Consider the following 288358-nt stretch of genomic DNA (forward strand, 5'->3'; position numbering starts at 1 on the left):
CTCGGTGAGTCCTCTGGGTATCCTCACGGTTGGAGCAGCAGCAGGCTCTCACCCCGCTCCTCGCTCTATACACGGCAGCCTACGAGATCCAACCCGCCTCCGACCCTCACTCCGACGCCGCCATCAGGCCCCTCCCCTCACCTGACGTCTCACGTCCACATGATACTCCGGATGGATGACCTCTTAAGAGCAATCTACACTACTCTTGAAATTCAGGAAGAAAAGGTACAATTGTCAGTACACAACAAAATGTACCAGGGTCTGGATGAATCTAAACATAGTGTTTCCAGTTCATAGGGTCCTATCAGAGTCAGTCAAGAAAGAATGGAAGGACCCTGAGAGGGCCCCTTTTTTCTCCAAGACCCTTAGGAGAAGGTTTCCATCTGAAGATAAAGACTTGGAACAAAAAACCACGGGTAGATGGCAAGGAACCTGGAATGCTGGGTGGAAAAGCTGAGAAGCCATGTTGAAGCAGGCACACCACGCAAAGATTTGTTAGTCTTTTTCCCTTGATACTAAATGCTGTTAAGTATATGGCTGATGCATCAGCTGAGTCAGTTAAGTTGGCGGCAAAGTCATCAGCACCGGTGAACTCAGCCAGACGTGTGGTCTAGTGATACAGCTTCCAAGGTTAACTGTGCAGTTTGCCTTTTACAGGTGATTTCCTTTTTGGCCCAGGCCTTGAAACAGTCTTAGATAAGACAGCCGACAAGAAAAAGCCTTTCCCTGCCAAAAAGAAACAGCTGATTAAAAAGAATTTTCGTGCTGTTCAACAGCCCCATAAGAGTAAGGAGCAGGACTGCAAGGGTAAGGGAAGAGGAGTTCTTTTCAGATCTCCCCCAGACCAGCCCTCTAAAAGTAAATGACAATCTCACCCTACAGTGGAACACGACATCTCCAAGTCTGTTCGTGAAAAGCATTATAGCACAGGGATACAGGCTGGAATTTTCAGAGCCACCCCCTAGCAGATTTTATGTTACAGCCCTACCAAAAGATCGGGAAAAAGCTTCTGCAATGATGAGTCTACTGCAGGATCTGATCCAGCCAGAAGTAATCATCCAGGTCCCAAAAAATCAGGAGGGCAGGAGTTTCTACTCTCATATATTCCTGGTAAAGAAGCCTTCAGGGAAGTACCACTTGATCCTGAACTTAAAAATCTTGAACAAATCAATACGGTACAAGCATTTCAGGATGGACACAGTCTTTTCAATTACGAAGTTGCTGACTCCAGGCTGTTTCATGGCATCCCTGGATCTAAAAGATGCTTATCTTCATGTTCCGATAAATCAGACTTCTCAACAGTTTCTACGGTTGGCAGTAGATCTAGGGAACTCAGTATGGCACCTCCAATTCAGAGCTCTACCATTCGGACTTTCATCCTCCCCCAGGATCTTCACAAAAATTATGGCGGAAGCTCTGGAACCTCTGAAGTTGAGAGGGATTTTAGTTGTTCTCTATCTGGACGACCTGTTGTTCTTTGCAGATTCCAAAGAACAGGTCTTATCAAATCTTCAGAAGTCCCAGGATCACCTGAAGAACTTAGGGTGGTTCCTAAATTTGGAAAAGTCCACTCTGGAACCCTCACAGGAGATTAAGTTTTTGGGGTACATCATAAACTCGGTGCTTCAAAAAGTCTTTCTACCGCAGGAAAAAAGGGAAAAGATCCAATCAGTGGTGAAACAGGTTTAGAACAACCTGTCAGTGTCAGCCAGGTCAGCTATGGCGTTGTTTGGGTCTTTTTACAGCATTGATTCCCGCCATTCAGTGGGCCAGATTGCATTCAAGGCCCCTCCAGTTAAACATTCTGCACAGTTGGTCATACCAGGAACCAGTAGAAAAATCTACAGGAAAACCTTTCCTTAAAGGTAAAGAGGGCTCTCTGGTGGTGGAGAAATCCATGCAACCTGACAAAAGGCCTTTCTTGGGTTTTTCCCCTGGACAAGCGTCTAACGATGGACGCAAGTTCCTAGGGCTGGGGAGCCCACCTGGATGGTCAGACTTCTCAGGGGCTCTGGTCCAAGTTGGAAGCCCAAAATTCCTCAAACTGGCGGGAACTGAAGGCAATTTTTCTGGGTCTCCTAGCCTTTCAAGATGTAGTGAAGGGCCATCATGTTCAGGTACTGTCAGACAACACAACTGCAGTAACCTACATAATGAAACAAGGAGGAACCAGGAGCAAAAGGCTCCTAGAGTTGGCCGGTTAATTACTGACCTGGGTGGAACAGAACGTGGCCTCATTATCAGCAGTCCACCTGAAAGGCTCTCAGAATCTGCTAGCAGATCTTCTAAGCAGACGGAAGTTGGTGGAAGCAGAATGGAGCTTAAATTAAGACGTCTTCCTGGTGATTTCCAAAGCTTGGGGGCAACCCCAAATAGATTTGTTTTTCCAACCAACAAAATTCAAAAGTACGCAAATTCTTCTCTCTCCACCGAGGAGATCAAGCAGTAGGCATAGATGCTTTCACCCATCCGTGGCATTACCGGCTGTGCTATGCTTTCCCCCCCCCCTTTCCTCTGATACCACTGGTCTTAAAGTTTAGAGAAGAAAAGACCAATCTGATCCTGGTCACTCTATTCCGTCCAAAAAGGCCATGGTTCGTGGCTCTGTTAAATCTAGCCACGGAACCTCCTTGGAAGTTACCGTCCAAAAAAGAACTTCTATCGCAAGGGTCAGTGAACCATCCGGAAGTGGACTATATTTTCAGTTAACAACTTGGTTTCTGAAGAAGACCTCTGGAAGGCAAAAGGACTATCTGACAAAGTAGTAAAGATCCTTCTTTCAAGTAGAAAAGAGGTCACTCGGGCCATATACATGAAGGTCTGGAAAAAATGTAACTCCTCTTGTGCGTCTAAAGTCCTCCAGGTTAAGAGTTCAGTATCCGTTCTTGAATTTCTCCATGAGGGAATGGAGAAGGGACTGGCAGCCACCACCCTGAAAACTCGGTGGCGGCTTTATCTGTTTATTTTGAAAGAACTTTATCCAAAGAAGTTTTAATTTCAAGATTCTTCAGGGCGCTCGCATGAAATAGGCCAGTAGCCCTATTGGGATTTGTCTATTGTTTTGCAGGGTCTCTCGGGAGCTCCGTTTGAACCCTTACAAGAAGCATTCTTGCAGAATTTGGTTCTCAAAACTATTTTTCTGGTGGTCATCACCTCTGCAAGAAGAATCAGTGAGCTCCAAGCTCTGGCAGTTACAGAACCTTTTCTGAAAGTTTTTGCAGAGTGGTCCTTCAAACGGACCCAGCGTTTTCTTCTACCTTTCACCGATCACAAAAAATAATCCTGCCCACTTTCTCTTCAACTCCGACTAATCTAGAAGAGGAAGTTTTTCATATTCTGGATTTGAGGATTTGTTTGTTACACTTACTTACAGTAACCAAAGAATTCAGAGAATCGCATGCGCTTTTCGTGGTTTTCTCAGGCTCACGCAAGGAAGAGAAAGCTTCCAAAAGTACACTGGGCAGATGGCTTAGATTGGCCCTCACAGAGGCCTATAAAGCTAAAGGAGAAATACCCCCTTCAGGTATTGCTGCTCATTCTACAAAATCTACAGCAGTTTCCTGGGCTGAAAGGGCCGGTGCTACGCCTGAACAAATCTGTAAGGCTGCTAATGGTCCAGCTATTCAACATTTTTCTGACACTATCGGTTGGATTTACTGTCCGCCGCAGATCAAGCCTTCGGCAGGAAGGTACTGCAGGCAGTAGTCCCACCCTAGGGTAAGTTTCTCGGTTATCCTCTCCAAGGTTGTCCTGAAAGGCGATTTGAGAAAGGCATAGTTAGACTTACCGGTGATGGTATTTCTAAGAGCCTTTCAGGACAACCGTTACTTCCCTCCATTTGTTTATCTTAGAAGTGGTTTTAAGTGTCTATCATGGTGGTTTGGTGGTTTTCTGTACTTTGTTTTCCAGTTGTCAGAGACCACAATAACTGAGGCCATGGTGAAAGAGGAGGGATTTAAAGGCTGCATGTGTTTCCCGTGAAGAAGGCAGAGCTACGCTGTCTCCAAGGTTGTCCTGAAAGGCTCTTAGAAATACCGTCACCGGTAAGTCTAACTATGCCTTTTTTTTTCCCCCACAAATAGAGCTTTCTTCTGGTGGTATTTGATCTGCTTTGAAAAAGGAGTGTAGATTGCCGTAGTATCGCAGTGCATATGCTCAAGAAATGCATCGCATAACGTGTGACGTCATCCTCTGGTACCATCCTTCCCATTGCGCCTCGCTCTGAGTTCCTCCACCAGAGCAGGCTCTTCCTCTACAGTGGTGGATTCCATTCAGACAGCGCCCGAGCGCGATTGACCGGGCCTGCAAAACCGTCTACACCAGGACTTACCCTTGTTAGGACCCACATGCCTATATTTTCTACGTAAATTAGTTATTTACATCATGTACCATTAAAAGTTTTTAAATGTCTACACTGAGGTACCTCTCTCCTTGTTTTTTTTTGGTATTTATCACCTCCTGCGGTTTTTAGTTTTTGCCCTATAAACAAAAAGAGCGACACTTTTGAAAAAAACATAATTTTTTTACTTTTTGCTATAATAAATATCCCCAAAAAATAAAAACACATTTCTTCATCAGTTTAGGCCATAATGTATTCTACATATTTTTGGTAAAAAAAAAAAAATCACAATAAGCGTATATTAATTTGCGCAAAAGTTAGTGTCTACAAAACAGGGGATATATTTATGGCATTTTTTATTTATTATTTCCTTTTACTAGTAATGGTGGTGATCAGCACTTTTTAGTGGGACTGCAATATTGCGGTGGGCAGAACGGACACATTTGACACTTTTTTGGGACCATTGACATTTATTCAGTGATCAGAGCTAAAAAATAGCCACTGATTACTGTATAAATGTCACTGGCAGGCAAGGGGTTAAAACTAAAAGGTGATCTAGGGGTTAAGTGTTGCCTAGGGAGGTGTTTGTAATGGGGCTGTTCCTGATCACTAGGAACAGCAGATCTCTCTCTACTTCCCTGACAGAATGGGGACTGTCTGTTTACATTGACAGATCCCCGTTCTGGCTCTCTGAGGAGCGATCACTAGTCGCCGGCAGGCATCACGGCCGCCGGCCATGCGTATCGGCTCCGGCGTCGCGCCGCCTATAGCTCTTAAAGCGGCCGCCGCACACCTTTGGCGATTCGTGCAGCCGTGCCAACCTGCCATAGTATAATGACGGGGGCTGGTCAACAAGCAGTTAAAGAGGAACTGCAGTCTATTCACATAATTTGTAATAAAAACATCTTTGCCATTCTAAAGCTTCCCTCCAACCACTTCTATATATACTGTGATTCTGTACTTGCCAAATATGCTGCAGAAATCTCCATCTACTGTGTCTGGCTGCAATCAATTTAACTGGGCAGCTGAAGCGGCTGTCTGTTCACTTCCTGGATTTCCCCTGCACACAAAGGCACACCTGCAGCTCTCATTTGCCCTCTTATGACTCATCCCCCCTTCCTTCCTGGCAAGCTCTCACGAGTGAGAGAGAGCTGTGAATGATGTCATGTCTTTCCAGACAAGAAACAAGAACTGGGCTGTATAAGGTATTCACTGACAGAAAAAAAATGTTTTACTATCCAAAGTTAAAACAAGGGCAGAGGATTTAATAGATGGAAAGATGAAGAAAAATGACTGAAATTCCGCTTTAAAGACGATTTAATGCTGAATTAAAAAAAAAAAAAGTGGACCGCCAGCACAAACCAAGGCCTCTGTTGGCAAAATGGAAGGATCGCTATGACCATTATGTTCCCTTTCAACAGTCTCAGGGGGAATCTCATTATTAGAGAGGCTGGGGGAAAGGCGTAGGCTAGGGCACAATTCCTAGGTGCACCAAGAGCATTCCTGCCCTCTGCCTGAGGATGCAGAAACCTCTGGAGTTTGCAATTGCTGGGGGATGCGAAGTTGGGAAAAGACTCGGGGGTGTAGAGCCAACTCATGATTTGGAAATGTTTAGAGAGAGACAGTCTGCCTGCATGGTCAATCTCCCAGGGAGATAAATTGCCCTCGGGGTTTGAACGTGACCTCCTGCCCAGGCCATAATGGGCTCCACCTCATTTAGTAAGATGCTGCTGTGGGTTCCTCCCTGGTGTTGTATATAGGCAACTGTTGTGACTGGCTTCCCCTCAATCTTGTGCTGTAATTCCTTGAGGGCCAAAAATGCTGCTCGAATCTCCAGTACATTCGACATTATGCCCTTGGCCGGGAATTTCCATCTACCCTGGACTGACTGTCCTTCGCAATGTGCCCCCCAGCCTGTCTCGCTGGCGTCTGTCATAACAATGGTCCAGCCTAATGGGAATTCTTCAAGGTCTCCTTCTTCAACCACCACTGCAGGCTCCTCTTCATACAGTGAAGAGTGACACTGTTATTAGTTGTGCTAGGTTCTACTTTCTCCACTATGCTAGACACCCTAGCTGGAACTGCCGCATGTGCCCAAGGGAGCATTGAAATGCAAGAAGACATGGTGCCCAACAGGCTGAGACACTGGGATGCTGATAGATGAGTGTAAATCTCTGACATCAGGACTCTCTTCCTAAATAGTAAACCCCTTCGCCAGCGGAGTTGAGACAGAAGCGTTGGCAGTGTTGAAGAGTACCCCCAGGTATACCAACTGCTGGGTAGGAGCAAGTTGGCTCTTCTTGAAGTTGATGATCCAACCGAATAAAGGTATGGATAAGAATCTGTGTCAAGTGCTCCCTCCAGTCCCTGGCTAACAGGAGGACATTGTCCGTCCAGGTAATTATGGACCTGGAGACCCTGCACTCTGAGCGGGGCTAATACTGCAATTAGGATCTTTTTGTGAATGTCCTTGGAGATGTGCATAGAGAGAAGGGAAGGCTGGTGAATTGCAGATTGTGTGACTGACCGCAAACCTCAGATACCTCTGAAAAGAGGGCAAGATTAAGACATTAAGGTAGGCATCTTGCAGATCCGATGACAGCATCCAGTTGCCCTGTTGCACTGCTTGAATGATTGTGTGGATGAACTTCATTTTAGAATTTTTCCAGAAGAATAAAGTGGTTTAGCCTTTACAGGTCTATTACTGGACGCCGGCCTCCATCCTTCTTGCAGACCACGAACAGGTTGGAGTAAAACTCGTGTATCTTTCTGGAGATGGAACTTTTGTGTTTATATTGTAACAAAACACCCGCCTTCTGGATCTTGGTGGGGAAGAAATGATATGGAGGAGGGGTGCTGCAAAACTGCCAGAAATGGCCTTGGATTACCGTTTACTTCACCCATAGGTCTGTACAATTTTCCGCCCAAACATTCGCAAAATGTGCCAACCTAGACCCTACTCCAAATATCTGACGCTGCACATCATCAAAGAGACTTACGAGGCTCCTGCGGAACATTCATGGTTTTTTACTTGTGCGCCCTGAGGAATGTTACCTGAGTACCGTGGGGAAACTGCAGGGGGCACTCAAATGAAGCCTGTCTTTAAAAAATCCCAAGGAGGAACAGTCCACCCTGATACCAGGAAGCTGTGTTTTGCCCATACATCCAAGGCAAAATGAGTAGCTAGAGATCTCCTCCAGGTCTCCACCCCTACTTGCTGGTAAAAGACCAGCATTTTTCCCCCAAAAGGGTGGCGGCACTTCCGTCCGCCATTGCGCATGCAATGCCATCAAAGTGTCCCTTAGACGGAAAAGAAACACAGGGCGGCCGCTCTCACCCTATATTGCAGCCATGAACACCCCAAAAGGCATGATCTGCACCCCGAGATGGCATGCGAGCGGAGCCACCCAGAGAGACCTGTAAGGAAAGCAAAAGCCAGGATAAGAAACGGGGATTAAAAGGGACAGAACATCCTTAACAGCCCAAGCGGCTAAACAAACAAAAATCAGCGCAATAGCTGCCCCCCCCCCACACTTCTGCCTGCAATCACTTGTAAAAATGGCAGATTACATTCCTCGTGAGGAAACAATGCAGGCCCATCAAGACCCACAGAAGGAGCTCCCAGGCTATTTAGCAGCCCAAGTCCTGGGACTGCTTACTGGGCGAGGCTGAACACAGCCGCATACTGCACAGAGGTGGGGACATACTTCTTACTTCATCACTGGTGCGTTGAGGTATGAGGGGAAAAAAAAGAATGGGGGCAGTTAACTACTCCTTCCTGCTTCCTTTTTTTTTTTTTGCTATTCACTGGTCCTGGTGGACAGTAGTATGCTGCCATGTTGGCGTCAGGAAATACTTTTTATTTAATTTTAATGCACACAAACCCAATATAATACCCTATTTTTTTACTAAGATCTAAAAGATGATGTTATGTTGAGTAAATACCCAACATAACATTCAGTGGAATGCACATTTGCATTTCGTGCAAAGTAACATTTTCTATAAGCCTGCAAAACCTCAATTTCCAAAAGTGTCCACAAATTTTGCCACCACTGTATATATCGGTGGATGAATTAGAGACCGGTATGCCTGTTGTCCAGGGCAGGGACATACCAGAAGCCCAGCAACACACAATGAAAGCTGAAAGCGTCCAAGTGTGTCCCCACATCTGTATCTGGGTCAGCCCATTTACCAAGATGATCCAATCAACGGCGGACCCACATTGATTAGGCTACTGTTCTGCCCAGAAGCTCATAACCTTAAGTGCAACACCTGAACCTCCGGAGGTACATCCCCATCTAAAAGAGGCCGGGCACACAACCATGCCACCACTGCACCACCAGGGTGGAGAGGACTAGGCCCCAGGCTGCGCACACTGCTGCGGGGTTGGCCACAGACGAGACTACCACCTCTATTCCTCACAGTCATGTAGCTAAGTACCAGCAGGATTCAACAAGAACCAATGCACTGTCGAGGTTGGTTTCATTTCTTCAGACAGGGCCCTTGAGCAAAACAGAAAAAAAGGGGGAAAGGGCCTCTAATGAAGATTAAAAGAAATATATTCAACCCAGCTATGATCCCACCCCACTCCCTGCTGTTTTTTCCAGGTCCACTGTCTCTGATAGCATTTGGAAGCATATACCAGGTCCTGGGAGGCCCCTGCAACTAGTTCAAAGGCCTCTGGGGTAACAAATGTTACAAGGAAATGACACAAGAAGTAACTGGGTGCTTTTGCACTATCATTATGATCGCTCATGAGGTTCCTGGTTTAGGTGGGAGGAGCCTTTTTCTCATTTGCTGTCTTGGTAGATAATAGGGGAAGAATTGGGTACAAAAGCTAGATGTAAAGTACATTGTGAAAAACTGTGTATAGTAGTATAGAATATATAGAATAGCCTTTTTCAACCAGGGTGCCTTCAGATTTCTTTAGGGGTGCCTTGGCAAAATGCCTAAAAATTGCCAGAAAGTAAAATAAATATAAGCCAGCAGGTGGTTGAAACCTTTTAGTTACACAAAGCCACAGATTTCCATTGTGAAGCATTACAACCTTCAATCTGCCAGCAGCTTAACCAATGACATCAGTTGATAAGGAGGAGGTTGGGCACCTGCACAGTATCCTTGTTTGTTCCTCCTCAGCTTCTTAGTCAGCATTGGGGTCACATTAGCTGAGTAAGGCAGAGAAAGGAAACCTTGGAATACTAGTCAGTACCAGTGTGAAAAGGTGCATTTGCTTTAGAACAGGGATCGCCAAACTGTGGTCCTTTGCTTGCCTTTCTGCCCTTGGGTCACTAATCCTTCCACTGACCCCAATGATGGGGCACTTCCTCCAACTGACAGCAATGATGTTGATGAACTGGCCCTTTTGTTTTGAAATTTGAAGACCCCTGCTTTAGAGGACTAAATCATCTCTAATGTTGGGTGTCCTACATGGCACCGTCCTACATGTGTTGATGTTGCTGCATTATGTAAAACTATTTGTGTTAGTTTTTTACATTTTAGAATGGCTTGACTTGAAAAAGGTTGAGAAACACTGGTATAGCAAACTGTTTTTATTCTATCTTGACAAAGAAGGAGAAAGGTTTGGGACTATATATGACGCCAAATACATGTGCCTCCATCCCTGACAATTGAGATATATAGGAGAAAGTTTTGGAACTTTATATGAAACATGCAGCCAGGGAGGAATCACAACATAATGTTTGGTGGGTATACCATAGATTGTGACCATACATTTTTTTTGCATAGTTACATAGTAGGTGAGGTTGAAAAAAGACACAAGTCCATCAAGTCCAACCTATGTGTGTGATTATGTGTCAGTATTACATTACATATCCCTGTATGTTGCGGTCATTCAGGTGATTATCTAATAGTTTCTTGAAGCTATCAATGCTCCCCGCTGAGACCACCACCTGTGGAAGGGAATTCCACATCCTTGCCGCTCTTACAGTAAAGAACCCTCTACGTAGTTTAAGGTTAAACCTCTTTTCTTCTAATTGTAATGAGTGGCCACGAGTCTTGTTAAACTCTCTTCTGCGAAAAAGTTTTATCCCTATTGTGGGGTCACCAGTACAGTATTTGAACATAGTAACATAGAACATCCAACATAATATAGTAAAATGAAAAAACTTTAATCTATAATATGGTAACATATATTGGCATAGCAACATAATGGTTTTGCAATAACACCATAGAAACACCAGACTCATTGTTGTGTGCCTTCACAATAAAATACATTTAAATTGGTAAAATCCAATAGAACATATTGTTAGACGCCTCTCTTTTCATATTCTAAAGCTGTTACTAATAGCTTGACGCGTTTCATGGCTGAAGTGCCACTCTTCAGGAGCAGATGCAGCATGGATTTCTATAAAAATTTTGAATATTACTTTGGGTAATGTATAAAAGGAAAGATACAGGAGTAGGAGTACTATGTTACTATGTAAAAAAATGTATGGTCACAATCTTTGGTATACCCTCCAGACATTATTATGCTGTGATGCTTCCCTGGCTGCATGTTTCATATAAAGTCCCAAACCTTGCTCCTATATATCTTTATTCTATCTTGAATATTCATTAAATTACAATAATAAATACAAGGCACGCATTAATAGGTAGAGGGGATTCCCAGTAAGGTACAACTACTTAAAGCACTATTAAACCCAAAAACGAAAATCACCTCGTGATCCTGTCAGTAACACAGTTACTATTTGAGGCTAGGGTCACATCTAAGCGGGTTGGTGTATTTTTCCGGCCCGTTTCGTGATGCGTGATGGTGACATTTTGAGCATGCAGTGGGTTTTTTTGGGCTATTAGGAAAGTATGACTGTTCTGTTCATGGAGTGCAACTTTGATATGACTTTACACTCTCTGGCACTCAAGTAGTATCAAAGTAGTGCAGGAGTCTTTGTGTCCAAAGTCGCATGTTAGGGTTAAGGGTTAGAGTTAGCAGTAATCGCTGGAGGGAAAGGAAGGCAAGATCCCTAATGCAGCACATCCACAGAATCCTATAATGGTAAGAGTGGCAACTGCAACCTGGGCTCTGGCCAGGTCATGACCCTATGACCAAGCTCCAGGGGGTGGAGTGAAACATGTTGAAGGCGTGGCCTGGCAGGAGCCCAGGCTGAGGTTGCCACTCTTACCATCATAGGATTCCGTGAATGTGTGGCATTAGGGATCATTCCTCCCTTTCCCTCCAGCGATCACAGGAGCTGGGATGAACTCCATCCCTCGCTGGCACTCCTGCAACTGATGCAGTTATTTGTGCTATTCCCCATGCTGACTGGGTCACAGTTAGCGGTAATTGTTGGGGTTATTGGTAATTGTTAGGGTTAGCATTCTAATCCTAACAATTACTGCTAACCTTAACTCTAGCCCCTAACCCTAATATGCGACTTTGGACACATAAAGGTTCCTGCACTACTTTGATGTGACTTGAGTACCAGAGAGTGTAAAATTGCATCACTCCATGAACAGAACTGTCATACTTTCCTATTGGCCAAAAGAAACCCGCAAAACATTACCCTTGTGTTTTTGGTGCAGGTCCATTATAGTCTGTTACGTGCAAAACGTTATCGGCTACAGGAAAAAATATGCCCTGATCCTTTCCAAAAAATGCACCGACTCAAAACGCACAGATGTGAACTAGATCTATAGGATGCCATGTTAAATAGACTGCAGTGAGTTTCTGCAAAAAACACATAGGCAGCATTGTAAGTCTGTGGAGAGGGTAGAGATAAGCAAGCCATACATTTATACAATTCTCGTTCCTTCAACCACAGGTTTAGGGAACCCGGTAGTGAAGCATTACGGCTTCACACTGCACATGTGTGAGGCGCTGCTGCGCTCTCCTGGTGGCGGGGGTAGGAGGAGGGAGCCGACCTGCTGACATAATGGGCCGTGGCCCGATCTCTCGGAAGTGGGAAAGGGTACCTGTCAAAGACAGGTATCCGCTCCCCCTGAAAGGTGCCAAATGTGGCACTGGAGGGGGGAGGAGACAAATGAGCGGAAGTTCCACTTTTGAGTGGAACTCCGCTTTAAATCTGGTGGCGGCATGACAGGTCCAAATCGCTTGATAAGTCACACCCTATTGTTGGCAATTGAACTTTTCAAATTGGTGCGACTCTGACTTTGCGGTGCTGCACCGATTTGAAAAATAAAGGTTCCTGCTCTATTTTTTGCGATTTGCATAGACATCAGTGCATGAAGTTGCATAGATGTCAGCCAAGTCACACACTGACCTGTGGCTTTGAAATTGTGCGACTTCAAAGTCGGATTTAGTGTGAAGGGGGCTTAGATCTACCAACAACTATATAGTGTAAGGGCCTCCCTGATTGGCTACAAATTGTTAAATAGTCCTGCTGTCTGTGTCAATGGATGCAGTAGCGGGGCTCGGGTGTGAGCACGCACGAGTGCCCCCATGGAAAGCCGCTTCCCATGGGGGCACTAGACAGTGGGGAGGGGCCAGGAGTGCCGGCGGCGGATCCAAAAAAAAGTAGGTTCATGGCCGCTCTGTGCAAATCCATTGCACAGAGCAACAAAGTATAGACATGTTTGTTAAGGTAAATTCTTTTTTTTTTAAACAATCACTTTAACTAATAAATTATCCAGTTGCCACTTTTTAAGCAGTTACCACAACAGTTTTTTCCTTTTGGGATAAAGATTTTACATAATTGAATAAAAGCTAATCATTGTAAGTACCCCTGTCAGTGTTAAATTGTCTCACCCCCTATTACTGCTACTTTTGCTAGTCAGCTTGGTCTGGTAAAGGCAGCTAAGGAACAACAGATCTACGGGCTGCGTCAGCAGATGAAAATATTGGACAAAAAGCCTAAAGAAAACTAATGTAGCCACACATTTAAAAATTAATAATATATTTTTAAGTTTTAAATACACACAAAAAAAAAATAGCAGGTGTGCTAATCAACAGTTTGGTATAGCCCTCCAGCTGGCTATTGGTGATAGACAAGTCAAAGGGTTCTGCTGCTCTCTATAGATCCTCTGGGTGGCAGGAACACATCTAAACAAAAAAGAGGGCCAAGTCGCCCAGTATAACTCGGGTTTAATATGGTAAAGTTAAAAACGCTACAATGGTCAAACTGAAGATGACTGGAATAAGACACTCTTACAGTTAGAATCCCGCTGGATATATAATCTAAGAGCTACCCAACCCCCAGGCTTGAACGAAACCATCTGGTTCAAGCCTTTTCTCGAGGGCTTTTCATCGGGTGGTAGAGAGCAATGAATAAGATAATTATGCATACAATATGTATATATACCTGGACCATAAACCTAGTTCTCAAGTATACTAATACCTCGCCCTTTGACACCCCCTACCCCTATGGCACTATTGCCTGCTCCTCTATATATCAATCCACCTACTGCTTTGTTCCCCCTCCTCTTGTTTACATACAACTAGAGGCATATATACATATATGTAAAGACACATTTCTCAAGTATGGACTGGATGTATTTATATGCCTAGCAGATTCTGTGTTATCGACTATATACCTCTTAGGCTACAAAACACCATCAATCAAAACTCAGAAGAGGCGTTCTGAATTGAGCAATATGTATATGTACCTAGCTTGGTTGTTGTCTACTACCTAGATTCATGTTTACATATAGAAGTGGGACCTATAAAATGTTTTATAATGTATTATAATGATATGTCTTGGATACTCTGATCAAACCATTATTATGCATATGCCTACTCTATGTTAAGACACTCTGGGTCCCAATAATCTGGACTGTATATATAACTAGTCTGAATTCCTGGCTCCTACCCATACAATGTGTATCTGAGTTATGCATTTTATATGCTTGTTAATTTAAGTCACTGTTTTACAATGTATGCCCCTCCATTAGGAACCATTCTAATCTGTAGACACTGCCCACCAGCGTTTTTTCCTGTACAATGGTGACTAATTTACTACATATGTACATATTCTCTTTACATTATGCACAATATTGGTGCCTCCTCATTTTTTATTTGCATTTCCTCCACCTTGTGATCTGTCATCCGCCTGGCACACAAAGCCGCCTGAGCGATCCTGGCTCATGGCGGCGCTGTGTGAGGTACAGTGTTGCTGACACTGACCTCCATCTTGCGACCCCGGCGGACATGCGCAGTCCGCCGGGGAAGCCAGACGTGCCGGCGGGTGTAGTAGGCGTGGCCACGCCTCACCGCGTCTGCGAGCGCATGCGCTGTGGGGACCTGGCGGCGCTCTCTCCACCCGGGGGGCCAGTTCTAGCGTGTCCGTCCCTCCTCCACCATCCACAATCAGCTGTTGGCTATTTCACCAACAGCTGATTGGTGGGGAGGGCTTGAAATACTCTGGCACTGCTCACACCGAGCGTGATCTGCTGTGCGCAGGACGCTGTCGGTGTGAGCTGCCGCTACATATTGTGAGTAACCTAGATACCATACTGAACCCATACACACGCATCTACCTATATCTGCATCACTGTAATTACAAGCCATAAATCTCTTATCACATCCGTGCTTCTCATGTCTCTCCCTCCCCCTTCTTTTCCCTCCTCCCCCCCTTTCCCCCCTCTCTTCCCCCCCCCTTTCACCCCCCCTTTTTTTTTTTCTTCCCCCCCCCTCTCTTCTCTGCGACTTTTCCCCTCTCCCTCCCCTCCCCCCCGGCTTCCCCCTGCTCTCCCCCCCCCCTACTTTTCCTGTTTTTTGCCTCCCCTCTGTCTTGTTTCTTGCCTCCCCCCGTCTTGATTCCTTTTCTTCCTCCTACGTACCCCCTCTCCCTCCTTCGTTCGTTCCCCCCCCCTTTTTTCCTTTTCCCCCTTTCCTTCCCCCCTCCCCCCCTTTCTTCTTCCTCCCCCCTCCCCCGCCTTTTCCCCTTTATGCCCCCCCTCTCCCCCATCCCCCCCCTCCCCTCCTCCCCTTTTCTTTCCCCTTTTCTCTTCCCCCCCCTTTCCCCTCCCCCTTTCCTCCTTCCCCCCTTTTCCCCCTCCCCCCCCCTTTTCCCTGTGTATGATTTAAAGAGCACTTGATCAAATTTAATACTAAGAACCAGGGACAAAGTTGTTGAACCCCTGTTATTTCATATATAAAATCCTAAAATACATATCTATAGATAAATGACAGAAGTACCAGAACAAGACTTTTATATGTCCCTTCTCCTCCATGTTGATTTTTCCAGTTATCCGAGATCCATCTGGTCTACACCTATCATCATTTGGTGTTCCTTTTCGAACTCTGTACAGTAGGCCTATCAGGTAGGATACATCTAAAACTTCTTCCCTACCACTGAATATACCCATATTTTTGGTCACTATACATTTATATATTTTCGCAACTTACAGGACCCGCATTTGGCCTCAGTGAGATTCCAGATCCAAAATATTTGTATGCCCTCGATTGATGGGCCTTTCTTCCTATCAGAAGGAAGTAAAACCACCCTATATATCCATACCCAGCTACTTTCATCTCGACAGAGGTTATATGAATACTCTGGGCATACTAAACAAAGTCCTACATACCACGATTGGAAAACATGCTTGATGGGCAGTATGTGTCAGCACTGTTGTTTTTAAACCTTTCTGGAATGCGTAGCCAATATACATATATACCAATGTAAGTGTAAACGAAATGAATATAATATTGCACCTATATTTTTATGGCTTGATGTATACATATACTTACTATGTCTATGTTGTATATACTATTTCCTATATAGAAATCTTTGTTAAAGCTTACAACCACCCCTGAAGAAGGAGGCTAAAACAACTCCGAAACGCGTCGGTTGCAATCTTATTGGTATCAATAGCTATAGATACATGAAATCGCATTCCTTTATATCTGTGTTACTTGTTTAATGTTTTTATGAGATTTTTTTGTAATGAATAAATTATTGTCTACTTAATACACTCTCCTACACATTTTTTCATATGTGCCTTTAAAGTCCACTAGGGGAATTATCTCTGTTTAAATTCTTAATCTAGGATGTGGCACAATTTGCAGATAATTAGCCGACCAAACCCCTGTTCATAATGGGAAATGTATTTCCAAAACATCTAGGGTGCCGAGGTTCGCCATCACTGAACTAGGCCATCTTTATGTAGAGCAACAATTTTTTTTTTTTTTAAGATCCTCAGAGTTCTTTACCATGAGGTGCCATGTTGAACTTCCAGTGACCAGTAAGAGAGTGAGGGCGATAACACCAAATTTAACACACCAGCTCCCCATTCACACCTAAGACCTTGCAACACTAACGAGTCACATGACACCGGGAAGGGAAAATGGCTAATTGGGCCCAATTTGGACATTTTCAGTTAGGGGTGTACTCACTTTTGTTGCCAGCGGTTTAGACATTAACCACTTAAGGGCCGAGCCTCTTTCTGAGATTTGTTGTTTACAAGTTAAAAACAGGTTTTTTGCTAGAAAATTACTTAGAACCCCCAAACATTATACATTTTTTTCTAACACCCTAGAGAATAAAATGGCAGTCGTTGCAATACTTTCTGTCACACCATATTTGCGCAGCGGTCTTACAAGCGTACTTTTTTTTGGAAAAAATACACTTTTTTTAAATTAAAAAATAAGACAACAGTAAAGTTAGCCCAATTTGTATAACTACTACTTTGCTTAGCTACTACTTAGCTACTTTGCCAAGTATAACGCAGCCCATTAAAATCAACTGCCCTATGTGTGTTACTGGAAAAACGAGCTACAAAACATGCGCTCCAACTACTCTAGGTATGAATGGGGCTTGAGAGTGAAACTGGTGCATTTAAAAAACAATGAGACTCTTAATCACAGCTGTGTGTTTCCCAAATGCATGGCAAACCACACAGAAAATGCGCACTTTGCACTGCGTTTCAGAAACACGCTGCATATTTGCAAATTAACCAGGTGAGCCACTGTGGAACAATGAGTGCTGGTAATTAACCGACAGCTGAGCAACTTGACCACTGAGAGCCCAGCCCTGACAGTACCCCCCTCAACGACCCCTTCCCCTCGGAGGACCACCAGGTTTGAGGGGAAAATGTCTATGAAAAAGCACAGAGGAGGACAGGAGCATGTACGTCAAAGGATGAGACCCAAGAGCGTTACTCCGGACCGTACCCTTTCCAATGAACCAGGTACTGTATGCACCTACGGGAGTCAATGATCGATTGTATGTCATCTTACTAACAGCCAAAACCAATGGTCATTATTCTGTACTCTTACTCTTGGACCTTTCCGCTGCCTTTGATACAGTTGACCACCCCCTCCTCCTCAAAAAACTCAATTTGCTTGGTCTCCATAGCTGCACTCTCCGTTGGTTCGAATCTTACCTATCTCATCGCACCTTCAGTGTCACTTACAACTCCACTTCCTCTTCTCCCACTCCTCTTGCTGTTGGGGTCCCCCAAGGTTCTGTTATTGGACCTCTACTATTCTCAATCTACACGTCCTCCCTGGGTCAGCTGATAGCCTCCCATGGCTTTTACTACCATTTATATGCTGATGACATCCAAATCTATCTCTCTGCCCCTCAGCTTACCCCATCAATCTCCACACGCATCACTGATTTACTAACAGACATTTCAGCCTGGATGTCAAACTGAATCTATCTAAAACCAAGCTCATAATATTTCCTCCACCACGTGCCAGCTCCACTGACTTCTCTGTCAAGATCAATGGCACATCTATCAGTCCGTCCCCACATGCCAGGGTGCTATTGGTAACCTTAGACTCTGAAATGTCCTTTCAGGCCCACATACAATCCCTGTCCAAATCATGCTGCCTTAGCCTCCGCAACATTTCCAGAATACGCCCCTTTTTAACTAATGACACCACCAAGCTTCGAATTCACTCCCTGGTTATCTCTCGCCTTGACTACTGCAACTCCCTCCTCATTCGATTACCTTTACATAGACTATCCCTCCTTCAGTCCATAATGAATGCCGCTGCAAGACTCATCCACCTTGCCAACCATTCAGTGTCCTCCACTCCTCTCTGCCAATCCCTCCACTGTCTTCCACTCACCCAACAAATAAAATTCAAAGTACTAACAATAATTTACAAAGCCATCCATAACTCTGCCCCCAGCTACATCACTAACCTAATTCCAAAATACCAACCAAGCCGCTCTCTTCGATCATCCCAAGACCTCCTGCTCTCTAGCTCCCTTGTCACCTACTCCCATGCTCGCCTCCAGGATTTCTCCAAAGCTTCTCCCATCCTTTGGAACTCCCTACCCCAATCTTTCCGACTGTCCCCTAATCTATCCATCTTTAGGCGATCCCTGAAAACCCTTCTCTTCAAAGAAGCTTTTCCTGCTTCTAACTAACACTGTTTTACTTCCTCCATCAGCTCATCCCCCCACAGCTATTACCTTTTGTATAAATTGACCCTTCCTTTTTAGATTGTAAGCTCTAATGAGCAGGGCCCTCTGATTCATCTTGTACCAAATTGTAATGTAACTGTAATGTCTGCCCTCATGTTGTAAAGCACTGCACAAACTGTTGGCGCTATATAAAACCTGTATAATAATAAAAAAAAAAAAATCTCATACTCTTCATGGTTCTCAACCTGAACCGGGCAAGGACGTCATACTGAGGTGGTGAAGTGGTTGTACACCAAAGGTTTTAATAAGGAGACATAAAAAACATTTGAAATATGCATGTTAGAAGGAAGGTCTAATGCGTAAGCCACTGAGTTGATACTCCAGAGAATACGGAAAGGCCCAATAAACCGTGATGCCAGTTTCAGTGAGGGAACATGGGGTCGGAGGTTACAAGATGACAGCCAGACCCTCTCCCCAACCTAGTAGGAAGATGCAGGTAGGTGTCATAATGGAGTCTGTACCTATCACTGGCACGCTGCAAGGTTTCTTGGACCTGCACCCAAGTAGAATGAAGATTACACAGATGCTCCTCTAACACAGGAATTCTTTGAGGAACAAATGAGTTGGGCGACATGGATGGTTGGAGACCATAATGTGCCATAAATGGAAACAATCAGGAATCGGCATTGACAGCACTATTGTGAGCAAACTCCGCCCAGTTGTTATGGTGGTCAGAAATATAGCAACGTAGAAACTGTTCCAAGGCTTGGTTGGTTTTTATCTGTGGCCCCATTGGACTGTGGGTGATATGCAGAGGGGAAGGAAAGCTAAATTCCCAACTGTGCACAAAAGGCTCGCCAAAACCTAGAGACAGACTGGCAAAAGATCTCCCGAGCAAAAATGGATGCCAGTTCTTTGGATGTGGGCAACTTAAGTGGAATACAATGTGACATTTTCGAGAACTGGTCAACCACCATAAGAATCACTGTGTTGCCCTGGGAGTTGGGAATCACACGTGGGGAGTAGGAGCTGGTAATGCTCTTGTCAGTGTGCAGTCTGTAAAGTGAGCAGCAGCACGGAGGAGCACAGAGCTGAGTCTGACCATATAATTGGAGAATGCGATATAGTACACTTAGATCATGTGAGTGAATCAATTGGAGTCTTTACTGCATGTAATATTGGATGATTTGTGTGCAATGGTTTTTTCCCATTCTTGTATTCCATATGGGGGAGAGCACTAGAACCGGAAAGTAACCGTTCTCAGCTGGCGGATTTAATGAACTAAGCTCATTCACCGCTGATCCATCCTGACTCACAAAGCCCTGATCAAAACGGAGAGGAGGTATCACTCTTCTAATTAGCAAACCAATCACTATTTCCATTTGAGGTGTATTGGATTATATACTAACTCACATCTATATACACATTTCTATAATTTCACAAGAACACTGGTTGAAATATAATTATAAAGAAAGAAAAAATCTTTTGTGGAAAAATTTCCGGGAGGACTTTCATTATTTAGGAAATCACATATGAAAACTTTGAACACAGTGTATTCAGTTATATATTTTTTTATGTAAAAAGGTGTTTTTACGGGCCCAAAAGTACACTCAGCGCCAGGGACATATGCAGTTCTGAAACAGGGATATATTACAGAAAAAGTATGAATAACACCACTTTGCTGTCACAAAGAGGTGCAAACTCAAAATAATAATGTAAAAGCAGCCATTTAAAAATATAGATAAATCATCATAGATAGTGACATACCATAATCAGCAAATAAGACTATAATAACGCACTAAAAACAGCGCTAATGTTGAGCTAAGACGGATAACATGTGGCCAACTTCACAAACAAAAGTCCTTTGAGAGAGGTGGGCAGTTGAAAAAGTGGTTCAGAAAGTGTTCATAGGTGATCATAGTATAGAAATTCAGTGTGCACCTTCCACCGATCAATCCAACTCCACCAAGTGAGAACACGTTCCCCTCAGGGGGTTAAACTCACCAGAGCCTAATATCAATAAGCCTCCAAGGAAAGAAACATCCAAGCCACAAGCCACTGTCAGCACCGCTCCGGAGGAATCCCAGATGATCAGGACTCAAAAATCACCAAACAACAAAAGAAAAGCGCACATAGCATAATCCTGTTTATTAATTAAAAGCCCATCACATCACACAAAGCCCCCCTTCAATAAATATACGTACATCAATGTTGCAATCAAAAGAGCACATCAGAGGAAGTTTTCAAAGCATGCACTTCACCATACTAATCGTCAGCCGGCTCAGCTTCCCAAGGAGCGATCTCTTACTTCCTGGTTACGAGTCAGGCTGTGGTGGAGCGCAAGTGTCACTTCCGGCGTCGTGTAGGCCACTCCCTGACGCGTTTCGTCATATCCTGACTTCAACAGAGTGCGCCCTCTGTTGAAGTCAGGATATGACGAAACGTTGCCCTGTCTCTGGAAGACACAGGCACATCTGGGCCATGCTCGCGCATTCCTGCTTTTTGTGACACCCCCCAGGCTGTGTTTAGATTAGAGATGAGCCGAACACCCCCCTGTTCGGTTCGCACCAGAACATGCGAACAGGAAAAAAGTTTGTTCGAACGCGCGAACACCGTTAAAGTCTATGGGACACGAACATGAATAATCAAAAGTGCTAATTTTAAAGGCTTATATGCAAGTTATTGTCATAAAAAGTGTTTGGGGACCCGGGTCCTGCCCCAGGGGACATGGATCAATGCAAAAAAAAGTTTTAAAAACGGACGTTTTTTCAGGAGCAGTGATTTTAATAATGCTTAAAGTCAAACAATAAAAGTGTAATATCCCTTTAAATTTCGTAGCTGGGGGGTGTCTATAGTATGCCTGTAAAGGGGCGCATGTTTCCTGTGTTTAGAACAGTCTGACAGCAAAATGACATTTCGAAGGAAAAAACCCATTTAAAACTACTCGCGGCTATTGCATTGCCGGTCCGACAATACACATAGAAGTTCATTGATAAAAACGGCATGGGAATTCCCCACAGGGGAACCCCGAACCAAAATTTTAAAAAAAATGACGTGGGGGTCCCCCTAAATTCCATACCAGGCCCTTCAGGTCTGGTATGAATATTAAGGGGAACCCTGGCCAAAATTTAAAAAAAAATGATGTGGGGGTCCCCCTAAATTCCACACCAGACCCTTCAGGTCTGGTATGGATTTTAAGGGGAACCCCGCGCCAAAAAATAAAAAAACGGCGTGGGGTCCTCCCAAAAATACATACCAGACCCTTATCTGAGCACGCAACCTGGCAGGCCGCAGGAAAAGAGGGGGGGATGAGAGTGCGCCCCCCCTCCTGAACCGTACCAGGCCACATGCCCTCAACATTGGGAGGGTGCTTTGGGGTAGCCCCCCAAAACACCTTGTCCCCATGTTGATGAGGACAAGGGCCTCATGCCCACAACCCTCGCCGGTGGTTGTGGGGGTCTGCGGGTGGGGGGCTTATCGGAATCTGGAAGCCCCCTTTAACAAGGGGACCCCCAGATCCAGGCCCCCCCCTGTGTGAAATGGTAAGGGGGTACTTACCTCTACCATTTCACAAAAAAACTGTCAAAAATGTTAAAAATGACAAGAGACAGTTTTTGACAATTCCTTTATTTAAATGCTTCTTCTTTCTTCTTCTATCTTCCTTCATCTTCTTCTGGTTCTTCCTCCGGCATTCTCGTCCAGCATCTCCTCCGCGGCGTTTTCTATCTTCTTCTCCTCGGGCCGCTCTGCACCCATGGCATGGGGGGAGGCTCCCGCTCTTCTCTTCATCTTCTTCTTCATTTTCTTCTCTTCTTCTTTTCTTCTCTTCTTCTCTTCTTCATTTTCTTCTCCAGGCCGCTCCGCATCCATGCTGGCATGGAGGGAGGCTCCCGCTGTGTGACGGCGTCTCCTCGTCTGACGGTTCTTAAATAACGGGGGGCGGGGCCACCCGGTGACCCCGCCCCCTCTGACGCACGGGACATGACGGGACTTCTCTGTGGCATTCCCCGTGATGTCACAGGGAAGTCCCGTCAAGTCACCGTGCGTCAGAGGGGGCGGGGTCACCGGGTGGCCCCGCCCCCGTTATTTAAGAACCGTCAGACAAGGAGACGCCGTCACACAGCAGGAGCCTCCCTCCATGCCAGCATGGGTGCGAAGCGGCCCGGAGAAGAAAATGAAGAAGAGAAGAAGAGAAGAAAAGAAGAAGAGAAGAAGATGAAGAAGACGAAGAGAAGAGCGGGAGCCTCCCCCCATGCCATGGGTGCGGAGCGGCCCGAGGAGAAGAAGATAGAAGACGCCGCGGAGGAGATGCTGGACGAGAACGCCAGAGGAAGAACCAGACGAAGAAGATGAAGGAAGATAGAAGAAAGAAGAAGCATTTAAATAAAGAAATTGTCAAAAACTGTCTCTTGTCATTTTTAACATTTTTGGCAGTTTTTTAGTGAAATCACACAGGGGGAGGGCCGGGATCTGGGGGTCCCCTTGTTAAAGGGGGCTTCCAGATTCTGATAAGCCCCCCGCCCGCAGACCCCCACAACCACCGGCCAGGGTTGTGGGGATGAGGCCCTTGTACTCATCAACATGGGGACAAGGTGTTTTGGGGGGCTACCCCAAAGCACCCTCCCAATGTTGAGGGCATGTGGCCTGGTACGGTTCAGGAGGGGGGGCGCTCTCTCGTCCCCCCCTCTTTTCCTGCGGCCTGCCAGGTTGCGTGCTCGGATAAGGGTCTGGTATGGATTTTTGGGGGGACCCCACGTCATTTTTTTTTTTTTAAATTTTGGCCGGGGTTCCCCTTAATATCCATACCAGACCTGAAGGGCCTGGTATGGAATTTAGGGGGACCCCCACGTCATTTTTTTTTTTTTAATTTTGGTTCAGGGTTCCCCTGTGGGGAATTCCCATGCCGTTTTTATCAATTAACTTCTATGTGTATTGTCGGACCGGCAATGCAATAGCCGCGAGTAGTTTTAAATGGGTTTTTTCCTTCGAAATGTCATTTTGCTGTCAGACTGTTCTAAACACAGGAAACATGCGCCCCTTTACAGGCATACTATAGACACCCCCCAGCTACGAAATTTAAAGGGATATTACACTTTTATTGTTTGACTTTAAGCATTATTAAAATCACTGCTCCTGAAAAAACGTCCGTTTTTAAAACTTTTTTTTGCATTGATCCATGTCCCCTGGGGCAGGACCCGGGTCCCCAAACACTTTTTATGACAATAACTTGCATATAAGCCTTTAAAATTAGCACTTTTGATTATTCATGTTCGTGTCCCATAGACTTTAACGGTGTTCGCGCGTTCGAACAAACTTTTTTCCTGTTCGCATGTTCTGGTGCGAACCGAACAGGGGGGTGTTCGGCTCATCCCTAATCTAAACACAGCCTGGGGGGGGTGTCACAAAAAGCAGGAATGCGCGAGCATGGCCCAGATGTGCCTGTGTCTTCCAGAGACAGGGCAACGTTGCTCGGCAGGAGGGCTCTTTGATTGGCCCTCTTGATCACATGACGGCTGTGTCCAATCATAGCCGTCATGTAATGTAAACCAAGAGCCGTTGCCAGGCAATTGGCTTTGCTTCTCCTGACACAGGTCAGCGAGGAGAAGGAGAGCAGATCTGCGAGCTGGGGATCAGTGTGTTTTTTACAGCTTTTTACACACTGATCACTCAGCTAGTGTCCCCAAACAGTGAAAAACACCAACACCTGTCACACATCTGTCCCACTGAACATCTGTCCCACATTTGTCCCAGTAAACATCTGTCCCACTGAACATCTGTCCGTGATCACATGTGCATATCAGTCCATGATCATCTGCGCACATCTGTCCATGATCATCTACGCACGTCTGGCACACATCTGTCCATGATCATCTGCACACATCTGTCCATGATCATCTGTACACATCTGTCCGTGAACATCTGCCACATCTAATTCCATTGTCCTGATGCTCTAGGGCCTTCAAAAATGTGATAGGTACTCTGATTGTGCTCCCTGCATGTCGGGCCTCTGTATGTGGTCAGGCTGTGTAAAAGTCTCAGACATGTGGTATCGCCAAACTCAGGAGGAGTAGCAGAATGTATTTTGTGGCATAATTTTTGCTATGTACATGCAATGTGTTTAGAAATATCTTTATAAATGGACAACGTCATGTAAAAAAAAAATACGTTTTCATTTTCTTTCCACATTTTCCAAAAACTTGTGGAAAAAAATGACAAGTTACAAACACTGAAAGAAGAGGGAACCTTGCGCTACACAATAATCAATTACTACCTTCTACAAAAAGCTGCTCCTCAAAACAGTGAACAAATCACTGTGCAATTGAATAAACGAGAGGCGATGGGGGTGCTGAGTGAACAAATGAAAAACCCTTATATAACCATATGACATGGAAATTAAGTGGACATGTGAATAAAAGTGCAACAAACAAACTTTGCAACAAGGATTAAAGTGAACTTGTGCTTATAGTGCAATATATAAACTTATTTATAGTAAAAAAAAATTATCAAAAGTTCATTAATAAAATTTGATAAACTATATAACGTTCATGATATTTAACGCTGTATCTTGATTGATGGACCCAAACACAAAACAAAAATAAATTCCTTCACCGTATGTCTTAGGGATCACCCAATGTTCTCAGAATTAAGAACTGCTCACCAGATGACTGTGAGCTCTTTAATTAAAAAAAGGTCTAATGCGCTTTTGGGAAATCCTGGAATTTGGATACCCTAGGATATCAGATGGATCTTCCTTTTTTTTTAATATTTAATTCTTTATTCAAAAAAAAAATGTTTTACACAAAATAACAATACAGACATTACCTCCAGGACCCCCCTCCCCACCAGTACTCCCCCATCCTAGAAATATGTAGTATAGATGGTATGAAGGCTACTTTATAGGTGTTTCCTGGCTAGAGGGGGCAACCCAAGGAGGGGCGTGACTAAAGTTTTGATTATAACCCAAGTCCTATTCCATTCACTTCACCGTCACAACACCATCCATTCCTCACAATCACACATCTTACATCCTCTCACAGACTAATTTCTTTTGGGTCATGGGCCATCGTTTGCGTGTTTACTACACTGATAAAATTTCTAAGGAAAATCCTTTTGCATCCCACCAGGGTTTTCAGATCGAGTCATATTTCTTTATTGCTCCTTGCTTTATATATACCGATTTCTCCTTGAGAATTACCCCGTCCATACTATTTAGCAAATCCCCACTGGACGGTAGTGACGCCGACTGCCACCTCCGGGCAATCAGAATCCTGGCTTGAAATAGACATCTCAAAACTGCCAACTGAGTATTTCCTGGGTATCCAACTCCCTCCAGTAAACCCAGTAAGCAGTGTTTTGCCTCCAACTCGGTGGAGGTTCCAAACATCCGATCTATGATTCCCGACACCTCCGTCCAGTAACGGAACAACTTCGGGCATCTCCAAAACATGTGGAGTACATCCGCCTCTAACTCCCTGCACCTAGGACATCTTGAATCTGGCCGATGGCCGAACTGGCAAAGTTTTCCAGATGGATCTTCAGTAGTAGGACCTCCTCTCCACCAATGTTCCCATGTGGAAAGACAAAAGGACACTACATAGCACAATACTGCGTTTTATTTTTAAAACTGCATGTACATAAAAGGTGTCTGCTTACATTTGTGGGTGCCTAACCTGGCACTGAGGATCGCCTTTCAAACTGTATGAGGAAACCGCCTGCTGCTGGTCTCACGTCCTGTGCTGGTATGCGTTCCACTCGTGGATAAGGAGAAACCGGAAGCTGGGATCCAGAAAGTGAAGTGACCACAAGCGCCTCGACGTATGTTTCATAATTAATACGTCATCAGGAAGTGTGCTGGTCACTGAGCATGCTCGCTCTATATGGCTAGGAAGTGGCTATGATTGGTGGAGCTTTGTATCTCCACCCTCAGCTATCGCAATGTGATTTCTCGGCTCTCCATTAATTGCAAAACATTATGCCTTACTCGCTATTACAGCGGCAAGCGATTCCCCCACACACTGAAGCCCAAACTTGGTGATTTCAGCCGACACAAGAATATTTGTGCATACAAAACTGACAATATATACTGCATCGCCTAACCAAAGACGAGAATTATGGCAGATACAATATTATTAGTACAATAATTACAATAAAAATTCATAAAAAACGTATAAAAGTTAATAAAAAATATTATTAATAAAAATATTAATAAAAAAAAAAAATATATATATATATATGTTTTGAACGTCATAATATGGGGCCAATCAATGTGCATGGACCAATCACTCAATAAACCCCAAAAAACAATATCCAAAAAATTTGAAATTAAAAAATAATAAAAAGTGGGGAATAAGGAAATGGTTATTGGTTTATGGAAAATTGTCCTATAATTGACAGATATTAATTTTACTCATTAGTCAAAAAACAATTTAAATGTTCATACCAGCTGGTTGCATAGTACCAATTCAGTATAACCACTGAGTTTCTTTCTTGGAGACCGCTTGTTTGAGATGCGTGTCTCTCCAATGTTTGGACACCTTGTCTATCCCATAGAAGGTTGGCAACCTTGGGTCCCTATTGTAAAATATTCTAAAATGTTTTATACGCTATGTTTGGTGAATCCTTTGACAATATTAGTAATGTACTCATTGATCCTGGTACATAGTTTACGTGTGGTTCTGCCCACATATTGCTTAGGGCAGGGGCATTGCAACATGTATGTCACGTATTCAGAATCACAAGTGATGACTTAATTTTATGTTCTTGTTGATTTACTACAGAATGAAACCTGTCTATTTTTTTACTTTTTCTTTTAATAGTTTTGCAAGCTTTGCATCTAGTGCAATATTAGAACCCTTCTCTGTCCAGAAAAGTCCCAGTTGTTTTTAGAGGGTCTGGAATATTAGGTGCTATCTTATTTCTCAAGCCCGGAGCCCTCCTATATATGAATTTAGGTTTTGTTCGGAGGAGGGACCCAAGGCCTTTATCCTTAAGCAGTATTGGCCAGTGTTTTTTGAAGATATTTTCAACCTCTTTATACTGTCTATGAAAACCTCTGATGAAGGCTAAATCACCCTTGTATTTTACTGATTGAGTATTGGTTAAAAGTGAGTGTCTATCCATGGCAGATACTTTATTTTTGCAGCATTCTAGTTCCTTGGGATTATATCCTTTTTCCCTAAACCTAGTTGTGAGAATGTCTAGGTATTAAAATCCTCCCAGACTATCACAATTCCTCCTCACTCGCATATACTGGCTTTTCGGTATCTCCCTAAGCCATTGTGGGTGATGGCAACTCTGAATGGGTATGTATCCCTTTCTTTAACCACTTCAGCCCCGGAGGATTTTACCCCCTTCCTGACCAGAGAACTTTTTGCGTTTCGGCACTGCGTCGCTTTAACTGACAATTGCACGATCCCGGCTTGCCCGCTGGCTCCGAGATGTCATCTCTTGTAAGCGGGTTAAAGAGGGAAATGGCTGGGATTTTCGTAGCCTGGAGAAGTCAATTAAAAAAGAAATTACAGCCGCACGTTCGGATATGTCTCATTTATTATAGAGAGTGGAGGAAACTGAGAGATGACAGGGCTCCCTGGCAGCAGATATTAAAGAGCTGCAGATTTCTGTTAAGAGACTGGCACTGGCTCACCGTTCCTCTTTCTATAAATTAGAAGATTTGGAAAATAGAAATCGTAGGAACAATTTACGCATCAGGGGGTTGCCAGAAGCAACTAAAGACACAGATCTAGAACCTACGATTCGTGGCTTTCTAAACACCATTATGGGGGAAATCAGTCACTGACCCCCTACGTTTTGACGGGTCCATAGGGCCCTTTGTCCACGTAACTTAGCCTCGGAATTACCCAGAGACGTTGTTTGTCGCCTACATTACTTCGAGGATAAGAATTCCATAATGCTCAAACTACGCGGCAATCCGAACATTGATTTTGATGGCGCCACTCTCAATATTTTCCCAGATCTCGCCAAAGAGATGCTGGAGCGTCACAGAGCACTCAGACTGCTGTTGGATCAATTAAAAGGAGATGGTGCGACATACAGATGGGGATTTCCTGCCTGCCTTATTGCCACCAAAAATGGTCGTTCCTCTACCCTGAGGTTCCTAGAGGACCTCCCAGCATTCTTACACGAGCTTGGAATCCCACCGGTGGATCTTCCAGGTTGGCAGGACATGCTGCCGGACTTTGCCACTCCTTTGGATCCTATGTGGAGAAGCACCCCTCTTAAAAAAAGGCGCACCAACACTCCGGGTTCTTCACAGAAAAATGGGTGAGCTGACCTTTTCCTCACAACTTAATTAACCCACATGTTACGCATTCTGCGTTGGCAGACACTTGATAGTTTGCTCTGCTGTTACGCTGTTACTGTCACAGGGATGCCAAGCCTGGAGTGCTGTTGTCCTGTTTCTCATGTTTCTCATGGAGTTCAACCATGTACTTGTGCTCTAAATCCATGCTGTTATCAGACCTTTTCTTTTCCTTTTTTCTCCCTTGATTGTATGTTTTTTTTCTTTCACCTGATACCAGAGGTTTATATGTATAAAGTTCAAAATGTTTATTTTTTATGGCCAGGCCTAGACGAGACCCCAGGCTCCTTCAACTATTTGTAGTTTCTGCTTGACTCGCAAAACTTACGCCTCCCTCTTTTTTCTTCTCCTGGGGTTGGCGGGAGTGAGTGCCCCCTGTGATTTTTTTTCTGACGACCCCCTAGTTGGGGTTGTTCGGGCCACTGGCCCTCACCGATCCCTACAGGAGCCACCGCGGTATCCCGCTTGCTTCTAAAATGTTTCCCATTGGTTTGCATGTACTACTAACTATGATTTATCTTCAAGCATATTCCCTTTTTCTCACGCTTTTTCCTCCCCCCTTTTTTCCTCTTTATCTAATCTCCTGTAATTTTTCTGGTATAGATGGCACCACAGGCTAGAGGCGCATGTTCTCATACAATGTTAGAGGCCTAAACCATGCAACTAAATGTCACCAAGTTCTGAGTGAACTGAAACGTCCCTCTTGTTCCATTGCATTTCTCCAAGAAATGCATCTTACTCATACTACACTGGTTAGGCTCTTCTCACCTCAATTCCCGAAATGGTATTACAGCCTTTCGGATACGAATAAAGCCAAAAGAGTGGCCATTGGGTTCAACGGAAAAATAGCCTTTCAGCTTGAGGAGATGTTGACAGATAATTAGGGTAGGTTTTTGTTCTTGAGGGGCTCTATAGGCAACACCCACTGCACATTAGCAAATATTTACTGCCCGAATCATAACCAACCCTCTTTCTTGTCTCAAGTCTTGACCAAATTAGCTGCTTTTAAAAAGGGAATTACCATACTAGGGGGTGATATTAATATGCCACTTGACCCCATTATGGACACATCCCAGGGATGTTCCAACATACCTTTCAAACGGTTATCTTTCATTAAGAAAAGGCTACACGAGCTTCAGCTAATTGACGCTTGGCGAACACTACACCCTAAAGATAAGGACTTCTCCCTATATTCCAAAACCCACCATTCTTACTCTAGAATTGACATAATTTTCCTAGACCACTTTCACCTTCCCCTCTTGAAATCAGCATCGATAGGTACTGCTTCTTTGTCTGACCATGCCCTGGTCTCTATTCGTCTAGATATCCCCTCACTACCCAATCATTGAGCTTCCAATTGGTACCACCAATTGGAAGCTCAATGATTCCCTCCTGTCTAACCCGGTAGATGCCTCTTTGCTGGCCACAGCCCTGCAGCAGTACGTTACAGAGAATGGGTCAATGGAGACAGCTCCCTCTGTTCTTTGGGAGGCCCACAAGGCTACTATGAGGGGCAGACTTATCGAGCTGGGAGCCAGAAGAAAGAAAGAACAGAGTCAGTAGCTTAGTGAATTATTATTACAAATAGCTAAATTAGACGGACAACATAAATTGTCTCTACATAAATCCCATTTAGAAGTCCTTTTGCAGAAAAGAGAAGAACTAAAAGCTTTATTTGACTCCCAAACGAAAAGACAGTATCTCCCAAAAAATATATGAATGGGGTGACAAACCTGGCAAACAACTAGCTCACTCCATTCGAGCGAAGAAATCTGCTTCCTTTATCTCCAAAGTCAAATTCTCATTGGGAGAAATGGCCGATTCATCCCCTCAAATTGCCAAAGCATTCAAAGAATTTTACACTGACCTATACAGCGTCAAAGGGGCTCTGGACGCAATCCCCCCAGTAGAGAAACAGTCACGCATACTTTCTTTTCTGAAACAAGCAAACTTACCCAGACTCTTCCGCAAAACTCTCACACAGTTGGAGTCTGACTTCACGATTGAGGAGTTTCAATCAGCATTAAAAAACACCCCATCGGGTAAAGCGTCTGGCCCAGACGGTTATAGCGCATTGTATTATAAGACTTTTAGCGACATCCTCCTTCCCTATCTAACTTCATATGCCAATTCCATTTCCAAAACCTCAGGATACAGACCTGAATCACTGACAGCCCATATCACCATTATCCCCAAACCTGGTAAGGACCCCACTCTGTGGAAGTTACCGCCCCATATCCTTATTAAATCTCGGGATCAAACTTATGGCCAAAGTTATGGCCACTAGACTACTCCCTCTTCTGCCTAATTGGATTTCGGCTGATCAAACCGGTTTAATTCCAGCGAGGGAAACCAGGGACAATTCCCTGTGCACCCTCTCACTAATCCACTATGTGCAGAGGTGTTCCCAGTCCACCTTCCTTCTTTCTACTGATGCTGAAAAAGATTTTGATAGGGTGGACTGGGAATATCTTAAGATGACTCTCAAATACTTTGGTCTGGGTCCTAAGATGTTCTGTCGCATTCCCTCCCTATATTCCCTCCCAACGGCTCAAATTCGAATTAATGGTATGTTGAGTGACCCTTTAACCTTACATAATGGAACTAGGCAGGGCTGTCCACTTTCCCCCCTGTTGTTTGCTATTTCCCTTAAACCCTTCTTAGCACATATTAGACATAACAGTAGCATCCAAGGAGCCAAAGTGGACCCTAAAATACACAAATACGTAGCGTAAGCAGATGACATTCTGTTCTTTATCCAACAACCACAAATTTCTCTGCCAAATCTTATGTCTGCCTTCCAAACCTTGCAGACTCTGTCTAACTTTAAAATAAATCTATCCAAATCGGAGATTTTAAATATGAATATTCCGAATTCCACCGCCACGTGATTAATACCTCAATTTCCTTTCCAGTGGAAAACAGACACTTTAAAATACCTAGGTATTCATCTTACTCCCTACCTCCACTCCCTTTTTAGACGAAATTACATCCCTTTACTCAACAGCATTAAGTCAGACTTGAGACAATGGTCCTCTCTTCAACACTCTTGGTTAGGGAAAATAAATATTATTAAAATGAACGTTCTTCCTAGAGTCCTATTCATCCTTCAAATTTTGCCGCTGGGTTGCCTGTAGGGTTCTTCTCTATTCTACAGAACATGGTGTCACGCTTTAGTTTGGAAGGGCAGACACCCTAGGATAGCCAGAGCGACCCTTTTCCGCTCCAAAAAGGCGGGGGGTCTGGTTCTTCCAAACTTTAAGGTGTATTATCATGCCATAGCATTATCTAGGATCTCCGATTGGAAATATGCTAGTGATACTAAATTATGGGTTAAATTGGAACGTGAGTTTTGTGGTGCTGACTTGTCCATCATGCCCTGGATTCCACGCTCTTTTAGAGCCTTCTTACCCAATATTTCACCACTAACTGCCTCCACACTTGCAGTTTGGGATTCTCTGCAAAAAAAATTCTCCTGGAACTACAACTCTCCTTTACTGCCCATACAGAATCATAATTTTTTTCTCCCAGGAAACATGGATACTGGTTTTAAATCTTGGTCACCTGAGGGACAGCTCCTTCTTCATCATCTCACCCATGCAGGCAATCTCAGACCCCTAACTGATATACTGGGGCCTAAACAGGCTTCCTTCATGGAAAAATGGAGATACAAACAATTGCAACAATTTGTTCATTCTCTTCCACACCCAATACGATCTGCTCAAGATCTAACACCGATTGAATATATGTTCTTTCACAAAGACCCTCCTCTCCATTGTATCTCACAATTCTATAAAGCTATTATCCAGCTGGATAACCCTTCACACCCGGAATACCTCAATAAATGGGAGTCCGATTTGAACTTGCACGTCTCTGAAGATCAGAGGGATAAAATACTGCAGCTTGCGCATGTTTCTTCTACTTCTTCTAAGACAGCTGAAATGAACTACAAGCTGTTGGCAAGATGGCACTATACCCCGGCTAAATTGCATGGTATGTTCCCCTCCAGTTCCCCGTTGTGTTGGAGGAACTGCGGGAACACAGCAACCCACGCTCACATCTGGTGGTCGTGCCCGGTGATCCAACCCTTTTGGTCGAACATAATCCGTCTTGTGAACCAAATAACGAGCTCCTCCTTACCTCCTGATCTGTGGACTATACCTCTGCACAATACAATGGAAAGAGTTGGTTCTTACAAGCGTTCCCTTACTCCACACTTGCTGAATGCTGCCAAAGCCCTCATCCCTGCCATATGAGGCCAACCTTCTGCACCCTCACTGAAAAAATGGTTACAGGCAGTGGAAAACACTTGCCTTATGGAAGAACTCACCCTTATAGCCAGAGATAACCTAAAACGCCACACCGCAACTTGGTCCCAGTGGAGAGAATTTAAAAGTTCTACTGAGTATAAGACCATTATGTTTGATTCTCTTGAATGAAGGCTTACAACAAATTTTTCTCTTATAACCAATTAGTACATGAATATGCAGATCTAGCCTAATGTTACATGATAAACGATTCTGCTTTGTGATGTTTTGTGAAGTCCATCGAATACCAGCCTCTCTCTCTCTCACTTTCCGCTTCTCTTATCTCCTCCTCGCTCTTCTCATGCCCACTCCCTCCTCTTCCCTTAATTTCCCCTTCCTTTCCCTCCCCCTACTTCCCCTTCTGTTTCCCCCATTATCTCAATATATGCACATTTATCTTATGTTGTGAAAATACATTTGCTAACTTAGCCTCCTCCTTGCCCCAGGTTTATACACAAAATTGTATATCCCATAATAGGATTTTGTCCGTTCCTGTGTGTCTCTGGACATTGTTTTCTTTATGCTTGTTTGCATATGTGCTTATTGTATGTTTTTGTACATGTTTTTCTCATATTTTGATCAATAAACAAATATTAAACAAAAAAAAAACTGACAATTGCGCGATCGTGTGACATTGTACCCAAACAAAATTGACATCCTTTTTTTTCCCACAAATAGAGTTTTCTTTTGGTGGTATTTGATTGCCTCTGCGGTTTTTATTTTTTGCGCTATAAACAAAAGAGCGACAATTGTGAAAAAAACGCAATATTTTTTACTTTTTGCTATAATAAATACCCCCAAAAATATATAAAAAAAACAATTTTTTCCCTCAGTTTAGGCCGATATGTATTCTTTTAACATATTTTTGGTAAAAAAAAATAGCAATAAGCGTATATTGATTGGTTTGCATAAAAATGTATAGCATGTACAAAATAGTATAGTTGTATGGCATTTTTATTTTTATTTTTTTTACATTAGTAATGGCGGCGATCTGTGATTTTTTTCGGGACTGCAACATTATGGCGGACACATCGGACATTTTTGACACTATTTTGGGACCATTGTCATTTATACAGTGATCGATGCTATAAAAATGCATTGATTACTGTGTAAATACACTGGAAGTGAAGGGGTTAACCACTAGGGGGCAGTGAAGGGTTTAAGTGTGTCCTAGGGAGTGATTCTAACTGTTAGCGGGCTGGACTTCAACAAACAGGACAGTGATCACAGCTCTTGATGAGAGAGAGCTGTGATCGCTGTCCTGTCACTAGGCCGAATGGGGAAATGCTTTGTTTACAAAAGCACCTCCCTGTTCTTCCTCTGTGACATGATCGCGGGCACCTGGCGGACAAAGAGTCCATGGGACCCACGGTCACGGAGACCGCGGTGGGCCCGCGCCACCGCTTCTTAAAGGGGACGTACCTGCACGCCCTTTTACCTACAAGCGCCATTCTGCCAATGTACATCGGCGTGCGCTGGTCTGCAAGCGGTTAAAAAACTGGTATTTAGCATCCCTATAAATTAATCTAAACTATTTTTAGAGCCCTCCCACAATAACACGATATCATCAATGTATCGCTTATAAAATAAGAGCTCCTCCCAAAAGGGCTCTTATTTTATAAGAGATACATTGATGATATTGTGTTATTGTGGGAGGGCTCTAAAGAAAGTTTAGATTCATTTAATAGATGCTAAATACTAATGTATATGGTTTGAAATTCACAGCAGAATGCCACATAGAGACAGTGAACTATCTGGATTTGGTACTTACAAAGAAACTAAATAAAATAACAACTAAAATGTTTTTTAAAGAAACGGATACGTACCCATTCAGAGTTTCCATCACCCACAATGGCTTAGGGGGATATTGAAAAGCCAGTATATGAGATAAGATTTTAATACCCAATCAGACATTCTCACAACTAGGTTTAGGGAAAAAGGATAAAATCCCAAGGAAGTAGAATGCTGCAAAAATAAAGTATCTGCCATGGATAGAGACTCACTTTTAACCAATACTCAACCAAGAAAATACAAGGGTGATTTAGCCTTCATCAGAGGTTTTCATAGACAGTATAAAGAGGTTGATAATATCTTCAAAAAACACTGGCCAATCCTCCTTAAGGATAAATACCTTGGGTCCCTCCTCCGAACAAAACCTAAATTCATATATAGGAGGGCTCCGGGCTTGAGAAATAAGATAGCGCCTAATATTCCAGACCCTCCAAAACAAAGCCTGGGACTTTTTTGGACAAAGAAGGGTTCTTTTACGTTCAATAAGTTTTTACGTTCAATACGTTTTTATTATTTTTCATACAGTTTAAACAAAAGAAAAGGGAACACAAACTGGACCTGACGCCAGACAGTTAGTGACCTGATCCAGTAAAAATAAAAATAAAAAATTGAAATATATGAACATCAAAATAACGTATTCCATTACATACAGAGAAATGACTGTAAAAGGTGTCTAATACTTTATGAACCTTACATAGTGCTAATATTTGAGTTGCCGCCCACCCAACTGGCTTGGATGCCCCTATGGGAACCTGCTGCATCCAAAGACCGGGGGGACAGGAGTCTCAGTGTAAGGCTTCAGAACCTAGGGTTAGGATACGTTCAAGTATATGGACTATCCATCATATAAACTGGCAAGCCATAGCTGGTTACCACATGTAATGGCTATCTCTTATTGAAAAAATGAGAGGAGAGAGAGCGAAAGAAAGAAGGTAAAGGGGAGAACCCCAAGAAAGAGACAGAGTAGGAAAAAGGGGAAAGGGAGGGGGAGGGAACTCAAGGCAGCGGGCCTCAGGTCTCTACAGGCAGAGCAGTCATAGATATGTAAAAATAAATTAGAGGAAGTCCAGGTACTCAAGAAGGACTTCCTGAAGAGAGTCTGTTTTTCAGCTTGTCTGAAGTAGAGTAATGCCTCCAGATACTCCAGATGAATGAAAATTTTGCTTCCTTTTCTATAGCTTTAGCTTGCATTTCCTCCATCAACATAATATCATTTATCTCAGCTACCCATTCCATAAGAGACGGAGGGGAGGTAGTTTTCCAGTGTCTGGGTATTAAGTGTCTCCCTGCGCTGAGGAAAAATTTGAGTAAGCTATGTTTTTGAGATTTAATGGATCCTGGTAGTATGGAGAGAAGTGCTATATCAGGGGAAGGTGGGAGAGGTTTGTCGTAAATTTCAGAGTAGATTTGAAAGATCTGTGTCCAGAACGGACGGATCACATCGCATTCCCACCAAACATGGATGTACGAGCCCTTCGCAGAATTACATCTCCAGCAGACATCCACGGCTGAAGGGAACATACTCCTGAGAGTAGTCGGGACCCGATACCACCTTGATACCAATTTATAGTTCTTTTCCTGAGTGTAACTCGAGATAGATGATTTGTGGGTAAAGAGGAAAGCTTTACTCCATTCCGTCTCTGTTATATTCTTCCCCAGCTCCTCCGACCATGCAGTAGTGTATTTAGGTAGAGTATCATAGATGCGGTCTATGATCAATTTATAGATCAGTGAGAGGGTGTGACGTGGGGTCTCTGTGGAAGTGCTTAACTGTTCAAACCCTGTCAACGGTCTGTGAATTAATTTGGAGTCGTGAAGTTTCTTGCAATAGGAGGTCAAGTGTAGTCGGGTAAGCCATGGAATCTTGGGAGACACAGTGCTGGGGATAGTCACAAACGTTCCACTATCAGCGTTAACAAATTGCTGCGGTGTGGGCCAGGAGTCCCTGGTGTAACTGTCTAAAGTGTGTACTAGTCTACCTTCCGGGAAGGCCGGGTTATCAAATAGTGGTGTGAGAGGGCTCGGTTCAGTGGACAGTGAAAATGTCTCCCTTCTTCAGTACCATACCGCCAAGGCATCTCTGGTAAGGGGAGATAGCAGCGGAATAGATTTATGAGTCCTATCGAAGCCCTAAAGGAGTGCCCTTAGGTCGCTCGAGGACAGATCTTCTTCTACTATGGTTGAGGCTTTGATCAGGGGACGGGGGAACCACTCCAGTATTCGGGAGATTACAGCTGAGTTATGATACAACTCAAAATCAGGTAGGCCCACTCCCCCTTTGGAGGTGGGTGCACATAAAAGCTTATGTTGTAGTCTGGGGTGGCTCCCCCCCATACAAACCGAATTGCCATTGAGTGAAGGGCACGGAAGAAAGCAGATGGGATAGCAATAGGAAGTGCTTGAAATAAGTATAATACTTTAGGAAGAATATCCATTTTTAATATACTCATGCGACCGAACCATGAAACCGGCAGGTCTTTCCTGTCCTCAGATAGGCGTCGTAGTTTGTTTAGAAGTGGGCTAAAATTCAGAGCATAAATCTCGGATGTATCTTTGGGGATGGCTGTGCCTAGATATGAAATGGAGCGTGTCTGCCATTGAAAAAGGAAGTTGTTTTTAATGGAGGAAAGGGTATGTTGTGGTAATAAAATATTCAATGCTTCTGTTTTAGAGATGTTTAACTTATAATTACTGAGATGACCGAACCTGTCGATTTCAATAAGTATCGAAGGGATGCTAATATGGGGTTGGGTCACGTAAAGGAGCAGATCGTCCGCGTATAGAGATAATTTACAGTGGGATGAGGGAGTCTGGATACCGTGTATGTTTGGATTCATCCTGATAGCTTGGGCTAAATGTTCAATTACTAGAGCAAATAAAAGGGGGGATAGCAGACAGCCTTGCCTGGTGCCGTTGGTAATCAAAAATGTATCCGATTGTGGACTATTCACCAAGATAGTGGCCGACGGTTTTGAGTAAAGAGACATGATGCGTGCTAACATCCTAGGGCCTAACCCTATCTGGGGGAGGGTGGAGTGAAGGAAGGACCAGCTGACCCTATCAAAGGCCTTCTCCGCATCACAGGAGAGAAGGCAGGTCGGAGTATGAATACGTTGAACATATGCTATAAGGTGTATGGTCTTGGTGGTATTGTCCCTAGCTTCACGGCCAGGAACAAAGCCCACCTGGTCTCTGTGTATAATCTGAGGTAGGAACGGGGATAGTCGGTTGGCCAGAATCTTGGCGAACAATTTTAAGTCAATATTCAACAGGGATATCGGCCTATAATTAGGGCATAATGAGGGGTCTTTGCCTGGTTTAGGAATTACTACGATTTGGGCTTGGAGTAAGGATGTGGACGGGGCTATCATCCCGTCTATAGCATTAAATGCCTTTGCTAGAAGAGGTGACAATAATAATGGAAATGTTTTATAAAAACGTGGGGAAAACCCGTCCGGACCTGGACTTTTGCCATTTTTGAGGCTTTTTATAGCTAGTATAAAGTCCGTGTCGGACAAGGCGGCATCCAGATCCTCCGATTCGGGAGGTGGGATAGTGGGGAGGGCAGTTTCTTGGATGTACGTGGGAAGATCTTGAGCAGGGAAGCTGGAACGGGATTTGGATGGAGATGTCTGTGAGGATAAATTATATAGGGTGGTATAGTATTGGCGGAATTCCTCAGCTATGGCAGAGTTGTTCTGTATTTTCCCTTTAGTGGCCGAATTGATAATAGGAATGGGTTTCCTACGTTGCCGAGGATGTAACGTATTTGCCAAGTGTCTGCCACATTTATTAGCCTGAGAATAGTGGGAGAAACGTCCTTTTTTCCTTGCCACTAAGGAACGTTCCGCGAAAATTTGTAGAAGGTCCCTCCTGGCATTGGTCAAGTCTAAGGGTGTGGTTGTGTTAGGATTCTGTTTGTGGGAATCTTCCAATGCAGCAATGGTGGCGAGGAGGCGTACAATGTCCGCCGCACACTCTCGTTTTAGTCTAGAGCCAAATCTATCACCTCTGGTGTAAACGTAGCATGAAAAGCAATAGAGACCCCTTTGGATTTAGCGGATGGATTAGTACTATGGAACCAGGTAGGGTATTGCTTATGGGGGAAATGTGGGATAGTATCCGACCTAAAGTGGGTCTCCTGGAGGAGGAGGATTTGTGTACGCAGCTTATGGAAGTGATACACGATTTGCCTCCTTTTCTCCGGGGTATTAAGGCCCCTACAATTTAAGGAGGATACCTTTAGGGAGGGTTGTGCTGCCATGAGAGGTATAATATGGATGGGGTGTCAGGCTGAATGTAAGTAAAGCCCGCTGCCTCAAGTAAGGGGAGGGAGGGAACTTTGGGGGTGAGACAGATCGCCGTCTGGTTTGGGGCATGGAGAAGGTAAGATTAGAAAAGGTAAAGGTAAGAGCAGAAAAAGAAATAAACAGAACTGAGGCCTTTAAGGCCGAACTATAATGTTGCAATCAACAAATCAGCAAAAACCCCTAAGGGAGCTGACAAAACCTAAGAGGGGGTACGCGATCAGCACACAGAGGAGGCCGCACACACCGGGCAAAATCAACAAACTTTTTATATTAACTTTATAGCTCAGGACCCTTCACCAAGTTTCATATTTTAGATAACTAACATATTGTGGTCTACTAAGGGGGGGAACCCCAGGGATGCCCAATACTTAAGGATAGTGTAAAGGGTCTGACATTTGGTTGCAAGACAAGGCTATGTGTTACCAAATACTGTAGATAGAAGGGGGGGAGAGAAGGGGGGGGGGGGAGACCCAAGGCGGGGTGACCCAAACATATACTAAAACGTGTAATACTTGGTCATCAGGACACTACATCACTAAGGCACATAATAAAGTCTGTAAGTGCAATTAAAGATATAAGTATGACATAAGAAAACAAAGTCCCAACATATCCAAGAACCGGGACGGTATCACGAGACAGAAGCCTGTGAATAAAAAAAAGGTGGTTAGTCAAGAGGAGGGCAGTGGGCCTTCATCCGTCCGTCGACTTGGAGGCTTCCGCTTTAGAACGTTTGTTCCTCTTGGGCTGTGTTTGCCAACCGGTAGTGATCTGGAAACCAGGAGTTGCTGCATGAAGTGGCCAGTCCGGTATAGGGATCTGCGGTAGTTCAAAAGTTCCCAGAAACTTTGGGAGATCTCCCAGAGTGCGGAATGTTGCCGACTTCCCCTCATGGGATGCAAACAGGTGGAATGGGAATCCCCAGCGATATTTGATGTGTTTTGCTTGCAGGGCTCCTGTAACAGGTTTCAGAGCCCGACGTAAGTCCAGAGTCAGCTTAGATATATCCGGGAGCAGGGAGATTTGAGTGCCATTAAAGAAGATGGATTCTTGCGTGCGTGCAGCTTGCATGATGGCGTCTTTCACTGCGTAGAAGTGAACTCTGCATATAACATCTCTAGGGTGAGCCAGGTTTGGGTTTTTAGGGCCCAGAGCTCTGTGCACCCTATCTAGCTCTAAGGGGGTGTCCTTGTCTTTCTGCATCAGGTCGTTGAATACGGCGATGATTGCAGGGGCCAGATCTTTGGTCTCGACGGACTCTGGAAGTCCTCGTATACGTATGTTGTTACGTCTGGCTCTATTTTCCTGGTCATCCTGATAGTAGATTAATTGTTGTATCTGTAGGGTATGTTCATGTAAAATGGTTTCATGAATTTGCAGTGTGGAGACAGTCTCCTCTGCATTGTGCTCCACTTCCTCCAGCCTGTTGGTGACCTGCTTGTATGAACGCTCCATTCTTTGTACACAGGCCTCAAAATCATGTTTGTTTGGGAGGGCCTTAATGTAAGCCTCCATGTCCCAGCTAGCAAATGACCTGTGTGAATCAGGGGAATGGCAAGCCGATCGGAGTGATTCATTTTCAGAGTCTCCTGGGGATCTAGCTCTTTGCCTGGTTCTTGTGTGTGGTGTGGAGCGCTGTGAGGCAGCTCCCTGTGAGGCCCCATGTGAGCCTGATGAGCGGGTCGGCGCCATCTTGGGTGAGGGGGGGCCGCGGTGATTCGATCCCAAACGGGTGAAAAATCGGTCGATTTCTCCCTCTTTTTGTGTATCAGGGGTGTGCGGGGCTTCTCCCCCACCTCTCCTCCCCATTACAGACCTCTTGTCCTGAGTTGTGAAGCGCTGTGAACTACGGAACGGCCGGTGTGTGCGGGAGCTCCAGGAGAACGCGTCTGCTCACTCCATGCGCCAAGCCACGCCCCAAGAAGGGTTCTTTTATTGCACTAGATGCAAAGATTGCAAAACTACTAAAAGAAAAAGTAAAAAGATAGACATGTTTTTTCTGTAGTAAATCAACAAGAACATAAAATGAAGTCATTAATCACTTGTGATACTGAATACGTGACATACGTGTTAGAATGCCCCTGCCCTAAGCAATATGTGGGCAGAACTACACGTAAACTATGTACCAGGATCAATGAGCACATTACTAATATTGTCAAAGGATTCACCAAACATAGTGAATCAAAACATTTTAGAATACATCACAATAGGGACCCAAGGTTCTTAACCTTCTATGGGATAGACAAGTTATCCAAACATTGGAGAGGCACGCATCTCAAACAAGCTGTCTCCAAGAATGAAACTCAGTGGTTATACCTACTTATATATATACACTATATATAGTATACTGTACTATATACCGTATACTTTTTTTATTAATAATACTTTTTCTTAATTTTTATAAGGTTTTTAATGAATTTTTTATTGGAATTATTGTACTAATAATAGTGTATCTGCCAAAATTCTCATCTTTGGTTAGGCGATGCAGTATATATTATCAGTTTTGTATGCACTTATATTCTTGTGTCTGCTGAAATCACAAGTTTGGGCATTCGTGTGGGGGAATCACTTGCAGCTGCAATAGCGAGTAAGGCATAATGTATTGCAATCAATGGAGAGCCGAGTAATCACATTGAGATAGCTGAGGGTGGAGATATGAAGCTCCACCAATCATAGCCACTTCTCAGCCATGTAGAGCGAGCATGCTCAGTGACCGGCACGCTTCCTGATGACGTATTAATTATGAAACATACATTGAGGCGCTTCCGGTCACATCGCTTCTGGATCCCAGCTTCTGGTTTCTCCTTATCCACGAGTGGAACGCACACCAGCACAGGATGTGAGACCAGCGGCAAGCGGTTTCCTCATACAGTTTGGCAGGCTATCCTCAGTGCCAGGTTAGGCACCCACAAATGTAAGCAGACACCTTTTGTGTACATGCAGTTTTAAAAATAAAATGCAGTATTGCGCTATGTAGTGTCCTTTGTCTTCCCACATGGGAATATTGGTGGTATCCAATTCCAGGATTTCCCAAAAAGCGCATTAGACCTTTTTTTAATTATAGAGGTCACAGCCATCTGGTGAGCAGTTCTTAATTCTGAGCACATTGGGTGGTCCCTAAGACATACGATGAAGGAATTCATTTTTGTGTTGTGTTTGGGTTCACCCATCAAGATACGGCGTTAAATATCATGGACGTTATATAGTTTCATCAAATTTTATTAATCAACTTTTGATCATTTTTTTTTTTTTTTACTATATATAAGCTTATATATTTCACTACAAGCAAAAGTTCACTTTAATCCTTGTTGCAAAGTTTATTTCTTCCCCTTTCTGCACATGTCCACTTTATTTCAATGTTATATGGTCATATAAGGGTTTTTCATTTTTTCACTCACCGCCCCCTATGACCTCTCTTTTATTCAAGTTACAAACACTCATTATGCCTCCTAGAATATACATTGGGGTGTTTGCTTTCCAAAATGGGGTAATTTTGTGGGCGTTTTCATTGTCCTGGTGCTCCTGGGCCTTCAAAAATGTGATAGGTCATCAGGAAACTAAATGTGTAATTTATGCTCCTAGAACGCCTGATGGTGCTCTCTGCATGTTGGGCCTCTCTATGTGGCCAGACTGTGAAAAGGTCTCACACATGTGGTATACTCAGGAGGAGTATCAGAATGTATTTTGGGGTGTAATGGCAAGTTTATAATGCCATGTGTGAGAAATAACTTATTAATATGACAATTTTGTGGAAAAAAATAAATAATTCTTCATTTTGCAAACTATTGTGGGCAAAAAATTGGAACTTCAAAAATCTCACTATGCCTCTTACTAAATACCTTGGACTCATCTTTACAAGAAGGGGTCATTTGAGGGGGGGGGGGTATCTGTATTGCGCGGATTCCCCATTTCTTTTTGCCATTCTTATACAATCACACCTTGGTCCTTGAATGTACCTTTTTACCGTCTCTGCGCATTTATAATTTGTACTTGCTCAAATACCCTAATATAAACATTTGTAAACAAAAAAAGAAATGAGGCTGTTGTCAGTACATCAGGATTGATCAATTTTCAATGATACGTAGCATAGCTTGTAGACTCTATAACTTTCACACAAACCAATTATCATACACTTATTGGGATTTTGCTTTACCAAAGACATGTAGCAGAACACATTCTGGCCTAAATGTATGACTAAATTTGATTTTATTGGATTTCTATTAAAACAGAAAATATTTTTGCGTGGCCTGGACAGCAATGTGAGCGGACGTGTTCAAGCAGAGCTCCGCTCGTGATATATCCTGCCGGCGATATCCTGTACCTTTTCAGCTAACAAATCTTCCTGCATTCGGGTGAATATACCCTGCAACACCTGTACTACCATGTCCCCGCCGAAGAGAAACAACGCGGCATCCTCCTCCCTGGAAAGATACCGGAGAGTAGATCGGGATCTAGAGGGGCAAGATGGTGCCTCAGCAGCACCACACGCTGTCCAACATACAGAGCACGAGGCGGCTGACACTGCTAAGGTCCGGGAGGCGATCTCCCTATGCCAATCCACTTTAACAACTAAGATAGAGGAAGTGAAGGTGGACATCTCACTAATCCACCAGGACATAACCAAGATCCGGGATGTTATCCAGGTTGTATAAGGAAGTATGTTTATATCATATTAAAATGTAATAGAAGACGGGGGGGCGTGGCCTGACACAGCATGGAGTAGGACGTGCATTCCCTGAGCTCCGTCCATTACCCCTGCTGTAATTAATCCTGGATTATTTATACTGCACCAATCGCTGGATTAACTTCCCTGGGACATCTACCATACCCAGAACTGACTTTTAGAGCGACCGGATAAATGGCGGCCCCAACGGAGCGGCGATCCTCCACACGGCGGCCGGATTCAGGCAAGTCCGCGGCTTCGGCCTATTCCTGGAGGTCCGCGGCCATCTTGGTCCTCCTCTGCATCTGGCCTATCTTAGGGTAGCTGTGCCCTGTTGCTGTTTAGCTATTGGGAAACCTCCTTGGGGACCTGGAACACATTCCTCCCCACACATACAGACTTCCTTGACCCCCGGTACCCCAGAAGGAGCGGCGGCCGCATCTAGGCAAGACCGTGGCTTCGGCCTGCATACAGAGGCCTGCGGCCATCTTTGCACACTCATATATCCGGCCTGTGCTGCATATTCAACCTGCTGCCTTTTCGATTTCTTGTGAAAAACTTCTTTTGGGGACCCTTCACACTCCCCACCGCACCTCCAGATTACCAGCACCCCAAACGGAGTAGCAATATATCACGCACTTGCCGCATAAGGGCAGACTTTACCCCCGGACATCTTGGTGGCTTTGAGGCCCTAGCCAGCACTATCTCCTGTCCCACAGGCTACTAATTTCGCCAACACAAGATTGGGGACTTGCTGAGTGACACCCCAGACCCTCACAGCATGTCACCAACCAAATCACAGAAGGCAGCGGTGGCAAGACTTGATCAGTACCGCCGACAAGACAAAGAGGACATGGAGGAAGACGGAGCCTTTGAGAAAGCAGGGGGGGAGAATGAACAGCGAGTGATACTAACAAACTACTTGAAGCAATCACCTTTTGTAGAACTTCCCTCACAGCACAAATTGAGGAAGTCAAGATAGATATTTCCCTTATTAGGCAAGACTTTCAAAAGCTCAGGGACAGAGTGAAGGAAGCTGAGACCAGGCTGAGCACGGTGGAGGATGCCATTCCACCCTTACAAACATCCTCAGACCGCGTACAATGACAAATACATCAACTCCTTACTAAACAAGATGATATGGAGGCTGAGAAGATGTAATATACGCTTGATCGGCCTGCCAGAGGGGACTGAGGGCAAGGACACTACCACGTTCTTGGAACAACTTTTGATCAACGCCTATGGGAGAGAAGCCTTTTCCCCTATGTTTGCGGTGGAGCGGGCACACCACATGCCAGCAAGACCCCCCCGCAGGGAGCCCCTCCTCGCACTTTCATAGCTAAACTCCTCAATTACAAAGATCGTGATACAGCCCTGAGGATGGCGAGGGAGAAAGCTACTTTAACATTCCCTACTGGGATGTTGCCTATTTTCCCAGATTTTTCAGCGTTGGTACAACGCCGTCGGCAGAGTTTTGCAGAGGCCAAGCGCAGGCTAAGGAACTTACAATACAAATACTCCATGCTCTTTCCTGCACACCTCTGAATAGAACATGATGGACGTGCGGTCTTTTTTGAAGATCCTGAAGAAGTGATTTCCTGGTTGGAACGTCGCGCTATCCCTGAAAGAGCTGATTGATCAAGTCCTAGATATATCTATATAAAGGCCTAACTATCATGTCCAAACATATTTACAGCGTAATCTTTCTTCAGAGTCGCATGGTTGCACTGTCCCTTGCAGTTACATGGAATCCTTTTTGATACTGCCCACTTTGTGATGTGAACTGTCTCTTACTACACACAAAACTGTCTGAATGCGACATGGAACCATTTACGAACCAGCGCAAGTATAAAGTACAAATTCTGGACATTTGCAGTATAAGAGTCCACTTACTCTCCGGGGCTCCGGAAGAGCAGAAGTCCTACCAACAACATGCATCGTGCAGCGAGACTTTACCCCACATACCACTGGGAAGCAGTACCATGATTACTGGAATCTTTTCTGGAACATATTAGATGCATTTAATTGGAAACAAGGGGATCAAGAAACCATGCCATACCTTGCACTATTGATATGGATGATATCTCTTGTTCTACTCCGACCCCAGGGACTTAGCCAGATATTCTGCATTTTCTATGCAACCTGGAAGTTGGAATGTTTCCCAGTTGGACACAAGTTAAGGGAATATGCCCGCACCAGTTTGGGACAGTGCAGAGCAGGGAGCGGGGTGGGAGTTCATTTGTTTATAGTTTGGTTAAATTTGATTGTGCATACTAACCGCAGAAAACAGGTAACATTTCGAATGCCATGCTCATGTGAGTGTTCATGTATGTTGTGTGATACAGGATTGATGCACCCAGGTCTGCATATTAGAAACCTATGCGCCTCATACATAAAGAGCAAATTGCTTAACATAATTGTCTGATTAGGTTTTATTTATGACATCCCTAAAATTTCTTACGTGGAATGTGAGGGGCATGCGCGAGAAATTTAAGCGTGCAGCAGTCTTCACATTCCTCAAGAAACAGCATGCTGATGTGATAGCCTTGGTGGAGACACATGTTGAGGGGAGCATCCAGATGGCACTTCACCGACCATGGGTTGGGTGGGCGTATCATTCTACCCACACATCCCATTCCAGGGGAGTCCCAGTCTTGATAGCTAAATCGGTACACTTTGAGTTGTGTGAATTGTCCACTGATCCACAGGGACGATACGTATTTATCCTAGCTAAATTATATGGAGAACCCCTACTCATATTGGCTTTCAATGTACCACCCCCATTTAACATTTCCATAATTAAAGAAGGATTATCATTCATGGCCCGCCACCCTGCTATATCTGTAGTTTGGCTAGGCGACTTTAATACCACACTAAATCCGACCTTGGATAGGCTACAACTTACTCCACCTACCCTTAATACTCCTAACGAAACTAGGTTCTCTAAGCTCATTTCCACCTTCCACTTAACAGATACATGGCGCCACAAGTTCCCACAGACTAAATCATACTCGTGCTTCTCGTCCTCTCATAACTCCATGTCCCGCATAGACTTCATACTTATCTCCCACAGATTGACACCAAGACTGTCAGAGGCTGCATTCTGCCCCAGAATACTCTCAGATCATAGTCCCTACTGGATTACGTTAAGCATCCCTATAGAAAAACCACCACGGTCCTGGTGTTTGAACCCATTTTGGCTTTCTCTTCTACCGGAGGATGATGAGCTTATGGATAAGTGGAGATTGTACTTTGTGGAGAACGACAAGTCGGCATCGCCCTCCGCAGTATGGGACTCCTTTAAGCTATTCGCTCGCTCCACGTTAATTATTGCTATTAATAAAATCAAGACAAATTCCTCCAGTGCCCTCGGTAAGGCGCTGGAGGATCTATCCTCTGCTGAAAGAGACTTCGCCACCACCCCGACCCCCGTAAATGCGGACCTGCTAAAATTACAAACTAGAGTAGTTACCTAGCTACAATATCAGAAATCCAGACAAAAATGTTTTTTCTCCAAACAAAAAATGTTTAAATATGGGGAAAAAGCAGGCAAGTTATTGGCATACTCGGTGCACAGCGAAGATAGGCCCCCGGTGGTGATCACACTACATGGCCCTGGAGGACAACAGATAACAGACCCACCCTGTGTAACCTCTATCTTTAGAGATTTCTTTGCTGACTTGTACAAAACGACAGCTCTCACTGAGACACAGTCAATGTCCATCTTTCTTGAGAAGGTGATTTTCCCACAGTTGACAGAAGAACAGATAGAAATATTGGAGGCACCCCTCACCACACACGAAATTACAATTGCCATTGCCAGTTTTGCTAGGTCTAAATCCCCAAGATCAGACGGACTCCCAATTGAGTTTTATTCCCAATTCAGCGAAATACTAATCCCTAAACCGCTAACCTTATACAATCATCTCTTTGAGACTGGGACTTTACCCCCATCTATGACAGAGGCAACAACAGTCCTCATCCCCAAACCAGGAAAGGACCCGAGTTACCCGGAATCTTATCGTCCAATATCCCTTTTACAGGTTGATATCAAAATATTTGCCAAAGTACTATCCATTAGGCTTAATCAGGTCATCTTATCACTAACATACAGATCAGGCAGGTTTTATGCCTGGTCGCAACACCTCGTTTAATCTCAGGAAATTATATATGAATTTACAGGCTACACACGAGGAGGTTGGCTCACGAGTTGTGGTGACTTTAGACACAGCAAAAGCCTTCGCCTCGGTGGAGTGGAGGTATCTCTGGAGATGCTTGGAGGGCTATGGCTTCGGCCCGAAATTCATTAAGTGGGTTCAATTACTATACCAGGCACCCAGGGCCAGGGTGGTGGCTAATGGGTGGTCGTCTCAGATGTTTGACCTCAGCAGAGGCACGAGACAGGGTTGCCCCTTATCCCCACTATTGTATGCCCTTGTGGCAGAACCCCTGGTGATATCCATCCGAGCGAACCCGGAGATTAAAGATCTAAGACTGGGCTCTTTAATTGAAAAAATCAGTATGTACGCAGACGACACGCTGCTATATTTAGCGGACTCGGGCCCATCTCTATGTACCGCACTCCACATGATTGAACAATTCGGAAAATTTTCAGGACTGAAAATCAATTGGGATAAGTCCCAAATTCTACCCATCGATAGCTTCCCACCCCCAGAATCCCAAGCCAGACTACCGCTTCAGAGAGTTGATATTATTAAATATCTAGGGATTCATATATCTAGATCCCCTGCAGGTTACGTATCCCTCAATATAGACCCTCTCATTTCCACGGTTAAAAATTAAGTACGGGTTTGGTCCAAATTCCCACTTGGGACCTGGGACCGCATAAATTTAATTAAAATGATCTTACTCCCTAAAATACTGTATTTTCTCTGGCACATTCCAGTTTACTTACCCCTGAAACATTTCAAATCTTTAGAATCCCTTCTCAAGCCATTTGTGTGGGGCACCAACAGACACAAACTGGCATGGCAAACTCTTAAGAACCCGACTGACCTTGGTGGCACAGCTCTTCTGGACTTTAACCTATATTACATTGCATCACAGCTGTCACAACTTTTCCACTTGGATAAAACGGACAGCGAGAGGTTTCTCGCGCTCCTATGTCCAAAGTGAGCACAACACACCAAGGACTCGATCTATGCAATAGCATCGGGCTCGGGGGGATGGAACTAGGGGAGAATAGATATACCATGTTATATCACTACAGGAAAATATGGGACTTAGCTACTTCTAAACTTGAAATCCCACAGTTCAATGATTACACGCCGGTATGGCACAACAAGAATCTTCCTGAATTCAACAAAATACATGACACATTTCTATGGTCCATGCAGGGAATATTTTATCTGCATCACTTACTAAAAGACGGGCATCTAAAAACTTTTGATTTACTTAAAGCAGAATTTACAATTCAGAATCAAATGTTCTTTAGATTTTTACAAATCCGTCATGCGGCACAATCGCAATTTCCTGATTCTCTCCCAAACCCTACACTTAATGTCCTTATGGCAGTAATTAAGAACACGGACCCCCATAAACTGATTTCAGCTTTCTACAGCATGCTCTCAACCCCCGTCTCTACTAGAATAGCATATGATCTCAAACCAAGATGGGAAAGAGAAGTGGGACCAATGGAGGATGAGGAGTGGGAAGAGGCACTCGAGTCTTGTAGGGCTGTGTCCCCCAAATTATCAGACCGTCTGTCGCAGCTTTGCATTCTTCATAGGGCATACCTCACACCCCTTAGAGTGGCAAGATACAAACGCACACAATCTACCACATGCCTGATGTGTGGGAAAGAGACAGGCACCTTTTTTCATTTGATATGGACATGTCCTAAAATTCAGGGTCTGTGGGAATAAATTGTGACATTCCTGCACAATACAATGGGCTCACCCCTAGCTCTACATCCAAAACAATGCCTCCTGGGTATAATCCCAGACACAGTTGACAAATATACAAAAACATTTCTCCACGAAACACTCTTTGCAGCAAGAAAGGTTATAGCCAAAAAATGGATGAGACAAGCGTCTCCTAAACTAGTGGAATAGAAGGTGGAGGTGAATAATACCTTGCCGTATAAGAAATGCATATATATTAATAGAGGTTGTCCTGCCAAGTACAATAAGATATGGGATCGTTGGCTCCAAGAGTCTGATACCTGTGTATAATGAAACCAATTTAGTATGGAATGATTTCTTGGGTGCGCTCCTCGATGTGTGGTTTCTAAGTGTTACATGTATACATGTAGAATATTCTCACAGAATAAGCACAATGTATTAACTAGCATATGTACAGATTTTATAACAATCAATGTACTAGTTACCAAGTTTATATGTTAAAGTAAACATCACATGTATGCACCAGTTGTTTAAAGTGGAGTTCCACCCACTTTTACAACTCTTCAGCATCCCTCACTAAACTGTGCACTGTAAACGAATTGGATATTTTTAATTTTTTTTTCTCAGCACCTACTGTATATCTGCTGTATTAATTTTTCCACTTCCTCCTCCCTAGCCGTGGCTCATCGCATCATTTCCTGTTTGCAATTCCTTCAGGGAAGGGGCGGCAACTTCCTCTGACACTGCCGTTGCTATGGAAACCTGACCTGAAACCTCTTACACTGCTTGTGCTGCACTGAGCATGTGTGAGATATGCAAGGATGAGATCCAGGAAGAAATACAGTCTGGCTTCAGATGCCCACACTTAAGATGGCCACGGCCTGCTGTAAGTTTATAAAATAACAAACTACTGCTACAAACTAACAAAACAGACCTTAGTTTACAGACTAACTTTACTAGAATACATTAAGCTTGTGTATTATAGGGGTATTTTTATTTAAAAAGTATAATTTCGGCAGGAACACCACTTTAATAAAACTTTGTTTGATGTAAAAAAAAAAAAATGTAATAGAAGACATTGTACATGTTATAGTTTGCTTTTGTGGGGTTGGGAAGAACCCGTGAGGTGTGGGATGTGGGTACTTATGTCTCGGGCAAAACTCAGTAACCGGCGTCTCAACAACATTCAACAACTAAATTATGACTAGCATAAAGTTTCTAACTTGGAACGTTAGAGGCATTCGTGACAAGATTAAGCGCTCTGCGATATTTGGGTGTCTTAAGTCCTATCGGGCTGACATATCTGTTCTGGTTGAGACGCATGTTACTGGACAACTCCAGAATGCATTGAAACGCCCGTGGATAGGCTGGACCTATCATGCCACCCACACTCCATACTCGTGGTGGGTTTCTATCCTTATTGCTAAGACCACTCCGTTTAGTTTTATATCAGTGCAGACGGATCCTCAAGGCAGGTTTATCTTCCTGCATTGTACCATATCGGGTACCCAGTATCTCATAATGGCGTTCTATGTTCCACCACCGTACACATCTAATTTGATTAATGAGGGCTTTCTTTTTATGGAAAAACACCCCACGATCCCGGTCATTTGGCTTGGAGATTTCAATATGGTTCTGGATCCATCAGTGGACAGATTGCAGCTGAGTCGAGACGCTCAACCCCCTAACATTACCCGATTTGGGCGCACCTTAACAGAATTTTCACTCACCGACACATGGTGACATAAACACCCAGAGGTTCAGGCGTTCTCCTGTTTCTCTGCACGGGGAGTGGCAGTTTTTCTTTAATACCAACCGGGATACCGCTCCAGCGGATATGGTCTGGGAATCCTTTAAACTACATGTCCGTACCATATTGACATCACGCATCAATAGATTGAAAACCTCCTCAAGGGCAATAATTCAGCAGGCCACTGAAAAATTAGATGAGATTGCAAATTAATTCAGTATAGATCCTACGCCTGACAAAGCTTCAGCACTGAAATTTCACACCCGGATAGTGGATCAACTACATTTCAAAAAGGCCAAACAAAAGTTATTCTTCTCAAAGCAGAGAGTATTTGAACAAGGCAAATGGGCGGGTAAATTGTTGGCGTACCTGGCTAGACAGGATGCCAAACCTCCAGTGGTAGTCTCCCTAATGGCTCCAAATAATGTGCTGGTGACGGACCCTTCGACAGTGGCGGATACATTTAGGGCATACTTCGCCGACCTCTACTCATCTTAAGTGCAGGTTACCACACAGGAAACCCAGTCCTTTCTTCATGATATTCCTTTCCCTCAAATTTCAGAATCCCAGTTAGTGGACCTTGAAGCTCCTCTTAATGCGGATGAGATTGCGGCGGCCGTGGCATCCCTGGCACCTGCAAAGGCTCCCGGGCTGGACGGCCTGCCACTAGACTTCTATGCAGCTTACTCAGAGGAACTAGTCCCTGAGTTGTTGAGGTTGTATAACCATATTTTTGAATCCGAATCCCTTCCCCACTCACTTCGACAAGCAGTAATCATAGTGCTTCCCAAGATCCCCTACACCCCGAGTCCTATCGCCCAATCTCGCTGCTACAGGCTGATATCAAAATATTGGCAAAGATTTTGGCTATTCGCCTGAATCAAATCATTCTATCTCTTATACACCCGGATCAGACGGGATTCATGCCTGGGAAAAACACAGCTATGAATCTACGTCACCTTTACATGAATGTTTCAGCAGCACATGAGGAGATAGGGGATAGGGCAGTGGTAGCACTTGACGCCACTAAGGCGTTCGACTCCGTGGAGTGGGGATATTTATGGGAGTGTTTGAGAGGTTTTGGGTTTGGAGCTAATTTTATAAAATGGGTCAAATTACTGTACTTTCAACCTGAAGCCCGCGTAACAGTAAACGGGAGGACGTCGGACCCATTCCCCCTTGAACGGGGGACCAGACAGGGCTGCCCGCTCTCCCCACTCCTCTACGCATTGGCGGTAGAGCCACTTGCCATTTCTCTTAGGAACAATCCCAAATACGGGGCCTTAGGGTAGGGAGCTTGGTGGAGATGGTGAGTCTCTATGCTGATGATATGCTCCTTTATCTGGAAGACACAGGCCCATCTCTACAGGCTGCCCTTCAGACTATTGAAGACTTTGGTAAACACTCGGGGTTGCATATGAACTGGTCAAAGTCACAGATTTTGCCTCTAGATGTATCACCCCCCACTAGCTTATCAGCGACCCTCACCTTGAAGAGAGTGGCACATATCCAATATCTGGGAATACAAATAACCAGAGACCCCAAGGAATTTTTAGATAATAACAAGGAACCGCTTTTTCTATATCTTAAATCTCATATACAAATATGGGCATGACTTCCATTGGGGATTATGGGTAGGATCAACCTTATCAAAATGATCATAATGCCGAAGTTTTTGTATGTGTTTTGGAATTCACCAGTGCTCATCCCTCTTAAAGTATTTAAAACAATTGACAAAATTATTAATTAATTTGTGTGGGGCCCGAGCAGACATAAATTAGCCTGGAATACTCTTAAAAATCCTACCTCATCGGGGGGGGGCAGCCCTTCCTGACTTTCATACATACTATATAGCCGCACAGTTATCGCACTTTTATCATATTCACAACATGGATAGCGCCAAATACCAGGCCCTTGTTTGCAACAAACCTAACAAAGATACCTATTCCCCCTTACAAGTATTATTCAGAGGCAGAGAAGGCAGGAGGGGTGCAGGAGGCCGGGGATCTCTCTTACTGCAACACCAACGTGTTTGGGAGATAGCGTTAAAACTAATTGGAGCTGACTTTTTTCATTCACATACTCCTCTATGGCACAACCCACAAATGAGGGAACTGTTATCGATCCCCGGTTCTGCCAAATGGGCAAGGGGGATAGTATTCCTACATCAGGTAGTTACCCCGTCAGGAGTAAGAGACTTCCAATCACTATGTACTGAGTTTCAACTACCTACACGCGTGCTATTTAATTACAGGCAAATTAAACATGCCTTACAAGCACAATTTGTAAACGGTTTCCCAAACCCACAAGTACTATCTCTAGTAGATGTGATTACAGGGGTAGACGCGGCCAAACTGATATCAACTCTGTATGTCGCATTGCGGGCACGTTCGGTTGCGGGTATCATTGACACGGCAAAACTTAGATGGGAAGAGGACATTGGTCCAGTGGATGATTCTGATTGGGATGAGGTCCTAGAAAACGTTAAAAGGGTGTCTCCAAGGCTTCCGGAGCATCTGACTCAGCTGTACATAATCCACAAATCCTATCTTACACCAACTAGAATTGCTAAATTCTCCCAAAGCCAAAATCCACAGTGTCCACGGTGCACAAGTTCATCAAGCTCCTTTTTTCATCTTATGTGGTCCTGTCCGGATATCCAGAACTACTGGACACAAATCATCAAATTCTCACATGATGACATGGGCTCTCCCGTCCAACTGGAGCCAAAGTTATGTGTATTGGGACTACTTCCAGATATTACCATTGACAAATTCTCAGCTACTTTTCTATACAAAACGCTCTTCTGTGCAAGAAAGCTAGTGGCTAGACACTGGATGAGGACCACCCCTCCCACTTTCCAGGATTGGATTAAAGTGGTTAATATGTCCCTACCATATAAAAAGGTTATATATAAACACAGGGGATGTCCCGCTAAGTATAACAAGATCTGGGATACCTGGCTCAATAATACCTGTGATGAATAGATGTACAGATGATATGAGAAAAGGAGTCAGGAAGTGTCCCCAGTTCCACATGGGAGTGGTGCCACACCATGAGAGGGGAGTGTTCAGAAATCTGTATGTTCTGATAATGCGAGATGCATATTACTAAAAGGGCTAGTGTTAATACTTTCTAGCTTAAGTTTTCCACAATGTAAATTTACACTTGTACCACACGATTATCCAGGTGATATGTACATTGTAAAACATGTATGTATGCTTTCTTTTTTGTTTTTTCGAATAAACATGTTCATTTAAAAAACAAAAAAACAAAAAACAGAAAATATTTTTTTTCAAAATTTTTGCTCTTTTTTCGCTTATATCGCAAAAAATAAAAAACCGAGTGGTGAATAAATACCACTAAAAGAAAGCTTTATTTGTGTGAACAAAATGATAAAAATATAATTTGGATACAGTGTAGCAAGACTGAGTAATTATCATTGAAATTGCGAGAGCACTAAAAGCTGAAAATTGGTCTGGGAAGCAAGGGGGTGAAAAAATGCCTTACAAGCAGATTTTGTCGAAAAAATAGACTCTTGTCTTCCACAGTCATGAATTGAATCGCCTGAAATAAAGTACAATATAAAGTTTTGTGTGTATTTAAAGTAGTAGTAAACTCCTTTTTATTTATTTTTACTTACAGGTAAGCTTATAATAAAGCTTACCTGTAGGCATAGCTCCCAACTGTCCCTGATTTAGAGGGACTGTCCCTCATCTTGAACAATGTCCCTCTGTCCCTCTTTCATCCTCATTTGTCCCTCATTTTTGGGTATATAGTTGTATATAAAATGCACTATTTATCTATCCAAAGGTGTTTTACAGTGCTAAACCTTTCATTCAACTTCTGAATTTCTGCATCTGTAAATTCCAAAAGCCAATATAAAGGAATAGTGGTGGTAAAAAAAAAAAACACTTATGGGTTTAACCAATCATTTTTTATATAATTCTCCTTTAAGGGTGCGTGGCAGGGGCATGTCCTATGCCTACAAACTTTTGCTAATAGGCGTCCCTCATTCCCATCTCAGAAAGTTGGGAGGTATGCCTGTAGGTAAAATGAATGTCTCCTAAATGTTCACCGTTGAGGAGATATTCTGTGTTTCTGCAGCCGGTGATGTCACTGGCGATGCGCTCTGAAGGAACGGCATACCTGTGCCGTTCCTTTCGCCTAGGTTCAGACTAGTGCCATCTCAGTCATTGCATGTGATTCGCACCCACACGGCAGGTGCTGATCACATGTGATGTTTGAGCAATGCGAGTTCAGCCATACAGTTGTATGGCTGAACTCGCATTGGATTCGCACAGAAAAAGGTGCATGGACTTGTTTTTTCACGCACTGGAATCGGATTGCATGGGTGTTCTCACCTATGCGATCCGATTCCTGTACGAATCCACAGTTCGCACTGCAATCTGTGAACCGTTCTGGGAGTGTCATTAACAATGTATTGACACCCTCAGTGGGTGCGGTAACCGGCACTTTAATCGCGCTGGTTCCTGCATCGCACTAGTCTGAACCTAGGCTCAGAGCTGTGTGCCACGGCCAAAATAACGACTCGGCCAGTCAAACGGCTGCATTGCGTGAACCCAGGAGGAAGACCAGGTGAAGATGAAAGCCTCTGCAGCTGTGAAAGTGTGCCGCTGGAGGGTTTTGTTTACTACTGCTTTAATACAGGAAATGTTTCTCAGCCATGACTGGAATTACTTGAAAAAATACAATGTACTGCTTTATATGCATTTATTACAGGAAATGTTTGTGTAGCATGGCCCCCTTGGGGACTGCGTAGATTTACCTGCACCACCATGACCCTGTGAACATTCCAACCCACCTGACACTCTGGGTTCGGCATCTTTGCACCACCTTAAAGTAATAAGTCAAACAACTTAGTGAGTTTATATTCTATTAATGTTTACTGGAATAACTCAAAAAAGATCTTGTTGCACAGAGGAGATAATAGGTCAACTGCATTTTGGATAACAGTCCTAGCTCAGTAGAAGAATTCCTCTTCAATAATACTACTTGTTAAGACAAGTTGGCAATAAACAGTATATTATATACATGTATGTACAATGGAGTACCACTTAAACATGACCTGAAAGGATAAGCAAGAGTTTTTAATTCTGGCAAGACTTTTAAAAAGGAAACCCAGGCTGGCCTATTTAACTTTGTATCCTGAGAGATCAAACAAGAATGGTCCCAGTTGCAAGCCTGATGGTCTTCGCGGGCAGTCGGAGCTCATTAACCTCCCTGGCGGTATGATTATGTCAGATTTTTGGTGCTGAAAGTGGTACCATTATTTTGCATGGAAATTTGGTGTTTTATATTGTAGGCCTGTAATTCTTAGGAATAACACACTTAAATCTGTCCAGACCAGAGTCTAGTAGACATCCCGGGTATGATAAAGTTTGAAACACTAAATCATAAATTATAATATAATAAATAGCTATAAATAATTATAAGAAAAAATATAAAAATAATAATAATAATGATTCAATAATGTAATCAAATCAAAAACACTGAAATTTGCTCAGTTGCAGAATTGTCGCTGTCATTACTTACTTCATTACTACACTCAGTGTTTGTTGACGGATTTCCCCACAAATCGCTATCGCTCAATTCTGCAAGTGATTCTAATTTATTATCTCTGTTTTCTAGCTGTCTAAACCTGCTTTTGATGTAAAGGGACGGTTTTGGTTGCTATGGACAATCTCCAGTTTCCAGGCAAAAAGAACAGTTTTTATAATATAAAACTGCATGCAGGGCACTGGAGAACCCACTAGGGACAAAAGGGAATTGAAATATATTGATACAGTAATGTAATCTGTAAGATTACAGTGTACTGTACATGTATTGTGTTTTTTACTTTTTGAATTTGGCGCCGTTCTCTGTCCCCGTGTGTCGCAATGCTCGCAGGGAATGGAGCCCAGGCACAGTGATAGCCGGAGGACGGCTCGCTCACACTGCGGGGAGACATCGCAAGATCCAGGGGACAAGGTAAGTAAGCTCTTCCTGGATCCTGCGATGCGATCCCAAGTCTGGCTCGGGGTTACCGCTTTTGGTACTGAAAATCCACCCCGAGCCAGTCTCGGGAATACCGTCAGAGAGGTTAACTATATCCAATAAGGTGCAGTAACAAGGCAATGGTATTTCTTGGAATGGTTGATGCAACAGGTGTCTATGTACAGTATTCAAACAGAAGTGTAGTAAAGTGTTTCACCAGGGTAAAGCTGTCTGTACACAGTGTCCCAGTGAAGCAACAAAGAAAGGTTTGCCATGGTGGACATTTGCCCTCTCACCAATGACGAGGCCGATTCAATGCCTTCCAAACAGCGACCCCCGGAGAGGCGTCCTTGCAGTAGATCCCCCTGGACGATCGTCTGATGTGAAGCAAGAAGAGCAGGTTGTCGAGGTGGTGCTGGATAGATGTCCGGTGAACAGCAAGTAGTGCTAGGCCCTTCTCGGCCTGGCTGGAACGTTGTACACCGTGTGGTAGGCTGCGACCTCGCTCCCCCTGCACAGAAGGGTCCGTCACGCGAGGCCCAGGAGGAAGAGAGCGTGGGGCGGGTCTCTGGCCTCTTTTATAGTTCTTCCCAGCAATCTCTCCGATGGTAGCCAAGATCCAGGGATATTTAGTCCGGGTTTATAGTAATGCGGGGCAATTACCGTTCTGAGGAACTACTAATCCCACAATCCCTTTGGTTTGGCTCACAGAGATGATGTCAGTCAGTGACGCTGGGCACTAGAGGGACAATACAGTACATGGAAATGATGGGAAATTCACACACTTTGCAATTGTAGTCCATATTCATTGCTACATCTGTTTAAACATAACATATACAGTATGTTTGAAAAATATATTTACTTACTGTAACTTAAAATGTATTTCAATTTTAAATTTTATTAAAAATGCAAATGTTTCACTTGAATTGTTTTGAAAGTGTTGGAAATGATGCCATATCACATATTATTTGAATGCCTATCCTTTTTATGTAGCAAAGTGTGTATTTATGTGATCACTTTAATGTGTTTTACACTAGTATTGCTATTACACTCACATGAATTATTTAATTATTTGTTTCTGGAATACTTTGATTTGAATAGCTTCTTTAACAAGTACTTCAGTTAAGGCCTGTTTGAACTTGAGTTTGTCAGAATCAGCCACAATGCTCCTAGTTAAACATGCCCACTAGAGTATGCCAGTAGCAGAGCAGCCTTCATCCAATAGGTGTTCACTGTCCCCTCTTAAGACGAGGGACTCCGACATTAGTCTGAAGGCGCTACTTCGTTTGCCCTCACTAAAGATGGCGCTGTCTTCCAGTCGAGTTCTTCAGCAAATACACTCGGAAGGTTGCCAGTAGGTAAAATGGCGGACGTAGCTTCATGTTCGTACTGAATGCCAGCTGCGCCGTAACCTTTACCCTGTTGGCAAGGGGCGTGGCAATGGTCTCCAGCACGCCGCCATATTGGCTGTTGTCCTGTCCAAAGCGTCCAGGTCTGGGCTGTTGACTTTGGGGGGATTATTTTGGTGTCGGGGTGAGCCCTGCGAGTCCGAGGAGCCGTCTAGAGGAGCGAGAAATGACCAGAAGGAGGAACAAGCAGGGCAGCACCCGCAGGGAACGTGCAGTGGGCCAGCAGAGGCCGGGGAAAGGCTCTCCTGCTTCTGATGGAACAGATACAGATGCCAGAGAGAGGCTGGAAGATGTGAGGAAAGGAGGACAGGTAATGTGCCACACCCCCACATACCCCTCATTGTCAGTGTATGCACACCCCAATATCTGCCAGGTACTCCCAGAGAGGATACACACCCCCTCCTACATATCCTACACCCCATATACTACCCCTCTCACCTACATACCTATCATTGTCAGTGTATGTACACTCCAATATCTGCCAGGTACTCCCAGAGAGGATACACACCCCCTCCTACAAATCCTACACCCCATATACTACCCCTCTCACCTACATACCTATCATTGTCAGTGTATGTACACTCCAATATGTGCCAGGTACTCCCAGAGAGGATACACACCCCCTCCTACAAATCCTACACCCCATATACTACCCCTCTCACCTACATACCTATCATTGTCAGTGTATGTACACTCCAATATGTGCCAGGTACTCCCAGAGAGGATACACACCCCCTCCTACAAATCCTACACCCCATATACTACCCCTCTCACCTACATACCTATCATTGTCAGTGTATGTACACTCCAATATCTGCCAGGTACTCCCAGAGAGGATACACACCCCCTCCTACATATCCTGCGCCCCATATTCTACCCCTCTCACCTACATACCTATCATTGTCAGTGTATGAACACCCCAATATCTGCCAGGTACTCCCAGAGAGGATACACCCCCCTCACCTTCCAACCTGTCATTGTCAGTGTATGCACACCCCAGTATCTGCCAGGTGCACCCAGAGAGGATACACACCCCTCCTACATATCCTGGACCCCATGTACTACCCCTCTCACCTACATACCTATCATTGTCAGTGTATGCACACCCCAATATCTGCCAGGTACACCCAGAGAGGATACACACCCCCTCCTACATATCCTGCACCCCATATACTACCCCTCTCACCTTCCAACCTATCATTGTCAGTGTATGCACACCCCAATATCTGCCAGGTACTCCCAGAGAGGATACACACCCCCTCCTACATATACTACCCCTCTCACCTTCCAACCTATCATTGTCAGTGTATGCACACCCCAATATCTGCCAGGTACTCCCAGAGAAGATACACACCCCCTCCTACATATCCTGCACCCCATATACTACCCACCCTCACCTACATACCTATCATTGTCAGTGTATGCACACCCCAATATCTGCCAGGTACACCCAGAGAGGATACACCCCCCCTCACCTTCCAACCTGTCATTGTCAGTGTATGCACACCCCAGCATCTGCCAGGTGCACCCAGAGAGGATACACACCCCTCCTACATATCCTGGACCCCATGTACTACCCCTCTCACCTACATACCTATCATTGTCAGTGTATGCACACCCCAATATCTTCCAGGTACACCCAGAGAGGATACACACCCCTCCTACATATCCTGGACCCCATATACTACCCCTCTCGCCTATATACCTATCATTGGGGTGTGCATACACTGACAATGATAGGTATGTAGGTGAGAGGGGTAGTATGTGGGGTGCAGGATATGTAAGAGGGGATATGTATCCACTCTGGGTGTACCTGGCAGATATTGGGGTGTGCATACATTGACAATGATATCTGCCAAGTATACCCAGAGAGGATACACATCCCCTCTTACATATCCTGCACCCCACATACTACCCCTCTCACCTACATACCTATCACTGTCAGTGTATGTACACCCCAATATCTGCCAGGTACACCCAGAGAGGATACACGCCCCCTCCTACATATCCTGCACCCCCTCATCTTTCAACCTATCATTGTCAGTGTATGCACACCCCACTACATACCAGGTACATCCAGAGAAGATACAAATCCCCCTCCTACCATTCCTGCACCCCACATACTACCCCTCTCTCCTACATACCTATCATTGTCAGTGTATGAACACCTACATATTCATTGTCAGTGTATGTTCACCCCAATATCTGCCAGGTACACCCAGAGAGGATACACACCCCCTCCTAGATATCCTGCACCCCACATACAGTGGGTGGAAAAAGGTATTTGATCCCCTGCTGAATTTGTACGTTTGCCCACTGACAAAGAGATGATCAGTCTATAATTTTAATGGTAGGTTTATGTTAACAGTGAGAGACAGAATAACAACAAAAATATCCAGATAAACACATTTCTAAAAAGTTATAAATTGATTTGCATTTTATTGAGTGAAATAAGTATTTGAACCCTTCGCAAAACATGACTTGGTGGCAAAACTCTAGTTGGCAATCAGACGTTTCTTGTAGATGGCCACCAGGTTTGCACACATCTTGGGAGGGATTTTGTCCCACTCCTCATTGCAGATCCTCTCCAAGTCATTAAGGTTTCGAGGCTGATGTTCGGTAACTTGAACCTTCAGCTTCCTCCACATATTTTCTTTGGGATTAAGGTCTGGAACCTGGCTAGGCCACTCCAGGACATTAATGCGCTTCTTCAGCCACTCTTTTGTTGCCTTGGCCTTGTGTTTTGGATCATTGTCATGCTTGAATACCCATCCACAACCCATTTTCAATGCCCTGGCTGAGGGAAGGAGGTTCCCACCCAAGATTTGATGGTACATGGCCCTGTCCACCGTCCCTTTTGATGTGGTGAAGTTGTCCTGTCCCCTTAGCAGAAAAAACCCCCAAAGCATAATTTTTCCACCTCCATGTTTGGTGGTGTTCTTGGGGTCATAGGCAGCATTCCTCCTCCTCCAAATACAGCAAGTTGAGTTGATGCCAAAGTGCTCGATTTTAGTCTTATCTGACCACAACACTTTCACCCAGTTCTCCTCTGAATCGTTCAGATGTTCATTAGCAAACTTCAGACGGGCCTGTATGTGTGCTTTCTTGAGCAGGAGGACCTTGCGGGCGCTGCAGGATTTCAGTCCTTCATGGCGTAGTGTGTTACCAATTGTTTTCTTGGTGACTATGGTCCCAGCTGTCTTGAGATCATTGACAAGATTCTCTCATGTAGTTCTGGGCTGATTCCTCACCATTCTCATAATCATTGAAATGCCACGAGGTGAGAACTTGCATGGAGTCCCAGACCGAGAGAGATTGACAGTTATTTTGTGTTTCTTCCATTTGCGAATAATCCCACCAACTGTTGTCACCCTCTCACCAAGCTGCTTGGCGATGGTCTTGTAGCCTATTCCAGCCTTGTGTAGGACTACAATCTTGTCCCTGACATCCTTGGACAGCTCTTTGGTCTTGGCCATGATGGAGAGTTTGGAATCTGATTTCTTTCACTGGACAGGTGTCTTTTATACATGTAACAAGCTGAGATTAGAAGCACTCCCTTTAAGACAGTGCTCCTAATCTCAGCTCGTTCCTGTATAGAAGAAACCTGGGAGCCAGAAATCTTGCTGATTCGATAGGGGATCAAATACTTATTTCACTCATTAAAATGCAAATCAATTTAAAACTTTTTTTGAAATGCTTTTTACGGGACATTTATTTTGTTATTCTGTCTCACTGTTAAAATTAACCTCCCATTAAAATTATAGACTGATCATTTCTTTATCAGTGGGCAAACGTACAAAATCAGCAGGGGATCAAATACTTTTTTCCCTCACTGTACTTCCCCTCTCACCTACATACCTATTATTGTCAGTGTATGTACACCCAACTACATGCCAGATACATCCAGAGAAGATACACATCCTCTCCTACATATCCTGGACCCCACATAGCACCCCTCACATACCTATTATTGTCAGTGTATGCACACCCAACTACATGCCAGATACTTCCAGAGAAGATACACATCCTCTCCTACATATCCTGGACCCCACATAGCACCCCTCACATACCTATTATTGTCAGTGTATGCACACCCCAATATCTGCTAGGTACTCCCAGAGAGGATACACACCCACTCCTACATATCCTGCACCCCATATACTACCCCTCTCGCCTACATACCTATCATCATTGTCAGTGTATGTACACCCCAATATCTGCCAGGTACACCCAGAGAGGATGCACATCCTCTCCTACATATCCTGGACCCCACATAGCACCCCCTCACCTACATACCTATCCTTGTCAGTTTGTATACTCCCCAATATCTGCCAGGTACACCCAGATAGGATACACACCCCTCCTACATACCTATCATTGTCAGTGAATGTACACTCCACTACATGCCAGGTACATCCAGAGAAGATGCACATCCCCTCCTTCATATTCTGCACCCCATATACTACCCATCTCACCTATGTACCTATCATTGGGGTGTGCATACACTGACAATGAAAGGTATGTAGGTGAGAGGGGTAGTGTATGGGGTGCAGGATATGGAAGAGGGGATGTGTATCCTCTCTGGGTGTACCTGGCACATTGGGGTGTGCATACATTGACAATGATATCTGCCAGTTACACCCAGAGAGGATACACATCCCCTCTTACATATCCTGCACCCCACATACTACCCCTCTCACCTACATACCTATCATTGTCAGTGTATGTACACTCCAATATCTGCCAGGTACACCCAGAGAGGATACACATCCCCTTCTACATATCTTGCACCTTATATACTACCCCTCTGACATACCTATCATTGTTAGTGTGTGTATACACCCTAATGTCTGCCAGGTACATCCAGAGAGAATCCACACCCCCTCTTGCATATCTTGCACCCCATATTCTATTTCTCTCACCTACATACCTATCATTGTCAGTGTATAAGCACCTCACTACCTGCCAGGTCCCCCCAGAGGAGATCCAAACCCCCTCCTACTTATCCTGCACTCTATATACTACTCCTCCTGCCTTCATACCTATCATTGTCCATGTATATGCACCCTGTCTTCCAGGTACACCCAGAGGAGGTCCACACTCCCGTCATACATATCCTGCACCCCATATACTATTCCTCTCATCTACAGTACCTTGAAAAAGTATTCATAACCCTTGAAATTTTCTCATGGCACAACCAAAAACGGAATTGTATTTATTGGGATTTTATTTGATAGAGTAACAAAGTGGCAAATAATTGTGAAATGGAAGGAAAATGATAAATGGTTTTCAGTTTTTTACAAATTAAGATCTGAAAAGTGTGGAGTGCATTGGTATTCAGCTTTCTTTACTCTGATACCCCTAACTAAGATCTAATGGAAGCAATTGCCTTCAGAATATGCCTAATTAGTACATAGAGTCCACCTGTGTGTAATTTTAATATCAGTATAAATACTGCTGTTCTGTGAAGCCCTCCGAGGTTTGTTAGAGAACCTTAGTGAACAAACAGCATGAAGGCCAAGGAACACACCAGACAGGTCAGGGATAAAGTTGTGGAGAAGTTTAAAGCAGAGTTAGGTTATAAAAAAAATATCCCAAGCTTTGAACATCTCACGGAGCACTGTTAAATCCATTATCCGAAAATGGAAAGAGTATGGACTGTGAACTTACCAAGACATGGCCGTCCACCTAAACTGACAGGCTGAGCAAAGAGAGCATTAATCAAAGAAGCAGCCAAGAAGCCCATGGTAACTTCGGAGGAGCTGCAGAGATCCACAGCTCAGGTGGGAGAATCCTGCACATAACCCTGAACACACCATCCCCACCGTGAAACATGGTGGTGGCAATATCAAGTTGTTGGGATGCTTTTCTTTAGCAGCGTCAGGGAAGCTGGTCGGAGCTGTCTGCAAAAGACTTGAGAGGTTTGCCTTCCAGCAGGACAACTACCCTAAACATACAACCAGAGCTACAATGGAATGGTTTAGATCAAAGCATATTCATTTTTTAGAATGGCCCAGTCAAAGTCCAGACCTAAATCCAATTGAGAATCTGTGGCAAGACTTGAAAATTGCTCTTCAGATGCTCTCCATCTGACAGAGCTTGAGCTATTTTGCAAGGAAGAATGGGCAACAATTTCACTCTCTAGATGTGCGAAGCTGGTAGAGACATCACCAAAAATACTTGCAGCTGTAATTACAGTGAAAGGTGGTTCTACAAAGTGTTGACTCAGGGGGTTGAATACAAATGCACACTACACTTTTCACATATTTATTTGTAAAAAAAAATTTGGAAACCATTTATCATTTTCCTTCCACTTCACAGTTATGTGCCACTTTGTGTTGGTCTATCATAAAAAATCCCAATAAAATACATTTACGTTTTTGGTTGTAATGCGACAAATTGTAAAAAATTTTAAGGGGTATGAATACTTTTTTCAAAGCACTGTACATGCAGTGGGATAAATAATTATTTGATCCCCTGCAGAATTTATAATTTTGCCCACTTACAAAAAAATGCAGGGTCTATAATTCACTTGATACTGTGAGAGCCCCTGTCTCGGTGAAAATGATTGTAAAATGGACACAGGACTCTCATAGAGGCAGTTTCAGACGTTCCAGCAGAATATTGGTGAGCAGAGAACATTATGCTTTAAGTCTTCTCTGGATTTTGTAAATCTGGATTGAGGCTGGAAACTTGAAGACTTCAAAGAGCATTGGGAGTGATGGAGTCTTCAGTCTTGTGTTCCGGGCTTTCCAGAAGTTCTGCAGGTTGTGTGTGTGTCCAGGTACAAACACTCATAAGGCAGATCTGAGCATAGCTCAGGAGAGTTGGTGTGGGAGCAGTTGCTGCATCCAGGAGGGAGGTGTGCTACCGTTTAAGAACCCAGGCAATATCCTTGAGACGGCACACCATGTGGGAGAGGTTCCAGGTCAGTGGACTGAGAGAGTCGGGGAGACCATAGCTGAGACAACTGGATGAGAGAGTCCTGGGGACCAGAGGGGACCGTGCGTCTTGGAGGAGTGTGAAAGCCTGGAGTGTCAGGAGAACCCCTTCTTAGAGGCCAGGAGTGGGCCTGCGCAGCTTTGTACTGCGACTGAGGCTGAGTGAGCCTTGAGAGCCAGGTGGCTTGGCATTTTTGTTTGTGTTGTAATTTTTGGGAGAAGAACCCCTGTGTGGGCAACATATACATGTATGAACTTTCGTTTTTGTTACTTTCAATAAAAGTGGGCTACCAGACCCTTAAACTGAAGTTCATGTTGGCTGTGAAATCACTGAAAACGCATCTACCATTGAGCTAGACATCCCCCAATATCACAATAGAAATGTTATAAAGTGAGTTGCAGTTCAGTGAGTAAAATAATTATTTGATCCCCAAGCAAAACATTACTTAGTACTTGTTGGCAAGCACAGAGGTAAGACGTTTCTTGTAGCTGGTTGCCAGGTTTGCACACATCTCAGTATGGATTTTGTTCCACTCCTCTTTACAGATCTTCTCTAAATTCTTTGCTTAATTTGGGTCTCACCTGACCACAGCACTTTCTCCTAATTCTTCTCTGAATCATTTAAATGTTCATTGGCAATCTTTAGACAGGCCTGTACACATGTGCCTTCTTGAGAAGGGGGACCTTGCGGGCGCTGCAGGATTTCAATCCATGGCAGCGTATTGCGTTACCAATGGTTTGTTTGGTGACTGTGGTCCCAACTGCCTTGAGATCATTCACAAGCTCCTCCCATGTAGTTCTTGGGTGATCCCTAACTTTTCTCATTATCATCTTTACCCCATGAGGCGAAGACTTGCAGGGAGCTCTAGACAGAGGGTAATTAATAGTTAATTTGTATTTCTTCCATTTGCAAATAATCGCTCCAACAGTTGTCTCCTTCTCACCAAGTTTCTTACTGGTGGTCTTGTAGCCCATTTCAGCCTTGTGTATGTCTACAAACTTGTCCCTGACATCCTTTGGCAGCTCTTTGGTCTTGCCCATAATAGTGGGTTTGATTGGAAGAAAGAAATTCAATGGGCAGGTGTCTTTTTTATAAGAGTTGTCGTTAGGAGCACCTTCTTAAACTGACAGGACTAATCTATGTACCACATGAGCACATACTGTAGCCAGTCTGTGGGAGCCAGAATTGTTGCTTGGTAGGGTATCAAATACTTATTTTACTCACTGAACTACAACTCAATGTATGACATATGATGACCACCCTCCATATCTGGTCGAGGTATGGACACCACTAGACCTCTGAATGTATGCTATGGTATCTGACAGCAAGCCGTCCGTAGTAGATCCTTTAAGTTGTGCGTTGGGGCTGCCATGACTTGTTTTTACAACACATCCTGCAAATGCTTGGATTGAGACCTCGAGGCCAAGCCAACATTTCAAACTCATTGCATTCTTCAGACCATTCTTGAATTCATCAGATCAGGCTTCTTCTATTGTTCTGTGGTCCAATTCTAATGCTCTCATGCAAATTGCAGGAGCTTTTGGCTGTGGGCAAGGGTCAACATTGGCACCTTGATCGGTCTGCGGCTACACAGGCTTTTGCACAACAAACTGCGATGCACTGTGTGTTCTGACACCTTTTTTAGCAATTCGGCTAATGTGACCCCAACGCTGATGGAGAGGGGCAGGGGAGGGTCAAACAAGGATGTTATGCAGGTGACTGACATCGTCCTTATCAACAAATGATGCCATTGATTGTTAGAATGCCAGCAGCTGAAAGGTTGTAGTGATGCACAGTGAAACCTGTGACTTTGACTAAAAGACAGGCTTAATCCACACGCCAGCTTGTATACAATTTTTGGGTGAATTTTTAGGCTTTTTGCCAAGGCACCTCCGAAGAAACCTCAAGGCACCTTGGTTGAAAAAGGCTGGTCTAGACATCCCGATTAGGCCTTTGTCAAAGTCTCTCAAATCCTTACACTTAGGCTGGCCATACACGGTTTGAATCCCGAGATTCAAACCGTTAATGGGCTAGCTGAATGTACCAAGTTGATCGATCAACTTGGGTACAATCAGCCTGCTGGATTCTCTTGCGAGTATTGCTAGCGGCTACTACAGCTGCTAGGAAATAATCACGGTCTTCTCCCGACTGGAACGGCTTCGGCAGGAGGGATTCCCGCATCAATATACTGTCTGTGTTGGTGGGGGAATTGAGCAAATTTCTTTCCTTCAACCTGTGGTTAAAGGAAAGAAATTAGCTCCTTACCCATTTTTTTTCTGCTTTCAACACATCAACTTCATAAACATGTTTACTTGCTGCCTAATATATATCACCCACTTTCAGGTGCCATTGTAACAAGATAGTCAATGTTACTTTACCTGTCAGTGGTCATAATGTTCTCTTTTGATTAGTGTATATACACCCCACTACCTGCCAAGTACACCCAGAAGAGACCTGTTTCACACCTGTATCTATATATCCTGCACCCCACGTAGTGCCCCACTCACATACCTTTCAATGTATCTATAGCCCACTTCCTGCTTACCCTGCAGTGCACATTGCACATATAGCTCACTACCCTTCACAGCAACCTATGTACCACTTCCTGACTGGCATCACCTTGGTGTCCGCAAATGCAGGTGATAACCACTTCAGCATGCAGCCAAACACAGCTAACTGAACCCCAAGGACTTTTTTTTTTAATTATTTCAGTGATGTTAGAGCACTAGTCCTTGATCTGCAGTTTAGTTTGACTGGTAATGAGTTATAACCCAGAAGACTTGAGCACATCAACAGTAATTAGCAGCTAGACATTATCTTTCATAGTATAAAGTGAAGGCAAGCAGAGCATGCAGGTGACAAGCTTTTTATCCTTTTCAAAGTGTATTGATATGAGAATGTGTCATATCTGGTGGTGGTGTCACATTTTCCCTCCAGACATCCCCATAGGGCGCTTGCGAAGGCCAATTCTTACCATTTAGAATATCTTCTTCAGCATTGGGAATTATGTGTTTACATTGTCTGCTTCCCGTTCTGGGGCTCGCTGTGCAAATGAATGGCATTTTACCCTGCTGCTGCCCAGTGCAGACACAGTGGCCCGAACATAGAGTGGCTTTAAAATCTGTTTAAAAAAATCTGCTAAACTGTTATGCCCTGTACACATGATCGGACATTCCGACAACAAAATCCATTCGTTTTTTTCCGACGAATGTTGGCTCAAACTTGTCTTGCATACACACGGTCGCACAAAGTTGTCGGAAAATCCAATCGTTCTGAACGCGGTGACGTAAAACATGTACCTTGGGACTATAAACGGGGCAATAGCCAATAGCTTTCGTCTCTTAATTTATTCTGAGCATGCGTGGCACTTTGTGCGTCGGTTTTGTGTACACACGATCGGAATTTTAAACGATCGGATTTTGTTGTCGGAAAATTTTATATTCCGCTCTCAAACTTTGTGTGTCGGAAATTCTGACGAAGAAAGTCCGATGGAGCCCACACACGATCGGAATTTCCGACAACACAATCCGATCGCATTTTTTCCATCGGAAAATCCGACCGTCTGCACAGGGCTTTAGTGTTTTCAGTTCTTCAGTGAAAATCGAATATACAAATAAAGCATATCAAAATTCAAAGATTTTTTTTTTTCCCATACATTGGTGCTCAACTTGTGGCCCTCCAGCTGTCGCGGAACTAAAAAGTTCCATGAGGCATCGCAAGGCTGACCGTTACAAGGATTACTCCCAAAGGCAGAGGCATGATTGGACTTGTAATCCCCACAACATTTGGAAGGCCACATACCAGGGAATAATTTGGGTCCTTTTTTTTTTTTTTTTTTTTTTTTTTTTTGTGCTATCTGTATCCCTATTCAATGGATTTTTCCTTTTATTCCTGTCCTATAGACACAACCAGAAGTAGAAGTAATTTTCCCTAAAGTCAAGGAAATACACTTTTAGACCATTGTCATCGGAACAAGTGTCCTTTGGAAGATTTTCCCTCCATTACTATTTTGGCGACAACTATTTTCCCTTTCTTTTAGTCCTGTTTACAATGACCACTAGGACAAAATTGTCCCCAGCAGGAAAACAAATGCAATTAGAGAGTGGACATCTCTCAATCCCAGGCAAGAAAAATCTTTTAGTTTGAGATGCACTCTAAGGTGGCTTGAGAAAATACATTTTTTTATTTATTTTTTAACTTTTCTTATTTTATTGAGTAAACTTCAACATAAAGTGGTACCATGTAAAAAAGTAATCAACTGCATCAGCTGAAAACAATATAAGGGATTCCTGTCTACTCTGTGCAGTGTATATCGCATTGATTACACTCTGCGTGTTTTCCCTCCCCTCCCTTCCTGCCATGAATCCCACTTGATCTGGGTGAATCAATGCAGAAATATACTCTTCTAATCTTAACGCCAGAATTTTAGAAAAAATTTTTAAATCCACATTCAGCAACGCAATTGGTCGGTAACTGGAACACTGGGATGGATCCTTTCCCTCCTTCGGGATTACTGCTATATGTGCCATCAAAATCTCCCTAGGTATCGTCTGTCCCTCCCGTAGGGGATTAAAAGCCGCTATGAATCTTGGAGCCAATTTCTCAGCAAAAAGTTTATAATACATCAGAGTGTAGCCATCTGGGCCCGGGGCTTTCCCTACTTTTAGAAGGTTTATTGCTTTCTTAAATTCTTCTATTGAGATTGGTACATCTAATTCTTGTGCTATCTCCTCTGTTAGCCTTGGCATTTCTGAGTTGCATAGGTAATCTCTTGCCCTCTCTTGTTTATTTTTACGCCTCTGTGGGGAATGGTGACCATCCAGTTGGTAAAGACCCTCATAGTATTCTCTAAAAATCTGTGCCATGTCCTGCGATGAGTTCACCACCTCACCCCTCTGTGTTTTAATACCCGACAAATGGGACTGTATTGAGGCATCTTTGAGGGCCTTCGCCAACATCCTGCTTGGTTTATTCCCAAATTCGTATAGTGTCCGCCTTCCCCGTTTCAATTTCGCTTTTGCCTGTTCAATGAGTAGGGAGTTCAGGTCTCCTCGGAGACCACCTAATTTCTCCTCTAATGGCTGTATCTGGGATTTTTTATGTTTTAATCCTACTTCCCGAATTTTTTTTAACATAACCTCGATCTGTTCATTAAGCTTTTTTTTCCTATACGCCCCTAGCGATATCGAAACTCCCCTCATCACGCATTTATGTGTTTCACAAACACAGAATGGGGTGACTTCATCCGATTCATTTGTCAGAAAGAAGGAATCAAGTTCCTGGCTTAGTTTTTGCTCATGCTCCTTATCCTTTAGCAACGTCTCATTAATCTTCCAGTGCCATTCATGGCATTCCTCCTCCCCTAAATCCAACGTACAATCTGTTGGAGCATGATCTGACAAGGTGAATGATCCTATTTCAGCACTCACCAATGATGTAATGGCTGTCTGTGATATCAAAATATAATCAATGCGAGTGTATGTCTTATGTTTTGACGAAAAGAAAGTATAGTCCCTGTCTTGAACATGGAGTGTCCTCCATGAATCTATTACCTGCAAATTACTTAGTAATTTCTTAACTCTACGTATTTTTGTCAGTGAAAAATGTGTTACTCCCCTGGACGTATCCAGGAGAGGATCCAATGTGAGATTTAAATCTCCTCCTATCACTAGGATACCATCCTTATGTTGATGTATCGTTTGCAGGCAAGTTTCTAAATAACCGACCTGGTCTTCATTCGGGAGGTATAGGTTCACCAATGTGACCCTCTGTAATCCAATTAGTCCTTTTACAATTAAAAGACGGCCCTCCTCATCTGTAACTACCTTCAACTCCTTCCATGGGATCTGTTTCGAAACAATAATAGATACTCCATTGGTTTTGGCACTCAAAGATGCACTATGATAGACTGTTGGAAATTTATGGTTTACAAGTTTTGGTATTCTGTCCCTTCTAAAGTGTGTCTCCTGGAAAAAAACAATCATTCAAAAATCAAAAAGCATTCGATAGAGTTGACTGGACTTTTCTTGAAGCAACTTTACAACATATTGGACTGGGAGAAGGAATGCTGAGTTGGCTTTCAAACCTTTATTCAATTCCAAGTGCGAGGGTTAAGGTAAACTACAGATTGTCGGACTCCTTTAGGATACAAAATGGAATGCGGCAGGGTTGCCCCCTGTCGCCAATTATCTTTATTCTCACACTGGAACCTTTCTTAAGGAAAATACGTGCTAATCCTAACATTAAGGGTATTAAGACAGAAAGTGAAGAGCACAAGTTGGCAGCATATGCTGACGATTTGATCTTCTTTATATCCTCTCCAATTACATCCCTTCCATCTCTTCTAAGGGGGATAAATAATTTTGGAGACTTAGCAAACTATAAAGTAAACTATACTAAGTCTGAAGCTATGTGGTTGGAAATGAAGATAACTGAAACACAACAGATAAAGTCTCAATTTAATTTTAGATGGTCAGACTCTCATATAAGTTACCTGGGGACCAAAATTCCAAAGAAGCTTAGTAGAGTGTTTGAACTAAACTATGCCCCGATGCTAAGACAAATTAAACAGGATTTTAGGAGATGGGATAGGGAAACTTTCACTTGGTTTGGAAGGACAAATATTATAAAGATGAACGCGATGCCTAGACTCCTTTTACTTATTGCAAACCTTGCCAATAAAGATCCCTTCGAACTTCCTAAAGGACCTTAGATCAAGGTTCCTGAGGTTCATCTGGGCAGGGAAGCCAGCAAGAGTAAGGAGAAACATTTTAGTGCTCCCAAAAGAAAAAGGAGGTATTGGCTTCCCAGACCCAGTGAGATACCAGGAAGCCCTACAGTTAGCTAGAGTGGTGGAATGGTGTGCTTCCGCAAGGAAGCCACACGTACAGTTAGAACAAGCGACGGTTAAAATTCCACTGGAGGGAATAGCATGGATAGCAAAATCGAAATTACCCACTATAGTGAAAAAACATCCGCTAACAGGTGCAACCATCCGCTCCATTAATATGATTTTCAAAAAAACAAACCTTTCACCTTACCCGAGCCCTATGACCCCTGTATTGGGCTCCCCAGATTTTCTACCAGGCTTATCAGATCGGAGCCATGAGGTATTAAAACATAGGGGGAGAAGTAGGCTTATAGACTTTTCTAGGGATAGCCGTTTGACACGAGGCGAGATAGAGGGAGAAGTGGCATCGGACCTGGATTATTTCAGGGCCATGCAGTTAGGAGCGTTTATCCGTTCAAAAATTAAAACATATCCAGTGATACGGGAGTTATCTTGTTTTGAGCGGAAATGCCTAAGCGGCAAAAGTATGAGACACTCTCTATCACACTTTTACGAAATATTAACGAGCCTGGAAGCCCCACAGGAGCTCAATTTCGTACAAGCATGGGAGAGAGATTTAGGGGTAACGTTTGCTCAAAAACAGAAGGTTAAAATGTTAAAATCTATACATAAGACATCGATTGCTAGTAGATACCAAGAGGGAGGATATAAACTCCTTACTAGATGGTACAGAACACCATCAGTCCTTCAAAAAATTTTCCCACAGGCTTCAGATAGATGTTGGCGGTGTAAGAGAGGGGTGGGTACGATGCTACACATATTTTGGGACTGTGAGGAAATTAAGAGTTTCTGGGAAATGGTCGAGGAAACGATTAAGGATATCACAGGTGTGTCTCTTGGGAATAACCCGGCTGCATTCTTACTAAGACCCCTTTCACACTGGAGCGGTTTTCAGGCGGTATTGCGCTAAAAATACCGCCTGAAAACCGCCCCTAAACAGCCTCCGCTGTTTGTTCAGTGTGAAAGCCCAAGGGCTTTCACACTGAAGCGGTGCGCAGGCAGGGCGGTGAAAAAAGTCCTGCAAACCGCTTTTTTGGAGCGGGGAAGGAGCGGTGTATTCACCGCTCCTGCCCATTGAAATCAATGGGACAGCGCGGCTATACCGCGGCTATAGCCGCGCTGTACGAGGGATTTTAACCCTTTTTCGGCCGTCAGCGGGGGGGTAAAACTGCACCGCTAGCGGCCGAATACCGCTGCAAGAACGAGGGTACAGCAGCGCTAAAAATAGCGCTGTTGTACCGCCGACGCCCCCACCGCCCCAGTGTGAAAGGGGCCTAAATGATGTCCCCTTATCGGTGGAAAAATATAAGAACTCCCTGCTCAAACATCTTCTCACGGCCGCAAAGGCCTGTATACCAGCTCTGTGGAAGTGTACAGTCCCTCCGACAAAAACCCAGTGGTGGGCCAGAATTATAGAAATTCAACAAATGGAAAACTTGACCATGATGCTGAAAGAACAAGACGAGAAATATCGGAGGATTTGGTCTCCTCTAGTGGATTATAGAATTAGAGAACAAGAGAGGTGGATTATGTAGGATCGAATGGAAATGAGGAGGGGGTACCCCCTGACAGTGCCTTTTTTTTTTTTTATTTTTTTTTTTTTTTTCGGGGTTTTTTGAGGGTGGGGGTACAAGGGGTATGGGAAAAGAAAAGGGAAAATATACACGCCTTTGGAACAAAGGAGATTTAGAATTATTTTGTAAGGAAATGTGTTATGTTGTTATATTACGATAAAAAGGAGTTATATGAGTAGACACGAAGATTAAATGAAATGTTTCATGTGGCATGTAATACATGATATTCAAAAAATAAAGAATTTATAAAAAAAAAAATGTAATCAACTGATCCAAAGGGACAGAGTCAGCTGACTGAAGACAAGCTCTTCTTCATTTAAAGGCTAAGTTCACCTTTAAAAAAAATAAATGCGCATATTTTTGCATAAGAAAATGTGCTTTTCTTATTTTTTTCCTACAGGAGCCTGTAAAGCATTGCACTCATTATCTGTGGATCACGGGTTCAATGTCAGGCTTCTGCAGACATTCCCTCCTGCTTTCTTGCCTGTACTTCTGTATGGACTTCCTATTAGAAAGCTGGAGGAAGTGTCCATAAACTGAGGTTGCTCATCAGTGCCCTCACAGTCCATTGAGAATTGCAGGCAGTCTGCCACAGAGGCAGACAGGACTTGCAGTTTCTTCATTCACAGATTGAATGACACGGCTGCGCGAGTAGAGCCCCACACAAACCTGTGCCTTTTTTAAAATGTGACAGCAAGTGTTGGGAGAGGATCCCCCACCCGCTGTCACAGTGGAAGGTTTGAGGGGGGTGAGTGGGGCACAAGCTGGAACATATTACATATTACACCCTAAATATGAGTGTAACACATAACAAGGTCCAAAGGTTAACTTGGCTGTTAAAATATATGCAAATCCAGCCATTATTTTGTTAACATGTAAATATAGATTGAAAAGTCATTTTCACTATTTTTAAATCTGCTGCAGTTATTTTTTTTTTTTTTTTAATTCCTTGTGCTCCTGCTTGTTCATGGACTTCATGATATGGGTTGACAACACTTCCTGTCTCCCAAATGTGCTCCTTCTCCATTGTCCCCCTTTTGCAGGGATTTCTTTTCAATCTTATTTTATTTCAAGATAAAAGTAGGACAGAGGAAGAAAGCACTTTACAATATATTATTACATACATTTTACAAATAATAATGAGGTGAACCTTTACTATAGATGTATAGATTGAGACAATTGGATGTATAGTCTCTGGTGAAACAATGAAGTATCACAGTGTAAATAAAAGTCATCTATATAAAAGAATAACAACATGCGTGTAGGAACCAACATGTATTTTACCCTTAAAGTTTCGCGTATTGTCATGAGGACCATTCTATTCGGGCTGATATGTTGTAGGGATTTCTTATATACTTATAGTAGATATTTAATTAATTGGACTATTCTGGGTATATGGCCTTTAATCATATGCTTAAGTGATTGGTTCAAATCGGAGGGAGAAGCAAGCAAAGAGAGAGAAGAGAATGATAACATGGAAAGAAATAAGGGATGGTAAAGAAGTTAAGGGTCACTCCAGCATGGCTATCCAGTAGATGAGGTTGGGGCATCCACAGCCCATACAGTAAAGTCATCAGAGTATCGAAACATAGACCACGAGGTCCAGGTGGTGGAGAACTGTTCCTCCTTCCACTATTCCTGTGCCAACAGGAACTCCAGATCTCTTATCTGATCCACCTCGACAGCCCAATTGCCCAGGGAAGGTACATCTGCTGTTCTCCAATGTCGGGGAATTGCTGTCCTAACTGCGGCCAGAAAGTGGCGCAATGTATCTTTTTTTAATTGACTTGAGGGGTCCTGGGAGCATAGATAGTAGGGCTATCTCTGGTGTGGGCTTAATTGAGGTTGCCATCAGCCTGCAGTATAGGTCAAAGACTTTTTGCCAGAGTTTCCTAATTGGAGGGCAAGCCCACCAAATGTGGAGCATTGTCCCTCTAGAGAACAGGCATCGCCAACAAGTAGCCGACAAAGAAGGGTTAAACCGTTGAATAGTCGCTGGGCATCTGTACCATCTCGTCAATAGCTTAAACCCTTTTTCTTGAGTCTTAGTTGCCAAGGAAATCCTATGCGTCAGGATGAAGCTTTTTTTGCAAGTCAGCAGGGGAGATGGAGTGTTGTAAGTCTGTTTCCCAGTTCTGCATGTATGTTGGAAGGTAAGGGGCAGAGATGTTCAGTAGTAGAGAGTACAATAGTGATACAATGTGCGTTGGCGGGTCAGGCTGTAAGAGCAGCTCATCAAAGTTTGATGGGTCATCTAGTATCTCTGAAAGGGAGGAGAAAGTACGTATGTAGGACACTAATTGACCCCTCTGTAACCACATTGTTGGGGGCCTCAGGTCTGTCTGGGAGGGTAAGTCCGTTCTCAAGGATGGGTCAGTGCGTAGAACCTGCGCTAAGTGTCTATGACTATCCCTATTCCAGAGTCCAAATCTCCACTTACTTACAGCTGGGGGGAAGGCTGGAGTCCTAAAGAGAGGGGTCATAGGGCCCTGTGGTTTAGATAATTTACCAGTTAAGATCAGACAGTCCCAAATCTGAAGTGTCTGACGAATGAGAGCAGTAGAGAGTGTATTATCCTTACGCTGATCCGTAGGGGTCCACGGCAAGGCGCAAAGATCAATCTCATTTTGTTGTCTCTCCAGTTGATCCCAAAGCTTGGAGGAAGGGTGGTGAAACCAATCTACGATACGTATGAGAACCGCCGCCTTATGATATGTGGAGGCGTCTGGGACACCCCCCCCCCCAGGCCTTCGGAAGGATCATTGTGTCATATTTTATCCTGGGACGGTTCCCCTTCCATATGAATTTAGAAAAAAATCTGACGAAGCCTTTTAAAGAACGAGGTGGGAATATGGATAGGGATGGTTTGAAAAAGATATAAGAATCGAGGGAGAACATCCATCTTCAAAACATTCACCCTACCCAACCGAGAGCTGTTTAGATGCGTAGGTAGCCAGATCCACTTGTGTTCTAAGAAGTAGAGGGGTAAAGTTACTGGAGAATAGTTGGGATGTGTCTGTTGGAATATGAATTCGTAGATGGCGAATAGATTTGGAGCTTGTCTTAAAAGGAAAGGAGGACGAGAGGTGTTGGAGAGCTGCTTTTGGGAGTGAAATGTTGAGAATTTCCGACTTACTATGATTAACTTTAAAGTTACTAACATCTCCATATCTCTAAAACTCCTGTATAATGGATGGCAGGGAAACTTGTGGTTGGGTTACAAACATGAGCAAGTCATCTGCAAATAGGGCAATTTTACTATGTACAGGGCCTATATTAATACAATGAATAGCTGGGTTGTTCCTAAGGGCTATGGCTAGGTGTTCCATAACAAGAACATAGAGAATGGGAGACAAAGGACACCCCTGCCGCGTTCCATTGTGAATAGTGAATTTTGGACATAAGGATCCATTTAATCTGATCCTAGCGGAGGGAGATGTATAGAGGGACATTATTCTGGAGATCATGTTTTGGCCCAGACCTATCTGTTGCAATGATAGGTGAAGGAATTGCCAGTCGACGCGGTCCAAGGCCTTCTCTGCGTCGACTGTGAGAAGGCACAATGGGACATTGTGGGTCCGAGCATAATCCGCAATGAGAAGTGTTTTCAGGGTGTTATCCCGTGCCTCTCTTCCACTCACAAAGCCAACCTGATCTAGGTGTATTAGGCAGGGTAACAAAGGCTGCATTCTATTTGCTAGCAACTTCGCGAACACCTTCAGATCTACTCCTGTCAGCGATATGGGCTGGTAATTTGCACACATAGGTCTTTGTCCGGCTTTGGGATAAGGGTGATATGTGCTTCTAGTGTTTGCGGAGGGACTACTGATCTCTCTGAGAGGGAGTTAAACACTTTTGTTAAGAAGGGGAGCAAATTGTTTGTAAAATTTTGGAGTGAAGCCATCAGGGCCCGGACTTTTACCAGATGGAGTAGATACAATGGCGCTGGCAACTTCGTCTTCCGAGATCGGAGTTTCAAGGTCCTCTATCGTTTCCTCATCTAGAATAGGTAATGCATTTTGTGAAATATATGAGGCCTGTGTTTCCGCCGTAGTGGAGGGAGGCTCAGTAGGGCTTGCTGTAGGTATGTTGTACAGAGATTGATAAAAGTCCCTGAATACTTGACCCATTTCAGAAGGCGAGGAGACCGTTTTCCCAAATTTGTCCCGTATATGGGGTATAAAGGTGTTAGGTTGTTTGGTATGTAGGGTACGCGCCAGTGATCTACCACATTTATCCCGAAATTTGTATTGGTGAAAGTTAAGTTAAGTTCGCAAACGTACAGGCTGATGCTTCTTCATATAATTTCCTAAGCTGAGTGCGGGCAGAAGAAACCTCCGCAAACACTTCCACCATGGGGGAGCGCTTATGGGTAGTCTCCAGCATCCTAAGTTTGTGTACTGCTGTAGCTATCGCAGCTGAGCGTTCTTTTTTTTTTTTTTTTTTTTCAGGCGGGCTCCCATTTGAATAAAGCTGCCCCGCAAAACCGCCTTTAATGCCTCCCATTTATGGGTGGTGAAGTGTTGTCGGAAGCGTGATCCATAAAAAAATTGGATATAATCTCCGATATCCGTGTATCGTACCCTGGTTCTGTCAGTAGCGAGTCATTTAACCTCCATGTCCATTCTTTCACTGGGGTGGAGGGGATCGAAAGTGTCAGGTTTATGGGAGAGTGGTCGGACCAAACCATAGGGTCTATTTCACAATTTGGGGACCAAACAGCCGTGATCAATTAAAAAATAATCTAGATGACTGTATGATTGATGAACGTGTGAAAAGTGTGTGTAGTTTCGAGAGTCGGGGTACAGTATCCTCCATACCTCAACAAGATGCATATTATAGATGGCACGTTTTAGGGCCCGTATCTTAGGAAAGGATATAGAAGAACGGGAGGTCGAGGAATCCAAAAGTGGATCTAGGGGAGTGTTGAAATCCCCTCCAAGTATGAGCTTGCCCTCTGCGAAACCCGCCAAGGTCCTTAAGTGCTGCAAGGTCGATGGAACTTGGTGAGTGTTAGGCAGATAAATATTGGCTATTGTAAATTTAGTCCCCCATAAGGAAATTTTCACAAAAACGTACCTACCCTGGGGATCTGTCATATGATCGAGCAGTTCGATAGGGAGTGTTTTATGGAACGCGATAGATACTCCCTTAGATTTTTGTGTCGGGTTGGTGCTGTGGATCCATCTATTAAAGTATCTGTTGGAGCAGGAAGGGGTGGAGTCAGAGTGGAAATGGGTCTCCTGTAGTAAAAGCATGTTACAGGATACAAGATTTGCCCATGTTTCGAGGCGATGTTGAGCCTGTTTACATTATACAAACAAAGTTTCAATTGGGGGCGTGAGGTCACCGTGTGAGTCATGCTGGAGTGCGAGAGGCTGTAGAAAGAGGAAGGTAGTAAAATATAGAGGAAAAGGGAAGAGAGCAGTTCGGGGTAGAATAGAAAAGATAGGTGAAATGGGGAAGTGGGGGAAGGGGGGTGGGGGGGAGGGGAGGGAAGAATGAGAGAAAAGTGTGAGGATAAAGAAGGAAGTAAAGCGTAAATGAAAAGACACCTAAAAAGATGTGTCTAGAATACTAATGTGTTCGCTAACGCAAAACACTGCATGAAATGTCACGCTTTAGGCACAAACAGCGCCAGTCCTACTGTGGGAGAAAGGTCGAAATGGATTGAGTCGTGATCCCAACAGCAAATCAGGCATATATATTGTGTATGTAGCACACTTAATATTTGAACAGTGTTTGGGGCATAAGGCAGCCGTTTCCTATAAGAGCCGTCTTAATGGGGCTGAGAAGGCTCCCACTATGACAGAAAAAACATGGGGGGTGAGGGTCTGGTAACCAAACCTTTTTATCTGTGATAAAGCATCTGACTCGAAGTCTCACCAAGTATATAGATCCAGTGAGTCATGTAGCGTGAATATGCTCCTCTTTACTTATTAACCTAGACTATATAAACTCAGTCATGTGAACAACAGTTAATGACAACAGATGATAACATTCAACCAAATATGAGTATTGGGTCTAATTATTTAACCTAGGAGTATATATCATAAGTAATTACATTGGCTCCCGTTGGTAGAAAAATTATTTAGCAAAAACTATAATATGATTATAGGGAGAATAGGAGTGGAGGAACCACCTGTGGAGGTATTCAAGTACGCCATGTGTGGTGCATTTTAAACCTGCATCACCTGTAGCAGAGAGTGATCAGAACCGTAGGCCAAGTCTCCTTTCAGAGTAGACCCCCCCCACTCCTGTCATAAACCCCTATCATATGTCACATAGAGAGGGGGTGAGGGGGAACAATCTGAAACTAAGTGGAACATCATAAATAAAACCTTTGGTGTATACTGGTATGACCTGACGCCCATCACATTGAGAGTCAAAGACTGACTATTATCTGTGTTCTCTCCCGAACCCCAGCCAGAAATTATAATGGCGAAGAGCAAGGAAAGAACCAGTAGTTCCGATCCCTATAGTCCCTTACCAGACATGCTGGAGGTCACGGATCCTAGAAAAGAAAATCACAGGCAAGGGATCAAAGGGCAGAGCATGCCGCCAGGAATGCGGCAAAGCTGACGGGATCCCCCGGTAAGGTAAGTAGTGTAGTGAGAAGAAACAAGACAGCAGTCTCCAATGAACTTCTGGGTCAATCTTCTGGAGAGGTAGGTCATCTTATCCCAGGGTCGGAAGATACTGATCTAGACCTAGGACATCTACGGCGTTGCGTGAGTGGACCAAGTCCCATCTGTCTTGATCGATCGTCTGGAGGATCCAGCCAGTTCAGGATATCAACCGGTTCTTCCTCAATAAAGAGGAAGAAGTCAGGCAGTTGGTCCGGGTCTGAGAGCGTGAACCTGCTGTCGCCCCGGGTCACCTTGATGCTGAAGGGGTGTCCCCACGTATAGGAAGCTCCGGCTTGCCGTATAAGGTCAAGTAGAAGGCGCACCACACGGCGCATGTACAGCGTATTGCGAGACAAATCGGGGTACAGGTGGATATGGGCTCCGAAGAAATCCACTGGCCCCAGGCTCCATGCCTTTTGCATGACCTTCTTCTCTTTTAAAGTGTAATAGTGGACCCGACAGAGAACATCTCGGGGGCGACCATCTCGGGCACCCCCCGGCCCCCCCACCCTGTGAACACGATCCAGTTCAATTGGTGATGCGGCCTCTCTTCCCAGTACTTTTATTGAGGATGGTTATGACAGTGGGTTTCAGATCCGCTCTAGATGTTGCTTCAGGTATGCCTTGTAGTCCTAATGTTGTTATTTCTACGACTGCGATTTTCGCTGTCTTCTATGCGGAGTTGCTGGTGGCGTAGGCGACGGAGATGTGCCGCAGATGAGGATTCAAGTGCTGTTATACGTGCCTCATGGTCATCCTGAGCAGTTGTTAAAACTGACACTGCCTCCTCATTAGCTGTGACTTTGTTTCAAAGCATTTAGCTCCATATGTAGGGAATCCTCCATTTTGCTTGCCCATGATTCGAAATCAGCTCTAAAGGCAGAGAGGAGGGCTGTAGCTTCCGATCTAATGGGCTCAACTGACAAGGGATGTATGCCTGTCAGGGATTCCCCAGCGCCTGTGTCGTGCGATGTAACTGACCGCACAGAGGAGGCTGAGGACTCCTCTGGAATCCTGGAGTCCCTCAGTGTTGTCCTCCCCCAGGCAGGCTGCTGCTGGAGTGGGAGGAGGAGGCTTGGTCTTCCCCGTGTTGCGGCCGGGCGCCATCTTGTCCTTGAGGGTCCGTGGATCGATCAGTACCGTTCTAAGGAGATAGCGCTGTATGGTGCCTTGTTGAGGGTCAGTAGGCTCCGTGGAGTGTGAGCTAGCTGCCGCCATGTAGATCGCGGGTGTGCGGTGCTGTGGAAATAGCCTGTATCTGTTGGGATGGCACGGAGCTCAGCGGTATGCATCATCATCCATCCATGGTCGGCCATGCCCCCCTGCAGGGATTTGATGGCGACTACGAGTGCCCATGTCAACATACATTTCACAGGTATGGTTCATTCATTGTTGTCGCCATCCCAGAAACTCACCCTGAGGTATGTTATGCAGCCTTTTCTGGTGCGCACGTAGTTAAACAAGAAGTGGTTGCAAGGAGGTTGCATGGAATTGGTAGCTAGGAGGTGAAAACAGTATATTTATTATAAAATAAAAATGGTATGACAGAACAGTGCTTTAGCAAACTAATTGTCATTCATTTAGATTTTACAACTGCTTTAACCACTTGAGTTCCCCGCACTGCTGGCACAAGCTCTGAAACCATCAGTTGTCTGTGACCATTGGCATCCAGTGCTAAGCCCAGGTTCTGAAACAATCCACTCCTCATCTTCCAACGTAACTAAAGATTTCTCCATGGAAGCACACTGTAAGTGTATGTAAATACACACAAATGTATGTAAATACATAATGGGGGGGGGGGGGGGGGGGGGATTTATCAAAATTAGAGCTGCTGTGCTGGGTAACCAGTCAGCTTCTCAGTTCCATCATATTTCGCTAAGCTTGAAAATGAAAGACTGGTTGGTTGCCATGCACAGCTTTCCCAGATTCTAACGTCTCCTGTTTTCATACCTTCCTCTCAGTGCTTCCGTGTTGTGTTTACATCAGGAGTATAATGATGTTACAAGTGATGAAAAGGCACTTCTGAGTATGGAGGCCGGTAAAGAGCTTATACAGTCTGAGAACTGGTGGGGGAAGCATTGTTGCAGTTTAAAGACGGCGTGGTCTGTGTCTGCTTTTGTGTACAGCTTTAGTCCCGGGAGTGCACACTTAAGGGTGGCCCCAAGGGGACCCTGCAAGGCAGTGTTGCCACCCTATAGACATAATTGTATTCTTCCAGGTGTTTTTTTTTTTTTCCAGAAACAAGGGTATTAAGGACAAAGGGAAATAGCAATTGATCAAGTATGTGCTTCTACGTTTTATTTGGGCCTTTATGCATACTAGCATCAAAAACTCCTCCTCCCTCCTCCCTCCTCCCTCCTCCCTCCTCCCTCCCTCCTCCTCCCTCCCTCTTCCTCCTTCCTCCTTCCTCCTTCTCCTTCCTCCTTCTCCTCCCCCCCCCCCCCCCCCTCAGCAGCTAGCTGCCATAACCCCTGTTTTCATGCGGCGGCCGGCTTTCAGATAAAAGTGGTCCCTGCGGCGGATTCGCCACAAGATCACTTTTATCGGTGGCGGGAGAGGGGCCCCCGCCGCGATCCGGAGCCGTCAGTAGCGGCGGAGGCGATCGCGTCCTGTTCTCTGGTGTGTCTGGAGACGAGTGAGGCCAAGATGGCGCTCACTCGTCTCCATGACACTGCTGGGCGGAAGCGACGTCAAAACGTCACTTCCGTCCACGCCTCTTAAAGGCATATTTTTTCAAATGACTTTTTTTTTTTTTTTTATTGCATTTTAGTGTAAATATGAGATCTGAGGTCTTTTTGACCCCAGATCTCATATTTAAGAGGTCCTGCCATGCTTTTTTCTATTACAAGGGATGTTTACATTCCTTGTAATAGGAATAAAAGTGACACAATTTTTTTTTTTTTAAACAGTGTAAAAATTAATAAAATATTGTAAAATAAATAATAAAAAAAAAAAAAAATTTTTTAAAACCCCCCTGTCCCGACGAGCTCGCGCGCAGAAGCGAACACATACGCGAGTAGCGCCCGCATATGAAAACGGTGGTCAAACCACACATGTGAGGTATCACAGTGACCGGTAGAGCGAGAGCAATAATTCTAGCCCTAGACCTCCTCTGTAGCGCAAAATATGCAACCTGTAGAATTTTTTAAACGTCGCCTATGGAGATTTTTGAGGGTAAAAGTTTGACGCCATTCCACGAGCGGGCGCAGTTTTCAAGCATGACATGTTGGGTATCAATTTACTTGGCGTAACATTATATTTCACAATATAAAAAAAAATTGGGATAACTTTACTGTTGTTTTATTTTTTTTATTCAAAAAAGTGAATTTTTTCCAAAAAAAGTGCGCTTATAAGACCGCTGCACAAATACGGTGCAAAAAAAAGTATTGCAATGACCGCCATTGTATTCTCTAGGGTGTTAGAAGAAAAACCATATATAATGTTTGGGGGTTCTAAGTAATTTTCTAGCAGAAAAACCTGTTTTAAACATGTAAACACCTAAAATCCAAAACGAGGCTGGTCCTTAAGTGGTTAAAGCAGGAACATCTAAACGCAGGAAAACCTGATCTAAAATTTTTATACTTTCCCGATATGTTCTCTTGCATTTAGAAAAGCTGTTCAAGTGTGCATGAGGCCTAATAGTACTACATGCGTTTATTAACAGTTTAACACTGGGTTCACATATGTGCAGGGCCAGTTTTAATGTGGTTTTGTAAAAGGAGCTTGGAGTGGTTTTGTTCAGCGGTTCAGGTGCAAATTTTTAACATGTATGACACTTGAAATTGCACCTGAACCGGACTAAAAATCGTACCTGACTCTTTTAAAATTGCACTGTAGCCGACCTGCACACATGTGAACTGGCTCCATAGAATGTGGGTTTGGTTCACATGTCATGTGAATCAGATGCGGTTCAAAGCGCATGCAGTTCACATATGTGAGCTGGGGCTTAACCTTCCTTAGTTTCACTTTTACCACCAATGTCAAGTTGTCTGAGCGAAGATCCAACAAGTAATAGGTTAGAACACCTAAAGAGGAAGATAATAATTGGCACCCTGGAAAGGGAAACAAAGCTGTTTCTGAAGCCGGCCATAGATGGATTGTATCTTTTTGGGTTCAGCAGGGACCAGCCCAGATTGGATTCATCTATGGGCAGGCTGACTGTACCCGATAGATCTACTGAAATTCTTTCAATCTGTTTTCAGTTTTATCTTGCCTTTTTAGTATAGTATACAGGTGTATCTCAAAATTTGAATATTAAAAAGTTAATTTATTTTTAAGTAATTCACTTCAAAAAGTGAAACTTGTATATTATATAGATTCATTACACACAAAAGTGGTATATTTCAAGCATTTCTTTCTTTTAATTTTATGATAATTGCTTATAGCTAGTGAAAACCCAAAATTCTGTATCTCCAGAAAAATTTTAATATTGTGAAAAAGTTCCAAATTGTTGACTCATGGTGTCACACTCTAATCACCTAATTAACGCAAAACTTCTATAAGGTTTCCTGACCCTTTAGCCCAGGTTCACACTGAACTGCGGGAATTAAGCCGTGCTCCCAGATGTGCTCCTTCCTTGTCAGTCCCGATTTCAGCGACGATTTCACAGACATTCTGCACATATGTCAATGGAAATTGCAAAAAGTAGTACAGAAATTTTTTTTTTCAAATCGGACCGGGGCTGCAAATGCGGCGTCGCACCGATTAGGATGGTGCAATTGCCGCGATTTGACATGTCAAATCGCACCAGTGTGAACCAGGGCTTAAATGGTCTCTGTCTGGTTACACAATCATGGGGAAGACTGACTTGACAGTTGTCCAGAAGACGGTCATTGACACGTTCCACAAGGAGAGTAAGTCAAAAAAGGTCATTTCAGAGTGCTGTATCCAAGCATATTAATAGAAAGTTGAGTGGAAGGAAACTGTTTGGTAGAAAAGGGTGCACAAGCAACAGGGATAACCACAGCCTTGAGAGGATTGTGAAGCAAAGGCCATTCAAGAATTTGGGGGAGCTTCACATGAAGTGGACTATGGCTGGTGTCAGTGCTTCAAGAGCCACCACACAGACGTATCCAGGACATGGGTTATCAATTGTCGTATTCCTTGTGTCAAGCCACTCCTGAACCAGAGACAACGTCAGAAGCGTCTTACTTACCTGGACTAAGGAAAAGGACTAGATTGTTGCTCAGTGGTCCAAAGTCCTTTTGACTGAAGAAAGTAAATTTTGCATTTCATTTGGAAATCAAGGTCCCAGTGTAGAGGAGTGGAGAGACACAGAATCCAAGTTACATGAGGTCCTGTGTGAAGTTTTCACAGTTGTTGCTGATTTGGGGAGCCATGTCATCTGCTGGTGTTGGTCCACTGTGTTTTATCAAGATCAAAACCAAAATCGGTGCAGCCCTCTACCAGGAAATTCTGGAGCACTTCATGCTTCCCTCTGCTGACCAGCTTTATGGATATGCTGATTTAATTTTCTAGTAGGTCTTGGTAACTACCCACACTGCCAAAAGTACCAATACAGGGAGTCCCCTAGTTACAAACATCCGACTTACAAACGACTCCTACTTGCAAACGGAGGGAGACAACAGGAAGTGAGAGGAAATCTACCCCTAGGAAGGGAAATTCACTCCCGTAAGAGTTATTATGGGGAAAAGGTACCTCCACTGATGCTTTATCACCAAGGCCTGTTTCCACAACAACCCAAAATTTTCAAAATCCAATTGTCATTGGGACAGAAAGTGAGGTGAAATCTTCTGAACAGGGGCACACACAGCAAAACAAATGTTACTGGGGTGTTAACCCTTCCCTATGCTATCCTAAAAGCTTAAATATAGTCTTTTTGGCTGGAGCTACACTTAAAAAAAATTTACCTGTTGAGACTTACAAACAGATTCAACTTAAGAACAAACCTACAGTCCCTAATTTGTTTGTAACCCAGGGACCCCCTGTACCTGGTTTAATAATCATGTTATCACTGTGCTTGATTAGACAGCAAACTCGCCTGACCTAAACCACATAGAGAATCTGTGTGGTATTGTCAAGAGGAAGATGAGAGACACCAGACCTAACAATGCAGATGTGCAGAAGGCTGCTATCAAAACAACCTGGGCTTCCATAACACCTCAGCAGTGCCACAGGCTGATCGCCTCCATGCCACGCCGCATTGATGCAGTAATTCATACAAAAGGAGCTCTGAACAAGTATTGAGTGCATACTATATTGTACATACTTTTCAGTAAGCCAACATTTCTGTATTAAAAATCCTTTTTTAATTGGACTTATGTAATATATAAGTTTTTTGAGATGCTGTATTTGGGGTTTTCACTAGCTGCAAGCCATAATCATAAAAATTAAAAGAAAGAAATGCTTGAAAGTTATCATTCTGTGTCTAATGAATCTATATAATATGAGTTTAACTTATTGAATTACTAAAATAAATTAACTTTTTGATGATATTCTAATTTTTTGAGATGCACCTGTAGACCACTGCCTCATGACTAAAGTTGAGGATACTGGGTATAAATAGGCTTCGTGTCAAGGCAGAATCCAGCAGTTCATACAAAAAAAAAAGCCTGCTAGTAGTTTTGAATGAAAGCAGTACTGAATAGAAGAAAAAGTTTCCTGCACAATGATGTTAAAGACTGACTGATAGGAATTGTTGGATTGCAGTCATTGCAGCAATATCTGAATTCACATAGACACTGAATGTTGAAGCTGCATGTTGATTCAGTCTTCCAGGGTGTTAGTAGTAGTCTGGACTTCAGAAGTGAATTAGTAGCTGCTGTCTGAACGTTGCTCCGAAGAATTGAACTGCTTCGCTATATGCTTAGTGCTCACATGTTCTGAGCTATTCGGCTTTAGACTTCTTTTGGCAAGCGTCAAAACCTTTCCATTTTTTAAATCAAGCCCAAACATGAGCAATTAATTTAGTTTAAATGGGGCACTTACTTTTTCACACATTTGAAATTAAATGATTTTGTGCAGTCTCTAAAGTTTACTTTATTTAGGCACCCTTTCTCTGTTATTAGATCTTGATTTTGTACTTGAAGAAACTGCTAGGAAATGTGTAAAAATGGCAAAGCAATGTGCACTTCTTACCCTTTGCCCCAGCCCACCATTCTCTCCAGTTACATCTGCCATGGACTTTTGCAAAAATTGTGATGTGACTTGTGTGACGACAACCAAATTAACCAAAAAAAAAAAAAATTTGCTTAAAGGAGAAGTATAGCCAAAGCTAGTTTTGGCTGTACTTCTCCTATGGATCACAGGAGTGCAATTCGTTTTGTACTCCTGTGACGTGTTTTCAGCAAGTCTGCTCTCTGCTGACGTCACCAATGTCATCCCAACAATGGTAGTCTGGATCTGACTGGCACCCGGCTCAGCCTCACAGCGAGCCGATGAGGGCCTGAGACAACCACCTCCGCCCCCTCCACAGCTCAGCACTCCAGTGAGCTAGGAGGGAGAAGAGCAGAGAGCTGTGACTGACAGTCTGCAGCTCTCGGCTCGCAGAGCTGTGAAAACTAAGCGATCGGCGATGTTCGATCATTCGGTTCTCAGAGTAGATGTGCCGGGGGACAGATGCAGCATTGGACCAATGCTACATCCACCTGGGTAAGTATTAATCAGGAATAATTTACCTTAACTTCTCTTTTAATAAACCTCTATTGTGAATTCTATTGGCAAGCCAGGTGAGGCCGACATGGCCACCCGTGGCTTGAATTTCATCCAGTTTAGCAGTAATTGGCTGAAATTCAAGTTGTGTATGGCTAGCTTAACACTCCCTGCCATATACACTCACTGGCCACTTTATTAGGTACACCTTGCTAGTACCGGGTTGGATCCCCTTTTGCCTTCAGAACTGCCTTAAAGTGGTTGTAAAGTCAGAAGATTTTTTTTTTAATCTTAATCCATTCTACACATGAAGATAAAAAGCCTTCTGTGTGCAGCAGCCCCCCTAATACTTTCCTGAGCCCGCTTTTGATCCAGTGATGTTGCACAAGAGACTTGGCTGTCTGGGACGCTCCCTCCTTATTGGCTGAGACAGCAGCAAAGCACCATTGGCTCCCTCCACTGTCAATCAGTCAGTAAACCAATGAGGAGAGGGAGGGGCGGGGCTGCGGCTCCGTGTCTGAATAGACACAGGGAGCTGCGGCTTAGCTCGGGTGCCCCCATAGCAAGCTGCTTGCTGTGGGGGCCCTCAACAGGAGGGAAGGGGCCAGGAGCACCGAAAAGGGACCAGAGAAGAGGAGGATCTGGGCTGTTCTGTGCAAATCCACTGCACAGAGCAGGTCAGTATAACATGTTTGTTATTTTTAACAAAAAAAAAAAAAACAAGACTTTAGTATCACTTTAATTCTTCATGACATAGATTCAGCAAGGTGTTGGAAACATTACTTTAGAGATTTTGGTCCATATTGACATAACATCCCCCAGTTGCTGCAGATTTGTCAGCAGCACATCTATGATGCAAATATCCTGTTCCACCACATCCCAAAGGTGCTCTATTGGATTGAGATCTGGTGACTGTGGAGGACATTGGAGTACAGTGAACTCATCGTTATGTTCAAGAAACCAGTGGTGGGATGATTTGAGCTTTGTGACATGGTGCATTATCCTGCTGGAAGGAGCCATCAGAAGATGGGTACACTGTAGTCATAAAGGGATGGATATGGTCAGAAACAATATTCGGGTAGGCCGTAGCGTTTAAACGATGCTCAATTGGTACTAAGGGGCCCAAAGTGTGCCAAGAAAATATCCCCCACATCATTACACCACCACCACCAGCCTGAGCCGCTCATACAAGGCAGGACTGATCCATGCTTTCATGTTTACGCCAAATTCTGACCCTACCATATCAATGCTGCTGCTAAAAACGAGACGGCAGACCAGGCATCGTTTTTCCAATCTTCTATTGCCTCAGTTTCCTGTTAGCTGACAGGAGTGGCACCCAGTGTGGTCTTCTACTGCTGTAGCCCATCTGCCTCAAGGCTCGATGTGTTGTGCGTTCAGAGATGTTATTCTGCATACCTTGGTTTAAAGCTGCACGATTTTGGCTGAAATGAGAATCACAATAATTTTTTTTTTTGAATAAAGATCACGATTCTCGCGGCGTAACATCTTTCACATTCTACAAAAAAAAAATTGGGCTAACTTTACTGTTGTTTTTATTTTTTTTTTTTGTTCATTAAAGTATATTTTTTCCCAAAAAGTTGCGTTTGAAAGACTGCTGCGCAAATACAGTGTGACATAAAATTCATATATATATATATATATATATATATATATATATATATATATATATATATATATATATATATATATATATATATATATATATATATATATAATAATTATATTTGGGGGTTCCAAGTAATTTTCTAGCAAAAAATACTGATTTTAACTTGTAAGCTACAAATGTGAAAATAATGTTTAGTCTTTTTTTAAAGGGGTTGTAAACCCTCAAGGTGAAAATCCTTTTGTAGTGCAGCAGCCCCCCAGAGCCCCCCTTTTTAGTTATCTGGACCAGATCGTTCCAGTGACGGGGATGAGCAGCATCTCCAGCTGCTGTCTTGGGTCCTCATTGGCTGGATTGATAGCAGCAGGAGCATTGGCTTCCGCTGCTGTCAATCAAAGCCAGTGACACGGGGGCGGGGCAGAGTCCTGCTGTCTTTGTCAATGGACACAGTAGCAGGACTCAGGAGCGTGCCCCCAGGGAATGTGGGTCTCCGTGGGGACACAAGAAGAGGAGTGCCGCTGGGGACCTCAGAAGAGGAGGATCGGGGCCCCTCTGTGCAAAACCCTTGCACAAAGTTGGCTGTAACGTGTAGCCTGTTTTGCTCTGTGTTTAGCTGCAATGTTGGATAAAAAGAAGCCGCAACAGCTCTTGGTGTAACAGTAACCTTCATGTTTACAGGGATTTATATCCTGCTCTCAAACTTTGTGTGTCAGAAAATCCGATGGATCCGATGTGTGATGGAGCCTACACACGGTCGGAATTTCCGACAACGAGGTCCTATCACACGTTTTCCGTCGGAAAATCCGACCGTGTGTACAGGTCATAACTATGGGAAACAGGAAGTGAAGCCCTGCGGCTTTACAGCCTGTTTCCTACTGCGCATGCTTGAGTCACTCTGCACTTTCTGAATGGTCCCGCTGTCTTCTGTGACCTGTGTGTGTCTCCCAGAGGGCAGCGGGGAGGAAGGAGGAGGGGCTGCAATTGACGTAGGTTGCCACGGCGCCCTTAGACGGAAGTGAGATCGGATACCTTTTTTTGCCAAATGTGGCAACGGAGCGTGGGGGGGAGAGTAAGCAGAGCTTCCACACTTGGGTGGAACTCTGCTTTAAGGGCTCATGCACACTGCAGCTTGAAGGCGCTCAAAGAAGCTGCTCCTACGGGCTTTTGAGCTCTTATTTTTTCTGCCTAGAAACCCCCCTCCATGTTTGCCCAATGTGTCCATGCACACTGTGGCTTTTTCAGGCGTTTTTGGGCATAATCTCCTACAGGCAGAAAAACCCCCCACCAAACTCGCGTTTTTGAGAGAAACTAGTGCCCCAAAGAGCTCAAAGAAGCTCAAATGCATGAAAAAGTTTGTTCCAGCTTTTTGTTTTGTTTATATAGTGGCTAAGAAAAAAACCTAGGAGGTTTGTGGGAAAAAAAAACGCTTATGCTTAAAGGAGATTGAAGAAGCTCAATAAAAAAAAATGCACAAGAGCACCAAAAAAACGTAATTAATTTTTTGAGCTGCAATGTGCATGCTTTACTGTGATGTGAGTGGCATCAAAATATCTTGCAATGACGACACAACTGGAAAACTTTTGAGAGAGTTGGGAAGTAACTGCCAAATAGAATGCAAGGCTTTTTGAAGATACCCTTGTGCTATGGGGTCCTTTCACACAGGTGTTCCGTTTGTTTCATCAGTTCAGTCACTTTTTTCAAAGAAAAAACGGATTCAGTTTTTTACCAGTTTTTTTACCTCAGTTTCTCATCAGGTTTTTTTACATCCACTACCAATGCAAAAACAGTTTGTCCGTTTTTACATCTGTTTTTTTTAAACTGAACAATAATAGGGCTTTGATCCATTTCAAAAAATGGATGTTGAATTGACAAATATGGATGTAAAAGGATGATCATCTGTTTACATCTGTTTTGCCATAGAGATGCATTGATGTCCATTTTTCATCTGTCGATGGATGAAAAATGCACAAATGGAACACCTGTGTGAAAGGGGCCATAACAATGGTATATAGCAAGTTTACAAACAGGAATTTTGGAGGTGCAATCTCTGTGAGACTGGTGGCATCTTAAAGCTGATGACCTCGAAGGTTCACTTTAAAGCCAAACTTTGGCCAAGTGTGACAGGGTTGGAACCTCTGTTCGATTTTTATTGCTGTCTGTGCCTATTTTGGGAAGTAAACCCCACTATCTGCCAAGGATGGTGCCACCTGCCTACCTAAGCAGGTTGAATTTGCATGCAGCCCACCTTTCGATAACAGCCACATATAATGCTGTGATTCAAAGAATTTTTAGGAGAGGTATGGCCATACTTCTCCTGTAGGTCACAGGAGTACATTAGTTCTGCATTCCTGTGATTCAGCTGACATAGGGCTAAAGCATGCTGTCAGCTGATGTTACAAAGCTAGTCCCAGCTCTGCAGAGATCATGACAATAATATCAGGGACTGCCCAGATTCTGGACTTGCAGCTGGCTCAGTCTCTCAGGGTGCCGCTGACAGTCTGAGCCAGTCCCTCCCTCCCCCTCCACAGCCTGGTGCTTCAGTGAGCGCTGGAGGGGCAGAGCACAGAGGGGTGACTGACAGTCTCAGCTCTGCTTGGAGTGGACCCAAGATCTGAGCCATCAGCTATCTTTGATCTCTCAGTTCTCCGTGTGGAGCCGGCAGCTGCAGCATCGGATCAATGCTGCACCCACCTAGGTGAGTATGTGTGTTTTTTATACATTTTCTTATCCCGCACTTCTATTTGAAATTCGGTGAATGAAAGAAGCAGGTCAGAGACAGTAATGCTAGTAAAAAAATAGCTGGATGGTGCTGGACATCCTCCAGCCAAAAATATGAGGTAGGATCTATTTGCTTGCTGCAGCTTCTAGTGTGCACTGTGAGGAACTCAGTGTAAGCAATTTCAGTACAGAAGGGGGCATGTACAACTGTGCAAGAATGAAGGTAGGAGTTCTGCTCTAAAGCGGTATAAAACCCAAAAACAAAATCTTATATTGCAGCTTACCAATACTTAGATGTGGTGGCTGCATTCATTTTTTGTAGGCTTTTTCTTTCTTTTATTTTCACCTGGGGTTCCGGGAGTCTTAGGCTCCTTTTACATTGGGGCTTCTCCAAAGTAGCATGGTTTCCATTGTGACTTTGATCTTACTTTACATTCTCTGGACCAAAGTTGCATCAAAAGTCGGACCAAAGTAGTGCAGAAACCTTTTCTGAAGTCGCAGCGACTTCTGTAGTGTAGTAGGAATGGCTCATAGAAAAAAAACTTAATTTCACTGCAACTTGGGGTCTCACAAGTCGGATCCTAAGTTGCAGAAGTGTTAAAAGGAGCCTTAGTTTTCAACTTCTTTAAACAGACCAAGCTGTTAAGCAAAAGTTGCAGTAAGAGGATTTAAACAAACCATTTCAGGTGACACTAAATGATATCTTCATTCTCCAAAAATGATCAATACAGATTCATTACTAAACCCAACAATTTCATGTATCCCAAATCAGTTACATTCAAGGCATACCTTGCCTGAACTGTTATGAAAGTGGAACTTTGCTTTAAAAAAAAAAAAAAAAAATTCCCATCAGCCATGCGCAGCTTAGTGTAAGAATTTTGACAATGCTGAAATGACTGAACTCCTGCTTGTGACATCAAATAGCTGGTGTCATAGCTGATCACGTGTGCAGCACCAGGATAACTACAGATCAAACAGAGGCTAAGATGGCAACTTCATTGACTGTAAAGAAAAGGAGGGTGTGGTTCCACTTTAATACAAATAAAAATAGAATTTGGATATTTGGAGAAGGATGGGAGCAATAGAAGATACAGTTTTAAGGTAATACATATTTGAATAGAATTTTTTGTATTTAAACCAGAGTTTAGTGCTTACAATGGTGGTCATTTATTCCTTGATAAAACCTTTATCCTAAAAGGAAAACTGTTGCTGTAGATACTTAAAAAGTGTTAGCTTGAGTTTGCTTCTGAATTTGTTAAGCCTGGTACACACTTTTTTTTTTTTTTTTTTTTTTTTTTTCAATGCAACCTCGAAGGTTGCACGAAAAAACCCTGACAGCTCTAGTCAGGAGCCGCTGTACTTACCATGCAAAGTCAGTCCAGCGATCTCCCCCGCTGAGCTGTTGTGTTCTGACAGGGGGACAGCCCCCCCGCCAAAACACTCAGATCACCTCTTTCTGGCATTGCCTGAGAGCGCTGATCGGGAGTCGGTCGGCTGCTGGTTTTCCAGCCTGCACGTTCGACAGAACCTTGGCTGTACAAGCAGTTTGTTTCCATTCGACCACCCCATAGAGAACAGCGGGGCTGTGCCTGCCCTGCTAAGGAGGCGGATCCGCTCGACGGGGCCTAAGACAAGAAGTGTTATTGGCCTCATTACCAGTTGAAAATAAAGAGAAAAATACTGCGTTAATTTACAGTATAGGCAGAGCTAATGCTGAAAAAATACATTTTAACAGTTATCTTTAAGGTGTTTATATACATTTATGTGGTGCCCTGCTGTGAATTTGCCTAGTAATGACATTTCAAACCACGTTCCAGATGGCAACACTATCAAAATTAGATCCAAAGTATGTCTCTATTGCCCCAGGCATTCAGAAACACATGGATCTGTATACATCATGAGGTCTCCATTCAGAATTGACTGAATGCAGTCTATTGCTAGTCTAAGCAGAAAATAGATATGTATTTGTGTGTAACTTTCCCTTACAAACACCACTTATGCTTATATTGGACCTAATTTTAGGCTCCATTCACACTTGTGCGACGACATGCAACTTTGGAGACATAAAGTTGCAGCCCATGCATTTCAATGGAAGCCGATCAAATTTAAGCAACTTTAAAAAAGGTTCCTGCAGTACTTCGATGCAACTTTCATGTGACTAGAGTGCCATAGGCTGCAATGTAAACTCTCAAACATTGTACCCTAATATTATCAATGTGACAGTTGTGCAACAGTCAAAGACTAAGTCAACAGCCAAAGTTGCACCCATCCAAATAGGCATCAAAACTGCAATGGAAAAAGCATGACTTTGTGTGAATGGAGCTTTATTTTTGTGCTGCTGTCTGTTTTCAAGTCTGCTCAACCCATGAACATTCGTAGAAGATATTTAGTTTTGACTATTTAAAGTGTTTGTAGTTTGTAAAGCTTCTTGCACAGAGCAGCCCTGATCCTCTTCTTCTGGGGTCCCCCGCCGGTGCTCCAGGCCCCTCATCTTCATCGGATGCCCCCATGGAAAGCCACTTTCCTTGGGGGCACCGGGGCGGGCTGGCTCCCGAGTCCCGCTGCTGCATCCATTGACAGACAGTGGGACTCAGTCCCGCCCCCCACTCCTGTGTCACAGGATTTGATTGACAGCAGCGGGAGCCAATGGCTCCTGCTGCTATCAATCTGTCCAACGAGGAGAGAGTCAGGCTGGAGCTGCTGAGCTAGTGCACATCGCTGGATCGTGCTCGGGTAAGAAAAATGGGGGTCTGTGGGGGAGCTGCAGCACAGAACGTTTTTCACCTTAATGAATTAAGGTGAAAAACCTGGAGACTATACAGTCACTTTAAAGTATAACTAAAGGCAAAACTTTTTACGTTTTTGGGAGAGGGATTAAAACACCTGTGAAAATCCCAAATATTGGGTTGCCCCCGAATAGTAATAGAGGGGAAATCTTCCAATGGGACAACTTGTTCTGGTGACACCTGGGATTCCTTCACTGTAGAGAGATTTCCTCTCGCTTCCTGTTTCCGCTATCCAAAATGGGGGAAAAAAGTTTTGCCTTTAGTTCTACTTTAACGCCAAGTTCCACCCAGAAATGGAACTTCTGCTGGTCCGGTCCCCCCTCTCCGATGTCACATTTGACACCTTTTCAGGGGGGAGCAGATACCTGTCAAATCCAGGTATTTGCTCCCACTTCCGGCGAACGAGCACTGCAGATTCTATGGAGAACTATGTGATGTCTGGCCCCTCCTCCCCCGATGTCTTCTGAGAGACTCCGGTCCCAGAAGAAAGCAGGGACCATTCAGAACGCGCAGCGAGACTCACGTATGCGCAGTAGGAAACAGGCTGTGAAGCCGCAAGGTTTCACTTCCTGTTTAAATGACTGAAGATGCCGGCCCAGAAAGTGTCCTTATATTAAAAGTCAGCAGCTGCAGTATTTGTAGCTGCTGACTTCTAATTTTTTTTTTTTTCGCAGGCGGAACTCTGCTTTTAAAGCTAAAATGTAATGTATGTAGCTTTTAATGCTTGTGCTGTGGAGATGACGGTGTGCAGGGAAAGGAGACCAAGCACTTTCAACATAGGAGAGGACTCTCTATAGGTCTGCAAGAAGAAAGGTAAGGTTTAACTTTAGGGAATCTTTCCAAATGTTTGAGCTTTTGTCTGACTCTAGTATTGGAAGAATGCTGTCATAAAACATGGCTTCAGGGATAACTGGATGTCTCCAAATGTTAAAACACATTCCATCCTTCTTTTCAAAATTAAAATATTTGAGCACATGCTGAACAACACAGCTATGTAAAGCTTTGACTGGTTTCCATCTGATGATGATCTGTATACAGGAGATCCCTGGGTTACAAACATCGGACTTACAAACGATTCCTACTTACACACAAAGGGAGACAACAGGAAGTGGGAGGAAATCACCCCCTAGGAAGAGAAATTCACTCCTAAAGGCTACTTTCACGCTGTAGCGCCTCTAAAACAGCGCCAAAGCGCCAGTCATATTTGTGGTGCTTTAGCAGCACTTTTGCGGCGCTTTTCGGGTGCTAGCAGGCCAACGGGACCTTAACCACTTGCAGACCGCCCGCCGTCGTTTTAAGTCGGCTGTTTGAAGAGGAATACCGTTGTTATGGCAGCAGATGGCTGCCATAACCCCGGTATCCTTTTCATCATCGGGCAGTAATCTTTCAGATAAAAGTGGTCTCTGTGGCGGATTTGCCGTGAAATCACTTTTATCGGGGGCGGTAGAGGGGCCCCCCCTGCTGCACTCCCGGTGGTCTCCGCCACTTAACGGACCTGCCGGTAGCGGCGGAAATGATCAGGTCCTCTTCCCTGACAGGCATGGAGCCGAGTGAGGGAAAGATGGCCCCACTCGGCCTCCACACCATTGGATGGCGGAAGCGACACCAAACATCACTTCCGCCCAATGGTCTTAAAGGGGAATTATTTTTTTACATTTTTTTTTTTTTTTCTTATTGCATTTTGGTGTAAATGTGAGATCTGAGGTCTTTTTGACCCCTGATCTCACATTTAAGAGGTTCTGTCATGCTTTTTTTCTATTACAAGGGATGTTTACATTCCTTATAATAGGAATAAAAGTGACCCAATTTTTTTTACAGTACAGTGTCAAAATAAAAAGTAAAATAAGAAAAAAAAGGAAATTAAAGTGCCCCGTCCCATCGAGTTCAAACACAGCAGCAAACGCATACGTAAGTCACGCCCACATATGAAAACGGTGTTCAAACCACACATGTGAGGTATCGTCGCGATCGTTAGAGAGAGAGAGCAATAATTCTAGCACTAGTCCTCTGTAACTCAAAACTGGTAACCTTTAGAAATTTTAAACTTCGCCGATGGATATTTTTAATGGTAAAAGTTTGTAGCCATTCCACAAGCAGGCAAAATTTTGAAGTGTGACATGTTGTGTATCAATTTACTCGGCGTAACATTATCTTTCACAATATAAAAAAAAATTGGGCTAACTTTACTGGTTTTATTTTATTTATTTTAAATTTAAAAAAGTGTATATGCTTCCTAATTCAGAACCATAGGGTTATATCGCCCCCTACAGGAGTAGGACACTAGGCAGAAAAAAGACTTGGCTATGCCCATGGGCAGTCCTAGGTGGAATACACCCCCCCCCCCCCCCCTCTGCTATAGGCCTCCAGTTTTTTTCTGCCTAGTCAGGAGTAAAGACCTAGTTCCCTGCTGGGATCTCTAATCCTGGCACGTTTTATTTTTTTGTTTGTTTTGTTTCCTGGATTTTTTCTGGTGAGATCTGCAATCAACTGCCGAACTGGGCGACGGGCTGGACATTTGATCCAGTGGTCTTCCCAGCGAGCGCGTGCAGACCGCAGCTACGCGTTAGGTCGGCCGCGACATAGCCCCACTGGACGTGGACTGGCCCTGCGAGTTAAACATTTTGCGAGGTCTCATACGACCGGGTCTCGGCTCGAGCCGCAGTGTCCCTCATGGCCAACAGCCCCCCACTTCGGTGGCGAGGCGATTCTGTCTGGAGCGGTGCCTGTCTGGTTCTGGTATGGTGAGTAAATGTCCCCCCTCTCCCCTTGGTGGGTTTGCGGTGGATGCAGGGCCCTCCGCCGGGACGGTTGGTCCTGCGGGTTTCCCTCCGCCTTTGCACCCTCTCTTCCTGGGGTGGATGGTCCCTGGAGGACCCCTGGTAGCCCCTCTTTCCCCTCCCTCCTCTATATTGGGTAGTGTGGTGCCATGATGGATCCTGAGGGATGGGGTTGAGTACTGGTGGGCAGGGGTTGCGTGCTGCCAGGTGCAGTGCTTACCGGGGGGGGAGGCCTGGTGCCCGGATCCTTTCTTTCAGGGGCTTTCCTGGGGTCTGTGTCAGCCTCGTGTAGCACAGCCATTTTGCCATAGCCGGCGTCTTTTCTCCCTAGTGCCTGCTGACTTCTTATGGCTGGCGGCCATGTTTGTGTAGCTTGACTGCCATGATTTGTTTTTTTTGTTTTTTTGTTTTTTTTTGTGCTCCGGCAGCGGCGGCCATTATGTTGTAGCCCAGAGGACATTTTTTCCTGTGTTTATCCTCTTCTTCGGACGCCATGTGTGTGCGGGTCTACGGTGGTGAGTCTGGTGGGGTCCCTTCCTCTCTCTGCTGCAGGCTGTGGGGTGTCCTGGTGTTCCGGTACCGCTACCGGCATGGGGGGTGTCACTTTGCAGTGGTCGCTCTTGGTGTGGGGGGGTCTCTTCTTCCCCTTTGGAGTCTCCAGGAGCATGTTTCCCCACCTGACCCCCTATCAGAGGCTGCAGGTCCCTCTGGGTCCCAGCCATCCGTTGACGCACTGGCGGCGGCCCTGGAGACCTTTGTGTCCCGGGTGGAGGTGGCTCTTGGGCCCAGACTAGCAAGAAGTGTCCCCCACCTTCCCCTGCTTCATCTGTCTCGTCAGATCCTGAATCTTGTTCGGCTGCTGTGGACTGGGCCCACCCTGCGGGGTCTGCGGCCACGCTCCTAGAAGCGAGAAGGCGCTGGTGGACGCATTGCATCTGTGCGGGAAACTTTAAAAATAGAGGATGTGGCTGCGGTGGAGGTGCCTGTCCCTTTTTGGCACTCACAAGCCGTCTCGCGTGGCAAAAGTGTTCCCTTATCCCTCCTTTTTTGACAAGTTTGTCTATAAAGGAATGAGAGCGTCCAAAACGTCCCTTTTGCGGTCCCAAAGTGCTTCGCTGCTTTTGAGGAGAGTCTTCTCAAGACGTGGACGACTCCACCTGTGGTGAATCCTCCAGTCTCTCGATTTGAACAAAGCCACCATAATTCCGGTTGAAGACTCTCCGGCTTTTAAAGATCCGGCTGACAGGAAGGCAGAGTCTCTGAGGCGCTCTATGTCCCCTATTGTGGGTTTGGCGCATTGGCCGGTCCTTGCCATTGCCCTGGTGTCTGGTAGAGTGGGCGAAGCTGTTGTGCCGTGACATGGAGGGTGATCATTTTCCTCCTGCCTTCACTGAATTGGCGGACCAGCTGGTCCAGGGGCTGCAGTTTGCCTGCGATGCCTCTTTGGACACAGCTCCCTTGCTTTCTAAGCTGTCTGTTTTAGTGGTAGTGCTTTGGCTGGTATTGTGGCTGAAGTGTTGGACTGTGGACCAGGCCTCTAAAAAAGCCCCAGCTGATCTGCCTTTTCAAGGCGATCGTTTTGTTTGGGGCCACTCTGTATGATATCATTAAGAGTGTCACAGGGGGAAGAGTACTTTTCTTCCACAGTCCAAAGGGGAAGGATCCACATCACATGCGTGGTCCTTCCTTCTTGGCACACACAACGTTTTTTCGTCCCTCAGGGTCCACTAATAAAGGCTCAAAGTCTTTCAAGCCCCCTCGGGAGGTTCCAAGCGACCCTGGTCGGGCAAACTGAGAGCACGGTTCTCCAGACCCCCAGATAAGGCTCCTTCGGCATGAAGGGATGCCCTCACCCGCAGTCCGGGTGGGGGAAACGTCTTCGCTGGTTTCTGGGACCATGGACCTCTCTGATAAACGACATGTGGGTCCATGAAGTGATTCTGTCTGGTTACAAGATCGAGTTCCAGTCTTGTCCCCCAAGCAGATTTTTTCCGTCCAATCTGCGTCTGTCTCCGGACCGCTTGTTAGCCCTCCGAGGCGTGGTGCAAGGCCTGTTGCTTCAAGGAGTGATCGTCCTGGTTCCGGTGTCGGAACGTTTCCAGGGTTTTTATTCAAACCGGTTTATGATCCCCAAAAAAGAGGGTACGGTACATTCGATTCTGGACCTCAAGGCCCTGTACTGCTTTGTGCGTGTGCGGAAGTTCAGAATGAAGTCCATTCGCTCCGTGGTGGCATCTCTTCATTAGGGGGACTTTCTTGCCTCCATCGACATCAAGGATGCCTACCTGCACATTCCCATTATGTGCACAAGACCAGTGGTTCCTCCGCTTTGCTGTGAGAGAGGAGTTTTATCAGTTTGCGGCTTACCCTTTGGTCTCGCCTCTGCTCCTCAGGTCTTCACCAAGGTATTGGCTCCGGTTCTGGTGCTGCTGCGCTAGCAGTGAATTGCTGTTCTGGGCTACCTGGACGACCTTCTGATGTGAGCAGAGTTCCCAGCGACCCCGAGGGATGACGTGGAGATCGCTATTCAACTGGCAGATTTTGGGTGGCTGATAAATTACCAAAAGTCTGCGCTGATTCCAGTTCAGAAATTGGTTTATCTGGGTCTGACTCTGGATTCCGCTCTGGCCAGTGTGTTCCTTCTGTAGGACAAACCCCAGAGGTTACAGGCGGCAACCCACTTACTGTTGTCCAGCAGGTGGGTCTCCCTGCTTTAAAGTGGAAGTCGTCCCCCCCCCCCCCCCCCAAAAAAAAAAAGTCAGCAGCTACAAGTATTGCAGCTGCTGACTTTTAATATATGGACACTTACCAGTCCATTGAGCCTGTGATGTCGGCACCCCAGCTGATCTCCGGATCGGTTGTCAGGTGCAGCCGCCGCCATTCCTGGTAAGGAAACCCGGCAGTGAAGCCTTTTAGTGAAGCCCTACTGCGCATTATTGAAGCGTGCTGCGCTTTCTAATTGGCCTGGCGATGGAGGGAGGAAGAGGGGGGCCGAATTTCCAAGTGACGATGCTGCGGCGCCGTCTCTGGAAGTGGGGAAAGGGGACCTGTCAAAAACAGGGAGGGGGAGGGCAGGAGCAGAGGAATAACCTTAAGTTCCACTTTTGGGTGGAAGTCCGCTTTAACCCTTCCCTATGCTATCCAAAAAAAACTTAAAATTTTTTTTTGGCTGGAGCTACATTTAGAAAATGTATCTGTTCCGACTTGCATACAAATTCAACTTAAGAACAAACCTACAAACCCTATCTTGTTTGAATCCTGGGGACTGTCGGTTTATGTATAGAAAAAAGACCTTTTATGTATTGGTATGTTTTTTTTTATTGGTGAAGGCCTCAAGATTGAGGAACAATGTTGGTAAAAATATGCCTTAAACTGGAGGTGTGCATTCAAAACTAGCCATTCTTATCGAAAAAAGGAACCCTTTCTGCCATTGTATTGGAAATAGTCAGAAAGAAGCCACAAATGCAGTGTATTGTATGTTTGATCTTGACACCCCAAAAAATAATGTGGATCCTGGTGGTCTAACCCAGCCTTTTTTAACCAGGGTGCCTTGAGGTTTCTTCAGGGGTACCTTGGCAAAATGCCTAAAAATTGCCCCAAAATTGTATACAAGCCAGCAGATGGATGAAGCCTGCTTTTTAGTTACACAAAACCACCATTATGACCTTCAAGCCGCCAGCGTCCTAACAACCAATGACCCTCCCCTGCCCCTCTTTGTCAGTGGGGTCACATTAACTGAGTGATTGAGAAAAACTGAGGGAGAAGAGAAACACTGTTATACTAGTCAGTACCAGTGTGCAAAAGTGTATTGGATTTGGAAGAATAAATCGCATCTAATGTTGGGTGTTCTACGTGTGTGAATATTCATGCATTATGTAAAACTATTGACAGAAAACAGGTTGAAAAACACTGGTCTAGCCCATGTTTTGCTTCCTTTTGTGATGAACTGTAAAAGGAACCTGTTCAATGTTTCCAGTTCAGAGTATAGGTAAGACTTCATGCACATTGGATGTTTTGCCAACTCTTTTAGAAGCCTTTCCTCCTGGCAGCAGCGTTTTTAGTAGAAAAAAAAACCCCACTTGACACTTGTAACACGTTTAGGCGCATTTAAGCGTGTCACACACTTGAGTGTTAATTCATTTAATTGTCCAGACTAATGATTTATTCTGGCCATTGAAATTAAGTAATGCTCAAGCACTAAACGCACATAGCGTTAACTCGCGTTTACACGCGTCAAACGCTTTTCTGCTCCTAAATGCGCTGGCAGTGGTTTTTTTTTTTTTTCCTGCCTGTAAACTTCTCTAAATGCCTGTGTGTGTGCATGGACACATAGGCCAACATGCAGAGGCATTTAGAGGCAGAATAACAACCCCAGTAAAAACCGCCAGATGCCCCACACAGCCATGGTAAAAACGTCCAGTGTGCATGAGGCCTAATAGTAATTCAGATATAATTTTGATGAAGACATGTTGTTGTTTGTCTTTAGTAAAGATGGTTGTAAAAGGAAAGCAACATTAATGTTTTAGACACTTAAACTGAGACCTGTTTTTATGTTCTTAGTCTGTAGTCTGAAATCCATCACTCTGTTATTTATTTTAGGTATTGCCTTCTTCAAGTGAGTTTGTACAAACGTGCTGCCTCTTGTGTCACCGGGAAAGGAAAGATTGGTTGGGTTCAGTGCCTCACAATGCGGTGCTCTCTGCCATGGATGAAATTCCTGCTTCTTTCATGCCTTCCTTGGCACAGAACCTTTTGGGTGAAATGCCGCTATGGATTTGCCAGAGCTGCCGGAAAAGCGTGGAGGAAGAGGAGAGACAGGCATTGCCAGAGCAGCCATTAGCGGTAAGTGTTCTATCAAGTCTAATATTAGCTGAGGACTTTCTGCTGTTCTGGCCTCCTTGGCTTTCTATTTTGCTGTAACTGACTTACGGTTGTGCTCATAAGTTTACATACCCTGGCAGAATTTGATTTCTTGGCCATTTTTCAGAGAATATGAATAACACACAAACATTTCTTTCACTCATGGTTAGTGTTTGGCTGAACCGATTTATTAATAATCAACTGTTTACTCTTTTTAAATCATAATTACAACAGAAACTACCCAAATGACCCTGATCAAAAGTTTACATACCCTGGTGATTTTGGCCTGATAACATGCACACAAGTTGACCCAAAGAGGTTTGAATGGCTATTAAAGATAACCATCCTCACCAGTGATCTGTTTACTTGTAATTGGTGTGTGTGTGTGTGTGTGTGTGTGTGTCTAAAAGGTCAATGAGTTTCTGCACTCCTGACAGACCTTGCATCTTTCATCCAGTGCTGCACTGACGTTCTTGGATTCTGAGTCATGGGGAAAGCAAAAGAATTGTCAAAGGATCTGCGGGAAAAGGTAGTTGAACTGTATAAAACAGGAAAGGGATATAAAAAGATATCCAAGGAATTGAGAATGCCAATCATTAGTTTTCAAACTCTAATCAAGAAGTGGAAAACCAAACCACGGTCAGGTAGACTAAAATTTCAGCCACAACTGCCAGGAAAATTGATTGTGATTCAAGAAAAAAACGCAAATAACTTCAGGTGAAATACAGGACTCTCTGAAAACATGTGGTGTGGCTGTTTCAGGGTGCACGATAAGGAAGCACTTGAAGAAAGATGGGCTGTATGGTCGAGTCGCCAGAAGAAAGCCATTACTACACAAATGCCACAAAGTATCCCGCTTACAATATGCCAAACAGCACATAGACAAGCATCAAACCTTCTGGCACAAAGTCATTTGGAGTGATGAGACCAAAATTTAGCTTTTTGGCCACAACCATAAACGCTACATTTGGAGAGGAGTCATCAAGGCCTATCATGAAAGGTACACCATTCCTAGTGTGAAACACGGAAGTGGATCGCTGATGTTTTGGGGATGTGTGAGCTACAAAGGCACAGGAAATTTGGTCAAAATTGATGGCAAGATGAATGCAGTATGTTATAAAAAAAATACTGGAGGAACATTTGCATTGATCAGCCAGGAAGCTGCGCATGGGATGTACTTGGACATTCCAATATGACAATGATCCAAAACACAAGGCCAAGTCCACCTGTCATTGGCTACAGAAGAATAAATTGAAGGTTCTGGAGTGGCCATCTCAGTCTCCTGACCTCAATATCATTGAGCCACTCTGGGGAGATCTCAAACGTGCAGTTCATGCAAGACAGCCCAAGAATTTACAGGAACTGGAGGCTTTATGCCAAGAGGAATGGACATCTTTACCATCTGAGAAGATAAAGAGCCTCATCCACAAATACCACAAAAGACTTCAAGCTGTCATTGATGTTAAAGGGGGCAATACACGGTATTAAGAACTGGGGTATGTAGCATAGCATAGTATGTAGTATCAAGCTGATTGATAATAAATGGCTTCAGCGAAACACTAACCATGAGTGAAAAAAGTTTTTTTGTGTTCTCATTCATATTCTCTGGAAAATGGCCAAGAAATCATAAATTCTGCCAGGATATGTAAACTTATGAAAACAATTGTATATTTTTCACTCTGTTGTGCTTATTGCTTTTCTTACATACTGTTACGTGTGTTACATCCTATAAGAAAATTGGGTGAATGATTGTGCAGTTTTTCCGACATTTCACAGCAAGTTAAAACCTGGGATGGTACTAATTTTATGAAAATTCTCGATCGACAAAGGCGCTTTTTTTTTTTTTTTTTTTTTTTTTTTTTTTTAATTTATGACTTGTTTATAGTTTCAGATCATGTGCAGTCTTTTTCGTATCTTATTTTTCCGAGTACAAAAACAGTACTCATTAAATGAAAATCGTTAGTTCTGTTCACGTACGAGAAATTTTGGAGTTTGTCCCTTTGGAAATTTTAGTTTGGAAAGTCTGAATCGGATGTCGAAAGATGTGTACACACTATACAAAAATTGAACGATCGTGCTTTGTACTGAATTTTTCCTCCGATTTTCTTATAGTGTGTACCCCACTTTAGGCTTATTTGCTGTCCTTTTTTGGATACTTTTTTTTTTTTTATTTTTATTTTAATTTTTTTCCCCTCTTTTCACGTTTTTGAAATATTTTAAAATTTATGTTTTTGGTTGTCGAGTTTAAACGATGGTTGGGTAGTCGTAGCTTGGTGTTGTCTAGAGTGATTTATGAAATTTGCCCAATTTGGTTTAGTGGGTCAAGTATTTAGGGCTCATTTGGATGGTTACAGTTAAACACTACACACATATGCATTGTTTTATGACAATTAAAGTGGTTCTATGCATGAAGGTAAAAAACCTTCTATGTGCTGCTGCGCCCTCTAGTACTCACCTGAGCTCCCTCTCAATCCAGCCATGTGCACGAGAGTCTCGGCTGTCCCGGGACTACCTCTCCTCATTTGCTGAGATAGCAGCGGGAGCCATTGGCTCCCACTGCTGTCGATCACAGTGAACCAAGTGGGGGGGGGGGGGGGAAATTGGTCGAGCCGTGGCTCTAAGTGTCTTATGGACGCATAGAGTAGGGCTCAGCAGCGAGCATGCACTAGTGCCCCCATAGCAAGCTGTTTGGGACACTGGTCAAGGGGGGAGGAGCCAGGCATGCTGGCGGGTGACCCAAAAAGAGGAGATGAACCCTTAATGTCACGGTTTGCCCCCCCCATATCTGCTGGGGGGGGGCCTGCTGCTGGGCGATTACCTGATTTTGACAGGTACCCCGCCCCCACTTCCGAATGATCTCATTGCGGCGAACTCAGCAGGAAATTTGCCCCCCCACCACTGCCAGGCCATTCACAAAGCGCAGTGTGCTTTGCGCGTGCACAGTAGGGAACAGGCAGTGAAGCCGCAATGCTTAGTGGAGATGGTGAAAACGCCACTTTTTTAGTTTTGGATAGAGGGGAGATGGATTAGAGCAGTTTTTATTGTGGTCTGTGCCCCCGTTATTGAGATTCACTTTCCCTATTTATCCTTACTATGATCATTGAAAGTGAAAGTAAAAGAAAATCCCATAATTTTGGGTTGTCCCCAGAAAAATAATAGAGGGGAAACCTTCCAATAAGGACACTAGTTCTGGTGATCTGGGGGGTCCCTAAGAGATTCCCTTAATTTGCAGGGATTTTCTGTCACTTCCTGTTTGGCTAAGAGACAGGATATGAAGGTAAATCTCCCCAGTGGGACACAGATGGCAAAAATAAAACTTACAGGGTTTATAACCCTTCCCTACTCTATCCAAAATGTAAAAGTTTTTTTTGCCTGTAGTTCTACTTTAAGCAGCCCATAGATTACTTGACTTTCTTACCTTCCACCACAGGTCGATTCCTCCTGCAGTGCTATTGTGTTCTGCCAGCAGGGGTTGCAGGGAGCTTTTCCGGCTGGCAGAACACAATGATTACTGCTAGCAGCTATAGCTGATGACCGTAATCGCATGAAGAAAAATCCGACGGCGTGGTTGTGTCAAAGTCAATCGCTGTCTCGACATGGGTACAAATCAGCCTGCCAATATATGGATCAAAATTTGTCCTGTCCCTGCTGAACTGGCTGAATTTTGATCCATGCATGGCCAGCTTTAGATACAATTGAACTCTCTGAATTTCAGTGTGCATGGTATTTACAAGACTTAAAATTAAACTGTGTTTTTATGACCTTTTTTTTTCTTGCTTACCTTTTTATTTAATTACTAGAGGTGCACCGTACTTTCAGCCTCTGAAACATATTGTGTTTTTTTTTCCATTCAGCTAAAAGAAAAACAATGCCGATAATGGCACTTAGAAAGGGGGCGGTCTGCCCCGGGTGCCGCACATTGTCGGGGTGTCATCATGGCACTCCCCAGTCAGAGTCCTCCCCCTCCCTCCTCCTCTCCTTGTCATGCAGAGCAGCGATCCCCCTCTGTCATGGAGCTGAATTGTTCGGCAGCCATAGTAACAAAGCCCTGCATCTTATGATAGACGGCACACTGATCCAATGCCTGGAAATTGAATCAGTGCAACATGTATCATAGGAGACGGGACTTTGTTACTACGGCCGCCCTGCCCAGGCAATTCAAATCCAGCTCTGTGACACAGCAGGAGATCCCTGCTCTGATCCGGGCACTGGTGAGGCGGCATCCTAGGGGCACTGGTGAGGCGGCATCCTAGGGGCACTGGTGATGCTGCATTGGTCTCTTGTATCATGTCTGCAGTCTCTGACCATCTCCTGTATCTGCTAGAGGTGCACCGAATGAAAAGTTTGCTAATACTATTAGCATTGCGTTTAAGTTTAGGTAAGAGATTGCAAGAGTGGGTTAGAGTCTGCTGACTGCATTTTTCTTGAGCTTTTCTTGCACCAAAGGTGCCAATAATGGCCAACAATAAATTCATATTGACTTAAATTGATGATATTAATTAAAATGTTGAATATAATACAATTATATATAAATATTTTTTTAAAACTGTAATTTTCGGTTTTGGCTAAGTGCATCCTGCATTTTCCGTTTCGGAACCAAAGTTTCCACTCAGTGCACCTCTATTACATGTAGAGTCTTTAATTACAAGATAAACCACAAGACTCTGCCTGGCTACTTATCACTGCATGTTATTAGCCTGTAAACTTCCCTTGTGTAGACATCCAAAAGCCCTGAGACTACTGCTGGGCATCGCTGTCTTGAATGAAATGTTAGCAGCTCCAGCAGATTCAATTGATGCTCTGTAGTAATCCCCATTGCGCAGTACCTAGCAGCTATGTAAAAGTTTATGTGATGAGGGAAGGGATGGAGGAGCTGGGACAGCATAGACAATATTTGGATACTTCCAGATGTGGAGAGGGATATAACAGACAAGGTGGGAGGGGGCTGTGCTAGAGATTTGACTCTTTGAAATGGTCAGATTTTCTGGGAAGTTCAAACGCTCTGCAAGTGAATACAAAGTATCATTAACGACTTAAGGACCGAGCCTCTTTCTGAGATTTGTTGTTTAGTTAAAAACAGTTTTTTTTGCTAGAAAATTACTTAGAACCCCCTAACATTATACATTTTTAGTCTAACACCCTAGAGAATAAAATGGCGGTCTTTGCAATACTTTGTGTCACACTGTATTTGCGCAGCGGTCTTACAAGCGCACTTTTTTTGGAAAAAATACACTTTTTGAATTAAAATCTAAGACCAACAGTAAAGAAAGAAGGATATCACCACTCTGAAAGAGGTCTGTGAGGAACAAACATCTCCTCCATGCTGGATGTAACAGGTGCCGGCAATGCTGATAATGAAATTGTAATTGAAAATCCTGGACAGCCGCACTCAAAAACAATCTTTGACCTTTATTTAATATTCATTAAAATACATGTCACAGCAGCAAGATGCAGGGAAGCTGACGCGTTTCACACTGTAGTCAGTGTTTAATCACATGATTAGGCACTGACTACAGTGTGAAACGCGTCAGCTTCCCTGCATCTTTCTGCTGTGACATATATTTTTATGAATATTAATTAAAAGTCGAAGATTGTTTTTGAGTGCGGCTCTCCAGGATTTTCAATTACAATTTCAGTAAGACAACAGTAAAGCTAGCCCAATTTTTTTTTATATATATTGTAAAAGATAATGTTACGCCGAGTAAATTGATACCCAATGTGTCACGCTTCAAAATTGTGTCCGCTCGTGGAATGGCGACAAACTTTTACCCTTAAAAATCTCCATAGGCGACGTTTAAAAAATTCTACAGATTGCATGTTTTGAGTTACAGAGGAGGTCTAGGGCTAGAATTATTGCTCTCACTCTACTGATCGCGGCGATACCTCACATGTGTGTTTTGAACACCGTTTTCATATGCGGACGCCACTCACGTATGCATTGCTTCTGCACGCAAGCTCGTCGGGTTGGGGCACGTTTAAAAAATGTTTCTTTTTTTTTTTTTTCTTATTTATTTTATCTTTATTTTTACACTGTTTTTAAAAAAATAAAAAAAAATTGTCACTTTTATTCATATTACAAGGAATGTAAACATCCCTTGTAATAGAAAAAAGGCATGACAGGACCTCTTAAATATAAGATCTCAGATCTCATATTTACAGTATAATTCAATAAAAAAAAAAAGAAATTGTCATTTAAAAAAGAATTTTAAAAAAGTGGCCCTTTTAAGAGCTATGGGCGGAAGTGACGTTTTGACATCGCTTCTGCTCTGCATTGTTATGGAGAGGGGTGGGGGCCATCTTTCCCTCACTCGTCTCCATGCCCAGCAAGGGTGAAGATCCAACCGCCTCCGCCGCTGCTGATGGCTTCCGCTAAGCAGCGGAGGGCCCCTCTCCCGCCGCAGATAAAAGTGATCTCACGGCGAATCCGCTGCAGAGACCACTTTTATCTGAAACCGGACCGCTCACCGAAGAAGAGGATGCCGGGGTTATGGCAGCTAGCTGCTGCCATAACAACAACAACATTCCTCTTCAAACAGCCGACGTATAACGGAGGTGGGCGGTCCGGAAGTGGTTAGTAGAGCTAAAAAAAACCACTGCAAGTAAGAGTGTTTTTTTTTTTTTTGTTTGTTTGTTTTTTTTTTCCTGTGCTTTTACCTGTGATATTATTGTTAGTATTATTATTCTTATTTTTTTTTGTAACAGGCTCTCTTTAACTTTGTAAACGTATTAATTCATCTTGTATGTCGCAAAAGCTGTAACTCATTTTATTCATCAAAATCTGTGTAGTAGTGTGTGTTTAGCGTTGTTTTTCTGGTTGTCAGGAGAACTGGGTTTTGTTGGGAAATGCCCTCTTTTTATGACCCAAAGAACAAGAGGAAACAAGCTGCTGGGAAGTGTAACAGCAGCCACAATACAGTTGTTGAAATCCATTACCGTTTCCGGAGTTTTGACGCAACAAGGGCATATTTCCAGTTCACCAACCTTTCTATTTATCTAGCAGTGTGCCTTGGGGTATGTAGAAAAAATGTTGGTGACCTTCATTGCAGCGCTTAGAGGAGCACGTTTTCTGTTCCTTGTACATTTGCATTTTTCTTCAATTAGGAAAGCACATGATGGATTTATGTTCTATTTCTCAGTAAGGTAGAAGGGTAGTGAGAGGATTAAGAGAAGATGTGATTCATTTCCATGGTTTTCCTGGCATAGGTACAATATATAGAGATAAATTATTTCAAAGGTGCCAATGAGCTATACAGACAGCAAAGGCTAATGTTATGCGTTCTGTACATAGAATTTGTTGAGAGCAGCTGTAAGCTGCAAGAAATACTGTATTGCATTAAATGCAGGTAAATCCCATGGATTAAAGGAAATTAAATAGATCTGCTTGATATGATTAATCCTGTTAATGTTTTTAAAACTTGGTTTCTGTGCATTTGTTTTAATCGTATATGCAATCGTATTGTATTTTTATTTTTTATACATAGGATTTGCATTATAGCTTGTTCACACCACAGTGCACATTTACGCAACATGTTTATGTGCATTGCCTTCATTGTTGATTGCACGGCATGCACCACTACACACAAATCAAAATCTGCGCTTTTAAAAATATGGAACAGGACCTATCTTTACCACTGAATGGCACGGTGGTCTGGTGTGAATGGACCCTAATGTTTGTGCTTTACTGCTCCTCCTAATGCAGGTTTACTTCCACCAACCCATTGCAAACAGTGCACTTCCTATGTGGCTGATAACATGTCTCTACAGTTTTAGGAGATGTAGCAATGGCCCCGTCCATGTTTCTCTTCAGAAACGTTTTTGCTTTAACGAATGCTAGTTACCTGATATTTATGCTTGCCTCTTGCTGCTATACTTTTTGTCACTGATCTGGAACATGTATGCAGGGAGGTACTTTACTCTGACTATCCTGATAGGCATTCTTCTTCCAAGTCTGTGTCCCAATCTTTTGAAAGCATAGGGTCATTGTAATAGCCAACTAGCATCTTCAAAGGAAGGTCAGCAGCAGACCTCCCGTGTTTTTTTTCCAGAAAAGGTTTACTTAAAGCATTAGCCCCAACATTTCATATTCCTGTGCCTGCTGTACCATGTACTTGTATGACAGAGTATCCTGTTCAATTTATATTGCTTCCTTTCTGCAAAATCCCTGGTGTTCTTGCCAGTCCCTCTGCTTTCCTATTAAAAAACTGACCACACTAAGCAGGAGAGCGCAACATGGTCAGTTCTTTAGCTATGCTAGGAACTTTAGCTATGCTAGGAAGATGATCAGACTTGTCATGACACTCCCTGGCTGCACAGCCATTCACTGGGAAGCTCTGTTTTCTGCTGCTTCTCCTCCCCCCGGCTCTTATGCAGTTGAGGACAGAGGGAATGTGATCATTTATTAAAAAGGGGAAAAAAGATATCCATAATGTTTGTGTGTGTGGTGTGTTTTTTTTTTTTTTTTTTTTTGGTTTTTGTATCTATACCCAAATGTTTTGCCTTTTCATTTCTATTTTAAACTGAATGGGTTGTTTTGTAAGGCGTTTGTTTACGAACACTTTAAAGAAGGGACATATCAACCCACTGTAGCTACCACTATATAGCCGGTAAATGGAATAGTACTACGCAAATATAAACTAAATGTGACAGCAGCTACACAAAATGTGACAAAATTTTAAACAAACAATATAAAGAAATGTAGTGCTAACATAATATGTACTCTATAATACAGTGCTAAGGGAAAAACAAGGGGGAATTAAACCCAAAACATGTGGGAATTAACCCAGATGTGACAGTCAATGCCAAAGTAGGAAGTCCAAAATAAAATTAATAAAATCAATAATAATAAAATTCCAAAGAAAGAGCGTGATAATGAAGTGCCAATCTTCTAACATGCAAACGACCTAAAGGGACTTCAACAATGGTGGATCCAATAGGAGAAATTAAATGAGGTACTCCTACCAGATAGGGTGGACCCAGATGTCAGCGACACTGGGTCAAAAAGGCTAGGATGATCGAATCAGTGGCTCTCTCTGATGGAACTGGAAATCCAGGATCTCCAGGAGTGTCACCAAACGACCACATGGAACTCTGCAGGACTGTCGCCATGTGTTCATCTCATGTATTTTGGACTTCCTACTTTGGCATTGACTGTCACATTTGGGTTCATTCCCACATGTTTTGGGTTTAACTCCCTTGTTTTTCCCTTGCACCACTATAGAGCCCAGATGGCCGTTATGAGACCAGAAACAGAGACTGGGAAGGGTAAGCTAGCCATCCAGCTCTGATGGTCATTGCCTGACCTGGCTACTGCATGATTCACCACTATGGCTGCCAAGGCTTCATCCCTATCCCTATACTTATACTTTGAAGAAGTGATTTCCTCCCAATGGGTGTTTTAACATAAAGTTTTGTAGGTTTGTACCCTTTGTACGCTTGTCCTATAATACGTTCCTGCCACCACCCTGAGTGTTGTTCACAAACTGAAGTACTTTCAGCCACAATCCAGCAATCTTCACTGTACAGTCCTGCTTGGAGCTGCACAGCTTTGTTGTACTGCATTTGGGCACCGCAAGCATATTAATTCCTATGTGAAAGCTTTACTATTATCAGGTGATTAAATATGGCTTTCCAAAAAAACAAACTAACTGTCTTCTGGAGGAAGGCTGTGCTCCTCTGAGCTTGGCCGCACTGTTAAGATCATGGATTGTGGTTAAAGTGGAGTTCCACCCACTTTTACAACTCTTCAGCATCCCTCACTAAACTGTGCACTGTAAACAAATTGGATATTTTTTTATTTTTTTTCTCAGCACCTACTGTATATCTGCTGTATTCATTTTTCACTTCCTCCTCCCTGGCCGCGGCCCATCGCATCATTTCCTGTTTGCAATGCCTTCTTGGAAGGGGCGGCAACTTCCTCTGAAACTGCCGTTGCTATGGAAACCTGACCTGAAGCCTATTACACTGCTTGTGCTGCACTGAGCATGTGCGAGATCTGCAAGGATGAGATCCAGGAAGAAATACAGTCTGGCTTCAGATGCCAACACTTAAAATGGCCACGGCCTGCTGTAAGTTTATAAAATAACAAACTACTGCTGTAAACTAACAAAACAGACCCTAGTTTACAGGCAAACTTTACTAGAATACATTAAGCTTGTGTATTATAGGGGTATTTTTATTTAAAAAGTTTAATTTCGGCCGGAACACCACTTTAAGGGTAAGTATTATAGCTAGGTGGCAGCACCCATGGTAGTGTTGGGGGGAGAAGAAATCTTATTATAGGATACCTGTAAACTGACAGATGTGTCAGGTGCCAAAGGAGAAGATGGGCAATGCGGGCACTGACCGGAGGAGGTTCTGTCTATATAAAGAAGTTTTCTTGGAAAAGAACAGTTATCACGTCGACACTAATGAATCTTGGGCCCCTGTTCTGCCCCTGTAAAATCGATAAGGCAGCTGTAGAGCCCCTTGGATCACTTTTTATAGGAAAGCCCTTCATCTGCTGCAAATTTTATTTATGCTTCAGCCATGATCCTGGTTTAACCGCTTTCCAATGAGTACGTTAACTGTCTTCATATCCTAAATCACTCTGTAAAGTGATATCTGAGGATACTTTGTTCCTATTTGCTGGCAAGTATAAAAATAATAATCTACAAAGGCCCCCTACCATCCCCCCCCCCCCCCCCCCCCCGCCCAGAAAATTTAAGGTTAATAGGAATTTTTAGGAATAATTTTGCACTACTGCCGTTTTTCCTGACCTCCTGTTCACAGCACTGGTCTCTAGTAGAATGCTGACAACTTTACTACTACCTGTCCTTGATTTAGCCAATTTTATGCTCCATATAACGCATGCCTGCTGCTGTGCTTTGTGTAGGGACGTAGGCTGCAAAAAAAAAAACTTTATGCTGCTGATGATGGGGGATACACAAACAAACAGATGTGATAATGATTTGAGGGGCACAGGGGGGTGTGATTGTGGGAAGGAGGGGGGACGTCTGTGTGTTAAGATACCCACTGAAGATTGGTAGATGACCTACAGATCTTTAACTACTGTCACTACAGCAGCTGCAGTACCTGGAAGGAATAAGGGAGGTTGGAAATGGGTGACCACTGTTCCCACACAAGGAAAAGCCTGGACAACGAGGAGCCCTATGTGCTGCTCTCACCTTACTGCCATTGATTGTGGCATCAGCCAGGATGTCAGCATGGCTGGTGGCTCAGGGATTCATGCAGCAAGCAGCTCCAGACTCATGCGGAGAAGAGCAGGTCAGAGGAAGCAGGTCATAGTGACATTGCGTCCAATAAAAATAAGTGGGGAGCTAATGCTGGTCACAGTAGCACCTGCTGGCACCTAGTGGCACTGTGTACAATGTAAATGAATGGGAAGCACAGACAGGTTACAGTAGAACCCAGTGGCTTTGCTTACCTGGTCACCGCTTTTTTTTTTTCTTGCAGTGGCCACCAGTAGTTGTCCAGCCTTGGCTTAACTCATTTGTATGGAATATTAGTTAGGAATAGGATGTGCTGAGTATGGAAAAGAGAGCCCTCATGAGCATCTGAACTGTAAGAGCCAGTCATTTCCTTCCTGAGTTGAGTGCATGTTTTGTAATTATGGTATAATAACACAGGTCATGGGTATGCATCATTTCTGCAGTAAACAGTAATATATATATTATCTGTACTTTTGTAGAGATCTTTAGCATGATCATGAACTGAAGGAGCTGAAAGTATTTATTTTGTGATATGTTCCTTACCATTACAATTAAAACAATTAACTGAAATTAATCGCAGCATCGATTGCATCGCGATTCGGGTGTCATCGATGCTACAAGTGGCATAATCGATTGGTGGATGATGTCATCCCGACTTGCCCTGCCCCTCCTGGGAGAGGGCTCCGAACGTACTCTACTTATAGGTGTTAAAATAACGGTCTTAATGAATTCCGTCTTAAAGTACATTAAGTGCCCCACTGTATGTGCTTTTTAAAAAATATGTAGCTAAATACCGCATTTTTCAGAGTGTCCATGCCGTTCATGTGACTGCATGGCCCGTCTCTCTTCTAATCTGACAGCTACTGTCAGTGTGCGGGGCTGAGAATCCCTGCTGACGTCAGCCTGGACAATAGAGGAGAGAGACGGACCGGTCACATGAGCGGCGAGGACACTCTGAGAAATGTGATATGTAGCTACATATTTTTTAAAAAGCACATATGGTGGGGCACTTAATGTATTGTAACACGGGATTCACAGTTATTTTACCACCTGTAAGTAGCGTACATATGAGTTTGTACTCTACTTACACCTTGAATTGGTTCCGTGCTGAGAGTTCCGTCGGCTTCCCCGTTTGCAAATTCCACTGTGTTAACTCCTAGTGTGCTGGAAGGTGCAATCATGGAAGCCAAGGGGAACTCCCAGCACAAGCCAGTACAGTGAACTTCACAGGGCTGTTTGTCAGCTGTGGATCCCATCACTCCTGACCACCTGAGCTCCCAGCAGCAGTGTGAATGCCTGTACCCTGTAGTGCACCAGATAAGTGCACTTTTTAAGTGAGTGAGATTCTTTTTTATTAAAAGCGGAGTTCCACTTTTTTTTTTTTTTTTGCTTATTAAAAGTCAGCAGCTACAAAAAGTGTAGCTGCTGACTTTTAATAAAAAGACACTCAACTGTCCCACGGTCCAGCACCGTGTCGGCCAGAACCCTCCATTCTCTCCCCCGCTTGTCTGTGGTGCCGGGAATACCACTGCAGCTTCACAGCCGGGTGCGTGAGTCGTGCTGCACTGTCCTGAATGGCCAGGCAATCTTCTGGGACCTGTGACGTGTCCCAGAAGATTGCAGGGAGAGAGGGGCCGAGCAGAAGTGGGAGCTGGGTACCTGTTAAAACTAGGTGCCCACTCCCCCCCCCCCCCCCCCCCAAAAATGACATTCCAGATGTGGCATGCAAGTGGTTCAGGGCTCCTTAAAGCGGAAGTTCCACTTTTGGGTGGAACTCCACTTTAATAAAATATGTTTATACAGAAAGCACTATGACATCCCCAACCCTGGACTCCAGGAGAAGACCATCACACCCCCAACCCTACCATGTACACAGCACAGGGTATCCTCTACCTCTGATATTCCTCACCTGTAGGTCTCCATGATGACCATCTTAACATCCTCCCTTTTGATTCTTCCATCCTTCAGTCCCCCCCCTCACCACCACCATTTTTATCTTTGAACTTTTCCATCCTTCTGTTCCTATCCATGGATTCCTCCATCTCCATCCCCAGACTCTTCCATCCTTCTGTTCCTATCTCCAGACTCCTCTGGCCTTCCATTCTCTATCCATGGTTTCCTCCATCTCCATCCCCAGACTCTTCCATCCTTCAGTTCCTATCACCAAACTCCTTCAGCCTTCCATTCTCTATCTGTGAATTTTTTCCATCCTTCCTTTCTTATTCATGAATTCTTCCATCCTTCAGTTCCTACCCCTCCCTCATATCCTGGTCTCTTCCATGTCCTTGTCCTGCTATATGCAGGGAGTGTCTTTTTTTTTTTTTTTTTTTTTTTTTTTTAGCAGATAAAATAAAAAAATGGATTTCTTCTAAATGCTTTGAATTTTTTTTTTGATGGAAATCATTGTCCGCATTCGTGATGCATCGTGGAATCGAATCGTGAGGCCAGTGAAGATGCACACCTCTAATTACAATTTATTATATGGAAGACCTTTTTACCTGAATTAAAGTGACAAAAAATATCCTTATTCTTCAAAAATAATCCATAAACATCCACTACTTTAATGGCCCCGTAATTGTTTGACTGGAAGATGTGGGGGTTTCATTTCTATGCGAGCCGACCACATTGCAGAGTACTGGAGGCATTCGGTTCCAAGCCTCATTGTGGCACAGATGGCGAGGAGAGGGGCTTGCTGGTGCCTTTTCATTGGTAGTATGCAGAGATCATTGCAGCACCAGACTAAAGTGCCTATCTTCTAGTGAGATTATTGAGATATATATATATATATATATATATATATATATATATATATATATATATATATATATATATATACACAGTATCTCAGAAAAGTGAGCATACCCCTCACATTTTTGTAAATATTTTATTATATCCTTTCATGTGACAACACTGAAGAAATGACACTTTGCTACAATGTAAAGTAGTGAGTGTACAGCTTGTATAACAGTGTAAATTTGCTGTCCCCTCAAAATAACACACAGCCATGTCTAAACCGCTGGCAACAAAAGTGAGTACACCCCTAAGTGAAAATGTCCAAATTGGGCCCAATTGGCCATTTTCCCTCCCGGTGTCATATGACTCGTTAGTGTTACAAGGTCTCAGGTGTGAATGGGGAGCAGGTGTGTTAAATTTGGTGTTATCGCTCTCACTCTCTCATACTGGTCACTGGAAGTTCAACATGGCACCTCATGGCAAAGATATCTCTGGGGATCTGAAAAAAAAAAAGAATTACTGCTCTACATAAAGATGGCCAAGACTATTGCCAAGACCCTGAAACTGAGCTGCAGCATGGTGGCCAAGACCATACAGCGGTTTAACAGGACAGGTTCCACTCAGAACAGTTCTCGCCATGGTCGACCAAAGAAGTTGAGTGCACATGCTCAGCGTCATATTCAGAGATTGTCTTTGGGAAATAGATGTATGAGTGCTGCCAGCACTGCTGCAGAGGTGGAAAGGGTGGGGGGCAGCGTGTCAGTGCGCAGACCATACGCTGCACACTGCATCAAATTGGTCTGCATGGCTGTTGTCCCAGAAGGAAGCCTCTTCTAAAGAAGATGCACAAGAAAGCCCACAAACAGTTTGCTGAAGACAGGCAGACTAAGGACATGGATTACTGGAACTATGTCCTGTGGTCTGATGAGACCAGGATAAACTTATTTGGTTCATATGGTGTCAAGCGTGTGTGGCGACAACCAGGTGAGGAGTACAAAGACAAGTGTGTCTTGCCTACAGTCAAGCATGGTGGTGGGAGTGTCATGGTCTGGGGCTGCATGAGTGCTGTCGGCACTAAGGAGCTACAGTTCATTGAGGAAACCATGAATGCCAACATGTACTGTGACATACTGAAGCAGAGCATGATCCCCTCCCTTTGGAGACTGAGCGGCAGGGCAGTATTCCAACATAACGACCCCAAACACACCTCCAAGACGACCACTGCCTTGCTAAAAAAGCTGAGTGTAAAGGTGATGGACTGGCCAAACATGTCTCCAGACCTAAACCCCCTGCCTGTGGGGCATCCTCAAACAGAAGGTGGAGGAGCTCAAGGTCTCTAACATCCACCAGCTCCATAATGTTGTCACGGAGGAGTGGAAGAGGACTCCAGTGGCAACCTGTGAAGCTCTGGTGAACTCCATGCCCAAGAGGGTTAAGTCGGTGCTGGAAAATAATGGTGGCCACACAACATATTGACACTTTGGGCCCAATTTGGACATTTTCACTTAGGGGTGTACTCAGTTTTGTTGCCAGCAGTTTAGACATTAATGGCTGTGTGTTGAGTTATTTTGAGGGGACAACAAATTTACACTGTTATACAAGCTGTACACTCACTACTTTACTTTGTAGCAAAGTGTCATTTCTTCAGTGTTGTCACATGAAAAGATATCATGAAATATTTACAAAAATGTGAGGGGTGTACTCACTTGTGAGATACTGTGTGTGTGTATAATATTGTAAAGGACTAGCGTCAAATGTAGAGCTTCAAGGACGCCGGCACTCGCTGGTTCTTCTTTGTAAGGGCTTTGTTTGCCCATTTTTTATTAAAAGCAAGTTCAGCAAACAACATAGGTTTCCCTCACATAGGCTTTCAGCATTCCTTTTTCCATCAACATAAAAATGACATTGAGCCTAGTTGGCTCTCACTTGCAGCACTGCAGCTCTGGCCTTACACTCCAGGCCCTTGTCTGTCCCGTACAGACTGTTTCACTAACCAACCACCTTGGTGCATATACAGTGGATTGCGAAAGTATTCGGCCCCCTTGAACTCTTCAACCTTTTGCCACATTTCAGGCTTCAAACGTAAAGATATAACATTTTTATTTTTTGTGAAGAATCACCAACAAGTGGGACACAATTGTGAAGTGGAACGAAATCTATTGGATATTTTAAACTTTTTTAGCAATTAAAAAACTGAAAAAGTGGTGCGTGCAAAATTATTTGGCCCCTTTACTTAAAGTGCAGCAAACTCACTCCAGAAGTTCAGCGTGGATCTCCGAATGATCCAATGTTGTCCTAAATGACTGCTGGTGATAAATAGAATCCACCTGTGTGTAATCAAGTCTCTGTATAAATGCACCTGCTCTGTGATAGTCTCAGGGTTCTGTTGAAAGCGCAGAGAGCATCATGAAGACCAAGGAACACACCAGGCAGGTCCGTAATACTGTTGTGGAGAAGTTTAAAGCCGGATTTGGATACAAAAAGATTTCCCAAGCTTTAAACATCCCAAGGAGCACTGTGCAAGCGATCATTTTGAAATGGAAGGAGTATCAGACCACTGCAAATTTACCAAGACCTGGCTGTCCCTCTAAACTTTCAGCTCAGACAAGGAGAAGACTGATCAGAGATGCAGCCAAGAGGCCCATGATCACTCTGGATGAACTGCAGAGAACTACAGCTGAGGTGGGAGAGTCTGTCCATAGGACAACAATCAGTCGTACACTGCACAAATCTGGCCTTTATGGAAGAGTGGCAAGAAGAAAGCCATTTCTCAAAGATATCCATAAAAAGTCTTGTCTAAAGTTTGCCACAAGCCACCTGGGAGACACACCAAACAAGAAGGTGCTCTGGTTTGATGAAACCAAAATCGAACTTTTTGGCCACAATGCAAAACGATATGTTTGGCGTAAAAGCAACACAGCTCATCACACTCAACACGCTATCCCCACTGTCAAACATGGTGGTGGCAGCATCATGGTTTGGGCCTGCTTTTTTTCAGCAGGGGCAGGGAAGATGGTTAAAATTGAGGGGAAGATGGATGCAGCCAAATACAGGACCATTCTGAATGAAAACCTGTTGGAGTCTGCAAAAGACCTGAAACTGGGACGGAGATTTATCTTTCAACAAGTCAATGATCCCAAACATACAGCAAAATCTACAAAGGAATGGTTCACAAATAAACGTATCCAGGTGTTAGAATGGTCAAGTCAAAGTCCAGACCTGAATCCAATCGAGAATCTGTGGAAAGAGCTGAAAACTGCTGTTTACAAACGCTCTCCATCCAACCTCACTGAGCTTGAGCTGTTTTGCAAGGAAGAATGGGCAAGAATTTCAGTCTCTCGATGTGCAAAACTGATAGAAACACACCCCAAGCGACTTGCAGCTGTAATCGCAGCAAAAGGTGGCTCTACAAAGTATTAACGCAAATGGGCCGAATAATTTTGCACGCCCCACTTTTCATTTTTTTATTAGTTAAAAAAGTTTCAAAAATCCAAAAGATTTCGTTCCACTTCACAATTGTGTCCCACTTGTTGGTGATTCTTCACAAAAAATAAAAATTTTATATCTTTATGTTTGAAGCCTGAAATGTGGCAAAAGGTTGAAAAGTTCAAGGGGGCCGAATACTTTCGCAAGCCACTGTAGCTAGCAGCCTCTTGCTGCTCTGGCTCCCACGTGGAGCCCTCCTGACTCCTGGTACTCAGACGTCCTATCTGCCGGGGGGGAGCCCAGAACCATGGTCAGGTCACTACTAAAAGCCCAGCACACACCTGACCAATCAGTATGCTGGCTGTTCTCAAAATCAGGACCCAGGACTAGGGATTTCATCCCACCCGGATCTCTCAGAAATCCCTGAGCTCCAGGTCCCAAAGTGGACTTTACAAAACACTGATGAAACTGAAAGGCCAGTTTCCTCTTCATGTTACATGCTCCATGGAGCCCCTCAACCCGTCTGGTTAAGAATTCTGGGTCACATCCTCCTTCTAGACCCTGGCAGGGCAATGCTCTGCCACAATAATATATATATATATATATATATATATATATATATATATATATATATATATATATATATATATATATATATATATTTATTTATATTTATATATATTTTTTGTTTGTTATTTATACATTTTTTTTCAATTTAGATAGTTTTGATCAATAAGCATTATTACCCGAATGCAGTACTAAACCCGCAACCAGAAATATATTTTTATTGTGGCTTTTCACCAATTCCTAGTGTGTTTGTTTTTTTTTTTTTTTTTTCTGGCTAGTGATTTATTTATTTTGCTAGATCTGGCCAGTAAGTCTTTTGTTCTCTTCTTATTTTACCAGACCAAACCGTCCAGCAAAAAAGGGGGTGAGACAAACCATTTTAAACTGACAGAGGTGCTTACAATGGTCAACTTTTTATTCACTTATTTAAAACCTTTATCCAACCCCCCCCAAAAAAAAAAAAAACCTGTTGCTATAATTGCTTAAAAAGTGTTAGCTGGAGTTCATGCTCAGTTTGTTAGTTAAGTCCATATACAGTAAATCTTCTAGTCTAAAACCGACCATACATGGATTCAAATTCGGCTGGGTCAGCAGGGACTGCCCAAATTTCGATCCATGTATGGGCACTGAGGTTGTAGAGAAGTCAATCCCCATTCCTGCAGCGCTGATCAGTGTATTTAGACAGCAGGGATGTGGGAAACAAGTCAGTTTTTTGTTTTTTTTTCCATTCAGGCCGTTTGTTGAATGAAAAAAAACTGACTCCTCTTTGGGCTGCCTAACATTACCCTCTTCAGACCAATAATGCTGCTGTCCAAAGGTGTCTCTTGGTCCTCCATCCAGAATGGAGACTCCCCAAGACAGGAAGTGCGTTGTTGGTTGAAAAAAAAGACAACTCGTGCAGCCACCACATTTAAGCATTGGTAAGTTGCAATATATTCAATTTGTGTTATGTGCTTGATACTGCTTTAAGTGGGCATTATAGGGGAATGCCTTTAAAGAACGTATATAGGAAGTTGCTGAACTATGACCAGAATATGATTTATCTTTCCTACCTTAATTCCAACCCCCCTAGCTTATTTCATGTGGTAGGAATTGCACATGACTTTTTATTTATTTATTTTTTTTAAACGAAGTTCAGTGTTGACCTCCATTTATTTCAACTTTTTTTTTTGCAAATTCTTTATTTAGAGTATCCAGCATTCATGGAAAAACAAAGACAGTATACATATACAACATACAATGTGGTAGTGTTATACCAACATCGGCATAGTAGTAAAACTTTAAGTACATCAACCACAGTGTGCAACAATAACCAGATAGTAGATCCGGCAGCAATATGACTAGCGGCGGACAAAGTCCTTCAGTGCAGTCGCATGACCAGACTAGTTGTAAATGTGAACACACTGGGCAGTATAAATGCATAAGATAGAATTATAATTTTTTTTTTTTTTTTGTCTTATACAAGTGTGGTGCGGGGGGATAAATGCATAAGGGCAGCAGGATAGGGTGGGGAGAAAAGAAGAAAACAAAAGGAGGGGGTGGGGGTAAGAGGGATTTAAAAGAAGGGGGGGGTGAGCATGATGGGGAAGGGGGATCGGTGGGGGGGGTTCGCTGGAAGAAAGAGGTAAGACGTCCTAATTTACTGGGTAGGTGCTCACTCCGACAAGGGCTTTGCCCTCGTCTGAGAATGTGAACATGTTTCAATGAATCTAAGTTTTAGAGTAGGCCCTTATGCTTTTTTGATATGAGTGTACCAGGTCTTCCATCTTATTAAATTCTTTGACTTCCGAGAGCCATTGTGAAATAGAGGGAGGATGTGTGTCTTTCTGTCTCAATGCAGTGTTCGATTTGGCGTTCAAAAGGTGTCGTAAGATTTTTTTTTTTTTTTTTTTTTTGTGTGTTTTTATTTTTTTATAATGGATGTCTTCTTGGGGATGTCAGAGACATGTACAAAAAAGAAGGCTGAGTCCTTCCCCTGGGAGGGTATAATCGGTGAATTCTATGCACCTTCTTCCAAAAGTAGTTTACTTTTTCGGCATGTCAGAAACCATGAAATCAGACCGAGACAGAAGTACAGTTAAATCACACTTGTTTAATAATGAACGTAAAAAGAACAAACGTAGTCAAAACATAGCCAAAGTTCAGTAACCGGAACGGATAGTCAGCCAAGCCAGAAGTCAGAGATCAATGTAGTGAAACAGCAAGCAGGATCTGTAGTCATAAGGGATGTCAGCAAAGCAAGTCTTTAAACAGGAATGCAGGAGATCTTCTCTGTGATGTTGACCAAGGCGAAGGCAGCGCTCCTCTAGACTGGACGGGTTAAGTAGGCAGGAATGACAAACAGGATATCATCAACAGCTGAGTAACTGTGGAGAGAGATGGGAGCTGGCAATTAGCCGACAGCTGAGTGGCCAGCTCAGAGAAGGAAGGGCTGAGCCCAGCCCTGACAGGGCAGGACTATAAAAGTAATCAGCTCTCCCACCCCTCCTGGCACCTCTAGCATCAGTCTGAAACATTGGGGAAATATTTGTGGAGCACCATTGATATGCTGTACCACCTCGTAGGAATTTAGAATTTTTTTTTTTTTGTATACGCATGCAGATTGACTACTTCAGCACAAAATGGATATTAAGCTTGTGTTGGGCCAGATGGAAAGTTCTGTTGTAAAGCAGCCTCCCATTTCTGCAAAAAGGAGGGTGTATAATCTTCGGAGTGATCAGTTGAGAGTACATCTGGGAGAGGGTATGAGCTAGGGGGACTGTGTCGATACAAAGCTGCTTAGTCAGTTGATGATCGCTGAAAACTGTCGGGGGTGGGTGGGAGCTCAGAAAATGTCGGAGTTGTAAGGCACTCCAAAAGTCGACGAGATAGCGGACGGCGGTACAGAGTCAAAATTTATGGCGAGTAATCTGAATCCAAGAAACGGGAGAATTGAAAGCATTGAGCTTCCCCTCTGGAGTCCTGGGTGAAAGTAAGGATTCCCCTGATATGGGGTAAAGAGGGGTGTGGGCCGGCTATAACTAGGTATTGGAGCATTTGCAGGAGCACACTTTCAATGTAAGCCCCAATGTTGGATGCCTTTTAAGATTGAAGGGGAGGTCTTTGAGGCACCAGACTGCTCAACGCAAAGGGACCTCGCTCTGTAACTGTTCGATCACCAGCCACAGCTTAAAGTGATTGTAAAGTCTTGTTTAAAAAAAAAAACAAAAAAAAAAAAAAACACCATACTTGCCTCCCCTGTGCAGTTGGTTTTGCACAGAGCAGCCCGGATCCTCCTCTTCTCGGGTCCCTCTTTGCTGCTCCTGGCCCCTCCCTCCTATTGGGTGACGTTACAGCGAAAATGTGTCCAATCAGACACGGAGCCCTGACCTGGCCCCGCCCCCTCTCTCCCCTGATATGCTGACTGACTTTGACAGCTGGGGAGCCAGTGGTGCCGCTGCTGTGTCTCAGCCATTCAGGATGAATGTCTCGGGTGGCTTAGACATTCCTGAACATCGCTGTAGAGAGATGGGGGCTCAGGTAAGTAATTAGGGGGGTGCTGGGTTGGCTGCTATACACAAGGTTTTTTTATATCTTAATGCATAGGATGCATTGAAATAAAAAAACCTTCTGCCTTTACAACTCCTTCAACGTCAGAATGTCTACACTAGTCAGTTAAGGCCTGAACACACGATACGAAAATCGGATGGAAAAATTTGTGCAACGAGCTGTCTGACGATTTTCAGATCGTTAGTAGGGTGCTTTTGACAGACGATTTCACTTTTTCGTCAGACACATTACATCGCTTCTGAAGTTGTATTCTGTCCTACGAAAATGTTTGTATTGTTAGTAACCTCTTCACTTTCGACATGAGACTAGCATGCAACAAAAATCGGACGTTCCGTCGTCCAAAAATCTAAGCGTGTGTACGAGGCTTAAGTCTCCCCACGTGGGTCGCTTGGTAATCTTTCTGTGTATCAGGTACTGCAATACCGCTGTGACGCTTAGGTAGAGTTGGGAGGCGTTGTCATAGTCTTGTTCTCCTATGAGCCCATATAAAGTCATTAAACAGGGCATTTGTTCACCTGAAAAAGGCCAAAGGGATGTGAATTGGCAGTGCTTGGTACAAGTAATTGCTGTAAGTTAGGTAGCATTCACATTTAATTACATCGCCCAAACCAGCAGAAAAGACCTTGATTCCATTTGTGGAATAAGAGCAATATGTTTACAGAGCAGGAGTGGGAAGTTCAACGCCTAGGTCTGATTTAATTATGGGGCAATGTATGTAACCAAGTATTTCAAGGCTGTCGGGGTCCATTTAAATTTAAAATTGGATTTTAGGATGTTGATTTGGGATGCAAGCATGGCAACACCCATCAATTCTGATCTGGCAAATTTATTGGAAATGTAAGGGAACCATAAGCGTCAAGCTCGCAAAGAAGATTTGGTATAGATATAGGCGAGTTAATAAGCGAGAAGAGCATACCATTAAGGAGAAACTTTATGTGGAGTATTTCCAACCGGGAGGCCAGAGATATCAGGATTGAGTCTAATTTTGCAGAGGAACGGTTCTAGGTAGAGGGAAAAAAGGAGTGGTGATAGGAGACACATCTACCTAGTAACCTTGGTGATGGGAGGGGTTCAGAGAGAAGTTCATTCCACACTTTACTCTGCTTTAACAGCTCAAGTTAGACATTGGTGATCCATTTGACCATCCTGTTACTTAGACCCATGTGACGCAGCGCTGCAAACATAAATGGCCACCTAACGTGATCAAACGCCTTCTTGGTGTCAGTGCCCAGAAACACGTAGAGTGTGTTCGAGAGGTTAGCCATGTGGATTAGATTTAGGACTTTTGGGGCCCTTTCACACTAAGGATTTTTATCAAGCCCTTTTGCGTTTAAAAAAGCACCTGAAAAGCTCAACAAAAAATGCTTCCTTTTAAAATAAATGAATGTGTTTACATTGGGGTGGTGCGCTTCTGTTGAGGTGAAAAAAATCCTGCTTACAGTATCTTTGGAGCATGCTTGGGGAGCTAAAAAAAAGTGCACCAAAAACGCACCTTCCCATTAAAAGCAATGGAAACTGCGGTAAAACCGTGAAATAAACATGCTATGCATTTTTGCACCGGATCAGTGTGAAAGTGCCCTTATAGTTTTGTCTCGGGCCTCTCGTGTTGGAATAAAGCCAAGTTGGTCGAGGTAAATCAGTTGAGCTAGGTGTGGTTGCATACGGATGGCAAGGTTTTTAGTAAATAGCTTTAGGTCTACATTTAGCAACAATCTAGGGTGATAACTGCCGCAGGAGGAAGGGTCTTTTCCCTCTTTAGGAATAACCAAGATGTGAGCTTTTAAGGCATCAAGGGGAAGTGAGGTCCCACAACCTAGGGTGTTAAACATTTTTACCATTTGTGGGCCCAGGTGTGGCAAGAAGAGCTGGTAGTATTGAAGCTTGAAGCCATCTGGGCCTGGTACTTTCTCTGGCTTAGATGATAATTATTAGAGTTGTTCATTGTGGAAGGCATGAGGAGGCAGTGTAGGCCTCAATAAGTGCTTGAGGTGTCGATCCAGAGGGCAGGTTGTACAAAGCCTGATGAAACTTGCCGAAAGTGGATGCGATTTGGGTATGGAGGTGCACCACTTTTTTTTTTCCCCCACAATAGACTACAGTAGTAGTATATTACATTTTTTGCTGGGAAAGTGCAGCCATTGTTTTACACGCCGTAGAGTTAGATCAGAGGGTCTTAGAAGTCTGGACTGTGTTCCGCAGTCTTGAAAACTTTGTTTAAACCAGGATCTTGTCAGGAAGTCCTTGCTTTGCACTCTGCAGAAAGAACTTTGAAATGCACAGCATGAAACTAGAGGAACTACTTTGTAAAGCTGTTTCATCTCTGGGGGTTCACTCCAGTGCTGCATATTGCTGTCCTCATTGACAGCAGTGCATCCATTGTTCTATATCCAGCTCAGTGACCCTTTTACAGCGGGATAGCTATAAAATATTGCAGATTTTTCATGAAAATATTGCTATGCTTATAGTAGTAGTGATTTCCTGTTTGATATGCATTAAAGCGGTAGTAAACCCCGCTTGGTTATTTTTACCTGCAGGTGAGCTTATAATAGGGCTTACCTGTAGGTAAAATAAATATCTCCTAAACGTGCACTGTCTAGGAGATATTTACCCTGGATGCAGCCAGTTACGTCACCGACGCATGCGTTCTGAAGGTCCAGCATACCTTGCCGGACCTTCAGGGCTGCGTGCCAGAACTGCGTGCCAGAACTGCGGGGGATGTCATCTCTGCTCCGGCCAATCGCATAGCCGAAGTGCGTGAACCCGGAAGTAAGACCGGGAGGATGTCGGCCCTCTCAAAGGTGACAGCCCAGCTTTGTTCCAAGGTGAGTATTTCATAATGTGCTGGTATGCGATGCATACCAGCACGTTATGCCATTGCTTTGCAGGGGTGTGTGTTTTTTTTTTTTTTTTTTTTTGCAACCGCTTTAACACATGCTACTTTATGCTGTTTTACATGCAACAAGAATGCTCATTCATATTTATGTTCATGCATACAGTGGGTATAGAAAAGATTCCCTCCTCCTTTTAAAATAATCACATTTTGTTGCTTTGCAGCCTGAAATGAAGACACACAGTTTTTGTTTTATCCAGCTGTCTTTATTTAGTGCAACCTTTGACTTCCAAGTGAAAGATATAACACCAACCTGCAGGAAAAAAAAATCAAAATAGAATCTGAGTTGGAAAAAGCATCCTAAAAAAAATGACTTGTAAACTCAATCGGGTGTAGCTAATCACCTTCTCAATGGCACACAAAGTCATTTGACTTTCAAATGTGATCAGCTGTGGTCATTTTCATTAGCCCAACATGAAAAGAGATTTCCTGGAGTACTTCAGTCCCTTGTAGTGCAACTGAAGAAAACAACTGTGGTTGGGAAGGCACTGTCAAAGGATCTCCGGGACAAAGTTGTGGACAGGCACAAGTCAGAAGATGGATATAAAAAAAATTCAAAGGCTTTATCAATGCTGATGTCCTATTACTAAGAAATGAAAGGTACAATTTGGTACAACGCAATATTTGGTACAACACAAACCCTCCCTGGATCAGGACGTCGCTCCAAACTGGATGAAAGAGCCAATAGGAAACTGGTCAGAGAGGCTACCATGAGGCCTACAGCAACTCTAAAACAGTTGCAGGAATTTATGACAAAGAGTGGTCATTGTGCGCATGTGATAAGAATATCACAATTTCTCCACAAATGTGGCTTGTATGGGGAGGGTTGCAAAAAAAAAAAAGCTGCTCCTCCAAAGGCCACATGCAGTCACAGCTGAGCTTTGCCAAAACACACCTTGAAGATTCTGAGGCCACATGGAAAAAGGTTTTATGGTCAGATGAGTCTAAAATTGAATTATTTGGCCTCCAAACAATATGTGTGGCAGAAATCCAATACAGGTCACCATCCAAATAACACCATTCCTACAGTAAAGCATGAAGGTGGTAATATCCTGTTATGGGGGTGTTTCTCTGCAGCAGGGACTGGAGCACTTGTCAGAATAGAAGGAAAAATGGATGGGGCAAAATACTGTCAAATTCTTAAGGAAAATCTACTGCCCCTCTGTCAAGCAATTGTCAATGGGAAAAGGCTTTACTTACCAACATGACAATGACCCAAAGCACACAGTGGTTGAAAGAGAAAAGGGTGACTGTCCTTGCATGGCCTAATCAGAGCCTAGACTTAAATCACATACTAGCACATTATGTTAAACTTGCCTGCAAAGGAAGCCCTCGTTGTCCCCGTTGGAGGCCGCATCCATCTTCGCCCGTCTTCCTTCCGGATCCTCGGACTCCGGCTGTGTGAATAGCCTAAGCCGCGTGACATCACTCCCACGCATGTGCGCAAGAGCCACCGGTCACGGCACAGGCCTCTGAAGAAACGGCACGGGTGGCTGTTCTTTCAGAGCGCATCCGCTGATGACGCAATCAGCTGCATATACAGTAAATATCTCTTAAACGGCGCACGTTTAGGAGATATTTACAGTGCCTATAGGTAAGCCTTATTAATGGCTTACCTATAGGTACAAACAATACATGGAAGTGTACATCCTCTTTAAAGTGTTACTAAACCCAGGACCCTGCATACACTATATTTGGTCTCCCACAGTACACAGACCATGGAAATTTTAGTATTTTAGTAAATATAAACAGTTTAATACCTTTTTTCATGAACAGTTAGAGCAGTCTTGTGACTTGTATCAGTGTCTGGTTAAACCTTGTAGGAGGAGTTTTTCTTTTCCCTTGATCCTCTGGACAGTGCTGATTGGCCTTGTGCTGATCACATGTACTCTCCCAAGAAAAAAAAAACTCTCTAGCAATACACACCAAACTGAGCATGTGCAGCCTGTCCCCTAAATGCTTTGTTCTATCAAGAGATGGTTTGGAGTTAAAGAAGAGGAGGATCAGAGAGACAGGATCGCACAGCCTTTATACACAATACCAGGGATTAACCCCTTAGGTTCAACAGTGAGTATAACAATCATGTTTTACTGCATTTACACACTGATTTTACTCTTGTGGATTTAGTAACACTTTAACCCCCATTAAAAATCTGTGGCGATCCTTTTTTCAACTGTTTTTTTATTTTTTTCTGACATGGTGTAATATCTTTCACTTGGATGTTATAAGTTGCACTGAGTAAATACAGCTGGATAAAACGAAATCATGTTAAAGGGCTGTGATTCTTTTCTATACCCACTGTACATTTGTTCATTTTAATTGCACAATTAGGTCGGTTTCACACTGCTGCGCTGCTGTTTGGCCACAGTGCAGGTGTACCCTCAGTTTTCGGTCTGTTAACCCACGGTTTCCCTTAGACTTTCCATTAGGTTGCACGTTTTTGGTGCATTTTTTGAAAGTGCACCAAAAGTCCTGCATGCTGCATCTTTGGTGCACTTCCAGAAAACACACCAAAAACGCACAACCTAATGGGTATGTGTCATATCTTCAACGTGTCTGCTGAACTGCAGAACATAGATGTATGCTAGCAATTTAGGAGTAAACAGAATTTATGCTCTAAATACATGTGCTTTGACTATAATAAAATAAGCTGAATTCCAGGTATGACTTGTTTTGCAGAGTTACAAGTCACAAACAGCAACTCTTTTATAAGCCATAAAAATATATATATCTATATATAATATATATAAAAAAAAATCACATACAAGAAGGTCACATCTGGTCAGAAGTTGCTTTATAATAATATAATTGCTAATGTTATTAGAATTGATTTGAAATTGAAAGTAATTTGTTTAACTCACCCCTCATACTTGTAGCTGACATCAATAAAGGCATCCCTATGTCACAAAGAGGTGATAGAAGAAGAAAAACACTTCCAAACCTGGAAGTGTCGGAAATGTCTAATCCTTCTGCCAGGCGCCAGCAGAGACCCTTCCGCTGCGGCGCACTGATCACAGGCGCCATGACAACGCTCGAGCAGCAGTCCAAACATCAGCCATGGTGCACGGCATGCAATACAACGCCAGAGAGGTTCCATCTTCCTGAGTGGCACCAGAAGCGACAATGACGTCACGCCTGCGGCGGAAGCTGCACAGCAGTGTCCCCATAGGGATGAAATCTAGAATGTTAATGGATCTGTGCATATGCCAAAAAGATGAGTGAAGATGAAAAAATTCAAAATGTGTATATGAAGAGAAATATATAGAAACAAAGAAAAATTATTATTGGAAAAATAGATAAAAAATAAATAAAAATGCTAAAAAAAAAAATTAATGAAAAAATTAAATAATAAAAAAAAATCTCTCAAAGCGCTGGGCTGACGGTGCCTTGAGTGCCAACCCCCAACACATACCTATTGGACAGAAGTATACTGGATACCTAATGATAAAAGACAGTGATAATATGAATACTAATAAAAATAAATATAAAAAGCAACCTACTTGGATGAAAAAGGAAACATGAGAAATAATAATGATAAATGTGAATAAAAATGGACGCAGTAAATGAATGATAACAACTTGTATAAATCTAAATCAATTAGTAAATAAAAAAAAATGAATCAATTGAAGAAATAAAAGGGGGAACTGGGGGTAGGCTCCTGGTCTGAAGCCCCAACACACGGAAAGGACTTGATAAAGAAAATGGGATCACATAGGGTCTGAACATCTAGCCCTACATTTAAACCCCTTGGTGAGCTCACAACCAATGGATCCCAAAGTTTTCTCTCCTACAGAGTCTTCAAAACCGCCGCCCAGATCTGAATCCTCACCCATAACCTCCAAATCAAGCAACCTCAAACCAGAGGGGGTTTTGATCGTGTTTATCCAGAAAATGTAAGGGTAGTGAGTGTTTGTCAAAGCCTTTGAGGATGTTCCTTTTGTGTTCCCCAAACCATGTACGTAGGGTCTGTCTTGTACGACCCACGTCAAGAAGGCCACAAAGGGCACAGCAGGCAATAAACAACAAATTGTGATCCACAGTTGATGAATTGCCGAATGGCATGGATTTAACCGTCACTGCCTGTAACCTCTTTTCTTTCTGTGCCACGTGTACTGACATGCTCCACAGTTAGGGACCCCCACACCTGAAACTGCCCTTTTGATCAAATAAACTGCTCCAACACTGGCTGCAGTTTTGAGTGTGCAAACTCTACTTGGGGCAGTGTAGCCCCTCAAGTTCCTAGGTCTACAAAAGATGACATTGGGGAGTTCTGGGATGACTTTGGTCAGGCAAGGATCCCGATGGAGAATACCCCAGTATTTTTCTATGATCGCTTGATTGGAAATGCCTTATTGGTATAACGAGATTTTAAAGTCATGTCATGTCTGAGTGGTTAAAAGAACAACTCTTCCTGGCCAAGACATCCCCACAGTTTTTGGTAAACATTACTTCATGTTGGTGACTTTCCGTAACGACAACCTCAGGGTACTTGAGCCTGTATTTTGTATTCGCATCATCAATAGTGGCCTGGTCATAACCTTTCACCAGAAATTTCTCTCTCAGTACACCGCTGTGTTTGTCATAATCTATTGGACAGGAGCAGGTCCTTTTTGAAGCCGACAGAACTGACCAAAAGGTACATTCTTGATCCATCTGGGATAGCGATGGCTACGAGCATGGAAATAGGAACTTCCTGCTGATGGCTTGAAATGTGTTTGAGAAGAGATCCGATATTCATCATCCACCATCAATTCAAGGTCTAGGAATACCAGCTTCTGACTGTCCAACACATGAGTAAGCTCCATCCCAAAGGGATTGTTCTGACAATACGCCAGAAAGTCTTCCAACTGGTTGTCATCACCATCCCAGATGATCAGAGTATCATCGATGTAAGGGGCATAGAGAACCAGGTTCACCCCGAAGGGATTGTTGGACCATATGTGGAACTGCTCCCAATATCCCGTAAATAAGTTGGCATAACTCGGGACGAACTTAGCCTCCATGGCTGTGCCCTTGGTTTGTCTATAGTATACAGCCTGGAACGCACAGTAGTTGTGTGCGAGGGTATACCCAATAGAGCGCACAATAAATGAGGTCTTCCTGGGATGCAGGTGGTTTTCACGTGCCAGAAAATATTGGACAGCTTGTAGTCCAAATTGGTGCTGGATGAACATGAACAAAGAAGCCACATCCAGTGACAGCCACCGGTACCCTGTCTGCCATGAATATTGGGCCAGAATCTCTAGCATGCGCCCCGACTCACGGGCATATTATAGGAGCTGGACCACCAATTCCTGAAGTAAGTAGTCAATGTAGCTTCTCATTGGACTAGTGATGCTGCTTTATGCAAGATATAATTGGCCGACCTGGAGTGTTCGTATCATCCTTATGGATTTTAGGGATATGATTCATAAATGGTGTAAGTGGATATGGGCGGAACAGAAATTGCCATTTGGAGCTCGCGATAACCCCCATCCATGAAAGGTTTGTCTAATAATGATTTGAGAGCTTCTTTGTACAGGCCAACTGGATCACCTTCCAACTTTTCATAAGTACTAGTATCTCCAAGGAGACTGCTTCAGCTAGATAATCAAGTCTGTTCTAAATGACAAGACTCCCCCCCCCCCCCCCCCCCCCCTTATCTGCCTGTCACCCCTGACCACTGTGTTATTATTTTTTATGAAGTTCAAAATTCTTTTCTCTCCTGGGGACATGAAAGTTGAATGGTCCTTTGTAGCCCCACTGCAGAGTTGTACCATTTCAGAATAAACTACATCATAAAATGTAGGGATTAACTTGCCTTTGGCCCAGTGGGGATGGAATACTGACTTAGGCTTAAAGTGGGTGTGGACCATGGGAGCCAGACTGGCAAAGCTGGAAGGGAATTCAGTCGCAGGCATGTCAGTGCACTGGGCGCCCTCAGACCATAACTCTTCAAGTGTTTGTAATGCCTCATAATCTTGATCCATATTGGGAGGCTCTGGGAGAGCTGAAGAATTATTAGTGTTTCCAGAATCCTTTTTAATAGAAAAATAGTGTTTAAGGGTGAGGTTAAGTGTAAATCTATTAGGATCAATAAAATCAAATAAATCCGGGGGATTGGGTGGGGCAAAATTGAGACCTTTACGTAATGGCATCAGTTTTGCTTCGCTAAACGTTACTGAGGATAAATTATACATTTTAATAGTGAAAAGTTGGAAGGTGATCCGGTTGGCCTGTACAAGGAAGCCCTCAAATCATTATTAGATGAACCTTTCAGGGAATAGGTTATCTTGAAGTCCGAATGGCAATTTCTGTTCTGCCCATATCCACTTATACCATTTATGTATCATATCTCTAAAATCTATAAGGATGATACTAACCCCCCAGGTTGGCCAATTATATTTGGGATAAGACAGCCTCACTAGTCGCTAGTCCAATGGGAAGCTACATTGACCATTTCCTTCAGGAATTGGTGGTCCAGCTCCTATCATATGTCCGTGAGTTGGGGGCACAAGCTAGAGATTATGGCCCAATGTTCAGGACAGACAGGGTACTGGTTGCTGTCACTGGATGTGGCTTCTTTGTACACGTTCATCCAGCACCAATTTGGACTACAAGCTGTCCAATATTTTCTGGCATGTGAAAACCACCTGCATCCCAGGCAGGCCTCATTTATTGTGCACTCTATTGGCTCAATTACTTTGTGTTCCAGGATGTATACTATAGACAAACCAAGGGCACAGCCATGGGGGCCAGGTTTGCCCCGAGTTATGCCAACTTATTTATGGGATATTGGGGGCAGTTCCACATCTGGTCCAACAATCCTTTTGGGGTGAAACTGGTTCTCCTATGCCCGCTAAATCAATGATATTCTGATCATCTGGGATGGTGATGGGAACCAGTTGGAAGCCTTTCTGGCGTATTACCAGAACATTCCCTTTGGGATTGAATTTACTCATGTGTTGGATAGTCAGAAGCTGGTATTTCTAGACCTTAAATTGATGGTGGATGATATATCGGATCTTTTCTCAAACCCATTTCAAGCCATCAGCAGGAAATTCCTATCTCCATACTCGTAGCCATCGCCATCCCAGATGGATCAAGAATATACCTCTTGGTCAGTTCTGTTGGCTTCAAAGGACCTGCTCCCGTCTAATAGATTATGACAAACAGAGAGGTGTACTGAGAAATTTCTGGAGAAGGGCTATGACCAGGCCACTATTGATGATGATGCGAATACAAAATATAGGCTCAAGTACCCCTTTTAACCACTCAGACATCACTTTCAACTCTCGTTATACCAATAAGGCATTCCCAATCAAGCGGATCATACTGGGGTATTCTCCATCGGGATTCTTGCCTAACCAATGTCAGGAAGTTACAGGCAGTGACGGTCAAATCCATGCCATTCGGCAATTCATCAACTGTGGATCCCAATTTGTAGTTTATTGCCTGCTGTGCCCTTTGTTGCCTTCTTTACGTGGGTCGTACTATACAGACCCTACGTACACGGTTTGGGGAGCACAAAAGGAACTTCCTCAAAGACTTTGACAAACACTCATTACCCATAAATTTTCTGGATAAACACAATCACAACCCCTCAGGTTTGAGGTTGCTTGGTTTGGAGGTTATGGGTGACTAGATACTGGGCGGTGGTTTCGGAGACTCTGTAGGAGAGAAACCTTTGGGATCCATCCATTGGGAGCTTTGTCACCAAGGGGTTTAAATGTAGGGCTAGATGTTCAGACCCTAATGTAATCCCATTTTCTTTATCAAGTCCTTTGCCATGTGTGGGGGCTTCAGACCAGGAGCCTACCCCCAGTTTCCCCTTTTTTTAGTTCCTTTTTTTTATTTAATCAATTAAATCATTTTTATTTTCTAATTGATTTATTTTTCATTTTTTATTTATATTTATACAAGTTAAGGATGCACCAAAATTTCGCCTGCCGAAAATTAACTGCCGGGGGGGACATTGTGGGGGTGTATTTCCTGGCTTGCCTCAGTCCTCCCACCTTCTCCCCTCTCTCCTCCCTCCCACAGAGCGGCGATCTCCATGTGTCAAGGAGCTGAATTGCATGGGCCGCAGTAACAATGTCCCGCCTCCTGTGACAGACGGCATACTGATCCAATAGTGGGACATTGAACCAGCGTGAAGTGATCACAGGAGGCGGGACATTGTTACTGCGGCCTGAGCAATTAAATTCACAGCTCCGTGACACACGGAGATCGCCGCTCTGTTCCGGGCACTGTTGGGCTGCATGACGGCCTCGGGCAGGCTGCATCTGACGGCCTCGGGCAGGCTGTATCTGACGGGTACGGGCAGGCTGCGTATGACGGGCACTGGCAAGCTGCATGAGACGGGCACAGCCAGGCTGCATCTGACGGCCACTGGTGAGGCTGCATTGATCTCTTGTATCATGTCCCCAGTCTCTGACCGTCTCCTGTAGCATGTCTACAGTCTCTGAACGTCTCCTGTAGCATGTCTGCAGTCTCTGACCGTCTCCTGTATCAGATGGTTAGAGACTGGGGACATGATACATGAGATGGTTAGAGACGGCAGACTGCATTTTTCTTGAGCTTTTCTTGCGCTAAAGGTGCCAATGATGGCCAAAAATAAATTCATAATAATTTAAATTGATGATATTAATTAAAAGTCAAATATAAATATTTTTTTAAATCTGTCATTTTCGATATCTGTTTTGGTTTTCGACCTAGTACATCCTTCATTTTCAGTTTTCCATTTGGTGCACCCCTACAAGTTATCATTCATTTACGATGTCCATTTTTATTCACATTTATCATTATTATTTCTCATATTTATATTTTCATCCAAGTAGGTTGCTTTTTATATTTATTTTCATTATTTGTATTATCAATGTCTTTTTTATCATTCCATAGCCAGTATACTTATAGGTCAATAGGTGTACGTTGGGGGTCAACTGCCTAGCACTTTTGAGAGATTTTTTTTATTATTCAATACATTTTTTCATTAATTTTATTATTATTACTTTATTTTTTTACATTTTTATTTATATTTTTATGTATTTTTCAATCATTTTTCTATAATTTTTCTTTGTTTCAATATATTTCTCTTCATATACACATATTTTGAATTTTTTCATCTTCACTTTTATCTTTTTGGCATATGCTCAGATCCATTTACATTCTTGATTTCATCCCTATGGGGACACTGCTATGCAGCTTCCGCCGCAGAATTGACGTCATTGTTGCTTCCGGCGCCACTCAGGAAGATGGAACCTCTCTGGCGTTGTATTGCACGCCATGCACCATGGCTGATGTTTGGCCCGCTGCTCGAGTGTTGTCTTTGCGCCTGTGATCAGCACGCCGCAGCGGGAGGGTCATTGCTGGCGTATGGTGCTGGCGTATGGTCATGGCGTATAGTCATTTCCTCCACTTTCGGGTTTGAATGTGTTTTTCTTCTCCTATAACCCCTTTGTGACACAAGGATGCCTTTAGGGGCTATCTTTATTGACGTGAGCTGCACAAATGAGGTGAGTTAGTAACTAATTACTTTCAATTTCGAATCAATTGTAATATTAACATTAGCAATTTTATTATTGTAAAGCAACTTTCTGACCAGATGTGACCTTCCTGTATGTGATTTTTTTTTAATAGATAATATATATATATATATATATATATATATATATATATATATATATACACAGTTGTACTCGTAAGTTTACATACCCTGGCAGAATTTATGATTTCTCACTCATGGTTAGTGTTTGGCTGAAGCCATTTATTATCAGTCAACTGTGTTTACGCCTTTTAAATCATAATCGCAACAGAAACTACCCAAATTATGCTGATCAAAAGTTTACATACCCTGATTTTGGCATGATAACATGCACACAAGTTGACACACAGGGGTTTGAATGGCTATTAAAGGTAACTATCCTCACCAGTGATCTGTTTGCTTGTAATTAGTGTGTGTGTTTAAAAGGTCAATAAGTTTCTGGACTCCTGACAGACCCTTGAATCTTTCATCTAGTGATGCACTGACGTTTCTGGATTCTGAGTCATGGGGAAAGCAAAACAATTGTCAAAGGATCTGCGGGAAAAGGTAGTTGAACTGTATAAAACAGGAAAGGGATATAAAAATCTATCTAAGGACTTGAGACTGCCAATCAGTAGTGTTCAAACTCGAATCAAGAAGTGGAAAAAGAGGGGTTCTGTTGAAACCAAACAACGGTCAGGTAGACCACCTAAAAATTTCAGCCACAACTGCCAGAAAAATTGTTCGGGATGCAAAGAAAAACCCACAAATAACTTCAGGTGAAATACAGAACCCTCTGAAAACATGTGGTGTTGCTGTTTCAAGATGCACATTAAGGAGGCACTTGAAGAAAGATGGGCTGCATGGTCGAGTCGCCAGAAGAAAGCCATTACTATGCAAAATGCCACAAAGTATCCCGCTTACAATACACCAAACAGCACAGAGAAGCCACAAACCTTCTGGCACAAAGTAATTTGGAGTGATGAGACCAAAATTTAGCTTTTTGGCCACAGCCATAAACTCTTCATTTGGAGAGGAGTCAACAAGGCCTAATTCCTACTGTGAAACACGGAGGTGTTGATCGGGGTCATTTGGGTAGTCTCTGTTGTGATTATGATTTAAAAACAGTTGATTGATAATAAATGACTTCAGTCAAACACTAACCATGAGTGAAAGAAGTTTTTATGTTATCATTCATATTCTCTGAAAAATGACCAAGGAATCATAAATTCTGCCAGGGTATGTAAACTTATGAGCACAACTGTATCTATTTATTTTTTAATAATGAAAAGATTTAAATTAATCCCCCCCTCTTTCTCCCTGTATCTTCCGGGGTTGGGGCTCTCTTCAAATTATTTTGTTTAAAATTGCTTGTCTGTGGTGGTCCTGAGTAGCCTAGCTCTGAGGAAGGGGGTGCGCCCCAGAAACGCATCAGCTTATACCCCATGATGGTATATAGCACATGATTCTACACTGTGATTTTATGGCTTATAATAGTTGCTGTTTGTGAGTAACCCACCTTTTATGAATTCTATCATTTATTAAATGTCATTGGTAAAGCACTAGATGTGCACGCCTTCCATTTTTGTCTTTTTTAGATGCCTTCCCTTCTTTGCATTTGTGGAGGGGGGGTGTGCCTTTCCTCAAATCAGCTGTCACACAGTGTATGCCAATAATCCTTACCCAGTGCTGAACAGGAAGAAAAAGTCTTTAATACGATGTGCACTTTCTAAAGAATATAGTAAGCTGAAGACAGGAGATATACATGTAAAACTTATGTAGGGAGATTTGCTTCATCTCTGTGTATCATCTGAGGCTGTTCACTTCACTAGGTGTATGTGAGGGTTTACATCCACTTTTATGTTCCGCTGAATAAAAAAAGCCAATAAAACTGCTTGATTAGCTGCAGTGGAAGGCAATAGATTAACCACTTCCCGACCGGCACATGCCGATTGTATGTCGGCAGAATGGCATGGCTGGGCAAATGGGCGCACCTGTAAGTCCGCTATAATGTCGCAGTCACAATAAAAATCGCTGATCGCCGCCATAACTAGTAAAAAAAAAAAAAAATTATTAATAAAAATGCCATAAAACTATCCCCTATTTTGTAAACCCTATAACTTTTGCGCAAACCAATCAATCGCTTATTGCGATATTTTTTGAAAAAAAATAAAAATGTCGAAAAATACGTATCGGCCTAAACTGAGAAAAAAAAATGTTTTTTTTAATTATTGTTTGGGGATATTTTTTTTTATAGCAAAAAGTAAAAAATAATGCATTTTTTTTTTTTTTTTTTTTTTTTTTAATTTCGTTATTTTTTTGTTTATAGCGCAAAAAAAAAAAACCGCAGAGGTGATCAAATACCACCAAAAGAAAACTCTATTTGTGAGGAAAAAAAGGACTTCAATTTTGTTTGGGAGCCATATCGCACGACCTCGCAATTGTCAGTTAAAGCAACGCAGTGCCGAATCACAAAAAGTGCGCTGGTTAGGAAGGGGGTAAATTCTTCTGGGGCTGAAGTGGTTAATAGACTCCTAATGTCTTCATAATGAGCACCTGTCACCTGCCCAATTCTACCACATAAGGAAAGTTAAACAGGAAGGGGGCCAAACTTCCAAGGATCTCACCACAGCTAGGTCTCCTGGAAGTGGGCAGTGGTACCCGGCAAAAACAGGTACCCCCCCCGAAAGGCACCAGGGAGGGAGGAAGCAAATAAGCGGAGCTTTCATGTTTGAGTGGAACTCTGCTTCAAAGTGTTACTAAACCCAGGGCCCTGCATTCATTATATCTGGTCTACCACAGTATACAGAACATGGAAATGCAATCATTTCAGTAAATATAAACTGCTAAGTAACTTTTGTCATCAGCAGTATATAGCAATCTTGTGGCTTTTGTCTTTTCCTGTAAATAATGCTGCTGTAACTTGTAAACAGTGTGTTTTATTCCTCACATCTACTTCTGTACAGGCACCTCATAACCATTCTGTCTAGCATCTGTTAGATGCCAATGAATATATTTTTTTACTGTATAAATGTGTGAAGCCTATACCTCTAAATGCAGGGAGAAGAGACCAAACAAAGCCCCTAAATCCCTCTGTCTGCCAGTCATTTCTGCATAGTGATACGAGATTCAGAATAATTTAAAGCAGTGGTTCCCAACCTGGGGGGGTCGAATGATGATTTGCCGGGGGTCACCGAATCCCAGGCTGTTCCTGAAGCCCGCACCACTCTCCCAGCCTTTTTGCGGCCACCCGGCTGGGCTGTTCCTGGAGCCCGCGGCCGCCCACTCAGCCTCTTTGCAGCCGCCCCTTCAGTTCACTGCGTGGCTGGGGGGGCAGAAACTAGAGGTCAGCTGACTGGTGGGGAATGCAAAATGGGAGGGGCTGGAGGAGACCCTATCTCCTGATTTCGGTATAGGTGTCACTGCTACGAGACACCACAAAGTCGGAGACACAGTGAGTAACACTACCTGTGATTTATAGTTGCCATTAAAAGTCCCCACTACAGTTCTCAGATCAGCAGATGACCTTAAACAAGAACACCTAAGTTGGCTGATCAGAACTCCCCCCCAGCACTGCCACTCATCCCATCTCCCCGCCAGCACTCCCACTCATCCCCCCCCCCCCCCACCAAGAAGTAAGAGAAGGAATAAAAATAGAGAATACATAGAAGGGAGAGGTAAGAGGGGGAGGAACAAAGAAAAAGGGAGAGAAAGAATGAGAGAGAACAAGGAAGACGGCTAGAGAGAGGGATGGGGGAAAAAAAACAAGATATTAGGATAGAGAGAGATAAAAGGGAAGAAAAGAGAGTGGTACATCCTAAGATGTACCATAAGGGGTTTTAATACTGTACGAGTGGAAGGGACTCAGGGAGCACTACGAAAATAATTTTACTGTTGGGGGTCCCCACAACTTGGGAAATTTTATCAAGGGGTCACGTCACTAGAGAGGTTGAGAACCACTGATTTAAAGAGTGTGAATATTTACAACCTATATATAAACAGAATAGCAATACCCCTTTAGTTATGTTCAGTTGTATTTACCACTGTTTGTTAATTTTATAAGCTATTTTAATTTCCCAGGGAAAGGATGAAAAACCCTTAGTTCAGCTTCTCTTCTTCAACCACACAGCATGTAACATCCCACTTTATTCTCTTTTAACAGGTGTCTCTGTCACACACATCCTGCAAGTCCCAGTCCTGTGGTGGTGGTTCACACTCTTCATCTTCCTCCTCATCTTCCTCGACTTCTTCCTCTTCCTCCTCCTCTTCTTCATCCTCTTGCCATGGAAACTCTGGGGACTGGGACCCTAGCTCCTTCCTGTCTGCCCACAAGCTGTCCGGGCTCTGGAACTCTCAGCACTCCAATGGGAACATAGGAGGAGGAGAAGCAGCAGGTGGGTTTAGAAACCCTGTGTATAGGATATATAACAAATAAAGTGCAAATTATTATTTCATTCTGACTGTTTGAAACCCTTGTCTTGAAATGCCACACTTGTTGAGCGAAAACAATAGAATTATTTCCATGCCACGCACATATCTTCCATTGCATCACTTTATTCATACAATCCTGTTTTTGTTTCTGTACATACTGCATAGCTCCCTTAAAACTTCCAAAGAGGGTGAGAGAACCCAGCATATTAACATTCCCTTTGCTGTATAACACCTTGACCAGTGTATCATAAAAGGCTTGCTGCAGTAAATCTAAGAATAGTGCTAAAAATGCTTTGAATTTCACTTCCAACTATAGAATAGCTGCTTTCATCAGAGCCTTTTAACAAAGGTGTTTTGCCATTAACTGAGTTTCATTTGAAAATGATGATTCCATGTATAATTGTTGATTTAAAGTGGTTGTATAGTCAGAAGGTTTTTCATCTTAATGCATTCCATGCATTAAGATAAAAAACCTTCTATGTGCAGCAGTCCCTCTAACACTTACCTGAGCCCCATCTCTCTCCAGCGATGTCCACAAGTTCCTCAGCTGTCCGGGACTCTCCTCCTAATTGGCTGAGACACAGCAGCGGCACCATTGGCTTCCCTGGTGTTAATTAAACTCAGCCAATCAGGAGAGAGAGGGGGCGGGGCCAAACTGGGGTTTTGTGTCTGAATGGATACATGGAGCTGTGACTGCCCCCAGAGCTGTCTACTCTGGGGGCACTCGACAGGAGGGAGGTGCCAGGAGAGCCCGAGAAGAAGAGAATCTGGGCTGCTCTGTGCAGAACCATTACACAGAGCAGACAAGTATAACATGTTTGTTATTTTTTGAGAAAAAAAAAGAGACTTTACAAACACTTTAACGTGGATGTAAACCCTCACATATACCCAGTGAAGTGAACAGCCTCATAGGTAAAGACTTTCAGAATTTTTCATTGAAGAGTTCAGCACTCTGCTAATCTATTCATAGCAACCTCCCCAACACAAAACTCTGGCTCCTTTTATCTCAGTTGATGGAGAACTTATCAGAAGTTATCAGGAGCAGGAGACAACTAAGGGACCTATGGGACTTATTAAGGTACACCCAGGGAACACTTTTGCTATAGCATGGTCTAATGTGTGCAAGTTTTATTGCCACACATGGCTATACTTTGATTGTACAATCACTTAAGCATGGATGGAGGAATTTTCCCCTGCTTGCTGTTGTATTCAGACAATGGCAGCTCCCACGACTGCCTAAATACCCTAACAGTGACTACATCTGCTTGAATGCAATTGTTGTTTGAACATAAATTTCCCACCCGGCTTATTGATTTTTAAACTGAATTTTATTGAGCCAGGTGGTGCTACCAGGGCCACCTGCTGTTTAGCTTTCAGCCTATTCAACAGGAATTTGACAAAGTTTGAGCCATGTATGGCTAGTTTATGTCTGGAAAAAAAAAATTGTACATCTCTGCAATACTTACACATTTCCCCATGTTTTATCTCTTTTTTGAAGGTACGGCAAGTAAAAAATGTCTGATCCTGCCAGAAATCCAGCGTGTTCCCAACTTCCTCTTTGAGATGACAACCTAGTGTCTGTGTATCTATTGCAGAATGTACTACATATTTTTTATGGTATTTTATTTTGCCCAGACATACACGTTACTTAAAGCCCAACTTCAATTACAACTTATTTTATTTTATTTTTTGGTGGAATTGGGAAGGGCTAGAGCTTCTGTCAGTCTTTATTGCTGTGTGTATCTCTATCGAGGAGAAAATCCTCAATAGAGACACTGGACAGGATGTGATGGAAAGATTCTCCAACAGACACAGGTGAAACTGAAAGACATTTTATATGAGTTAGAATTGGGGTGGGGGTGGGGATTTTGGAAATGTTTGTATTACCTCCTGTGCTGTTCTGTCCAAGTGACACCCACAACCTCCATTTCTGGTACAGCTGTTACAGGGACAGGAAAAGTGAGGGCCCGAGAAGAAGAGACTTAAGACTCCCCAGTCCCCATTCACATTTGTGCGATTCCAAGTTGCAAGACTTTGGAGTGCAATTTTGATGCAACTTTGGATGGGTGCGACTTGGATGTGATGTTATTTACTGTCCCTCTGCAAAGTCGGACCCACTGTTGCATGTAAAACATTCAGGTACGACTTTCATGCAACTTATAACATTGAAGGCTATGGCTCTCAAGCAGTGTTAATTTAGTCGACTAAAACATTTTAGTCGACTAAATGAATACTGTTTTAGTCGACTAAAATACGACTAAAACTAAAACAATTGAGATGACTAAAACTAAAAGCCATTTTTAATCTAAAGACTATGACTAAAACTAAATTGCAATTACTATAATGTACTGGAGATTTTAGTCGACTAAATACAACTAAAACTAAAATGCCATTTTAGTCCTAAGACTAAAATTAACACTGCTCTCAAGTTGCCTGAAAGTCTGACCAAAGTAGTGCATGAACTACTTTGAAGTCACTGTGACTTTAAGTCACACATATATGAATGGTTATTATTGGAAAGCATGACGTCCAAAGTCTCATCATAACCAGTCACATTAGTTGGCTGTGCAACCACCTGGGTAAACATAGTAAAAGATTGCTGCATGATGAAAATATTACTGCAGTTGTGCAGCAAACTTAATTGTGTGAAGTGGGGTAAACCCCCATTCACATTTGTGCGACTTGTCATGCAACTTTAGACATCAAAGTCGTACCCCATGTTTATCAATGATAATCATTCATATGTGCGAACTAAAGGCACTGCGACTTCAAAGTAGTTCATGCACTACTTTGGTCTAACTTTCATCCAACTTGAGGGCCATAGACTTCAATGTTCACACTCAAAAGGTGCATGAAAGTCCTACCTGAATTTCTTACATGTATCAGTGGGTCTGACTTTGCAAAGGCACAAGAAGTCACATCCAAGACACATCCATCTAAAGTTGCGTCAAAGTTACACCAAACTTGCGCAACAATTGTGAATTGACCTGGAAATGCCTTCTGGAGATCCAGCCAGTTTGGAGGTTTTTTTTTTTTTCCCCTCATAGTAAAGAACCCGAGTGGCGTTGCCTTTCACATGGGTATGAAATTTAAAATCTTTACTACCACTGACGCGCTTTTTTTTTTTTTACATCTATCTTTGTAATGAATGGTGGAAAAGTATTCGTACCCATTGACATTTTCCACATTTTGCCATGTTACAGCCAAAAATGTAAATGCATTTTATTGTTTTTTTTTATGTGGTAGACCAACACAAAGTGGCACATAATTGTGAATTAGAAAGAAAATGATAAATGGTTTTCAAATTTTTTTTACAAACAAATATGTGAAAAGTTGCAAGTAATAAGCCTTTGTTGAAAGAAAGCCATAACAAGTCCTGTTTGCAGTTTTCGAGAAGCCATGTGGGGGACACCGCAAACATGTGGAAGAAGGTGCTCTGGTCAGATGAGACCAAAATTGAACGTTTTGGCCTAAAAGCAAAACACTATATGTGTCGGAAAATTAACACTGCACATCACCCTGAACACACCATCCCCATTGTGAAACATGGTGGTGGCAGCATCATGTTGTGGGGATGCTTTTCTTCAGCAGTGACAGGGAAGCTGGTCAGAGTTCATGGGAAGGTGGATGGAGCCAAATACCCAAATACTGAACAATCTTAGAAGGAAACCTGTTAGAGTCTGCAAAAGACTTGAGACGGGGGCGGAGGTTCACCTCCCAGCAGGATGATCCTAAACATACAGCTAGAGCTCCAATAGAATGGTTTAGATCAAAGCATATTCATGTGTTAGAATGGCCCAGTCAAAGTCCAGACCTAAATACAATTGAGAGTCTGTGGCAAGACTTGAAATTTGCTGTTCACAGTAGCTCTCCATTAAATCTGACAGAGCTTGAGCTATTTTGCAAAGAAGAATGGGCAAAAATGTCACTCTCTAGATGTGCAAAGCTGGTAGAGACATCCCCAAAAATACTTGCAGCTGTAATTGCAGCGAAAGGAGGTTCTACAAAGTCTTGTCTCAGGGGGGCTGAATACTAATGCACGCCACACTTTTCACATATTTATTTGTAAAAAATGTTAAAAACCGTTTATCATTTTCCTTCCACTTCACAATTATGTGCCACTTTGTGTTGGTCTATCACATAAAATCCCAATAAAATACATTTACGTTTTTGATTGTAACATGACAAAATGTGGGAAATTTCAAGGGGTGTGAATACTTTTTCAAGGCACTGTATCAATGGTCTAGAAATGCTGTTATGTGCTGATATGCTGAAGGCCACTAATGGCAATCAAGTCAGTGCAATTTAGTGGGCAGAAATTGCTCTTCATGCCAGTTTAAGGGCACCCTAAAGAGAAGTTTACTTGATGTTCTTATTAAGATGCCCAAGGGATCTTCAAAATGAACACTATTTGAATAGTAATACAGCAACAAGTGTATATTCAATTTATAGACCTCCATGTCAGAACTGGTTGTGGAGGAGTTCAAGAGCTACGTTATCATTTGTATAGATGGAGGTAGGACCAGAAGGAAGCAATAATAGGCTAGAAACAATAGGCTGGCACATGTGTGCTCAAGTAGTAAGGGACTTTTATTTGGTATATCGTTGTGCTAACAGATATTGAGACAAAAACTGGCTTGGTATAGAGGCATATGTGGAGCCTACAGACTATGTGAGTTTGCAGGAGAAGCTCAAATTTAGCTGAGGGTTAAAAGGTCCACATATTGGTGTAGCTTTGTGAAATGAAAGGTAAGGCTAAAAGCATTTATCACCGATTTGACCTCTTTGTCCCTAGTAAACAATAAAATAAATCACAGTGCAATGGGGACAGTGCTTGCTAGCATTGTTTGTTTTAATTCGGTTATAGGCAGCCATATCTGAGTTCATAATACAATGTTGCTGTTATCCTGATAGTGGTCCTTTCTCATTTTTATTTGACATTGGTGTTACAATAAACAAGATTACCACAGGACCTTACATAGGACAGCTTGCTTAGTTACAGATGTTGCTTAGACTTGATTTGTTCCTTTGCTTTTTTGGAGAGCATGTGCATTTTGTTCTATAGGAGAAAAAGGCAGCAGGCTTCCGGCATCACCGGAGCGTGGTAGCAAGACATCGAAGCTGTCTGGTTTAAAGGTCTGTCCATATAGTCCATCTGGAACCAGCACAGGAACACTCCCTACCTCACTTAACTTCTGTAAATCTCCAAAACAGTTCAAAAGCATGTGTCATAGGCCATCATCCCCAGGTTAGTGCAAACTTTTTAATTTTTGTTATCGGATGTTTGAGCTTAGCATGCCCCTTTTTGTAGTTGCATAGTAGGCTACCTGTTTGTACCTGCTTTATAACTGGATGTCTGTCTAGACAACTGCCTAAGTATAAGATACTTTTGTACGATTCAGTTTGTATCTGTCTTCTTGAACTTGGCCATCTTTTAAGCAGATCAAATTAGTGACTATTGTTTTTCATAACTGTTTTTATTGGCCAAATATTACTAAAGTGTTTAAAACGATCGCAATCCTGAGCATTAATACTGAGCTTCAGAAAAGATGCCAGAGACTATGCACGCGGCCGTCGGCTGCAATGTCTGCCGGCGACTCGCGATTGCTCCTCAGAAAGCCAGAAAGGGGATCTGTCAATGTAAACAGACAGATCCCTGTTCTGTCAGGGAAGTAGAGAGAGATCTGCTGTTCCTAGTGATCAGGAACAGCGATCTCTCTCTCTACTCCCTGTCGGTACACTCCCCCCACAGTTAGAAACACCTCCCTAGGGAACACTTAACCCCTTGATTGCCCCCTAGTGTTAACCCCTTCCTGCCAGTGACATTTCTATAGTAATCAGTGGCTATTTTTAGCACTGATTGCTGTAAAAATGTAAATGGTCCCAAAAAAGTGTCCAATCTGTCCCCCGCAATGTCGCAGTCCTGCTAAAAATCGCTTATCACCTCCATTACTAGTAAAAAAAAAATAAATAAATAAAAAAATGCCATAAATATATCCCCTATTTTGTAGACACTAACTTTTGCGCAAACCAATCCAATATACACTTATTGCGATTTTTTTTTTTTTTTTTAACAAAAATATGTAGAAGAATACATATTGGCTTAAACTGATGAAGAAATTATTTTTTTTTGGGATATTTATTATAGCAAAATGTAAAAAAAATGTTTTTTTTCAAAATTGTCACTTTCTTTGTTTATAGCGCAAAAAATAAAAACCGCAGAGGTGATCAAATACTACCAAAAGAAAGCTCTATTAGTGGGGGAAAAAAGGATGTCAATTTTGTGTGGGTACAGCGTCGGACAACCACACAATTGTCAGTTAAAACGACACAATGCTGTATTTTTTCTTCTTTCTTATATCATTGATTTTTATCCACCCTGCTTAAACCCTTTCTACCATCTGAGAATCAACATTAGTCAGAATGGCTGCTCATGACATCAGAGCCAATCGTGAAGCTTGGGAGACGTAAAGGAAAGGGCTAGACTTGACGTTTAAGGGAGATTAACATTTTCCTTCATTTGGCTATATATCTTGACATAACAATCCTGACATGCAGTTTTCACTGTACCTAAGCTTGTTTATTTGCTCAGTTTTAATCACGCAGGTTCCTCACAGATATGCTTTACACCAAGCCTGTCGCTCACAAGACTTTACTAAACTATTTGACCAGGAGGGCTTTAGGTGAAACCTGCACACCTTTTTAATGCAACTTCCATTGTGTAATTTCTATGATTTTGGTGACTTACCAAGAAGACTGGGCATTGCCATTTGGGCTTCTTAGTAGGTGGGGGTACAGACGTTTCTACATGTACCACGTTTGTGCCACTGCTCTCCTGAGTTTACTTTAGTAAGGTTTGCTAGTATTGTAACAGGTTAGCCATTAGTTGACTTGCATTAACCTGAAAAAAATCTTTTGTTATTTCTACAGCTTGAGTCTCCTGTAAAAAGGAAACTGCCGAAGGAAAATTAAAGCTGTAACATGCAGTGTAGCATACAGTTGTACTCATAACTTTATACCCTGGCAAAATTTATGATTTCTTTGCCATTTTTCAGAGAATATGAATGAGAATACAAAAACGTTTTTCACTCCTGGTTAGTGTTTGGCTGAAACCATTTATTATCAATCAACTGTGTTTTTACTCTTTTTAAATCAAAATGACAACAGAAACTACCCAAATGACCCTGATCAAAAGTTTACATATCCCAGTTCTTAATACCGTGTATTGCCCCCCTTTAACATCAATGACAGCTTGAAGTCTTTTGTGGTATTTGTGGATGAAGCTCTTTATCTTCTCAGATGGTAAAGCTGCCCATTCCTTTTGGCAAAAGCCTTCAGTTCCTGTAAATTCTTGTGCTGTCTTGCATGAACTGCACATTTGAGATCTCCCCAGAGTGGCTCAATGATATTCAGGTCAGGAGACTGAGATGGCCACTCCAGAACCTTCACTTTATTCTGCTGTCGCCAATGACTGGTCGACTTGACCTTGTGTTTTGGATCATTGTCATGTTGGAATGTCCAAGTACGTCCCATGCGCAGCTTCCTGGCTGATGAATACCAAATGTTCCTCCAGTATTTTTTGATATCATACTGCATTCATCTTGCCATCAATTTTGACCAAATTTCCTGTGCCTTTTTAGCTCACACATCCCCAAAACATCAGCGATCCACCTCCGTATTTCATAGTAGGAATGGTGTACCTTTCATCATAGGCCTTGTTCACTCCTCTCCAAATGTAGCACTTATGGTTGTGGCCAAAAAGCTCAATTTTGATATCACTCCAAATGACTTTGTGCCAGAAGGTTTGAGGCTTGTCTCTGTGCTTTTTGGCGTATTGTAAGCGGGATACTTTGGCATTTGTGTAGTAATGGCTTTCTTCTGGTGACTCGACCATCCAGCCCATCTTTCTTCAAGTGCCTCCTTATTTTGCATCTTGAAACAGCCACACCACATGTTTTCAGAGAGTCCTGTATTTCACCTGAAGTTATTTGTGGATTTTTCTTTGCATCCCCAACAATTTTCCTGGCAGTTGTGGCTGAAATTTGAGTTGCTCTATCTGCCTGTGGTTTGGTTTCAACAGAACCCCTAATTTTCCACTTCTTGATTAGAGTTTGAACACTGCTGATTGGCATTCTCAATTCCTTGGATATCTTTTTATATCCCTTTCCTGTTTTATACAGTTCAACTACCTTTTCCTGCAGGTCCTTTTTGACAATTATTTTGCTTTCCCATGACTCAAAATCCAGAAACGTCAGTGCAGCACTGGATGAAAGACGCAAGGGTCTGTTAGGAGTCCAGAAACGCATTGACCTTTTATACACACACACCAATTACAAGCAAATGGATCACAGGTGAGGATGGGTACCTTTTTAATTGTCATTCAAACCCCTTTGTGTCAACTTATGTGCATGTTATCAGGCCAAAATCACCAGGGTATGTAAACTTTTGATCAGGATCATTTCTGTTTATGATTATGATTTAAAAAGAGTAAACACAGTTGATTGATAATAAATGGCTTCAACCAAACACTAACCATGAGTGGAAAAAAGTTTGTGTTATCATTTATATTCTCTGAAAAATGGCCAAGAAATCATAAATTCTGCCAGGGTATGTAAACTTATGAGCACAACTTTTTTCAAATAATTTTTATTGTTGTGCTTTGAATACATGACCGATTTGGTGTCGGCATGCATCTTAAAAATATTTGCCTGCATAGTCCAGTACAGCCTTTTCTTAAATCAAACCAGTGTTAAAAAGAAAAAAATCCACTTGACCTCCCTAGTTTATAACATGTACCTGTGGTACCTTAACGCACCTTCTCCACTCACATGCTCTACTCAATTGTCAAACACTAGCTGTCTGCTCCACAAAGATTGCTAGACGAATACAGTCCATTTGACAGCACACAAGCCTGATTAAGCACTGGATTGTGATGGAAATGGGCAAGGCCATTTACTCCCCTTCCCCCACTGAAGATTGGTAAAGTGGACCGGAATGTGCCTACTGTATACTCAGAATTACTTACCTTTTTTTGGCTTTCAACACAGGCTTAAAAGTTATTTACTTAATCGCATACATCACATATCCAAAAAACAAAATATTTATTCCTCATTGAAGGATAACTTTATGGTCCCTACACGTTATTTTGTGTCCGGCCATTGAATAGCTGGTTTGCAACACAGTTACCACTTGAAATATAAAGCCATTTTAGTAGGTAGCGGTTTTCTGCTGTGCTAGTTCTGTGCAAAATAAGTAATCTATAAATGTTATCGTATAGGATTCAGGTGGCAATGAGACATTATAATCAGCCATGTTGGATTAAGGTAGGCTAAAATTGGTCATGGCATTGAAGTGGTGATATACATAGAACCGTCTTTTTATTTATTTATTTTAATAGTGCTGTTTTTACTACAATTTACTGGAGAGCTTTTTCTTTACTCTCAACCAATATCAATAATGTGCCTATAATGTTCAGAATTAAAGTTTTAACTTTTTGTCCCTAAGTAGTAATTGAAAGTTTCTGTTTTACCATGTTTAAGTTGTTAATAATAGTATGGTTGTACTTCACAGATTGTGTTCTTTTAGGGGAAGCCTATCATTCAGAGCACAGTCGTCATTCGGATCCTAGTGCTCCTCCGAACAGTCCAACTGGACTAGCATCTCAACCTCCAGTCTCTCCCCACAGTCCTCCACACCCATACCTCTCCTCGCCCAATACGGCAGCCCCTTTCTCAGCAACAAGCCTATCGTCTCACACTGCACCCTCTAAAGCCACTGTCTGCCCCACCACTGGAGCTCACAGAAGTCCTCATTTAACAGGGTCCAGCCCATCTCTCCTTAAAGTAAATCCACCTCCACCACCACTCTCTGCCTGTAGCCATCCTTGCAATGGGCACTGTAATGGCACAAATGCACTACAGCAAGGAAGCACACCTGGAACCACCACCAGGTAACTACTTTGAAAATGCTTTTGATTTAGCTTTGGTTTATTGTCATCTGCAAAACATTTATAAAATGTATTTTTATATATTTTTTAAGGAACAACTCAGTTATTAAAAGAGAAGTTTGTGGTTGCTGAAAAAAAAAAAAAAACATACAGTACATACTCTGTGTGATGCTGCAGCTGTCGCTGCCAGCTCTAAGACTGAAAGCTAAGAGATTACATGGTTGCTGACTGCTCAGTTCTGTGTCTTCTCAGAGCAGTAATTGTCAGTGACTGCTCTCTGCTGTGCTCTTCCAGTGCTCGCTGGAGAGGGGGCAAGTACAACAGGATTCAGCTCTCAGCCATGTGTTGAGAGCCGGAGTCAGCTGTCAATCAGGCAGCTGGGGGGATCCCGACAATATGTTTGGGATCCTTCCAGAGCCTGGAGCAGGTCTGTGACATCAACCGGCAGCGGGCTTTACCATAAGTGCACTCCTGTGACCCAGAAGAGAAGTATGACTAAAAAACTTTGGCCATACAAGTCTTTTAACAAAGCATGAATCCTTGATCTAACTGTCCGCTTAAGCTGTGATCATCTGCAGGTTGTTTTGGCTAAAGTGTTGGTTGACAGACCAAAGGTCTATAAAGGCATTTATAAATCTACCATTCACAGGAGATCAATTTTTCCCTGAAATGTTGGATGAGGACATCAAGGACCTCACTAGAGGAAAGAGTACATTCTTGCCTCAGCCCAGGAAGCCTTCCATTTTAGACCATGAGCAGTTTTTGTTGGCGAGAAAATTTAGACAAGGCAACTACATCCTTTAAGCCGTCTATCTCTGCTGTGGGTAACCATCTCTGGCAGTCCAAGTCCACCAAGTCTGCAGAGAAGCCCTCCTTCACTTATCTTTACCTGTTCAGGTGGGGGGGGGGGGCCAACTTCTAATGTTTGTGGACTATTGACTAACCCATGTGTTTTACAAATGGGTTTGCAGATTGGTAGCCTAGGGCTGCAAATTAGATTTTCTAAATCCCCCCCCTCTACATTTATATTTGTGCTGATTCAGCAACTTAGCACTGAAGTCAAAGTGTCAGAATGATAGCCGGGTACTAGCATTATTAAGTACAGTACTTTTTTGTTCTTCAGCTGGTTCCACTTGTTTGTTTTTTTTTTTTTTTTTATGGTATTCCAAAAACACCTTTGAGTCTAAGGCTGTATTGACAACTGAGCGTTCTGAATCGTGTGTGGAATCGCCACGATTTGAAATACTGGCAAATTGTGCGATCCTCGTCACTTCCAATGGCATCCCGATCACGGCACGGTTTAGCCACTATTGTGACAGGTGTCCCATAATTATGTTTGTGTGGTTTTACGGTGATTCGTCTGGCGATAATCGCGACAAAATCGTACCAGGATCAGAGTGCCATTGGAAGTGATGGTGATAGCACAGGCGTCCTACAATTTGCCACTATTTCGAATCGCGAGCAGTATCGTGGCAATTCTGCCCACAATTCGGATCGCTCAGATGTGAATGGAGCCTAAGGCTGGGTTCAAACTATTGCAAATTGGATGCGGATTTCCCCGCATCTGCTTCGCATAGCAGGAGATTGTGACCGGCTCTCTATGGAGCCGGTTCACAATTTTACAGTGCGGCTCCAGTGCAAATTGCACAGGAGTCCTGAGCCTCTTTTGGTCCCTTTTCAGGTCCTAATTCAAACAAAAATTCGGGCTGAAATCGGACCTGAAACTGTGAGTGCAGACGCACTGAACCCCTGCTTTGAGCTGCTTTCTAATCTAGTGTGAACCCAGCCTAACAATTAACTTCAGGTAGGGGTAGCTAGAGCACATCTTCTATTTGGATGTTTTAAACTGACCCAATAAAGTAACATGTATTCTTTCATTAATCTTAAAAAAATAAAGTAAGCACTTCTTATGCCCCAATTATTTTGCTTCAAAAATATACAAAGTACTTCCTTACACATCCAAAAAATTACACAAATACTCTCGGTTGGGGTTACAAAGTGGACTTATCTTTTCCAGCTGCCAAACTGAGCATTTGTTTCACCTCCAGCATTTAATGCTGTCATGTTCCTCTCAGAATTTGTGCCACCTCTACACCCCAGGCAGGGAGTGTTTGTGCAGCCTTCCCTACCTGCAATCTCTCCTTCTCTTGGGCCAAGACTGGCAAGATCCAGGGAAGCCCAGCTGTGGGGGGAATATCTTTATCTTGCTGTAGATGTTGAGACAATGACTAAGGTAGAAGATCCCAGGTCCAGCAGTATGAGTCACCCGTCCCCTTACCTAGTGCAGATTGGCCTGCCTGGGGTGTAGAGATGGCTGGGGAATTCAGGAGATATGTGGCAGCATTTATTGCTAGAAGTTTAACTGCGGCTCAGTTTGCAGAAGAACGTCAAGATGCTGATCCAACTTTGACAATGATGTGGCTAGGCTCGCTAGGTGAGTTTTTTAACGACGACTGGGACTAACTGTGTAACTTTTTCGATCTATGAGGTACTTTGTATCTTATTGTAGCAGAATTGTTGGGGGGATAAGGAGCGCTTATATCCTTTCTTGCGATTAATTGTTGCTTTTGTGTTCAAGATGCTTCTGAGTGGGGACAGTGTGAGAATAGCCTTGTAGTTATTTGATATTGCTAAAATACCCTTTTCTGTGCACCAGTTTGAAACAACCTTGACTTAACTCTACTGGAGACTCGTCTTTCTCACCAATCCACGGAGGCACTGTTTAAAGAGAATGGTATTGGCCACTAAGGCATTCTTAGAGGATGGTTGGAGCATGGTTCAGGCTTGGCTAAAGACCACGAGGACTAGCCACCAACAAACCTGAGCCCTTATCAGCAAGGTTTAAACAGGATAAGAAGAGCTCATAGTTTTTTACTATAAATTGTGTAGGTTGTTAAACACGCTTTTCTCTTTGTTTTTCTTTTTAACCACTTTAGCCCCGGAAGGATTTGCCCCCTTCCTGACCAGGCCATTTTTTGCGATACGGCACTGCGTCGCTTTAACTAACAATGGCCCGGTCATGTGAAAACGTACCCAAACAAAATTTCCCTTTTATTTTCCCCACAAATAGAGCTTTCTTTTGGTGGTATTCGATCACCTCTGCGCTTTTTTATTTTTTGCGCTATAAACAAAAAAAGAGCGACAATTTTGAAAAACACACAACATTTTGTACTTTTTGCTATAAGAAATATCCAAAAAAAACCCAAACAATTTCTTCATCAGTTTAGGCCGATATGTATTCTACATATTTTTGGTAAAAAAAATCACAATAAGCGTATTGATTGGTTTAAGCAAAAGTTATAGCGTCTACAAAATAGGAGATAGATATATGGCATTTTTATTATTATTATTATTTTTTTTTTTTTTACTAGTAATGGCGGCGATCTGTGATTATTATCAGGACTGCGACATTGCGGCGGACAGATCAGACACTTTTGACACTTTTTTGGAACCATTGATATTTATACAGCGATCAACGCTAAAAATAGCCACTGATTACTGTATAAATGTCACTGGCAGGAAAGGGGTTATAACACTAGGGGCGATCAAGGGGTTAACTGTGTTCCCTAGGTGTGTTCTAACGGGGGGGGGGGGGGGTGGGGGACCGATCGATGTTCCTATATACTAGGAACACACGATCTGTCTCTAATCCCCAGACAGGACGTGGATCTGTGCGTTTACACACACAGATCCACGTTCCTGCTCTGTCATGAGTGACCACGGGTCCCCGGCGGACATCACGGGCATGCGCGCCTACTAGATTGTCTTAAAGGAGCGACCTGAACCTATAGCGATTTGCGCAGCCATGCCAACCTGCCACAGTACACTTACTGAATAATAAAGATCCACAGAAAATGTGAAGAGCCTCCTTCTAATGTTTGAAATTAAAATAAAATATAATTGTCAGATATTGAGTGCTTTTCTCAATCTTACATTTTAGTGTAAACTAATCTTTGATAATCTCAAAGAAATGAAAACTTTAAGGAATAAAGAACAACATGTTTGCTTCACTGCAAATTTTCTGACTGTTTTAGGGATGCAACATGTCGAGGACACAAGTTTTCCAGTGTATCCGGCTGCTCCAACTTGCAACCCTGTGAGGCAGACGAGGGTCTGGGGAAGATGAAGACAGTAGTTCGGAGCGTAGTTCATGCACTTCTTCGTCTACCAACCAGCGAGATGGCAAGTTCTGCGACTGCTGCTACTGCGAGTTCTTTGGTCACAACACGGTAAGCTAATCTAGGGCCTGTTCCGCACTAGCTTCAGCTTGTATAAGAGCAGTGTGCACAGCAAGCTTTGACAAAGCATTTGCAGAGCTCTCAGCAAGCTTTAAATTAACTCATAGTGCAGCACCACTGAATATACTGTAACGAAACGTCCCACACTCCGCTTGAGTGCTTTCGTCATATACCGCTTCCTCCCAGTCTGCATATAGATATCAAATATTTCAAACCGCTGGACAACCTATAACTAGACAGTACTCGTTTTGGTTGGAGAACATGAACTGATTTATTTGAGATCTCACACAAATATATACATCAGGATGACAATACAAACTGTAACCAAAAACCTAATTAACATGATCTAATTAACTAATCATTTACCCAGACTAGCTGACTCAGGGATATGACCTTTCAGGTCAGCCTTGCCATCTCCTAACAACTCACAACCTACAATACACATAATTAGAAGCACATCCACCAATAGTTTGCTAGGAAACAAAGGTGTGTTAATGAGCACAATTAATAATGGGTGAAAGACCCTCCAGACTAGTAAACAGGAGACCCAGGGCTTTCCAGATCTCATTAATCAGCATTCCTTTCACGTACATCTGCTATGAGTTCAACACTGGCAGAGACCATCATGGCCTTTTGCATTACATAACAGAATATCTTCCTAAATGCTTATAGCTCCCTCAAATCCCATAGTCAGTAGGCAAGAGGCTAGCTTTAACTCCCCTCCAAAAGCCTCTGTCCCGGGTGAGTCTATCACATATACCACTTTAAACTCTTAGGTATTCTGTGCTCTTAATAAAAGTCCTTTGCATGAAAATCAAATCTAATCGAAAGTGTCACAAAACAAAGTCCATAAATATATATGGTCCACCGCAGTGTTCTAAAATCACCAATCCACTTATGACACCAAAAGTGCACACCACCTCCAGTTGATTGTATTTCTTACTTGGATTCTCAGCAAGCTTTGTTGAAGCTTTTAAAGTACCATTTAACTTCAGGTTGTAAATGTTGAACACACATCGCAATGGGAGTGTTGCTTACCACTTTAAACAAGCTGCTAGCAAGCTTCAACAGATAAAAAGTTCTGAAGCCTGCTAGTAGCTTGCTTAAAGTGGTAATCAACACTCCTATTAGGATGTAGGTTATATAGCATTTTTCCTTATTTCAGTTGAGAATTTCTTTGCATATTTTCAGCCACCTCCAGCTCCCACAAGTCGAAATTATCCAGAGATGCGTGAAAAACTTAGATCACGTTTGACCAAGAGGAAAGAAGAGGTCCCACAGAAGCGGCACCCTTCAGAAGAGCAAGCAGTGGACCACCGTGATGTTGATGAACTTTTAGACTTCATAAACAATAGTGAACCCAAGGCAACCAGCAGCAATAAAGCTGCAAAGCGAGCACGCCACAAATTAAAGAAGAAGGTGAGTGTGCCCTTGCTCAAACAATACAAACACCCCACACCCCAAAGGCTTGTTTACAAGACATTTTAATTTTTGTCCCATGAAAAAGGAGAAAACTGTTTATTATGAAAGAAAAGGTTTCCAACCAGTAAAATTGCATCTGTAATTTTTTATTTTGCAGCTAAAAAAATCCAAATGGTTGCTATGGACAGCAGATACATTTTTATTCCTCTGGTTTTATAGATTTACTGTGACCCCCTCCCACGCCACCATGTAATGTTGCTTGGGGTCCAGTGGCCAAACACTGAGCATGGTCACGGTCATGTATTTTTTGGGAGGAGACATTGCCATATACATAAGAATAAAGGTAAAGTAAAGTAAACTATGAATTAAAGAGAAAAGCTAATTTGCTACTGCCTCCACATATACCAACCACCAAAAAGGTAGATGGGCAAGATAAAAAACAAAAATGGGGTAGGTGGAATTGATGCTGCTAGTGTGAATGATGCTTACATGTGGCAAATGAAAATTAATATACAAAAAAACACCACAAACAAAGCATAATACACTACCTTAACCTCCCTGGCGGTTTTCATGAGTGTGGCTCGGGGTTGAATTTCAGTACCATTAGCGGTAACACCGAGCCACACTTGGGATTGCCTTGCAGGATCCTGGTGCAGTGTGCTTACCTTGTCCCCAGGATTCTGTGATGTCCCCCCTGCTGTGTCTGCGGGCTGTGTCCTCTTCCCGATGCCTCTGTGTGCCGGGCTCCGTTCCCTGCGAGCGTCAAAAAATTGAAAATTCATAACACATACAGTACACTGTAATCTTACAGTTTACATTACTGTATGAAATCGTTTCACAACCCTTTTGTCCCTAATGGTTTGTCCAATGCCCTGCATGCAGATTTAAATCATATATACAGTGGAGCAAAAAAGTATTTTTCTGCAAGTGTTCTAATTTATTATCACTGTTTTCTAGCTGGTCTAAAACCACTTTTGACGTAAAGGGACACTTTTTAGTTGCTATGGACAATCTTAAGTTTCCAGGCAGAAAGAACAGTACAGTGGGGCAAAAAAGTATTTAGTCTGCCACCAATTGTGCAAGTTCTCCCACTTAAAAAGATGAGCGACGCCTGTAATTCTCAACTATGAGAGACAAAATGTGGAAACAAATCCAGACAATCACATTGTCTGATTTTTGAAAGAATTTATTTGAAAATAAGTATTTGGTCACCTACAAACAAGCAAGATTTCTGGCTCTCACAGACCTGTATCTTCTTCTTTAAGAGGCTCCTCTGTCCTCCACTCATTACCTGTATTAATGGCACCTGTTTGAACTTGTTATCAGTATAAAAGACACCTGTCCACAACCTCAAACAGTCACACTCCAAACTCCACTATGGTGAAGACCAAAGAGTTGTCGAAGGACACCAGAAACAAAATTGTAGACCTGCACCAGGCTGGGAAGACTGAATCTGCAATAGGCAAGCAGCTTGGTGTGAAGAAATCAACTGTGGGAGCAATAATTAGAAAATAGAAGGCATACAAGACCACTGATAATCTCCCTCGATCTTGGGCTTCATGCAAGATCTCACCCCGTGGGGTCAAAATGATCACAAGAACGGTGAGCAAAAATCCCAGAACCACACAGGGGGACCTAGTGAAGGACCTGCAGAGATCTGGGACCAATGTAACAAAGGCTACCATCAGTAACACACTACGCCACCAGGGACTCAGATCCTGCAGTGCCAGACGTGTCCCCCTGCTTAAGCCAGTACATGTCCGGGCCCATCTGAAGTTTGCTAGAGAGCATTTGGATGATCCAGAAGAGGATTGGAAGAATGTCATATGGTCAGATGAAACCAAAGTAGAACTGTTTGGTAAAAACACAACTCGTCGTGTTTGGAGGAGAGAGAATGCTGAGTTGCAACCAAAGAACACCATACCTACTGTGAAGCATGGGGGTGGCAACATCATGCTTTGGGGCTGTTTCTCTGCAAAGGGAACAGGACGACTGATCTGTGTACATGAAAGAATGAATGGGGCCATGCATCTTGAGATTTTGAGTGCAAACCGACTCCCATCAGCAAGGGCATTGAAGATGAAACGTGGCTGTGTCTTTCAGCATGACAATGATCCCAAACAAACCGCCCGGGCAACGAAGGAATGGCTTCGCAAGAAGCAGTTCAAGGTCCTGGAGTGGCCTAGCCAGTCTCCAGATCTCAACCCCATAGAAAACCTTTGGAGGGAGTTGAAAGTCCGTGTTGCCCAGTGACAGCCCCAAAACACTGCTCTAGAGGAGATCTGCATGGAGGAATGGGCCAACATACCAGCAACAGTGGGTGACAACCTTGTGAAGACTTACAGAAAACGTTTGACCTCTGTCATTGCCAACAAAGGATATATAACAAAGTATTGAGATGAACTTTTAATATTGACAAAATACTTATTTTCCACCATAATTTGCAAATAAATTTTCAAAAATCAATGTGATTGTCTGGATTTGTTTCCACATTTTGTCTCTCGTAGTTGAGTTATACCTATGATGACAATTACAGGCCTCTCATCTTTTTAAGTGGGAGAACTTGCACAATTGGTGGCTGACTAAATACTTTTTTGCCCCACTGTATTGTTCTTTCTGCCTGGAAACTTAAGATTGTCCATAGCAACTAAAAAGTGTCCCTTTACGTCAAAAGTGGTTTTAGACCAGCTAGAAGACAGTGATAATAAATTAGAACACTTGCAGAATTGAGCGATAGTGAATCATGGAGAAATTCCTATTATTATTTATAATTATTTATTGTTATTTATTATGTTATAATTTTATGATTTTGTGTTTCAAACTTTATCATACCCGGAATATCTACTAGATTCTTGTTTGGACAGTTTTAGGTGTGTTATTCCTAAGAATTACAGGCCTACAATATAGAACGCCAAATTTCTATGCAAAACAATTGTACCGCTTTGAGACTCAAAAATCTGACATAATCATACCGCCAGGGAGGTTAAAAAACGACACCACCTTGATGCGAAAATGGGAAGTGCAAAATGCATATGAAACCTGCACCATAAAACAAAGTGCCAGTGTGCAATGTCCAATATATTCAAAGTATAAGACCCCTTTCTGCTGAGGCATTTTAGCGCTAAAAACAGCGCCTGTAAAGCTCCTCTCAAGCCTTCCCAGTGTGAAAGCCCGACTGCCTTCACCCTGGGACGGTGCGCTTGCAGGACGGGGTTAAAAGCGCCCCACTAGCGGCTGAAAAGCACCGTAATACAGCGGTAAAGCGCCACTAAAACTAGCGGCGCTTTACCACTAACGCATCTCGCGCCACAGTGTGAAAGTACCCTTACAGTGATAACTGTAAACATGTTTTTTAGTAGTGTTTTTTTAGTGAATTGAAAAAGTTTGCAAAACACTAAGAGGTGTTTTAACGCAGTGGTAGATATTGAATCGAGCCTTTTACATTTAAAATAACTCATTCTGTATTTGTCAGGAGTGGGTAATACACTGCATGCGTTTTTAATGTTTTTATTTTGTGGTATTTAACGCATTTTTTACGCCTTGTTTTACTGAAGACTGGACCTCCGTCTGGATCGGAAAGTGAAACCTTTAGCAGTGGTATTCCTAGCACTGCTTAATGTGACAGTTCAATTCAGAGATGCTTGCTGTCAGCGCCAGCATCCTCTGTCGTAACAACCATGTGTCGCACGCTTGTTCCTCCCCCTTTCATGCTTGCTCAGATAAGGGGTCCAGCATGGAATTTGGGGAGGACCTCTTTAAACCATGTCTCTGCTACTTTGTTTACATTCCCCTGTTAGCCAGGAATCCTGGGACAGGGACACGTCAGTGGTTGTTAAAGCGGTGTTCCACCCGCAAATTTTCTTTTTTTAAAGTCAGCAGCTACAAACACTGTAGCTGCTGACTTTTAATAAGGACACTTACCTGTCCAGGGAGCCCTTACCTGACGCCGGCCCCCTGAGGCCGATCCGTCCATCGGATTGGGTGCAGGCACCGCCATTCTAATTAAGGGAAACAGGCAGTGGAGCCTTGCGGCTACACACCACCCATTACCTACTGCGCATGCGCGAGTCACACGCCACTTTGTGATTGGCCGGCTTTTTTCTGAGACACACACATGTCCCAGAAGACATCGGGGGGGGGGAGGTTGGGCTCGCCTAAGAAGAGGATATGACGTCCTGTGCCGTGGACCAGATGGATTGGAAGTACAGGCTGTATTTCATAAAAAGGTAAGTTAGAAGAAAAAAAAAATTTTAACTAGCCAAAACGAGCGGTGGTCTTTCATTTAAGACCACCTCTCAAAAGTGGTTGGAACTCAGCTTTAAGACACCTGCTCCCTGACAACCAGCATCTCTGAGCTGGAACTGTCACATTTAGCAATCGTAATTATACCACTGCTAAATGTTTCAACTCCCAATTTATACATTCATTAAATAGTGAGTGGCTAGACTACAAAATAAAAAAGTATTTACATTTTTTTTAATTGACCTTCATATCATAACGCATCATTTGATGTGGGATTTATCATGCATTTGTTATTTTTGCTTTTTTTGCCGCATAAACTACATCATTATCGAATACTTTATTAATCCCAAAGGGAAATTACTAAGATACAATTACATTTGACAAGACAATGAATTGCTCTTTTATTTGTTGCATGAGATATCTGGATAAAATGAGTCACATGATCTAAACATCACATGTGATATTGCATTGACAAAGGAATATGTGTGAAATGCTATACAAATGCTATAAAAGTATAATAATGAAGCAACTGCATTTAAAACAAAAACATTGTTGGATGGTAATGACAGCTTGAATAGTCTCCACACATACCCTCTACACATACCATAGACACAATTAGCTTCACATACACTCACAGCCACTTTTTAGGTACACCTGTTCAATTGCTTGATACCACAAAATGCTAATCAGCAAATCACATGGCAGCAACTCAATGTGTGTAGGCATCTAGACGTGGTAAGATGATTTGCTGAAGTTCAAACTGAGCATCAGAATGGGGAAGAAAGGGGATTTAAGTGACTTTGAATGTGGCATGGTTTTTGGTGCCAGACGGACTGCCCTGAGCATTTCAAAAACTACTAGTGAGTGGCAGTTGTGTGGACAAAAATGCCTTGTTGATGTCAGAGGAGAATAGGCAGATTGAGATGATAGGCATCAGTAACTCAAACACTCTTTTACAACCAAGGTATGCAAAATACTTTCTCTGAACGCACAACACATTAAACCTTGAAGCCTATGGGCTACAGCAGCAAAAGACCACACAGGGTACCAATCCTGCCAGCTAAGAACATAAAACTGAGGCTACAATTCGCACAGGTTTACCAAAATTAGACAATAGAAGATTGGAAAAACCATGCCTGATCTGATTAGTCTCGATTGCAGCTTCGACAACAGTTTACGCAACAGTTTACGCAATATAAACGGGTGACAATACAGTTATGATACAATAAAATACAAGAGGACTAAGAGGGCCCTGCTCAGAAGAGCTTACAATCTAATAGGGTGGGGCAGGTGGTACAAAAGGTTGTAACTGTGGGGAGTGAGCTGATAGAAGTGGTAAAGATTAGTTGGAGATGTGATAGGCTTTCCTAAAGAGATGAGTTTTCAGGGATCGCTTGAAGGTAGAAAGAGTGGGGGCTAGCTGGACAGGTTGAGGTACCGAGTTCCAGAGGATGGGAGAGGCTCTGGAGAAATCTTGGAGACAAGCATGGGAGGAGGAGACGAGAGAGCTTGAGAGTAGGAGGTCTTGAGAAGAGCAGATAGGATGATTTGGGTGATATTTGGAGACAAGATTGGTGATGTAGCTCGGGGCAGAGTTGTGAATGGCTTTGTATGTTTTGGTTAGTATTTTGAATTTAATTCGCTGGGTGATTGGGAGCCAGTGTAGGGATTGAAGTAGAGGGTTGGCAGACACGCTTGGTAAGTTGGATAAGTCTGGCAGCAGCATTCATGATAGACTGAAGAGGGGATAGCCTATGGAGAGGCAGGCCAATGAGAAGGGAGTTGCAATAGTCAAGGCGAGAGATAACAAGGGAGTGAATGAGGAGCTTGGTGGTTTCATTTGTTAAAAAGGGGCAAATTTTAGAGATGTTACGGAGGTGACATTCTACAAACTTTTGACAACGATTGGACTTGAGGCTGAAATGACAAGTCAGAGTCTAGGATTACACCTAGTACCCTGGCGTGAGGGGTGGGACTGATGGTTGCATTGTTGATGTTAATGGAAAAGTCATGGAGGGGGCCACGGGCGGGGGGGAATATTAATAGCTCAGTTTTAGAGAGATTTAGTTTAAGGAAGTGATGCGACATCCATGCTGATATGTTAGTTAGTAAGTTAGTAATTTTTTGCGAGAGGAGACTGAAGGAGTGAGGTGAGGAGTAGACAGATAGATTTGGGTCTCATCGGCGTATAAGTGGTATTGAAAGCCATGGGCAGTTATCAAGTAACCAAGGGAGGAGGTATAGATAGAGAAGAGAAGGGGTCCAAGAACAGAGCCTTGGGGGACCCCCACAGAAAAGGCAATGGAGAGGAGAAGACAGAGTTTTAGGTGACACTGAAGGAGCGCTGTGATAGGCAGAGAACCAGGATAGAGCAGAATCTCAGAGGCCAAGGGAATGTAGTTTATTGAGAAGGAGCGAGTGGTCAACAGTATCAAAGGCCGCAGAGAGGTCAAGTAGTAGGAGTATGGAGTACTGGCTGTTGGTTTTAGCAGTTAGAAAATCATTAATGAGTTCCATCCTGTCTTGTATCAACAGTTCAGGCTGGTGGTGTAATTATGTGGCGGATATTTTCTTGGCACACTTTGGGCCCCTTAGTACCAATTGAGAATCGTTTAAACACCACGGCCTACCTGAGTATTGTTGCTGACCATGTTCAGCCCTTTATGACCACCGTGTACCCATCTTCTGATGGCTACTTTCAGCAGGATAATGCACCATGTCACAAAGCTCAGATAATCTCAAACTGGTTTCTTGAACATGACAATGAATTCACTGTACTCCAATGGCCTCCGCAGTCACCAGATCTCAATCCAATAGAGCAATTTTGGAATGTGGTGGAACGGGAGATTTGCATCATAGATGTGCTGCTGACAAATCTGCAGCAGCTGCGTGATGTTATCATGTCAGTATGGACCAAAATCTCTGAGGAATGTTTCCAACACCTTGTTGAATCTATGCCAAGAAGAACTAAGGCAGTTCTGAAGGCAGAAGTGGGTCCAACGCAGTTCTAGCAAGGTGGCCTAATAAAGTGGCCGATCAGTGTATATCCAGGAAGCTTCACATATATATCCTTTTGATACATTGAGGGAAATATATCAAAACTGGAGCAGACCAAATATAGAGAAGCTGTGCACGGCAATCAATCCATTTCTATCTTTTTATTTTCAATGCTTAAAGTGGTTGTAAACATTTGTTATTTAAAAAAAACAAACAAAAAAAACCCAAACATGCCTATACTTACCTGCTCTGCACAAAGCAGCCCCAATCCTCTTCTTCTGGGATCCCCCGCCAACATTTCAGGCCCCTCCTCTTCAGCCATGGGGGCACCCGTGCGGGCTTCTTTCTGAGTCCCGCTGCTGCATGCGTTGACACAGACAGCAGACTCGGTCCAGCTCCTGTGTCACCTTTTGATTGACAACAATGGCTCCTACTGCTATCAGTCTGTCCAATGAGGAGAACGACAGCGGCAGGAGCTGCTGTGTTTTTGCATATTGCTGGATCGAATTAGTGGGGGGGACTCCAGAAGATGTGCATCAGAGCTTTTCTTTGTAAAACCATTGCACGGAGCAGGTATGACATTGTTGTGGTAAAAAATATATATATGTACCTGTTTATAATCACCTAAAATATATTTTTAAATGGTTTGAATTTTCGAATATTTTTGTTGAGAAAAAGCTGATATTTTTTATATGGGAGTGCAGATCGTATCCACACCTAAATCAAATGGAGCATCCAGCTCGTTCATTTAAATCAATTATACAAAAAAGGTGAAATAACTGTGTGGTGTTTATAGCTAGCAACTTATTGGGACCCATAATATAATATTGTTTTACGATTGATTGCGCTGATGGTTCACATTTTGTTTTTAGCATATGCATTTAACTCCAGTTAATGACTTTGGTGCTTGTTCAGTATTGACAGTATGCAAAATTGTGTGTGTTAGTTACATAAAAATGTGTTGTATTGATTTTTTAAATTCGGTTTTGATGATTGCTTAGAATGTGCAGAATGCAAAAGTGCGAATCGATGTTGACATCAAAAACTTAGAGATAACATGACATTTTCAACAGATTTATTAACTTTTTATTTCCTTTGTCTAGGAGAAAGCCCTTCAAGAAGCTGGTACTCAGAAATCTGACATCTATAGTTCATCTGTAGAAGACACAGGGGCGCCATCTTCAGGAGAGAAGTTACTGCAGTGGCCTCAGCTTGAGTTGGAGCGAGTAAATAGTTTTTTAACAAGCCGGCTTGAAGAGATCAAGAATACCATCAAAGACTCTATTAGGGCTAGCTTCAGTGTCTATGATCTAAATCTTGATGTCAACGATTTCCCTAAGAAAGCAGCAGTGCTGGAGCAGAAAAACTTGCTCTCCCACCTTAACGGTTCTTCTGATCTCCAAGAGATTGATCTTGACCTGTCCCCCCTTACACTTGGTGTTTCAAAAAACCAGGATGCAAAACTGGCAGAGAATGAAGTTAATACTTCCACTCAGTCTACAGAAAATGGTGTTGTGAAAAGGCTAAGTGCTGTTCCTAATCTCTCTCGTATGATCTGGGTTCAGTCTCAGAAGAACTCTGAATCTGGGGAAAGTGGGGATAAAACTTCTATCAGTACCCTAGAAAACCAGGTATTGGATAGTTCTGAAAATCAGAGACCCCATGTTCAGCCAGGAGCTTCTCTCTCTGGAGGTCGTACAAAGAAGAGCAAAAAAACAAGCCTCCAAACACGAAAGTGTGAGCCTCATATTGGGGAAGTTGCACCGCCTAAAATCGGTACATCAGGAGCAAAAGCCCAACGCAAGCTTTTACTTGAGAAAATGGAAGAGACTTCAAAGCAAGGACCAGACACTGTGAATTCAGTTACCTTCAGGCCAGAAAAAGAGAAAAGTGAGCCAGTTGGATCTGAAAGGACAGATGCCAGAGCCACTGCTGGGTCTAAAAGCAAAGCCAAGAAGAGTAGGAACAAAACGGATAAACCAAGTATATCTGTTGGTATGTTTCATAATTTATTCAGATCTTTTTTACTAAATGTACCTGTAAACTAGAGCAGATGTATGAAAACTGAAACAGGTTAAGACTGTAGCTGTTGCATTTAAAATCCAATCCGATATAAGGTTTCATTTTTTCCTAAAAAAAGGAAACGTCAAAAGCCAAAATCACAACTTTTGTTGAAGTCATTATTGTTCCCTTTTTCGTAAATCAGCTTATGAAACAATTGCAGCAGTTGAATACGTTTGTCATAATCATCCACAAGACCGTGGGGTTGATTTACTAAAACTGAAGAGTGCAAAATCTGATGCTGCTGTGCATGGTAGCCAATCAGCTTGTAACTTTAGCTTGTTCAGTTAACCTAGAAGCTGATTGGTTTCTATGCAGAGCTGCAAAAGATTTTTCACTCTCCAGTTTTAGCAAATTAACCCCCATGTATGCCTCTGTGTCAGATAAAACTGGTCAACTACTTAAAGTTGTTACTGCTGCTCCTAAAGACAAAGTTGCACACTGCTGCTCCTAAACTCATGTTTTTGAACTTTTGGCCTTTTTTGCCAAAGCCCCTGAACACAACTCGATAAAAGCCATGCACACATAGGCTTTGGAAAAACAATAATAAACCCGCGTAACCGAAATGAATAAGGGTTAAGAACTGCTGCCTCCACAGATGCGATCGCCACCTAGGTGGAAAAAGCTGGGTGTGAGAAAAATATAGAGTGTGGGTGTGGCGCTGTTCTTATTAAGAACCTAGGTGGGGATATAAAAAGATGTGAAGATAATCCTATGACGTATATAATGCCTCTATATTGTCATACTAAATATCCCTGTAAAAAAGGGGAGTCTCATACTAGAGGTGCCAAATTATAACAAATGACTGAGTGACCATAAACAAAATTAGTAATAACAGATAAATGCATCAAAAGTGAATACGTGAAATTGGTGTGGTCCACTCTAGTATATGCTAGCCAAAACATACATACAACGTACAGCCAAAACGGGGGTAAGGGGGCGAGGGGGGCGAGGGGGGGGGGGGGGGAGAGGATGGCAGGCAAAACCAGGTTAATGCTTCAGCTGAAATAGGCAATGGTGTTGCAAAAAATTTATAACGTGCACTTGTGAAAAATTAGTGACTTGTGTTTAAATAGTAAATCTAAATAGTCCTTATGGATATTGCTGACAATTAGATGTTTTCAATAAACAAGAGTGTGCAGTGCCATCCTCTAATGTTTAACTTCTTTGGTGACAGTGTTGTTATATCACGTGCTCTTATTGTGCAGAGGCTCACCAGCTTTATTCATCCCTGCAGGGGTAACAGGCAGTCACAGTCTGCCACTGTGCAGCAGTCACTGGCAATTTCAGGATCAGTTTGGCGTTAAACATAAAAGAGAAGGAATGCCCATAGCGTAAAACCATTTAAAAAGTTTTATTTGAGAAAGATGACAGAGCGGTACTCACATATTGGTAGCTCGTATAAAGCAAAAAAATTATCAGTAGAACCGTCAGAATCAAATCCTGTGTTTCCTGGGAGATGATACAAAACGTCGGTGTAGGCCACGCTCTATGAGTTTCGTAATTGGACGTCTACAGGAGCGTGACCTTTGTTACACCTCCCACCTATTTATATTGTGCGGTGTCTGTTCTGCACTTGCGCCTTAGGAGCATTGGCGCCCATTTTGCCTATGTTTCTTGCAGACCGAAGTCCTCTGGCAGCCATTTTGCCTGTGCCCGTTTCAGACCGAAGTCCACATATATGCTATAGTTTTATAAAAGAAAGCCGTGGTGAGTGACTCCATACGCACAATCTTACTGTCCGCACTTGTGTCACCACTACTTCAGATCATAAATAGTATGATGTTGTCTATCATTTTATTCCCAAAAAGGATAGACAACATCATACTATTTATGATCTGAAGTAGTGGTGACACAAGTGCGGACAGTAAGATTGTGCGTATGGACTCACTCATTACGGCTTTCTTTTATAAAACTATAGCATATATGTGGACTTCGGTCTGAAACGGGCACAGGCAAAATAGCCGCCAGCGGACTTCGGTCTGCAAGAAACATAGGCAAAATGGCCGCCAATGCTCCTAAGGCGCAAGTGCAGAACGGACACCGCACAATATAAATAGGTGGGAGGTGTAACAAAGGTCACGTTCCCGTAGACGTCCAATGACGAAACGCGTAGGACGTGGCCTACACCAACGTTTTGTATCATCTCCCAGGAAGCACAGACTGTTACCCCTGCAGGGGTGAATAAAGCTGGTGAGGCACTGCACAATAAGAGCACGTGATATAACACTGTCACCAAAGAAGTTAAACATTAGAGGATGGCACTGCACACTCTTGTTTATTGAAAACATCTAATTGTCAGCAATATCCATAAGGACTATTTAGATTTACTATTTAAACACAAGTCACTAATTTTTCACAAGTGCATGTTTTAAATTTTTTGCAACACCGTCACATAGGCTTTGACCAGAGTTTAGGAGCAGCAGCGTTTTACAGTCGGTCAAAGCTCCTTCTTCTGAATGCAGAATAATCGCATTCAGGAGAAAAATGCTAGGCGTGGCAAAAACTTGTCTAAACGTGCGTTAACGCTAAGTGCATTTTAGCAGTTGAGCGTTAATTCATTTTAATGGCCAGAATAAATTATTTATTCTGGCCAAATAAATTAACACCCAAGCGCTTGACGCTGCTAAACGTGTCTGACAGCGGTAAACGCGTTAATCAGCGTCCAGTGTTTTCTGCTGCCAGGAGAAAGGCGTCTAGGAAGTGTCCAATGTGTATGAATCCTAAAGCAGGAGTGTTTCTTACCAGAGGTTCTCACTCTCATCCTGAGAGTGACTGCAGCCTAAATAAATGCAGTGCTCTTGCAGTTTATGTAATGCCAAAACTTTTATTATAGTTACAGGTAATGTGGAAGATTTGGAACTTCTGTAAGGTTTATATTGCTGTCCGTGTTCCCACTGAGAAATTCACCCTCTCTATTGGTCCTGGTGACCATTGTCTTTGGTACAGAAAATAATACAAACAAACAAAACTGGAGCAGACAGAATCCGGAGCAGCTGTGCACGGCAACCAGTCAGCTTCTGTTTTCAGCTTGTTCAGTGATGCTTAGAAAATGAAAGATTGAAGTTGATTGCCATGCACAGCCACTCCAAATTCTGGCTGCTTCAGTTTTGGAAAATTTTTGTTAAATCCCCCTCAGTGTTTTTTAGTTTGTACAGGATCAATATGTGAGGAAAAATCATCCGATGGCGAAACCTATCATGGTGACATGTAAGAGGGAATATCCCCTCGCTTTTTAGAGCTCTTCTCTTCCTGCTGTGTCTGTGTCCGATTGGAGGCATTTACCGTCACTTTTTTTGCCCCAGCGAGCAAAACCAAAGCTCACTGGGTCTCAACCATTCCCACTCTATTCAAAACTTAAAAAAAAAAGGTTTTGGCATTACATAAATTTTAGCATCTCATTCATACCATGCACATTTCCAAGCATTTTGTACTGTAGGTAAAATACATGGACATCCAAAAATACTTTTCTCTACATGATTCATTTCCACTTTTGAAGCACATTATTCCCATTTCAGTCAACTGAAGAGTATCCTTTAAAGCAGAATCACTCTTGGAAATGCATGTTACAGTATGATCATGTCCTGCGGCTTATGAATATAGAAGAGAATCCAGTACTGCTCTTGTGTGTGTGTGTGTGTGTGTGTATGTATATGTGTGTATATATATATGTATGTATATATATATATATATATATATATATATATACACATACATACAGTGGAAGCTCGGATTACGAGCATAATCCGTTCCAGGAGTATGCTCGTAATCCAGAGTACTCGCATATCAAAGCGAGTTTTTCCAAGTCAATGGAAACGAAAATAATTCGTTCCGCATTGACCTCAATGGGATGCAATACCGCGTGTGGCCAGAGGCGGGGGGCATGGAGTTTACCAGAGATTCACAGGTTGCCACTGGAGTCCTCTTCCACTTCTCCATGACGACATCACGGAGCTGGTGGCTGTTAGAGACCTTGCGCTCCTCCATCTTCCATTTGAGAATGTCCCACAAATGCTCAATAGGGTTTAGGTCTGCAGACATGCTTGGCCAGTTCATCACCTTTTACCCTCAGATTCTTTAGCAAGGCAGTGGTCGTCTTGGAGGTGTATTTGGAGTTGTTATGTTGGAATACTGCCCTGCGGCCCAGTCTCTGAAGGGAGGGGATCATGCTCTGCTTCAGTATGTCACAGTACATGTTGGCATTCATGGTTCCCTCAATGAACTGTAGCTCCCCAGTGCCGGCAGCACTCATGCAGCCCCAGACCATGACACTCCCACCACCATGCTTGACTGTAGGCAAGACACACTTGTCTTTGTACTCCTCATCTGGTTGCTGCCACACACGCTTGACACCATCTGAACCAAATAAGTTTATCTTGGTTTCATCAGACCACAGGACAAACTGTTAGTGGGCTTTCTTGTGCATCATCTTCAGAAGAGGCTCCCTTCTGGGACGATAGCAATGCCGTATATATATATATATATATATATATATATATATATATATATATATATATATATTTTTTCCCCGTTTAACGTTACTTTCGCTTAAACAGATATGAAAATGTGTACCTTTTCAGATTAAGAGGTTGAGGATAGCTTTGAAAGGGGAGGTTATCCTTTTGACATGCATGTAAGCTAGATTGTAGTGGTTATTTTTCAGGTGTGTTATGTCCTACCCGTTTTGCTTCATGTCTGCATGAAATTAAGCATTTTGTTATATTTTTGTCCTACTCGCTGCTTCAGTGTGGTGCAGTTTGTGGTGGCGGTGCCTGATTGCTATGGTGGCCTAGTTTGCTTGTCAATTTATTGGGAAGAGTTTAAATCACCCTGTCTAATTTGCCTAAAACAATTCTGCATTTGATTATACTGCAAACTATAGTCATTTCAGTGTTTCCAATCCCTTCCCCATTGATTTAGCCTGAGCCCCCATTCACACTATGTAGCGCTTCTTGCATATGCACATTTTCATTTGTTTTTGCGTGTTATATTTCACCTGGTTGTCAGGAAGTGTGCTACTGGCCGGTCTTAAGCTGGCCAATACATTATACAATTTTCTTCAATTTTCTTTAGATTTACCTTCAACTATGTAGTACAAGGACCTTTCTGATTGCGTACAAAATGAAATTGTTTAGGTGACCTCATATTGTACGGTTTTGGTAAATCTAAAGGAAAATGGTACAAGAAAATTTCTTTTTTTTTTTTTTTTTACAAATATTTTTATTAAGATTTTAAGACAAACAACAAACACTATAACACATGGCTGCTACAGTACATCAGAGCAGTGTCAGAATAGGTAAAACATTTGGTAGGACATATGACAGCGTGAGTTGACAGGTTAATTGATAGCAATCAAGGTGTGTATAAGGTTCTCTTCAGAGGGAATTGAATTAGTTAGGTATCATAACAAATTACGCCTGAGATTTCAAACATCGAGGCCCAAAGACATAGTATTTTAATCAGTTTGTTAACCTAAGGACTATTGTGAATCTGTGTTCAATGTGAGATATTCAGAACCATCATCCATTTGCACCAGACCCTGTTTAGCATATGTGTCTTTGTATAGCGGGAGGTTCTCATTGACCAAACGTTTCCACTGTGTGATTGATGGGGGGTTAGGTTTTTTCCACTGTATTTCGATGCACTTCCTGGCATAGAAGAGTAATAGACTGGTCAACGTGCGTTTGGCTATGGTTGGAACAATATTTTCAAGCAAACCTAGTATACAAATCTCCATCAGCGGTGGTAAGTTAGTTGAAGCCACCTTGTTAGTCAAGTACCTCTCCCCAATATTGCTGTATTTTTGGGCAGTGCCAGAAGATGTGTGCGAAGTCTCCTGGGGATAGACCACATCTCCAGCATTCCGAGGGATGCTGAGGGTTCATCAAATGTAGTCTATGTGGGGTAAAGTAAGCCCTATGAACAATTTTAAATTGTACTACTCTGTCTCTTATGGAAACAAGTGACCTGAAGGGGAAATCCCAGACGTCGTCCCAGTCATCATTATCCAACGCAGGAATGTCGCGTTGCCAACGGGACCATAGCCCATCCAGAGGTGGCAGGGACACAAAGGTCAGGTGCGCGTACAGAGAGGATGTAGGCTTCACAGCACAGCCGGACCTGAGCGTCCTTTCCAGCTCGGATTGAGTCAGGATGCAGGATGCATGGGGGAATTGAGCCGCAAATGCGTGTGCTAGTTGAAAATAGCGGAACTGGTAGTGTTTTGGAAGATTGTACATTGAAGATAACTGGGCAAAAGAAAGCAGTGAGGTCTGTGACACCACTTGTGAAATTAATTTGATACCATATTTAGTCCATGCCTGGGGGTCTGTGAGCTTAAAGATATGTGGTAAATTGGGGTTTGACAATAGCGGGGCGTTGGGAGAAAGTTCTGAGCGGTTGTATTTACCAATACTAAGACCTATTCGCCATGCTCGCAGAGTAGTGTGCATGGAGGGGGTAAGTGGATGCAGGGCGCGTGGGCCTCTGTGAATTAAAAATTTGAAGGGTCTCCCAGGAACCCACCACCGTAGCCTCCAGGGCTGAGGCTGCGTTAGTTTTGTCCGGGACCAACCACCAGACCATTGTCATTAACTGAGAGGCCAGGAAATATTTGTAGCAGTCTGGGAAAGCCATGCCTCCCTGTGATGTGGGCCTCATCAGGGTAGACAGTTTATATCTGGGAGGGGTAGGGCCCCACAAGAAGTCGGAAAATTTTTGGTTTAATTTGGTGAAGAATGCTTTGGGGATCCACTGAGGGGAGTGACGGAAGAGGTAGGTAAATTTGGGGATGATTTTCATTTTAAGGAGATTAACTCTACCCCAAACCGATAAGGTAGATTGCTCCATGATTTGAGTTTAAGTTTCATATCTCCCACCACTGGGTCAAGGTTTAGTTTAATGAAGTCTTGGGCATGGGCTGAGATCTGGACTCCAAGATACTTGAAGGTGTCCACCCATCTCAACGGGCTGTCAGCGGGAGAGGTGTTTTTTGCTTCCTGGTCTATGGGGAATAGGGTGGATTTTGACCAGTTGACCCAAAGACCCGTCACCTCAGAATGTGTCTAGGACCGATAATGCACCCTGGAGCGACGGGCCAGCGTCCGCAAGAAAAAGGACCATATCATCAGCGTACAGGGCTACCCTCTCCTCCAGCAGGCCAATACGCATCCCCTTGATGTGGGGCGATGTACGTAGGGCTTCAGCAACTGGCTCAATGGCTATGGCAAACAAGGCCGGAGAGAGGGGGCAGCCCTGTCTAGTTCCCCTGAACAATTTGAAGGGAGATGATAATTTGGAGCCAAGCCTAATCGAAGAGGTGGGGCACTTGTAGATCACCTGTAACCACGCAATAAATTTTAATGGGAAGCCCATTCTACGGAGGGTCTCCCACAGAAAGGGCCACTCCACTGTGTCGAAGGCCTTTTCTATGTCCAATAGCGCAATGGCCCTTGTCCCCGAGTTTTTGTGCTGAGTATGTATGTTTGTGAAAAGTCTCCTGAGATTTACGTCAGTGGACCTCTTGGGCATAAAACCTGTTTGGTCGGGGTCAATTACTGATGGCAACAATGGATAAAGACGGGAGGCTAGTAGTTTGGTTAAGATTTTAAGATCGTTGTTTAACAGTGCAATCGGTCTGTAGGATGCGCATAGTTCTGTGTCTTTTTGGGGGGCTTGTGTATTAAGGTAAGGTATGCCTGGTGCATTGACGGCGGTAAGTCACCCCTAGACAGGCAAGTATTATACAGCTGGGCCAGTATGGGTGCCAGCAGATCGCAGTGAGTTCGATAGAAATCTATGGGAAGTCCGTCAGGCCCCGGAGCTTTACCGGTGGGGAAAGAGCGGATAATGTTTAAAACTTCTAATGTTGTAAATGGCTGGATCAGTGACTGTCTCTCCGTGTCCGAGAGCCAACCAAGAGCCAGTGGATCTAAGAGATCTTGTAGTGACTCTGGTCTGAAATCGGAAGGGAGAGAGGAGGCATAGAGCCTTTCGTAGAAGGCACCAAACATCTCCAGTATGTCAGATTGGGACGTCACTGTCTCTCCATCTGGGGAGCGCAGGCCAGAGACTACCGTGAGTGGATGGTCATGTTGAGCCAACATAGCCAGAAAACGACCGTTTTTGTCACCCTGCTCGAAGAACCGTTGTCTGCCTGTATGTATGTCTAGCCTAGTGACCTCCGACATATGTATGTTCAATGCACTCTGAGCTGCATTTAGCGAGTCAAAATGGGAAGGCGAGGGGTCTGCACTGAACACCGCAGCCTGATCATCCACTGACTGTTGAAGTAACTGAGTTTGTTGGCTTTGTTGTTTCTTGACACTGGCAATGGTGGAAATGTAGAGGCCTCTGGCATAGGCTTTGAAAGTGTCCCAAACTATTTGTGGAGATGAAGAGTCCTTATTATGATCCCAAAAATCAACCAACCTGGGGGGAATTATGTCCGCTACCTCGGGGTGAGAGATCCACCGTGCCCCCAGCCTCCACAAAGCTGCATCGCGGGATGCAGACGAGCGGAATTCCACAACCAGCGGGCTGTGGTCAGATAACCCACTAGGGAGATATGAGGCCTCCACCACGTCCGCCAAAAGGGATGGGTTGGAGAAGGCCAAGTCTATTCTAGAGGCAGTCTTGTGGGAAGCCAAGAAGCACGAATAGGCCCTAAGGGCAGGATGTCTCCATCTCCAAATCTCCTCCAGTCCCATTGCCTGTGCCCAGCAAAGTAAGTCAGAGTTATGTGTCTTAGGAGGGACAGGTCTATCCATGTCTGGGGAAATGATAGCATTAAAATCACCCATTACTAAGAGTTTCCCGGGACAAAAGGGGGCCGCCTTTTCAAGGACTGTGTAAAGGAGGTCCGGGGAGAAGGGTGGAGGGACATACATATTCACAACAATATATTTCTGAGACCAATGTCTAAACACCAAAATTGCAAATTTACCCTGGGGGTCCGTGCATACCTCTTCAATTGTACATGGAAATTTTTTAGCAATTAGAATTGAGACCCCCCTTGAATATGAGGGGTATGTTGCATGAAAGGACCTCTGTATCCAGGGTTTTTTAAGGGTCAGAACCTTGCTGCCTGTGAGATGAGTTTCTTGTAAAAGTATAATGTGAGGGGAGTGGAGTTTAAGGTATTTGGTTAGTAGCGCACGTTTAAATTTGGAATTTAGGCCTCTTACGTTCCATGAAAGGACAGTGAACGTATCAGTTAGGGAGATAGCCATCTGAAGTAAGGAAACCAAGGCAAAGCAGGATGGCTGGGGGGGCTTATAGGGGAGCAGCTCACAGACAGCAAGGACCCCACGTCAAGCCACCATGGGGCAGTAGCAAATGACCCCTGCAGCAGCCCTCTATAACCTAAAGTTAAACAAGACAAACTAAAATTTAACATGCCCAAGCACAAGGTGCTTATCCTACTAATTCCCAACTCCTCTCCCGGAAGGGAAATACAACCCAGAGAGGAGAATTGGGAATAGTTTTACCCAAAAACAAACAAACTTCTAACTGTAGATGTACCCCTAAGTGGGGTTATCACGCTGCAATAATCTTACTGCAGATCAGTCCGTGGTTCTTTGATCCATCTATAGTTAATAGCAAAGTCCCAAAAACAACAAAAAGGGGAAAGAAAAAAGGAAAAGTGGGGACTTATTTTCACCCTCCTTAAAAAAATGGGGTAATAAGGCTTCCTTGGTTAGGAACTGATGAAGGGGTATGCGGGAGGGGTACGTGAACATGAGTGTGTGTGGTGATCTCTGGATCAAAAAAGGGGGGGGGGGGGGATCCTGAGAAAATGAGAGCGCCTGTGGGTTGATCTCCAATCAGTGATCAAAAGGACAAAAGCAAAAAACAATGAGAAAAAGGAGAACAAAAAAGTCAATATGGGTGCCGCTGGAGCTCCTCTGACAGGAGGCGCTAGCATTAGGTTCAACATCCCAGTGTACCCCGTTTAGATTTAGGATGTTGTTGGGGTATAGTTATGTAGGAGAGGGTGGGAGCCGAAAATAAATTGTGCTGGAAAACCAGAGGGGACGAATGTGGGGGTCTTTGGATGGAGGTAGGATATGTAGCTGGGTCTCACAAGTCATAAAGCCGTAGATGTTCCAGTTGCTGATATGACCCTAGTGGGCATCCAGCCATGCCGCTGCGGCCTCGGGGGTATCAAAGAAGCGTGTGGTGTCACCATCTGTGATCCTCAATCTGCTGGGGTATAGAAGGCCAAAACGTATTCCCCTTTCTCGGAGTCGGCGTCTGACATCAGTGAAGGATTTGCGGCGCTGCTGCACCTCTTGTGAGAAATCAGGAAAGAAGGACAGTCTAGTATTCTCATACTTGATTTCCGGCATGGAACGGGCCGCCGCCAGGATACGGTCCCGGTAATTTAGCAAGCGTAGGAGGAAGGGGCGTGGGGGAGCCCCGGGTCTCGGATGGAGCGGCGGGACTCTATGGGCTCTTTCGACCACGAAAGTGGGTGGCATGTTGCTCAGATTAAACAAGTTAGACAATAGCTGTTCGGTACATTCCGCCGGTTTGGAGCCCTCAACTCTCTCAGGTAAACCAATTATACGAATGTTGTTGCGCCTAAGGCGATTTTCGGTATCAATGGCTCGTTCCTGTAGCGCCTTCACCTGAAGTTGCAAAGCCCTCACCTCTCTGGAATCTGTCCGGATCGCATCCTCCACTGTGGAGACTCTGTCTTCTACTTCAGATATACGTGATCGGAATTTATCCATGTCATGACGAATAAGACTTACATCTACTGTTAGGAAATCAATCTTGGTAGTAAGAGTTTTGTTTGCATGCTGTGATGGCAGCCAGGATCTCTGCTCCCATTGGGGACTCCCTGGTCCCGGACTCCGCCACCGCCTGTGCGTTCGCCGCCATCGTAGCTGTCCGTTGGCGCCCGGACGACGCGCCAGCGAAGTAGCGGCGTGGGAGACCTTTTTTTTTTTTTTGGTGTGTACAGCGGGTCCTGGGTGGGCCCATCCGCAGTGTGTTTTGCTCTGAAGGGCGGCTTATATTCTATGGGGGAGGGCAGGAAGGCACCTGGGATCAAGCGGGACAGAGGGTGCACAGGGCCGGGGACTCCCGTAGAGGCAGACCCCGCTGGATGGTGTTTTAGTGCGATTAGCACAACCACTGTAGGGCACAGTACCTCAGGATGTAAGGTGGGCCAGGCTCCACAGGCCTCCGGATGGCAGCAGGTTCTCTCAGAGTTCCTCCTGGCAGGTCCACCCTGGTCGTCCACGCTGCCTCGGGGAGCCGCCGCTAGAGGCGCGGAGGTAGATGTCGTTCCCCATTCCGCCCGGCACGGCACTCGAGCCCGGGGATGCCTGAGGATCCGTAGGCCGCAAGATGGCGGCGGCCGCGGCGTCCGGGAATCCCCAGAGAGGAGCCGTCCCCCGGCCCTCAATGTCAAAGAGGTCCCTTCCTGGAACCACCGTCGTGGGGACAGGGAGATTGGCCGCTCCCCGCTCCGGACCCCGGCGTCTCAGCTCGGATATGTCGGAGCCCTCACAGGCCTCAAGATGGCGGCGGCTGTTACTGTTTGGGGCCGGCCACAGCCGGGTACGACTGGTCAGCGCGGCCCAGCGCCACAATCCACCCCGGGTCCAGTGCGGGCGATGTCCCGTAATGAGTAGGGAAGGTACTGGGGCTTTGGAAGGTGTTTTTTTTTGTCAGGATGGCAAAGGATTTCGTCAGGATTGCTGGAGCTCCACAGCAACACGTCTGGTGCGCTCTACATCCGGACACGCCCCCCCAAGAAAATTTCTTTATCGTACATCACGGGACATAGAGCCACAGTAATTACAATATGGGTTATATGGCACCTTCAGGTGATAGACACTGGCACACCCTAGACAGGAAGTTCAATTCCCCATATAACCCCTCTCCCTACTGGGAGTACCTCAGTTTTTTCGCCAGTGTCTTAGGTGTTGGTCACAAGTAAGGATGTGCTGTGCTGAGCTCCGCTGGAATATTCCTTGCTGGGACAAGCTATGCAACCGGATCCAATCAAAGTGTCTTTTCCAGGCCGAATTGAATGGTACCCGGGTCTCGTGTCCGAAGAAACAAGGTTTTGCCAGTAACACTTCTCTTTTTAGAAAGCTGGCCCCCGGGATCCAGTATTTGTTTTTTTCAGCCATATTCCTGCCGGGGTGCTTTACAGGCCCAGGGCTGTGGATCCCCCGATAAAAAGGGGGCCCCGGTCCCTAAAGGTTTTTTAATGGAGCCCACCGTAAGTGGTGAAGATTGGGTCTGTTACCACAGAACCCTGCAGCTGGATAAGGTAAGGGAGATTCCTAAGGAATTTTTCTAATTCTTGTGGGTTTTCTCCTTTAAAGTAAATGTTGTCATGCCTATAGTCACCACCGGGGGCTGTCAAGAGCACGTACCTGATTCCATGCTTGTCAGTCTCGCTCTGTGTCACAAGCTGCACACTTCCTCCGGCCCAAGCTCCAGGTAACACATGGGAAGGGGGGTTTTTCTCCTTGGAATGTCCCCCCACCTGGATAGCTTCACTCCTGGAGGCAGAGGGAGCATGGGTCAGTCGGCAGTGTGCCGCGACGCTGCAATTGCTTCCGACACTTCAGCCCCTGTCTATATAACTGAGCAGGTTTTCTCCTCAGCTATGAGTGGATTGGAGGAAAGATTATTGGCTTTAATCGCATCTTCACAGAGTGGAAGAAAACACATTTACCACCCAGGATCCTCAAACAGAGGAACAGGGGGAGGGGGAAGATGAATCCCCCTCAGGGGACTGTGAAGGGGCTGATGATTCCTCTTCCGAGGGATCAAGTGGGGAAAGACCTTCTTCAGCTTTACATGCTGAGAAGTTGCTGGTGCATTCTCTTACTGAGATGGTCCGCTCCACATTTAGGCTACCCTTAACAGTCGGTTGAAGAGCCCACTTCCTGTTTGTGTTCACTAAAGCCTCCTCATGCCTTTCCTGTCCATTCATTACTAGAAAGCTTATGTATTCTGAGTGGGATCACCCAGATAAGCATTTTTTCCCTCCTAAAAAGTTTTCAACACTTTATCCTATGGAGGAAAAATTTACTAAGATGTGGAGTATACCAGCAATTGACGCTGCTATATCCTCTGTGAATAAATGTTTGACAGTGCGCAAATGCTTAGGGATCCAACTGATAAAAAATTGGAATTCCTGTTAAAAAAACATTTTCTCTTTGGCAGGTTCAGTGGCTCAACCTGCAGTGGCGGCAATTGGGGTATGTCAATCCTTGAGACCATTTGAAACAGGTGCTCAAGGTTTTCTCTGAACAGCAAGCCCAGGAGTTAGCTGAGCTGCCAGCAGCTTTGTGTTTTGCAACTGACGCAATCAGAGATTCTATTCTTCAAACCTCTCCCCTTACGCTTGGGTTGGTACATATGCGTAGAATCTTATGGTTGAAAAGTTGGTCAGCCGAAGCGCCATGCAAAAAGCTCCTGGCTGGTTTTCCTTTCCGCAGTGAGAAGCTGTTTGGGGAGGATTTGGACAAATATATCCAAAAAATATCAAGGTGGAAAAGTACCCTTTTGCCAGTTAAGAAAAAGAGTAAACGTCCCTCATTTAAACGGGCTCTTTCTCCAGTGCCAGGGGCATCAGCCTCCAGGCAGTCATGACGGCCTCTACCGTCAGGATCAAGAGGTAAACCTCCGGGTCAACCCCAGGGACAAAAGAAATCCTGGGGGAGGAAACCCACAAGACAGAACGCTAAAGCCTCTTTATGAAGGGGTGCCCCCGCTCGCTCGAGTGGGGGAAGACTTCTGCAGTTCTTAAGGGTCTGCAGGAAGAATTTTGTGATGGATATGTGGTCTCTACAATAGCTCTAGGTTACAAACTAGAATTCCGAGAATTCCCGTCTCCTTGTTTCCTCAGGTCAAATGTCCCCAAAGATCCAGAGAAAAAGAAGTCTCTGTAGCGTCAGACCGACTTTTGTCACAAAAAGTGATCATGGTGGTCCCCATGGAAGAGCAGGGGTTGGGGTTTTATTCAAACCTTTTCACGGTGCCAAAACCAAATGGGGATGTCAGACCCATTCTAGATCTCAAAGATCTAAACCGGTTCCTGAAAATTTGCTCTTTTCGCATGGAATCAATCCGATCAGTAGTCTCCATCCTACAAGGAGGAGAACTTCTCCCATCAATCGACATCAAGGATGCATACCAGCATGTACCTTTTTTCCCCGCTCGCCAGAAGTATCTGCGTTTCGAAGTAGTAATCAGTTTTGTAGCCTTGCCTTTCCGTCTAGCTACTGCCTCTTTGGGTGTTTACAAAACTTCTGCCCCTTCCTCTGGCCAGATTAAGGACTCAAGGTATAACAATAATAGCATACCTGGACGACCTGCTCTTGAGAGGACCGGTTGGTAACCCGCTTGGACCAAAGCATGGTCACCACAGTCAACTAGTTGGAATACCTAGGTTGGGTCCTCAGCCTAGAGAAATCTTCTTTAAAGCCAGTAAGAAGATTAGAGTACTTGGGTCTGGTTACAGATACAGCCCAGAAGAGGGTGTTTTTACCTCAAGCAAAGATCAGCTCCATAAAGGAGCTGGTTCCAGATGGTCAGGGCAAAGAAGGGTCCTTCCATTAGCCTTTGTATGAGGTTGTTGGGGAAGATGGAGGCTTCGTTCGCAGCAGTTCCCTATGCTCAGTTCCCTATGCTCAGTTTCATTTGAGACTAATGTAAAACAGTATCCTATCGGCCTGGAACAAGAAGGTTCATGCACTAGATTAGTGCGCCAGAGCCTCAGTTGGTGGAGGGTATCCGAGAATAGAAGGGGAAATCCTTCTTATTGGTTACCTGGAAGGTGGTAACAGATGTCAGCCTTTCCGGTTGGGGAGCAGTCCTGGAAGAGGCGTCTGTCCAGGGGAAATGGTGCAGAACCGAAAAGGACCTTGCCCATCAACATTCTAGAGATTCGGGCAGTGCGTCTAGCCCTAAGGGACTGGACATTCAGGTTGCAGAATTCTCCTGTCAGGATTCAATCCGACAATGCCACAGCAGTGGCTTATATCAATCACCAAGAGGGCACCAGAAGTCAGGCAGCCCAGGGAGAGGTAAACCATATCCTAACCTGGGCAAAACAGCATGTGCCATGCATATCGGCAGTCTTCATTCCAGGGGTAGAGAAGTGGCAGGCGGACTACTTACGTCGCCAGCAGTTGTTCCCAGGGGAACGGTCTCTTCACCCCGACATCTTCCTGACTATATGCCAAAGATGGGGCATCCTGGATGTAGATCTGGTTCAGGTTCAACAACAAAGTCAACAACTTTGTGTCAAGAACAAGGGATCCACTCGTATGCGGAACAGTTGCGTTGGTGACCCTGTGGGATCAGTTCTCACTGATTTATGCATTCCCTCCTATTCTGCTGCTACCTCAACATCTTTGCAGGATCAAGCGGGAAAGGAAGTCGTTAGTTCCCAGAAGATCTTGGTATGCAGAAATAGTAAAGATGGTGGTAGGGGCCCCGTGGACCCTACCACCACGTCTAGACCTGCTATCGGAGGGACCAGTGTTCCATCCAACTTTACAAACACTAAATTTAACGGTTTGGCTATTGAAACCCACATCCTGAAGAATCGTGGGCTTTCAGGCTCAGTGATATCTTCCTTGATTAATGCAAGGAAGCCAGCTTCCAGAGTCACTTATTATAGAGTCTGGAAGGCATATGTTTCCTGGTATGAATCCAGGGGTTGGCATCCTAGGAAGTATGTCGTAGATAGTATTCTTGCCTTTCTGTAAATGGGGCTAGAGATGAAACTGGCCTTGAATACTATCAAGGGCCAGGTCTCGGCCTTATTGGTTTTGTTTCAACGCCTGCTTGCTTTGCATTCTTTGGTCCGAAGCTTTATACAGGGGGTAACGTGGCTTAATCCACCGGTTAGAGCACCCCTGAACCTTTGGGACTTTATTTCTGTCGGCATTACAGAAGCAGCCTTTTGAGCGGATACGACATATTCCTGTGGTCCTTTTGACAAGGAAGCTAGTTTTTCTGGTAGCCATTTCTTCTGCAAGAAGAGCCATTCCTAGATTGTAAACTCTAACGAGCAGGGCCCTCTGATTCCTCCTGTATTGAATTGTATTGTACTTGTATTGTCTGCCCTAATGTTGTAAAGCGCTGCGTAAACTGTCGGCACTATATAAATCCTGTATAATAATAATAATAATATTTAATCATTCACAAGGATAGAGTAGTATTGCGTCCTCATCCGAGCTTTCTGCCAAAGGTGGTTTCAGGTTTTCACCTAAACCAGGATATTGTTTTACCTTCATTTTTTCCAGAACCCTGTTCTAAGGAAGAAAAGTCACTACCTTCTTTGGATGCAGAGAGAGCAGTCAAAATCTATTTGAAGGCGACTGCTCAGATTCGGAAAACAGATGTTTTGTTTGTGTTGCCTGAAGGTCCTAGGAATGGACAGGCAGCGTCGAAATCCACTATTGCCAAATGGATTTGGCTAGTAATTGTTAAAGCTTATGGCTTGAAGAGGAAGGTTCCACCTTTTCAGATCAAAGCGCACTCAACCAGGGCTGTTAGTGCTTTGTGGGCAGGGCATCACTAAGCCTCCATGGCTCAAATCTGGAAGGCCGCAACCTGGTCTTCAGTTCATACATTCACCAGATTCTATCAGGTGGATGTAAGAAAGCATGAGGATATCGCCTTTGGGTGCAGTGTATTGCAGGCGGGAGTATAGGTCCTCAGGTCTGATTGTTTACTTTACTTTTGTTTTTGTCCCCTCACCTCAGGTGGCATTGCTCTGTGACATCCCATACAGTAATTACTGTGACTCTGTGTCCCGTGATGTACGGTAAAGAAAATAGGATTTTTGTAATAGCTTACCTGTAAAGTCCTTTTCTTGGAGTAAATCACGGGACACAGAGGTCCCTCCCCCTTTCTGGTTACATGTGTATTGCTTTGCTATAAAACTGAGGTACTCCCGGTAAGGGGAGGGGTTATATGGGGATTTAAACTTCCTGTCTAGGGTGTGCCAGTGTCCATCACCTGAAGGTGCCATATAACCCATATAGTAATTACTGTGGCTCTGTGTCCCGTGATGTACTCCAAGAAAAGGATTTTACAGGTAAGCGGTTATAAAAATCCTATTTTTTTAATGTATGGCCAGCTTTAGGGTGTCTCCACTCTGGATGTAGGAAAAAGAAGACACCTTTGACCCGTAGCACTGTCAATCTGGGGCTAAACTAGTGTTGGATGCACTAGCAGATTTAATCCTAACTTACAAATTAAAACGCAACTCTAGCTTTTGCTTTACAAGTAGTTTCAGCAGCAGTTTTTTTTTTCTTTTGGGATAAAGGTTTTGCATAATTGAATACAAACTGACCATTTTAAGCTCCCCTGTCAGTGTTAAATGCTTTGTCTCAACCTTCTGACACTTGCTAGACATTTTGGTCTGGTAAAGGAAATTGAAAAATAACAAACTTACAGGCCAGATCTCCAGGTAAAAATAAAGCAAAAAAGTCAGGGAAAAGAAAACCACTGCAGTCACCACATCTAAGACTTGGCAAGCTACAATGTAATTTTTGTTTTTGGGTTTAATACTGATTTATTCTTGATAGAACTCAGACATTAGCGCTCTGTCAGCTGTCATATGTGCATCAAATTACCAGAGTGTTACTTTTTAAAGTGGTTCTAAAGGCAGAAGTTTGTTTACCTTAATGGATTATTCTACGCATTAGGGTAAAAAACCTGCATGAAATTGGAACAAAGAAGCCGACCATAGTGAAGTCCCATATAGGTAGTAAAACATTTATTAATATATTGCACTTACAGACCTAGGCAAAAATTGGGCATATTAATGGCTCTGAACACAGTAACCGCTGTGGTTACCAGATTCCAAAATGCCTGCGATGGGGCTGCGCATGCGTAGTATTTCACGCATCGTAATCTCATCCGTCCTATGCGTTTTGTCATAAATGACGTTATGAGGCAGTGTCCATATCCATGATCACAATGCCACCCCTACAGAAAGCTTTGGGTTTATGCAGCTGGCTCTGCCAAGAGACATTGACCCTAGAACTATGCAGGAACCATCAAATGGGAGGTCAGTCAGCCACAGCTCAAGGAACCCCTGGCAACCTCTGGAGGAATCCTAAGGTTCCATGGAACCCTGGTTGAGAATGGCTGGATTAGATGTTTAGTTTCTACATTGTTGTAGAAGAATTTAACGGACAACCAGATTGTTTAATGTGGGTGTGGCCAGCTTTAGAAATCTAAACTGCCTTGAAAGCTTGTTCTAATCTACAGGTTTCAGCTACAAGGCTAAATGAGTCAATAACCTGAATCAATCCAATTTTACATTTTTCCTAATCCTATTCTGTTTTTTATAATGAAAACCTCTCTGCTTTATAGATGATGTGTTCCTTCCTAAGGATGTAGACACCATGGAAATGGATGAGACCGATCGAGAAGTAGAATATTTCAAGAGGTGAGATGTGAAAACTGTTTTTAGACTGTTTTTGCATTGTGTTTGTATCGAGGTCTGGCTGCATTTACTGTACAACTTAGTATGTTTGCACTGAGTCAGTTTAGGGTTGCTTAATCTATATTGTGAACATTTGTATTATGTTTAACTTGTGCTCCATGGAAGCATCCGGGAAGGAATATGAGAGCTGCTTTCTTTTACATTTTTTTGTGTCCTTTTTTTTTTTTTTCACTTACTTGAAAAGATGAAATGAAGAGGCGGCAACTCGTTCTTCCAAATAAATAACTTCATTATAGCAGGCAAAGTGTACAAATTACAGCAGCTTGTGCGTTTCGGCATAAGCCTTAGTCCTAACTGGTTCTATGGCTATGACTAAGGCTTATTGCTGAAATTTGCAAGCTGCTGTAATTTGTACACTCTGCCCACTATAATAAAGTTATTCATTCAAAAAAAGTTGCCGGATTTCCATTTCATCTCCAAGTTATGCCTCAGTGTTAGGAAGACACCATGAACCAGAGCACCGCTTTCTCTACCTCTTTGAGGAATTCAACTGGGCGTTGCTTTTTCCTTTTTCACTTTTCGTTTACTGTTTGATCATTAGGACTGGAAATGAGGGTAAGTCAGCCAGGTGGCTGTACTCTCCCACTTCACACTCCATTGCTATACCACTTGTTTCCTTTGTGGCAAAGTATTGGTCCTCTTTAAAGCTGAATGACACCCAGCATCATTAAACCCACTCCTGTGATCCAAGGGTGTTATGGACCAGTCAAGTTGCCCTGGTTTCAGAGGAGAAAGTTATCCGAGACCATTTCCCTATCCTTGCATGGTGCCTTTTCCTGCTCCTTTTGGGACCCAATAATTGCTGGAAAAGTAGAGACCCCATGATATCCTGTGATTTAGATCAATGACTTGGTATTATGCTTTGACAAAGATAGTCTCAAACTGCAATCATTTTCTATATCTTTCTTTCCTAGATTCTGTCTGGACTCTGCCAAGCAGACGCGGCAGAAAGTGACTGTTAACTGGACCAACTTTAGCCTGAAGAAAACCACTTCCAATGTGGCACAATGATGCCTGCACTTCCTACATTTCCCCTCTCTTCTAATGTCACCAGTACACTTGTTTTAACAAGTTCTCTGACCTCTGGTTCCCCACTGCTCCATTTTGCACACTTTCACAAGCTGTTTAAGGGTTTTTAATACTGCGTCTCAACTGCCCTTTTTTTAATTTGTATTTTTTTCTATCACGGCCAACAACATTTTATAGCTCTTGTATTCAGGTCCTCATTGTTGGCATCACACATGGCATGAAATCTGTTTTGCATCACCCCTTTGCATTGAAGTGGCATGGACAATATTTGTGTGTTAAGAGAATGAATCCTACATGCCATAATGCCTGGAATCTCTATGTTCACTATTTCTCCATGAATTCTAAACCCCAGCTTCCTAAGATGTCAGTAGCGCATCCAGTACACTAGGATCACACAGGGAACAATTTATGAGGAAAAAAAATTATATATAATTTTTTTCTGCCTGTAAGATTAGGACTAGTTTAATTTTGGAATTTGCGTTATGTAATCTAAACACTACGTTGAAATCACAACAGCTACATTATTTAGGCTGCTAGTGTATTTTATTCTTATTTTTTTTTAAAGCAAAGGAGAAACAGTTTCTGCATCCAGGTCATATAGAGAGGCCATCAGGTAACACTTGCCCCTTTTATTCCCTGCAACAGGGACTTGCAACAAACCTGTGCACAACCCATAACAATAGAAATGCTTTTGGCAGCTTGAAAGTCTTCAGTCAATGGATCTTTTCATAGTGCTTGGTTCTGCAACTGTTTTGAGTGTATTTAATCCTAGAGAGACTTGTAGAGGCTTTTTGTCTTAAAAGAAGCTGTGGACTTTAAAACTAGGGAGGGGCGGCAGATAAAATTGACTGGTAGAAACAATAAATCTAACAAGCCTCATCACCAATATCAATATGTTTATATCATCAGATTTTTTAATTGGTATTTGTTCCCTTTCTTAACCTGAAGCATGCTTTCTACCTGTGTGGGAAGATGGCCCTTTCTCACAAAGAAAATGTAAAAGTGTGGTTACACAAATGTACAGGGAGCTTTAACAATCTGAACTGCTTTCCACTCCCCTTCCTGAATGCAGGGTTCCAAAATATCTGCCAAACTAATTCAAATCTCACGAGCTATTGGATTTTAGATACTACAATATTCCATAAACGGGAACTCATTAGAATATTTCTTTATGAAGTTAGAGATGTCTAAAATCTGGTCAGTCCCCGGTAAGAGGAATGTAGGAGCATAAGCCGTCATTGTTTTAAATCTATTACTGTATCCTTTAATCCTATTATTTTATCAAGCACTTGCATCACTTCTGTTCCTCCACTCTTGTGTGAAGCCTTCAGAAGGGTGCATTGGGGAAGGTACTTTGCCATTTTTACCAGAGCACCTTTTAATAGCCCCTCTTCCTCTGCTATGTGTATTTCCCATGCATTGTCTTTTACCAACCAAAATAGTGTATCTGGCTACAGTAGAGCGAGACAGAAATAATATGTCTTATTTCTTTATTTTTTTCATGTTATTATTTTTACCTGACAGCTGGTGCTATGCTCGAATACACCATGGGATTCTGGACTTTATAAGCAGGATAAGCAGGTCCAGTTCTCTGGATTCGGCATTGGATTTTATTAACGTTCTGTTCGCCAAGTGTATATTGGCTTTGCTGTGTTTTTGTTTTCATTTTTTTATTATTATTTACTTTTTATACTGTGAAAATCTTTCATTCAGAAAGATTAAAATGACATTTGACACAGGTGAATTGGAGTCTAGTCTCTGTCTTTATTGTTATGGTTTAGCTAGTGTATTCAATTTTCTATAAACCTATTTCCTTTTATATCTAAACACAGACACACATCCCTCATATTTGAACACTAGTCGCTCTTTTCGGTAGCCAATGTTAAGCTGGCCATAGGCAGTTTAAATCTTGGTCGGTTCAGCAAAGACTGGCCGAGAGTTGAACCACGTATGGGCAGGCTGATTTTACCAAAGTTGACTGATCCATTAACTTAGGTACAGCCAGCCTGTTGGATTTTTCATGTGATTATTGCTAGGGGCTATAACCTCTAGCAATAATCACTTTCCGTTCTCCTGGCGGGGACAGCTACACCCGCTAGGAGAATACAATAGCTCTGTGGGAGGGATTCCCCTATTAACACAATCAGTATTCAGGAAAGAAAACCGCACCATGGCCAGCTCTAGCACTGCACCCTATGACATCTGCCAGTACAAGAAAAACATTTTAATCTAATAGCATGCATGCAGGGAATTAACCCTCCTGGGTTGATACAGAAATCTTTGTGAATCTCAACTAACTGATAGATTTAACCTAGAAATATTGTAAAACCTTGATTTTGTCTTCTGAAGCTTCGCCTACCTGTTTGATATTTGTCTGGAAAATGTGTATGATGGTGATATCAGTGAAAAACAACTTACATATTTTGAATTTTTCTGGCATCACCCTGTATCGTCTCTGTGGTTGACCTCACACTCTTTGACCTTATATGATAAGATAAAAATACTTTCCTTTACCTTCCTTACAATGACTATATGTTCCCTAGTACTTGGTTCCTCAGCTGGTTTGGAGCATTTGTCATTCTAGCAGAAAGGATGAAGTTCTGTTAGACCAGTAAGGCCTGTGTGTATTTCACTAAGGGAATAGTAGACTATAGATTTTTTTGTGTGCATCCACATATTGCAAGGAACCATGGACCATACACTAATAATGCTGAAAGGGAAGCTGGCCCCCTACAATCAGCACAAATAAAAACTCAAGTGTGTTTCTTTAGTGCTACGTTTGTGCTGTTTTGTGCCGCAAAAATTTACATTTGTGCTGCTTTTATTTTTAAGATATTAGCAATTGTTTTTTCCAGATCATGACATCACCTAGCCCCCCTACAACGTCCAAATGACACAAAACTGGTCTCGTTAGTGCTACGTTTGTGCTGTTTTGTGCTGCTAAAAATTCTGTTCTATCTTTTATCGTTTTCGCGTTATTAATGATTTATTAAAGGTCACCAAAAGTCAGTCAGCCCCCCTACAACACCCAAATGACACGAAACTGGTCTCGTTGGTTAGTGCTACGTTTGTGCTGTTTTGTGCTGCTAAAAATTCCGTTCTATCTATTATCGTTTTTGCGTTATTAATGATTTATTAAAGGTCACCAAAGGTCAGTCAGCCCCCCTATAATGCCCAAATTACAAAAAACTGGTCTCGTTGGTTAGTGTTACGTTTGTGCTGGTTTGTGCTGCTAAAATTTTTATTTGTGTTGTTATAGTTTTTTAGTTATAACAGCTTGTTTTTATTTGTGCTTTTTTGTGTCATAATAATAAAAATTTGTGCTGCTTTTATTTTTAAGATAATAGCAATTTGTTTTTTCCAGATGATGACATCACCCCGCTCTCCTGTCACGTACCTGGTTAGTGAGCTCCTGGTTAGAAAGCAACCATGAGAGCACAGTGAGGTATGAGTGCCTGTGATCAGTCCAGTAGACTGCGTGGTGGCAGCAGTCAGCAGGTGGATGTGGCGGCAGAACCAGCTGGTGGCAGATGAGCTGGCACTGAGCTTGGCTTGTGGCAGACTGTGGGTAAGCGGCTGGAAGCAGGAGACAGATGAGAACTTGCTGAGCTGAAGAGCCTGTTTAAATAGTCTGTCTGGTGCCAGCATTGGTGACAGGCTCACGCTCATCTGCCCAGCCAGTTGCCAGTCTGCGCATGCGCATATGTATGTACAGGGAGACATCATTTGTGCTATGCAAAAGCCTTCCCTGACACCCCCTACAACAGCCAAACAAAATGAAAACGGGCTGGTTGGTTAGTGCCATGTTTGTGTTGGTTTGTGCCTATTTACTTTCCATTCTATCTCCTTTTGTTTTTCAGTTATTGTTTGAACCCCCAAGGTTTTAAGTTATTTAATAAAGGTCACCAAAGGTTACCCAGCCCCCCTACAAGAGACAAAAGGCATGAAACTGGCCTGGTTGGTGCCTCCTTTGTGCTGTTTAAATATCAGTTCTGCCGCTTTTTGTTTTTCAGTTATTTACTATTTATTAAAGGTCACCAAAGGTCACTCAGCCCCCCCTACACATGAAACTGGGTTGGTTGGTTAGAGCTGCGTTTGTGCTGTTAAAATTATTATGTGTGCTGCTTTGATTTCTTAATTGTAAAAGTTTGTTTTTATTTGATCAAACCCCACCCACTTGGCATCCCATGTTATTAGATACTATAAGGCCTCATGCACACGAGACGCTGTTAAACGCGTTAAATAGTAAATAACCAAAAAACAAAAAGTGGTAGAACTGATATTTAAACAGCACAAACCAGCACAAAGGAGGCACCAACCAGCCCAGTGTCATGCCCTTTGTCTCCTGTAGGGGGGCTGGGTAACCTTTGGTGACCTTTATTAAATCAACAATAACTGAAAAACAAAAGGAGATAGAATGGAAAGTAAATAGGCACAAACCAACACAAACGTGGCACTAACCAACCAGCCCGTTTTCATTTTGTTTGGCTGTTGTAGAGGGTATCAGGGAAGGCTTTCACATAGCACAAATGATGTCTCCCTGTACATACATATGCGCATGCGCAGACTGGCAACTGGCTGGGCAGATGAGCGTGAGCCTGTCACCAATGCTGGCACCAGACAGACTATTTAAACAGGCTGCAATTTGGTGTGCTGCTTTCTGTGTGTTCATTCCTGATTCCTGTGTCTGACCTCTGATCCTGACCTCCGTTTGACTGCTACCTGCCCTGACCTTGGCTTGTCTCTGGATTCTGCTTCTGCCTTCTCTTCTTGCCTGATCTACCTCCTGTTGCTGACTTGGTTTGTGACCCGACTATCCTGTTGTGTGCCGTCTATGCCTGATCTGCCTGACCATTATGGACCCGGCTCATCTGACCCTGCATCCTGCTCATCCAGCCTGCTACAGCTCTTCAGCTCAGCAAGTTCTCATCTGTCTCCTGCTTCCAGCCGCTTACCCACAGTCTGCCACAAGCCAAGCTCAGTGCCAGCTCATCTGCCGCCACATCCACCTGCTGACTGCTGCTACCACGCAGTCTACTGGACTGATCACAGGCACTCATACCTCACTGTGCTCCCATGGCTGCTTTCTAACCAGGAGCTTACTAACCAGGTACGTGACAGGAGAGCGGGGTGATGTCATCATCTGGAAAAAACAAATTGCTATTATCTTAAAAATAAAAGCAGCACAAATTTTTATTATTATGACACAAAAAAGCACAAATATAAAAACAAGCTGTTATAACTAAAAAACCATAACAGCACAAATAAAAATTTTAGCAGCACAAACCAGCACAAATGAGGCACTAACCAACGAGACCAGTTTTGTGTCATTTGGGTGTTGTAGGGGGGCTGACTGACTTTTGGTGACCTTTAATAAATCATTAATAACGCGAAAACGATAAAAGGTAGAACGGAAATTTTAGCAGCACAAAACAGCACAAATGTAGCACTAAAGAAACACACACCTGAGTTTTTATTTGTGCTGATTGTAGGGTGGGCAAAGTGAGTGGGGTTTGAAAAAAAAAAAACTGTGTTAACTTAAAAACCATAACAGCACAACTAAAAATTTTAGCAGCACAAACCAGCACAAACGTAGCACTAACCAACGAGACCAGTTTTGTGTCATTTGGGCATTGTAGGGGGGCTGACTGACCTTTGGTGACCTTTAATAAATCATTAATAACGCAAAAACGATAAAAGATACAACGGAAATTTTAGCAGCACAAAACAGCACAAACGTAGCACTAACCAACGAGACCAGTTTCGTGTCATTTGGGTGTTGTAGGGGGGCTGACTGACTTTTGGTGACCTTTAACCACTTGACCACTGGGCACTTAAACCCCCTTAATAACCAGACCAATTTTCAGCTTTTGGTGCTCTCACATTTTGAATGACAATTACTCAGTCATGCAACACTGTATCTATATGAATTTTTTGTCCTTTTTTTCACACAAATAGAGCTTTCTTTTGGTGGTATTTAATCACCGCTGTGTTCTTTATTTTTTGCGCTATAAAAGAAAAAAGACCGAAAAATCTGTAAAAAAAAATTAATTTTTCTTCGTTTCTGTTATAAAATTTTGAAAATTAGTAATTTTTCTTCATATATTTTGGCCAAAATTTATACCGCTACATATCTTTGGTAAAAATAACCCAAATTAGTGTATATTATTTGGTCTTTGTGAAAGTTATAGCGTCCACAAGCTATGGTGCCAATGTCTGAAAATTGATCACACCTGAAGTACTGATGGCCTATCTCATTTCTTGAGACCCTAACATGCCAGAAAAGTACAAATACCCCCAAATGACCCCTTTTTGGAAAGAAGACATTCCAATGTATTTAGAAAGATGCATGGTGAGTTTTTTGAAGTTGTCATTTTTTCCCACAATTCTTTGCAAAATCAAGTTTTTTTTTTTTTTTCACAAAATTGTCATATTAGCAGGTTATTTCTCACACACAGCATATGCATACCACAAATTACACCCCAAAACACATTCTGCTATTACTCCTGAGTATAGCGATACCACATGTGTGAGACTTTTACACAGCGTGGCCACATACAGAGGCCCAACATGCAGGGGAGCACCTTCAGGCATTCTGGAGCACCCATGCCAATTCTAAAATTTCTCTCCTACATGTAAAAATCATCATTTATTTGCTAGAAAATTACATAGAACCCCAAAACATTATATATGTTTTTTTAGCAAAGACCCTAGAGAATACAATAGCGGTCGTTGCAACTTTTTATCTCGCACGATATTTGCGCAGCAATTTTTCGAACGTGTTTTTTTTGGGAAAAAAAATGTTTTTTGCTTTAAAAAAAAACAAAACAGTAAGGTTAGCCCAGTGTTTTTGCATAATATGAAAGATGAAGTTACGCCGAGTAAATAGATACCTAACATGTCACCTTTCAAAATTGCACACGCTTGTGGAATGGCGCCAAACTTCGCCACTTAAAAATCCCCATAGGCGACGCTTTAAAATTTTTTACTGGTTACAAATTTTGAGTTAGAGGAGGTCTAATTATTGCTCTCACTCTACCGATCGCAGCGATACCTCACATGTGTGGTTTGAACACCGTTTTCATATGTGGGCGGGACTTACGTATGCGTTCGCTTCTGCATGCGAGCACACGGACAGGGGCGCTTTAAAAAAAATTTTATTTTTTTTTATTGTTCATTTTACTTTATTTTAGTTTGACACTTTTTTCCAAAAAAAAAATTTTTTGATCACTTTTATTCCTATTACAAGGAATGTAAACATCCCTTGTAATAGGAATATGGCATGACAGGTCCTCTTTACAGTGAGATATGGGGTCGATAAGACCCCAAATCTCACCTCTAGGCTGTGCCTGAAATTAAAAAAAAAAAAAAAAAAAGATCCTGGCTTCGATCGTAGCGGTGAGTCGGTAGAAGCACCGGAGGGCGGCGGGAGGGGGGGACGTCCCCTCTCGCCTCCCGTAAGAACGATCAAGCAGTGTAACAGCCGCTATGATCATTCTTATGGTGTAGGGAATCGCCGGCTGAAAAAGATGATATCTGAATGATGCCTGTAGCTGCACCCATCATTCAGATATCCCCGCACAAAGTCAAGGACGTCGTATGACGGAAGGCCGGAAGTGGTTAAAACGCTTTTTTTTTTTTTTAACACAAAGTTGTCCATTTATACAATATTTCTAACACATAGCATGTACATATCAAAAATGACACCCCAAAATAGATTCTCCTACTCCTGAGCACGGCGATACCACATGTGTGAGACTTCCACAGCCTGGCCACATACAGAGGCTGGGTATGGCTGGGTATGGCCGGGTATGGCTGAGCATGGCTGGGTATTGCAGAATATCGCCGAGTATGACTGGGTATGGCAGAGTATGACTGGGTATCACTGAGTATTGCAGAGTATGGCTGGGTATTGCGGGGTATTGCAGAGTATTGCGGGTTATGGCAGAGTATTGCAGATTTTTGCAGGGTATTGCAGAGCATGGCTGGGTATGGCAGAGTATGGCTGGGTATCACTGAGTATTGCAGAGTATGGCTGGGTATCACTGAGTATCGCAGAGTATGGCTGGGTATCACTGAGTATCGCAGAGTATGGCTGGGTATCACTGAGTATCGCAGAGTATGGCTGGGTATCACTGAGTATCGCAGAGTATGGCTGGGTATCGCGGGGTATGGCTGGGTATCGCGGGGTATGGCTGGGTATTGCGGGGTATGGCTGGGTATTGCGGGGTATTTCAGGGTATTGCGGGGTATGGCAGAGTATTGCGGGGTATGGCAGAGTATTGCGGGGTATGGCAGAGTATTGCGGGGTATGGCAGAGTATTGCGGGGTATGGCAGAGTATTGCGGGGTATGGCAGAGTATTGCGGGGTATGGCGGGGTATTGCAGGGTATGGCAGAGTATTGCAGGGGTATTGCAGGGTATGGCAGAGTATTGCAGGGGTATTGTGGGGCATACCAGAGTACTGTGGGGCATTGCAGAGGGCATTGCAGAGCATTGCAGGGCATGCAGAGTAGTGGGGATAGCTGAGCATGGATGGATGGATGGCTGGATGTCTCTGTGCAGCGCTGTGGGCACTACACATGCAGCCCACAACGCTGCAGCCATCCATCCCCCTCTCCGCTCACAGTGTACCGATCGGTACACAGAGGGGAGGAGAGGAACCGGCGTCATCAGATGACGCCGGTTTGTTTACATGTGATTGCTCCGTCATTTGACGGAGCGATCACATGGTAAACGGCCGCGATCAGCGGCCATTTACCGGGATCTGTGATGGTCACGGATGCTCTCGATTGCGCGCCCTAGTGGGCGCGCGAGAGCAGAATTCTGGGAGGACGTCCCTGGACGTCCTCCCAGAGTTAAACAACCGCCCTGTAGCCGTCATTTGGCTATGGGCCGGTTGTTAAGTGGTTAATCATTAATAACGCGAAAACGATAAAAGATAGAACAGAATTTTTAGCAGCACAAAACAGCACAAACGTAGCACTAACCAACGAGACCAGTTTTGTGTCATTTGGACGTTGTAGGGGGGCTAGGTGATGTCATGATCTGGAAAAAACAATTGCTAATATCTTAAAAATAAAAGCAGCACAAATGTAAATTTTTACGGCACAAAACAGCACAAACGTAGCACTAAAGAAACACACTTGAGTTTTTATTTGTGCTGATTGTAGGGGGGCCAGCTTCGCTGAGCTTGAAAGGGATGCAAAATATATCTGAAGGTAAATTTAAAAGGAGCTCAGGAAGTGCAGCCAGAGGCATCCCTGAAAAACTCGCAATTCTTCTCGCGTCTTCTTCCATTACTATCTAAAATTTATATATTTGCTTTTCAAAAGGTTTTGAAAAGGAGTTTTTTTACTAAAACTTGAGTGTGGAAAATCTAGTGCAGCTCTGCTTGGAAACCAATCAGCTTCCAGGTCTACTGTCAAAGCTTAAAGTGTAACTCCACTTTTGTTGAGAAAAAGCATTCCCCTCTGAGTGATCTGTGTACATTGCAAGGATTTTAACAAACTTTGTTGCATATTTATACTTTTTGTTATTCTGAAGAAATCCATGTGTGTTTCCCTGTGCCCATGTTGGAAAGTGAGTCTAATGGGAGTGGTTTCATAATCTTTAATTCTATGCAGCACCTGCAGGGCACTAATGAGGAAAGCTGCTGGGCCTGCATCCCTTTAGACGTGTTCCTATTGGGAGTATCTCACCAAAAATGAAATTTTTGTTCCAAGGGATGCCTGAAATCTGACTTGTATCTTAGGCAGACTTCTGGAAAAATTGGTGAGCCACAAGCAGGAAATTATGTTTCTGGGGGGCGTTCTGTACACATTATGTGTACAAAACACCTCCAGGTAGCCATATTGCATTTTACAGAAAATTGCAGCAGCTGCAGATTGAAAAGGAAAGGCAATTTTTTATAACAATCAATTACAATATGACTTGTGTCGCAATTGTATACACTATAATATTATTTTTTATTTGCTTTTTTATTTCCCCCCGAAAGTGGCGTTACCCTTTTAATTTAACAAGCTGAAGTTAGAAGCTAATTGGCTACCATGCACAACTGCACCAGATTCTGAGTGCTCCAGTTTTCTTTTTTTTTTAAAACAGACCTTTTTAAGCCAAACAGAAGGTTTACTTTTTTGCCAGTCTCCTGCCACCCAGCCCTAATGTCTTGAAATTTTTGGCTTTTTAAAGCCATTTGTTTGGGTGGGGTGCAAAAATACAACTTGTATACCCAACACTGATGATGTACGAAAAAGCGTAAGTATAGTTTATTTCCAGTAAGCTCATATATTGTTGTTTTGTTTGATATGACCCATTTTTTATGCTTATCTTTCTGCACTAGCTTTGAGCTGCATGCAGGCAGCCTATATAAATGAATAGAATATGCATTGGCTGTACAAACTCGCCCCCACACAGCCCAGTTTGGCAGATATGCAGGGATGGGTGCACAGTCCCGGATGCACAGGCTTTGGATCTGTTATCCTGTTTGCCCCCTTCCACAAATACATACTTTCCTTCAATTTGATGGTCATGGCTCTGTTGTTTGTTTACATCCTACAAAAGTCTTCACTGTGATGCCCCCACCTGCACATATCAGCTGAAATGCAACTATTCGAGATGTTGGGACAGTTCTTGAACTGATTTCTGAAGGATGAGGATTAAACCACTGTTCTGTAAGATCTGTATCACCTGTTGGAGGTTTTCTCTTAAGGCATGGATTGATCTCTCCTGCGAAAGCAGATTGTCCAAGTATCCTAGGTTATAAATCCCTTTGGACTGCAATAGAGACTTTGGTAAAGATTCTGGAGCTGTGGCTAAGTCTAAGGGGAGAGCGACAAACTGAAAGTGGCAATACACTGCCAAACAAAGGAAACTTTTGTGTGGAGGAAGGATCGGGATGTGTAAGTATGCATTCTTGACATCAATTGATGTCAAGAATTCTCCCCGACAAAGGGCTGCTATGACTGGTCTCAGAGTCCATCCGGAACTTAGTAACTTAAAAAAAGGGTTTAAAGATTTGAGGTTTGATCTCCCTATTCCTGTTCGGAACTAAAAACAGGTCCAAGTAGAAACCCTGTTATTTCTTCCATTGTTTCTGTATAACAACTCAGAGTCTAAAGTTGGGATACAGGTTTTGGTTTGTCTCTTCAGTGCTGAGGAGATTAAGGCACATTTGACAGCCAAAAACAAGGTGGCAGGCTGGTTCTGAGATTCCAGTTTGTAATCTGAGGATGTGACCTCGTGCACCCTGGAGTCCGAGATCTTGTGTTTGCAAAGGCCAGCAGACGTCCCCTCACTGATTGCAGTAGGAGCACCTGGTTTAAAGGGTCTGTAAGATCAAGACTTGAGGCAAAAGGAATTTTCCTGGTCTAACCTTGGATGTAGAAGCCTGCGGAGAAAGGAAAAAAAACAGGCTTTTTGGAGGAGGCCCTCATTTTCTTTTTACTAGGAAAAAGCATACTCTATACACCTCCGAATCTTATTGATGTACACATCCAAAAAGGTGTTCCCTTTCAAATTGCATTCTTTCTAGTCTTTTCATACAGGCTGGTGCAGTAGAACAACACTTTAGCCAGATAATTTTCTGCATCTGTACAGAGAGAAGTACGTTGCCCAATAATTGATGGATGCATCACTCATGCCATTCACACAGTAGTGTAGGGCTGTTGGAAAGGCAAAACCATGCCCAATAGTTCCTAGCTATATGCCTGGACTAAAATATGAGTGTCTAACACATTGCCATGGTAACCACAATTGGTTGTATAGTCAGCCAGCTATTGAAAACAAAGCCTTGAGCAAAATCTCAATGTGCTTACCTAGGGGATCCCTGGAAGTAGGCAAGTCATCAACTGGGACTGTGAGTTTTTTTGAGGCAAGAGATAGCTGGGTCTACCTTGGGCATAACCCATCTTTTTGTAGAATTCCTCGTCCCAGGGATATGTTGCACAAAGTGCTTAGGATGAATATAAACCTTTTCTAGATGCTTAAAATCCTCATACAAAGCATCCCTGACCAAATAACGAACTGGAGTTTTGGTGGTGCCATGGCCGATGGAACTTCTTCCACAGACAAATCATCTTAAGTCAGAGAAGAGAAACTGCCTTGATTACTTCCCCCAGTTCTGACCAGTTGGAAGATTCTGTTTCAGAGGGTTGAGAAGAAACTGAAGGGCTGTGGGCTCTAGCCATTTTAGCTGTTTGTTTTTTTTTTGTTTCTTAAAAATTTCTCTATTTCCTACCTAGTAAAGGACATTCTGATGGAGAATTTTTTGCTCGGATCAGAAGAATGAGGTGTCTTGGACAACTTGCCAGAATTTAGGAGTCCTGACTGAGGGATAGGAGAGGAAACCCCTGTGCCCTGACTTCCTGTGGGAGGAAGACGCTTTATGTTGGTCGGACTGCATTTAACCCACTTTGGGGTAATGGCCATCCATGCTACCTCTATGGAGTACTCATGCCCCTGCAACATTATGCAGTTATTTACCAAGTCCATGTGAATTGTGGGGGTGGAGCACATTTCCAGCATGTAATGTGAAATTCCTGTCTCAGCAGTTTGTGTCTTTTTCCCTGGTCTATGCAGGGACGATTGATGTTCTGACAATGTGAATGACTGGAAAACAAAAGTTAAAAATGTAAAGAACACTAGGTTTGTAGAATGCCTGTTTTTATATATTCATATTTATTATAAAGAAAAGAAAATGATTTACACTCCTCTCTGATTTATTGGGCCCACATCTTCCCTTTTTTTTTTTTTTTTTTTAATTACATAGTGTCACATGACCTCTTGTGCACCCTGCAGTGTTCACATACAAAAGCACAAGGTCATGATGTTTACAGTATGTGAGATGAACAAAGGAACTGTTTTGAAGTACTGCTCTGTCAGTCAAGATTGTTGAGCCACCCTGCATGACATGCAGTAGTTTCACATGGAGCTGTGAAGGACAGAAGAAGTTTATGGCTTCCTGATGCTAAACTTGGAGCATGTCTGTGAGCAATAACAGAATACCTTCATCAGTGCAGGACTGCTGTTACTGAATGACAGCTCATCATATCACTGCGGGTAGTGGCAATCCTGTGAGCTGTCACACAGTCACAGCGGTCCTGCTACTGTCACTTGTAAACACAGAAACCTGCATTATTCACTACCTCTGCAGCTTCAGAGAGCATTTGATATGTTTTAACCTCAAAAATCCCACACGTACTACAGACAGTTGCAAAGGCCCCTCACTAAGTTGAGTGGGTCACGTTCAGGTTGTGGTACTGGACGCTGAACACAATAGTGGGGAAATTTTGTACCCCTTCCTCTGCTACCTTTTTAGCATAAGGGGGAGTAATTGGAGGTGCAGTAAAAACGTATCCATCCACACATTTTTACCATCCCCAAACAAGTGTAAATGAGGCCTTACACTACCACCGCAGAATCCATGCTGATTTTCTTTACTGAGAGTATAAGCGGAAAAGCACAGGCAGGCTGGCAGCTGTTACTCAGTGTAGGTGAATACAGACAGTACTGTCTGCCAGTTGTTGACAGACTGAAAAAAGTTTTCTCAGCAATGCTTGCAAGTTTGATCTTTGGGTAAAATGAGACATTAAATCTGTCCCCTCCCTGAGAGCCAGTGCACACCCCTGACCTCCCCATTGAAGACCAGTGTCCATCCATGAACCCCCAGTGAGAACCAATACCTCCCACTCTGACCACTGAGCACCTGTGCCCACCCCTAACCCCCTTACTGAGGACCACTACCCCTGCCACCATCACTGAGCCCAGTGCCCATCCCTGACACTCAAGTGAGGACCAATGTCCTCACTACCTCCCTGATCACCAGTGTTAATCCCTAACACTGCAGTGAGGACTAATACCCATGACCCTGCCACTTAGTACCAGTGCCTGCCTACCCCTGGCTCGCCACCAAGGACCAGTGCACCCCACTAACATCACTGCACACCAGTGCTCCTGACCCCTACTGAGGACCAATGCCCCCAGATACTGGCACTGAACACCAGTTCCTGCCCTATACCCCCCGGACCAATGCCCTGGCTACCGACAGTGCCCATCTCTGACACCCCACTAAAGACCAATGCATCTCAATACCAGTACCGAGGACCAGTACCCCTGCCCCCCCCCCCCCCAAATTGAGATATGATATACAGTATGCCTCTTGTACAACCACAAAAATTTTAAATGAATACCCTGCTGCAAATTAAAACACATTTTCCACCAACTATGGCTTGCTGCACTCAGTAAAAAAGTCATCACTAGAAATAAATTTTTCTAAAATGCTGGGAACTATGCAATGATACAATTTGGAATTCAGACCTTGTGTTTTAAATTGATTGTAAACTATCACCTTATAAACCAACTCATTCAGTTTAAAATATAAATGAAAGGCTTTTTTCCCTTTTTTTATGTGATCACATTCCCTCTGTTCTCAGCTGCATAAGAGCTGGGGGGAGGAGAAGCAACCGTATACTGAGCAGGGGTGGCCCATCCATTAAGGGCACCTCCCCCTCTATCCATACGTTCGGCCCCTATGCAGGATGCCAGATGCATGAATTCCAATTGGGGGAGGGGGTGTTTTTTTGAAGCACCTGATTAGAGCTAGAGCCTCTAATAGACTTTAAAATAGGGTGGGCTCCTGGCCCAGAGCACTGTGCTACGAGCCCACCCAGGTGTGTTACAATAGCGAATATTCACTATTGAAACACTAATCTTCCTCCCGGCCAATCGGGAAGCGGGTCTGAGACTTGTTTCCTGATTGGCCAAAAGGAGAAGCACTCCGATTGGCCGCAGAGGAAGAGGGGAAGAGGAAGCCTCCTGTGATGCCTGCCACTGGACCGTGGGGGTGGTTGTGTGTTTGTGTTGCTGACCCCCCCGGAAAAAAAAAAATTACCACCAGCCGCCACTGATACAGAACTTCCTAGTGAAAGGCTGTGAGGGGGGGGGCTCAGGACAAGTCTGTCCATTGGAGGACAGCAAGCTGAGTTCCCGGCATAGCTAGGGAACTGGACATACTGTGTTTTCCTGCTTAGTGTGGTCAGTTTTTAATAGGAAAGCAGAGGTACTGGCAGGAACACCAGGGATTTCACACAGAGGAAGCAATACTAAATATAGTATAGTAGGATACTTTCTCATACAAGTACATGGTGTAGCAGGCACATATTAGGAGTTTGAAAAGCTGGGTTTACATACTTTAAAGCAGTTGTATACCCCGCTTTGTGATTTTTTTTTTTTTTTTTTTTCTACAGGTAAGCCTATAATTACCTGTAGGTAAAATAAACATCTCCTAAGTTTAGGAGATATTCACCCTGCATGCAGCCACTGACTTCAGCAGTGCATACGCTCTGAAGGTCCGGCGTATCGTGCCAGAACTTCAGAGCTTCTTGTCGGGAACCGGCTTCGAGGATGTTATCATGGCTCTGGCCACTCACAGCACTTGAGCCCACGAACCCAGTAAGTAAAGCTGGGGGGGACATGTCAGCAGTGACCGGGTGCCGCTGCAGGGGCTTCATTCTAAGGTAAGTATTTCATAATTGGCGAATATGCAGTGCATACTAGCGGAGTATGCCTTTGTCTTACAGGTTCGTTTTTTTTTTTTTTTTTTTTTTTTTTTTCCCCACAACAGCTTCAAGCACTTTCCTGCACAGTCCAGAATATAATTCCATCAATCTGGTCTGGTCAATTGTGGATAGCAGCATGCAGAACAATACATTTTTCAGTCGCCCATGAGATATTACCTGTAAAAACAATTAAAAAATGTACAAATCCCTATTTTGTAGACGCTTTAACTTTTGTGCAAACCAATCAATATTGCGCTTATTGCGATTTTTTTTTTTTTTTTTTTTTTTTTTTTTTTTTTTTTTTTTTATTGGCCTAAACTGATGAACAAATTCGTTTTTTTACGTTTTTTTTTGGATAGGTATTCTAGCAAAAAGTAAAAAAAAATATATTTTTTTTTCAAAATTATCTGTCTTTTTTGTTTTATAGCGAAAAAAATAACAACCGCAGAGGTGATCAAATACCACCAAAAGAAAGCTCTTTTTGTGGGAAAAGAACATCAATGTTATTTGGGTACAGGGTCGCAAGCCCGTGCAATTGTCGGTTAAAGTAACGCAAGAAAAAAATGGCCCAGTCATTAAGGGGGTAAATCCTTCTGCTCCTTAAGTGGTTAATAATCCAAGGGGAGAAGACATGGTAGGTGTACAGAGATAAGTACAATGTAATTTCCATATACTCAAATGAACAGTTTCTGCTAAAATTTATATCATTTTTTTGAGACAGTTTTCTTTTGGTGGCATTTAATCACCAATGTCTTTTTTACTAAACTAACAAAAAAGACCGAAAATGTTGAAAAAAAAAAAAAAACAGTGTTTCTTAGTTTCTGTTATAAAATGTATATAAAAAAAAATTCTCCCTCACTGATGGGGCTGCACTGATGGGGCGGCATTAATATGAAGCACTGATGGGCACTGGCAGGCGGCACTGGTGGACACTGTTGGGGCTGCACTGATGATCAATGAAAAAAAGGGGGGGAAGAGGAAAGGAAATTCATCAAGGAGGAACAGGCAGTTATCAAAAAATATAAATGCTGTTTATTGAAAATCCACTTTAACACCAATCAAAAGATATATGGTTAAAAAACAGGTACCACCACCAATACTTAAAATTCACAACGTTGTCATGGACAAACACAGATGGCCACCACACACACAGACCATGCACACCTTCTAACAAATTGATGCAAAATGATGTCTCCTTTTGGATCATTCAGCGTGAAGCTGACAGTCCTAATGGATTGCGGAGTTGCAGCTGATAATGTATGGCGAGAAGGTGGATGGTAATACAGCCATGGGGGAATCACGTCCTCTGTATGAATATGAGAAACAAGGAGAGCGAATAGTAACCAGTTTGCTGCTGGGGCAGTAGACACTGATATCCTAGTCTACAGAGTTCACCATAGACATACAGTGCCAGGGACACAGATAACAAGGGGGGGGGGGAAGTTCCTGTGTATATGGGGCTGTGAACCCTGGAGGAATGGAGCAGGCTAAGAGTTTTTGCTATGTCAGTGAATCATCAGCGCTCAGGGGTGGTGTGGAGCTTACAACTTAAATTGGCAGTCCAATACTGGAAATAATAAAGGTAAGATCTCACCCGAGGGTAGGCACTGGAATATGACACCGATCAAACTGAAAAAGCCGTAAGCTGCTCAAACCATCTCCGGTGGTTGATCAGGCTGTCTTCCGTCACCATGTATGGTATCACCAACGAGGTCCCAATGGCAGTGTTCGGGGAACGTGATTTTGGAGCAGGGAGGTGCAGTAGATGCATCCAGTCATCCCTTCATCCTGTTCCCGGGTTGATTCGAACAGCCTCGTAAAGGTACGGGCGGAAGTTCCAAGGCTGGTGGGTGGATCTGTGAGGACGCTATAGGAAGCGTGATGGTGTCATGCTGATGCGTTTCATCCATCACTCGGATTTCCTCAGAGCATGCGCTGTAGCCGAGACTCCCATCTTATATACCCCACACGTAAAGTAATGTGGGTACGTTAGCTTCTGGTTGTCTCGGCGACGGCGCAACTAATTGACAGCCATACATATATACAAAACATAGTACACACATAGCGGGCCGATCCGTAGGTGGTAACACCCACAGAAAGAGAATAAGAGAGCTGAAGAAAAGATGGAATAGAAGTAGAGCACTGGCGGTGGCCAACAAGAGATTAAAATGAATGAGATAATAAAGATAAAGAATTATTTTAAATAGAGAGGAGAGAAAATAAAGAGGGGAAAGGAAAAGAAGAATTGGACAAGGGCTCCACAGCTGGAGGAGGGTCCTTCCGTGACTGATAGAAATTATGGTGTAAGGAACACTGAGAGGTTACATTCGTTATTTAACCCATGTGGGTGCATACTATTTAGATTGTATATCCACATTTTTTCTTTCTGGCATAGGATTCTATCAAAGTCACCCCTTCTTTGGGGGAGGTTCAGTCTGTAGATACCCTTGAACGTAAGTCCGGAGGGATTTCCACCGTGAAATTTAATGAAATGCAGGGGGATAGGGCGCTCATCATCCTTACTAAGAATGCTTTGGACGTGCTCACCGATTCTAACTTTAAGTTGCCTCTTGGTCTTACCCACATACTTCTTCCCACAAGGGCAAGTCAGCATATAGATTACTCTAGTGGTATTACAATTGAAGAAATTATGAATTTTAAACTGTTTTGTACGGTCATAATCGGCGAACACGTCCGAGCGCTCAACATATCTGCAGACCGAACATCTGCCACATCTGAACATGCCCTTCAGAGGTGGAAGTTGAGTGAGCCAATTAGGGGTAGGTGATCTCTTAAATTCTGAGTGTATGAGGCAGTCTCTCAGGTTCCTAGAACGATGAGCAGTCAGGAGGGGACGTTCACCCACGAGATTGCCCAAAATGGGCGACTCTGACAGGATTTGCACAGGACAGGCACCAAATTTTGTGATGATCCTTAGGGGTTCCTGTGTGTCATTCTTAGATTTAGGGTCTTTTTTCACCAGGAGTTTCTGTCAATTTGTCTGAATGGCCCTCTTTCTTTCTCGTACATCACGGGACACAGAGCCTCAGTAATTACTGATGGGTTATGGGTATCACAAGGTGATTGGACACTGGTCACACCCTAGACAGGAAGTTCAACCCTCTATATAACCCCTCCCCTTACTGGGGATACCTCAGTTTTTTCGCCAGTGTCTTAGGTGTTGGTCATGTGTAAAGATGTGCTGTGCTGAGCTCCAAAGGGAATATCCTGTATCCTATACTGGGGCAAGCCATGCGAACCGCATCCATTTCAAGGTGTCCTTTCTAGGTTGAATTGGATGGTACCCAGGCCTCGTGTCCGAAGAAACGAGGTCTTACCTGTAACGCTTCTCTTTTTAGAGAGCTGAACTCCGGGATCCAGTATTTGTTTTTTCTAGCCATATCCCTGGTGGGGTGCTTTACGGGCCCAGAACCGCGGATCCTCCTTTTCTAGGGGGCCCCTGTCTCTGAAGGTTTTCCAAACGGAGCCCACCGTGAGAGGGGAAGATTGGGTCTGTATAACAGAACCCTGCAGCTGGATAAGGTAAGGGAGATTCCTCAGAATTTTTTAATTCTAGTAGGTTTCTCCTTTAAGTAAATGTATGCTATGCCTATTGTCGCCACCGGGGGCTGCCAAGAGCACATACCTTCTCATGCTTGATCTGTCTGTCTCAGTGTCCACGCTATACAGCTCCTCCAGCCGAGCTCCAGGTAGGATGGGATGGGGGGCTCTTTCCTCAGGGATATTTCCCCCCAAGGTTTAGGGGGGCCGAGGTGGCCTGAAAAGCGGTAGTGTACTGCGCTGCCGCCGCCACTACTATCGGCAGGGTCCTCATCTACCGGCCTCTCTCTTCCTCCTCCACCCCAGCCTCCCCTCCATGCTTGTCCCGGAGGATCGTCTCGCGCGGGAAAGCGCACATTTTTTTAAAAACCGAGGAGGGGGGCGGGAGGAGTGGTCGGAAGAGGGAGGAGGGCGGAGCATTAGCGCGACGTCCGGCGTGCTTAGACGCCCACATCGCCGGCTGCACAGGCTATAAAGAGCACACTTTTCCAGGTGATAAGAAAAATGAGGGGAATAACTGCGCTACAGTGAAATACAATACATAAACAATAACAATTATAGCTGCGATTCATCTATGTAACACAAACACAGTGAAATTAAATAAGAAAAAAAGGGGGGTTGAATCGCGCTAAAACAGATTGGTGATCATACACATCATCACCAAACCAAATATTTAGAACTAAGTGAAGAGTTCCCCTTTAGTGTATACATAATATACAAAACACATGTCAAATGAATAATCAATCCAAAAATAAAATGTTCAAAGTGATAATAAAAAGTCCATGTATAAAAAATAAATCACCCAAGTGATATGAAAGTATCTTTAAAAAGTTCCAAAAAACATAAATTCTTGCTGTGAGAAGAAAAAAGCGTGCTTGCTCCACCACCGTGAAATTAGACTAGCCGCTTACCAGAAACTCATGATCCCCCGTTACAGAGGATCAGAGAAAGCTGTTTGTTAATACTATCTTTTTTTCTTATTTAATTTCACACTTTTCCAGGTGCACACAGTCTATGGAGGGACACAGAGCTGACGGTCGCATGTAAGGTGGGACACAGGCATTCTCCCAGGCAGCATTTACTTAGAAACACTAGACTGGGCATTGGTAGCAGCGGCAGTTGCTGTACTACATCGCTCAGCAGTCAGTGTTTCATTTTTGTGATACCTCCACCTTGCTGCTTTGCACTATGGGTAGAAGAGGTACAAATACCCCAAAAACCAGAGGCTCTAAGGGATCTCCCTCGGGCTCTGAGGACCCCCCTTCTGCAGCACCTTCCCCCCCTGAAGGACCTGGGATGGCTGGCCAGGGAGAGCCGTCAGGGTCAGGGGCTGCATCTGCTTCTGGCACTTCAGCCCCTGTATACATTACGCAGGAGGTTTTTTCCTCAACCATTAATGGACTAGAGGAAAGACTAATGGCCTTAATCGCATCTTCACTCAGTGGAAGAAAACGCACTAGGTCTCCTGTTACCCAGGACCCTCAAGCAGAGGAACCCTGGGAAAAAGGAGAGGAATCCCTTTCAGAGGATCGGGATGGGACTGATGATTCCTCTTCTGAGGAATCAAGTGGAGAGGGACCCTCTTCAGCTTCTCAGGATGAGAAGGTGTTAGTACAGATCCTTGCTAGGCTGGTCCGTTCCACATTTAAATTGCCCGTATCTGAGTCAGTTAAAGAACCCTCCTCTTCTTTGGGTTCACTGAAGCCTCCTCAAACAACACATGCTTTTCCTGTTCATAATTTACTAGAAAAGCTCATTTATTCTGAGTGGGATTATCCAGATAAACGTTTTTTTCCGCCTAAAAAGTTTTCAACACTTTATCCTATGGAAGAAAAGTTTAGAAAAATGTGGGGTATACCGGCAGTTGACGCCACCATTTCCTCCGTAAATGAAAGTCTGACTTGTCCTGTCGACAATGCTCAGGGATCCAATTGATAAAAAGATGGAATACCTATTAAAAAATATTTTTTCCTTAGCGGGATCAGTAGCTCAACCTGCAGTAGCAGCGATCGGGGTCTGTCAATACTTGAGAGACCATGTTAAACAGGTCCTCAAAGTTCTACCTGAACAGCAGGCCCGGGGGTTGGCCAACCTTCCAGCGGCCTTATGTTTTGCTGTTGACGCTATCAGAGATTCTATCATCCAAACCTCTCGCCTTTCGCTTGGGTTGGTGCATACGCGTAGAATCTTATGGTTGAAAAATTGGTCAGCCGAAGCACCATGTAAGAAGCTTCTGGCTGGATTTCCATTTCGTGGTGCTAGGCTGTTTGGAGAGGATTTGGACAACTATATCCAAAAGATCTCTAGTGGGAAAAGCACTCTCTTACCTGTTAAGAAAAGGAGTAAGCATCCCTCTTTTAAACGGGCTCTTTCCCCAGTGCCAGGAGCATCAGCCTCCAGGCAGTCACGACGGCCTCCTCCATCAGGCTCAAGAAATAAATTTCAGAGTCGACCCCAGGGACAAAAGAAGTCCTGGGGGAAGAAGCCTACTAGACGAGACGCTAAAGACTCTTTATGAAGGAGCGCCCCCGCTTGCTTGGGTGAGGGGAAGACTGCTACAGTTCTCAAAGCTCTGGAAGGAGGGTTTCCAGGACAGATGGGTAATCTCCACGGTAACTCTAGGTTACAAACTGGAGTTCCAAGAATTCCCCTCTCCTCGTTTCCTCAGATCAAATGTCCCCAGAGATCCAGAGAAAAAGCAGTTGCTCCTTCTAGCATTGGAGCGACTATTGCCGCAAAAGGTCATCGTGGTCGGTTCCCATGGAAGAACAGGGATTGGGATTTTATTCCAACCTTTTCACGGTTCGAAAACCAAATGGGGATGTAAGACCCATCCTGGATCTAAAGGATCTAAACCGATTCCTAAAGATTCGATCTTTTCGCATGGAATCAATTCGGTCAGTAGTCTCCATCCTACAGGGAGGAGAATTTCTGGCATCAATAGACATCAAGGATGCGTACCTGCATGTACCCATTTTTCCTGCTCATCAAAAGTACTTGCGCTTCGAAATAGAAAAACACCATTTTCAGTTTGTAGCCCTGCCTTTCGGGCTAGCCACTGCACCTCAGGTGTTTTACAAAGATCTTGGCTCCTCCTCTGGCCAGATTAAGGGCCCAAGGTATAACTGTCATAGCATACCTAGACGACCTGCTCTTAATAGACCGGTCGGTAGCCTGCTTGCGCTGGAACTTGGTGACCACAGTCAACTACTTGGAATACCTAGGTTGGATTTTCAACCTAGAAAAGTCTTCCTTAAAACCAGTAAGAAGACTAGAGTATTTGGGCCTGGTCGTAGATACAAGCCAAGAGAAGGTATTTTTACCTCAGGCAAAGATCAGTGCCTTAAGAGAGCTGATTCAGGTAGTCAGGACCAAAAAGGGTCCTTCTGTCCGTCTTTGTATGAGGCTGCTGGGAAAGATGGTGGCTTCATTCGAAGCAGTTCCCTATGCTCAGTTTCATTCAAGACTGCTGCAACACAGTATCCTGTCTGCTTGGAACAAGAAGGTACAGGCATTAGATTTTCCGATGCACCTGTCTCCTACAGTATGTCAGAGCCTCAGTTGGTGGTTAATACCCGAAAGCCTGCAGAAAGGGAAATCCTTTTTACTGGTTACCTGGACAGTGGTAACAATGGATGCCAGTCTTTCGGGTTGGGGAGCAGTTCTGGAACAGTCTGCGGTCCAGGGAGAATGGTCCAAAATCGAAAAGACCTTACCCATCAACATTCTGGAGATCCGTGCGGCGTATCTAGCCCTAAGGGCCTGGACTCTCAGGCTACAGGGTTGCCCTGTTAGGATCCAGTCCGACAATGCCACAGCAGTGGCTTATATCAATCATCAAGGAGGCACCAGGAGTCATGCAGCTCAGAGAGAAGTGAACCAGATTTTAGTCTGGGCAGAAAAGCATGTGCCATGCATATCGGCAGTTTTCATTCCAGGGATAGAGAACTGGCAGGCATACTATTTGAGTCGCCAGCAGCTATTCCCAGGGGAATGGTCTCTTCACCCCGATGTCTTTTGGGCCATATGCCAAAAATGGGGGGTACCAGATGTAGATCTCTTTGCATCCAGGGTCAACAAAAAGGTCGACAAGTTTGTGGCAAGAACAAGGGATCCTCTTGCATGCGGGATAGATGTGTTGGTGATTCCATGGCATCAGTTCTCACTGATTTATGCGTTTCCTCCTATTGTGCTATTACCACGGCTCCTTCGCAGGATCCGGCAGGAGAAGAAGTCGGTACTTCTGGTGGCGCCAGCGTGGCCGAGAAGAGCTTGGTATGCAGAGATAGTAAGAATGACAGTGGGTTCCCCGTGGACCCTACCGTCGCGTCCAGACCTGTTATCTCAGGGTCCAGTGTTCCATCCTGCCTTACAAATGCTAAATTTGACGGTTTGGCTGTTGAAACCCACGTTCTGAGGAGTCGTGGGCTTTCAGGTCCTGTGATCTCTACATTAATCAATGCAAGGAAGCCTGCTTCCAGAGTGATTTATCATAGAGTTTGGAAGACATATATCCTGGTGTGAAGCCAGGGGTTGGCATCCCAGAAAATATGTCATAGGTAGAATTCTTGACTTTCTACAAACAGGATTAGAGATGAAGCTGGCCTTGAGTACCATCAAGGGCCAGGTCTCGGCCTTATCAGTATTATTTCAACGACCACTTGCTTCACATTCTTTGGTCCGAAGCTTTATGCAGGGGTGACGCGTTTTAATCCTCCGGTTAAGGCGCCCTTAAACCCCTGGGACTTGAATTTGGTTCTGTCAGTTTTACAGAAACAGCCTTTTGAACCCATACGTCAGATTCTTTTAGTCTTGTTGACAAGAAAGTTAATTTTCCTGGTAGCCATTTCTTCTGCTAGAAGAGTGTCAGAATTAGCAGCCCTTTCCTGTAAAGAGCCTTATTTGATCATGCATAAAGATAGAGTGGTATTGCGCCCTCATCCTAGCTTTCTACTGAAGGTGGTTTCAGATTTCCATCTAAACCAAGATATTGTTCTGCCTTCCTTTTTTCCAGATCCCCGTTCCATAGCTGCCAACTGTCCCGGATTTCCCGGGACATTCCCGGGACTTGGACTTCATTCCCGGATTTGTGGTGTCCCGGGAAATGTCCCGAAAAATCCGGTTCCGGTTTTGAATTCGCCGCCGCCGCTAGAGGTCGGCGGCCGGCGGAGACATTGTCTCCGCCGGCCGCCATTTTTTTGTAGTTCAGGAAGACGGCTGGGGGGGGGCTAGACGAAGCTTCTGCGTCGCCGCCCACCCCCTGCCCCGCTCCGCCTCGGCCCGCCCCGCTCCGCCTCGGCCCGCCCCGCCCCGCTCCGCCTCGGCCCGCCCCGCTCCGCCTCGGCCCGCCTACCCCCCGCCCCGCTGCCAGTCTGATATGGAAAGGGGCGGGGGTTCTAGGTGGGAGGGAGCGCGCGCACCGCTGTGGGACTCCTGATGTGAGTGGGGGGGGCACTGGGGACACCTGATGTGTGGGGGGGGCACTGGGGACTCCTGATGTGAGGGGGGGGGCACTGGGGACACCTGATGTGAGTGAGGGGGGCACTGGGGACACCTGATGTGAGTGGGGGGGGCACTGGGGACACCTGATGTGAGTGGGGGGGCACTGGGGACACCTGATGTGAGGGGGGGGGCACTGGGGACACCTGATGTGAGGGGGGGCACTGGGGACACCCGAGGTGTGGGGGGGGGGCGCACTGGGGACACCTGATGTGAGGGGGGGGCACTGGGGACACCTGATGTGAGGGGGGGGGCACTGGGGACACCTGATGTGAGGGGGGGCACTGGGGACACCTGATGTGAGTGGAGGGGGCACTGGGGACACCTGATGTGAGTGGGGGGGGGGCACTGGGGACTCCTGATGTGTGGGGGGGGCACTGGGGACACCTGATGTGAGGGGGGGGGCACTGGGGACACCTGATGTGAGTGGGGGGGGGCACTGGGGACACCTGATGTGAGGGGGGGGGCACTGGGGACACCTGATGTGAGTGGGGGGGGCACTGGGGACACCTGATGTGAGGGGGGGGCACTGGGGACACCTGATGTGAGTGGGGGGGCACTGGGGACTCCTGATGTGAGTGGGGGGGCACTGGGGACACCTGATGTGAGTGGGGGGGCACTGGGGACACCTGATGTGAGTGGGGGGGGGCACTGGGGACTCCTGATGTGAGGGGGAGCTCCGCCAGGGACTCCTGATGTGAGGGGGGGCTCTACCGGGGACTCCTGATGTGAGGGGGGGCTCCGCCGGGGACTCCTGATGTGAGGGGGGGCTCCGCCGGGGACTCCTGATGTGAGGGGGGGCTCCGCCGGGGACTCCTGATGTGAGGGGGGCTCCGCTGGGGACATCTGATGTGAGGGGGGGGGCACTGGGGACACCTGATGTGAGTGGGGGGGGCACTGGGGACACCTGATGTGAGTGGGGGGGCACTGGGGACTCCTGATGTGAGGGGGGGGCACTGGGGACACCTGATGTGAGGGGGGGGCACTGGGGACACCTGATGTGAGTGGGGGGGGGCACTGGGGACACCTGATGTGAGTGGGGGGGGCACTGGGGACACCTGATGTGAGTGGGGGGGGCACTGGGGACTCCTAATGTGAGTGGGGGGGGCACTGGGGACTCCTAATGTGAGTGGGGGGGGGCACTGGGGACACCTGATGTGAGTGGGGGGGGCACTGGGGACACCTGATGTGAGTGGGGGGGGCACTGGGGACACCTGATGTGAGTGGGGGGGCACTGGGGACTCCTGATGTGAGTGGGGGGGGCACTGGGGACTCCTGATGTGAGGGGGGCACTGGGGACACCTGATGTGAGGGGGGGCACTGGGGACACCTGATGTGAGGGGGGGGCACTGGGGACACCTGATGTGAGGGGGGGCACTGGGGACACCTGATGTGAGGGGGGGGCACTGGGGACTCCTGATGTGAGGGGGAGCTCCGCCGGGGACTCCTGATGTGAGGGGGGGCTCCGCCGGGGACTCCTGATGTGAGGGGGGGCTCCGCCGGGGACATCTGATGTGAGGGGGGGGGCACTGGGGACACCTGATGTGAGTGGGGGGGGCACTGGGGACACCTGATGTGAGTGGGGGGGCACTGGGGACTCCTGATGTGAGTGGGGGGGCACTGGGGACACCTGATGTGAGTGGGGGGGCACTGGGGACACCTGATGTGAGTGGGGGGGGGCACTGGGGACTCCTGATGTGAGTGGGGGGGCACTGGGGACACCTGATGTGAGTGGGGGGGGCACTGGGGACACCTGATGTGAGTGGGGGGGGCACTGGGGACACCTGATGTGAGTGGGGGGGCACTGGGGACTCCTGATGTGAGTGGGGGGGGGCACTGGGGACACCTGATGTGAGGGGGCACTGGGGACACCTGATGTGAGGGGGGGCACTGGGGACACCTGATGTGAGGGGGGGCACTGGGGACACCTGATGTGAGGGGGGGCACTGGGGACTCCTGATGTGAGGGGGGCTCCGCCGGGGACTCCTGATGTGAGGGGGGGCTCCGCCGGGGACTCCTGATGTGAGGGGGAGCTCCGCCGGGGACTCCTGATGTGAGGGGGGGCTCCGCCGGGGACTCCTGATGTGAGGGGGGGCTCCGCCGGGGACTCCTGATGTGAGGGGGGGCTCCGCCGGGGACATCTGATGTGAGGGGGGGGCACTGGGGACACCTGATGTGAGTGGGGGGGGCACTGGGGACACCTGATGTGAGTGGGGGGGGGCACTGGGGACACCTGATGTGAGTGGGGGGGGCACTGGGGACACCTGATGTGAGTGGGGGGGCACTGGGGACTCCTGATGTGAGTGGGGGGGGCACTGGGGACACCTGATGTGTGGGGGGGCACTGGGGACACCTGATGTGTGGGGGGGGCACTGGGGACACCTGATGTGAGTGGGGGGGCACTGGGGACTCCTGATGTGAGTGGGGGGGCACTGGGGACTCCTGATGTGAGTGGGGGGGCACTGGGGACACCTGATGTGAGTGGGGGGGCACTGGGGACACCTGATGTGAGGGGGGGGCACTGGGGACACCTGATGTGAGGGGGGGGGCACTGGGGACACCTGATGTGAGGGGGGGGCACTGGGGACTCCTGATGTGAGGGGGAGCTCTGCCGGGGACTCCTGATGTGAGGGGGGGCTCCGCCGGGGACATCTGATGCAAGGACGGACTCTGCTGGTGGCAGGCGACGTGGCAGGTGACACGCTCAGGGATCCCACTGATTCGGCATTATGGTGAGTTGAATGATTTCATTTTATATTACAATGTAATAATAGAAATAATGCGCTTCAATCATCCTGACACCATAACAACCATGGTGCCGGATTGATTGAAGTGCTAACACCAGGTGTTTGGAGTATCTTTATCTGCTGATTGTTAAACTTTCTAGAATACACATATTTCTATTGTGTAGGATCTGGGGCTGCTGTCCCGTCATTTCCCTCTCTCTCCCCCTCTCTCCCCCTCTCTCCCCCTCTCTCCCCCTCTCCATCCCTCATTCATTTCAGACTCTAACCACACCCTCTAAAGCCACGCCCATTTAAGCCACGCCGACAATTTCGTGTAAACCACGCCCATTTTGCGCCGCGGCGCGCTTAGCGCGCCGCACTTGTCTATTTTTACTAGGCCACGCCTGCTGACGAATGCCCCGCCCCCTAATTATTGGACAGCTCCGCCTACAGCCACAAAAGTGTCCCACATTTTTTTTTTACAATGTTGGCAACTATGCCGTTCCACGAAAGGAAAGTCACTACATTCTTTGGATGTAGTAAGGGCTGTCAAGGCCTATCTGAAAGCAACAGCTCAGGTTTGCAAAACGGATGTTTTGTTCATACTACCAGAAGGTCCCAATAGAGGGCAGGCAGCATCAAGGTCTACCCTTTCGAAATGGATTCGACAAATGATTATTCAGGCTTACGGTTTTCAAATCAAGGCACACTCCACAAGAGCGATTAGTGCCTCTTGGGCAGTGCATCACGGGGCCTCTATGGCTCAAATCTGCAAGGCCGCAACCTGGTCTTCAGTCCATACATTCACCAGATTTTATCAGGTGGATGTGGGAAGGCATGAGGATATCGCCTTTGGGCGTAGTGTGCTGCAGGCAGCAGTACGAGGTCCTGAAAATAAGTGCACACTAATGTGCAAAAAGAAAAAACACATATTAAAACTTAAATGCATCAAGTACTGAATTTGTGATCACATCGATATATCACCAAACAAAGCAAAAATAGTCAACAGTGAAAACCTATAAAAATAATGAGTCAGGTCCGTATGTTAAACGACAGAGAAAAATTCCATGAGCGTATTTCAAATCCAGGAAAATAGGAGAACAAGTCCACAGTAAATCAAACCGTAACCCATATAGGTGAAGGAAGAGGAGAAGAATATATAAATGTGACTCCTAAATATAGTGAATCCAAGAAATATTGAAGGTGGACCTCCCTATTGGCAAGGTCTTGTACGCAAGCAGATTTAGCCCTCTGCGGGGACCGTGAGGTGATAGCGTCCAACACAGCCGATGGATCGAGCGTCTCCAACCTGGCGTGGTCCAAATCGTCTGCCTGAAGGGGGGAGACACCCACATGCCTCTTTCTAAATACCTTTGAATGTCTACTTTCCAAAAAGGGGTCATTTGGGGGGGTATTTGTACTGTGCTGGCTTGTTAGGGTCTCAAGAGCTAGGCCGACAGTTGATGACGAATTTGTCCTGTCCAAAGCCTCGTACACACGGTTCGATTGTTGGACAACCGAGCGTCTGGTTTTTGTCAAAAGGGCGTGTGCCAGGATCTTGTCTTGCATACTAACGTTACACAAATTGTCGTGCCACAAACATGAACGTAGTGACGTACTACGAGGAATTTCAGCTCTTGAGTGACACTTTTTGGGCCCCTTCTGCTAATTTCGTGTTTGGCGAGCATTGATTCCGAGCATGTGTGTTTGTACTTTCGACTTTTGTGTGACGGACTTGTGTACTGACCATCCAAAAATCTGATGTGGAGCCGTCTGACAAAAATTTACAAACTTGTCATCCAACATTTGTCGGCTGAAAATTGGAAAACAATTGTTGAAAGGAGCGTACTAACGGTAAGAACTTCGGACAAAAGTCAAATGACAATCCGCTTCTGATTTTCGTACGAGGCTTAACAGTTCACGTTAAAAACAGGGGTTTTGTTTGCACACATTTGCAAATATCTGCGTAAGCTGCAGGGGCTGCGTTACTGTGAAAAAATAATAAATACATATATTTTTATCTGTAAAAACATGCATTTATTTATTTTTTTAAAGGTGAACATATCTTTTTAAAGTGGTACTAAAGTCTAAACTTTTTTTTTTTTTTTTTTTTTAACCCTAAAGCATTCTCTGCATTAAGGTAAAAAGCGCTCCTCTAACTTCCTGCTTTCACAGGAGACACCGAAGGCAGCTGAGCAATAGACACCTGCTGCTATCAGTCAAATGTCTTTGAAGAGTGAGCCGGGGGGTTATCGGTGCTGTGTGTGTCTATGGATGCGCACAGCCCGACTTGGGAGCGCACATGAGCACCTACCTTGCTAAAGGAAGCACCCGAAAGAGGGGAGAGCTGATAGCACCCACAGGGGATTTCCAGACGAGAAGGAAAGTAACCTTTCTATGTAATATTGTTGCACAGAGCAGGCAAGTATAACCTCTTTTTTATTTAATAAAAAGACATTTTCCTTAGTAGCACTTTAAGCCTGGGTTCACACTATTGCGAACACAGACATCGCATGTGGTTCACACCCGCACTGCTCCGCCGATCACATGCAATATCTGTGCAATGCGAGTTCAGCCATACAATTATATGGCTGAACTCGCATTGGATTTGCATAAAAAAAGGTGCAGGGACTTTTTTTTTCCTACACTGGAATCGGATTTCGCGGGCGTTCACACCCATGCACTCAGATTCCTGTCCAAATCCACAGTTCGCAATGCGATCTGTGAACTGATCTGGGGGTATCATTAACATTGTATTGACACCCGCAGCGGTTCACAGAGGGCAGTGGGAACTGGCTGTGGGAGAGATGCGATGCGGGAACCGGCGCTAGAATCGCTCTGGTTCCCGCATCGCTATAGTTTGAACCTAGGCTAAAAGAACACTTTAAATACTGACCGACCACATAACATAGATCTACAATGGCAAGTCGACCCTTCTGCGCCAGATCAAACACCTAGTACATTTTCTGTAGGGGGGTGTGCTCACGCCCGCTGTTATTACACACAGCGGCAGCTGATTTGCTGGACGCCCGCCGATCATTAGGCAGAGAGCCAGAACTGTGATCTGCCTATGTAAACAAGGCAGATTGTCGTTCTGACAGGAAGAATTTGAGTTTGTGTCCCTGCAAAGCAGGGAATAAATTCTTCCTCTAGTAAAAAGCACCTAACAGTCTAGTTAGTAGAACACAGGCTAGGCACACGGTCCACCCTTTGATTGCCCCTTATGTTAACCCCTTCCCAACCAGTGTCATTAGTACAGTGACAGTGCATATTTTTAGCACTGATCACTGTTTTTGTGTCACTGGTCCCCAACAAGTGTCAGAATGTCCACTGCAATCTTGCAGTTGCTGATCGCCGCCATTACTAGAAAAAATAAATAAACCTATTTCATAGGTTGTAGACACAATAACTTTTGTGCAAACCAATCTATATATGCTTATTGGGATCTAATAATAATAAAAATGTATGAAGAAATTCGATTTTTTTCTATTTTTTTATTAGATATGTTTTTTAGCAGAAAATAAAAACTACTGTTTTTATTATTTTTTTTAATTGTCCTTTTTTGTTGTTGTTTGTTTATAGTGCAAAATATTACAAAAAAAATGTAGCTGCTAACTTTAAATATAAAGACATTTACCTGTCCAGTAAATGTCCATGCTGTCCGTAAGCTTGGCACCTCAAGCCAATTCGTCCATCGGCTTCTGGTGCAGGTCTCGGCATTGCAAGGTTTCCTACCGTGCAAGCCCAAGTTGCGCTGTGCTTTCTGAATGGTCCCGTCGTCTTCTTGGACACGCACAGGTCCCAGAAGGCAACAGGGGGAAGGAGGAGGAGCTGGACATGACATAGATCGCTATGCGGCGATCTTACCAGGACGTGGGAACAGGTATCTGTCAAAATCAGGTACCCGCTCCCCCAAAAAAGTGATTAAATACTACTAGAAGAAAGCGCTATTTGTGTGTGGGGGGGGGGGGACATCAATTTTATTTGGGTACAGCATTGCATGACCGCGCAATTGTCAGATAAATCTGCAGGCTGACTAAAGTTGTACCTAGCCAATTATTGGACACTTCAAATTATATTTATACAAGATCGCATCTGAACATTTTTTGTTAGTTATGCATACAGTCAGCTCAGTGCTTCATGCAGTTTTTACATTGTACGGAATTCCGCTTTTTTTTTTTTTTTTTTTTTTTTTATACTTTTTCGTTTTTTGTACTTTGAACGTTGTTGAATAATGAGGAAAGGAATAGTGCAACTTGAAGTGGAATGTTTGCATGTCGCAAGAGACACGAAGCAACACTAACGTCTTCTCTAATTTCTTTTCCATCACGAGGAATTAGCAACTGCAGTGACGCGCAATTTACGGCAAGATTGTTCTTCCTCGGGCACCGTACACGTTCGTACGTCCTGAACGTGCACACGCAGCGGACTTTGCGTACTGCTAGAGTGATTGGCTGGAGGATTGGATGACGATTAGTAAGCGCCGGAAGTGGGCGACTGTTAGTGGAGGTGTCTGTGTTCGGTACACAGGGATACGTTTGTTTATATCATGGAGAACAGCAACCACAACGAGAGGAAAGTAAGTGGGGTTCAGGAGGAGAGAGGGACTTTTTATAAGGGAGTGAATGATTATAGCAAGGGTAATACTGTGTCTTCTCACAGTAGCCAGCTTATTAGACCCCATACTAGTGGTGGTACTGTAACCGGGCCTTATGTGACTGTACCAGGGTCACACACACACACACACACACACACACACACACACACACACACACACACACACACACACACACACACACTGCAATATCACCACCTATAGCCAAATAGACCGACCTCAAGTCCTGTATGGGACTTACTTTTCTCTGCTTCCTTCACAACACTTTGTGCATATATCACCCCTAGATGTAGGATCACAAGTACCACTGGTCAAGGCCCAGTTTAATTAAAGAGGGGGCAGCAAGGCCAGAAAAATATAGGGCTTGCACACTGCTTGGACGTTCAAATTCTTCCATTTACATCACTTGTAACTACAAACAGGGGGAGAAATTACATTATAGGGGCGGCACAGTGGTGTAGTGGGTAGCATTCTTACCTAGCAGTAAGAAGGGTTACTGGTTCGAATCCCAACCATGACACTACCTGCCTGGAGTTTGCATGTTCTCCCTGTGTCTGCGTGGGTTTCCTCCGGGTACTCTGGCTTTCTCCCGCACTCCAAAGACATGCTGGTAGGTTAATTGGATCCTGTCTAAATTGGCCCAGTATATGAATGTGAGTTATGCCTCGTACACACGACCTGAATATCGTACGACCGTTCTCCCTTAATAGTCGCAAGTAGAAATTGAATAGCTAAATAAAGTCACGAAAATTCTCATACGACAGACAAAAAAAACAGAAGGGATGTCATGTGTTGTAATGTATTTGTATTGTATTTTCGGATGACAACTATACTGACTAAACGAAAATCGTACGATCTGGAATCGTAGGAGGAAAGTTTTTTTGTATGCCCGATCGAATAATATCGGATGAACGGTCGTGATCGGCTGTCGAAAGTAGTGTACACACATGATCCGAATATCGTACGATCCTTCCTCGGATGACCGTTTTCGTACGATATTCGGATCATGTGTATGGGCCATTAGGGACCTTAGATTGTAAGCTCCTTGAGGGTAGGAACCGATGTGAATGTACAATGTATATGTAAAGCACTGCATAAATTGACACGCTATATAAGTACCTTAAATAATAAAATAATAATTACTCAAAGTAGAACTACAGGACAAAATTTTGTTTTTTTCTTACTTTAGATAGAGCAAGGAAAGGCTATAACCCCTTTAATTTTTATTTATGATGGTTTTAGGGTTTATTTTTGCCATCTTTGTCCCATTGCGGAGATTTCCCTTCACTTCCTGTCCCATAGCCAAAATAGGAAGTTAGAGGAAATCCCTGCACGTTAAGGGAAGCTATTGCGCCCCCCCCCCCAGGTCTCCAGAACTTGTGTCCTCATTGGAAGATTTACCCTCTATTACTTTTCTGGGGACATCCCAAACTTCAGGATTTTCTTTTACTTTCAATGACAATGGTATACAGAACAAATGGAGAGAGTGAATTTCCCTAATGGGGGCACAGACAGCAATAAAAGCCTGACAGGTGTTCTAATCCATCTCTCTGGAAAAAAAAAGTTTTGGCTTTAGTTACAATTTAATTTAGAACATGGGGCAAAAGTTCCACCTAAGAACAGCTACATTGATGTAAGTCACATTCTGTTAGGTTGTGTTCAACACTGTCTTTTTTACTTGTACTGTATATGTGCAAGAGTCTCAATAATGAACTTATTTCTTTCAATGTAAAAAAAAAAAAAAAAAAATATGCCTATGTTTCCACAGAGAGCCCATCCAGAGGATGAAGAGCCTGAACTTTCAGAAGATGATGACTATGTACCCTATGTTACTGTCAAGGAAAGAAGATCTCAGATGGTATATTGTTTTCTGGGTTCTTGCCTTGAAATTGAATGATCATTTGTGTAATCCAAGAAGCAAATTCGGTTTTACATTTCCAGTCAAGCCAACCATCAGATGTGTCATGATAGTGCCACTGTGAAGTTTCATAGCAGCAGAATACCTAGGGACATCAAAACCTTCTGTATTATATAACCAGTGTATAGCTTGCACCTTTTCTGCAAGATTCAGTCAGACCATGGAAACTTCAACTTTCTCAGGCTGAACCTGATTTTTTTTCTGTAATATACAATGCAATATGTATAAGCTCCTTAACAAAAAAAAACAAAAAAAAAAGAGCAAACGAAAGGACTTTAGAATAAAAAAAAAATTATATAAAAAAGCCAACTTTTTTTTTTCCCTTTTTAAAAGTATCCAAGATAAAATGTGTTTGTTTTTTTTTTTTTGTTTTTTTTGTTGTTCCTTATCCATACAGATTTCATGTGCAGTAATTCACCTCTGACATTCCCATACATAAAATATGACTACATAAAGTTATTTCATATTTCCATCATTGACTACTTTATGTATTAGAATGTCTGGGGTGAAATATGTATGCAGCACATACACATTTTATCTTGAATACATTTAAAAGGGAAAAATTAACATTTTATTTTTTATATAGTCGGTTTTTGATTTCATAAATAACAAAACTATTTGCGCTGCTACCTAAATCAATGTGCAAGTAAGTGAACCAAAAATAATATTCGTAGCTGTTCACACCTTATGGCACTCTCCTCTGTGCATATACAAATCAAAAAGGTACAGCGCTACTTCTATCCATATATCAGTGTGCAGATTACAAATGTAACCAATTTTACATGTATAAACTAATGTTCCATATACACCAGCCTCTTGGGGTCTTTCCTATTCTTTCACTAATAATGTGATGTGTAAAATATCCTCTTCGACCAATCACCAGATGTGCTCTCACCTTATACATGACCTACACAAACTGTATGGTCAAATAGTGCATGTGACCCTATTTTAAATGGGATCCTTTTCTTTCCAGCAAGATGCTCCTTTTATCCTCCATTTCCTGCTCTTGGCGTTGTAGAAAAAAAAAAATGCTACATAGTGTTTACCCTTTAAAATATCTTTTAATCTTATCCACTCATGTAAAATAAAACTCACATTTTATTGTGCACTTCAGCACACCCACATATAATGGCATATAAAACGGGCACAAAACTTTGTTTTCAAAAACTAATGCTGCATTTCCTGGTTTCCAGAGTATGTTGTGGTGTCATCCAAAGCCCCGCCCCTAGGCTTTTCATCAAAGGGACACGTAACTTCTTTGGGGGATCACCATCTTATCAAAGGGTGATCTACCTTCGATTCCATAACTTAACTTCATAACAAATCATAAAAAGGAATTAAACACTTTGCAGAATTTAAAAGTACCATAAAATATACATAAAACATGGTTGAAAACCTAAGAGGAAATGCTCTTAACAGACATAAGAATAAACCTGAATTACATAATTGATAATATAATTTAAATTCATAGACTGAAATATTGGAAAGAGAATCATAAGCTAGTATTAATGAAACCCTTTCACATCCCATTCTTTATTTAACTAAATGGGGTGAATGTTTTTAAATCATAGGTCCAATGAGTCTTCAGTTTAGAAATGTCCTGTCTAATTTGACTACCTCTCCAATTTGTAATAAATTTATCGAAAGCCACAAAAATAGTACCCTCTGGATTTTTTTTCTATGATGAACCTCATAGTGCTTTGAAACACTATGTCCAGAAAAACCCAGCCGTATATTTGCATGTTCATTCAGATGGGTTTGTAACATTCGTACTAGAGGGTTAATAACTTCTGGTAAGGAGCTTATGTTACTCGCTGTTGGTGGCACTTGAGTGAATACTCCTTTACATAATATTTCTTTTCATGTTTTTCTTTTTTGTTTTGATGTTTGTTTGGAGGTGGTTCACATTTTTATACAAATTTTCTACTTTTTGGGAATTCAGATGGATTAATTTCTTCTTAGCGCTCACTAAAAGAATGTTATTTTTCTTTTATATCTCTATATTTAAAGTCTTTATTGGAAGATTATTCATGTATTGTGGGTTAGCACTACACTTGCATATATAATTTTAAAATTTGATGTCAACAAATTGTGTTAGCTGCTCTTATACTTTGAAAATCCATGAGCAGGTGGCATTTTCAAAGATTTTTTTCTCCTGGTTGCATTTGCAGGTTTACGATAAGCATTCTGAAATTTGATTTCAGTTTCTAGAATGGATGTGTATTGAAAGCATGCTAGAGAAGCTCAGTGTAGAGATTTAGCTGGATAGAACCTATACGTATATGCAAGCGAGAGTGCATATTGGAGACTTTGCAAACAAAAAAATAGATGCTTGTTAAATGTCACAACGCAGATTTGTCATCACAATTTAGTTTCACATTTTGATTGATGTTAATGATTTCCATAATTGCAGCTCCGAAAGCGACTACAGATGCGAAAGAAGGGTGTTATAGAAGTAGAGCAGAGGGACAGTGGAAGTGATCAACGAGGGGATGAAGATGACATTCCTTTGGGACCCCGGTCTAATGTCAGCCTCTTGGATCAGCATCAGCATCTAAAAGAAAAAGCAGAAGGTGTGTGTGATTTTTCTATATGTGCTACGTTATTTTTTGCCAAAGTTGTGATGCATGATAATTAAACAAGAATTGGTTGCTGCATTAATTGGTGCATATCTTTCACAGCTAGAAAAGAATCTGCCAAAGAGAAGCAGCTGAAAGAAGAAGAGAAGATCTTGGAGAGTGTTACAGAAGGAAGAGGTGAGCATTTTGGGCATATTTAATGCACTGTCACATAGTAAGTTTCAGATACTGTCTGTGTAGTGCTAATTTGTGTATTTAAGATAAGCTACATACACAAGCTTGGATGTCTGTGCAGTAGTCAGGTGGTGCTAAAGAACATGGCACTTTTTGTTTGTGAATGTGCTCAGCTTAAACAATATATATTTTTTAAAATCAAGTAATATTTGAGTTTTAAATATTTAGTCATACAAGAAAAATAACAGTAAAATACAGTTTGTTCCTCATACAAAAGATAAGATATACACATTACAGCTTAGGTTGTTACAAGCACTATGCAGCTAGGGACATATCACACCATATGCCAAAAACATAAGGAAAGATGCTTTCTCTTCAAATATATATTAAAAAGCAAGACAGCATTATTAAACGTTTGTCACTGTTAATGTGACAGGCTTGAGAGCATAGAGATAGATGGGCCTAATATTGGGGAGGACAGCCAGGGGGGCCAAAATGTTTGACAACCCTAATGTTAAGTTATTTTTTTTCCTATCTAGGATGGTCATTTGTCCATTGTAGAAAAGTTGGGGGATTAGGGGATGCCATCTTTGAGCAATCAGTTTGCAAGCAAGAAATTGTAAACATACTAGTAACAGCTTAGACATTGGAGGTACCCTATCCTCTGGGATTATACTCAAGCAATTTTGAGGTGAAGGGGTAATTGGAGGAGGGATCACAGATTGATTGTTTGAATAATGGATGGCCAGTAGGGAAATGGCTTGGGGCACCTCCAAAGCATGTGAGTTAGGGTGCCAATATCCCTAGAGTATCTGGAACAGCAGGAAGATGTAGCTCGGCTCTAACGGGCAATTTATCATTTTTTGTGGTTTTTTTTTTTTTCTGTAATTGATTTGCACAGGTCACCAGATTTCCATTTAATTACATTTTTCAGTGTGCTGTTTTGAACCTACTTTGCATCACTTTTCTTTGAGCAAAGCAGGCTCTATTGAGATGCAAGAGCATTTTGGGCATAGTAAATTGGACAGAGAACCTTTTGTGGTATTTTGCACCTAACTGCTTAAATATATTAGCCTTGGAAGGAAGCAGCTCACCCAGGTTCATGGCTGCAGCCATGATCCTGGTATCATTCTTTAGAGTTAGCAATCGGCTTCACTGTACAGCCACATGGTCACTTTTACAGCACTAAGAGGGCCCATCGTTCCTTGGCTTTCCCGTTCCACCACAAGCGATTGGGTTGGCTTTGACAAATGAAGCTGAGCACTAGAACAAAAATTAATTCTAAAATAGCTTTTGAATAGAGAGTCCTACATTTATTACAATAACTTTTCAGTCTTTGCAAAATCCCTGTAACATCTATTTCAAGATTCATTGATTCCTAGGGAACTGTTTGTTAGTTGATGATCTGAAAACATTTTTTACTTTCTCTGCAGCTCTGATGTCTGTAAAGGAAATGGCAAAAGGAATTACTTATGATGATCCTATAAAAACTAGGTGAGTCTTGAATTTTTACCGTACTTGAAGTCATTGGATGTGAGAGTCCTAAAAACTGATAACAGTGGTGAGCCTGCTGTAGTCTTTTTGTTTTTCCTTGGGGTCTATTTATCGATGCTTTCTCCCAAGATTCACCCTTAAGGTGGTATTGAAGGTTCGGCTTAAAAAAAAAAAAGTCATACTTACCTGTTCTGTGCAGTGGTTTTGCACAGAGCCGCCCTGATCCTCCTCTTGTCAGGTCACCCACCGGCACTTCCTGACCACTGCCCCCATTAGAAAGCAGCTTGCTATCGGGGCACTGGTGCATGTTCATTTCCGAGCCAAGGTCTATGTATTCATAAGACACATCCCCTGCTCTCTCCTCATTGGCTGTGATTGGCAGTCAGGGCCGCTGATGGGGGGCGGGGACCACCAGCCCTCTTGTAGGGGGCCCGGCACACAGAGGGGCCCAGGGAGCAGGAGGATTGGTGGAGCAGAGAATGAAGGATTATAGAACGATGCCATGTGTGTCTCTCCCTCCAGCAACTGAAAGCCGTTTTCTTTCTCCCCCTCTCTCTCTCGGCAGCTTTCAGCTGCTAGGTGAGAGACACACATGGCTGCATTTTGGGGGGGGGGTGTGTGCTGGGGTGGTTTGCCTCCAGCCAGATTTCAGTTCTGCCCCCCAAGCTGGTCCTTCCTTGATTTGATGTGCCGTGCCTGTCCGGCGGCCGCTATGCTCCTTCCCCAACCCGCACTCACAGCCGGGACAAGGTGATGGCAGCCTGTAGGCTTGAGCAGTGGAAGGAGAAGTGTCAGAGAGAAAAGAAAGGAATTGCACTGTGCTCTCCTGTCAGAAGAGTGTTCATCTATACAGCGCAGGATTGATCTTACTGTAGATCGCACTGTACACACAGTCCACATTTCCTTTTGACGGGAGGTAAGCAGCCCTTGGAGAGAGAGGGGGCGTTTTGTGTGTGTGTGTGCAATCCTGTGCTGTATAGATGAACACTCTTCTGATAGGAGGCAAGAGCACAACACAGCGCACCTCCTCCTGGCTTTGTAGTGGCTTCCCCTGTAAGTTGGGGAGGGGGAAATATGCTAGAAGAGGAGGGTTTGGGGAGGGGGAGGTTTGAGCCAGGTGATGGGGAATTTAGGTAGGGAAGGTAATTTAGAGAAGGTTGGGCTAGGAGGAGGGACTTGTGGGCATTTGTCCCAGGAGGAGAATTGATTGAATGAAGATTTCTGCTGAATGGGGGGGGGGGGGGATTTTGGGTGGAAGATTTATGCTAGGATACAAAGTTTGAGAAGACAGAGGATGTATGCTAAATAGGGTTATTTTATGGGGCAGGGGGGATTTGTGCTGGGGGAGCTGTGGGAGGCAATGGCTCCAGCTGCTGTCTCAGCCAATGAGGAGAGGGAGTCCTGCGACAGCTGAGGCTCTCGTGCACATCGCTGGATCGAGAGGGAGCTCAGGTGAGTATTGGGGGGACTGTGGGGGGACCAGCACACAGAAGTTTTTTTACCTTCATGATGTATGAAGGTAAAAAAATCCTTCGGCCTTTACAACCACAATATATTCACACATTTTTCACAGAAGAATCAGAAAGAAAATGGGTGAATCATGAGTGAAACTTTTCTGAATCTTCGGTAAAACCATAAACAGACTCTTATGTATTTTTGTGACAGATTTTTCTAAAGTTTTATTGTGTCCCTGTGTAGGTAAGAGCCAGTAACAACAAGGATTATGTGCTGCCATTTATTTTTATGGACCCATATTATATGTTGTATTTTTTTTTCCTCTGATCTTTTAATTTTCTTTATATTTTTTTAAACCGCGTGAGGCTCAGCAGGACGTTAGCTGAGACCCATTGTATTTGAGTTTACCGTTTTTCTCATATTTTCTGCAAAAGTTTCATGGACACCTTGATGCACCAAAGTGCTATTTTTATTTTAAGTGTTTTTCTGTAGATATTGTAGTATTTCTTTCAGTTCAACTATATCTTCCTTTTTTTCTTTTTTTTTTTTTTTTTTCTGACAGCTGGCGAGCTCCACGTAATATTCTAGCAATGTCTCAAGCACGCCATGAACGTGTCCGGCGAAAATACCACATTTTGGTGGAAGGCGAGGGCATTCCACAACCTATCAAGAGTTTTAAGGAAATGAAGTTACCTGCGGGTAAGTATGAGTACCTATATTTTCCCATTTAATATTGTTGTGATGGACATTTTTTTTACACACATGATTTTCTCTTAAGCAATTTTACGAGGGCTAAAGAAAAAAGGAATTCTGCATCCTACTCCAATCCAGATCCAGGGCATTCCTACCATGTGAGTAGATTTTTTATTTTTTTTTATTTATTTTTTTTTTTATATATATGAGGTTTGAGAGCTCACAAAAGATGGAGGCCAGGAGTGTGTCTAAATCTGACAAGGCAGCTGTGCAGCTACCAGATCGCTTCCACACATAAGTGGCGGTCCTCTCCCGCATGCCTTTGCCATGATTCTCTGACTCCATGTACTCATCGATGGACCTGGTATCAGCATGGTGGGTGCAAGCGGGTAGAGGGGAGTGTGTAAAACCTCACTTCTGGGTACTGGTGTAACATTCCCCAGCCCCTAATATCTCATTTAACATAAAGAAATCACCACATAGGGTACTTTTTGTCCCCTATGTGAGGAAAAATAAAGTTTAGTGGAAACATTTTTAGCCCCCACATAAATGCATGCATGAACCTAAATGCATGCGTTTGGGATGCCTACGCATAATAACATTGATTATGATACACGTGTTGCATATCGCCAAGCGCACCGGTGTGTGAGCAATAATTCTAGGCCCATTATTACTCTAAACTGATGACCTCTAGTGGCTTTTAAAGCGTCACCTATGGAAAACATAGGTACCAAAGTTTGTTGTCATTTGACAAGCGCATGCAATTTTAAACCTTGATATGCTGGGTATCTATTTACTAGGTGCTACCTCATCTTTTATATTTTACCAAAAAATTGGGTAATATATTGTGTTTTGTACATTGAAATTAACTTTAGTGTATTTATTACTGAAAGTTTGCATTTCATAAACCAGTGCGTTAATATCGTGTGACATTAAAAATTGTCTGCTTTCAGAAAATATATAATGTATGAGGGTTTTAACTATTTTTCAGGCCTAAAATTATTCTTTAAACGTGTGCCAAAAAAAAAAAACAAAACAAAACAAAAAAAAAACCAGCTCTAGCAGGTTAAAGGTTAAAATGAGTATAGTAAACTTTTATATTGACTTTTTTATTAACTTTTTATTGCAGCTTATCAGGAAGGGATATGATCGGCATTGCATTTACTGGCTCTGGAAAAACACTGGTGTTCACTTTGCCTGTCATTATGTTTGTACTGGAGCAAGAAAAGAGACTACCTTTCACAAAGAGAGAAGGCCCTTATGGACTCATCATTTGCCCATCGGTAATTCAGTCTTCAGATATTGTACTCTCTGTGCCACTCTTTCTTTTTTTACATTGTGTAAAATGCAATCTAATTAAGTATCAGCCACAGATAGATATAGTTATAGTATATAGTTAGATGATCTCCAATTATTGCCCATCGTCAAATGAAGAATTATTTGTCTACTAGAAATGGTTAAAGCACAATCACTGGGCTGCGACTACAGCACAGCATAAATCCAATAAAGTGCCAAAACACAACAAACCCTATCTACACAGATAGATTTAGCTTAGTTTTGGGAATCCAGGGGCTGGGCTGCCTCTCCCATATATAGTTAAAACAAACATTGCTTCAATCAGTAAATTAGTTGCAATAAGTAACCAATCCTGCTCCTAAAAATATCACATGCTGGGCCCGCTGTCCAAAATGAATTTCCAATCTGTTAGAATTGATTTGGGACCCTTAAGATTTTTACTGGTTTTAAAGTATATTTTCGCCTTAAAAAAAAATAAATAAATGCATATCTTTTTGCAGGCAGGAGCCTGGAAAGCATTGCACCTGCGATCATGAGCACCTTTCGTTTCCAATAAAAAAATCTAAGCAATGTCTCTGTGCAGTAAAGACTGGGGGTACTTACTTCTCCAATAGGCAGCTTGTCTGAGATCTTTCATCTTCAAAGGCTGCAGCAGTTGAAGTCTTAAAAATGCACTATTTTTGGAAGTCTTGAATGCTCGCATTTCCCACCGCACACCATGGTTTCTTTTTCAAACCCCAAATTTACTACAGGGCCAGCAGGAGGAACCACAGTGTAGGTACTGTACTGCCTTTCATCTAAATGGGGACGGTAGAGCTCCATTAGGGGAAAGTTGGTTAGAAGGCTGGAGGAGCTTTTAAGCTAGGATCTTGCGGGAGGGATCAGAAAGTGATGTGCCAGGAGGAGAGCAAGGATCTATGGGGGAACAAGATATATAGGGGGTGGAACAATGGGGGAGCGCAGGGCTTAACTAGATAGCAGAGGAATTGAATCACCTAAGAGTAATGACAAAAATCTGACAAAAGCCAGGCGCAATTTCTAGTCACAGTGGTGATCTAGCGCCTGGGATTTGTCGCGCTCTGCCATGTTACAGGAAAGAGAGGCAAGTTGGTATGACAACAACGCTAAATTTCCAAAAATATAACTTCAATAAGTTGCGATCCACTAAATGGGACCAAATATTTGCAACAAAGGCAAGTGGGGATGTTTTTTAAGATGAATTTAAACAAGTGCACCCGTGATCCCCTTATTCCCAGGAAACATGGAATTCCCCAAACCTTAAAAAGTGTGACTCCCGGCAGACCCTCCGTTTTAGTGTTTCCCCTGGTGGGGAAACCCTGTATGGGAGACAAGTGGAAGGTGCTCTCATGGGTAGTCTGCCAGATGCCAAAAGCTAGTAAGGGCATGAGTGAGCTGCGGTTTCACACTGACCTATCCTAGTTGCTTTGAGTATGCTGTTTTTGTTCCAGGAGGTGGAAGTTTTATTTATTTATTTATTTATTTTTTGGTCGATAGGTGCAGAGAGTCGTGATAAATGACTCCTTCCTCAAATGGTCTAAAGTTGTAAATGGTTTTCCCCAGGGTTCTGTTTTGAGGTCAATGCTGTTCAGTTGGCTTAATAATTAATTATATAGAGGTTGTGATAAAGCTTAATTTCAGTGATTGCTGATGGTACCAAATTATACAGGGAAATAATTTCGGCACATGACATAGCATAATTACACGATAACCTAGGCAGCTACATGGCAGATGAGATACAGTATTAAGAAATGTAAAGTTATGTACTTGGGTGCCAAAAAAATCACATGCAAATTACACATTAGAAGGGGCTACTCCTGAGAGAATCAGTGATTGCAAAGGATCTGGGGGTGCTTGTAATGCATTAAAAAGGGCGTACATTGAAGAGCTAAATCAGTTCCACCCTTTTACAAAACACTGGTTGGTCTTTTCTTGAATAAGCAGTTCAGCTTTGGCCACCAATCCTCAGGAAAAACATTTAACTACAAGAAGTTCAGCGATGGGCAAAAAATGAATAAGGGGGATGGAGGACCTTGGCTATGAGGATCGATTACATAGATTACAGTTACTCACTCTGGAGAAGAGGCACATGAGGGGATATGATTACATTGTTTAAATATATCAAAGGTGATTTCAGCAACTATAATAAACTGTTTACGCCAAGGTCACTGAAGGGGACATGTTGACCATGCTTTGAGGTTAGAAGAAAGGAGGTTTAACTATAGATTGCAAAAAGGTTTTTTTACTGTTAGAGTTGTAAAAATCTGAATCTTCCTCTCCCTAGGAAGTGGTACTAGCTGAGATTTTCAACATCTTCTAAAAATGTTTAGATATCCTCCTCAGGAAGCAGAATATACAGGGCTATGGGAATTGTTAGAGAATAAAAATGACATATACGTAGGTTGAATGGGCCTGTGTCTTTTTCAGCCTTCGAAACCATGTCACAGTGCATGGTGGGAGATTCGGGCATTCAGCACTCTTTACCAAACTTTGATTCAAGTAGATAAAAATCTCGACAAACATCTTTAACTCCCAAAATGCCACCACTGTTGCAATGCAGGAACTAAGGTGTAGCTATCTAGACAAGATCACAGAAGCCCCCTTAAAGCAAACTTGTGCTTTGCCCAAGCAGTCTATAGGTGCATAAAAATAGCTTGTGTTTGGGGAATAAGGAAAGGTAAGTATATGCAGCTTACTGGGCTTTTTATTATATAGGCAAAGTGCAGGCTCAATTTAGGAGTTCTACACATATTCTAATGGGGTCCTTTAACACCAATAAGAAGGAATTTTCCCAGTGAGCACACAGCTGTAGAATTCTGACAGCTGTCTCTAAACCCTCCGCAGAATACTTTTGGCATTAATTAGCAATCTGCAAGGTGTTGGAAGATGCCTCCTATTTCTCTGGTAGCCATACCAAAATTCATGATCTTTTCTTATGATTTACTGATTATTTGTATCTTGTTTTTGTCTCGCACAGAGAGAGTTGGCACGTCAGACACACAGCATCATTGAGTATTTTTGCAAATTGTTGCAAGAAGACAACTTCCCAACTTTGCGTACAGCACTCTGTATAGGTGGCATGTCTGTCAAAGAACAAATGGAAACCATTAAGCAGTAAGTCTTGATTTCTTACACAAAGACGCAGCATAAATGAGCTACCTGTCTGTAGAAAACATGGCCACCCTATACTACTTTATTCTTTGTAAGGGCAGGTATGGCTGCTCCTGCACATTTTCTCTCCTGTCTGGGATCTCTGCTTGGAGATTTACCCCTGCCGCTTTTATTAACACAGTAGTCACAGACCGAGCTTTACTTTTCAGCTGAACTGCTAGTTTCTCCAGCCAAGTTATGTTGTTCTTAAAAGGTAATTCAATTTCTAGGGCAATTTTATTTTTTTCTTTGTTTAAACATTTATAGACTGATGTTTTGAAATATTTATTTATTATCTGTGTTGAAGATTTTTATTACAGGGGTACTTGCAGATCATACCAGGCTTTTTAGTAAAAAAAAAAAAAAGGCAAGCACCGCACGTGCACTTGTTGACTGCTATGCAAAATAAAATTGTAGATGGGTCTCCTCTTGGAAGGTGGCATCCCTCCGCTGGCATAATTTAGTTGTGTATATGTAATTGGATTCCCTGCTATACTGGTTCATTCACAACACAGGCTTTTCACTACATAGCAAAAAATCTACCCTAAAAGCCTGAGTTGTAGCCTTGTGCTTGTCACTTGTTGACGGCAAGTGCTAAATACCTAACTAAAAAGAAATAAAAATGCACTTCAAACTTTTTTTTTTTTTTTTTTTTTTTTTTTACATCTAGAACAAAAAATATACCAAACACTATTCACTCCTTTTTTAAATGACTAAGTACAAAATTTTCTAGGAGTGCCCTGACTCCTAAGTACCCTTTCATCCTCCCCCTAGTGTATTCTCTATCTATCTATCTATCTATCTATCTATCTATCTATCTATCTATCTTATACTGTGTTACTGGTCTTCATTCTTCTGTAAAGTGCTACATGTGCTTAGGCTTGCCACATGAATAAGCAGACATTTCAGCAGTGCAGCTTAGTTAAAATATATATTATATTTATATAATATTGTGAAGCCTCGAAGCTGCTTGGCTGACACTTGATGCACATATTTTTCTTGTCTTTTGTAATGCAATCCCTGCATTAGCTGTTTGTGAGGTATCTGTAAGGACTTGTTAGTGTTGTCAACATTTTTAATAACCTTTAATACTTTAATAACTCTTTGACAGCATTGGCTTGCCACGTGTAGTACTTCATATAGTTGGATGTAAAATGAACAACATGATTTTAAAACCTTACTTTAATACTAGTGCAAAGAGTAATTTATGTATGTATCTATTGCTTCTAACAACCAGTCAGCTTTTTACAGACCAATGCATTAAGAAATGGGTCCTGTTTTTACTAGTATATCTTGTCCAAATATCTTTGCCTGATTAATATTGCCCTGTAGCTGTCCCCAAATGTAGAGCATCCAGCCTTGTGTCATAAACATTCTTAAAAAACAAAACAAGAAAAAAAACACTCAATATTGAACCCTGCGGACTAAGACTTGGATGCCACTAAAGTTCATGTGTGTGTAAAGGCAGGCATCCCAATACTTTTTATAATATAGTATGTGTATATACACTCACCAGCCACTTTATTAGGTACACCTTGCTAGTACTGGGTTTGACCCCCTTTTGCCTTCAGAACTGCCTTAATTCTTTGTGGTTTAAATTCAACAAGGTGTTGCAAACATTCCTCAGAAGTTTTGGTCCATATTGACATGATAGCATCACGCAGTTGCTGCAGATTTGTTGGCTGCACATCCGTGGTGCGAATCTCCTGTTTCACCACATCCCAAAGGTGCTCTATTGGATTGAGATCTGGTGACTGTGGAGGACATTGGAGTACAGTGAACTCATCGTTATGTTTAAGAAACCAGTGGTGAGATGATTTGAGCTTTGTGACGTGGTGCATTCTCCTGCTGGAAGGAGCCATCAGAAGATGGGTACACTGTAGTCATAAAGGGATGGACATGGTCAGCAACAATACTCAGGTCGTGGTGTTTAAACAATGCTCAATTGGTACTAAGTGGTCCAAAGTGTGCCAAGAAAATATCCCTCACACCATTACACCACCACCACCAGCCTGAACCAATGATACAAGACAGGACTGATCCATGCTTTCATGTTGTTTATGCAAAATTCTGACCCTACTATCTGAATGTCACAGCTGAAATCGAGACTCATTAGATCAGGCAATATTTTCCAATATTCTATTGTCCAATTTTGGTGAGCCTGTGCGAATTGTAGCCTTGGTTTCCTGTCCTTAGCTGACAGGAGTGGCACCCGGTGTGGTCTTCTGCTGCCGTAGCCCATCTGCTTCAAGGTTTGATGTGTTGTGCGTTCAGAGATGGTATTCTGCATACCTTGGTTGTAAGGAGTGATTATTTGAGTTACTGTTGCCTTTCTATCATCTCTGCCCATTCTCCTCTGACATCAACAAGGTATTTTTATCCACACAACTCCCGTTCACTGGATATTTTTTTTTTTTTCAGACCATTCTCTGTAAACCCTAGAGATGGTTGTGTGTAAAAATCCTGGTAAGATCACGAGTTTTTGAAATGCTCAGATCAGCCTGTCTGGCACCAACAACCATGATTGGCTGATTAGCAATTTGTGTTACCAAGCAATTGAACAGGTGTACCTAATAAAGTGGCCAAAGAGTGTATGTACGTGTATATGTGTATATGTTATATATATATGTGTATATGTTATATTATTTATTTATATACTGCTGTATGCTTGTAAGAGGTGTTGGTAAGTATGCGTAAATGGTGAATAGACAAGAGAAAAGGAAAGGAAAAAGGGTCATTATCCAACAACCAATAACTAAGAGATTTTTGCCCATAGAGGCACAGCAGCATTGGCTAGTTATGAGACAAAAGAAAAATCGTTTAGTACACCCTTTTAAATTAATTCATCCCATCAACTGTAGCTTTTTGTAAACGAGTCGTCTTCCTGCTTTTATAGAATCTTTCTTTGTTGTTTTTGAGCGTAATGTATAGTAACAATAAAAGCAAGTTACACCTGGGAAAAACTGGAAAACGCATATTACATTTATTTTCTGTATTAGGGGAGTTCACATGATGGTGGCAACTCCAGGTCGGCTTATGGACCTCCTACAGAAAAAGATGGTGAGCCTGGATATCTGCAGGTATCTGGCTCTGGATGAGGCTGATCGTATGATTGATATGGGCTTTGAAGAGGATATTAGGACCATCTTTTCATACTTTAAGGTTGCTAACCTTCCACTTATTACTTTGATCTGCTGGGTTTGTTTTTTTTTTTTTTGAGGGGGGTTTTCATTTTGCTTATGAACAAATTTTATGTTCATCTCTTAGTTACTCTAACAAAGAAAACATTTTCTGTGGGTTTCTGTACACACCATTTTTTTATTGCACTGCCTTCTAAGTTAAACACAGAGCATAGAAGAAATTATACTGTGTTAATAATCATCTCCAGCCATATCTGTAATGTATGTTTCCTAATTTAAAGGCTTCCCTGCCAATTGTATATCTAAAAAAATAAACTACAGTTGGGCTTTAAATAGGCCAATTTTCACTTTGTCTTTTTTACCTTCTGCATGTACATATAGGGTCAGCGACAGACATTGCTTTTTAGTGCCACTATGCCCAAGAAGATCCAGAACTTTGCCAAGAGTGCCCTTGTAAAGCCAGTCACCATTAACGTGGGGCGAGCAGGTGCTGCCAGCTTAGATGTGATACAAGTAAGAAGGCCCTTCTCTTTAAATTTCTATGCATTCCCTTTTCAAAGTTTGTAAAATATAACCTGTCTGGTAATGTAAATAGCATGAGCTCATATGGTGTCTCAATAGCTATGTAAAATGTAATGGTATAAAACCACTTATGTCATGCTTTTTCCATTTTTCAGGAAGTGGAATATGTCAAGGAGGAAGCAAAGATGGTTTATTTATTAGAGTGTTTGCAGAAGACTCCCCCTCCTGTGAGTATATTAATTCAAACATTTATTAAAAATACAGAAAAAAAAGCATTTTAATAGGCAAAAAAAAACGAATAGAAGAGCTGTTCCATGTCGAAAAGCCTGCCATAAACACAGACATATTTTTCCATTGTTGGAGCAGTGACTTCCTTTTTTGTTTAGTAAATTCTGCATATGGTCCTGCTGTAGCTGATAATGTCAAGAAAGGAATCCCATGCGGATTGCTTTAGCAGTGCCGGTGGTGTTGTGACAAACAGTATGCGGATAGCCAATTCCCTTTGATACTCTGTCATGCTAATTCAGTTACATTCTGAGGCTCTGGTATTAATAGCAAAAAAGGTGATTACAATGTAGTAACCTAACCTGTTTTTCAATCAATAACAAAAAAAAGAAAATGGTGATTGAAGAACAAATTATGTTTTTTTGATTTGTTGTGCTCCATGTCTAGGACAGAGATGATTTTTACTGAGTTTTGATATATGTAAGAAACCATTTCAAACACAAAATATTTCAAAAGCTCAAGATAATGGAGCAGAAATATGACCAGTTCAGTGTAGGATTCTATACATTTTCAGAGACCCTTACCCTTGGACTGCATGTTTGTCTACCCACTATCCCTTCTAAATTTGTTTTTTCTAGGTGCTGATATTTGCAGAGAAGAAGGCAGATGTAGATGCTATACATGAATATCTGCTTCTCAAGGGGGTGGAGGCAGTGGCTGTACATGGAGGCAAAGGTGAGAATTGTTTTGTCTTTTTGCCTTTTATGAATTTCTTTACGCTGAGCACACAAGTAGAAAGTTTCCATGTAATTGGCCTTTGAGATTTGCACAATAAAGGGGCAAACAGGCCGAATATTGGGCAGCAATAGAAACCGGTTGACATTTGGCCTTTCTGGCCGGCTTCTGCCGAAGGGACATGCCCGAAAAAGGTCTGCCTCCGGCATCCGATCAGCGCTCCCAGCCAATGGGGGGGGGGGTGTTCTCCCTGTTAGAAGGCAACGGCTCCTCCCGAAAACTTCAGTGTTTGTTTTTTTTTGTTCAGCCCTCTGGGTTGAACGAGAAAAAACTAATAGGCTTTATTTAGGCCTGCAGAAGTGACACATTATGGGAGCTTCCAGAACAACAGGATTTCTAGGCTCTGCACTACAGAGGCAATTGGGTACTTAGCCACTAACTGGAAGTTTTGGTATTGTGATAGAATAAACCAAAGCTTGCAAAGTCACCTGTTAAGCAGTAAGTAGAATGTGAGGAGGCCAGCCCTGGAGCCCACCCCGTCCAAAACAAGTATGTTCCAGTATTTGTGTTCCAACAAACTTTTCAACTTTAAAGGCTTAGTTCACCTTTGCAAAAAATAAACCATAAATGTAAATTTTTTTTGCAGGTAGAAAAATGCGCATGTAATTTTTTTTTTTTTTTTTTTTTTGGAGCCTAGAACGTATTGTATTTACGATCAGCAGATCACATGTGCAATTTCAGGCTCCTGCAAACTGTCAGTGTAGCTGTCTGCCCGTACCTTCTACGAGCAGGCAGTTACCGAATGACAGGAAGATTCATAAAACTACCTACCGCTCAACAGTGCCCTGGTAGATCATTGAGAATTACAAGCCATCAGCTGCAATGGCTGACAGTAGTGTTAGTTCTCCCATTCACAGAACTCTGAATGAATGATGCAGCCGGGTGGGTTTAGTTCTTTTTTTTTTTTTTTTTTTTCCAATTATAGTGCGTACAAGGAGAAGATCCCTGACCTGCTGTCACAATGGGGGGTGCAGGGGCTGCTCGTTTACTAAAATGTTACATCCTGGATACGGAAGTAACATGTTATGAAAGGTAAACTTATCCTTTAATAAGTCCTTTCCTCCATGCTCAGGACAGAGTTGATTTCTACTGCGTTTTAATATATGTAAGAAACCATAAACATGAATATGACATTCATTCGTACACACAATAATTCAAAAGCTCAAGATGACGACAATTTAAGTACACAAAACCTATATAATTCAGCAGAAGTCAGTTAAGAGATGCTGCATCTTTGGAGCCTTCAGCACTGAGAAGCACTGCGGGCCTTAAAAGCCACCTTCCCTACCTGCTTCATTTGTAAAGACATTTTTGGTAACTATGTTATGTTTGACTTCTATACAGTGCATCCCGAAAGTAAACACAGTACTTCACTTGACGACCAGTTAGGCTTTCCAGGTTGACGACGCCAACAGCACGACGTCCAGCTCTATTCACAGCCATTGATGGTGTTTGGTGGTTCACAAAGATACGTTTGGCAGGCTTGTCCTTCTTCTTTTTTTTTTTTTTTGAATAGAATGTAGGCATTCGACAAGCATTGCTCAAGAAGATGCCTGAAGATCTTCTTGTAGTACTTCTTTTGCTGTTTCCTTATTGCTTGATTGGCTCTGTCGACACCTCCCATGGTGTTATTGTAGTCTTATCAATACTTGTGGCTTCATGATTTCTTTCCCACCTTTTGTGCGTACCATAACAGTGGAGGTATTAGGAACTGTACTCATTAGGCACACATCTTTCTTGTCATGCCATCGCAGTGCCATCATTTTGCCTTTCTGCCAGACAACCATTTCTCCAGTCTTCAGCTTCGTATTGCCAAACATTGGCGGCATGTTGCGCCGGTTAGCCCTAATGGCTCCATAGGCATCTGTTTTGTTTTGCAGAAGAAACTCATAAAGTTCAGTAGATGTATAAAAGTTGTCGGTTGTTACGCAATAGCTCTGATTTAGCAATGGTTCAATGAGTGAAAGAATGGAAGATGTTGCCTTTCCATAGTTGCTGTATTTTGGATTGAATTTTGTTGCTTTTCCTGTGTATATGACTGAGTTCCAAATGTAGCCAGTTGACTATTCACATAGCATGTAGGATTTGATGCAATGTATTGTACCCAGCTGAGCCTTCCCTTGTAGGTCATTAAACTTTCTTCTATGCTGATATCTCTTTCTGGCACATAGCTCAGTTGGAAATTCTTTAGAATCATTTGAGATACTTCTCAATTTCATGATCAGGGAAAATCTGTACTTTGACATGACCGTGCCAAAGAATGGAGTGGCAAGTAATTTATTAGTTGTCCAATACCACTTCTGCAGGGGTTTCCCCACCACTCCCTGAAGTATTATTAGGCCCAGAAATTTCCAAATGTCATCTTTTGTCACTGGTCGCTGGTTCCCGCTTTCTGCATCTTGGAAAGTTCCGATGTGTAGTAGCTATATGTTGCTCTTTGTACCCGTTTGTCTCGGTAACATTTTTTCTTTCTCGAACATCACGGGACACAGAGCCACAGTAATTACTGATGGGTTATATAGGGTATCACTGGTGATTGGCCACTGGCACACCCTATCAGAAAGTTCAACCCCCTATATAATCCCTCCCCTTGCAGGGATACCTCCGTTTTTACGCCAGTGTCTTAGGTGATGGACGTGTAAAGATGTCCTGTGCTGAGCTCCAGGGAGAAGATCCGATATCCTATACTGGGGCAAGCCAGGCAGACTGGATCCATTAAAAGTGTCCTTTCGTGGCCGAATTGGATGGTACCCAGGCCTCGTGTCCGAAGAAACAAGGTTTTACCTGTAACGCTTCTCTTTTTAGAGAGCTGGACCCCGCATATTAGAAAATGATTTTTCTAGCCTAATTTCTAGCCGGGTGCTTTACAGGTCCAGAACTGTGGATCTCCCTATTCGTAGGGGGCCCCAGTCTCTGACGTTTTTTTCTAACGGAGCCCACCGTGAGAAGCGAAGATTGGATCTGTGTAACAGAACCCTGCGGCTGGATGAGGTAAGAGGAGATTCCACAGAATTTTTTAATTCTAGTAGGATTTCTCCTTTACGATAAATGCATGCTATGCCTATTGTGACCACCGGGGGCTGCCAAGAGTGCATAACTTGTCATGCTGATGTCGGTCTCAGTGTTCTCACGCTGCACAGCATCTCCGGCCGGCTCCAGGTAGGATGGGATGACGGGATTTCTCCTTTACAAATGTTCCCCCCAGGCTAGGGGGAGGCCACAGGTGTCTGAAAGGCGGTTGTACACCGCTCGAGCACCGCCGCTGCCGCCGCCATTGCCGTTACAGGTACAGGCCCATCACTACCGGCCTCTCTCCTTCCTCCCCCTCCCTCAGCCTTCCTCCAAATTGTTTCCGGAGGGTCGGCCAAGCCGCGGGAAGTGCTCGTTTTTTCAAAATTCGAGGGGGGGGGGGGGGTAGAGGGTGGGGAGCGGGGCGTCAGCACAGGTGCTTAGACACCCACTCAGGCCAGCTGCAGGCTATTTAAAGCATTTGCAGGTGCACACAGTCTTCTGGAGGGACACAGAGCTGACAGGTCGCATGTAAGGTGGGACAAAGGCATTCTCCTAGGCAGCATTTACTAAGGTAACACCAGACTGGGCATTTGGTAGCAGGACTTTTAGCAGGACTACATCGCTCAGCAGTCAGTGTTCATTTTGTGATACCTCCACCTTGTTGCTTTGCATTATGGGTAGAAGAGGTTCAAACACCCCAAGAACCAGAGACTCTAGGGGATCTCGGTCGGGTTCTGAGGACCCCCTTTCTGCAGCATCCTCCCCCCCGAGGGGCCAGAGATGGCTAGCCAGGGGGAGCCATTGGGGTCAGGGGCTATACCTGCTTCTGGCACTTCAGCCCCTGTATACATTACACAGGAGGTTTTTTCCTCAACCATTAGTGGTTTAGAGGAGAGATGAATGGCCGTGATTACATCTTCATTCAGTGGAGGAAAACGCACTAGGCCTTCCTCTGTTTCCCAAGACCCTCAGGAAGAGGAGCTCTGGGATAAATGAGAGGAATCCCTTTCAGAGGATAGGGATGGGACAGATGATTCCTCTTCTGAGGAATCAGGTGGAGAGGGACCCTCTGCGACTTCCCAGGAGGAGAAAGTCTTAGTGCAGATCCTTACTGGATTGGTTCGCTCCACATTTAAGCTGCCCGTATCTGAATCAGTTAAAGAACCCTCTTCTTCTTTGGGGTCACTGAAGCCTCCTCAAACAGCACATGCTTTTCCTGTTCATAATTTACTTGAAAAGCTCATTTATTCTGAGTGGGATCACCCAGGCAGATGTTTTTTTCCGCCGAAAAAGTTTTCAACACTTTATCCGATGTTTATTAAAATGTGGGGAATACCAGCCATTGATGCTGCCATTTCCTCCGTAAACAATAGTCTGACTTGTCCTGTAGACAATGCTCAGATGCTCAGGGATCCTGTAGATAAAAAGATGGAATCCCTATTGAAGGATGTTTTCTCCTTGGCAGGTTCAGTGGCTCAACCTGCAGTTGCAGCGATTGGAGTCTTGAATACTTAAGAGACCATGTTAAGCAGGTTATCAAAGTATTACCTGAACAGCAGGCCCAGGGGTTGGCTAAACTTCCTGCGGCCTTATGTTACGTTGTTGACGCCATCAGAGATTCTATCATGCAAACCTCTTGTCTTTCACTGGGGTTGGTGCATATACGTAGAATCCTGTAGTTGAAAAATTGGTCAGCATGAAGCACCATGTAAGAAGCTGCTGGCTGGGTTTCCGTTTCGTGGTGCAAGGTTGTTTGGAGAAGACTTGGATGAATATATAAGAAAAAAAATCTCTGGTGGAAAAAGTACTCTCTTACCTGTCAAGAAGAAGAGTAAGCGTCCCTCTTTCAAACGGACTCTTTCCCCAGCGCCAGGGGCTTCAGTCACAACGGCCTCCTCCCGTCTGGGTTCAGAAACAAGAGTCAACCCCAGGAACAAAAGAAGTCCTGGGGGAAGAAGCCTACTAGGCAAAACACTAAGACCTCTTCATGAAGGGGCACCCCCGCTCGCTCGAGTGGGGGGAAGACTACGACAGTTCTCAGAGCTCTGGCAGGAGGACTTCCAGGACAGATGGGTAATCTCCACAGTAACCTTAGGGTACAAGCTGGAGTTTCAGGAATTTCCCTCTCCTCGGTTCCTCAGATCAAGTGTCCCCAGAGACCCAGAGAAAAAGCAGTCGCTCCTTCTAGCGTTAGAGCGACTTTTGTCACAGGAGGTCATTATGATGGTTCCCGCAAAGGACCAGGGATTGGTCTTCTATTCCAACCTTTTTACGGTCCAAAAACCAAATGGGGATGTCAGACCCATTCTGGATTTAAGGGATCTGAACCGATTCCTGAGGATTCAGTCCTGCATGGAATCAATTCGGACAGTAGTCTCCACCCTGCAGGGAGGGAAATTTCTGGCATCAATAGACATCAGAGATGCATATCTGCATGTGCCCATTTTTCCTGCTCATCAGAAGTTTCTGCGCTTCGAGATAGGAGGGCGCCATTTCCAGTTTGTGGCTCTGCCTTTTGGGATAGCCACTGCACCTCGGGTGTTCACAAAGGTCTTGGCCCCTCCTCTGGCCAGATTAAAGGGCTCAGGGTATAGTTGTCATAGCATACCTAGACGACCTGCTACTGATAGACCGGTCGGTAGCCTCCTTGAACTGGAACTTGAGAACCACAGTCAAGTATCTGGAACACCTAGGTTGGATCCTCAACCTAGAAAAATCTTTCCTAAAACCAGTAAGAAGACTGGAGTATTTAGGTCTGATCATAGATACAAGCCAGAAGAAAGTATTTCTACCTCAGGCAAAGATCGCTGCTTTAAGGGAGCTGGATTCTGGCAGTCAGGACCAAGAAGGGTCCTTCTGTCCGCCTTTGTATGAGGCTGCTAGGGAAGATGGTGTCTTCATTCAAAGCAGTTCCTTATGCTCAGTTTCATTCAAGACTGCTGCAACACAGTATTCTGTCAGTCTGGAACAGGAAGGTTCAGGCATTAGACTTTCCGATGCACCTGTCTCATGCGGTGCGTCAGAGCCTCAATTGGTGGCTCATTCTCGAAAATCTGCAGAAGGGGAAATCCTTTCTGCCAATTACCTGGACGGTGGTAACAGATGCCAGTCTGTCACTTTGGGGAGCAGTTCTGGAACAGTCTGCGGTTCAGGGGGTATGGTCCAAGACAGAGAGGACCTTACCCATCAACATTCTGGAAATCCGTGCGGTAGGTCTAGCCCTAAAGGCCTGGACTATCAGGATACAGGGTTGCCCGGTCAGGATCCAGTCCGACAATGCCACAGCAGTGGCCTATGTCAATCATCAGGGAGGCACCAGGAGCCGAGCTGCTCAAAAAGAGGTGAACCAGATCTTAGTCTGGACAGAGAGGTATGTGCCATGCATATTGGCAGTTTTCATTCCGGGGATAGAGAACTGGCAGGCGGACTATTTATGTCGCCAGAAGTTACTTCCAGGGGAATGGTCTCTACATCCCGACGTCTTTGGGAACATATGCCAAAGATGGGGGGTCCCAGATGTAGATCTCTTTGCATCCCGATTCAACAAAAAGATAGACAGATTTGTGGCAAGAACAAGAGATCCTCTTGCATGCGGGACGGATGCGTTGGTGATTCCGTGGCATCGGTTCTCACTGATTTATGCATTCCCGCCTATTCTTGCTACTGCCGTGACTTCTTCGCAGGATCAGGCAGGAAAGGAAGTCAGTACTTCTGGTGGCCCCCCGCTTGGCCCAGAAGGACGTGGTATGCGGAAATAGTAAGGATAACGGTAGGTTCCCCGTGGACACTACCGGTACGACCAGACCTGTTATCTCAGGGTCCAGTGTTCCATCCTGCCTTACAAACGCTAAATTTGACGGTTTGGCTATTGAGACCCACGTTCTGAAGAGTCGTGGGCTTACAGGTTCTGTGATATCTACCTTGATCAATGCAAGGAAGCCAGCTTCCAGAATGATTTATCAGAGTCTGGAAAGCTTATGTATCCTGGTGTGAATCCAGGGGTTGGCATCCCAGAAAATATGTGATAGGTAGAATTCTTGATTTTCTACAATTGGGTTTAGAGATGAAGCTGGCCTTGAGTACCATCAAGGGCCAGGTCTCGGCCTTATCAGTATTATTTCAACGACCACTTGCTTCGCATTCTTTGGTCCGAAACTTTATACAGGGGGTGACGCGTCTTAATCCTCCGGTTAGGGCGCCCCTAAACCCCTGGGACTTGAACTTGGTTCTAGCTGTGTTACAGAAACAGCCTTTTGAACCAATAAATCAGATTCCTTTGGTCTTGTTGACAAGGAAGTTAATTTTTCTGGTAGCCATATCTTCTGCTAGAAGAGTATCAGAACTAGCAGCCCTTTCCTGTAAGGAGCCTTATTTGATTGTACACAAGGATAGAGTGGTACTGCGCCCTCATCCTAGTTTTTTACCAAAGGTGGTTTCTGATTTTCATTTAAACCAGGACATTGTTCTGCCTTTCTTTTTTCCAGATCCCTGTTCTCCGGAAGAGAGATCACTACATTCGTTGGATGTAGTAAGAGCAGTCAAGGCCTATCTCGAGGCAACTGCTCAGATTCGCAAAACGGATGTTTTGTTTGTGCTGCCAGAGGGTCCCAATAGAGGACAGGCAGCGTCAAAAGCTACCATTTCTAAATGGATTCGACAGTTGATTATTCAGGTTTACGGTTTGAAACAGAAGATTCCTCCTTTTCAGATCAGGGCACATTCCACAAGGGCTATTGGTGCTTCTTGGGCAGTGCATCACCGGGCCTCTATGGCTCAGATCTGCAAGGCCGCAACCTGGTCTTCAGTCTATACATTCACCAGATTCTTTCAGGTGGATGTGAGAAGGCATGAGGATATCGCCTTTGGGCGTAGTGTGCTGCAGGCAGCGGTACAGGGTCCTCAGGTCTGATTGCACCCTACTTGGTGTTGGTCCCCCCCCCCCCCCCCCTCAGATAGCATTGCTCTGGGACATCCCATCAGTAATTACTGTGGCTCTGTGTCCCGTGATGTTCGAGAAAGAAAATAGGATTTTTTAAGACAGCTTACCTGTAAAATCCTTTTCTTTCGATGGACATCACGGGAAACAGAGGTCCCGCCCCTCTTCTAATACACTATATTGCTTCTCTACAAAACTGAGGTATCCCTGCAAGGGGAGGGATTATATAGGGGGTTGAACTTTCTGATAGGGTGTGCCAGTGTCCAATCACCAGTGATACCCTATATAACCCATCAGTAATTAATGTGGCTCCGTGTCCTGTGATGTCCATCGAAAGAAAAGGATTTTACAGGTAAGCTGTCTTAAAAAATCCTATTTTTCAATAACCTCTTCGGTCAGAAATAATTGTAAGGGTTTGTCGTGTTCAACATCTACTTTCATACCAGATGCTCCAGTAAATGGGAATCTTGGGGGCGCTGCATGATCCGTACCACAGTCATCTATTGTCCAAGTTCAGACATCACTGAGTTCAGTCGCAGAATCATCGCTGTCGTCTTTCAGTGTCTGATGACAATTTTCCCAATGAATCACTATCGCTCAATTCTGCAAGTGATTTTAATTCACTATCGCTCTTTTCTAGCTGGTCTGAAACCACTTTTGACCTAAAGGGGCACTTTTTGGACATTTTCAAGTTTCTAGGCAAGAATGGTAAAGGTGCAGGCACGGCACTGGACAAAGCACTTGGGACAAAACCTGAGGTTAAATGGTTTGATACAGTAATGTAATCCTAACAGATTACAATGTATTGTGTGTGTCTATGTTTTGAACTTTTTTGAATTTCCCACCTGGCCCTGCCCCCCTGCGCTCGCAGGGAAGGGAACCAAGAAGACTGTTGCATCGGCCGTAGGATACAGCGGGAGGACATCGGGGGGGGGGGGAAATCATAGGGACAAGGTAAGTACCATTACAGGGATACTACGGTGTAACCCCAAGTGTGGCTTGGGGTTACCGCTTTTGGTACTGAAATTTAACCCCAGGCCACACTACCAGGGAGGTTAACTTAATACGCATAATTATGCATTTAAAAATGTGCCTCTGACTGGTCCTTTTATACCATGCTATTTAAGACAACATGCAGCTAAATGTAAGAATGATATTGTTTTGCTTAATGCTGTTAATTCATCTTGCACCAAACAAGGTCACAGCTGGCATACTATGCTTGTATATTTTTCACACCACTTCTTTTGCTGCTTATCTGTCAACAAGCCTTGTCTTGCTCTTTCAGATCAAGAGGAGAGAACAAAAGCAATTGAGGCTTTCCGAGAAGGCAAGAAAGATGTTCTGGTTGCTACTGATGTTGCTTCCAAAGGTCTGGACTTTCCAGCTATACAGCATGTGATCAACTATGATATGCCAGAGGAGATAGAGAACTATGGTTAGTGTGAAGACTCAAATACATGCTGCTGGGATGTGAGGGAGTGTTAACTGTTCTGCAGTCAACTGTTCTATATATCTCATATATATATATATATATATATATATATATATATATATATATATATATATATATATATATATATATATATATATTATATATTCTCTCTGAGGGGTTCTGCATTTTTCTGTTTTTGGCTGTTTTTCGCTTCATGCTTGTTCTGGATTGTAATTGAGAAACATAAAACCAGACCAGTATTTTCAGGAGGCCAGCAGTGGTAGCCTCAGGTTGCTCTTATGTCAGGTGTGCTTTAAATCTTAGTTATGGGTTAATTATAGGGTATGCATTATTATCTCTTAGCAGTAGCAAAGGTTCCACTGGGTCTTCAATGTCTTGCATAAATGTCCCGGTTTAAGGAAAGCGCTCCATCTGCAGGCATTGATCTTGGCCACAATAGCGACTATACTGTGCTTCTAGTAAAGTTTCATCAAAGCATGATCTCCCTCCTCTCAGCGAACAGTTCAACCAGTGTACTTTGCAGACCGGCCCTGGTATCCTCTCATTGTCTCCTTGCTTTCAGCAATCCAAGCCTCGTTGTCACTCCTGACGGCTGTCTCCCAAGGCTGCCCAGGACACATTTGTTGGGTTCCTCATAGCTCAGCCTCAGTCTTACTTTCATCGGCAGGACCTCCTCCAGCAATCTCTAAGGCCCCTTTCACACTTATATGACTTGTCCCATGATTTTGTACTGCAAAATCGTATGACAAGTCATTCTCCATGATTTACAATGACTACCATTCATATTGGCACGACTTTAAGTCGTGCCGACTTCAAAGTAGTCCCTGCACTACTTTGGTCCAACTTCCATGCGAGTTGATGTCCATAGACCTCAATGTTAAACCCTTAAGTAGCATGCAAATCGTACCTGAATAATATAGACATGATTTCAGTACGACTTTGTAAGCACAAGCTGAGGATGGTAAATTCCAAAGTTGTGGCAAAGTCATACAAAGTAGTACTGCTCCCAAATCGCAGCAAAATCGCGCAAAAATCGTGCGACTTTGAAGTTGCACAACTGTGAAAGGGGCCTTAGGCTCACCTCACCTTATCTTTTATAGGAGATCAAATTAGCTTGGCCCTTCCTTGATCAATAGGACTCACAAATAATTGACGCTAATACAGGAAACTATCTTGTGGACCAGCAAAAGAGCGTTAATGTGCTAACCATTCTGTGTTCTGAAAAAACTATTTGTTCATCCAATCCTTTCTCAAGCTGAGTGAGACATCTGACTGTTTTGTGGAAGATTATTAGAGAGAGTACTATATTGACTTTAACTCAATATAGTGGGCAGACAAAGTGCTGGCTCTTTTCTTATTAATTTATTTTTGGTGGGGTGAATTTCTTTAAAGGGATAGCACACAGATCATGTTTTTAACTAAATCTCCTTTCTTCTGTTTAGTCCACAGAATAGGACGTACTGGTCGATCGGGTAACACTGGCATTGCGACCACTTTTATTAACAAGTCATGCGGTAAGTATATTTGTTTGTGGTCATTTGACTTCACTTGGTTACTTTTTGTATGGTTATGGTGATTTAGAATTCATAATAACAAATTTATCATTTCGTCACACAGATGAATCTGTTTTGATGGACCTGAAGGCTCTGCTTCTGGAGGCCAAGCAGCGTGTACCCCCTGTACTGCAAGTGCTCAACAACAGTGATGAAACTATGCTGGATATTTCAGGTGAGCAATCCCAAACATCATCACTAATTTTCTCTGAGCTCTGTATTCACATGTTTGCCATTGTTTTAAGCATTTCCACATGTGAACAGCTTACATTCCTCTTACATTGAACATTTAGGGATTAAATGGTGTAATTACGATGCCCTGAGATGTGCAAACAGATTAGTGTAAAGGGCGTTGCTCTTATTCCTATTGGTCTTCTAAAAGCTGTAAAAGAGACTTTAAAAGAGACTTTAAAGCCTGGATTACATTGGCAGGGTATAAAGTCTGTTTTATAGTAGATAGATATAAGGATGTTAATTAATGTATAGTTGTCCTTCAATTCACATAAGTACTAGTTAATATATACTTTGAGGCATTTAATAAAATACAGAAAAAGTAATCCTGCCCAAAATGCATTGCAGGAGGAGGAACTTGGCACACTATAAATTTTCCTGATGTTACCAGTGTCAGATGTGTTTAGTGGTTTCCTTTTTAGATGTTTTTCTGATTTTTTTTTTTTTTTTTTTTTTTTTTTTTTTTGTCTCCGACCATGTGGTTGGAAAATCCCTCCTGTGGAGCTATTCCTGGCCGGGAGAACACACCGTGATTATTGGTAGCGCCTATACCCACTGGCAATAATGACATGACAAATCTGATAGGCTGGTTGTACCCAAGTTGGCCAATCATCTTGGGTACAATCAGCCTGCTTATAGATGGTTTTCAAATCTCGGCCGGTCCCTGATGAAAGGAAGATATTCAAACCATTTATGGCCAGCTTTAATGATGCCTTTTGTTAAGATGACTAGTCCCACTTTAGATTTGTACATTTTGATTTGATTCCTTGTCTAATCTCTGGGGGGGTGTATTAGGTAAATCTATAGCTTTGCCCTTAATGTTTTAAAGGGTATTGTCATATATGACACGTTAGAAATACTATATGGACACTTTTTTTAATATATAGCATGTTAACCATTAAAAACTGAATACATTATTACCCCATCCGTCTTCCAAAATCCACCTGACTTCTGAGTTTGTTCAAAGTTTTACACTGTTATTCCTGTTGCCATAAAACAGACTGAAAATGCAGTATGTTAATCTTGCCTAAAACCTTAAAACAAAACAACGTTTGTGTAGGGTGAACAATGGAATAGAGGTGTGTTACATGTCATTACCATAAATGGAGTCTCACATTTTGAGGTGTTCCTGTTTTAACACGTCCTACATTTTGTATGATTTTGATGCATGCTGCACCAAACTCGCAAGCTGTGCACCGTAATCTGTAATAGATCTGGTTACTTGAATGTCTTGACAATGTGCTTTAAAAGGTTCACCCAAAACACAAACTGTGGTGGCTACTGCCTTCTCTATAATAATAAATGGATACATCAGCAATTATAATTTTGGCTCTAATCTGATTTTTTTTTTTTTTTCTGTCTTTAGAGGAACGAGGCTGTGCCTTTTGTGGAGGCTTGGGTCATCGTATTACAGATTGTCCCAAACTGGAAGCAATGCAAACCAAACAAGTCAGCACCATTGGAAGAAAAGACTACCTGGCCACAGGTTCCATGGATTTCTAAGGGTGGAAGGCCACGGCTGGCTCTTAGATGGAGGATTCTATTTTGTGAATCTCCTGGATGTATCTGTACATTGGGCTTTGTATCTATCTTAAAGAAATACTCTACAGCAAAGTGTGTATTTATTTGTGGTGATTTACCTGGTAGTGACTTCTTGTCCTCTGGGCACCAAAACTTACGTTTCTATGAAACCTTTTATCTGCTCTCAGAACATATATAAATCTCCCCAACTGTATACATTTTTACTTGTATCATTATCTTTCTGTATTTTTATGATTGGTGAACACTGTGATGTGTGTCTCCATAATGTGTCTGCCTATGAACTGTGTCCTAAATGCTCTCCTCACCAGACTGTGAGTGTTGGCATGGAGTCCTTTTGATGATGGTAAGCCACATTATGGGAGATTGCATTCTGACTAATGAAGTCTGCATTGCAAACCAGTAATATTGGAAAAAATACCAATCGCTAATGCTCTATTTTGTACTGACTACATCTTCTGATGTACATCCACAATAAAAGATTGTGAACACAATAAAAGATGAGTCAAGTTTTTAAAGAAAACAAATGAGTAACGTTCCTTTCACACTTGTTTGAATTAGGATCCAACTTGTGAAAGCCAAAATCTCAGGACGTGTAAAATGCCATGTATCTCTATGAGAGCCATTCCAGTTGTTACTACAGAAGTCGCTGCGACTTCAGAAAAGGTTACTGCACTACTTTGATCTGACTTTGACACTACGTCAATGCCAGAGAGTGTAAAAGTCTTTTCTTTATCGTACATCATGGGACACAGAGCCTTAAGTAATTACTTAATGGGTTATAGGCCACCTTCAGGTGATGGATACTGGTATACCCAGTCCAGGAAGTTCACTTCCTATATAACCCCTACTCCTTCCAGGAGCACATCAGTGTTTTCACCAGTGTCTAAGGTGTTGGTCACAAGTGAAGATGTACTCTGCGGAGCTCCAGGAGGGATCCATACTGGATTTAAATATCCTCCATAGACCAGATCCATCCAAAGTGTCACTGAGGCCTAAGTGGATGGTACCTGGGGCCTCGTATCTGAAGCACGAGGCTCTGCCTGTAACGCCTCTCCATGTAGGGCTGGACCCCGGGAACCCAGGGCTTGTTACATTACCTAAAGCTTTCCTGGTGGGGTGCTTTACAGGTCCAAGGGAGTGGAACCCCGATATCTAGGGACCCGGTCCTTGAAGGTTTGCTAACCGCAGCCCGCCATGATGGGTGGAGGTTGGATTGGCTGTTAATTTAGCAAATCCTGCAGCAGGGACAATGTAAGGGAAGAAACTTAGGAACTGAAAAGTCCACCTATGTATTCTTCCATTAGGGGGAAAAAATGTTGACATGCCTTAAATTCTCCACTAGAGGGAGTCTATGCACATACCTTAATCTGTTGTCTTCACTGTAAAGCTCAGTCTCTGTGTGACCGCAGCAGCATGTGGAGAGGGATTTTTTTCTCAGGTAAAAAGAAATCTGACAAAATGTTTTCTTTCTCCCACCTGAAGGGACTGAGGGTTAGAGGGACATCAGTGGTGTACCCACCTTACACCCCCCCGCTGCGGTGCGGAGGTCGCGCTGGTACTGCGCCCCCCGCCCCCCCTCGTGTTGGGTATGTAGACCCAAAAGCGCTGCGCACGAGAGCGGGTACATTTTTAATGTAAAAAGGGGCGGGATTTTTTTCAGAGTGAGCGGGGCCTAAGCGCAGGGCCATGAACGTCTACGAGGAAGCACGGCAGGCAGCAACAAATAAAACTACAGCTGGGACTATCTCTTCTCGGCTGGCGAGGAAGAAACAAGCAGTCTGCACACAGGGACACATGAGCTGTGGGACACGTGAGGGTTGCAAACTGGCATTCCTGATACAGGAAGGACATTTTTTTTCCCCAGCACTAGGCTGAACTTAATAGTGGCTTTAAATGTCATGACTATATTCAGTGATTAAGTGCAATTGTATAGTGCCTCTGTTTTTGTGCTTAGGACTATGCCTACTAAAAAAGACACCACAAAAACCAAAAAGGTACTAAAGGTTTCACCCCCAGGCACTAGGATTTCGAGTCGCATTTCCATGCTGTCATCCTCGCCTGAATTACCAGTTATGGCAAGCCAGGGTGAGCTAATGGAACAAATTGATGGTGCAACTGCTTCTCACATCTCAGCCCCTGTATACGTGACTGAAGATGTCCTTTCCTCCCCCCCTGCAGGGTCTGGAAGGAAGATTAGTGGGTTTAATCGCATCCTCCATTCAAATGGATAGGACGCGTGCTAGATCCCCCTCCCCCCACCTCAGACCCCTTGCAAGGGGAACAGTGGGCACAGGATGAGGTGTTACCCTCAGGTGATGAGGAGGAAAAACAAACCAATGATTCATCTGCGGAGGAAACAACGGTAGATGAGCCTTTTTCAGCCTCTCAATTTGAGAAAATGCTGATACAATCTCTTACGGAGATGGTTCGTTCTACTTTCATGCTACCTCTAACGGAGTCTCCTGAAAGCTCGGTTTCTTCCTTGGGTTCCTTAAAACCTTCTCAGGCTTTGCATGCGTTTCCTGCACATGCATTACTAGAACAGCTTATTTTTGCTGAATGGGATCACCCGGATAAGCATTTTCTCCCTCCTAAGAGATTTTCAATTCTCTATCCCCTGGAGGAGAAATTCTCCAAAAAATGGAAAGTACCAGTAGTTGTCGCTGCGATTTCCAATGTGAATAAAGGCCTAACTTGTCCTGTAGACAATGCACAAATGCTTAAGGATCCAACAGATAAAAAGTTGGAATCCCTGTTAAAATCTACTTTTTCCTTGGCAGGTGCGTCTGTCAATCCCTAAAGGACCAAATTAAACAGGCCCTTAAAGAGGTTCCTGCACAACAAGCTCGGGAATTGGCTGAACTACCAACAGCATTATGCTTTGCCATAGATGCCATTAAAGATTCTATTCACTAGGAGTCCCGCCTTACGCTTATGCTTGTGTATATGCGTAGAATCCTGTGGTTAAAAAATTGGTCACCTGAAGCACCATGTAAAAACCACTTAATTGGGTTCCCTTTTAATGGGGAGTGGCTATTTGGAGAAGACTTGGACAAATATATCCAAACAATTTCTAGTGGGAAAAGTATTCTTTTGCCAGTCAAAAGAAAATATAAAGACGATCAGGTCAGTAGTTTCTAACCTTCTAGGAGGAGAACTTCTGGCATCTATCGACATCAGGGATGCATATCTGCATGTTCCTATACTTCCCGCTCACCAAAAGTCTCTGCGGTTCGAGTTAGAACAACATAATTTCCAGTTTGTAGCCCTGCCCTTCGGGCTAGCCACAGTACCCCGGGTGTTCAAAAAAGTTCTGGCCCCACATCTAGCCAGGTTAAGGGCACAGGGCATAACAGTCGTAGCATACCTAGACGATCTATTGCTAATAGATCAGCCCGTGGCTCGTTTGGAGCAAAGCGTACGCACTACAACCAGTTATCTGGAAAGTTTGGGCTGGATTCTCATCCTAGCGAAATCTTCCTTAATACCGCTAAAAAGGCTGGAGTACCTGGGTCTGATCATAGACACAGCCCAGGAAAAGGTGTTCTTGCCTCAGGCAAAGATCAACTCCATAAGAGAGCTGGTGCGGATGATCAGGTCAAACGGCGATCCCTCCATTTGCCTCTGCATGAGGTTGCTAGGAACCATGGTGGCTTCATTTAAAGCAGTTCCCTATGCCCAGTTCCATTCAAAACTGTTGCAAAACAGTATCCTGTTTACTTGGAACAAAACAATTCAAGCTTTAGACTTGCCAATGTGGCTGTCCCCAAGAGTGTCCCAAAGCCTCACTTGGTGGTTACTAACCCTGAATCTGCTGAAAGGAAAATCCTTCAGACCAGTCATCTGAAAAGTGGTAACGGCGGATGCCAGCCTTTCAGGCTAGGGAGCAGTACTAGAAAAGACAACTGTCCGGGGATAGTGGTCAAGAACCGAAAGAACCTTGCCCATCAATTTCCTAGATATTCGGGCAGTGCGTCTGGCTCTAAAGGCCTGGACTTTCAGGTTACCGAATTGTCCTGTCAGGATCCAATCCAACAATGCCATAGCTGTGGCCTATATCAGTCACCAAGGGGGCACCAAGAGTCTCTCAGCGCAGAGAGAGGTGAACCATCTTCTAACTTGGGCAGAAAGGAATGTTCTGTGCCTATTGGCAGTCTTCATTCCGGGAGTAGAGAATTGGCAGGCGGACTACAGCAGTTATTCCCAGGGGAACGGTCTCATCACCCCAACATATTTTGGGTTGTTTGCCAAAGACGGGGGACTCCGGACATAGATCTTCTAGCTTCCAGGTTCAACATAAGTTTGTCAACTTTGTGGCCAGAACAAGGGATCCACTCGCATGTGGAACGGATGCATTGGTGACCCCGTGGGATCAGTTCTCACTGATCTTATGCATTCCCCCCTATTCAGTTGCTGCCTTGACTTCTTTGCAGGATCAAGCTGGAAAGAAAGCCGGTAATTCTGGTGGCACCAGCATGGCCCAGAAGGTCATGCTATGCAGAAATCGTAAAGATGGCAGTGGAGGGCCCATGGTCCCTCCCACTATGGCCAGATCTGCTCTCACAGGGACCGATATTCCATCCTTCCTTACGGTCTCTAAATTTAACGGCTTGGCTATTGAAACCCACATTCTGAAGAAATGTGGTTTTTCTGGGTCCGTTATCTCTCTACTTTAATTAATGCAAGGAAGCCAGCCTCCAGAACTATATATTAGAGAGTCTGGAGGGCTTATGTTTCCTAGTGTGAATCCAAGGGTTGAGGCAGAATTCTTGCCTTTCTACAATTAGGGGTAGAAATAAAATTGGCCTTGAGTACCTAAGACCACTTGCTACACATTCTTTAGTCCGGGGTTTTATGCAAGGGGTGACGCGGCTTAATCCGCCCGTCTAACCTCCCTTGAACCCCTGGGACTTGAACTTAGTTTTGTCTGTGTTACAAAAACAGCCATTTGAACCGATACAACATATTCCCTTAGTCCTTCTGACAAGGAAGTTGGTATTTTTGGTTGCTATTTCCTCAGCAAGGAGGGTTTCAGAATTGGCTGCTCTTTCTTTTAAAGAGCCATATTTGATTTTTCATGAGGACAGAGTGGTGTTGCGCCCTCGTCCAGATTTTTTACCAAAAGTGGTTTCAGGTTTCCACCTAAACCAAGATATTGTCCTGCCATCGTTTTTTCCAAAACCATGTTCCAGGGAAGAAAAGTCACTACATTGTCTTGATGATGTGGTGACAGCAGTGAAAATCTATTTAAAGGCAACTGCTCAGATTCAGAAGACTGAGTTCTTATTTATTCTGCCAGAAGGTCCTAAGAAAGGACAGGCAGCAACGAAATCCACTGTCGCTAAGTGGATTCAGCAAGTTATAATTCAAACTTATGATTTAAGGGGTAAGATTCCCCCTTTTCAAATTAAGGCACACTCTACCAGGACGGCTAGTGCTTCTTGGGCAGTGCGTCATCAGGCCTCCATGGCTCAGATCTGTAAGGCCGCAGCTTGGTCTTCAGTGCATACATTCACAAAATGTTATCAGGTGGATGTAAGGGGGTATGAGGATATCTCCTTCGGGCGCAGTGTGCTGCAGGCAGCAGTATAGGTCCTCAAGTCTGGGGGTACGCTCCGGGTTGTGTCTCCCTCCCCTCAAGTAGCATTGCTATGGGACGTCCCATTAAGTAATTACTTAAGGCTCTGTGTCCCATGATGTACGATAAAGAAAATCGGATTTTTATAACGGCTTACCTGTAAAAGCCTTTTCTTGGAGTACATCATGGGACACAGAGATCCCTCCCCTCTTTTTTGGGATTTAAGTATATTGCTTTGCTACAAAAACTGATGTGCTCCTGGAAGGAGGAGGGGTTATATAGGGAGTAAACTTCCTGGATTGAGTATACCAGTGTCCATCACCTGAAGGTGGCCTATAACCCATTAAGTAATTACTTAAGGCTCTGTGTCCCATGATGTACTCCAAGAAAAGGATTTTACAGGTAAGCTGTTATAAAAATCCTATTATCAAAGTGGGACTCCAAAGTTGCACCAAAAATTGCACAACTTTGGAATCAGCTAGTGTGAAAGGAGCCTAAAAGAACCTAAAGGAACAAAAAACAAAAGGTCTAAGGTCTTGCTTTTCAATGGTAATTGATTACTTTTTGCCCAGGCCAATTCTGACATTTCTCACATACATGAAAAAAATCTTACTCTTTTCTTTGCTAGAAAATTACTTAGAACCCCCCCCCCAATTTTTTATATTTTATGAATATATTGTCCTGGAGAATAAAATTGTGGTTTTTACAGGTTTTTTTTTTTTAATCATGATATTTGCACAGTGGTTTATCAAACGCAAATTTTCAGGAAAAAAATGCTTTTGAAAAATACACAATGTTACTTCGAGTAAATGGATACCTAATATGTCACACTTTAAAATTGTGGAATGGAAACAAACTATGGTACATTAAATGATCCATAGGATGTGCTTTAAAAGCCTTTACAGGTTACCAGTTTAGAGTTACACTGGAGGTCTGGCATTAGAATTATTGCTGTCACTCTGACCTTTGTAGGGATGGCTCACTGTTTTACCTATGGTGTGTGATTTATGTGCTTGTTCACATTTGCGCATGGGGGGGGGTGGGCTTTAAAAACGTTATTTTTATTTTATTTTTTTTTACAGTTTTTATGATCAGATGCTTGCCTAGCCAGTAACAGCTAGTTAACAACAACCCAAAACGGAACTGACTAAATCCTTGATGCTTTCAGCCTTATTTGTGACACCTACGTGAAGAAACAGATGTTCCTTCTCCTCCATTTGTGTATCTGCAGCTGGCTCATACGCAGTTGGGAAGTGGTTAATATTACCAAAACGTGGCTATGTGGGGCTCCGCCCGGCCATGTCAATCATTCACAGAGTTCTGTGAATATGAAGCTAAAAGTACCAACCGCCTTTGTGGCTCTCGGCTTGTAGTTCTCAAGGAACTACCACAGCACTGATGAGTGCTGTGGTAGTTCATTGATTATTCCTGTCAGTGTAAAACTGCTTGCTCATACAGGCTGACAGCTTACACTGACGATCTGCACGAGACCTACATGGCACCAGCGATCTTCTGATTGCTGGTTCAATGCTTTTCAGTCTCCTAAAAAAAAAAAAAAAAAATGCAAATTTTTTTTACCTGCAAAAAAAAATATGCATTTATAATTAATTTTTTTTTTCTACAAAAAGATACTTTAGCTTCTTTGCTGTGTTTTTCAAGTGTAGGATGCGAATCGTGAAACATGCACTAAAACGCACATATGCTCGATGCATAACATAGTGTGAATTGCTGTGGTTCAACAAGGAAGAAGGCTTTAGAGCAGGGATATGCAATTAGCGGACCTCCAGCTGTTGCAAAACTACAAGTACCATCATGCCTTTGCCTCTGGGTGTCATGCTTGTAGCTGTCAGAGTCTTGCTATGCCTCATGGGACTTGTAGTTCTGCAAGCGCTGGAGATGCGCTAATTGCATATCCCTGCTTTAGAGTTTCTGTGGGAGCAACACTGGAAATAAGGTGAGTATCGGTTACACCTGTACGCTGTACTAGTGTTTACGATTAGGGTTGCACCAATACTAGTATCGGTGCCGATACCGAGTATTTGCACAAGTAACGGTACTCGTGCAAATGCAACGATACCTGACACCGATACTTTCAGGGTCGGTTCTTTGAGCTGTCAGTCGGGATGAACAAATGTTCCTCTTTTTAACCCCTTATTAACCCTTAATTTACTCTAATCAGCCTTAATTAACTCCCTATTCTACTCCATTTAATTATTATTTTCCTGCTCATATATATATATATATATATATATATATAAAAACGATAAACAATTAAAACTTTTTTTTTTTTTGTTTGCTTTGTTAGTGAATATTTTCACACATATATATTTACACATTTCACATAAAGAAAAAAAAATCAATTTATTTCATTTTGTAAATGACTTTTCAATGCTTTGTACCATTGCTGACAGCTGAAGTTGAAACAAAACAGTTGCGGTAGGTATCGGTAATTGGTATCAGTGAGTACTAAAAAAAAGTATCGGTACTCCTACTTGTAAAAAAAAAAAAAATGTTATCTCTGCATCCCTATTTACGATAGAACCACCATATACATGAGCACAGTAGCACACAGCCATTCATGTCAATGACAAGCCGTACGATGCCTGGGCAGAGGAAATGAACTGAACAGGGCTCAGTCAGCCTGTGTGCAAGAGCTCTAAGGATTCTTCACTTCAACTACAATGGTTTGGTAGTAGTTTGCAATGTTTGTGCAAGTTAGGGCTGGGCACATGCCTTATAAAACAGCTGGTAAATGTGGTTTTATTATTTTTATATTTGATAATAAACAGTATTTTATTATATAGCTTTTTTTACTAGCCTGTAGAGAAATTCTTTTGAGCTGCCATAAGAAGCTGTCAGGAGGGTAATGAAATATGTAACATTATAACAGTAAAATGCTTTTTCACTTTTTTTTTTTTAATGGTAGTTTTATTAGTGAGACATTTATTTTAACGCAGTATTAACCCCCAAAAATATATTACATCAACATTTACCAATTCTTAAATGTGATGGCTGCATTTGTTTCATTTACAGTGTTGTGTTTTTTTGTTTTGTTTTTCCTTTATTTTCACCTGATGATCAGGCAAGTCTAACACTTTTAAAGTTCCTTAGCCTAGGTTCACACTGAATGCGGGATAGAAAACGTGCAAGTTCAGCTGAACTTGCACGATTTCAAACCAGCAATGCAGTCTGACTTCGGGGGGGGGTAATTTGACAGACATCTGTGCGGGTTCATGCATAGATATCTATTCAAATTGCCCCCAAAGCTGCCAAAAGTAGTAGAGGAACTGCTTTTGGGAATCGGTGCGGCGCCGCACCAATTCGGACGATGCTATTTCCGGCAATAGCTGCCGATTTGGCATGCCTGCAAGGTAAAGCCATTATGTGAAACTTGCCTGAAAACGAAGCATTCCAGCAATGTGATGTCATCGCTGGAGGCTGCTTCGATCTTCTTCTGTCTTCCTTCCGAGTCCGCAGACTCCGGCTGTGTGACTGGCCAGAGCTGCGATGACATCACTCCCGTGCATGCGTGGGGGAGCTGCCGTTTATGGCACAGGATTCTGAAGGAACGGCCAGGGTGGCCATTCTTTCAGAGCGCATGCGCCGATGATGTCATCGGCTGTATTAATAGTAAATATCTCGTAAACGGTGCATGTTTAGGAGATATTTACAGTACCTATAGGTAGCCTCATTATAGGCTTACCTATAGGTACAAGTATAAGATAGATGTTTACAACTATTTTAACAGACCAAGTTGTCCAGCAAAACGGGGTTGAAACAAACCATTTGACACTTGCAATGGTCAATTTTTATTTATTCAAATCCTTTATATCAAAAAAGCACAAAAAAAAAAAACGTTTCTGTAGCTGCTTGAGAAGTGTTAGCCGGAGTTTGGCTTTTGTCTGTTCGGTCCATCTAAATTTGCTAAAAAGTGCTTCCTAACACTACCAACACTACCAACACTACCCTCTCCCCAGATCGACAATGCTGTTGTCTCTGTTGCTCCTCTATCCAGAAAGGAGACACCATAAGACAGGAAGTGTGTTACAGGCTGCATCACCAGGTGGAAATAAAAGGGTAAAAAAGCCTAAAATCTAATGCAGCCACCACTTTTAAAAAATGGTAAACATGCATGATGAGGTGAACATTTTTATTATTTTGGAATGTGGGTACATTTTATATCATTTACAATTTTATCTATTTTTTTTAAGGGGACAAATTGTTTGCAAATCACTTATTTATATTTAAATTAGTTTAGCATTCAAATAATTGAATATAGATGTAAACCAACAGTTTAAACTCTTAGTAAGTTAAAAAAAAAAAAAAAAAAGCATAAATAACCCAAACCCACAGTTTTGCTTTGAACGCTTCAAGCCAATGATCTGGAGCAAGTGCAGGGATTGGGCGTCTGCACCAGCTGCTTGTCTGTTCTGGGTCAATGTATCAAGAGTACTGAAGTCAGAAGGGGAAGTGACATTCTTAAAAGGAGGTCATTAATGTTTCGCCTACATTGTTTTGTTTAGCACAAGTTTATTTTAAAGGGCTGGGTTAAGGTCCGGATGTGGAATCTCATCTATCCCTTTTCTAGTATAATAGGGAAGGTTTAGAATCTCTGCCAGATTACAGGGGATGATTTAACCACTTCAGCCCCGGAAGGATTTACCCCCTTCCTGATGAGCCCTTTTTTGCGATACGCCACTGCGTCGCTTTAACTGACAATTGCACGGTCGTGCGATGTTGTACCCAAACAAAATTGATGTCCTTTTTTTCCCACAAATAGAGCTTTTTTTTTGGTGGTATTTGATCACCTCTGCGTTTTTTATTTTTTGCGCTATAAACAAAAAAAGAGCGACAATTCTGAAAAAAAGCAATATTTTTTACTTTTTGCAATAATAAATATCCCCCAAAAAATATATAAAAAAACAAATTTCTTCCTCAGTTTAGGCCAATATGTATTCTACTTATTTTTGGTTTAAAAAAAATCCCAATAAGCGTATATTGATTGGTTTGGACAAAAGTTATCACGTCTACAAAATAGGGGATAGATTTATGGCATTTTTATTTGAATTATTTATTTATTTTTATTAGTAATGGCGGTGATCTGCGATTTTTATTGTGACTGCGACATTGCGGCGGACAGATCGGACACTTTTGACACTGTTTTGGGACCATTGACATTTATACAGCGATCAGTGCTATAAAAGTGCACTGATTACTGTGTAAATGTCACTGGCAGGGAAGGGGTTAAACACTAGGGGGCGATCAAGGGGTTAAGTGTGTTCCCTTAACGTGTTCTAACTGTAGGGGGGATGGGCTCACTAGAACATGACAGAGATCACTGCTCCCGATCACTGGGACCAATAGATCCCTGTCATGTTGCTAGGCAGAACAGGGAAATGCCTTGTTTACATAGGCATCTCTCCGTGCCACAATCGCGGGCCACTGGTGGACATCAGGACGGAGTGACGTACGGGTACGTCGCTTTGCAAACCCGTGTCACTTTGGCAGGGATGCTTGTATTGGTACTAAAAAATGAAGATAAGTGCAAATAAACAATTAAAGTGACTGTGCAATACTATGATGGCCAATAACTGGTAATTAAAACATGGGAAAAAAATTTTAGATATAGAAAAATTGTTTAAAGCAATAATCGATCACAATGTTCATCAGACTGAATCTAAAAAAAGATGTGAGTGAGTCCAAACAGGTAAAGATGAATTCAAGTGAAAAACAGTTCATGAACGGTGGAAGATAGATGTTCTGCCTCCTATGAAGGAGAGCCACCATGGAAAGATTTCGCTATGCCCCTTGGAAAAGGAAACCACTATGGAAAGAATTTCCCATCCAATGTGCTGCTGCTGAAAAGTTAAGGATTTTACGCTATGTGGTGCTCTCTTCTGTCTATGATGATTCTGGTTGGGGGAGCCCAAGACTTCTGGATGCTGGATCCATGTTGCTGTGCATCCTGTATGCTGGTTCCTGTGAAGTCCAAGTCTCCAGTTTTTTTCACTTGTCTGGCTCCTTGCTGCTGGCAGAAGGTCCATACCATTTGGTAAGAGTACCCGATCATCCTGTCTAGTGGTGGCTGCACATTGGATGGTGAATTCTTCCCATGGTGGTTTCCTTTTCCAAGGGGCATAGAGAATTCTTTCCATGATGGCTCACCTTCATAGAGAGAGAACATCTATCTTCCATCGTTCATGAACTGTTTTTCACTTGAAGCCACCTTTAACTGTTTGGACTCAATCACATCTTTTTTAGATTCAGTCTGATGTACATTGTGATTCATTATTGCTTTATACAACTTTTTTATACCACTATTATTTTACCCACGTTTTAGGTGCCAGTCATTGGCCTTCATTATAGTGTTGCACGGTCACTTTAATTGTTTGCTTATTTGCACATATCTTCATTTTTTAGCGCTCCACTTTATCCCTCATTCACATTGCACAATTTGTCTAATTGCAGTGCTAGCAGCTTGCAAATTTCGTTTGGTGGCACAGTAGTTTTTATAATTTACATTCTAGGTTAGAATAAAACCCTGCGCTCCTTTCGGATACCTGTATAATCACTCCCTGGTGCACTAAATGATCTAGTGTCTGAAACAATACGTTTCGCTTTGGAGGACCTGAGGGAACGCTGGATCTTAGAAACCTGTAAAGGGGGAGCCCCCTCTCAATTCCAGCTTGTAACCGCGGGATACTGTCGAGGTGACCCACTCGTCCTGAACCACTGTTCTCCAAAAAGTGCAATAGCCTTCCCCCCACCAGATAGAGTGGAGGCATCACCTCAAAAGGAGGGCTTGGTGCCGGCTTTAGAAGAATTTTGGACCCAGGGTTTCTTCTGGCCCTGGCCCTGTGGCCTGCCCCTGGTTCTAGTGCCCTGTTGGTGGCGGAACTGCCTTGGCGCTGAGACACTTGAGGAAGTGGTCCCTGAGGTTTTAAACGAGGGACGTCTGGTCCTTCTCTTCACAGGAAGTAGAGAGCTCTTCCCTCCGGAAATCTTTTGGATATATTTGTCCCAAGTCATCACCAAACAAACGTTCTCAGTGGAAGGGGAACACTGCCAATAACTTCTTACAAGGAAGTTTAGCTGACCAGTTCTTAAGCCATAGAAGTCTGCACATGTGTACAGACAGGAGAACCAAACGAGAGACTTGCTGTATCAAGTCCTTTAAGGCATCTACAGCAAAACCACAGTGCTTGAGATATATCTGCTCTGCTTTCAGTAGGATCCTCCTCTTGGTTATTCCTGTCGGGCCGTCTGACCTGATCCTTTAAGGACTGTCAGACTCTAATTACTGCGACATCTGGATGAATAGCTGAACTGGCCAAAGAAAAGGAAGCCTTAATGACTCCAATATCTTGTCAACAGGGTTCTCTAAGCACTTTGCGTTATCCACAGGACAAGTTACGTTCTTGTTTAAGGAAGAGACTGCGGCATCTATGGCTGGCATGCTCCACTTCTTAACAAACTTTTCCTTCATGGAATATAAAAGGGAATCCCTCTTTGGAGGAACAAAAATCCTGTCAGGATTTTCCCAGTCAGCATACACCCCTGTTCCAACAGTGGATGCAGGGGAAAAGCCTGTGCGGCCTGAGGACTCAGGGACCCCAAAGAGGACCAGGGGGGCTCAGAAATTTCTGCGGGAGGTAACTTAAAGGCATAACGAACCATCTCGGTAAGAGTGGATTAAAAGCCTCTGCGACTGAGAGGCAGATACCAACTGGACATCTTCTGGCCCAGATTGCTCAGAAGAAGACTCATCTGCCAAACACTCCACAGAATCCTTGACATTTAGCTCTTCCCCATCATCAATTCCTGCTCCAAGTTAGGGCCAGGGGAGGGGGATCTGTCACACTTATTGCCACCCTGCGAGATGGAGGCAATCATACCAGCAATCCTGTCCTCTAACCCAACTAGAGCTGAGGACAGATCATTCCTGGTGATAAAGGCTGAAGCAGCAGCGTTGACAATGCCTGACAGGTGCAGCACCTCTGATTGCCCGGAAGTCTCTGCTCTTTCAGGGGATACAATACAACACTAGGGTTTTGACTATGCTCCTCAGGAGCTACTGACGACACAGATGTGCCCCTCCCTGTATTGTTAGTCCTGCTCCTTTTTTTTTAAGACATTGCAAGCTACAAAAAGGGAGTACCTGGGTTTAGTATTTACACACCCCAGAAGGGAGACCCTTTAACAGGGCTCACCAAGTCCCTATGCAACAATCCTGCTAAGCACCTTAGCCTACCAACCAACAACTGGTGCCTCATGTGACCCGGGTAAGAAGAAATTAACTGCTGAAAATGACTGGTGTCCCACAGCTGTCCTCTGGAAGCAGCGCATGTCTGTCATACTCGGCTTATAAAAGCAGGCTGTGCGGCGGGGCATGCGTGGTCCTGGCAAATGGGCACGGCTGTATTCGCATATGACACAAATCTTTGCGCGCCAAGATTAGGCTACGGCACATGCGTGGCTCCGTGTGCGCACAACGCCTGTGGTGAAGCCGCATGCAACATGGCCTCCAAACAGGTATGAACACTCGTGCACTTTGGCGAACGCACGTGTGCCATGGCGAACCAAGATGCGCAATGGTGCACCTTCGTGCGCGGACCATCCATAAGAAAAAACAGCCAAGACAACAAGAAAAAAAATGTACTCTTTGCAAACACCCACAGCTAGCCCAAAACTCTTCCCCCCGTGGTCACCGCACACAGGTGTCCAGCCTCTAGCTAACTTGGCTGATTGTTACAATCACTGGAGCACCCCACAATAAGTAAATAAGGGGGTTTCACTTACCCGTCCAGGCACAGGGCAGCCTTAGAAACTAAGAGCCCAATCTTCACCCATCATGGCGGATTTTGTCACTTGGGGACCTTCAAGGACCGGGTACCCTTTCAGTTTTAGGGTCCACTCCCTTGGACCTGTACAGCACACTGCAGGAATTGCCTTAGATCTGTGGTGTCTAAGATTCCACTATGCAGGGTCCAGCACCCAGAGGTCGCATTACAGGCAAAACCTCACAGGATCCTTGCCGTCTTCTTTGCGAGGCTCGAGTACCTTTTTTTTTTTTCACCATTAGAAACAGGTTTATTAAACAAATTAAAAATAAAAAACAAAAAGGCAGACATTTGAGCAGTTACATAACCTGGAGCAAAAAAAAAATGTATACAAAAACAGTTATCGCCATTTTTGAAAGATATTTCCTCGTCCCGTTCCACATCCTCTTCCTCCTGCAGCCACTTGAGCTTTGAGAATAGCAGCTTTCCCCCTTCCAGCACCTGAACCCTGATTTTTATTTAACATTGGGGCATTTTTTTAACACGTCTGGAAGTATCAGGAAACGGATTTTACAACTCGCCTGTATTCGTTTCACAGGTCACAATATGCCCTTCTGCTTCATGGAGAACCTTGATGGGAACACCGATAGTCATCTTGGCTGTAGAGGCTTGAAATTTCCTGGCATGGCTTCTGTTCTACCCGGGTACCATTTATTTAAGCATATAAGCTTTTTTTCAAATGGATCCGATTGGTCAATCCCTTGATTCCTTTAAGAACCATTTTGGGTCTAGAGAGCTCAAACAAACGTGCCCATCCACCTCGCAGACACTAGTAAAAAACGAAAGTACTTCCTGTATGGGAGGGGTTATATAGGGCAGACTTACTATCTAAGACTTTGTCTACCAGTGTCCATTCACCTAGAGATGGCATATAACCCAGTAGGTAATCAGTAATAGCCTAACTCTGTGTCCCGTGATGTGTGATAAAGAAATCTCAATCAGCCCTGTCTAGTTCTCTTCTGTAGATTAAGGCTATGCACTGCTGTTTGGGTGCAGCACATTTAGGTGTGTCTGCGTTTTACATACGTTTAGGTGCGCTCCCATTGACTTCTATTGGTCCATGTGTTTTCTGAAAGTGCATTTAAGATGGGACATGCAGGACTTTGATGTGTTTTCATGAAAACGCACGGTTTATTAGAAGTAAATGGGAGTGCATCAAAAACCACATGTAAAGCGCACATAAATCATGCTGCCTCCAACCTGCAGTGCACTGGTGTGAACCGGCTCTTAGAACACCTAACCCGTATATTTTTTGAGACAAAGAGAGGGGTAGGTACCCTGTAGTCTAGTTCAGAAACTAGTTGCTTAGGGTGACCCACGCTGCTCCTCCTGAGATGCAGTAGACTAAGCGTTGTCACCACAGGACAGGAAGTGAGTTAGGCTGGGGTCAGACTTAATTCGGATGCGGCTCACAGCAGGGTGCGTCTCTGTTCTCCATTTCAGGGACGAATCAGGCCCACATTTTTGCCTGAATTCGGAACTGAAAATGGAGGCAAAGACGCACAAGACTCCTATGCAATTCACTCCGTGGCCACCCCAGAAATGTGTGAACCAGCTCCATTCAGAGCTGGTCATAGTCTCCTGTTATGCGAATTGGATGCATCATGCGAATTGGATATCATGCGAATTGGATGCGGAGGAACCCACATCCAATTCGCATAAGTGTGAACCCAGCCTTACTGGGCAGAATTATCAGGTATTGTTAAAAGAAAAAGCCTGGAAATAAAGAAAACTGCATATAAAATATATTACATTTGTGTTCATGGTATTAACTATAATTTAACTTATGGAACATTCTGGTTTTGTCAGATTACATCATTATTGTGCCTACATGAACAATCAAATTAATGGCAAAACTTCCTTTACATAGCATTTGTGGCAAAGGTGTTCTTTTGTATAACTTTACGGCCAAAGAAAACATTCACTTTCAGCTATTCACTTCAGATTGAAATCAACACCACTGCTGACTTGTTTATCTAGTTGTGGCAGTAAATAATCCAGAAAAATACAGAGAATTGGGAATTCTGGATATAAGAGTGCTTAAAGTGATGGTAAAGCTTTCATTTAAAAAAAATTAAAATATTAAACATGTCATTCTTACCTGTTCTGTGCAATGGTATTGCACAGAGCAGCAATGCCCCATAAAGCTGCTTGCTATGAGGGCACTCATACAAGCTTGATCCTGACCCATGCTGCCTGTTTCTATAGCCAAATACAATGTGATTTTGCCCCGCCCCCACTCCCTCATCACAGAAGTTGATTGACAGCAGCGAGAGCCAATGGCTCCCACTGCTATCAATCTGCCCTGTAAGGAGGGAGAAAGAGGAAAGAGTCACTGCTCTTGTACACAGCGCTGGATCAAGATTGGGCCCAGGTAAGTGTAAGAAGGGCTGGGGGGTTTTTCCTGTGGCAGAGAAGTTTTTTTTTTTTTACCGTACTGCATTAAAGTGGATGTAAACCCACACATATACCCAGGAAAGTGAACAGCCTCAGATGATACACAGAGATGAAACAAATCTCCCTGTATAAGCTTTACATGTACAGTATATCTGCTGTTTTCAGTGACTTATATTCTTTAGAAAATGCAGATTGTGTTAGGAGATTTTCTCTTCCTGTTCAACACTGCAGTGATGTCCGGGCATACAGCCAAGACATCTGATTGGAGGAAAGGCACACACCCCCTCTCCATATAGGCAGAGACTTGAAGAGCTGTTTTCTGAATAGTTCAGGTCTCTGCTAATCTATTTATAGCAACCTCCCATAACACAAAATTCACGCTGCTTTTTTCTCAGTCGACAGAGAACTTGTCAGAAGTTATCATGCTGATAACAGCAGAACGGAGCAGGAAACAGCTACGGGACTTAGGGCTTTGAACAGAGATAAGAAAACACTGCAGATATATGTGCCCAGCTCAAATTTCATGAATCGGGGTTAAATCCACTTTAACCACTTCCCGCCCGGCCTATAGCACATTGACGGACGGCGCGGTGGTTCGGTTACCCTGACTGGACATCTTTAAGGATAACTGCCAGTGCGCTTGTGGCATGGCGTGTCAGTCTGACACACCACAACACCGATTTTGGTAAAGAGCCTCTGACAGAGGCTCTTTACCACGTGATCACCCGTGTCCAATCACGGCTGACAGTGTAAACAGGAAGAGCCTGTTTATTGGCTTTTCCTCACTCGCGTCTGACAGACGTGAGTAGAGGAGAGCTGATCGGTGGCTCTTCTGATGGGGGGGTCTGCGCTGATTGTTTATCAGCGCAGCCCCCCTGCGGATGCCCACACTGGACCACCAGGGATGCCGCCAGGACCACCAGGGATGGCCAGCACACATGGATGACCGAGTATGCCCCCCATGGCCACCAGGGATGCCACACAGTGCCCTTAAAGATGCCAATCAGTGCCCAGAAATGGTGCCAGTCAGTGCCCACTACAAATGCCTGCCAGATGTCTCCTCATCAGTGATGCCCAGCAGTGCCACCCATCAGTGCCCACCTATCAGTGTCACCCATAAGTACCTAACAGTGCAGCCTTTCAGTGCCCATCAGTGCTGCATACCAGTGCCACCTCATTGGTGCCACCTCATCAGTGCCTGTCAGTGAAGGAGAAAACTTACTTATTTACAAAATTTTATAACAGAAACAAAGAAAAACTTTTTTTTTCTCAAATTTTCGGTCTTTTTTTATTTGTTGCGCAAAAAATAAAAACCCCAGCAGTGATCAAATGCCACCAAAAGAAAGCTCTGCTTGTGGGAACAAAAGGCTAAAAAATTTGTTTGTGTACAGTGTTGCATGACTGCGCAATTGTCATTCAAAGTGCAACAGCGCTGAAAGCTAAAAATTGGCCTGGGCAGGAAGGGGTGAAAGTGCCCTGTATTGAAGTGGTTAAGGTAAGGCTTCATTCACATATGCTGCGGCTCACAGCATTGGGTCCGGTGTGTCCCTGTTCACCGATTCAGGTGCGAATCAGGTCCAAATTTTTTCCTGAATTCACACCTGAATCAGACCAGAAGGCACACAGGAACCCTTCTTCAATGTGGACTGCGGCTGCCCCGGAGCTGTGCGAATCGGCTCCATTGAGAGTCGGTCACACTCTCCTGTCATTCCAATTGGATGTGGGGACACCCACATCCAATGCCACATTTGACACCTTTCAGGAGGGGGTAGGGGGTACCTGTTTTTGACAGGTACCTATCCCCACTTTTGGCCACGGCGAGATCACTCGGAAGTTTGTCCCCCCTCTTCCTTCGCCCGCCGCCGGGCCATTCAGAAAGCGCAGCAAGCTTTGTACATGCGCGGTAGGGATCGTCTTGTGAAGCCGAAAGGCTTCACTCCAGTTTACCTCTCCACGAATGGTGGCGGCAGCACTCGAGAGCTGATGGAAACATCGGCTGGGGTGACGATATCACTGGTTTCCAGGACAGGTAAGTGTCCTAATATTAAATGTCAGAAACTACAGTATGTGTAGCTGCTAACTTTTAGTTTTTTGCTGGGGGGGTACAGTCTGTGACACATCAGGGTGCTTGACTAATAGAGTATCTAATTCTAAATCAACCGTATTATATGTTTTCTCATGTTATTGCATGCAGTTTGCTCAGCAAGGCTTCCACCCAAATTTACCCTGTGCATTTACATGGTAGAGGCGTTGCATGTTACCTTAGGGGCAAGGACTGTTGGGAATGCTTCTTAGTACATATTAAATCATTATTATTTATGTTATGAATTGGCACCTAAACATAAATGAGTTGCAAACATTACACGATGGTGTATCTTTCATATTTTGCTTCATAGCTCATTCTTAGATGGGCAAATGCACCACAGATGGGGGGAGTTATTACCATTTAGAAATACTGGAAACAGAACGACATTATGTAGTTTTAGTCTGGATGAAAATGGCAGCAGCATTGTGCATCTGCACTGCAGAGGATTTTATGTCTGTTGCCCTAAGCTGAATGCAGTATCAGCCTGGATCCTGCAGAGGTCAACAGTGCTCAACCTTCATGCTTTAGAAAGCCTTGATTCAGTCCCTGAAAGGTAACTTCTGAAAGATATCACCAAATTAGGAAGATGAGAACCTCTGTCTAAATTCCTGAGGCTGTGCCAAGTCCTAGGAGATTTACAAAGGCCACATTACACTGCAGCACTAAACTGTTAACCCTTGTTTATAATGTACTTGCTGACTGATATTTAATGAACCAAAATGCGTGTTACACTAACAGGTTTAAATCATAAGAAAAATGACAGCCGTGCCATAGTAACCAGAATCCATATGGAGCCACATTAGCATGACTAATTCAAAAACATTTTGGAATTTTTTATAACTTCACTTTAATCAGTTTAGTCTACATTATGCTGAAAAAAAAATCACCTGTGTGTCCACGGTGGCTTAACCACTTCAGCCCCGGAAGGATTTACCCCCTTCCTGACCAGAGCACTTTTTACAATTTGGCACTGTGCTGCTTTAACTGGTAATTGCGCGGTCATGTAATGCTGTACCCAAACGACATTTGCGTCATTTTTTCCACAAATAGAGCTTTCTTTTGGTGGTATTTGATCACCTCTGTGTTTTTTATTTTTTGCAATATAAACGAAAAAAAGACCGAAAATTTTGAAAAAAAAATGATATTTTCTACTTTTTGCTATAAAAAAAAATACAATAACCTCAATTTTAGTCATACATTTAGGCCAAAAAGCTATCAGCCACATGTCTCGGGTAAAAAAAAAATTCAATAAGCGTATATTTATTGGTTTGCGCAAAAGTTATAGCATCTACAAACTAGGGTACATTTTCTGGAATTTACGTAGCTTTTAGTTTATGACTGCCTTTGTCATTTCTTGAGGTGCTAAAACGGCAGGGCAGTACAACCCCCCCATGACCCCATTTTGGAAAGTAGACATTCCATGGAATTTGCTGAGATGCTTGTTGAGCACATTGAATATTTAATTTTTTTGTCACAAGTGATTGAAAAATGCCAAAAAAAAAAATACATTTTTACACAAAGTTGTCACTGAAATGATATATTGCTCAAACATGCCGTCGGCATATGTGAAAATACACCCCAAAATACATTCTGCTGCTTCTCCTGAGTATGGGGATACCACATGTGTAGAACTTTTTGGCAGTCTAGCTGCATACAGGACCCTGAAAAACCAATCACCGCTTTCAGGATTTCTAAGGGTGTAAATTTTGATTTCACTCCTCACTACCTATAACAGTTTCGGAGGCCATGAAATGCCCAGATAGCACAACCCCCCCCAAATTAACCCGTTTTGGAAAGTAGACACCCCAAGCTATTTTCAGAGAGGCATGTTGAGTCCATGGAATATTTTATATTTTGCCACAAGTGTCGGGAAAATTACAATACATTTTTTTTTCTCAAAGTTGTCACTAAATGATGTATTGCTCAAACATTCCATGGGAAGTGAAATTACACCACAAAATACATTCTGCTGCTTCTCCTGAGTACAGGGATACCACATGTGTGGGACTTTTTGGCAGTCTAGCCGTGTACAGGACCTCGAAAAACCAATCACTGCCTTCAGGCTTTCTAATGGCGTAAATTCTTGATTTCACTCCTCACTACCTTTCACAAAACCCCCCCAAATTACCTAATTTTGGCAAGTAGACATCCCAAGCTATTTTCTGAGAGGCATGTTGAGTATTTTGCAGATCTCGCTTTTTGTCACAAAGTTTTGAAAATTGAGCAAATAGCTTGGGGTGTCTACTTTCCAAAATGGGGTCATTTGGGGGGTTGAGGGGTTTGTGCTATCTGAACATTTCAGGGCCTCCGTAACTGTGATAGGTAGTGAGGAGTAAAATCACAATTTTTTGTTCATACATCATGGGACACAGAGACTTGATAATTACTTAATGGGTTAGATAGTCACCATCAGGTGATTGGACACTGGCAAGCCTAATTACAAGGCGAGTTCCTCCCCTATATAACCCCTCCCATACGGAGGGTACCTCAGTTTTTTCGCCAGTGTCTAAGGTGGTTGGTCATGCTAGAAGATGTGCTAAGAAGAAAGCTCTGCCTGATGGTCTCTGCGGGGGCCTAGGAGCTATACAACTGGATCCATACCTCGGGCCAATATATACGCCTAAGATGGATGGTACCCGGGCCTTGTGTGTGAAGAAACAAGTGGATTCGGATCTAGGCATACCTAAGACACCTACTGAGACTGAGCTAATGTTTATATTGTAAGACCAGGGCACAGTAGTTATTGCATATGTACTAGTACCTCTGCTTTGCAGCTTAGAACTATGTCTCCTCGTAAGAGGGCTTCAGGGGGAGGTAAAAGAGGCACTAAAAAATCACCGCCTACTTCTAGGGGTTCTGGGCATGCGTGCAGGATTCCATCCCCCCCTGAAAGACTGGAAGCAGCCTCACAGGATGAGTCTGTGCCCTTGTCAGGCTTTGCAGCCTCTTCCAATGTTACAGTCCCTGTATATGTCACTGAAGACAATATGAAGGCTGCATTGGATGGTTTGGAAGGAAGGATTACTACTTTTATCACATATTCCCTAAAGAGTTGCAAAAAAAGGGGTAGATCCCCTCCCTCTGCTTTAGGTTCCCTATCAAATTGTGAGCAGTCGGACAATTCAGGGGAAGAGGAAAAGCTCTCTTCTGCCTCTCAGGCCCTCAAAGTACAGGTGTAATACTTTACTGAGTTGGTGCGTACCACATATAGATTGCCCTCGGCTGAGGCTGCCAAATTCTCTGTTTCCTCCCTGGGATCCCGGAAATCCCCACAGGCTGTATATACCTTCCCAATTCATCCCTTATTGGAGAGGTTGTTGTATGATGACTGGGGTCACCCAGATAAACAATTTTTCTCCTCCTGAGAGGTTTTCTATACTTTATCCGGTTGAGGGAAAATTCACCAAAAAAATGGGAGGTGCCAGCAATAGATGCGGCTATTTCTTGTGTGAATAAAAGCCTGACCTGTCCTGTGGACAATGCTCAGGGGTTCAAGGATCCAACTGATAAGAAGCTGGAAACTTTATTTAAAGCCTCTTTTTCTATGGCTGGCGCTGTGTTCCAGCCTGCGGTTCCAGCAATCGGCATGTGCCAGTTCCTCAAGGAACAAATGAAGCAGGTGCTTAACCTCTTCCCAACTGAGGAGGGTGAGGTTTATGCAGACATTCCTAAAGCCTTATGTTTTGCGGTTGATGCCATTATGGATTCTGTTCAGCAAGCATCCCGCCTTTCCCTTCTGCTCGTACACATGCGCAGGGCCCTTTGGCTTAAGCATTGGGCAGTTGAAGCTTCGTGCAAAAGATATTTGACTGCGTTCCTGTTTTATGGGGAATTCCTGTTTGGGGATGACCTGGACAAATACATCCAGAAAATTACGGGGGTAAAACCACGTTGTTACCGGTCAAAAGAAAGAGTAAACGTCCCACATTTAGACGTTCTCCGTCCCCGGCCCCTGTAGCCTCGTCCTCCAGGCGGGGCAATGGCCTCCCCAATCCAATACTAGGGGAAAGGTTCAAGGCCAAGCCCAAGGGCAAAAGAAGTCTTGGGGTTCAAGATCCGTTAAGCAGAAGCCCAAGACCTCCCTATGAAGGGGCGCCCCCGCTCGGCCGAGTGGGGGGAAGGCTGCTTCAGTTTGCATGCGCCTGGCGGGAAGAGATTCAGGACAGATGGGTAACCTCCACGGTGTCTCTGGGCTACAAGCTGGAGTTCCGGGAGTTCCTGCCTTCTCGTTTCCTAAGGTCAAGGGTCTCCAAGGATCCATAAAAAGAAGACCCTTGTTTCTGGCCTTAGTACATCTACTATCCCAAAGGGTGATTATAGAGATGACCCCAGAGGAGCAAGGCTCAGGGTTCTACCCAAACCTCTTTATGGTTCCAAAACCAAACAGGGATGTCAGACCTATTCCAGATATAAAAGACCTGAATCAGTTTTTGGACATTCGTTCTTTCCGCATGGAATCTATCTGCTCGGTAGTTTCCACCCTTCAGGGGGGAGAATTCTTGGCATCAATAGACATCAAAGATGCATATTTACATGTGCCAATATTTCCCGCTCCCAAAGATTCCTGAGGTTTGCGGTGGATCAGCGCCACTTCCAATTTGTGGCCCTACCTTTCGGTCTTGCTACAGCACCTCGAGTGTTCACAAAAATTCTAGCCCTGCCCTTGGCAAAACTAAGGGCTCGGGGCATAACAGTGACAGCTTATCTGGACAATTTGCTACTTGTAGAACAGTCCATGGAATGCTTAGACCGCAGTGTGCTCAGCACAGTAGAGTACTTACAGTACCTAGGCTGGGTCCTCAATCTAGAAAAATCTTCCTTAAAGCCGCTAAAAAGACTGAAGTATTTGGCCATGGTCATAGACAGAGTCCAAAGCAGAGTATTTTTACCTTAAAGCCGCTAAAAAGACTGGAGTATTTGGGCATGGTCATAGACAGAGTCCAAAGCAGAGTATTTTTACCCAGGTCAAAGGCCAAATCCACAAAAGATTTGGTCTGGGTAGTCATAGCATGGAAGAATCCCTCCATTCGGCTATGCATGAGACTATTAGGGAAGATGGTGGCCTCTTTCGAGGCTATCCTTTATGCTCAGTTTCACTCAAGGCCTTTGCAGAGCAGCATCCTCTCTGCCTGGAACAAAAGGGTACAAGCCTTGGATCTCCCAATGTGCCTGTCTCCTTGGGTACGCCAGAGCCTCAATTAGTGGCTGCTGACCAAGAATCTGCTAAAAGGAAAATCTTTTGTTCCAGTTACTTGGAAAGTGGTAACCACAGATGCCAGCCTAATAGGCTGGGGAGCAGTTCTGGAAGAAGCTTCCACCCAAGGAAGATGGTCCAGAGCCGAAAGGCTCTTGCCCATCAACATTCTGGAGATTTGGGCAAATCGTCTAACCCTCAAGGTCTGGACATGCAGGTTGCAGGGTTGTCCTCTCTGGATACAGTCCGACAATGCTACAGCTTGGTCCAGGTGACCTTGGTATGCGGAGATCATAAAGGCAGATAGAAGACCTTGGGTTCTTCCGCTCCGCCCAAATCTACTCTCACAGGGTCCAATATTCCATCCTGCCTTACAAGGTCTAAATTTGACGGTTTGGCGGTTGAGACCCACATTCTAAAGAGTGGTGGCCTCTCAGGGCCAGTCCTGTCCACCCTGGTTAATGCTAGGAAGCCAGCTTCCAGGCTCATCTACTACAGAATCTGGAAGGCATATGTTTCCTGGTGTGAATCCAGAGGGTGGCATCCTAGAAAGTATGGCATTAGCAGAATTCTTGCCTTTCTCCAATTAGGCGTAGAAATGAAGCTGACCTTGAGTACTATCAAGGGCCAGATCTCGGCCTTGTCGGTATTCTTTCAAAGACCGCTTGCCTCTCATTCCCTCGTACGGCCTTTGTTCAGGGGGCACTACGCTTGAATCCGCCAGCTGAGCCTCCTGTGTGCCCATGGGATCTGAATTTGGTTTTGTCTGTTTTACAGGAACAACCTTTTGAACCATTGCACCAAGCTTCTTTAAATCTTTTAACAAAGAAGTTGGTGTTTCTGGTAGCCATATCCTCGGCTAGAAGAGTATCAGAATTAGCAGCTCTTTCTTGTAAAGAGCCATATTTGATTATTCACAAAGACGGGGTGGTGTTGCGCCCTCACCCGACTTTTCTGCCTAAAGTGGTTTCAGGATTCCATCTGAATCAAGATGTGGTCCTACCGACCTTTTTTCCAGATCCGCAGTCCGCGGAAGAAGAGTTGTTACACTCTTTAGATGTTGTGAGAGCAGTCAGTATCTATCTGCAGGCAACCGCTCAGATACGAAAGATTGATTGTCTCTTTATTCTGCCAGAGGGTCCCAAAAAGGGCCAGGCAGCATCGAAATCCACTATCTCTAGTTGGATTCGACAGGTTATTATTCAGGTTTATGGTGTAAAGAAGAAAGTTCCTCCTTTTCAGGTTAAAGCACACTCTACTAGAGCAGTTAGTGCTTCATGGGCAGTGCATCACCAGGCCTCCATGGCTCAGATCTGCAAGGCTGCAACTTGGTCTTCAGTCCATACATTCACTAGATTCTATCAGGTGGATGTAAGAGGGCATGAGGATGCCGCCTTCAGGTGCAGTGTGCTGCAGGCAGCAGTATAGTTCCTCTAGTCCGTTGGCAGTCTATGTTTTTTTCTGATCTGTGTCTCCCTCCCCTCAATTTGGGCATTGCTATAGGACATCCCACTAAGTAATTATCAAGTCTCTGTGGTCCTTGATGTATGAACAAGAAAATAGGATTTTTTAAATACAGCTTATCTGTAAAATCCTTTTCTTGGGAATACATCACGAGACACAGAGCACCCGCCCCTCTTCGGGATTATATGTTGGGACACTTATTGCTTTGCTACAAAACTGAGGTACTCTCCATATGGGAGGGTTTATATAGGGGAGGAACTCGCCTTATAATTAGGCTTGCCAGTGTCCAATTACCTGATGGTGACTATCTAATCCACTAAGTAATTATCAAGTCTCTGTATTCCCAAGAAAAGGATTTTACAGGTAAGCTGTATTTAAAGAATCCTATTTTTACGCCTTTAAAAAGCCTGAAGGGCGGTGCTTGGTTTTTGGGGTCCTGTACGTGGCTAGACTCCCAAAAAGTCTCACACATGTGGTATCCCCATACTCAGGAGAAGCAGCAGAATGTATTTTGGGGTGTAATTCCACATATAACCATGCCATGTTTGAACAGTATATCACTCAGTGACAACTTTGTGTAAAAAAATAAAATAAAAAAATAAAATTTTCCCGAAAACTTGTGGCAAAATATAAAATATTCCATCGTCACAACATGCATCTCAGCAAATAGCTTCAAGTGTCTACTTTCCAAAATGGGGTCATTTGTGGGGGTTTTGTGCCATCTTGACATTTCATGGCCTCCGAAACTGTGATAAGTAGTGAGGAAGTGAAATCACCATTTTGCACCCTTAGAAAGCCTGAAGGAGGTGATTGGTTTTCGGGTCCTGTACACGGCTAGGCTCTCAAAAAGTCTCACACATGTGGTATCCTCATACTCAGGAGAAGCAGCAGAATGTATTTTGGGGTTTAATTCCACATGGCATGTTTGAGCAATATATCATTTAGTGACAACTTTGTGCAAAAAAAAAAAAAAAAAAGTTTGTCATTTTTCCGAAACTTGTGGCAAAATATAAAATATTCCTTGGACTCAATATGACTATCAGCAAATAACTTGGGGTGTCTACTTTCCAAAAAAGGGGTCATTTGAGGGGGGAGATTGACCTGTCCTGGTATTTTATGCACAACATTAGAAGCTTATGTCACTCATCACCCACTCTCCTAACCACTTGAAGACAAAGCCCCTTCTGACACTTTTTGTTTACATGAAATTTTTTTTTTTGCTAGAAAATTACTCTGAACCCCCAAACATTATATATTTTTTTTAAAGCAAAGGCCCTACAGATTAAAATAGTGGGTGTTGACCCCAACATGATCTTCCTCGCAGGTGACATGACAATGGGATGGGCAGGGCATGTAAATTAGGATACCCCTCCCCCCACTGTCCCTTGGCTACCCTTCTCGGCTACCCTTCTCGGAATGTCTCCTGAGCAGCTCTCACACTTTTCTCCGATTTCTTCTTACTTAATTTGCTTCTGTCTCTTCTTTCCTCTTTCCCCCCCTTTCCATCCCTTTCTACCCCACCCCACACCCAACACTTGACCCCCCCCCATTGTTCCCATTTATGTTTACAATCTTATCTTGAGTGACGAGGCTCTCCTAGCCAAATTCACTTTCTATACCAAGTAACGGTCATTGATGCCAATTTTATTTGGCATAGCAATAGGAGTTAAGCTGTAGGCGATAGCCATTTGGCTGACTCATCACACATGCTTACTTGTGACTGTTTCCGGATTGTAACTCCATATATTGTTCCATGTATTCTCTGTTAAAATATTAATAAATATATTTTCAACCCTAAAATGGTGGGTGTTGCAATTTTTTTTCACACAGTATTTGCGCAGTGAAAAAAGCAATTTTTTTGGAAAAAAAACACTTTTTTTAATTTTAATGCACTAAAACATACTATATTTCCCAAATGTTTGATAAAGTATAAAAGATGATCTTATGCCGAGTACATAGATACCAAAAATGACATGCTTTAAAATTGCGTACAACCGTGCAGCGGCGTCAAACTACATACATTTTTAAAAGCCTTTACAGGTTACCACTTTAGATTTACAGAGGAGGTCTACTGCTAAAATTACTTCCCTCAATCTGACCTTCACGGTGATATCTCACATGCATGGTGCAATTGCTGTTTACATATGACACCGGACCGACGCTTGCGTTTGCATTTGCGTGCGAGCATGGGGGGACAGGGGTGCTTTTTTTTTTCTTAATTATTTATTTTGCTTTTTTACTTTACTTTTACATTGTTCCTTTCACTTTTATTTTTTTTTTAATCATTTTTATTGTTATCGCAGAGAATGTAAATATCCCCTATGATAGCAATAGGTAGTGACAGGTACTCTTTTAAAAAGAAATTTTGTCTATTAGACTCTAGATCTCTCCTCTGCCCTCAAAGCATCTGACCACACCAAGATCGGTGTGATAAGATGCTTTTCCAATTTCCCAATGGCGCTGTTTATATATCCGGCGAAACCAAAGTCATGAAATGCTTCCGGTTTCTTAGGCCATAGAGATGATTGGAGCCATTCTGATCTTCGAACAGCTCTATGGTCCACTGGTGGCTGCATTATCAGGTTTCTCGGTGGGACAGGAGAGCCTGGGAAAACCAAGGAAGATGACGGGAGGGGGGACGTTCCCTCCCGCTGCTTGTAAAAGCAATCTAGCGGCTAATTAGTCGCTATGATTGCTTTTACATGAAAGCCAACCGCTGGCTGAAGAGAACGATACCAAGATGATACCTAAACCTGCAGGCATCATTCTGGTATAACCACTCAAAGTCCAGCAACATACCAGTACGTTGCTGGTCCTTGTTGGGCATATATTGTAATGTTCTTTTTTTTCATGCAGCCTGTGGGCTGCATGAAAAAAAGATATTGATCGGTGGGTATGCCAACCATTAGAATATCACCCTGCATCCACCCACTTCTAATGATGGGCAAACATTGTTTTTAACTGTGGTGGTGAAATCACCTCCTACATCGCTGGAGTCGCTGATTATGTATAGTAAGAGCAAACGCTGTTGCTGTCAAGATAAATAAATCAGTGTTGCAGCTGAATGGTGTACCTGAAAAGCAAACAATGGTAACAACAAAACATTCACTCAATAAAACCACAATAACCTGTGCCCAAAAAAAAAAAGGAGCAAAAAATGTATGCCGAAGCATGGGGGCAATCCGCCCCTAATGTTAGGGGCAAATCGCACCTCCACCCCTGCCCCCATGCTTCGGCATATAAGCTCCTTTTTAAGATAAATCAATGCTGCAGCTGAATGGCGTGCCTGAAAGAAAATAATGATTGACAATAAAACACAGTAAATAGTAAAGTATTAAAGAATTACATACCTGAAAAGCAAACATGATAAAACATAGTAAAAAGAGCAGAACAATAGAGAGAGAACAATAGAGAGAGAGCTTTTTTATTTTATATATTTATATATATATATGTATCTCTTGACCTTCCCTCTTAGATTGTAAGCTCTAAGGAGCAGGGCCCTCTGATTCCTACTGTATCAAATTGTATTGTATTTGTACTGTCTACCCTCAAGTTGTAAAGCGCTACGTAAACTGTTGGCGCTATATAAATACTGTATAATAATAATAATAATAATAATAATATATATATATATATATATATATATATATATATATATATATATATATATATATATATATATATATATATATTTTTTTTTTTTTTTTTACACTTTTATTTCTAACTGTAACGGTTCCAGGTTCGGATCTTTCATAATGCGATGGAATCTTTGGAGACCCTGTGAAAGTGTGTCCTAGTCTGTGCAGTGCTGTACCCTATGCTAATACTCCACTAGTGTGTGGTAGCGTTCAAAACATTCACCAATGCAAAGACCAGGATGGTCAAGACAGGAGGGACAATAATAGCGGGTGTCACGCCTATATCTGCGATTGCTACAGACACGACATCTTCTTTGGGGTGATCGTCGGGTAGGGGTACCAGGGAGGACATACGGAAAATGCCTCCTATGCAGCCGGCTTACTGCATTTGCATTGGGAAGTTGGGGCACAGCACCGTCTGGAAACAGAAGGGCTGTGACGATCTCTTCCTGGAATTTAAGAAAGGATCCAGTTCGTCCTGACGCTTTGTATAGCACATAAGCGTTCAGCAGAGCCAATTGGAATAAGTATACAGATACTTTTTTATACCAGCGTCTGGCCTTACGGGCAATTAAGTATGGCACCATCAACTGGTCGTTGAGGTCCACCCGTCCCATATTAGGGTTGTATTCGTGGACACAGAGGGGTTTCTCCACAACTGCAGTCGCTGTTTGAATTTGGACCGTCGTGTCTGCGAGAAGGGAGGACAGAACGAAAACATTCTATGAATCCCTCCACTTCACTGCAAGCAAATTATTACTTCTCAAGCAGGCTCACTTCCCCCAGCCTAAGATGGGAATCTACAACCCGCTGGATCGCACGGTGCCACATGCGCCAATTACATGATCAAACAAATGACTAAAAAGTGGCATGCTTGTGTAATAATTGTCCACATAAAAGTGGTACCCCTTTCCGAATAAGGGTGACACCAAGTCCCACACAATCTTACCAGTGCTCCCTATGTAGTTTGGGCAGTTCTCCTGCTCCACGTGACTATCTTTTCCCTCGTAAACCATAAAACTATATGTATAGCCTGTGGTCCTGTCACAGAATTTATACCACTTGACCCCATATCTGGCACACTTACTGGGAAGATACTGTTTGAATGATAAGCGGCCAGAAAACTTAATCAGGGACTCATCAACGCAGACAACTTGGAGTAAACAAGGCTGCAAACTGTTGGTTGAAATGGTTTACGAGGGGCCGAATTTTGTGGAGCCAATCGTATTCAGGGTCACCTCGAGGACAACAAAGTTCATTGTTGTTGAAGTGCATAAATCTCAAGATCTGCTCATATCTAGCCCTGGTCATGGAAGCAGAGAACACAGGAATATGGTGAATTGGGTCAGTGGACCAATATGACCTCAACTCACTTTTTTTTAGTTATGCCCATGAGGAGGGATAGGCCCAGAAAGGTCTTAAATTCGGAGACCGTGATAGGTCTCCAATCTCTGGCAAGGGTCAACTGGGGATTAGCGGCGATGAATTGACCAGCATTCAAATTGCTTTGGTCCACAATAGATCTATAGAGATCTTCCGTGAAAAACAGCGAATAAAAATAATGTGACATAAAATCAACTGTTTCCACCTGAATTCCGGGTTGGCCAGTGAATGGGGGAAGTACGGGTGCTGCAGAAGTGGTGGGCTCCCAATTCGGATTGGCAAATGCAGCAGGAAGAGCACTATGGGCTCGACAGGCCTGTCTTTGTCTTCTACAAGCATACTAGTTCATTATGCCTTTGTCTTGCAGGGGTTTTTTTTGTTTTTTTTCGGAAGTTTACAACCTCTTTAACATGCACAATAAAGCTTTTAGGTCCATCATAAATTGATCACTTCCCCATGTCTATGTAGAAAAGTTCCCAATTAACAGCAAATAAGCAGCATAGAAATGAATGAAAAGGTTAAGGTATATTAGTTTACCAAAAGACCTGTATTGATGGAAAGAAAGCAGAATGCACAGCAAGCAACCTGGAGAAGCTCCAACTCTCATTATGTGCAGGATGTTAACACTGCTGTCTGGGAATGCATGACAGGGCCAGAAAACCACAAATTTGTGCATTCCACAAGTCCAGAAAATCTTATTTTTTGTTGAGGTCACCTGATAAAGCTTATTTTCACAAACTGGCCATAGGGTGGCTCACTAACCTAGACTATTATTGTTTTTTAACTGGTTTTATTCTTCTAGAGAGAAATTATTAAAAGTTTAACTTCAGTTTTGTTGAGAAAAAAAACACGCTCTCTCTCTAGCTGAACTTCATACAATGTGAGGAAATGAGCAAACTGTATTTTGCAGATTTGCAGTTCTCTGGCGTCTCTTCTCTGGCTGATTCCTGAATTAGAGGATCAGTTTTTATTACAGGGGGCTTTGCTAGGGTTGTGAGAGACTTAAGCTGGGTACACACTATTAGTGTGAACGAAAAAAAAAAAAAAAACCTGTCAGCTCCAGTTGGAGCCACTGTACCAACCATGCAAGGTTAGTACATCGATCTCCCCCACTGAGCTGTTGTGTTCTGACTGGGGGACAGCCCCCATGCCAGAACACTCCGATCAGCGCTCTGCCATTGGCAGACAGTACTGATCAGGAGTCGGTCGGATGCTGGTTTTCCAGCATGTACGTCCGAAATACATACGAGCCGAATGTCAGCTGTTTTTTTTTAACCGGCCGTTGTCTCCTGACTTTTGGCCCATGTGTATGGGGCTTAGAGAGGAAGTAAAAACCATCTTTATTCTCCTGCAAAGTAAAAGCATAATGGGCTAGTATGCATCGCTAGTATGCACTTACCTGCAAACGAAGCCCGCGATGTCCATGATGTCCCCGCTGGTGGAAGCATCCATCTTCATCCCTCTTCCTTCTGGGGCCGCAGACTCTGGCTCTGTGACTGGCCAGAGTCGTGGGAGCCGACGGTCATGGTACAGGCCCTATAAAAATGTCGCGGTCGTGCCCTTTCTAAAGTGCGCATGAGCCAATGACGTCGGTGCAAGCGTATAAGGTAAATATCTCCTAAACCGTGCAGGTTTAGGAGATATTTCCAGTACCTACAGGTAAGCCTTATTATAGGCTTACCTGTAGATAAAAGTGGTGTGTAAGGGACCCTTAGGCACTGCAACCACTTTTAAGGGACCCTTAGGCACTGTAAGTATAAGAATCATGTAGTGCACCATGGTGAATGGTGGATGTGGCCTCCCTGCACTGACAGTGGGAGGGGCATACTTAAATAGAACCTACGCCTACTCGCTGTATGCACAGCACACATATGCCACAGTTCTTATACCTACAAAATATGATTTAATTATTGTACCACAAACAAGAGTCTCCCAGACACATATAAACCTCAGCACATTCATTTAAAAAAAATAATCCATTATATGTGCGTTTCTACTGAGATTTTAGACAGAGCGCTAATACTTTGTCTGAGCTTACTTTCAAGAAGAACTTCATTAAAATAGTTGGGAACGACTTAGCAAGCTGCAACTACTGATACAATGAAAACTTTGGTCAGGAGTATGTAATTACAATATAGCATATAGAGTGCAAGGGTCAGGAGTTTATAATGTACAGAGTGCAGTGGTCAGAAGTATATAATGTACAGCCCAGCATACAAATAGCAGTGCTTGGTGTATGGGGTATGTAATATGCAGTTGAGGGTACAGTGGCCATAAGTATTAAAGATACAACAGTAAAAGGTATGTACCACACAGCACAGCATACAGAGTATGGTCAGGAGAATGTTATGTACTCTATGGAGGAGAGGTGCTAAAACTGGAGTGTGCAAAATCTGGTGCAGCTCTGCATTGAAACCAAGCAAAAAGAAGGTGTAAAAATTGCGCCAACTCCCAGAATAAACAAAAATAGAAATAGAGCAGCCAACACAACAATCTGACCGTTGCAAGTGTAAAAATAATAATAAAGTGTGGCGCTAGTAGAAACAAAGTAAGTCAAAAATAGTGGTCTCTGTGAGAGAAAAAGACTTAAAGTGTATAACCATAAAGTGAGTGTTACAGCATCTCAAAGGGTATATACAGATAAGTAATAGCAGTAAATGTTTAAGTGTGTAAAGGGGTGAAATGCTTAGGAGCAGACCATGGGTTGATCAGAAAACAACGATGCATAAAATACCATATTCAAAAAATATTCAAAAAAATCGTTATAAAGTGTCCCAATATATTGAGTGTGTAGCTCTATATAGGACGTATTGTCCGTATATATAGATACTGAAAGGGGAAATGTCCAAAACCCTAAAAAAGGTGAACATATAAAAGCATAAGAAGTCTATTATTGAAGAGGTGCGGTACTTCAAACGGACCCCACAGCCATCTGGATATAGGCCATCTTCATATGCAATGGTTAAAGGGTAGCCTTAAAAATCCTTCAATAAAGGTGGATTCTTCACTCATGTAGGTATTTTCAACATAAAGAGGGGAAGACAAAAGGATGCCCTTACCAGAGAAGGTGGACTCACAGGCCCTTGGCGGTGAGTCAAACAGGCTTGTACCGTCAAGCGGTATAGGGTGGCACTCTGTGAGAAGACTTTATGTAGAATCCCATCAGGAATCTTCAGATATTATGCCAGTAAGGGGACAGGAACGTCCAAGGATCAACTTCAATCGTCGGTTGGTCGTTTCCTCAGTGGTCCATCCCATGTGTGAATGAGCAAGGAAAAGAAAAAGGCTTCCACATAGTGTAAATCCTTATTTTTCAAAAAGGCATTCAAAAAAACCCCTGGGTTTTTATGTCTATACCCCACCACTATTCACTGCGCTGTTTTTAGATCATTTTTTACTATTTTTATACCTATTTGTACTCTGAACCGAGTTTTTACCGCCCCTGCCTGTAATTTTTCGGAGTGTATCCCTGAATAAAGTGCTACTATGCCTTTTTGAAAAATAAGGATTTACACTATGTGGAAGCCTTTTTCTTTTCCTTGCTCATTCACACATGGGATGGACCACTGAGGAAACGACCAACCGACGATTGAAGTTGATCCTTGGACGTTCCTGTCCCCTTACTGGCATAATATCTGAAGATTCCTGATGGGATTCTACATAAAGTCTTCTCACAGAGTGCCACCCTATACCGCTTGACGGTACAAGCCTGTTTGACTCACCGCCAAGGGCCTGTGAGTCCACCTTCTCTGGTAAGGGCATCCTTTTGTCTTCCCCTCTTTATGTTGAAAATACCTACATGAGTGAAGAATCCACCTTTATTGAAGGATTTTTAAGGCTACCCTTTAACCATTGCATATGAAGATGGCCTATATCCAGATGGCTGTGGGGTCCGTTTGAAGTACCGCACCTCTTCAATAATAGACTTCTTATGCTTTTATATGTTCACCTTTTTTAGGGTTTTGGACATTTCCCCTTTCCGTATCTATATATACGGACAATACGTCCTATATAGAGCTACACACTCAATATATTGGGACACTTTATAACGATTTTTTTGAATATTTTTTGAATATGGTATTTTATGCATCGTTGTTTTCTGATCAACCCATGGTCTGCTCCTAAGCATTTCACCCCTTTACACACTTAAACATTTACTGCTATTACTTATCTGTATATACCCTTTGAGATGCTGTAACACTCACTTTATGGTTATACACTTTAAGTCTTTTTCTCTCACAGAGACCACTATTTTTGACTTACTTTGTTTCTACTAGCGCCACACTTTATTATTATTGAAACCAAGCAGCTTCCAGTTTTTTTTTTTTTTATGTAATCTTTATTTGAATTTTTGCATCACATAACATACAAAAGACAGGAAGCCAAAAGGCAAAAACGTCATATATAAGAATAAAGACAGACAGACAGGTTCACGTCAGAGTCAGTCATGATGCTCCATATAATGACCAGAAAAGGTAGGGGATCCAGGCAAGGTGAGCAGCATAATCGTACTATATCTGATGAACAAAAACATAATTGTGGTGCCTCAACTAACCCATTACTGTGTGTAGCTAAAGCCTCATACACACAATCTGATTGTTGGCCAACCGAGCGTCTGATTTATGTCCAAAGGGGATGTGCCAGGAAATTGTCTTGCATACTAACGGTTAGACATGTGCATTCGTTTTCATCCAAATTTCGGGTATTTTCGTTATCATTTTAACAAACGATAACGAACATGCAGAATCCGAAAACCGAAAGATCTAACAAATGCTTCATTTTCTTTGCGACAACAGTTCGATATAGATAGGAGATTCGACATGATGTTGACAATAGCGATCTGTGTCCATCGAACCTGAGGTCGAATGTGCCTTACCTTCGCTCTATTAGTCCAAGATTATTCTACATAGAGAGAAAAGATTTGACATAGAGAGAAAAGATTCGACATAGAGAGAAAAGATTCGACATAGAGAGAAAAGATTCAACATTATAGAGACAATAGCAAAAAAGGTTGAATGTGCCTAACCTAACTCTATTAGTCCAAGATTATTCAACATAGAGAGAAAAGATTCGACATGAAGATTCGACGAAGCAGTCGCCGCGAGTGGACATTTATGGTCAAATATGGCTATAGAAGAATTCTAATGTTGATTGACTAGTAATAATAATGTGCAGAACGAAAAAAATTGTTGGGTTTCGTTTCAGTTCCTTATTTACATAAATATGTTTAGTTAAATTCATTTCATTTGTTTAATTCGTTTTCGGGATTTGTTTTGTTTATTCGTTTTCAAATCGATTCGAAAAGTTTTCGACTCAATTTCGAATCGTTTTCCAATTTGAAAAGTTTTCCAAATCGAAAAGTTTTTCCAATTTCTAATAATAATAAAATAGAATAGAAAATAAAGGAATAGAATAGAAAAAAAATATTTTTTTTTCTATTCTGTTCTTTTATTATCTATTTTACTCTCTTTGGAAATTGGAGAACTATTCGAATTCGAATTTCGTCCGAATTCAAATTTCGTCCGAATTTGAATTTCGTTATTTCGGATTAGTTTAATGCGGTACTATTCTAATTCGGATGCATCCAAATTTCCGAATAACAAAAATTCATCCAAATTTTAATTCACAATGAAACGAACTGCACATATCTACTCTATATACTTTACTATACATTATATAATCCTGACCCCTGCTCTCTTTACAGTAGGCTGATGATGCTCCTGACCACTACACTCTGTAAGCTGTGCTGTACTTTACATAATAATCACTGCTGAACTCTTTATACTGTAGTGTACATTGCTCACTCTTAACTGCTGCACTCCCAGCATACAGAGTGGGTGCCAGGAAACCCAGCAGCCTAATGCACTGCAAGACTCAGGATCATTGCTGAGTGGTCGTTAGCTCCTTGTTCCTGTGATATACCCGATTTGCCTTCTGATTATGCCTGATCTCAGTCCCTACAGTACCTCACCTCTGGTTGATTCCGCATCTTGTTTATCCCTTTGGCTCATCTTCTGCCAGTGTTATACTGACCTCAGCATGGCTCCTGTTAATGCTCTTGTTTTCTGAATCTGTACCTCTGCTGCCTACTCATTGCCAACTTTTGCTTGCCTGACCATGTTCCTGCCTCCTACTTCTGCAAGTCCCGTAAAGACATCTAACACGAGTTCCTGTTCTTCAGCTTTTACATGACTGCAAGATCCCATTCTCCTGTTGGCCTGGACTTACTACAGGTGCCTGTGCCACTTCTCATCCTGTCCTACCCTACCAAAAACCTGGGGGGATAAAAAAACAGGAGGTGTAAGGGAGAGCTTTCATCAGTTAAGCCTCTACCAGGTAAATGACAGTGGTCAGGATTATGTAACATAGTCCTGCATATGTAGTGCAGTGGTCAGGAGTTTTTAATGTACAACCCAGTGTACAGAGTGCAGTGGTAAGGAGTATGTAACATATAGCCCAGTGTACAGCATACAGAGTATGTGCAGCCAAACATACTGATTACAGGGCTCAGGAATATGTGACATATGCCTCATCATACAGAATGCAGCATTCAGGAGTACAGTCCAGTAGCATGTACTGGCATGAAAGAAAGCAAACAATACAATACTACAACTATTTCTGACATGGGATAATCATCAAACTTATTTTCAGCCTGTTTTTTTACTATATATATACAAACATTTTGTATTACAGTTTTGTATTGTAGTTACTACAAGATAAAAGATTCCCAGAGCTTGGTAGTTAAAGCGGGGTTCCCATTTAAAAAAACAATTAAAAGTCAGCAGCTACAAATACTGCAGCTGCTGACTTTTAATCGGACACTTACCTGTCCCAGGGTCCAGCGATGGGGGGGATCGAAGCCCCACTCATCCCCCCATCTGCTCGGCGGCGCCGGCATTTTAACTGTGGGTGCCCGGCTGTGGCTTCACAGCCGGGCACCCACTGCGCATGCGCGAGCCACACCGTGCGCCGTCACTGGCCCCGCAATCATCGGGGACCGGTCACGTGTCCCAGATGATTGACAAGAGGGAGGCTGGAGAGGCGATCTCCCTTCCTGCGCCGAGGGAAGTGACGTCAGGAGCCCAGGCACCAAAGGAGGCAGACTACGAGGGACCCCCTAGGAACAGGCATTTAGAGGTGAGTAAAAAAAAAAAAAATTCTCCAAATGTTTTTTTTTTTTTATGCACAATACTCATTTTTTTTGGGGGGGTGGAACTCCACTTTAACTAAGGACAAGACACATCAGAGACTGCTCACTTTGAGATTTAGTTTTAATGGATGAAATCTCACACTTAGCTATTGAAGAAGGGAATATTCACTGCATTTATGGTCCATTGAGTTCTGTAAACTATGGGCTACATATTTATCTTACTTAAAGTGGATGTAAACCCTCACATATACCCCGTGAAATTAACAGCCTCAGATGATACACAGAGGTTTAACAAATCTCCCTACATATGTTTTACATGTATATTTATATTATCTTCAGCTTTCTATATTCTTTAGAAAGCAAACATCGAGTTTGAATTTTTACTTCCTCTTTCAGCTGTGGGAGGGGAGTCTGGGCATACACTGTGTGACAAATGATTGGAGGAAAGGCACACACGCCCCTCCACATAGGCAGAGGAAGAAAAAAACATGCAGACCTGTGTGTAAATAGATCAGCTCTCTGCTTATCTTATCTTCTTTATAGGACCCTCCCTAACACAAATTTTCAGCTGCTTTTATCTCGTGTCTAAGAGCATGTCAGAAGTTATGCTGATAACAGAGGAGCGAAGCAGCAGAAAGACATGGGACTTTAGGCTTTGGAGAGAGATAAGTAAACACTGCAGATACATGTGCCCAGGTCAAATTTTATGAATCGGGTTTACTTCCACTTTAACACATTTTTTAATGTTATTGGTATAGTTTTAACTTTAATAATTGTAGCGCTCACCCCTGAAGGGGCCGCTGAGAATATGCTTAGGTCTCCTTTGTTAGTACAGAGGCTGCCGGACACAGTTCCATGCACACCAACAATACAGGCTCAGTCTAGGCTGTAGGGGAAGTCTTTTTAGAATCTATTGCTAAGAAATTTTAAACAGGAGAGGAGTTTAGGATAAATGATTACAAAAAAAAAAAGGAGGACAAACTTTAAGCACAAATCCTTGCTGTAGCTACAGGCACACATGAAAGTCCCAAACACAGGTCTTACAACATCATAGGAGCTGTCTGCCACCCAGCTTCCTAAGGTAGATCATCAGGGAGGGAGACAAAAGATCCTTCTCCAGACCAGAACTTCAGGACAGTGCCGTCCAGCAAAAATCCACCATTAATCTTCTCCAGGCCCTTAGTTCAGCACCTGCTGAAGCCCAGACTGCAATTTCTTGTCTCACTTGTTATCCCCCAGGAGCAGCAGCCCCAGGAGAACTGGAACCCTCTCTGGAAAGGATAGAATACTCTGGAACGACATCCCAAACATTTACCACCTCCCCAGCCACCTTCTGAACATCTCTTTCCAGGGATTGCCTGAGTCATGATAAATATTCATACTGGCCATTTGACTCTCTGTCCTGTATTCTAGAAGCTTCTCTCAGAAGAAGGTGGGAAAAATCAAACACCCAGCTTGGAGACTCTGGCCAGACAAAAACAATAGATTAATGTTCCACTGAATGTACTGAAGCCAAAAACGAAATTTAGCCTAGTAGCCTAACTAGAGGAGGGCGCTATATAAAGTATGTACAAAACCTCCATACATGCCCTTTAAGTTTCATTAGCTGTCTATATGTAATGTATATTCCTATCACATTTTAAATTGCTTAAGCTATCGTGAAGATGTGATTAAAGTGGTTCTAAAGACACAAGGTTTTATACCTTCATGCATTCTCATGCGGCTCTCCCAGCCCCCCCACCCAGTACTTACCCAAGACCCTTCTCGATCCAGCGATATCCACGAGAGCCTTGCCTCTCCAGGGACTCGCACTCCTGATTGGCTTTTGGCAGCAGCGGGAGCCATTGGCTCCTAATGCTGTCAATCACCGCCAGTGAGCCAATTAGGAGACAGACTGTCAGGGCCGAACCACAGCTCCGTGTGTGAATGGACACACAGAGCCGCGGGTTGGGAGCACGCCTGCTTGGGTGCCCCCACAGCAGGCTGCTTGTTGTGGGGGCGACCGGCAGAAGGGAGGAGCCAGGAGCTCTAGCGAGGGACTCGAGAAGAGGAGGATCTGGGCTGCTGCTGCAAAACTACTGCACAGAGCAGGTAAGTATGACATGTTTGTTATTTTTACAAAAAAATTAAACCCAAGGCTTTAGTATCACTTTAAATGACTATTATATAGATCTGTAACAGTTTGAATTCATTTTGCTAGCACATGCAAAAACAGTAAAGGAATTTATAATAATACAATGCAATCTGTCTTTCACCAAGCAACAGCTAGCATTATGCCAGCAACTGGAAGTCAGTTCAAGAGCCCAGCATTATACCCAAAATCAAACTATTT

At 43.5% G+C, this 288358-nt stretch overlaps 2 protein-coding genes and 1 pseudogene across 2 annotated transcripts; 2 read left to right on the forward strand and 1 right to left on the reverse strand.

The window, feature by feature from the left end:
• Window positions 1-59035: 59035 nt before the first annotated feature.
• FAM193B (family with sequence similarity 193 member B) lies at window positions 59036-187896 on the forward strand. The gene is given in 11 exon segments (XM_073620498.1): window positions 59036-59346; window positions 103147-103389; window positions 141444-141675; window positions 146778-146960; window positions 151283-151661; window positions 155693-155769; window positions 155772-155887; window positions 157088-157315; window positions 165661-166552; window positions 184991-185066; window positions 186038-187896. Coding segments are annotated over 11 exon segments (2667 nt in total). The 5' UTR covers window positions 59036-59202; the 3' UTR covers window positions 186135-187896.
• Window positions 187897-217918: 30022 nt separating this feature from the next.
• Window positions 217919-248792, forward strand: DDX41 (DEAD-box helicase 41). Its single transcript, XM_073620499.1, has 17 exons — window positions 217919-218074; window positions 219879-219968; window positions 222442-222601; window positions 222710-222784; window positions 224215-224275; window positions 226293-226429; window positions 226509-226581; window positions 227553-227706; window positions 230715-230851; window positions 233887-234049; window positions 234409-234540; window positions 234705-234776; window positions 235413-235509; window positions 244803-244952; window positions 246413-246484; window positions 246588-246698; window positions 248121-248792. Exons 1-17 carry the CDS (start codon window positions 218045-218047, stop codon window positions 248255-248257), a joined length of 1851 nt encoding a protein of 616 aa, XP_073476600.1. The 5' UTR covers window positions 217919-218044; the 3' UTR covers window positions 248258-248792.
• Window positions 248793-263054: 14262 nt separating this feature from the next.
• Window positions 263055-263348, reverse strand: LOC141134547 (small nuclear ribonucleoprotein Sm D3-like; annotated as a pseudogene).
• Between the last annotated feature and the right edge of the window lie 25010 nt (window positions 263349-288358).

Source organism: Aquarana catesbeiana, linkage group LG03 (assembly GCF_042186555.1).
Source record: "Aquarana catesbeiana isolate 2022-GZ linkage group LG03, ASM4218655v1, whole genome shotgun sequence".
In the NCBI taxonomy this organism is placed as follows: Eukaryota; Metazoa; Chordata; class Amphibia; order Anura; family Ranidae; genus Aquarana; species Aquarana catesbeiana.

Bases quoted from the DNA above. Each gene is read 5' to 3' on its own strand.
- DDX41 (XM_073620499.1), top strand. From the start codon at position 218,045: ATGGAGAACAGCAACCACAACGAGAGGAAA. The intron at 218,075-219,878 runs GTAAGTGGGGTT...ATGTTTCCACAG, and splicing joins GCAACCACAACGAGAGGAAA to AGAGCCCATCCAGAGGATGA. The intron at 226,430-226,508 runs GTAAGTATGAGT...TTTTCTCTTAAG, and splicing joins GGAAATGAAGTTACCTGCGG to CAATTTTACGAGGGCTAAAG.